Genomic DNA, 288,358 nt, shown 5'->3' with positions numbered 1-288,358 from the left:
CATTGCCTCCTGCCTAATTTCACCCTGCCAGTGTGGTTAGGTTAAATTAGGTGGTTGCCCTAATAATGAGGTGCTAGGACCCCCACCTTAGGAAACATGTATCTCTGCCATGGTATATCCACAATATATAAACCCACAAACATGCTGTTTATGGTACTTCCAAAATCAGCTCAGGTCTGTCAGCTCAGATATTTCTGCTTTCCATGTTTTATTGTAGCCATACACTCTGAGTGCTGACAAACTTGCACTGCACAGACATGGTAACAGAACATAGCCTGGGATTAGCACATGAAGACCTACTTTTGTTGTCATGCACTCACATTGAATGCACAAACGTATTTTAATTAAAAGCAAATCCAATAGTATTTTTCTCTTCAGATGTTGTGTTTGGGCCTCTTTTATTTTTGTCATTCACCATGGAAACAAAATACTTGAAAGAGGAATGATAATTTTGCAAGAAAAACTGATATTTCAAGTTTGTGACATTGCAACCCTTTGCTTACAACACATGAAAAACATGCAAGGAAGCAAAAAAGACATACGATGACAAAAAAAAAAAGCAAACTTACAGAAACAATTTTCAGTTAATAATTGTATATTGCAATTTTCCTTGAAAAGTAGATTTGAAGTCAAGGACTGTTACTGTGCTTTTCAATAGAGTCATCTTATCATGGAAGAATTCTAATGTTATGATTAGATATCTGTAATAGGACTGAGCTGATAATTGCTTTTTCGGTTCACAGCAGCCAAAATAAAAATAATTTTGTCCTAGTCTGAACTAAGTTTGGATATTTTGATCTCTCGTCACACTGAAATGTGCAAAGAATGAACTCTACATTGTGAAATAAATCTTTCTTTTCAACCCAAACAAAACACCACAGTTTGAAGAACAGATAGGTAATGCATATGGATTTGAAATCTAGGGTCACAAAATCTGAATACAGGGGATGCTAAGATGCAGATTTTTCTCAACTTTTTTAGAACAACTCTGTAGGGAAGATACACACAGTGTGAAACGTGAGAAGAAGGTCACAAGGTACACAAAGTATAGTACTCCTAAGGCGCTGTAGTCATATTTCTAAATGGGAATACTTCAGTATTTTTGCCAAAATGATGACTTTTCTTTAATAATATTTTGTTGTTAAAACAACTGTTACAGCTGCAGAGTGCAAGTACTCTTCCCAAATCTATGCTTGTTCCAAGGTGCTCTCTTCTCCTTTCTGTAGAGGCAACAAAGCCAGAGCCTGTCTCAGACTTGCCTGAAGTTTGAGGACACGGATAATGTCATGCCCAGCTACATCCTGCTTTTAGCTCTAATGACATAGCAACCTTCAAGTATTCCTTCATCTTCCTATGATGTAGGGCTATTGTCTGCCATGTATTTCTGTAATACCTGGTCAATAGTTTTTCTACTCAGGGGCTGCTACATCTTACATAGACTGGTTTGCATTCCTGTTTGTCCACAACTCCTAGATATTTCACGCATATTTAAGCAGGATTTACCATAGAAAATAAGTGTTAAGGTAGGGTCTCTTATCATTTTGCAGTTTTTGCATAATGCAACTTTAAGAGCTTGGTTTCCTATTCATGATTTTTGTGGAAAAAAAATAGTGTTGCTTTATTCCTCAGCCTACAGCTCACTGCTTTATGCCAGTGTTGCAGTATTAGTGCAGTGCTTGTTATTGAATACATGCTCATGGAAACAAGAACATCAGGAGGAACAATGCTTTTAGAGATTCTGTTTCATTTTGGCAATTATTGCTGGCTGTTAATGCTTGAAATTAAAATGCGTATGCATAAGAACTCTTTCTTTTTTATCACAATTAATGATGCACCTACTGAGGAGTCATTTATAAACTGTGAGCAACTGGATTGTCTTTTACCCTCTGCTTCCTCTCCACAAATGTCCAAAGTAGTGGCAACCAAGATGGAACAACTTAGCTTTAGAAAAACAGTTGGATTTTTCCACTGACTGATGGTTTTTGACTTCTGTTTTCACATCATCCAACTTCAAGAGTTTGGTTTCCTATTCACGACATCAGTGGAAAAAAAAAAGCTATCACTTTCTTTGTGGTTTGTGGACAGTAAGGATGGCAAAAGGAGTAAAGAAATCTCAAGTTTGGTAAACCTATAAGAAAGCTTGACAAAGACCCTTGTTCCTTGAGAAGTGTGTACAAGGCAGAGCAGAAGAGACATGCACACCATGACTTGTATTTATTTGAGGTTAAGGTTTAGTTTTGTGACATTCTCACCTTGCATTCCCTCATGAGCACCATGACTTCATAGTGTGCTCAGCCTCTGTCTCTTCTTTGTACCTTAACATTATTTCTCTCCCCTTTTACTTCCAGGATTTTAGCAATAGCTTCCAGCAAGGTCCAATGATTTGGTAATTTAGAATTTGGGATGGGCGGCGGCATGCTGCCACTAGGGAAGTACCTTTGCAATCCCAGAGGTATTTGGTATGGAGACCTGTGTAGCATACTTACAGTGATGTCCCCACACCTGGAATGGTCTCATTTTGCAAGCAGCTCTTGGGCTGGTCTGTAGGAGCAATAGCCATGATTGGCTTAGCTCAAATTTTCTTGCAGTTAATGTAGCCTCAAAGAGGTTTCAATAAGGTCACAGCAATCATTAAACAGGTGAATCAGGTACCCTACCCAAAACACGTATTTTAAATAAAACTAACAAATTTCAAGGTAAAAAATATGCAAGTACTAGATGATACTTTAAAAATAATTACTTACTTCTGTTTTACACAGTTTTTGTAAAGTTTATATCTGACCTGTTGGGTTAAGGAGGAAAGTTACTTAGAGCTGTGATTTTTTGAGGTTGGAAGCGCTCCAATAACATAGCAAAAAAGTTAGAAAACCAGTGAGTGAGACAGACAAGGTAATGGTGGAAAGTCTGATAAGAATAAGACAACAGTAAAAGATCACCATTCTGAAATAGTTGCAGGTTGTAAATGGAAGCTTTGCCTCTCAAACGGGCATCTATAGCAGAGAGAACTGAGAATGAACATCCTGTCACAGACCCACCAAAAAACAATCAGGTCCATATCTTAGGGGATAATTAGGTCAGGAACTCCTGTTGATTTCCCATTGATACACCTTAAAAACCCCTATGCCTAATTTGCTACAAGGAAAACTCAGTATGCTGAGGAGTCTGCAGGAAATGACTCTAATTAGAGTTTTGTAGGAATACTGAGATGCTACTTTTGTGCAAGAAGAACAACGGTGCATTCAAAATAACCATATTTGTCTTGGCAAATATTTCTAAGCAATTAAAAAAAACCAATGCTAACACCTTCTTTAAATATATCAGCCAATCCAAATGTAAACATTGTAGTAACAGGCAAATACTGAATATGAGCAATCGTATATCAAATATAAAGGATAAAACATTTTCTGAAGTTTCTTTGTAGATTTTGTACCTATTTTTTTATGTAGGAGTACTTTGTGATTTCTAGTATAAATTATCTTTCTCATAGAGTTTCACAAAGGTAGATTTGGAAATGCGTTTCTGTATTCGGATTATGAAACAAGAAATGGATCCCCTGAAATGGTTGTATGGCATAAAAATGGTTACAGACTTCATAGTAGAAACTGCTTCTATTATGAAGAATTCAGTACTGGTGCCTAATAAAATACTATTCAAGTCTAAGATTTTGAATTTTAAAAATCCAATGCCTTATACTTTTTGTTTAAACAAATAATGAAATTGCCCTTTCATAATTTTCTGATTTAAAAAATCAAGCTATTTGAACAATGTAATAAGATTATTCAGGATCGCTAATTTTGCCATAAGAAAATAGGGAACATTTTATGAAAATTACACTATTTACACAACTATTTATCAATATTTAAATGCTCTGTCTATATTCTGTACATTTTAGCTACTCTGTAATATTTTTCTGGCAGTTGCTTTCATGTCTTAATGACAAAAATGGGGAAAAGACCCCTCAACATGTCAAACAGCTTTACCAGAATGAATACGTTTAGAATACTTATACCTTAGAACAGTAAAGGCTTGCAAAGCTGCTAAATTAGTATGTCCATGTACATCTACACATCTCTGTCTGCCTCTGGATTTTCTTTAAGTGAAAACTTCTGAACTTGGATGCTGAGTTTTACTGACTGAAACCATGCTGAACCATCAGGAAATAGACCTGAATATTGTTCCTTCCACAATATCCTGTATATAAGAACTTTCAGTCATCTGTTTGGCCACACAAACAATTCAAACCATCTGGTAGGTACTAGTTTGCAGGTCTTGAGATGGCTTCTAGATCATGTTAACTTGATGTGATTCATGAATGTGTCTCATATCTTGGCATACAATTATCTCTGAAGGTGAGACTGAGCTCATGGGTAGCAAAGTGCATTCACAGTCCTGTGAGCAGCAAAGATTAGGGAAGGGGGCTGTAGTGTAAGACAAAAAAACCATACAGGTGCAATAAATACCCAAATGCCCATAGTCAGGCCACTGGGATATGGATCCCTCCGCTTCTGGCCTGCAAATTCTTCTGCTCACTGCGGAAAGTAGCTACAGACAGCAGATGGTATATCAACTCTTGGACGTTTCACTGAACTCTGAGTTTGTTCTTAAGTTTTCTGTCTAAACAATCCACTCAGATCTTCTGTTCCACATCTAAACCCATTATCTGAGGCAATTTTCCCTCTTGGCATTTTTCATGCAGTGAAGGAAAGCATCTTTGCCAGCTATAGCTCTCCTTCATCATTACACAGATCTCTGTGGCCATGCAGGCATCCATGCAGTAGGTGCTTCCAGCTGCTTCTTCCCTGGACGCTCTGAATCAGCCTTCACCAGCTGGCCTCCTCTCTAACAGTTTTGAATCCAGCATCTCACCATATCTCAAGGGAAAATTGTTCCCAGGAGTTTGCTCTCTGGCTTCAGTCAAGGTGAAGGCTTTGGAAGATAAATTCTCTGACGCGATTCCAAAGTAGAACGTTTATAGTACTTGTCTCATTTCTCAGAAGGCTAGATGCCTGGAGATGCTGAAACAGAGGATAAATCTTTAGTTTTAACAGTAAAAATTGCCAAGTGTCTGATGTTGTTCTTTCCCGCTCCTGTCTAATAGCTACAGTGGTTTAATTATGAAACTTCTACAAGTGGAGGTACAATGCCAATTTAAAATTTTCAGATGTTTCTCATTTGTTCAGATTGGTTGTATGTAATATCTGGGACTGATATACCACAGCCTCTGCAGTAACTAAACCACTGCAAAATCTGAAACTTTATTAAGCTTATGCATTTATAAGCTTTAAAAATATATAAACTTTATTAAGTATATTTATTTTTATGGAGATTCCCCCCAAACTGATACATGCACCCTTAACTATGAACAGATCATGGTAAATGCCTTTGAGAAAGACTTTCATTTCACTCAAGATTATGTAAAAATAGCTGCACAGTCAAACTGCCTGCAAACCCTATATAAATCTAAGGTATACGGAAGACTCTTATAACGCATCTAGAATTTGTCAAGCTAACTCTCATCAAAGGAGAAAGAAATAGAAACAATGGAGAGATTGGTGTAGTTGTGACACAATCACCATTGCACTTAACAGAAACCTATTCGACTTTTTTATTTTCAGAGTATGCTAGGCAATGTGATTCTGTAAAGACAGCTATAAAATTCCTCTAAGAAATGTGCCTGCGGGTAATGCTTTTCAGTTTTAAATGTACCTCAAATCTGTTCTGAAACAATAAAGAATTAAATCCATAGAGGGAAGAGCAAAATTGAAAGATTCCAACACAGAAGATGTGGGAGGAATGATCGGAAGTCAGGCTGTGCACATTCTTGCAAAGGTAGTTTCAGCAGCTGAAATTCTGTCTTTTATAGTTAGGTTACCTCAAAATATTTGTGATCACCTTGTGTTACTTCTAACCCAGAAAGAGGTTTTGTTCTGTATTTTGTATTAGAATATTGGCAATCCTCAGATTTTCACTTGCAGGTCCTAGCTCATAAATGTTGAGAAGCAGAAATTTGAAAAAAACATTTATTCCTGTCCATGGCTTAATTGCTTTGCTGAGCGCCAAAGTAGGGTTATTTCATGGACCACAAAAGACATTTGTCTACAGGCAGGATTACAGTGGCACTTGTCAGAGACGCTCAAGGCAGAAGCAACTAGTTGGCCTCACATGGTATCCTTGCCCAGAGAATCTCTTTGGAAGGGAATGTGTCTCTGCCTCAGCCTCTCACCATGCACACAGCTCCAGCCAGACATGTAAAGAGAAGTTTTTGTAGGAAGTAATTTTAAAAGTCTTCCTTTTGATAAAGTTGAAATCTATAATTAAATAGGTGGTGATAATTTTAGAACATATCAGCTGGTTGTTCTAATGATTAGTGAATGATTCAACTACAGATGATATATAAATTACAGAATCAAAACTAATTGGTTGATCTGATGGTCTCAAATGGAGATTATATCAGTCATCCAAAATCTTCAGGAACTCCTTCTAGTATTGTTACCTGGATCTGCAGACCTTTTTACATATTACTTTTAAAAAGTAAGACAAATTCTCTGTGGAATAGCCAAACATCCTCAATCCATAAAATGAGTAATGGTATACCGAGAGTTTTTTTATAACGCACTGAACCAAAAATTCTGGCCATGAGTATTTTCTGTTGTTTCTACAGCCATTAGTACTCATTAGTACCATTATCACTTCTCTGTCAGAAAGCCTAGAAAGGCTAATTTAAACTAGTAGTCACAGCTGTAATTAACCTACTGTTTATATTGAGCAGTGACCAGACTAAACCAGGAGCAACTACATGCTAAGCTCTTCCCTTTGCTGATCTTCTCTCTGCTCTCCTACAGCCAAAACCCTCCAGCAGTATTTCCATGGCTGTCTTGCTAGTGGATTCTTTCTGCCTTATAAATACCTGTCGAAACAATGTTTTTGCCCTTTTTCGTTTTGTTTTAAATTACTGCACCATATGGCCTGCTTGGCTTTGCTTGAAGTCTTATTCTTTTCTTTCGTTATGTTCTGCCTTTGGTCTTCAATTGGGAGACTGGTTTCCATGCCTCATTTTTTCTCTAATCTTTACCCAATATACACACAACAGCTTTCGTTCGTGACCACAGTAACATTCTTACCAAAATCACTAAAGTCTTCACTGATGTATCCATAGATCTTCATAATGAAAAACCCTCCCCATACTTCTGAAATTTTAAAAGTCTTTTCTATAGAAGAAGTGTTTTGTCTTTCAAAGTCTTTTGCTTGTATTTCTTTGTTATCTTACATTATTTGATAGCTACCCAGCTATCCCACCACAAAAAAAAAAAAAAGAAAAAAAAATCATTTTCAGTGCAATGGTTTAAAGATACATTTGGCAGAATAACATTATCAAGTTAAAATGACTGAAAGCAAGTTTAACATCACATAAACATTTCAAAATAGATTCATTTTTGCTAAATCATACTCATATGAGGAGATAAGCATATTCCCAGTGTTATGGACAGAAAATTGAAAATTATCCAAGACTACACATTGTATCTGTGATAAAGACTCAAAATCTTTCCCTCTTATATTCATATGCCCATAAGACATCATCAACTCCTACTGCTGATTAATTATATTTTAAAACCAGTGGTTTATACTTAAATAACCTGCAGAAACGAGGATGGAAATATTTAACTGAGCTCAGTCCCAAAATATTTCTGAAAGCACGAAGTGGCTACTTTACATGTATGGCAATAAATGAGTGTCTATAAAGCTGTTTTGCTTGAAAAAGGAGTAGATTTTTTCAAATGCTGCAACACAAGCACATGCATTTGACTACTTCCTTTCACTTTTTGATGCAGTTTACTCAAGGGACTGGAGTCTTTGTAATAATTAATAAATGATTACAATATTCCCTGGGTGTTATCAGTGGCCTGCTTTTAAAAGGCAAAAAGGCCCTTGTGAACTACCAGTTGCACATATTTGTAAAACTTACAAAATGATTGATTTTAGCTTTAGGAACACTTGGACAAAATTCTAAATTATCCTGAAAGCATAGATAAAAATCAAAGCCTCTCTGTTCTTGGCTTTGTGCTCTAACTAGAATTAAGGTCCTTATTCTTCTGCTGGCCTCATGAACCTGTCCTTTACCAATCATAAAGCAAATCTCCAGTAAAGGTCTGAACTTGAGGTTCTGTTAACTTCCAAACCCCCTGCTCTGCAGAAGCTAGCTGAGGAAGGGCACCAGAAATCACATAACTGAAGAAAACTCTCACAGCCTATCTCTATTGGAGACATGCTCTCAGGAAACAGAAGGAGATGGCAGGGTACCTCAGAGCCAAAACAAGGAACCAGTCTTTCTTCTACTAGTTTTTTATTTACCATGCTCCTTAGGTGCCTTGGCAGGATTGTAGGATAGGAAGAAAACAGTCTGTTCCTTCCTACTGTGTGTACATGGACATAAATCCTGTCCCTCACAATGATAACACCAACAGAAGTTTTGTAGGATCCTGGAAAAAAAATCAGGATGAAACTTGTACAGGAAATGTGAATAATTGCCTGGCCTTTGTGTGAGCTTTCTCCTTTCAGGCACTGACTGGGCTTTGGCTATTAATCTGTACTGATGCAGGAACACATTTCATTGGATATCTACATGCTTCTAACCCCTGAGCATAATGTTTTAAAGCTGCTGAAAGTATAAATATCAGTCTTCCACCAAGCACAGAGATCCCCACATCATTTGTGTACAACTGTCTACACTCTCCCCAAGGCACAGGAGGAATCTCTAAGACAAGTAATTTAGTTATTTTTTAACTGTGTTCAGTGAAAATTCACACAATTCTATGCTGTATTTTATACTGCTCCCTACTGCAAGGGCCATGAAATACTGCAAATACTTAACCAAATATTTCTGTGAGGAAACTCTTCTCTGCATTAACCATATATGTTTGGCACCCCCACTGGAAGGATGGGATGTCATCCAGAGGGACCTGAACAAGCTGGAAAAGGGGGCCTGTGAGAACCTCATCATGGTGTATTAACATGCATGGACTCAGCTTTTCTTTCAGGCTAAGACTTAGTTTATTGTTACAAGCTCATATTTATATCTTACTAAAAATGTCGACACCGTTCCCACAAGACCCTCATAAAAATTTCCATGGCATGTTTTTTCTCATTCCAACCTCCTTGTGGAGGAATAAGCTCCTCTGTTATTGTTTTCATGCCTTCTTGTTTTTGCCAGCAATGTTTATTCTTCTCAGGCCCATGGCTTGCTGGATATTAAATGTTCTGTACTCCTGCTAGAGAAGCCTAACAACACTCGTGACCATCTCTTGCTCAACATCTCTTCTGACACCACATAAAGTTCAACAGGCCAAGTGTAAGGTCCTACACCTGGGTCCAGGCAACCTGAGGTTTCAATACAGAATTGAGAGCAGCCCTGCTGAGAAGGACTTGGGGTGCTCATTGATGAGAAGCTTGATACAACCTGGCAATGTGTGCTCACAGTATCCTGTGCGGCATCAAAAAAAGTGTGGCCAGCAGTTTGAGAGAGGTGATTCTGCCGCTTGATTCCTCTCTTGGGAGACCTCATCTGGAGTATTGTGTCCAGTTCTGGAATCCTCAACATAAGGATATGGAGCTGTTGGAATGGGTCCAGAGGAGGGCTCCAAGGATGACAAGAGGGCTGGATCACCTCTGCTATGCGGACAGGCTGAGAGAGGTGGAGTTGTTCAGCCTGGAGAAGAGAAAGCTGTGAGGAGACCTTATAATGACCTTCCAGTACCTGAAGGGACTACAAGAAACCTAGGGAGGGACTGTTTACAAAGGCGTGTAGTTATAGGACTAGATGGAATGGTTATAAACTGGAGAAGGGCAGATTTAGACTAGACATTCTTCACTGTGAGAATGATGAGGCACTGCAACAGGTTGCCCAGGGAAGCTGTGGATTCTGCAACCCTGGAGGTGTTCCCCCATCCATGTTGGATGTGGCCTTGGGCAGCCTGATCTAGTGAGATGTGTTCCTTCCCCTGGCAGCAGGGTTGGAGCTGGATGACCTTTAAGGTCCCTTCCAACCCAAACTAGTCTATGATTCTATGATCTCTGATCCTACATGCAGGCTTTGCTGTCACTACTCTTTTGCTGTTTTGTTATGACCTAATGTGGGATAACTATAGAAGTAGTGCCTGAGCTGTATTTTTACCAGTCTTAATTCATAGTTTTGTAACATATTTACAAGGTAGGTGGAGTTTCTATCTACGGGCAACAGCTGCAGGGTTGATTGGCTGTGCCATCCCCAGGGTGCAGGGGGTGCCCTGCCCTGCCCACCTATTGGTCCCACACGGATGTGCCCGATGCCCAGGGCTGTGGCAGCCCTGGCTGCTTTCCTGCCTCTCTACTCCTCAGCTGGGACTGGTGTGATGCCCTGTGCTCCCATTCCAGGGAAGCCCCAGGGATCCATCAGCCCATGCAGAACCCTGATGTGTACACTTAAAGGGACAAGCATAGATGCATGTGGAGAGCCTTCATAGCCTTAGATAAATAAGCTGTAGCTGTAAGCACACCCCCAAGGATCATCATAGGCTTTTCCTCTCTGATAGGTTCATAAATTCTGCTCATCTACAGTAAATATGGGCAATTTTAGCAGCTTCTCTTTGCTTTATCTGTGTTTTCTAAGCCCTCAATCACAAGCTGAGATCAAAATGCTAGGAGTCAGGAAACCTTCATGCTGTTCCAGCGCCTGCTAACTCAGCATCTCACTTCTGCTGTATAAAAATGGGATACTTCTACAAACCTCATTTGTCAAACATATTAGGATGTGTGAAAGCAAATTGTTATATAAGGGTTTAATATTGGCATTATAACCCCATGTTGCTCTGTTCTTCTAAATCTCAGTGGCAGAGGATGCTCAGGCCCTTGTGTTTAGTTCTCTTTCAATCCTAGTAAGTGCTGCATTCAGTTTATGGGCTACGGAAAGCCACACGCATCTCAGATGCACAGTTCCAGAACACACTTCCACCTGGCTAAATCTTACAGAGTTATTTTCTCTCCTTCTCAGGTATTCCCAGACTTCTGGAGTCCTTAAAGCTATTGAGAAATTTCATTGGTGCTTTGTAAAATGCAGAGGAATGAGAAAAGTACCCTTCTGCATTTTATATAAAAAAAAGGAAGGAAATAAAGTTGTTGTTAACCAATTTTATTTATAAACTAAATGATGATATGCCAACATTGCCTACAGCCCCTCTTGGTAATCTCTTTCTTCTCTCCTAAAACCCACAGGACCACAGCTAAAAAGTAAGATAAATGTGCTCAGAAAGAGAAAGTGGGTTCTCTTTCATCACGTTGGAAGAGGGGAAGAATGACTTTGGATGAATTAAGATAAATACTCAGTTGTGTTTCTCCAAGTCAGTCAAGGAGAAAATAAGGAAGAAGAAAATGCCCCAAGAAGTAGAAGGGACTATGTAGCCAAATGTTCTAAAATACGATGGCTCTTGTATCCAAGGATGAAACCTTATAACAGACTATCTGCTATGATCAATATATGTTCAGGAACAAACTAACTCATAGGCTATTTTGTCAGAAATCCTGCCTTCAGAGCTTGCGTGTGGGAAGAAGCAAAATGAAATTTTTGTACTTATTTTCCTTCTTTTTTTTCAGTTTAAGGCTCAGCTCATGAGCAGGGGCAAGCCAAGAACAGCTAACTCAAGAAAGGCTCTTGTATCCTTTTTCCCTTTTCACCCCATTTACCAATGATTAATAAGCCTCAAAGTTTACAAAGCTCCCTAGAGAAAATGTTTACATGCAAGTAGGTTTTACATTTTCCTGATGAGAATTTAGGGAAAGTTCATATAACGACACTTAGCACCCCTGTAACTGTAGAGGGATAACTTGCATTCCACATATTCAGTAGTTCTTTGGCAATTATTAGCTCAAATGTATTTAAAAACTAAAGCTTTCCAAATTTAATCAAAGATAAACTGATTCAGCCTTCTCTTTGCCAGTGTGCAAACAGAGTACTTGAAAGAACTCCGAGTTCCTCCTTTTCTTAGGGATCTGTTAACTCTGGAAAGTAGTGACATGCCTTAGGAACTAGTGGTATGCATCAGGATCATTTTTTGTTTTTAAAGACAGTAATGGAAAGTGATCTCATAATGATGAAAACAGTCACATAACATCCCTAAAAGTATACCAAAAGGAGTGAAGAGAGGACTTGTGCTATGTCCCAGTGACAAAAAATCTCTGCTGTGCCAAACCCTGAAATGTATCCTTTTTCTGTCAGGGTGCTAAAATCATGAGTGTGAGCACAGTTAGTTTCCAACATGTTTAAATCTCCCTTACTGACATTTCTAATCAGAAACCTATTTGTTTTTAATAGGAGCAAAATTTGTGATGCGTGGAAAATTTAGGAGTATAACTTTCAGTGACAAGTGAAATTTAGCTCTCTTTGTTTAATTGGTTTTTATACTACACACTTCTCAAAAAAAATAGACAGTTACCTGTTCAGAAAATATTTAATGGTGCTGGATATTAATTTTAGTATCACTAGAAAAAGGTAAGAAAAATCAGGAGATTTTCCTTAGAGTGAAGTTTAGTTTGTTGTGTTGAATACATGTTACATCAGCTTGGTTGCTTTCTGCTGTGCTCTAACATTGACTGAGTCAAATACCAAACCAAATTAAAATATCGGAGACAATACTGGTCTTTGTGTAGAATACAGGAACATTATCTGTCATGGAAGGAAATAAAAATCTTCTACAAATACCAGGGCTGCAGAATGGAATTAGAGAGAAGACGCAGGAGGAATGTTTGAATCATCTTATTATTATAGACACCTAGTTATTCTTTCTTTCCTCACCTCCCCATGGATGTCCAAAAGGCTATTGTTTGGAAGATAGCATCTGTATTTCAATGAGATACTGACCTCTAAGCATCTGGCTTATTACAAGCTCAAGATACAAGTCTGCTGTCTTCTAAACCAGTTCAAGAGATTTGACATGAATTAACAAATAACAGTACTTTTGCTGTGCACTGTAACTACGTAAAATTCTCCATTGACTATAATACATGTGGTTTCAATTTCTCTGTGGAAAAGCAGTATAAAGAGACCAGTTTCAAGTATTGTGACGGGAGATATTTAAATCATAGGAAGCAGAAACAGATACAGAAGAGTGATCAAATTGCCAACACCCTTCTCTGTGTAAAAAAAAAAGAGCAAATATTTCGACTTTTCCTGTCCCCATTGCTACCGCTTATAGAAATGACCAGGCTGCACCTGTGTCACATGTAGAAATAATGTCAATGCTATTTTTAACAAAAAAGCTAACCAGAATGTCACCTGAATTAATATCACTTAATTACAGTTACACAGTTCTTCATTCAGTAGTATTTGAGTACTCAGGTGACCCCATGAAAATTCAGCTCATTCAGTGACAGCTTAATATTCCCTCCCATTTGGAGCCTGAGTAGAGTTTCTGAGAAGATGTAGAGAAAGGGAAAATTATTATGGTTACATTACAGGAATGTGATATTTCACTCCTACCTGAGTGCAAGTGACTACCTTTTACTTTGAGACATGCCTGGGAATCTGAGACATGAGCACAGGCATGGCAGGTATGACAGAGGACTTAAAGGGTGTCTTTGGGGACAGCCGCTGCTCATCAGGTGGGAGCATTTTAAACATGTATAGGTGCCTCCTTTTGTATAAACAGGTGACTCCTACCCTGTCTCTCTCTTTGCCATTATCCCAGATTCTGCCTGGTAGTGCCAAAGGAACATAGGAGACCATGCTTGAACCTGGAACTGGACTAAACCCAGAGTTGTCTCTCCATGAGTCCTTTTACATTTTGAGGGGAAAAAAAGAACGTAAATATCAGGGGGAAAAAAAATGAAAGTTATAAAACCTCAACATTTATTTTCAAATTTGTTCTTGTGTGTACTCTCCATTCTTTGAGTTTTTTTCTGACTTCTATTATTTTTAATCTGGTTTCCTAAGGAACTGAAGCTTGTACAATCATATGAACTTCCCATCTGTCTGAGTCCACAGTTGTCAGATAAGTGAAATTTCAATGACATCTGAAAAGTTTCACTGGAATTAGTAGGTTTGTAAAGATGAATTTATTTGTGCCCTCTCTGAAGGACCAGAAAGAGGAACTCACTCTTATCTCTTCTGCTGGGCGCTAACCCATAGTCAGTTGCTACATACAAAGAGTACAAAGGTGCTTCCAGACTCTCTGAAGACTGTACTGGCTCTTGGACTGCCAGCAGGCTAGAAAAGGCAGCCAGAGAACAGAAAAGGAGCCAGGACATCAGAAGATGCTGTAGACTAAAGAATCAAGGGAACTGGGGAAGAAGCAGAGGAACAGAAGAGACAGTTAAGGGAAACGCTGGGATGGCACAAAGGAACATTGTGTGTGAAGAACTGCAGTTATTCCAACAAAGTGGAGGGGATATAAGGGCTTTATCAGCTTTGTTGCCAATACTATAACTATTCTTACAATCTGTCAATAGTAACAGTACACCCTCATGCGAAATCTGTATACTATAGTTATGGTGTACCATTATTCAAAATCTAAAAGACTAAAATATTGTGAACCAATGTTACACGCATCAGGACAAATTACAGTAGCCACCAGATACCCACTTGAGTTGATCAAGGGTAATTATGCATTTTGGCACAAATACACTTACAGACACTCAGCTCGCGAATTAGTGCTGTAAGAGATCTGTGCATATTCACACATGCAGAGGCTTTCACAAGAAGAGCTCCATGGGTTGACTCCACCTGATTAGGAAGAATATTCTTCTGAACTTAAAGCTGGCAAAACTGACTTAATGAGCTTTAAACTAGGACAAGAAGAATATGAAAAGCAGATGATATCTGATCCCATTTTTACAATAAACAGCAGTGAAAGTGTTCATACATAAATTTGAAGAACATAAATAAGAGCTGGAGGATTGAAGAACAAGAAAATGGATATTGTAAAAGGTAAAAGATACATGGAAGAAGAATAATTAAAGCAATAGCCATTACAGAGAGAAAACTTAAAAAAATAAAGGAAAAGGTAGATTAACATTGTATATTACTTCTATGATAGACCATATTTAGAATTATATAGATAAAACAATTTTCTTTCTATCTTCAAAAATAAGTTTAGGAAACAGAAAGGATCTCCTGGGAACTTAAGAGGTGTCTGGTTCTTAGCACAGATAGATCCAGCTATAGTGCTATATAGAAAGATAGCTGCTACTGCAAACTATTTCGTGATGGGAAGCTCTAAACTTCCGACACAATTTTGAGAAAAACGTAGTACTAACAATGGTAAGTTCCAGATACATCCTGAACATTATAGCCTACAGATATAATTTTCAGTTACTAAGTCAATGTTTGGTGGTACGAATTTAAGCTATTAAGTGAGAAAGATGACAGTCATATAAGTACGTGGATAAAGGGAAAGCTGCCAAACATCAGGCTATACTAGATTTGTGAATGGAATTAGAACAAGTAGCAAGAGATTCTTTAGTAATGTGGATTAAAAAGAAGTCATAGAAAGGGGGAATTCTCTGCACACAGGATGGTATAGTAAACAGTAGCCTAAATATGGACCCAGAGTAAGTGAATGCTTTGGCTCAGTTTCAGTAGTCAGGAGAGCAAAGGATGGGATGCAGGCTGGGAGTAAGAAAGGGAACAAGGCCTTACAGAATGGAAAAGCAAGTCCTGGAATCCTCTGTGCCAGGGTGACAGGATGAACTCCAGTCCAGAATTTGGAAGACTACATTAAAAACATAGCTTTGACAGCAAAGACTTCAAAGAAATCTACCAGGTCAGAGCAATAGCACATACCTTGTAAAGAACAAATGTAGTAGCTGTTTTTAAGAAGAGGACAAAGAGATGGAGGCACCTTAATCTAGTTTGAAACCATATATTGCTTTAAAACACAGTTTGGAAGCAAGGTTAATTGAAGACATGGAGTTACAGTGAAAAAGCATTAATATCCAAGTTAATGATGACACTCATATGGTAGCATATATTATAGATACATATTAGAATCTTATCTGTCTGAGGGAAGTTTTTGCTAAGCTGTTCTGACAGAAAACCTTCTTGGGTAAACTGCAGAAGGCAAGTGTTAGTACAAGAAACAGGAGATTGGAAGTAACTGACTTACTAAGGGCTTTTTAATGGCAAACCGATTTCATCTGAATGACATTTTTCCTATAGAAAATTCTCTCCATTAAGGATTTTTATCCAGCTCTGTACTTAATGGCATATTTGCTGCCAGCTTAATGGGAGTAGAAATGAATGTTTCAGGCTTAATTTTATCCAGGACAATGAAATGAAAAAGTCAGAACACAGAGAGCAGCGGCAGCAATATACAGCAACAAGCCGTTTCCTCACTTTAATTTATCATATATTTCTTATATGCACATTTGGTACTTCTTTGTCCAGTTCAACCTCACCATTTCCAGTAGAATACTATAATCTCAGTAATAAATTAACCTCAGCTGTAAAAACAATTGTATTACAGACACAGGAGGTTGAGACTATCTGCTTTAGATGGTCATGTTCATGCTCTGCTTGCCTGCCCAGGTACTTAAGGACCAGATCTCAAAGCTAGCAGGGCATGCTTACACATGATTGTAATTATCTACTGTGTTGCATCTTTCAGATGCTCTTGAAGACACAGACACAGTCTGAAATGTATATGGCCATGTGGTTTCCAGCCCAAGACTTGTTCATGCCCCATAGCCGTGCATGCCTGACCATGTGAACAGGCCCTAGACTGCTAACTGGTTGCAGGGGTATTCTTTTAGCTCCTGGGGCAACCATGCTGAAAGTTACAGGTGAGGAAGGCAAGCTTCAAACCTGCTGTGAGTATTCAGCACTTCTCCTTCCTGTTAATAACAAAATTGTCATAAGTGGGAGTTTATTGCCTAAACTGAGCTGTTATCTTTGATTATAATTACAAATAAGCTTTACTTGTGTGAAGCTAACAAAAAATGTGAACGAGAAGTTTCAGCTTTTCAAACAAGCTCTTACCACCATTTTGGGTGTTTGTAGCCAGTAAGTTTTTGAGTCATTACCAGAGCCTTTTGAGTCATTACCAGAGCATTATTTTGTCTCAGGCTGAATAATTTTCTGCCTCCCCCAACCTCTCAAGAACTTCCAAGACAGCAGCATATACATACATGAATATTCATGACCCCTTTGGGAAACATTTATGCAAATAGATATCCATGCGTATGAATGCTTTCAAAAATGAGAACAAAGAGTTCTAAGTACAAGAGCAAATTTGCATATGGGTTTGAATAAATAGGTGTGGATTTTTTCTTCTGAGTATTCAATCAATTTGACAAACTGGGATTGAGTAGAACCTAAATACTGCGTAGGAAGAGATTTGCATATTCTTGTTCATGGTTTGCTGGTAGACTGTAGTGAAGGTAAACGATGGATTGTGAAATCATCAGTACATTGCAGTGACTTCTGTCAAAAGGGCTGAAAAGGGTTCATAGATGTTAGTGAGAAAATTTGGAGGGTTAATAGCCATCCACTGATTCTAAATGGTTAGAATTCCCTGGCATGACAGAAACTAGGAAAAGAGGAAATCCAGAGTGCTAAAAAAGAAAAAAAAAATCTTCTACTACCCACTTTGCAATTCCTGAGACCTAAAGACTAAGTAAGGTCAGACAATGCAGATTTCCTACCTGGCCCTCACAGGTCAACTCTGCATTGTTGTGTATCAGCCTTTATGAAAAGTCCTTAGACTTTCACTTTCGAGGCTTTTCATATCTGAGCTTGAGCACAAAGCCCAGTGACAGTGGCGCACAAAACACTGGTGTCTGTTGCCCCTTATCTTCCTGCTGGGTGCTTGCCAGAGAAGTCTGGCTTCAGCTTCTCTGTCATATCCCAGTAGGTAGTTGAGGACATCAGAAGATCTTCTAGCAGGCTTCTCCTTCTAAGACTGAATGAAACTAGTTCTCTCAGCCTCTTCTCCCATGTCATATGCTCCAGCTAATAATCTTGGTGGCTTTCCCATGGACTTACTAAAAAATATCCATGTCTCTCTTGTATTGGGGAACACAAAATTGGACACAACACTCTAGACGTGATCTCATCTGTCCTATACAGATGGGAAAATTGTCTCCTTCAAGTTGCTTGTTACAGCCTTGACTATGCAGTCACACAGTATGTTGTTATTGTTCAGTGTTTTCTCTAACCTGCACTTCAAATCATTGTTGGTATCACTAGGTATAAAGGGTAATCTTTCAGAATTACAAGGTATCCCACAAAGCAGAGATATGTCTGCTAAATATTTCTGAGATAATTAATTAACACAAACCCCATGAAGTATTTGCACAGCAATGGACCTATAAAGTCTTTTATTTACAGAGAAAAATCCAAGGACTTGAAAGAAACTTTATTTCATCTAATAAAATCTTTTAATAACTGTTTCCTGACTGAAACTGTTCCCCTTTGCAAAGGGAAAAAAACAACCAAAAAAACCAAAACCAAAATCCCTTTTATTTTTTTGGACATTCTGCTTTTTCACACATTGAAAAAAAAGAATAATGATATTTTAAAAGTTCAGATGGACCATAGTACATTAATTCAGTTTCTAACTGTAGAAGAATTGAGAAAGCATTTAAGTTTAAAGAATTTTTAACAACTGCTTTACAGTTCACACAAAAAATATTGTTTGTTACCATGCCATGAGAACACTGATTAAAATTTTACTTTTCTTATTTTTAATGTTTTAGTCAAAGCTCATCCACTATTTGCATACTTCTTCATTAGTTCTTCCAGCATAAGCATATTCAGGCAATGTCAGTCTTCAGAACCATAAACTCAGAGGTACCTCTGGAAATAGCATTGCTAAATAGTTGGTGGTTTTGATTTACAGCTGTAAAAAACCTCAAGTCAAATCTTTGGTAAGCAGTGGGCACATGTACTAATCTGATCTTCCTCCTTCTGACCCAAGGCAGCTACAGAATACAGGATAGATTTGTGCCAGTTGACCATCTGGATCTCAAAAAAAAGGCAATAGTTAAATTGTGACCTTCAATCAGTAAAATGTCTTCCATCCACACACCTTAATGAATTCAATTATTAAAAATTTATATTAAATATTCATGACTAATAATTAATGTTTGACTTTTGACTCTTCGATTGTAAATACCACTCTATAGCCTAGACTCTCTTGGAAATATTATTAATTTGACAGAGGGAGATAAAATTACTATGAAGATGTCAGATCCTCTAAAATGTTATAGAACTGAAGCAATACTTGGCACTTAGTGTCTAATAGAAGTCAGCAGAAAAACAAACTATTCTTGGAAGGGGTTAATACTGTACTATTGTGAGAATCACCTCTTTTCTTTATGATGACGAAGGAGATCATATTAGTTTCATCTGATTTACTTACGTAAAAATGTTTCCTTCAATTATATAAAATTGATTTAATACACCCTGCAAAGCCAACAGTTCTCTTTATATTAGAGCCAGGAAGATTTTATCTCACGGTTGTGCCATCCTTCATTTTACTTTTTTGCATTTTAGCTATTTAATCTATTTTGTTGGTAAACAAAATGACTATAATGACTAGGGTAATGACTATACATCTCTGCATTCGAAATAAATAAAAAACAAACAAACAAACAAAACCCAACCAGCCTTAGTGATTTGTTCAAGTATTTTGGTTTTTGGAGTACACAAGCGTGAGTTCACTGAGGTTAGGGAAGCTGCTGTTCCCTTTTAACATCATCTTATATAGTAAAAGTAGGATTCAGTATGATTTGGTTGGTACATTGTGACTTCGCATAGAATCACTAGGTTGGAAAAGACCCACAGAATCACAGAGTCCAACCATTCCTATCAATCACTAAACCACGCCCCTCAGTGCCTCATCCACCTGTGCCTTAAACACCTCCAGGGAAGGTGACTCAACCACCTCCCTGGGCAGCCTCTGCCGGTGTCCAATGACCCTTTCTGTGAAAAATTTTTTTCTGATGTCCAGCCTGAACCTCCCCTGGCAGAGCTTGAGACCATTCCCTCTTGCCCTGTCCCCTGTCGCTTGGGAGAAGAGGCCAGCTCCCTCCTCTCCACAACCTCCTTTTGGGTAGTTGTAGAGAGCAATAAGGTCTCCCCTCAGACTTCTCTAGCTAAACAACTCCAGTTCCTTCAGCCATTACTCGTAAGACTTGTTCTCCAGTCCCTTCACCAACTTTGTCACTCGAAACAGCAAAACATCCTCCATTTTAATTAATGGTGACTCAGTCTTCATTTTAAATACAGACTAAGCCGCAGGGATACAGCAGGAATGCTAAGATACGCTGTTTGGGAAAAAAATATGACTTTACATGTGAATTTTCAAACACAAGTGGATGAGGCAAGAGCTCTTACCTTGACATAAGACGCCAGGATGTGAAGACACATGTCCATGCTGAAGAACAGGCCACAGGTGTATGATCTAACTTTGAATGTGTTCATGGCAGAACCAGAAAGCCCTTTCAGGAAAAAATAGCTCAGGCATGATTACATAAAAACAAGGAAAAACAACTGCTTTGAATACTGTGGCCAGTGTTTTCAGCTTCACTTAGCCATAAGGATATAAGCAACTGGTCATTTAGCAAATGCTGGTACTCTCCATTTCAGACCTGAAAAGTTTGGTCAGAAGATCTTGGAGTATGTGGTAAAAAAATAATACTATCAGATATACTCTGCATAAGTCTACATTTAATGATATTGATTTTATAATGTGTTTAATCTTGACCTACATCACTGAAAGACAGACAATAATTAATGATGATGCATTACAAATCAAAACACTATATTTGTATCTTTTACACTGGAATATCAATAAATCTGCATCTTTGGTATAAGCTGTACATGTGTTTGAGGCACTTGACAGACTGGACACATCTATTCCCATGCAGTTCCTGTCTGTTGTATCTTGCAGAACTTTAGCTGATCTGTTCTTTGCTATAACAACATTTTCTGCTAGGCTACTGTAAAAAAAATTAAGGGGACAGAACAAACCTTACTAATAGCAAAAAGTATAGAAAGCCGCAAATGACTTAATACAGTTTTCAACACTCTCACTTCAAGTGGGAGGTTGGATTATAGACCTCAAGAGGTCATTTTTATGATTCATACTGCTTTTTTACTTTGAATAAAAGATGCAACCATTCTTCTTGGATTTTTTCATTATTAAAGCATTTACTATCTAAGCATTAATTACTGACTAATAAAATGGACTTAAACGTATAGAAAGCATTGGTGCATAGGAAGTTCGTGAAATGTTATTTTGAGAACTTTGTGTTTTCAAGAATACAACAATGACAGCCAGTTTCTTTTCTGATATTATTTCTTCAGATTCAGGACATTCTGAGAAGAATCTTGTCAGCCTTTGTCAGCCCCTTCTCCATTTCAATACTGCTTGGAAAGAAGTGGGCTGTTCTAATGTTGTTAATCCTTCCTGAGATATCTCCTGCTAACAGCAACAGTTTCAAAACCCTATGTTTTTATAATCAAGAGTGACAGATAAAGTCACAAAGCCTGTATTATGAAATTGATTAAAGCAAGATATCGTCTACTAAAATATTACAAACTAACAGAATGAAAGAATGGTAGGGGTTGGAAGGGACCTCTGGAGATCATCTAGTCCACCCCCACTTCGAAAACAGGTTCACTTGGTGCAGGCTGCACAGGAATGTGTCCAGAAGAGTTTTGAATATCTCTAGAGAAGGAGATTCCACAACTTCTCTGCGCAGCCTATTCCAGTGCTCTGTCGCTCTCACAAGAGAAAAGCTTTTCCTCATGTTAAGGTGGAACTTCCTGTGTTCCAGTTTGTCCTGTTGCTGAGCATTTGTTGAGAAGAGTCTGGCCGCATCCTCTTGACATCTGCCTTTTAGATATTTATAAGCATAAACATATTGCAATTTAAGATGAGTAAATGCTAACTATGTAGTTTGAGTGAATGGAATAAATTTAGTAATATTCTAGTTTGCCACTAGGATGTAGAAAGAAAGAGGGGGTCAAGGTGCATCATGTTATTTTCTTTACGTGAGCAGTTATAAACAGGCAAATAGAATGTAGCATAGAGTTTTGTCCTCTGATGTCTATTTGCGACAATACATTCAGCCTCATTTACCATGCTATTACTTTAGTTTCAGGAAAATCAAGTGACTCCAAAACGAGGCTTAAACAATCATCATGAATAGTTGTACACATGCTAAAGCAGTATATTTAAATAGGTGTTGATATGCATAGGTAAAGAAATAGAGTTATTTCCTGTTGGTGTTATTGATCTGCTTGGTAGTTTTTGCAGCATTCCTCAAAACAAGAGTGGTGTGGTGATTTATCGTGCTTTTAACGTAGCGTCTATTATTTTGTACACAACCTGCCATATGGCCAGTAAGTTCAGAAAGGCAATATTGCTTTTTGGTAATTAAACAGTCAACAGTAGCCCTTTATTTCTCATTAATACGGCTCCTGAACTTGCTGTTATTTACAGTTCTTCCATGGCAGCTGGCAGTTTTTCCAGCTTTTTCTTTTGAAATGCTGCTGTAATGAATGTGGATGATACCCACCATTAAAACCTGCCTTTGTTTTAAATGAATTTGTCTAGAGATCAATTGCTTCACCTTGCAGAGAGATTATGCACATATTTCCTTTGGATTTATTTTAGAAGGGTTAGGCCCTTCCACTGACACCTGCCGTCAACAGTTTTGGAGGTCCATAAGGCCTAAATCAAAATGCAGTCTGAGAGGAACTTAGAAAAAAATAATTCTGAGGCACCACCACCAGTTTTCTTTTTGGCTTCAGCATAAACCAATTCTTTCTCATGTGAAAACTTGCAAACTCTTGCAGCAAAAATCAAAGCGATTGTTTGAATTATTTCCTGCAGCCGTTTCCTGTTTTCTATTCCTCTCTTGGAGACTCAGTCTCATCTAGCCTCTCAGACCTTAGAAACTGAGTAAATAACCTGCTTTCCAAACCACTTCCACTCTCATTTTGCTAAAGATTCTGAACTTAATTGCCTGTATTCAGGTTTTACCAGAAAAAACTTTGAGCTTCTTTCTGTGTTGTCTTTTATGTTCAGAAAGTTTTGTGAGCGCTCTTCATTTTTTAGCTTAAATCTCCTAACAAAATCCTAACAAATACCTGGGGTGGAGGGGAAGGAGACATTTTTGCCACAACTAATCCTACCTGCTTCTGGAAAATTATTATTTAGATTAGGGGACTAATCACACTGGGTTGTCTTTATCTGTCAGTGAAAAGTAATAGTCATCACCATAGAAGGATATTTGCTTTAATATTGACATAGGTAATAACAACTTGAGCCTAGGGCAAAAGAAATGGGTATCTCACTTCAGTTGCTTGATAATTCCAGACCTTGGTAGGCAGCTGGCAAGAGGGGACTGCTCCATATAATTATCATCACCATTTCACTCCAGCTTGTCCTAACTCCATCTGTCTGAATCACATTTGGTGGTTGCCCTTATTAAAACTGGGGTATGTTTGGGCTTGTCTTTAGGACTCTTCTGCAGAAGGGGCTGGGAGCTGCTTTTGAAGTAGTTTTAGCTCAGGATATGCATATGAAATGGCTTTTATTTTCTTGTCTCAAAACATAATGCCTTTAAACATGTTGAAACACTCATGAAGTTTAAATCCTTCCCATACTATATGAAAACATTGCAGAAAGCTAATAGAGTCTTGCCTAACTCAGAAATGACTGACCTGTGATGTTGAAAGATGACCTGTGATGTTGAAGGAATTGTTTTTCATCTTATGTGGAGATACCAAAGTATTGCTCACTTGTGGAAAGAAAAGAGATATGAAGATGCATCCAAGTCCTCACTATGCTTTCAAGTTTCTATTAGTTCCAGAACTTTTGTGCTCTGAACATTTGTATAAGATTTTTGCCTGGAATTTATACTGACTAGACAGAACAAAAGGACTAAATTATTATTTCTTTTTGCTTGATGCAGTAACTGGAAATGTAGTTAAACCTTTCTTATTCTTCCACTGAGATATGGAGAAAAGAATCTGGTTGGTGCCTCGGACAGAGACATTAAATATGCACTTCTGTAAGAATTTTATAATTCCTGGAATTTGGGAAGCAGCAGACAGGAATGGGAGAAATGCCATGGAAACACCCGAGGTTACAACTATGTAAAATGTAACTACAATTTCACTCTAATGGAAGAAGCCTTTCTGACTGGTTTATTAAAAATGCATGTCTACATCTATCCACTGTCTTTATTTTTTAGTTTGTTACTAACAGATTAATTCAAGGCACAATTATAATTTATACAAAAGTTAGGGTGGGGTTTTTACTATCGGCCTCTCTAGCTAGGTTTCTTATTATTACTTCTCTGTGTTAACTTTTCTCACCGTTTCAGTCTTTTTGGATGAAATTTATTGATGGCTAAATATCATAAAAACTTGAAGATCAAACATTGAAATTCAGAAATATCACACACTGTGAGTTTTAACACAGATGGATAGTGTTCTGGAGAAGACAAGACTTGAATTTTCTACTAAATCAAGGATTTATTTTTATTACAACTATGTGAATCAGGATTTCTCATCAAGCTCATAGTAAAATATTGAACCAGAAAAGGGTTTTGCCCAAAAGGCAGACACTAAAGTATTTTGAAGCTGCAGAGGCATGAGAATAATACCTGCTCTAAGAAAGTTTTTGAGATGTGGTGCTCACAATACATTGGAAATAACTCCGCTTGTGCATAGTTCTACATTCCTGACAATCCTGTGGGTCTTTTCCAATTTAGTGATTCTGTGGTTCTGTGAATTTACTTTGCAACCCAACAAATGGAAACCCTGTGGTGTTGGTCAGTTCTTTCACTAGACGGCAATAAGTACCAGGGAACATTGTCAATATTTGTTGTGCTTTGCACAGTACAGAAGCCACTTGATTTCTAACATATCCACTTGCTGCAGTTTTACACTCAATTGCACTTTTTCAGACTTCATTCAGGTCTTTGGTCTAATGGTTCCTACCTCTCTAAAACTGCCTGAGCTCAGTTAGCCAAAAGGCAAGTCATAAACTGGGAAAACAATCTATTAGGCTTAAATCTACTTGTTTTTTTCTAGACAGGGAGCAAGTTTCATTCAGACAGGGATAATAGAGGCATCAATTTCTTTTATACTTAAGACTGGTAGCATTTTAATTTTAGGCAATGGGTTTTAAAGCTAGATGAGTTACATGGACAGATTCAAACTCTACCAGTGTCTTTTTCCTATAGTCTTTGTTTTGCAGTGTGGTGTCTGAGTGAGGTTTATTTCAGTGAAGCTTTCACCTCTTTCTTCTGCATGCTGTTTACACGGTTGTTAGTGGTGAGATGCATTACTTCTGGGGGTTTGCTCCATTTAGATGACCACAACCTCCTGTTCTGAGGGTGAGAACAAGACAGTGTCTGAACATGCAGAAAAATCATGACATCCCTGTGAACATAGCAGCTACTATACATCACAAGATGGATGCTGGCTTCTGGTCAGTGATAGGAAAGCTAGGAAACTGGCTTGTCTGCTGTAATTTAAACTATGTAACGCAAGTGGCTCTTATGATAATGCTAAAGTTCTGCAAGGATAGCCATGACCATGTGTTGCTGTGGTAAGGCACCATTTTATGTATGCGCACACTAAGCACTATGCTGTGTGTAGAATAAACTTTAAACATGCAAATCAACAACCTGTTCGCCAATCTGAAATTAGAAAGAAATTAGGGAATGAAATAGATTTATAAAGTTGGACTAAAAAAGACTGAAAATTCACAGTTCAAAAATAATTGATTCATCAGACTGCATTCTTTCCTCTATGTTGAGAGAAAATTTCCAGGAAATATGCTTCTTGAGAGATCTTCCATGTTTCTGTTTGTGTTAGAAAAGCAATAGAAACAGTCTTTCTGGTGACTTCCCCCAGTCTCAGACTGTGCAAACAAAATGATTTAATGGTGGCTACACTCATTGTCCCCTTTGTAGTCAGAGAAACTCTATTGTTGTTTTTTACTCTTTTTGAACTTCACAAAGACCGCAGTGTCCAGATCCATTTAGTATGTGTGAAGATGTGTACATTTTATTTTTTTTTTTAGCTAATGACTTTCCTACATTTCTGAACACGTAATGAATTTTTTATACCTTCCTGGTCAAGATGAAAATATTGCAGAAACATTTGAGCCTTGATGTTGCATCCTGTCTTTACACAAAGAAAACACAAATGGCAGGACTGCAAGGAAAACTGTTTTAATTATTTTTGCTTCTTGGAGGCTGATTCATAAGTATGTTTCACTGGTGATGTTATTGTCATTATTTTAAAACTCTTGCTTTCCCATTAAAAATATCTCTTTGCAACTTGTTTCAGTTCATTTATTTCATGGTGATGGTACTGATGTTGATCAGACTGCAGAAGGGAGTGGGAAAATAGCTGGTCCTGCATCAAATATTTACAGGCAAGAATTCAGCTGAGAAGCCAGTCCCATTTCCAGAACAAAGGTAGCTTCATCTTATCCTTTTATTCTTCTCTTCTGAGCCCACTGCAATTACAGTGAACATTTCCATTGCTTCCAGAACATAGAAAAGGAAATTACAAATAACTAAAGTTTGGACTCAATGAGCTCTGAATAATCAAAGTTCATGAAGTAAATCAGCATATATCTCAAAGGATTCAGTACTCACTTTGAGTGAATGTTTCCAAAATGAAATCCATTAATTAAAGTGATTTAACTTGAATTAGGAAGTTGTGCTGCAGCAACGCAATTTTCAAAATGACAACAATTTAGTGGAATTATTTGGCTTAATTAGATGGCACTCTATGGCATTGTATTTGTAGTAATGATGTTTGACGGTTTGATAGAAAAAAACAGTTTGCCTATATGAAGGGTGAGAGTTTTATTTCTTTCAGAATGATCTTGCAGAAAAGTTCCTAAAAGAAATTGCTCTTGCCCCTTTTAATGTATGAAATGACACAGCTCCTCTAGACTTCTCTGTCCTTACATTTAGGTCCTCTAATGCACCAAGAAGTGTTCCAATAATCTTTTATTGCATCTTATATAGCAGCTATTTTTTAAAATGGTAATTACAGAGGAATGAAAAAGCTTGAACAATTTAAAATGGCAATTAGCAATATTTATATGCCAGTAAAATAAACCCACAATATGTCAAAGAAAATGAAGCTTATCTGGCCTTTCCACTTGTCTTATAAATACGCTACAAATTAATAACCACTGACAACTTTATGAAATAGTGTCAATCTTCATGATGACTGGTTGCTGTTCAAAGAAAAAGGAGGAATGAGAGGATAAAAAGGTCTTATAGGAATTATCTACTGAAAAGCAAGCACATAATGAGGGGAAGGTGAGCCAAAACATCAGAGAACACCTACACCAGCTTTTAGTTAATCAACAAAGCTATTATGCAGCTTACAGCACCAGAGGAATTTGGCTACTTGAAAATGAAAACAAACATAATAGGTAACAATTTAACACAAAAATGGGAACTGGTTAATATAAAATATGATGGGTTTCCTTAAGAGGATCACTGAATCCTAGACGTCATAAAAACCTACTGTGGTTTAAAAGTTTCTGTGAAATCAAATTAAATATTTATTTCCTATCACTCTCTGTCCAGTGAACATTGAAACTTTGGGAGCAATCATATTTTCCATGTAATACTAAGGGGTTTTTAAACTTTGAGTGTTAATAAATCAAGGTGATGACTCAAAACATATCGGCTAGGATAAACATTAAAAAGACTCATTTTTTTGTCAATGCATTGGCGAGTCATCAATTACAATGTGGAGGCAACTTAGAATCATAGAATCATAGAATAACCAGGTTGGAAGAGACCCACCGGATTTAGGAGAGGGCTAGTTATACGAACAACATAATTATCTCAGTGCAGAACTCTTGTCCATTCCACCATATTGAGTTCTATGTATTTATCTTATTAAGTTCTATCTATTTATCTTATTATTCCCAGCTACTTATTCCTTCCATTCACTTTCATCCAAACAGGTCATCAGTACATTTGACCAAATGCCTGAGACTATTGGGAACCATTTTCAGAACAGTCACCATTATCTCAATGGTGACCTAGGAAAGATCACTCGCTGTAGAGGAGGGAAATGCTTGGCAAAAACCAGATCTTTCACCTATAATGATCTCTTATGCTAAACTTAATCATTCCATGCAGTGTTAGTACTTCAAATACCTCTGTGATTGAACTGTATCAAGTGTTAAGATTTGGAAATTGCACTAGAGTTATATTTTACATGTTACTCCAATAAAGACTCGTGTTTCCTAGCAAGTCTAGAAAGCACAGCATGCATGAAATTGTCAATTTATATAGTGGTTACCAAAATTATGCAGTGCCCTTCTTCATAGTGTCTTTAAAGAGACCTCTTTGTGTTGGCTTATAACTTTATGTGTAGAAACCGTATTTAATGTTTCTAAATAATTTTCATTAAAAAACTTGTTCTGTTTATATCAAAATATTCTGCAAGTTAATCCTGAATATTCCATTTGAGTTCTGATTCTTTCACAGATAATCCAGGTCTGCCTGGGTAAGATTAATCTCCACTTAGCCTTAATCTCTACCTTGGAATCTCTTTAAAGCCAAAACCGACCAAACCGGTCTCATTGGAGTCAAGTGAACAGTACTCTTTATTCTAGAGAGCATATCCAAATCAGGTCAGATGAATGAAAGCCTCATATCATTGAGTTCAGCCAGAAATACCCACATAGTGGGCTCCTAAAGAAGGTGAAATTAATTCAGGCCCTGAAAACTCTGATTCTACTTAAACAGCTTGTGTAATCCTAATGCTCCCAGTAGGTACTGTGTCTATGGAAATGCTTGGCACTTGGGAAACGCTCCTGTTTACATACAAGGAGTAACAAGTTCTGCTTCTTCACCATCATAAGAAGTGACTAAAAAGAAAGTAACTTTGAATTTACTAATGATCAAATCTCTTGAGTAACAAATATTGGCATTAAACATCTTTCATGAGAGCTTGAAATGAAGAGATGGCAATAGAATCACTGTAAAAAGGATTGTAAATAATTCTTTAAAAAATTCCTTGGCTTATTTTTTTTTTCTTTGAAGCTATTATCAGGTTGATAAAGTGAATAATAATTGTCATTCCAACTACAGAAAAAAAAAGAAAAATATCCAATGAGATGTTTTACTTAGATTCTCGCACATATTCTGTCAAAACTCAACCAACAAATTATTGGAAAGATATCTAAATGCAGGCTATGAAATCATTCTTTGCAGAGAATGTGCATTTTACTGTCCCTTCCTTCATCTGGAGGGATATCAAAGACTGTACACACGTGTGTCCAATAATTCAAGCCTCTTTTAACACTGGTCAGCACTTAGCCAGTCTGTGTAGCCAGCTGAGAATGTCACAATTGTCACAGACATCACAATGTGAGAGATGTAACAGATGTCACAGATATAACAGACATCAGTGACATCTGTGACATCTGTGACATTTGTGACATCTAACATCTGTTATGCCTGTGACGATTGTGACACCAGTGACATTTGTGACGTCTGTGACATTTGTGAAGACCGTGACGTCTGTGACAATTGTTACATCAGTGACATTTGTGACTTCTGCAATGTCTGTGACATCTGTGACATTTCTGACATCTGTGATGTCTGTGACAATTTTGACATCACTAACATCTTTGTTGTCTGTGATGTCTGTGACATATGTGATGTCTGTGATATCTGACATCTGTGACGTCTGTGACAATTGTGACATCAGTGACATTTGTGACATCTGTGAAGTCTGTGACATCTGTGATGTCTGTGATGATTGTGACATCAGTGAAATCTGTGATGTCTGTGACATATGTGGCATCTGAGCCATCGGTGATGTCTGTGACATCTGAGATGATTGTGACATCAGTGGCATTTGTGACGTCTGTGATGTCTGTGACGTCTGTGATATCTGTGACATCTGTGACATCTGTGATGTCTGAGACGACTGTGACGATTGTGATGATTGTGACATCGGTGACATTTGTGGCATATGTGACATCTGTGAAATCTGTGATATGTCTGATATCTGTGATTTCTGTGATGACTGTGACATCAGTGACATCAGTGAAATCTGTGATGTCTGTGACATATCACGTCTGTGACATCTGTGATGTCTGTGACTATTGTGACATCAGTGACATCTGTCACATCTCTGACATCTGTGACAATTGTGACAGCGGTGACATTTGTGATGTCTGTGACATTTCTGAAATCTGTGACCTCTCCAACATCTGTGATGTCTTTGACGATTGTGACATCAGTGACATTTTTTATGTCTGTGATGGTTGTGACATCAGTGACATTTGTGACATCTGTGATGTCTGTGATGATTTTGACATCACTGACATCTTTGTCGTCTGCGACGTCTGGGATATCTGTGGCATCTGTGATGTCTGTGACCTACATGACATCTGTGACATCTGTGATGATTGTGACATCAGTGACAACTGTAATGTCTGTGACAATTGTGACATCAGTGACATCTGTTACATCTCTGACGTCTGTGACATCTGTGACATCTGAGACAACTGTGACGATTGTGATGATTGTGACATCAGTGACATTTGTGACATCTGTGACATCTGTGAAATCTGTGACATGTCTGACATTTGTGATTTCTGTGACGACTGTCACATCTCAAACATCTGTGATGATTGTGACATCAGTGACATCTGTCACATCTCTGACATCTGTGACGATTGTGACATCAGTGGCATTTGTGATGTCTGTGACGTCTGTGACACCAGTAACATCTGTGAAGTCTGTGATGACTGTGACATCAGTGACATTTGTAATGTGTGTGACTGTGTGATATCTGTGACATATGTGACGTATGTGATGTGTGTGACGATTGTAACATAAGTGACATTTGTGACGTCTGTGACATCTTTGACATTTCTGAAATCTGTGATGTCTGTGATGATTGTGACATCAGTGATATCTCTGACGTCTGTGACGTCTGTGACATTTGTGACATCTGTGACGTCTGTGACATCATTTATGTCTGTGACCTCTGTGATGATTGTGACATCTCTGACATCTCTGACATCTCTGACATCTTTGATGTCTGACAAATGTCTGCTGAGTTTTATTAGCACTTTGTTTCTCTGTACAGTACTTCATATATTTATTGAATTTCATCTACCTGCTTTTGAGCCATGTCTCATTGTGGATTTTGAGCTACTTCCCCAAGCCCTTCCCAGGCTTAGTGTCAGCTAGAATCTTTATAAATCATACTCTGCATTCTATTATCCAAGTTGCTGATGAAAGTGTCAACCAGTTGTGACTCCAGTTTGGACCTTTGTGGAGTCAGATTGGAGAGTCTTCTAGCTTGACATCATATTTGGCTACAACTTGGTGTCTATGGATTTGGTTTATAACTGTTCAAGGTGGACCCCTTTACTGCATCTCCAGCACTTCTTCTCTGCTACAAATGTATATCTGTTATTGCCACCTTTTCTGCTAAGCCTTACCTTATCCTGGAAAGAAAAAAACTGGTTTGACAGCGTTTGGTTATGACAAACACGTTTAAGCTCTGATTTACCAACTTATTAACATCTGAATGATTGTAACTTGATTGTTTAACAATTCCATTTAATCAGATGACTAGCTGGCAGTGAATATTGCGGTCTCAGAGGTTTTGAAGGTGGTGTCTAATTGCACCAGCAAAACACTGGTGCAATTACATCATTGTCTGAATGAGTTGAAACCTCAAGGTCATGCTGGAACTAGACCAACTACTATTGAATAAGCTGCTCTGGAAGTGGCCCTGATAGAGAGCCACACAATAATATGGCAGTTCTGACCTCAAGGCAGCTGCTGATGGCTCTGATGGATGCTTTTCTGCATCACACAGATACACATTTCATGGAAGCTAGTACAGGGGTCTCCAACATGGTTGTCGCATACCAGAGAATCGGCCCGCCTTGAGTCCAGCAAGAGCACTGGCCCACAGCCCTGACCAGGCAAGGAAGTCATGTCAAGGTGCACACACAAATCAAAAAATGAAAAATACAATAGAATAGTGTCGCGACAGGAGCCAGCCAACGCAAGACCAGTCACAGCAGCTGCTCCTCAGACATGGTCTTTGTGAGCAGAAACAGTTTCAAGCAGCTGAACATCACAGAAAGCATGAATCTGCCTCTAGATATTTTTCTAAAGGCTTCAGTCACAGTTCAGCACAGATTCCAGCACATTGTACACTATGCAGGAAGACCACTTTGGTGATAGAAATATTCTCTTGTGGTCAAGAAATCTATAGAATTCAGAGGAACACAGGCAAACAACTGAGTCAACTCAGAAACATTTTCGTCATTGATTTTCCTTAGGTGATGACAGTACTGATAGCTGATGGTGTACCACACTAAACATAAACATCTTAAAATTACTCATGGCCTGAAAGTAATTGCTTAGGCATCATTACACTTTTCCCAGGAAGGTTAACATGGGAAATACCCAAGGCTGACAGGTTTTTAATGGAAAGCACCTGTCTCTGAATACAGCTCATTTCTGCATCTCACAGAAACGTTATAAAAGATCTATTCTGCCTCTTCCCTAACCCTTGCAGACAGAGTGTTCTTGCTAGTATTTTATTACTTGCTTTCCTTTCCATATGCTAAAATATGATCTATGTCTTAAAGAGGATTTTCATTTTTCCTTGCTGCCAGGGAACTTATATGGACTTTCATATATGCAACAGGAAGGTAAAATGCTAACAGCTTGTTTAGGATGCATGTAAGAGATACCTAACATTTCCTTTTGTACAATTTTTGCTTGTGTGTCTGACTACTATTTTACTTAAAAGGATATTTGTAGAATCCATAAAATATCGATTGCTGTGTATTGAAGACCAGCATGCTATGCATCTTGAAAATGGATCTCATGTGAATCTGTCTGTGTCATTAGGTGGCACTGTAGAGCAATTCTGACAATTTTAAGACTCCTACAGCTCAAAAGGGACCTTTTCTATTGTTATCTAATCTGACATCCTACATACTGTAGGCTATAGAAATCCAAAAAGGAGTTTATGCCTCACTTCAAAACTGTGCTTCAATGAAAGTATATTTTTAGATTTAGGTTTTGACCTCAAGGAAAATGAAAACAAACATATAATACTGCAAGTTCCAGATTTCCCTTTCTTATTACATAAAACGGATTGTATTCCAGATCTTAACCTCTCTGTTAAATAACATCAACCGCTTAAACATAACTAAGACAAAATATGTGTTTAAATTGAGAGTAAGCAAAATGATGCATGTTCCTAGCATGGTGGCAAACCAGACTAGCACTGAATGCATCATGACACTGAATTCTCATCAAGTGTCTCCCTATGACAGCACCAGTGCAGAAAGAAGTGTTTGCCTTTTATGAATGCTGATACTCTGGTGCCCCCACACTTCAATTCCATTTAAACCGCTTTTACTTTTGACTGACTTTATCATCTCCAACGTGTTCTTTCTGCTAACAGCCTATTTTCTGCTGGCTGCATAGAAGGCTGCAGCATGTCATTTTTTAAAATTTAATTCCTCCAGGTGTGACTGTACACAATTTCTACTGTTCATGGTGACATCAGGCGGTGACTTTCCGCTTTCCACCCAGAGCTCTGAAGCTTCATACTAAAGAGTAGATGAAGCTGTATATATGCTTTTCTCAATCATTATTCAGTAACAAGGCCTGGACTGCACTACAAGAGGGAAAGGTGCATGCTAAACCCTCTTCAGTTTCGTGATAATTTCTGACCTTTCTATCTATATTACCACCCTTCAAGAAAGACAGTGTCTGGAACCAGGTTAGGAGTGCTTATGGATACAGTTATGATTGGAGACCTGAAGGACTGGTTCCTTGGGTTGCAAATGACAAGCCAGTGGGAGACCACAGGCTCTAAAGCTCAGTACTAACCAGAACTACCTTCAGTCCCAGGCTCAAGTGACTGCCTGAGCCAGCCTTGCTGTCCAGGCCTCAGAAATAACTCAGGAAATTGCTTTTTCATGGAATGATGAGCAAAAGGGATTCACTGGGCTGAACAGAGAAAAAAAAAAGACTATTTTATCAGTTCCTCCTCTACACAAGAAAAAAGATTTGGTATCTACCTATAGATTAACAAAATCAGTTAGTGAAATCTGACTGTCATAGATCAGTTCTTCCTAAATAGTGTTAAGCTGTAAAACAAGCAAAGTGAGTAATCAATATTTTATAATGTATATGGTTTTTTTAAAAAATTAGAAGTTATTTCAAAGTGAAAAGATTAAGATATTACTTCCCATAATGGCAAAATCCAGAAGATTTCAAGAGTAGTTTTTCTTTTTTTCCAACAAGAAATTAATTTTGTCAAAACTGATGTGTTTCAAAATATAATTGCATTTTTCATTTTGAAGTACTTTGTTAAGTTTCCCGCCCAGTCTTACTTTTTTCCCTGAATATTTTAGAGTCTTCAAGCTGAGTTAATCAGCTTTTATGACCTTCTCATGTACAAACTCAAGAAGTGCCTTTGAAAAAGAAGAGACGAGAGGGATTCCTCCCCCTGGACATTGGCAAGTGAAATCAAAACACCTTGAATAAGACTTTTCATTTCTTTCAGTGCAATTTCCAGATCCACAGTCTATTTTTTATGAAGTCCCTGTAGGTATCTGTGAGCTAAGCAAATACACATTCAGAGCAGGCTTATTGTCAGTAATGAAGTAAAGGTCAGTCTTTATATGAAACTAGTGCTTGTGACTGCCAGAAAGTAAAAAGGCTTAGCATCAAGAGTAAGGGATGGCAAATAAGCAGGTATGCTAGGAACAAACACGCCTTCTTTCACTTGAATAAAAAATGCAGAACTTGGGAGAGCCAAGTCAGACTCTGTTTTGTCTCTGTGATATCTAGTTCTGTTAAAGCACACCGACCAAGACACTGACACCTTCTGGCCAGTTCTGCTCACAAAAAAAAAAAGTGCAGCTGATGGACTAGAGGAAGTAGCTGTCAGCATTTCTCAAGGAATTAAAGCTGACAGCAGGGCAGGAGAAAAATCAACACTGGTGAAAAATAAAGAGCTCATCTACAGCACCCTTGTGATACAGAATCCTATAGTGACCCAGCACTTTTACTGTTTTCATTAGTGACCCTGACCCCACTAGAAATGCAGGAAGAAAACTGCTGATGACACAAGGTGGAAGATGCAGGGAATACGGATGAATGTTAAAGTATCCTTCCGCAAAACCATCATGATCCAGAAGGTAAAAATTATAGAAATTAAATGAAATGTAACAATGTTAAATGCAATGCCATAAATTTAAGTATAAAACATTTTGTTGAAAGTGGAAGAAGCCTACTAGTTGGAAAGAGCAAGCAGAATAAGATCGAGATACATGAGTTTATCACAAGGTAATCAACAGTCATAAGTGTGATGTGGTATGAAAAAATCAAACATGTTATTAGGATCTATCAAGAGGGCTTCATAGTAGAGCCACAGAAATGATGGCATGTATGATTTCAAAAGCAGAAGGCTCTATGGGAAGAAAAGGCAGAGGAAATGTGAATATTGAAAAGTACAAACTCACAATAAAGGAATCATATCTGCAAGAAATATAGAGCCAAAACCCACTGATGTAGATGAAACTCATTCTATTGAACTAAGTGGAGAAATGGTGGATTTTCAGACTCATGAATGTGGCCTGGAAAGAAAAAACCTCTATGTCATGTATATTGACAAAAATCACCTCTTTGTGTTATCTTAATTCAAAGGCCACATTGTTCCAATAGGACGTATAGGCTGTTTGCTTAGTCTTTCTATTAGTCTGAGTCAAAAAGTTTATGAAAACGATGTCCTGGAATGCACTGTAATACTTATAACGGTTCCTGTTCTTTGTTTTAGCACTTGTAATTTGTTAAGCCACAGAAATGGGTAGAACAAAAGTTCACTTATACTTCCCTAGCATACTGACTGACCTTTATGGGTTTTTTTGCCCTTTATATTGGCAGTGAAGTATGCAGAACAAAAGTAGGCAGGGGAACTTCTGATTTTTAGGAAATCTCTTTTAAAAATTTATATTCTGTTGAAGTCACCTCTTACCTTAGCTCTTCAACTTAAAATTTACCTGGCAATTTTCCATTTGTAAATATAGAAGTTTGTTTGTGTGGGGGTTTTATATTCGTACATATTGCTGTATTGGCCAGGTAAACAGTTGCTAGGATGAACTAGAAAATAATTTGCAGTCTTAATTTCCTGGGTCAGAACAAAGCAAACTACATTCTTTTCACATGAAGAACAGTGTAGTTACCTATGAAAGTGCAGAGAAATTCATAATCATTTTTTCCATATTGCTATGCTCTGCATGCCCTCTACAAAGATACAATGCAGAAAGTAAAAAATCAGAAAAATCAGGAAGTCAGAAAGTTCATTATTCCACTTCTGCTAATTAATAGTTACTAGTACTACTAAAAGTTTTAATTAGTTTCTAGGTGAGTGAGGCTAGAATTAGTTTTATCTAAATAACTAGTGTTTCAGTGTAAATTTAGCCAATGATGCTAAGTAGCAACTGTGGCTTCATTAAAGAGAAATATCAGAGTGAACATCACTGTAAGTTTCATTTCTCCTTTTTGCTGTTTCAGTATCCAACCCCTCATTTTTAATCTGTTGGTACTTCCTTTTGAAAAATGAGTTAGGGAGAACATATCTTTTCTTATTTCCAACTTCTTCCACAGTAGATCAGGTTTTTCATTGCAGTGAGGAGTCTGAGCACTGCAGCTCTGAAAATGAGCACACTTAACTGCTTCTGCGCTTGATGACTTTTACTACATAGATATGTCTAGCCACATGGGAGAGGATGTTATACAAGGAACAGTCAGCTTTCAGCTGCAGCCTATGTGGTACACAGACCAAGAAACTCTGAAGTAAAACTTACTGCACACTCAGCAAGCCAGTCTGTTCTTATTCCTATACGGTGTTAACATTTAGCCTTGAAATGTGTCTGAGTAGCTTACAGTTTAATTGCTCAAATTTGCACATTTAATTCTGAAAGAATTATTTATTGCAATTATCTCTTTTTCTCTAGGGCTGTCAGTCCTGGCCTTCCATTTAATGAATACACAATATTAATGCACCTGCAATTTTCTCTGCTTTCACAAGATTTGAATAGATTATTTAAGTATTTTTATGTGAATTTCCTTTTATAAGCAGTTCTAAACACTGTTTTGATATGAGTGAATACACAGTAAGTAATTTATTGGAGAATTTAATCTCCTTCTGTACAAACAGGTGGGCTGCAATTGGTAGGCTGCAATTTTCTCAAATGTTCCCTTTCAAAAACATTAGTGCAGTAGTTGAGATGAATGTATATATTTGGGGCCTCTATGAGATAGTCACAATGCTGGTTTGCATCTAAGCTACAAGCCATTCAAGCTTCTACTCTTCTCTGGAAGTATGCCAGGTTTCCAGTAGGAATGTAGATAAGGTTTTAGCTCATTTTCCTTGTATGTGTTCCTGCCAGACCTTGTCAAGTCTAATCTCTAAGTAAAATTGCAGACAGGAGGTTGTATTAATAAACACTTTCAGAGAGAGTGCATGAAAGCACAACAGAAAGTGCAGTCACTAACCCACCCACCAGCATTCTTGCAGCTCCTCCTTTTACCCCTGTTGCTTTGATCAGTGACCAAACCATACACTGTGCAAAGATTTAGAGGCTTAAGGCTCTCATTTTTTTTTTTTAATTTTTGTTTTAATTTCCTGAGTTGTTCTCTAATTTAAAGCACTGGAAGTCCAAAGGAATTTCAAGAGTTCAGCTCATGATTGTCATATCCACATCTGTGCAATACACAAAAGCCAGAGATTCTTATCTCTATGTGATAAAAGTTATGAGCTCCTATATAATGAAGGGGACCCAAAAAACATTGTAGCCATTAATAAATGACCTTGCTTAAAAATAACTGGTTCTTGAAAATGTCAATGCGCTTTGTCGTTGAAGCCGAGTATTTAGAATGGATTTTTTTTAAAGGAAACAGTAGTCACTTTATAATGAATCAATTATTCAAGTTTTTTCAGTCTGTAGATGTGTCTGTCCTAATAAGACATTTTTTACTAGGATTCATATGCTAAGACCACCACCTCTTAGAAATTCACAGTTTACTGATTTTATGAGACAGCCTATGAAGGAGTGGAAGAACCTAATTTTAGATGTCATACAATCATAGAATCATAGAATCACCAGGTTGGAAGAGACCCTCCGGATCATCAAGTCCAACCATTCCCACCAATCTCTAAACCATGCCCCTCAGTACCTCATTCACCCGCACCTTAAACACTTCCAGGGAAGGCGAATCAACCACCTCCCTGGGCAGACCGTTCCATTGCCTAATGACCCTTTCAGTGAAGAATTTTTTCCTAATGTAGAGCCTGAACCTCCCCTGGCGGAGCTTGAGGTCATTCCTTCTTGTTCTGTCCCCTGTGACTTGGCAGAAGAGGCCAGCACCCTCCTCTCCACAACCTCCCTTCAGGAAGTTGTAGAGAGCAATAAGGTCTCCCCTCAGCCTCCTCTTCTCCAGGCTAAACAACTCCCAGCTCTCTCAGCCGCTTCTTGTAAGACTTGTTCTCTAGCCCCTTCACCAGCTTTGTTGCTCTTCTCTGGACTTGCTCCAGAGCCTCAACATCCTTCTTGTGGTGAGGGGCCCAGAACTGAACACAGGATTCGAAGTGCGGTCTCACCAGTGCTGAGTACAGAGGGAGAATAACCTCCCTGGACCTGCTGGTCACGCCATTTCTAATACAAACCAAGATGCCGTTGGTCTTCTTGGCCACCTGGGCACACTGCTGGCTCACGTTCAGTCGGCTGTCAACCAACACCCATTCAATCAGTTTTCCACCCAGGAGAGTGTGTGCTTGTCCAGTCCAGAGGTTGACAGTTTCCGAAGCAGAATGCTATGAGAAATTGTATCAAAGGCTTTACTGAAGTCCAAGAAGACCACATCCACAGCCTTTCCCTCATCCAAGAGTCTAGTCACTTGGTCATAGAAGGACATCTGGTTAGTTTGGCAAGACCTGCCTTTCATGAACCCATGTTGAGTGGGCCTGATCACCTGGCTCTCTTGCAAGTGCTTCGTGATAGCACTCAAGATCACCTGCTCCATGACTTTCCCTGGTACTGAGGTCAGACTGACAGGCCTGTAGTTCCCTAGATCTGCCTTGTGCCCCTTCTTATAGATGGGCAGGACATCAGCCAGCCTCCTGTCCAGTGGTACCTCCCCAGTAATTCAGGACTGCTGGAAGATGATGGAAAGGGGTTTGGCAAGCACATCCACCAGTTCCCTCAAAACTCTTGGGTGGACTCCATCCAGCCCCATAGACTTGTAGATGTCTTTCCATATTGTATCTATAGATATAGACAGCTAGTAAAAAACTTTGACGTATATGAAAAAGAAGCACTTAGAAGAAGCCAGATTTGAAACTGTATGCATTGTACTCTTGTGGTGCTCAGTGTGTACCCAGGTCTTTTTTCAACAGAAATATACTGCGCTCGAGTTGGGGAACTCCTTCACATGGTGGAGGAGCTAAGGGAGGAGGTGAAGAGGCTGAGGACCATCAGGGAGTGCGAGAGAGAGATAGACAAGTGGAGCAGGGCCCTCTCACTAACTCAGCAGCCTGCTGGGGCTGGTGTGCCCGAACATCATCCATCTGCAAACTTCATGGTTGGGGGAACAAGAAATGGGGAGTGGCAGCAAGTTCCTGCCAGACGAAGGAAACCTGCTCCCCTCACCCAGACAGCAAAGCCCCAGATCCCCCTGGCGAACAAGTATCAGGTTCTGCAGGTGGAATCTAACCCTGAGGATGAGGATGATGGTTCCCACAGCCTAGAATCCTTCCCTAGGCCGCACCATCCTCAGAAAAAGATAAAAACATCCTCCATCAAGAAGAAGAGGAGGGTGATTGTTGTAGGGGACTCCCTCCTAAAAGGAACAGAGGGACCCATTTGCAGACCAGAACCGCTCCACAGAGAGGTCTGCTGCTTACGGGGGGCATCCGTGAAGGAGGTAGCCAGAAAACTTCCTTCCCTGGTCCACGAGATGGTAACAAACTGGTAACGATGGTTTAGCAAACAAAAAGGCCAAAACCATCAAGAATGACTTCAGGGCCATTGGGAAAGTGATGGAGGGCTCTGGGGCACAAGTAGTATTCTGCTCCACCCCAATGTTAAATAGAGAGGAGCGGGAAGCCAGGAAGAAGAATTCGATTAATGCCTGGCTCCAAGCCTGGTGCGAGGAGAGGGGCTTTGGCTTCTTTGATCATGGGATGGCTCACGCATCCCCAGGCTTTCTTGATAAGGACGGGACATGTGGGTCTCCTAGGGTAATTAAAGCCCTTGCGAGAAACCTAGCTAAGCTCATAAATCGAGCTTTAAACTAGATATGAAGGGGGAGGGGGTTGAGCCCAGGCTAGACAGGAATGAGCCTGGACATGGGGCAATGGTGATTGGGAGAGGGTGTGCTGGTGAGGACCACCAGTACATCACCACACAGAAAGTGGGTGAGAACACACCTCGGGGTGCTAAGGGAGATACGGGCACTCTGGAGCTAGCTACTCCAACTACCAGGCAATTGGGAACGTACTCTGTTCCCTCTAAGAGGGCTGAAGGCTCGGCAGCTCAGCTGAAGTGCATTTACATCAATGCACGCAGCATGGGGAATAAGAAGGAAGAGCTGGAAGCTGTCGTAGGGCAAGGGGCCTATGATGTCGTTGCCATCACAGAAACGTGGTGGGACGACTCATATAACTGGCGTGCAGCTATGGTGGGGTACAAACTCTTCAGGCGGGACAGGAAGGGTAGGAGAGGAGGCGGGGTAGCCCTCTTTGTAAGGGAGGACTTGGACACCATTGAGATGGAGTGTGGCGATCAGGAGGTTGAGTGCCTGTGGGTTAAAATCAGAGGAGTTCTGGGAGCTCTTCAAAAAGGAAGTCCTAGCAGCTCAGGAGAAAGCCATCCCCGTGTTCCAGAAAAAAAGCCGGCAGGGGAGAAAGCCAGCTTGGTTGAATAGAGAGATCTTGAGGGATATCAAGAGGAAGAGAAATGTTTATGGGCTCTGGAAGAGGGGACAGGCCTCTTGGGAGGACTACAGGAGGGAAGTGAGATTGTGTAGGGGAAAAATCAGAAGGGCTAAGGCTCAGCTAGAAATCAGATTGGCAAAGTCTGTGAAAGAGAACAAAAAAATCTTTCTACAAATATATAAATAATAAAAGGCGGACTAGGGAGACCATACAGTCCCTATTTGACACAGAAGGAACAACAGTGACAGGGGATGAGGAAAAGGCTGAGGTACTTAATGCCTTCTTTGCCTCAGTCTTTAGTTGTAAGGAGGGTCGTTCCGTCTGTGTACAAACCCAGGAGCTAGAGGAGCATAATGAGGCTCCTGTGATCCAAGAGGAGGTGGTCAGAGCCTTGCTAGCCCAACTAGACACCCACAAGTCTATGGGGCCGGATGGGATTCACCCTAGGGTATTGAAGGAGCTGGCGGATGTGCTGGCCAAACCCCTTTCCATCATCTTCCACTGGTCCTGGAAGACTGGGGAAGTCCCACTGGACTGGAGGCTGGCTGATGTTGTGCCCCTCTACAAGAAGGGTCGCAGGGAGGATCCAGGAAACTACAGGCCTGTCAGTCTGACCTCAGTGCCAGGGAAAGTCATGGAGCAGGTGATCTTGAGTGCTATCATGAAGCACATGCAAGAGAACCGGGTGATCAGGCCCAGTCAACATGGGTTCACAAAAGGCAGGTCTTGCCAAACTAACCTGATCGCCTTCTATGACAAAGTGACTCGGCTACTGGATGAGGGAAAAGGCTGTGGATGTGGTCTTCCTGGACTTCAGTAAAGCCTTTGACAGAGTTTCTCACAGCATTCTGCTTGAGAAACTGTCAGCCTCTGGCCTGGACAGGCGCACACTCTCGTGGGTGGAAAACCAGTTGGATGGCCGGGCCCAAAGAGTGGTGGTAAATGGTGTGAAATCCAGCTGGAGGCCAGTGACAAGTGGGGTTCCCCAGGGCTCAGTGCTGGGTCCAGCCCTGGTCAATGTCTTTATCAATGACCTGGATGAAGGCATTGTGTGCACCCTTAGCAAGTTTGCAGACGACACTAAGCTGGGTGGAAGTGTCGTTCTGCTGGAGGGTAGGGAGGCTCTGCAAAGGGATCTGAACAGGCTGGACCGCTGGGCTGAATCCAATGGCATGAGGTTTAACAAGGCCAAATGCTGGGTCCTGCACTTGGGGCACAACAACCCTATGCAGTGCTACAGACTAGGAGAAGTCTGTCTAGAAAGCTGCCTGGAGGAGAGGGACCTGGGGGTGTTGGTTGACAGCCGACTGAATATGAGCCAGCAGTGTGCCCAGGTGGCCAAGAAGGCCAATGGCATCTTGGCTTGTATCAGAAACGGTGTGGCCAGCAGGTCCAGGGAGGTTATTCTCCCTCTGTACTCAGCACTGGTGAGACCGCTCCTTGAATACTGTGTTCAGTTATGGGCCCCTCACCACAAGAAGGATGTTGAGGCTCTGGAGCGAGTCCAGAGAAGAGCAACAAAGCTGGTGAGGGGGCTGGAGAACAGGCCTTATGAGGAGCGGCTGAGAGAGCTGGGGTTGTTTAGCCTGGAGAAGAGGAGGCTGAGGGGAGACCTCATTGCTCTCTACAACTACCTGAAAGGAGGTTGTAGAGAGGAGGGTGCTGGCCTCTTCTCCCAAGTGACAGGGGACAGGACAAGAGGGAATGGCCTCAAGCTCTGCCAGGGGAGGTTTAGGCTGGACATTAGGAAAAAAATTTTCACAGAAAGGGTCATTGAGCACTGGAACAGGCTGCCCAGGGAGGTGGTTGGGTCACCTTCCCTGGAGGTGTTTAAGGCACGGGTGGGCGAGGTGCTAAGGGGCATGGTTTAGTGTTTGATAGGAATGGTTGGACTCGATGATCCAGTGGGTCTCTTCCAACCTGGTTATTCTATGATTCTATGTTTTTTTAGTAGCTAGATGAATATATGCAATCTGACAACTATATTACCTAAGTGAAAAAGAGAGAGCTGGTCTCTTTTCAGTTTTTCTTGAGATGAAACACTTAAAATTTGATCAGCATTCGTGCCATTCTGTGGAATGTTTCCATTCTTGCTCAAAGATCCCAGGTAGGAATGTAGAAAACTCAGCCTGGTTGCCCTGTATCTGTCTAATTCCCTGTATATTTTGTCATGTCATTGTTTACGGGCCTGGACTTTTCCTGGCTGACTTAGTGTGGTGTTTACAAGGCAGCTGTGTATAACAACAGCCCTCTCTTGAGGCAACATCTAGGCTTCTACAGAGATCCCTTTTCATTATATCATTAAAATAAAGCTATTTCTACTTTCATGGCAAGAAATTTCACTAGCTATCTCCTTTGCAATGTATGTATTCAAATGTTTGTGGTGCTCTTCTGAAACTTAATGTAATTCATATCAGGCATCTTAAAGAATTAGTTTTATTCTTTCTCTTTGTTTAAAATGATCTTTTCCTGGGATTCTGATGTCAAAATATGTCAGTGTAGCTAGAATTCAGTACTTTAAATGTAAAGGAAAAGCAGAGGTGTTTTCAGGTTAAGTGACTGCTGCCATTTCTTATACTGAATCTTCAGTCATCTTGTATCGATACAGATAAACCACAGAAATGCTTTATAAATTGAGTCTTTTGTATCCTTCCAAAAATATTATTTTGCTACAGACCCAATAATATCTTCCAGAGGATAGGGTGTGATTCACGTTGGCTGAGCTGAATACTGAGGAGATGGATTTTTAGTGAAAAATGAGAATGAAATAGAGGCAGCACATAAACAGATCCGCAAGTGATATTGTAAGGATCAGATAAGATAGATTGCATTAGCAGAGATAGTAAAGGACAATAAGCTTCTGAAAATGTGAAAGGAGGCATGAATTATTGTTCTCTAATAAATCTGTTCTACTGCATCCAAATACAGTACTAGAGAAATGCTTCAGCAATAGTCTGGGCTGTCTCTCTGCGTTTGGTCGCAGCTCCCATGCTCCCTTCTAGATCATTTTGTAGAGTCCCTGGGCTCTGGGACTCTGCCAAGGGCACTTCTCACTTCTTTAGTCTCCTTAATGCTGCAAGCTAGAGACCGGCACATGGCCTTGCTCTGGGAATACCTTGGCTCATGTTTGCTGTCCTTGCTTGCTCTTCCCTTTCACTTCTAATATCGAGAAGCTGCCTGTGAGACTGTGCTTAGCCAGCACTGAAATTTTCCCAACTGACTCCATTTTCCACCCAGCAAACCCCCCTGAAATTAGGGGGATGATCCCCTGAAGCAGGGATTATCTCAGTGTGCTGTGGCGCGGCCATGCAGCACCAAAGCAATATGTGTGTTGGTATATGGTCTGAACTGAAGCCAATTAAGGAAGGTAATGAAAACAGGGATAAAGCCAGTAGAGCACATGGAATATCTTGGGACAAAAGTATCTCCACTAAGGCAGGCCTGCACAACAATGCTGAAGAAAGCAACCTCTACTATTTATGTAATGGGGCAAAGGGTGAGGATGGGGCAGATGAGCATAAAAGACAGAATTTCTTTTCATATTATTCAGCTGCAGGCCAACAGCTAATGCCACTTCATGTCCTCATCTCCTTGCAAGTTTCATCCAAACTTTGGACCATAAGTGGAAGAAGACGAGTGTGAACAAGGGTTAGTTGTATTTTCAATCTTGAAATTATGACTAAGGAAAACAAGAAATTCAGTCAGGTTTATAGCTTAGCAAACAGGCATGTAAGCATTGGAAAATGCTATGCTTTGCAGCTGTTGCACTGGAGGACACTGAGGGAAGGTACAAATATTTACATCTGGGCATTTTTCCTAGAAGTTTCTCAAAAAAATGCTGTAGCTGAATGAAAGGAAGGACTTCCAAGAGGATGGAGATATTCAACAACTTGACATCACAGTCTTGGCACTAAGGTGCAGGTAGCACTTTCAGCTGTGGGAAAGCTTGGTTTCCCTGAAACCTCATTTGCTGAGGATCTTGTAACTGCTCCTTTGCCACTAGTGGCTGGGGCTTCAACGATCAACACGCTGGTGAGTCCTGGAAAGGGCTACCTCCCTGTTCAGCTCACAGTCAAGCATTACAGCCAAGCTTCTATCTGCAGGTCTGTGTTTTGATTGTTTTAAGGTGCACTGAAGGCCAAAGCCTGCTTTATTTACTTATATATTTATTTATTTTAAACAAGCTAAAGAATAGATTTCTGCTGGGCTAGGTGGCTCTGAATAGTGGGTTAATACTAGCAATTTTGCCTTAGGCCATAGGTCAGAAATGAAACTGAACTATGCCAAATATCACCTGATGACCTGGTTATGACAGGAAGATACAGAATGGAAAGTTGAGTTTTTATTCACACAGACAATACTACGCTTTTTCCTTTCTCTGAACAGTTCTTTTGCTGGGCTTGTTTCCTAAAGGGCTGTGACCTAACAAGAGGCCTGTGAGAAAAGGAAAAGTTCAAGAAGAAATTAATGTTTGAATTTTATGCACTTTATTTCATGATTTCGAAGCTGCAAGTTCTAGAAAAGCTAGGAGCAATGGAATAGGGAGGATGCTGTGGAATAAAAAGGAATTGTAATTCCACAAATGAAAAACTAAATTTAAAGTCTCCATTTCTACTCCAAATTGAATTCATATGGTGACAAATCTTGTTCTTAAGAGTAAAAATAATCTGATATGACAAGAAGGAAAATTCTCCACTGCTGAATTAACCAGCTTGTTATCAGTTGTCATCACAACCTCCTGAACAAAACACTAAGAAAACATTTACGTTTGAGACCTACATTAGTGTGCTACCCATTCTAGTGAGACCTACACTGAGAGCTACACTAGTGTCTTGCTGGTATCAATGAAGAAAAAGTGTATATTTATTATTTTTATTGCTTTCTCCACCCCAGTGATTCCGTCCACAATTGCAATGTACACCTCCAGAATTCAGGTCCCTCTGAAGCAACTGAGGGTTGTCTCCCTCATTCTTGTTCAGCTGCTGTTGACAGCTATGAGGGCCATTTCCAAACTGCTGTAAAAGTGTATGTAAAGTAAGAATATGAAACTTTTGTCAGATGTTGCTTTTCCAGGTCATCTGAGTATTCTAATATTTCACTAAGACCAACTAGCCTGCACAGCATGACCCATAGAAAAGGAAGTCTGAACACATTCCCTGAGACTCTGCAACGTGCTGGGGGCTTGAAAAGTTAGGTTCTAAAAGGCAAAACCAGTAGGCAACGTGGTTCAAGGTCTAGACAGAGAAGTCAAGGACCAAGCAGTGCACTAAGATGCTGCCTCCTGCACATGTGCTGCAAGAAGGCAGCTGAGTAGTGACAGAGGCAGCAACAGCTTTGCCATTTCTGGGGTTCGCTGGGTGATGGGAGCCATGTGGGGAAGGATCTGGATATCCCTAGGACAACAGTTCCTGTGGGTTCAGGATGACATACTGCATGCATCACATGCCTTTGGCCCCAGGTCTGTATTTGGCAAAGTCTGTAGCAGGCAGAGCAGCACCACCATCCACAGACTTGACATCTGCCGTCCTGGGCTCTTTTTAACTGTTTTAAACTGTTTTAAAACCAATTCTCCTAAAGAATTTTCCAGTAGTGTATACTGTGGCTGCTAAAAAGAACTGTGGGTACAACATCTTTCCTATGTTGTTGATTTTTGTATAATGCTTATTTTCTGTTTGCAGTAAAGGTATGCCCGTCTGTTGTGCTGAATTGCATGGCATCCTTTAAATGAGCTGTCAGCTTGAGTATTACAAGCATTGAAGTCAACTTAGCTATTTACATTATCCAAACAATGAGTACAGCATCGTACTCTTTGTAGTACTTAAGATGTTTCACTTAAAAGCAGATTAGGCACCTCTATACTGTTATGCCAAGTGGACTGTATGTCAGTACTAAAGAAGATTTGGAAAGTCTCAAACAATTTTATTTATGAAATACAGACACTTCTTATAGTTGTTTCTCTTCAGGGGTGACAAGGGCCCTTTGCTAATGCTGTGTCATTAAACTCACAGATAGCAGGGTTAGCTATTTTGTCATTCAGAATAATAATGTTACTCAGTGCTGCTCCATAGAAGCCAGGCTGGCTGTGCACTCACTGTGCTGTTATGATAGCTGGTTGCATCTGGGAGGCTGGAACATTGAAAGTTGTAAGGCAGAAATACTACTTGATAATGAAAGCAGGAACTGCACTCAGCTCTTCTGAAAGTGAAATTAATTAAAGCTGTGAGAATTTTGGGAGAAGATTATTATTCTTTGTAACTAATTTTTTTTTGTTATAAAAATAGGTATAGCTCACTGACATTTTGAACAATCATAGAATAGTTTGGGTTGGAAGGGACATTTAAAGGCCATTTGCTCCATCCCCCTGCAGTGAACAGGCACATCTTCAACCTGATCAATTTGCTCAGAGCCCTGTCCAACCTGACCTTGAATGTTTCCAATGATGGGGTATCTACCACCTCTCTAGGCAACCTGGGCCAGTGTTTCACCACCTTCATCATAAAAATTTTTCTTCCTTATATCTAGTTTGAATCTCCTCTCTTTTAGTTTAAACCCGTTTCCCTTTGTCCTATTGCAACTGGCCCTGCTAGAAGGTTTTTCTCCATCTTTCTCACAGACCCTTTTTCAGTACTGAAAGGCAGCAAGAAGGTGTCCCCAGTGCCTTCTCTTCTCCAGACAGAACAGCCCCAACTCTTCCAGCCTTTCTTCGCAGGAGAGGTGTTCCATGCCTCTGATCTTTTTGTGGCCATCCTCCAACAGGTCCACGTCTTTCCTGTGGTGAGAGTTCCAGAGCTGAACACAGTACTCCAGGTGGGGGTCTCACTAGAGTAGAGTAATGAGAAAGAATCTCCTCCCTCAGCCTGCTGGCCACACTTCTTTTCATAAAATCATAGAATCACAGAATAACCAGGTTGGAAGAGACCCACTGGATCATCAAGTCCAATCATTCCTATCAAACACTAAACCATGCCCCTTAGCACCTTGTCCACCCGTGCCTTAAACACCTCCAGGGAAGGTGACCCAACCACCTCCCTGGGCAGCCTGTTCCAGTGCCCAATGACCCTTTCTGTGAAAAACTTTTTCCTAATGTCCAGCCTGAATCTCCCCTGGCGGAGCTTGAGGCCATTCCCTCTTGTCCTGTCCCCTGTCACGTGGGAGAACAGGCCCTCACCCTCCTCTCTACAACCTCCTTTCAGGTAGTTGTAGAGAGAAATGAGGTCTCCCCTCAGCTTCCTCTTCTCCAGGCTAAACAACCCCAGCTCTCTCAGCTGTTCCTCCTAAGGCCTGTTCTCCAGCCCCCTCAACAGCTTCGTTGCAGCCCAGGATACGGTTGGCCTTCAGGGCTGCGAGTGCACATTGTCAGCTCATGCCCAGCTTCAAGTTACATTTTAATGTAGCTTTTAGTAATGGCTTTCAATATGCTTTATAAATGTTTCACACTACTAGGATGAGGTTTGTGGTAGAAGCCAGGTACATACACCTGAAAATAGGCAGGATGTTGAGGCTCCTCTGCCCATGACACATATTGTAGTCCAAAAGACCCATCCAAAATGGGGCCAATTTGAAAAAAGGGCACCCACCACTGCTGTCTTGGAAAGGCTTGCTCCAGTTCTTGTAATTTCTGAAAGATCTGACTTGAAATCCAATGTGAAGAGAATTTGGGCTTGTGTGTTTTAAAATTTGGACAATTTTCATTAAAAGGAGTTTCTTATCCAGGCAATGTATAAGAAATCTGATATAATTTTTGTTTATAGAGATTCTCTGAAGTTTTCCTGCCATTAAAGTGTCAGAGGTGTGTATGATTGTGCAATATCATCAGAAAATCCCTTCAGGATCTCAGGTTCATTTGGGGAGATTAAATCAGTTCCCTACGCCTTATCTTTTGTATGAGACTATTTATTTTCAACAAAAGCATTCCCAAGAACTGTTTCTTCACAATAGCTTTTTTGTTTGTTTTGCACTTTTATTTCTTCTGGTATCTGACTTTGTGCAGTCTATCTCCAAAAAGAACTAAAACTAAACCCCTCAGATTTATTGTTAAGATCAGGTAATCAGAGATGGCAGATGACAAATTTAATTGTGTTGCAGTATTCCTAGCATGGTTTTCTGTGTGACAGATTGTACATAGTGTAGCACACAAAGGCAGAAGGATGCTAAGCAAAATGAGATGAAGTATTTTATTGTTCAGCACAGCTAAGGGCTAATTTTACCCCGCTGAAATTAATAGAAGTGTTGCTACAAACTAACAGATGTATAGAATCTGTCAGATGTAAATAAAAGGAACTAACATCATCGTTCCTAAGAGCGCTTGAGCCACTCATGGAACTTTGTCCATTCATGCTGGCGATCATCCAGACCCAGTCGTAATAAACCAAAATGCACTGATTTTTTTTTTTTTTCATTTTAGTCTAAAAGAGATTAAGAGATGCATTAACATTTTCCTTAAGGGGAAAATAAAGCATAATCGTGTGGAAGGAGGATAACAGGAGTCAGAAGACATCTAGCTTTACAGGCATATTGGTGTGTTGAAAGAGTCTGGCCATCATGATGACAGTGACTTCACTTGGCAAAAGCTTTATTTTACTTTCTGTTGCATCTTGGCTCTTGCCCTTCTTTGGCAATTATGCATCAAAAAAAATACAGCGTTTTTAATACTGTTTGTAGATGTTATTTATACCTGAAGTCCTTGCCATTCCTAGTCACTGTGAGCAAGGATATGTGTTCACTTTCTGTCCTTGCAGTAGAGCCACAGGCTCGATCAGCAGCAGAACTTGCAACCCAAATGTGTATCTCACTGCTGGAGAGCCAGCCAGTCCCACTGATGCCTGCCAGACTGTTCCCTTCTCTGTGCTGACAACAGGCCTACAAACATGTTGCCCACTGTCCTCAACAGACAGGGCAAGGAATATGTGCAAATGGTATTTATTTTCACTTCAGATCTGAACATATGTCATCTCCAAGAGCAACCTGTGATGCAGGAAGAAAAAGTGAAGGTTTTTGTTCAGGTTGCTGCTCATAATGAATTTTAGGAGAGCACTAAATCATGGCTCCTGGAAAGATACATGCCTATATTGATTAATGTATAGCTACCTATTTGTCCATTACCCAGCATTTATCTAGTCATTCAGCAAAGAACCCCTGCTGCCACAGGAGGCTGTTACTCTTGACAGCTCTCTGGACTGTATAAGCATTTCTATAATCACATTTGCACTCATTGTTTGGAAGAAATGAACTATTTATTCTTGAAAAGGAGAAATATGTTTAGGCATGCCTGGTGAAAATTGAAGTTACATAATCTGCTACAATGCTGAAGTGAGACTGCTTTCGGGCACCAGTGAAACATGGCAGGAAAATATGCAGCAAACATCCTGATAAGACTCTGATGATTAGGTATGCAGAAGATGAAGAGAGAGCACAGATCACATTTACTTCTGTTTTATTTTTACTGTAGCCAGGTAAAAGCCAGAATATTCTGTAGCCCTCACTGTCCCACAAAGATCCTTTGGACTACCTCAAAATGTATTTTATCTGACTTGATTACCCTATTTATCCCCAAAGTCCCCTTTCCTAGTGACTAGTTTCCATGCCCACAGAGATCATTTCCTGTGTTGGTAGTATGATCCTCTTATTAACCAGGTTTTAGTACTTTGCATGGACTTGAAATGTGGTAAACCAATCTTGCAAATGAAGGGCCATTGTACAGTTACTAAAGGTCTTCTATTAAAAATATTTAAATAACTAGGAAGAGTGAAAAAGGTATTTGGAAATATTCTCAATTTTCAATTGAAAATAAAATGTATTTATTATTATTGTATCTATGAAAAGAGAGCCCTTCTTAGAAGCAGGACAAACTCCTTGTCTAGTTTATAGTGAGAGAACAACGTGTCATTTTTTAACTTAAATATTTTGAATTATTATCCTTGCCTATTATTTTCTCTAGGCTTAATTCCACCCCTACTTACCCCCTTTATGTAATTCCTTAATTATTTAGATATTTCTATCATTGACTGAATAAGGAAGGGCAGTTTTCTAAGATAAACTGGTACTTGCCTGGAATCACAGATGCAAAACAAATTACATTTTTTGCAGTTAATAGAGCTTAAGTATTTCCAGAACATTGAGGTTTTAGCATCCTCCTCAAAGTTTACCAAACTAATGGAGATAGTTGTGATCTCTTCAGGCAATATCTGCAATGGATACAAAAGTTTAATGATGTTCATAAAACTACATGAAGAACAAGGACGAAAAATCTGATGACTACACAGCATATTTTAGGGTTTCAGCTGGTCCTAGAATTGCCATATCATACTTTTTCTTCATGTTTCTTAGAGAAAAAAACTAAGTTGATTTATTAAAGAATAAAGTTTTTCCACAGAAATATAGATGTTATTTTTGGCTATTTAAATATTCAGAGTATTCCTTTTTTCATAATTAGCAGAAGAGATTTTAAGAAACTGAGAGGTGAGATAATCTACCGCTCCCTGACACCCTCGTTTTAGGATGAGGGAGACAAGCTTTTCTAGGGACACTGATTTTCTTAAAGCGCAGTGAAATACTGTTCATTTAAAGGAAAAAATGAAAAGATCATCATAGCACAATCAAAAGCTTATGTATCGTATGGTTATCAATTATTATATCTGAGCAAAATAAAACTCAAAATAAGAGCTTGACAATACACTTAAAAAAAATGAATACTAACAAATTTGTCATAATTTATTTTTGTTAGAAATCTCTTGAATCTAAGTAAGCAATGAAGCATATTGGCCTCACACCATGGTTAATACCTTTCTCACTAGGATGAATGATTGATGGGCTCTTTTGACGTCTCTCTGTACAGTTCTGTCTCACCTATTGAAATATTTTTGGGTCTGTTTCTTTCTGCCAGTATTGGGAACTCAGAGGAAGTTGAGGAGAAATGGGTCACTGAGAAAGGAAGCAGAATTCTCAGTAACAGAAATTCCCTACGGGGAACACAGGGCAGAGTCTGTAGCTTTGCTGCTTGCCTCACAGACAGCTTGATAGACATAAAAATGATAAAACTCACTTGAAGGACGGCTGTAGTCAGCCACCCACAGATAAAAGAGTACAAAACTACCCAAAAATAAACCCAAAGCTGTGGATATAGGTGGGTCCTTGACACAGCATCTTAATATTTTACATGTGTTTGTATGAAAAATAGGCTTTCTTCTTGCATTTTCACCAAGAACCAAGGAAAGTATATTTTTTTCTCAAGATATTAAGAGTAAGGACTAATTAATTATTAACTATGGATTTTCATACATTCATTTTTTATCCTTTTCCCACTGATGGATAGATCCATTTTTTTCCCAACGTGTAACAGGTCTCTGAATGCTATATGCAGGAAATGTACATCACTGTGTGACTCTTGAACCTCACCAAACTATTCTTTCTGTGAGCATCGCATAGTTATTCCTCAGACATAAATATAAAATTTAATAAGCTGAAGGATAGCTATTGACTAAATGGGATTATAAAGGATTTCCTGCAGTCTGTTTATGACTTACCAAATGAAAATACAAAGTTCATCAAATTTCTAGGATAGGTTTCTTTTTTAAAATCTGAATGTTCGTGTACATCTATGCATAAATCACTTGTTCTTATGAATGCTATAAAAGCAGAGCAAGTTCACAGCAAGACTACCATCAAATTTCTCCCAGTTCTGTCTAATGTGCTCTAGAGAACAATAATTAAAAATATCACTTGGCTCAAGAAGAAACAGAAAGTAACATTTCTCCATGCTGAGAAACCCAAATAGGTGATGTATAGAGCTTTCCTAAGGATAAAAGAACTTTTTACAAGATAATCTGAGAATTCTGTAAGGAATTAATCACTGAAGTTTTCACCCATTGCCTAAAATTTATTTAGCTCCAAAAGACAAAAAAATGTTATACAAGGAATCGTCACACAGAGGCAAAGGTTAATGATGACAAACTGTGCAAATAGCTCTAGGAACCTTCTTTACAGAGAGGATGGAACATCATTGGAAAAAAAACCGTGATGGATTTATTCTTTATATTAAGGTAACACCTATGGGCTGTAAAATCATGGCTCCACTCTGTTCATCAAATAGTAAAGACTACCATCTCTACCTCAGAGTTCTTTATATCAGTGAGATCTTATAAGGGCTATGATGCTGCCGATAAATCTGGCTTGTGTAACCCCAGGTGTGTTACTGGAAAGGACACCTGCTAAGAAAATCTTTCCCTCCCTCTCCACTGTGAGCATACTCTCCCTGAGTCAGAACAGCATTGCATGTTGGACTCATCTGCAGAAAAGGAAATAGTATAACATGTATACAAGGAGAAGCTATCTGCCATACACTGTTTACCTTAGGCTGGACAGAGACTTGTCAGATGCTCTGGGAAAAGGATGCCTAGCCGTAGAATTGTAGAATCATAGACTCATAGAATTGTTCAGGTTGGAAGGGACCTTAAAGATTATCCAGTTCCAACCCCTGTGCCATGGGCAGGGACACCTCCCACTAGATCAGGCTGCCCAAGGCCCCATCCAACCTGCTCTTGAACACTTCCCAGGGAGTGGACATCCAGAACTTCTGTGGGCAACTTGTTCCAGTGTCTCACCACCCTCATCATGAAGAATTTCTTCCTAAAGTCTAATCTAAATCTCCCCACTTCCACTTTAAAGCTATCCCCCTCATCATATCACTACATGCCCTTGTAATAAGTCCCTTCCCAGCTTTCTTGTAGCCCCTTCAGGTACTGAAAGGTTGCTATAAGGTCTCCTCGGAGCCTTCTCTTCTCCAGGCTGAACAATCCCAACTCTCTCAGCCTGTCCTAATAGTGGAGGTGCTCCAGCCCTCTGATCATTTTCATGGCCCTCCTTTGTACCTGTTCCCTCAGTGCCATATCCTTCTTATGTTGGGGATTTCAGAACTGGAAGCAATATTCCAGGTGGAGTCTCACGAGAGCAGAGTAAAGGAGGAGAATCACCTCCCTTGACCTGTTGGCCATGCTTCTTTTGTTACAGCCTATGATATGGCTGCCCTTCTAGGCTGCGAGCACACCTTGCTGGGCCATTTTGATCTCATCAATCAGAACCCCCAAGTCCTTCTCTGCAGGGCTGCTCTCAATCACATCAACCCCGAGCCTGTATTGAAACCATGGATTGCCCTGACCCAGGTGTAAGACCTTCCATGTGGCTGTGTTGAACCTCATGAAGTTCACACAGGCCCACTTCTCCAGCTTGTCTAGGTCCCTCTGTGGGTCCCTTGTCCCATATCCCATTCTTCTGGTGTGACAGCTGAGCCACTGACCTGCAAGACTTAACTACTGTGCCTGAAGCTATCCATGCAGAAGTGAGGGAATAAGAAGCAGACAGCTAGAGAACTGCAGTCACAGCCAAAGCAAAAAGAGACATTCAGCTTAAAACCAGATGTCAGAACAAATAAAGCAAGGAGTACAACTTCAGAATGGAAAGACTTCCTAGAAAAGCTGAAAGAAAAAATCTTCTGGCATTAAAAGTGTTACTGCAAAATTGCTAAAGTTGAGGTGTCTGCAAGAGACAAGAGTCAGTGTGAAATGTAATGCTTCATGTCACCATTTCTGACTTCCTGGGCTCCATAGTAAAGGTAGCAGCCTGATGGAGAAATTGAATCACTTTCAGCATAAGGTTTAATTATTAAAGGAAGTGAAATATGTTACCTAGAGGGACACTGAATATTTTTATTTTTTCCCCATAATAAAAAATGAACAGGTGGAGCAATGGCCAGGAAAACACAGATCTGCTACAGCTGGGAAAATCCCCATCTAGAGATCTTATACAGTACCAGTTCTAGGAGATGAGGCTCTTTTCACATTACTCAAGACACAAATCCAAATCTCAGGCAATTAAGAGAATACTAGTGATGAACTACTTAAAAAACTCCCATCAGAAGACAAAAGCAACAAAAGGAAAATGCAAAGGAAAAGACTGCTTAACACATTGGCAAGGGGAGAATTGCAAAGACTAGCGATGAGTATGGGATTATTTGAGAAAAACTTATTATTTGTGGGTGGATATATGAGATATCTTTTTTCTCTAGAGGAACAGAAGAATAATATGCAGATCAATGTCAGTGCTAACAGATATGGAAAGAAATGTCAGGGAAACCCCCCAGTTCTTCCCAAGTTACCACAACTGTCTGCAAGGGGAAGAATTAGCTCTCCAAAATGGAGGAACTGCAATATGAGCAGTACAAGCACTGACAGGGAAAAAAAGAAGTGTTATGGGAGTTTGCAAAGACAAAAAAAAGCTACATTCATTTGTGAATATGACACAAAAGGAACCATTTGTAACTGCAGTCAAACCAACCTCCTTCCGGACTGCCAATGCCCTTCATGACTTCCCACTCTTTGATTAAACTGAAAAGTTGTTATCTATGACTTTTGCCTTCAAAATAAAGCTTACAGAAGTAAAGATGTGGTTCTCTCCAGCAATCAGAGAGTGAACGGTTGGTAACCTGAGGACACATAGCACTTGCTTCCCTATTTACTCTATCTTTTAATTCAACTCTTTGCAGTAAGTCTGCCCATAGCTTTCCTGAACAGAAGTTTTTCTACCTAGCTAGCACTGAAACATACAATAGAAATTCTGAAAATATGTCCTGCTTTTGAGTGAAACACACCTTAAATCATTATTATCAATAATCCAGAAACTGTACTCTGTAAATATGAGGAGTGAGTTAGGTCACTAATCTGATAAAGTATGGCAGGTATTTCTCTTATCCCTAGATAAATGCTTAAAAGGTCTCTTGAAATCATTTTTTAAGAGAGCTGTCATCTGCACATCCTTTGAGCATTTTGACATAAGGTAACCAGAGTGGCATTGCCTTCGTATCCTTCCTTAATCTTTAGAGGGGTTTTCTTTTTCAAGTAACAAAACTTAGCCCTTGATAAATAAAAATATTACTTCTTTTACATTCCATAATGGTTTTTATGCACTCATATCAATATGTCTTGACATCCTGCAGTACTTTTATCAGCTTGTATTGGGTGTTTGCCTTCCTAGTCTCTTTGCCAAGGAACAAGCATTAATTTTCCCTTTTTTTTCTCAACTAATTATTCATGTTTGTATTTTGATAGAGAGGAGAATGAAAAGTCTGTAATGGTGCCAAGTTTCCTGGGAACTTGGGAACATCATTCAATCTTACATAAAATCTATTCTATCAGACATTTTTCCAGCAGATTTTCTAATATAATGAATTAATGCTGATGGGTCCTATCTCTGACATGATACAGAAGGTTACAGTGTTCTGCTGTGATCTTATAATAAAACAATGCTTTAAAGTGACACATCAAGACTACCAGATAAAACCAAACCCATCATGCACTTCACATGTTCTATTCCAACTTTTCTTCATTGTCTCATTGAATGCCCAACGCTTGTATATTTAAAACAAGTTAAAACTGTCATCATAAAGAAAGCAGCTGAAGTAGAAGTTCTTTTCAGATATCGGTGATGACAAAGGAGATACAGAAATACACCAAGAACAGCTATGTAATAAACTAAGGCTTTAATAAGCAGCAAAATAAAACTGAATTAAATAATAATAAACACATGTCAAAGCTGCCTAAGATAACTCAGGGATGGTGGAAAAGAGCATTTCAGGGCTTAAACATTTCAGTCAAGGGCCCAGACACAGACTTACAGTATGAATTTGACTGTTGTCAGAGCCTTCATCCTTGGTCCAATGAACCTGCTGACATCCTGTTGATGTGCTCAGACTATGGCCTGTGCACATGTCTCAGAAAGCTGGCAGAGTCCTATTTGTGTGTAGTTCATCAATCTCATGGCGAACACCAGGGAGATTCAGACTATCCCTCTCCCTCATCAGCCCGCTTGCAGCAGAGTAGGCAGAGTGGAAGGCTCAGCTTTTCTTATCTCAGAGTAGGTGCCAAAAGAGTTCAGTTGAAACATGGCCGAGTTGTGCCAAATTTTCTTCCTTAACCACAAACTGAATTTAGCATGACTAGCTTAGATGGCTAATGATATATCTGAAGTTAAACAACATGAAAGCCACTGCTAGTTCCAGAGCTCCAGAAGCTTGGCTACTGATCCTTTGCTTAAGACAATACTGTTTGACTCAAGCCCATGTGCCTTTCTCTTCTCCATAGCTGTGCACAGTTACAATATCTACTGAGAGGAGATCTGCAGCTTTACCTGAGTTCTCATGAACCTGTAAACTAACTTCCTGGGAGGTATCCAAACTACTCTGTTCACCTTCCGTAATAAAAAACCCCCAAAGACAAGATAGGGTGGAAATTCTAATCTTAGTGGCTCAAGAAGTGGAAAAAAAACCTTGAATGATTCTAGCAATTATTAGAAATTCTAAAAGCAAGACAGACACATAGGTAATTTCAGTTGTAAGAACAAAACCATGACTTTGCAGTTTTGTACATTGCACTAATTAAAAAAAAGCATCGAAGACCATACAGCCTGATAAAGCAATGTCTTCCAAAGAGCTGAAGTGAATAAACTGTTATTAGAAAAAGAATTAAAAAAACCCTCCTGAACCTCTGTCAGTAAATAAATTGAAATTTAGCTGTTTAATTGTATAACTACCTTTTTGCATAAGCTGCCATTTAAGATGACTGAGAATGTCATTCTGGCAATTTATGACTCCTTCCTCTTACTCAATCTAGTTCTTTAACCTCCAATCATATTTATTTTAAATTTATTTCACCTTTCAATCATCAGTCCAATGTTAACATACTCCCATAGCAACGCTGCAGTCATTACTGCAGAATGTATTTTAATAAGAAAGCCTATTCACTAAATGCATGATAATATACTCCACCACCTTTTAAATTATTTATATGACTAGGCATGCTTTACCTTTATGGCTGTGCTTATTCATCATGTTTTTTTTCCATTGCAACTTCTTGAGCAGTTCCCATAACTCTGTGGAATCCTGAAATGTGTATTCCATACTTCTACTAGTGGAGGGCTTCTTTGTGCCATATAATGCTCAAAGTAGAAAGTTCTGCAAGTGTTTCTTTTTCTATGTCTGGTTTTTGGACAATTGGACTATAACTTTCTCTTACAGTAAAAACAGTATGAAGAAGTTAGGAATCCCTTTGTTCATTCCAAACTTACTTTTTGTGTCACTTTTAATCCCGATCCAATTAACTTAACTGCTTAAAATTCAGAATATATTTAAGCATCATCGCTACAATGCGATGAATTTGACTATTGCCTTTGTAGTTCTGTATCATACTTCCCCCAGTTGTAAAGTCTTTTCAATTTTTTTGCAAATCTTTTCTCAGATACAAGACAATAAAAGTTTCTTATGATGGTATAAAAATCTTTAAAGAAAAGATAGTGAAAAAGAGGATTAAGTCAGAAACATTTTGGTTCCTAATTTATAAAAGAAGTAAAGAAAATACTTTGCCTGTTCTAAAGACTGTTCAAGCATCTTTTCTTTCCAAAAGCAGAATTTTTTTAGAAACTAATGATTTCCAGGTACTGACTTCAGCTCAGTCACATACTATGCAATATATCCATGAGTCTACCTTATCACTTCAGCGGTAAGTTAAGCTTCCATAGCTACTTTAAAAAGCAGCAGTTCTCAAAGTTGTAAATCTTTCTTATTTGTATTTATTTTTAATTGATCTCTATAAGTAGGGTTTGCTGCTCTCATTCTTTATAATTATTAAAGCTGCTTCCAGATTCCTGAAAATAGTCAACTATAACTTCGACTTGCTGCAGGTCTTAAATAAAAGTATGATGGTGAGTATTTTTAAACTGACTTATTAGCGAGATGTTGATGTTGAAAAATCTGAATATAGAGCATGATTAATGTATGTCCAAGCATGGTGGTTTTCAAGTGCATAAATATCCCTTGCTTCTAGTAGAAATTAGTAGGTTTATTGATAATAATTAGTGCTAATGCAGATTTACAGAAGAGTAGCACAACATATTCTGAGAGTTTTTGTAAGGTCATGAGTGATCCTAGTGAAGCTGAAGAAAGCAAGGATTACATAGTGTGTCCTTGAAGGAGGAGCATAGTATGATTCCATACACTCAGACTCTGGAGCTCTAAACAAAAATGTGGTTTTACCCACCTATTAGCAAACTATTCCTACAACAAAGCCCAGGAGAAAAAAGTAAGTGGTTTGTTAGTCCAAAGACAATTTAATTAAAGAATCCTTACTGACTCATATTATCCATTTGATAAAAGCTTTCTAAGCACACCACTGAAGGAAGGTAGCCTGTCAAAAATGAGTGTCAGGGGTTATATTCTTATCATAACAGAAAGCAATGGTAACAGCTGCTGGTCTGCATTGCTAGCTATATCCTATGTTTCCTAGGAGATTTTGGAAAAGCTAAAGACTTTGGTAATGCCTCCACTCCTGTCTGCATGAGGAGAGTAGGCTGGAATAAACAAGTCTGAAATTCCAGAAGAAGGAAAAAAGACTTGTTCTTCATTATGTAGACAGCTGCAATCTGTCATCACAGAATGAAAAACACAAAAGATTTATTTAAGCCTTTCCAAATGACAGTGACGTCTCTTTCCTATGGACTCTGACTTCAGGTTTCTTTCCATGCAGACAAGAATATTTGCAGCCTTGGCAGCCTTGAACAAGTTCTCTTGGGCTGCCATTTAAGACTTTCTGCTTTGCAGAAGGACTATCTCTTGAATGCTCAAGGTTTGTTCTATGCCATGTGGCAGGCAGCCTTCTCCTTCAAGGCCCCCTGGGTTCCTGGGATGAAATAAGGGGAAACATTGTAATACATAATCCAAAAGATATTAATTTCATTGGAATATTTTTAATCAGCTTTAGTTACAATGAATCTCTAGTGCATACTGTAGCAAGAACACAGAGATATTTTTACAAAACTCTTTGGTATTCCTGGATAAAATGTGCTATTATAGGGTTAAAATAGTAACTGCAGCTTGTGCAAAAGGTTCTGATACCACTACAGAAACATCCAGAAGAACAGGTAATTCTACTGTACCAGAGAGATTTTTACCAGACTCTTACTTAATCCCTTTTGGCTTTTACTACTGAATTAAACCCACCTGCAAAAAACAGAAGACAGTGACATGTGAGACATGGGGGAGCTAGGTTTTTCCCCAAAGCAGAGGAGTTCAATCCTCCTCTGAGAACCTGTCCCAGTAAGAATAGAGGATCTATATTCTCCTTGCACCTTCAGTCACATCCCCAGTTAGTCTTCACACTTCTCTCACACTTGTAGACATTCTTGTTTTTGAGGAAATGCTAATTTGCCTGCTCTTGATAGTTGCTTTGCTTGTGAGAATCTTCATTTACAGTGATCCTCTTCTCCTGCAACATTCCCAGCAGTAAAACCTGAAAACATACTTTGCCATTTAGGACTCTGTGGTCTTAAAGGGATGTGGGGAGGCTACCTCCGTGCAGGCATTTAGTGGAAAAGCTGGGAGGGGAGGAGGGAATTTAGGTTCTTAACTCTTCTCAATGATTTTTTTTTTTTTTTATGTAGGCTAATGAGGAGCCTCATAAGGAGGCTTTATGTGATGACACTGTCTGTCAGTGTCATATTCCTTCACGTGTCAGCCAACTCACACACAATGCAAAAGAATAGGTATTACTACATCAACTTACATGCAGAATGATTATTCCACAGAAGGAAAGAAGTCTTATTAACATCTTTCTTGCTTTGTCCTCTACGGGCTGAATCATCCCGGACTTCCTCTCAGCCAGGAGACAGCAGAAAGTTGACAGGTTAGCATGCTCCAGCTCAACTACACGTCATATAAAAGTGTATCAAGGCACAGAATTAATCCATGTCTCCCATGTTTCTTAAGAGCCAGTAAAAAGAGGCAAATGGGAGATGGTGCTGCTCTAAAAAAACAGATGTGAAAGGAGAGATGGATGTAAATTTCCATGGCACCAGATTCTGTCAGCTTTACTCCTTGCTATTTTTTCCCCTGTCTTCAGCTCAAACTGATTGTTCTCTGCCCTTTTCACCCTATCTGTAGGCAATCAGCAATAATTCCTTTCACTGAAAGGGGCACCCCTGGGCTTCTGAGAAAATTATCCTTGGAAACAGCTTGATAGCATGGAGTTTACATTTTCTTGCATGTAAAATGGAGCCACAGTAATGGAGGTAAACACAGGAATTCATTGGCAATAGCAGAATTCCACTTCTGCTGGAGAATGGAAAGAAAACTGATGTATCAGACGCTTCTAGTAAGTATTGTTAGGAAATCATAATAACAGCACATAAATGTGGAAATGAGACTGAACTTTCTCTGTGGAGCTTCTCAGTGCGATGCATATCTCCCACAGATGTTTCAAATACAACTAAAGTATTCACTTAGAATAATTGTTTGAATGCTGTATAAAGACCAGGCAATTAGTAGTATATAGAGAAAGAAACAGTACTTCATATTAAATTGGGTTAGTTCCCTGCTGTCAGATTGGGGTGTCATGCAGTACCTATGGAGAGAGGAACTAAATAGTAGATGCAATGCATGTTTTAAGCCTGGTTCTTCCAGACATACCTGAAAAGACAGGGTCTGAGAATAGCCCTCTGTATTGATTTTGATTCTTTAGCTGCAGGCTTATTCAGCCTCTGGGAAAACAAAGAGATTGCATTAAATATAATTAAATGAAGCATAGCAAAGAGTACTGCAGCAAGGTCCTGATCTTTAGCTAATGATAAACTAATTAAACTAATTAGAGTTGAAAATAATTCTCATAATCTGATTATTGCATTTTAAACCTGAAAAGGAAGACTGTACTGTGGGGAAGGAAGCATAATAGCAGTACTGAATGCAATAAGATTCAAAACAAACTCACCAGCTAGCCATGCTACATCCAAACCTAACACCTGAGGGGCCATGGTACCTGCTAAATTGTTCTATCTTTGATAACTCCATATAAAACATCCATATATTCAATACAATACAAGACAATATTTGACAAGATAGGCCAAGATTCAAAGGACAGTGTTTGCAGGCATTCTGAACACATGGAGAAAGCGTATATAGCTTTTTTTTAATCAGAGAAAAGAAAAAGGAGAGAGTGATCCTCTCCTTGTATTGACACCATGAATTAGTATGGGATACCTCCTCTCTTGACTCAATGGCATCTCAGTCTACAGCCCTGAGAATGACATAGCTGGGATATTTCCCCACCCACAGTGCGTTGATGGTGGGATTCTCTTATTAGTCACTGTGCTGGAACAAGCATTTACTGCTGATCAGCTTTTCACTAAACTGAGTTGTCTACGTTTTTTACATTGACTTTACTTTGCAGCTGATTTACATGTGTTCTGTTTCAGTGTTGAGGGGGTGGTGGTGTTTGTGAGATGAATGGTTAGCTCCTTGTGAGTCCTGCCTGGTGGGGTTTGTTTTCTTTATATCATAGAATCATACAATCGCTGGGTTGGAAAAGAACTTTGGGATCATTGAGTCCAATCGTACCTGTCCCCTACTAAACCATATACCTGAGCATTTCATCTACCCTTATTTTAAATATTTCCATGGATGGTGACTCTATCACCTCCCTGAGCAGCTGTTCCAGTGCCTGATAAGCCTTTCATTGAAGAACATTTCCTGATGTCTAATCTGAATCTCCCTTGATACATTTTGAAGACATTTCCTTTCGCCTTATCGCCTGTCATTTGGGAGAGGAGACCAACACTCGCCTCTCTACAACCTCCTTTAAGGTAGTTGTAGGCAGTGATATGGTCTCCCCTCAGCCTCCTCTTGTCTAGGCTAAACAATGCCAGTTCCCTCAGCTGCTTCTCATAAGACTTGTTCTCCAGCCCCTTCACCAGCTTCGTTGCTCTTCTCTGGACATGCTCCAGGACCTCAATGTCTCAATGTTTGAGAGGCCCAAAACTGAACACATTATTTGAGGCGTAGTCTCACCAATGCTCAGTACAGGGGTACAACCACTTCCCTGGTCCTGTTGGCCACACTGTTTCTGATACATGACAAGATGCCGTTGGCCCTGTTGACCACTTTGGGCACACTGCTGACCCATATTCAGCCTGCTGTTGAGCAACACCAGTACAGCTTGTTATACTGGGGTAGGGGTTTTAATCACCACTGGTTGAGTTTCTGCAAGTATACCCCAGAAACAGTTCTTAACACATGAATTTATATGCTATGTAAAGGACAAGCTTATTGATGTTGTATAGCCAGATTCAAAGCTGATGGAATCAGGTATGGCTATTTGTTAGTTTTGAGGTATAATCTCCTTGGTCAATAGTTAAGAACTCAGACTGACAGTACCAAGCAACTCTTTCTACGTTCAAGGGACTGAGAGAAGATCTGAGAAAGCCAGCTTGATGGTGAAATGGTGACTCGCTTGCTTGGAAACCAATAGCAAAGCTTAAATTCCTACCAGAGCCACAGTCAGTGAAAAAAAACCCAACAAGTGAAGAACTGGTAATTTTTATTATGGAAAGGTTTTTGCAATGTTGTTTGCCTGGTTTAATAAAGCTCCAAGATTAAACAGATGATGAACATAAAAATGTCATCTGCCAGCTACTGGAAAAATCAAAGCTTTGCTATATAAAGACTAGGCTAACACAGCCTGTGGTGCTATTAACAGCAAGGTAAATTCAGACACCACCTTTTTTTTCATTTGGAAGTAGATTCTTCTCCTCAGTTAAACTTTAAATAAGAGCTGCTGTCTCTAGTCATACTTTGCGGAAGCCTAAGGGGGAGGTTCTGCTTGCGGTCAAGGTTATCAGTAGTAGAAACCTATTTCAAATGAAACCAAATACTCAAATGAAACTCAGTACTGGAGGAAAAAGAAGATAAAAGAAATCAGAAAACCAGCACAATTATTTACTGTTCATTTTATCACATAGTGCTAGATTGGATGCTGATGAAAAATAAGGGTAGACAAATTCAGAAATTCAATTCTGTTCAAATTACATTACTAGTGGATCTATCCCTGGCCAAAATAGTAAAAGATGGATTTCAGTCTGCCTCCTCCTATTTCCCCGTTAATTCTTTCTTTAATAAATGGAACAACAACTGCAGCAAGATAAAAGGAAGTTACATTGGGGTGAGGAAGTTGTTACTGGTTTGCTTGGGATAGTTCAAATAATAAACATCCACGGAAATTAAGAATCTAATATTCAAGATATATTTTACTATTGTTATAACAAACTTATTTTAAAACAGTATTTGGAAATACTTCCTAAACTACCAAATGGAATATTTTCAAATATGCTGATATGACTTGTCAAAATATTGTTTTCTTGTTTTCTGCTGAAACAGTGGCAACAGTGGCTAGTTTCAAGGCTTTCTCTACCCACATAAAACCTCCTTCTTTCCCTTATGTGGTAAGCACTATGATTTCTTTTTTATCCTGCTTAGAGGTAATAGTCAAGAGAATGAAATAGCTAAATCAAGCACCGCAACAATTAGTTTTACTAGGATGCAAAAAATGAAGTGCCAGTCTCCAGTATTTAAGTAGTATTAAAGTGGTGCATTAGTGGTAAGTGTTCAAGAGAGCAAGGGATTCCAGTTTCCCACTAATTACTTCGTCTCAAGTACTGATAAGTTTGCAAGCAGAAAATTTGTAGGGCAGCCCCTAGTTTTCTGGTATGCCTAGATCACACTGAGAAGCAAGCAACAGCCTCCCAGCTCATTCTTCCACCTCTGTACATTTCAGCACATGGAAGTGATGCTCACATTCCAGCTGTGTACTGCTTCTAGGCTGCTATAGTGATTTAGGATTTGATCTTGAAGTGTTATAAACAAATGTTTTTCATCGGATCATGTCTTTCATCTAGCAGTGATGAAGCATTAACATAAAGGTTAAAAATTATCCTTAGAATTTGTGTTGTGAAGTTCATTTGAGGATGAATAAATTTCACTGGCGAATACAAACATCACTTAAGAGACATGTTTAAAATAAGCAACAGTAACAAATCAAGCACAACATCTAAAATATGGACAAGTTCAACTCATATTTTTCTTCATTAAATCCATGTCTTCAGTCTTCCTAGTTTGTCAGTTTTACATCTTGGCATTGTAGAAAGGCCAACATTTTTTGTACTCCCTAGAGCTGCACTGAATCTGGATGGGTAGAGCAGAGGGTATACAGTTCAGAATGACAAACTCATGCTTTCTCAGATGAATAATATGAGATGTCTGTGGAAACATAAGCATTCATTTCTCTGAGATTTATTGCAAGATGTCAGAGATAGTATCTCAAAGGCAAAGAAAACTTTCAGTTACTTTAGCTCTTATGCAAGTAACTGCTACCAAGATCTAGTAGTAGCTTTCTTATAATTGTGAACAGAAAAAAAAATGCAGTTCACAGATCCCAGCATTTTAGAATTGCCAGGCAAATTAGGCAAAAGAAGAATATGTCCTGTGAAAGGCAGATGACTGGAAGTTATTCTGCTTCAGAACAAAAAGAAGTTCTTTTCAGAGTGTTCCTCCTCTCCCCGATGACAAGTAGACCACAAAACAATGTATCCATGTACCTCCTAAATAGCCCAGGAATTAGATTGCTTACCTAGGATTGATTCAACTCACCAAGGCTCTTCAGATGCAGAATTAAACCTGGATCTCCTACACACTTACAAGTGCCAAGCTGTTAGCTGTTTAGGAAGTAGTTTTTCAATATCAAGCCTGTTAAAGACTAAGTAGCATAAAGTAAAAGGGAAAAAACTATAATTTAATGATTACTATACTCATTTTGAAACATGAAGTTGAGATGCCTAGTCAAACTGTAGCTAGCAATTACATTTGTAGGCATTACATAATTAATCACTCAAGGCAGCAGTTCTTTCAGATAAATACTCCTAAAAATATTTTTGAGAACATAAGAATGTAACTGCTCCAGTTAACCACATAAAACACCCATACCACCATGAGGTGTATCTGGATAGCTAAAATGATAAACATTGTAAAACATTCTTTTTTCTGATCCCATTCATTCTGCTGGCCATACTATGAAGCACCTGGGAAGATAAAACATTGCAACAGAAGGAGGTGCAAGGGCCTTGGTTACCTTTCTTAGCAGATGTCTGCTAGAAGGAAATGGTTCCTGCAATGGGTTCAGCTGTCCCCCACTCAGAGAAGCACATCTTGCAATGGTCTAACTAAACAGAGAAGCCAGCCTCCAACATTTCATTGTGCTAATTAGTTTCCCTCCACATTTAGTTTTCTTGGAGCAATGCAGTGGGAGGAAAAGGCTAGAGCAATTTCATACAGCTAAGGTCCTATTTTATACTTCATTCTTCTTCAATATGAATGTTGACTGTGGCTAGGTGCCAGTGTATATTAAAGAGGATTTCTCTGCAAGATAGCCGAATCACTTTTATGCAGACTAATTTCATTCAGTTCAGCTTCTACAGAAATATTGCGACTCCAGATGGATGTGAAAATCTCAACAGTCCAGTATACATTTGGAATAAAAGACTTCGCATGCGTTCTTTATAATGCTGTCTTCCCAGAAGTTAAACTGAACTGTGTAAAGGGTTGTGATACACAGCAATACATGACTAGAGGGCACACTTGGTTCAGAGTTTTCTTAGAAAGCTTATAAGCCTAGGATTTAACAAAGGCTTCCAAAATTAGCACATTAAGGAAGTTGTTAATATCACTAAGCCAAAACGAGAGGAAGAAGGAACAGAAAGAGAGAATGAGAGATACTTTGTACAGGTAAAAACCAAAGTAGACCACTGAAGAGTCTCTGGACCTTCTTGTCTTGTTTGTCTAAAGTTAGACCCTTCACTAATTTTGTAATATTTCAAGATGAGATGCAATTTTCAGACTAAAGCAGAATTCCCCCTAAGGATGGAAAAGAGCGGTCCATTACTCATTACAGTAAACCCACACTTAATTCTACTCTTTCAATTAAAGTTATGGATTTCACCCATTATGAAAAAAAAGAGGTTTTAATGGGTTGGAAATTAGCATCTACTACTCAACATTGGATGCTCCTTTATTTAACAGCAGGGTCACTCACGTAGTCTCTTGCTCCTCACTTTTCACCTGCTCCATATGTATTTCTGGATCTTTGAAGTCTTTTCACCTGGCTTTATTGCATTCGAAACTGGACATATTGAGAAACATTACATGAACATTCTTAGTTTAAATCTTATCTTGAAGTGAGAAACCTGCAGCAAAGCCCTTTGGTCTATTTCATGACTAACAGCCTGTATTTTATTTTGTGCAAGAGCTACACTGCACAAATTAGTATTTTTCAGTGCAACTAGACAGTACCAGCAAGAGCTCTTAAAGCAAGATATGCATTGAAGATGCCCAGAAAAAGTAGGTAGGTTGGAGAAGGGTGTTTTATAAAGCACTAACACAACTGTAGATCCTGTACCTCTGTTTCTTCCGTTTTCCCTAGTTCCTAATAAAATTAGAAATAAACCTCTTTAAAAAAACACTACAGAAAATATTAAAACTGATAACTGCATTATCTAATTCATAAAATGCTGTTGAAAAACCTAGTCTTTCAAGAATAGGTAAATTGAATCAGATGGACAAAAGCTGCAGAGGGCACAGAGTACCCAAGGACTTGAGCCAAATTGACCTCCCATGAGCTGACAGAAGACAGAAAAAGGCCCCAGACAGAGGTTACACAAATGTGTTCCTACAGAGAAAGCACTTATGCATGAAAGATACATGATTTGGTAGATAAGAACAAGACACTACCATGTATAAGTATCAGTTGCATGTTCAAGTGCCTATTTGTTTAGGAAGTCATTACATGCGTGGAAATAATTTGCTTACATGCAGCTGGGAATCTTGTAATCACAGCTCTTATTTGTGGAACATTTCATTATTTATTTGCTTAAATTTTGGTGAGGAATCTTTAAATAAACATCCATTATTTTGTAATAAGTGGAAGACTAAAATACCACTTTTCTTATGAATAAATATTTTCTCTTAAGACACTGAATTTTCTTTTTTGGCTTATAATTTCTAAGATGCCTCAGTTGTTATATGTTTCAAAGCATCTCTGATACCTGTAGCATGTAACAGAGAGGCTGAATGAGCAAGACCTTATAATTAACTTATCAGTCAAGCACTGGCTCCTCCAATATGGACTACAGTTGTCTACTTAATGTGTTCCATTGAGTTAACAAATATGGTAGTGCTACAGTATAAACAAGCTACTCTGGTTATTCTTTAAAGTTAGCATCACACCTATTCTGTTGTTTCATACTGCAGCTAGGAAGAAAACAGCTGTTCAAATTCAAGAAAGATCTGAACCAGTAAAGCAAGGCCAGAGTTAGACGTTTCTTTAGCTGTTAGCTGAGTGACACTGGATATCCTTCTAGCTCCTGATGAGGACAAAGCTCTCAGCCCATGAGAGAATCCACTGCATTTGGACATGGTTCAGAGCTCATGCTACTCCTGGTTGCATGAAAATGGGAATTTGTGTATATATCTATAGCAGCTACAGAAAAAGATTGCTCTTTTAAAGTGGTCTCTGCTAGCCTTGCTTACCTTGCTAACATCCAAATAAAGCAGTTAAGAATTATACAGAAATGCTGTAATGTGTAGAGGCAGGGCCGCTATAATATGGCTTTTGTGGGTGGTGAACACATAAAGTTAAAAAATTTGGTAAGGAAACTGCTTCTGTAAACAGAGGTCTACAGTATAAATCCTCTTTGCAGGTTATTTCTCTTTGTGAATGACTGCACTCATCTTCCCTATTGCCCACCGCCTTTGCATCCTTAGATTAATTGACTAAACTTGCAATTTTTCGAACTTTTCTCAAGATCCATGTTTTGTGATTATCAAGACCTTCTCTTCAAGTCCTATACTTTGCAACCACAGTAGAATACATTTACATCTACTTAATGTTTACTAAAAAAAGTTCTTAACTATAAAATGGTGTTTGGTGACTCAAAATAAGCTATTAATCATTCTGTGCATTTTCGATGGGCCCGGTTTGCCAAGAAATAGAGCACTCAGATCTTTTAATTATGCTTTCACTGCTTTGTATTTAAAAAATAAAAATCAGCCCAGGTGCTTCTACTCTAAATAGACACTAACAGCTTTGTCAGCCAGTAAGTAATCTCAAGGGTGTTTTAACCTGATATTATTGGATTGTCCTCAAATGGCAGTGAAGTTGAAAATTTTCTGGCATCTGAATTAGAGACTTGAGCAATTGTTTTGAAAGCTCATTAAAACAGACAGCCACAAAAGACTGTTTCCCAAAGACATTCAGATTGCTTATCTAGTACAGTATGGAGGAAACCATTAACCTCTGTAGCTTTTTACTGCTGGCCACAGTGCAGTCATGAACTCTACAAATAATCAGTTTTAATTGCCTTTCAAAACAATTCTTTGACATTTGAACTGCTTCTTTGCTTGAACTTCTCTCTTTTTTACCTCATGGCTGCTAGAATCTATCTGAGAGTGATCACTGGGAAAGTTCAGTACAGATGAAACAGCTGCTGAGAACACAATTGACCCAATGCTTTTGTCTGAATTTACACGTCTTATGGAATAGAAAGCACAATGAAAAATCTTTCCTTTGCATAGCTTTTGAGCAAGGCACCTTTAGAAAGCTATAAAAGCCAAATGAAACAATCCATGCTTCAGAATAGAAGGGGGAAGGCTAGGGGAAAAAAATAAAGATTACATGACAACCTGTGCTGGTGACCAAGCAAGAAGGAATTATTTCCCCATGTAGAGAGTTATGTCCACTAGAGGTAATAAAGAATAGACAAATACAAACTGATAAAGCTCTGGATCTCACATGAGCCCATGTGAAGTCTTGAATTAGGACCTGCTGTTAGGTGTTTTGACCTGTCTGACTCATGTTCAGAAAAAATGTGAGTTTTTGGACATCTTTCATGTTTGAAAAGTATGCCATCTTGCAGCAAACTAGTGCCGTTATTTATTGCCTTAAGCTGGCATTGGAGCTGAAAGTAGCTTTCCTGCCTGTTCCTTAGCAATTGTTCCTGGTCCAGCACAAGTTTTCAGTGTGAGGTACTTTTAAGCAGGCTAGTTAAAAGACAATAACTATAAAAAAATCAAAAGGAAGATGGTTTTAGCTTAGATCTGTTTTCCTGCCAGATTCATTGCACAGCCAGCCCAAAGGTGTGCATTACCACTAAGAAAGCAGTAACAGGCTGAGAGTTGGCATGACTGCTTTGAAATAGTGGGGAGATGGAAGCAGTAATGGTGGCTTAACTGTCATGCTCTGAAGGTAATTTCATTTAAGTAAAGGTAAACTGAACAAATATAGAAAAGTAGGTGGGTCTTCACAAGAGAAACAGATGAGCTCTACAGACTACACACCAAATCCAAACAAGAGTAGACTGGAAATAATGCATGACTAGCAGTCTCAAAATTATACCGAAAGGACTTACAGGCATCATGTAGCAGACATTAAATACAAATAGATTTGCTTTCTAGAAGATAGGGTCTAGTTCAAAAAAAGAAGTCATAGATTTATCACGTGTACATTACACAGACTACGCCAGTCCAGGTCACCAAACCAGTGCCTGCAGGGCAGCTAAGTTAGAGCTTCACTTGTGAAGAGAGATCAGAGCTCACCCTTGAAATGGCCATGTGTACAAAGTACATGCTCCGATTACGTGCAGCTTACAGACCTTCACAGAAAAAACCCAAACTTCTTACCCTTGAAGATAAAGACATTCCTCTTTAGTTTGATTCTAGTGCAAGGAAAATATTTCTTCATGCTGAAAGGGTTGTATTTGCATTAATACAACATTGCAATTGATACTGAAATATGTTATTATTTATTTGACACTGGCTGTACTGAACTGTAAATTGCAGATAAAATTGTTTTAACTGTAAACGTCTTTTAAGACTTCTCCATTTTTGACAAAACACCAAATATTATGCAAATGAATACCCTTTACAGTAGGATGTCTTAAACTGTAATTTTCAGTTGACACCTTCTGAGAAGAAATTACAATGGAAGAAATGAAATCACAGCGGAAGAAACAGCAAAATCTTTTGCATTTATAATTGAGATAAATACTGCTAAAAGACTGAGTATGGAGAGGTAGGAAATTACTTCCTTTATATGAGCACAGTAGGCTAGCACATACTATTCTACAGTCAAATAAAAACATTCATTACCAGCTCTGCGAGGCCATTGACAGGCCATTTTGCCCAATAGTGGTAAACAAACCAGCTTTGTGCCTACAAGAAATGATAGCAGGTATGCCGAAACACAGTTAATTTTCAGCAGAGTACATAAGTCAGCTGATCTAAATTTATGCTGATTTCAAGTCACATGATTTGAACATCAGTATCTGTATCCCTTTACTTGAATTAAAAATTACAAATTGTGTTTTATCTTTAGCAAAAAAAAAGAAGCTTCATGGTCCTTCACACTTGGAACATGCTCTGACACACTTAGAGATCTTTAAAATAATCTCTATGCATTTCCAATTTTAAGTACTTTTTTAGTGGAAAACGTATCCATCAAAGATGATGCACTTTTCAGAAAGTATTTTATTCCAGTAAAATAATAAAAACACTGAATAAAGGGTTTCGAGGTCATCAAGCAGATCATTTTTGACATTTCCAAACACCAAATTCAGCTCTTTTCTTTTTCAAAGTCAGACTATAATTACAACTTAATGACTACTTAGAAAGAAGGTAGAAAGGTCAAGCACTAAGTAAGCAGCAGTTATTTCATCCCAGCTATTTTTTTCTTGACTTTCAAGTCTGGAAAGCCTTACACATTTCTGACCCCAAAATGAGAAAAGAGATAAAAAAAATAAAAACATCCCTCTTGATAATGAACTCTGTTCTTCTTTCTTGAATGTCACTGTGGAAATGTTTACCCTACGGTGTCCTGTATTCAAAGAGAGTTAAGAAACATTTTCTGCTCAGAGCCGTAGCTCCCCAGGGCTCAGTACTGGGTCCAGTTCTGTTCAATATCTTTATCAATGACCTGGAAGAAGGGATTGAATGTACCCTTAGAAAGCTCACGGATGATGCTAAGCTGTGGGGAAGCGTCAATCTCCTGGAAGGTAGGGAGGATCCCCAAAGGTGTCTGAATAGGATGGATCAGTGGGCTGAGACCAACAGAATGAGGTTTAATAAGGCCAAGTGCAGAGTCCTGCACTTGGGACACAACAAACTTGTGCAGCACTACAGGCTTGGGGAAGAGTACCTTGAAAGCTGCCTGGCAGAGAAGGACTTCAGGGGCGTTGGTTGGCCACCAACTGAACATAAGCCAACAGTGTGGCCAGGTGGCCAAGGAGGCCAACGGCATCATGGCTTGTATCACAAACAGTGTGGCCAGCAGGACCAGGGAAGTGATTCAGCCCCTCTACTCAGCATTGGTGAGGCCACAACTCAAATAGCCTGTTCAGTTTTGGGCCTCTCACTACAAGGAAGACATTGAGGTCCAGAGAAGAGCAACGAAGCTGGTGAAGGGGCTAGAGAACAAGTCTTACAAGGAGCAGCTGAGGTGACTGGGGTTGTTTAGCCTTGAGAAGAGGAGGCTGAGGGGAGACCACACCATTGTCTACAACTGCCTTAAAGGAGGTTGTAGAGAGGCGAGTGTTGGTCTCTTCACCCAAGCAACAGGGCAAGAGGGAACAGCCTCAAGCTGTGCCAGGGGAGGTTCAGATTGGACATTAGGAAAAACTTATTCACTTAAAGGGCTATCAGGTACTGGAACAGGCTGCCCAGGGATTGATTGAGTCACCATCCCTGGAGGTATTTAGAACGCAGGTTGATCAAGTGCTGAGGGATATGGTATAGTAGTGGACAGGCATGACCCCAAAGGTCTTTTCCAACCTAGGGATTCTATGATTCTTCTCCCTTAACCCATCCCCTACTCCACCCAGGTTCCCAGTGAAAACAAACTTCTATCACAGCTGCTGGACTTCCTCTACCCTTAATGACCTCTGTTTTAGTTCCTTCTGTCTTGCCAAGTTATCAAATGCATTATATTGCCTCTCTGTTTTAACAGGGCCTACGTGCTTTCTGTCTCATGGCTGGCTAGTGGGGTAAGCACAGAAGAGTTGTGGAAGGGGAAGATGAGAGGTCAATGACAAACCTGCACTCCATGAGGGACACCAGATCAAATTCAGACCATGTTATTGCTCTGTCTTGACTAATGACAGAGGAAATCATTTTCCCTTGAGTTCTCTCCAGAATAATTCATTAGCTTCTTGCTTTGCTAATGGGTTTAGAGGAATTATATAAAGCTGAGTCAGCCATAGCCCCACTGCTGATCTTTGAGGATTACTCATCAGTTTTGGGATTAGCAACAGTGGTCCCAAACCACAGTAGATTCACTGATATTGTTGAAAAGAGCAAATGAAATCAGATCTCTTCAAGGGTAACTCTTTGCTTGCTGAGGGCATGCCTGACTGCAGATAGACCTCTGCATGCTTGAAATTTTATGGGGTGTATATTTCTCAGTCATGTTTTTTTTTTTTTTATCAATATCTAGTTGAGAACATTAAAGAAAGATTCTCAGCTAAGCAGTAAAAAGAACAGATGACTTCAGGAAAAGCTAGGTAACAGAATACCCGAAGTTAAGCCTCATTAGCAAGCTTCCAGTTGAACTGCTCACCCAATATTCAGTACTTACCTTTACTTCTTTTACGTCTTAAAATACGAAGGCACACACAATTAACATCTTTCAGTTTAATTAAAGACAGTACATAGAATGCTCAAACAATCCAGAAAAAAAAATGTCTGTTTTGAGAGTTCTCTTTCATCCCTAATCACAGACAATTCAGTTTATTTGATAAAACATGGTATGTAGTATTTCCGGATTTTATTCTAGTTTTGCCTGTGACAATTTAAATGGGTCTGAACAAGTAGTTATGCATCTTAGATTTCTGCACCCATAGAACACAAATCAGATACTGTCAATGATATGCTACCAACACACAGCCTGGACCTACTGTTGACATTAATTGGGTTATGAAACCATAAACTAACCCTTCAGCTCAGGCTACAACAGAACTTAGTGAGCACTAAAAATGCAGGTCCAGTTTTTGTATGATTTTTTTGTTTACAATGAACCCTACAGCCAAAGCTGACAACAACTAGCATTCAGCTGAATCTAGTCATCTAGTCCAGATTGCAAGTTACAAAATTTGGCAATAACTCATTTGTCCTATACTGTTTTCTGTTAGTACAGAGGAAAAGGGGGACTGTGGGGGCAGGGAATTAAGGGAAAGAAAGACAGGGAGGGGGAGAAGCGGGAAAAAAAGGCTACGTACAGCTTTTCCCTCACCCCTGAAACCCCCCACCTACAACCAGCTGTATCAGTCCTAGATACAGTCCAGGAAACCGTCTGGAGACTAACCACACAACTTTGCACATATTCCTCTTGCAAAAGAAAACCAGTCACCAGATAATCACAACGTAGTTACCGCTGATACATCACTATTCAGAGCTGTTGAGGAAGCCAAACAGTAGTTTGGCAACATAACAAACTTAGTACTTCCAGCATTGCACAAAATTACTTCTTGTCAGTGTTTCTTCAAGTCTTGCACTTTCCCCTGCAGAGCTACTGTTCTAAACAAACTAGGAAGCATGTGGCTCTTCACATCTATTTAATTTACTTGCTGCTAGCTCATAATGACTTGCTAATAGCCCCCACCCTGAAAGTGATTAGTACATTGATTGGAAAGTAAATAAGCTCACTAATCATGAACATGGACCATAACATTCAAAGGAAAAAGCACAGGCTATTTTATAGGTTTGTAAAACACACACAAATCCCAAACTCACAACCGCTGAAATGTATTTTAATGGACTCTCATTTGCTAAACAAGAAAAAAACCCATTTTTTTCCTTTAAAGATAAAGATCAGAGCCTATTCTCACTTAGCATTTCTGCTACATTTTAGATCTACAGGATGTTTCTACAATAGTATCATCCATTTAGGGTCAGTCATCTGACAGAAAACAAAAGCACTGTCTCTAAAAGGTTTCCAAATGCCATTTCTTCTCAGTTTCTGAAACTTAAAAGACATCTGTTCTGAAAATGAAGGCTACCCCTAAAAGCACATATTTTTAATGTCCAGCTACTGTAAATAGCTATGAAGAATGATTTTTAGTTGCTATTTTTGCAATTTATTCTTCACATATGTAACACCTTCAGAACTTCTCTTACCCAGAGATAAAAGTATTTATCAGAGAAAAAACCTTCTGAGTCAGACCTGGCTTAAAATTTATTATCTGCCGACAAATGCTTGGAGGGTGTCCAAGATCATAATATAGAAAGCTGTCAATTTTTGAAAAACGTTTTTGATTAGAAGGAAGTGGAAAGAACAGGAAAATAGGCAGATTCAGCCAAATTAGTAAAACATTACTTTCCTCCGGTGTCTGAGAGAATATATATTAATTTTGCAGAGTATAATATTTCTTTTGAGAGAATTTTTGAGAATATTTCTTTATGAGAAGATATGTTGTCCTTGAACGGTTGGACTCGGTGATCCGGTGGGTCTCTTCCAACCTGGTTATTCTGTGATTCTGTGATTCTGTGATTCTACTCAGGATTTTTGTTTTCCCCATTAAAACTTTGGGGTATCACTATGCATACACTTCATAGAATCACAGAATCACCAGGTTGGAAGAGACCCACAGGATCATTGAGTCCAACCATTCCTATCAAACACTAAACCATGCCCCTCAGCGCCTCGTCCACCCGTGCCTTAAACACCTCCAGGGAAGGTGACTCAACCACCTCCCTGGGCAGCCTGTTCCGGTGCCCAATGGCCCTTTCTGTGAAAATTTTTTTCTGATGTTCAGCCTAAACCTCCCCTGGCAGAGCTTGAGGCCATTCCCTCTTGTCCTGTCCCCTGTCACGTGGGAGAACAGGCCCTCACCCTCCTCTCTACAACCTCCTTTCAGGTAGTTGTAGAGAGCAATGAGGTCTCCCCTCAGCCTCCTCTTCTCCAGGCTAAACATCCCCAGCTCTGTCAGCTGTTCCTCATAAGACCTGTTCTCCAGCCCCCTCACCAGCTTCCTTGCATCTGTTTTTAAAACAGGCTCTCAATTTTTTATCACAGTGAGTTACTGGTATAAACCCCATATTAGCATGGGATCTGTACATGGACGTACTTCTACAGCAGGGAACTGCTTCAGTGCAACTAACATTTCACCCTCTAGCAACTATAAAGCTCACAGGCATGTCCTATTTTGTTCCATTTTTTTTCATGGCCACAGAGCAATGTAGAATTGATGACGGTGGGGAACAAAAAGTTCACCCCCTGAAGCCTGAAAAAGTATCAGAGAACTTATTGATGCTGGCCACAGCGGTGCTGACTTCTCCAAAGTGGATTTGGAAAGTAGAGTCCAGAACTACGAAGCCAGGCCAGTGAAATATATACCAGATATATTATCAAAGCCACATTTTCCTCTGCTTTTATATTTGTAAGAAAGAAGCACCACTTCTGCTTTGGTCTACAGCCTTTGTGCACAGCCCAGGCAAGGCTGCGTATCTGCTTGCACCAAAAGCCTTACTAGGTGGAGCTTCTCAGGGTATCTGGTCTCTAAATCAAAAGATGAAGGACTGATCAGCCTTGTCCAAGCAGAAATGCTTCTCAGTATTTGTAGAAGGACATCAGGATCTGGAAGGCTGAGTGGCATATGAGCTGAGGTGTGTGCACCACGAGACAGCAGCTGTGGAGAGGTTCTTAGGACTGCAATTTGGGATTTGAAGGCTAAATATCGCCTTATACATTTTTTTTAAATGCCCCTAATTAAACTTTAAGTTGTTTGTTTTTTTATTTTCCACCCACAAAACAGAGATGCCAGTGTTTCTTGCATCATTTAGACACTGAATGAAAATGCGAGATGACCTGGACACAGCTGCAACCTGGCCTATACAGGTACTGGAGATCAATTGATTCATCCTATGGCAGCTCCAGCTTTCTAAGCATCTGAAGTCTTGGACATACACTTAACGTGTGATAATGTATAAGCAATCCCCTATGGAGTAAACCAGATCATGACTCTGAAAGGACTTTTAACACTGCACAAAATATTTGAAAAAGGCCTCAAAAGTGGTGAACCCTAGAGAAATAAGATATAATTTACATTTGCTGCTGAGAAGAGCAGTGACCTTTCTCACAAAATAATCCTAAGTTTATCTAAATATTCATGTATTTATGAAATACGTTTTATCTTCTAGATTTTCTCAGAACAGATTAATTGCCCTTGCATGTGGACGACTGACACTAAGAAGCGTAATGGTATGATTCTATAAACTACAGACGAGAGTTGTAGCATGGACCTTAAGCAGAAACAAATAATAAACCAGCTATGATTCCTGAACTTACTGTGCAAACACTGCACGGGCATTTAAAGGCCAGACAATGTACATGAACACAGAAAACCAATATTTATCTCACTCTAATAATGCATTTATTCATATCTCTGACATGTACAATAGTAAAATATTAACAGAGAATATATCTTTTCTTTTTGATCAAGTAGGTGTAAAAAAAAATTATTCAGCATAGATGGATAGAATAACATTTTCTTTCCTCTATCTAGGCTATTTCTTCCTTCTAGTTTTCTAATTACTTCTGTCTGTAGGTTTTTAGCAATCTGCAGTACTTTTGTAGTTTCGCATCCTTTCAGCTGTCCATAGGCAAATGTATCATCCTTGAGATGCTTATTTTCGTAAACACAGTTATTATTGCTTTGTTGTTATGGAATACTGCCCTCAAAGAGATGTTCCATAGTTATTGTTAATTCTCTCTTGGTAATTTATAAAACTACAGCAGAATATTAGTAGTAAAATATAATTACTACTTATCTAATTACCAGTTTGGTTTTTTTTCCCTCTCTTTAAATGTAATTGGAAAACTAAATTACATCCATTAATTTGTTGTGAATGACCTGCCGATAGCCTCAGAAATACTTTCAGATTGCTGGACATAAATCTGTGCCGATGCCAGCTTGCATACTGCTGAATGTATAGGGCATAGATATGGGAATATAAGCGGCTCTATTATTGTGTGCACAGAAATTGCTCCCAGAGCCTCCTTTGCAGTAACTGTGAAGTTGTTTTTGTACTCCCATTGCTGACCAGTATTGCTATCTTCTGCTTTCTGTAGGTCCGACTGCAGAACTTAGCTATCAATTTCTAGTTGTGTTTCATAGTGCAATGGAACACAGCATTAGGCTCGTGCAAACGTTGCCCTTAATGAATGTGATTAGATGGTTGGTGCCTACTCGACCACTGGATATTCCCTGATCCTTGGTCTGGGGTAGTGCATCAGTTCTGTCAGTTTATTTAATGAGGGACACATGAAAAAAATGTGACTGTCAATTTTCAGCATGTTTTTCACTCCTAACAGTTCCACTGACCACATGGATCTTCGTTGTTGGCAAATGGCAATTAAACAATTGTTTATGTGAGGTATAAAAAGACACATCCCTGGTAAGATGCTATACATATAGTATAAAGGGTCTAAATATGTCAACTGAAAGAAAACATGCTCTGATTTTGTCCTGTATAACAAATGAACATTCTAGTAGTCTGATTTTCCCTATTAATGTGCCATTAGTCAATGACAAACACAACTGACATAGTTTAATAAAAGCATAACACAGAATTGACTATATACCATAGAACTGTTTATTAAGTGTTATTTATTCAAAGAAATTCAAAGAATCTTCAAAGAATCCTCTGCCCTAAACTCAGTGTTATTTCCTGATGCTGTAAAACATTGCAGCTAAAAAAGTTCCTCATTTGCAGATTTGTCTAGGGTACTAGATGTGTGCAAGCTTATTATTTGTCACTACATTGACTAATACGTACTCAGTAGTAAGGAAACTGCTTGGTATCTCAGATTAAGCTTGTTTTGAAATACTGGGAAAGCATCCAGCAGAAACCAGGTGATAAGTGGAGGGTTGGAAATGAAGCAGTGAAATCTGTCAGCAAACTGTTGCCTGTTTGATAGGGGAGGCTGGACTGTAAATATAATTTGAAAACTCATAAAATCCCTATAACTGCACATGAAACTGCTCAGCAGATTTCTCCCAGTGACACAAACGAAACACAGTAGGAGGCAAATATTAAACTTAGACTCAACTGGGCCATTCCGGTCTATTCAGGAAAATGCCAATCTCAACCCTGACTCTGAGGTAACCCCTCCATGTATCAGTGTAGTCACTGTGTATTTCACAGCTCCAAAGTAGTCAAAATTGTCTTGGAAGCTTTCTCAAAAACATTTCAGGATATTTTTTACACAAGGTAATCGATTCATAATCTCCATCCTTGCAGATATTCAAAAGCCATCTCAATATTGTCCTGGGAAGCCTGCTTGTGGTGACTCAGCTTGAATAGAATATTAGATGAGATGACCTCCAGAGGTCCTGTCCAACCTCAACCCTTCTTTGATTCTGTGAATAATTTTTATAAGGAACTTAAAAGTTCAGGTTGAACTGAAGCACTTTTACCCGCTCTACAAAACAGTCTTTCTCTCAGATTCACAGAGCAAACCAAAAAGGGAATTAAGGGGTCACGGCACTGAAACTATAGCAGCAATTTCATCAGGGCCCTAACTTCTATTTAAATTGCCAAGAAAAGGCATCTAATTCTGATTTCCAAGTCTCATCTAACTTACTCCATGTTGCTAAGTAAGTTGTGGTATGGAACATCCTTTCCACTAACAGCTGTTCATTGTCTAGTCTACATGGGCATAGCTTCAGTTTCCAATCAGCTATTTGCCACGTCTGCTAAAGGTCTACCAATCTCAAAAGTCTTTTCCCAAAAATTGAATGCAGGCTTTGGTCTGAAACAGAGCTGGCATATCCCTCACCATAGGGAAACTATTTCACTGGAGTTCTGCATTGGTAAATCAGCTGTTTCTGGTCTCCAGCGATGCAGAATAGGATAGTGATTGCTATGAAGCATCAAACACAAATAAAAATGTTACATTTTCTGTTGTCTAAACTATGCTTAGGTTTGTGGCTTCTATACCAACTTAACTTTTAAACTTTATGTCATTATTTTTGAGTCTTAGACTGCTCAGAAATGCTCTCTGATTTTGTGGTGCCCGTAGAAAATAAAATATGATAGTCGAAAATAAAATATGATGATCTCATATTCAGAAATTTAAGAGATTGTTTCATACATTAAAACAAAAATCATAAATATTCCAGTATGATATGGAGACTGAAGTTATTCCAGACTCATACAACTAAAAGTCAATAGTTCAGAGATGGCCTGATTTCCCGGGGAATAAAAAATTATTCTGGGAACGAAGAGTAGATTTGAGCAGAAACTGAGATAACTGATAAAGCTAGATGCCAATGGATGAAAAAGTAAGAAAGGTCTGTTCCTTTCTCATCTGTTTCCTAAATGCCATCTTTCCTCACAGCTGTACACCATCCACTGTGTTAACACTTTGCCTCCACAAGTCACTCCCTCCAGTTACTATACTATGAACATCACACCCATCCTAAGCAGCAGTTTCTCATGTCAGCTATTTGTGTATGGTACATGGTGACTGAGAAGACACTGGACTTCATAGGTTCTCAGAAACAGTACCTTTAATTCTGACTAACCCTTGATATGGAAAACAGACATATCAAAGCTTCTAGTGATTATCATAGTTGTCTTATGCTCTGCCAGACCCAGATGTATAAATATTACCCACTGTCTTATTGTCAGTCTTCTAGTTTAGCTGCTTTGCTGGTCCCTCCTGCTGTTTTATCCTTGTTGGGTTTCTTTTTAACTGAGACACGAGGCAACAAGATGAAGATTAAAGAAAATAAAATCCCTGTCTTTATCACAGTACATGTATTCCTATTACAGACTATAAAAAGCAACTCTGCTTCACACAGCTGTTAGAAGTCATGTTTCACATCACAGACTGGAGCGTATCACACGGTATCACCCCCACAAGCGTCAATCTACAAGCCTTGTAGAATTATTTTTTTATTTTTACTTTATCAGAAAGCAGTCTGTATTATAGGCACATAGATTAGCTTTCAAGCTCCTTCACATGAAGAATTTTTAATCAATTCTTGATATAGATTTTTTTATAATTTCTAACATCACAAATAAATTGTGGTACTCAGTGCTGTATCTCAGTTTATCTGAGAGCTTTCACGACTGAAGATGAAGAATGCATCAACACAACATATATTTGTAACAGTGAGCTGACAATTTCATTAAAATGCAAATAATTAAGTCAGAAGATAAAACTAAATAATAATAATTTATTTAGTGACAGACTTTTTTTGAGGAAGCCACTGTAATTGCAAACCATGGTTCGCTATTTTCATTTATCTTGACAGAAACCATAATTCATTTACCAAAAGCTTATCGGCATTTTTGAATCAATAAATTTAAAAGAATCAGTAAAAACCTCAAGAAAACAGCGGGGTACTTGTTTTTTACAGAAGAAAAGTATGGCTGATAGAACTATGGAAGGAGTAACTTTTAATTTGTGCCGTTACTTATGTGCAACCCAAAACCTAACAGATGAACCTCTTTCACACCAGATAGCTTCCTGGTCCTCTTTCAGATCCTCTTTCAGCTATACATTCTTATTTCAAGACTGAAATACTGCTTTGTTAAGTCAGTACTGACACTTCCCTGATACCTGCTGGGTCAGAAATTCCACCTGAGTTGCATGAATACAGGCAAAATAATGACTCCAAGTAGCAGCAACTTGGTTTAACGACTTAAACCTACTAAAGGCATTGAATAATAAAGTCTCACATGACAGGATGTGAGACATTAATAATCAATGACTAAAGAAAATTCAGAGCTGGAGCTCATTATGAGTGTTTAATATAATGGATAAAATACCAAATATTAGCAGATATTCAGGACTTGTGAAGGAATGAAGAAGACATATTTCTTTTGTCAGTCTGTCAGCACAGAAATAATTCAAAGTGAATGGTTTCAAGGATTCTTTTATATCTTTCCAAGCCTTTTTAAAAGCCAGCTACCAGCAAGGAGTGTGAAACATTAATCACCTTATTTTAAATCTATTTCCATTTGTGGTAGGATTTTTCCAGGTGGTAAACATATATTTAAAATTATGCTTCTTTTTACATGAGGAAAAAAACTCTGAGAAAGAAAAAGTACTTCTACAGGTCAAAGAGGTAAGCAGGACAGATGTCCTCCACCTACCCTAGCACTTCTGAAAACCTTAGCTAGGTTTCCTTTCTCCACTCTGTTGGAACTCATCTGATTCTCCAAGTGATGATTTTCCATTTAGTTGGAGTGCAATGATGCTTCCCAACACCACTGAATTAATTCCATATTTTCTTACACTTCTCATCTTGAACACTGTGGTTCAGGTTAATTTGCATAAACAATTTCCATTTTTAGGACACAGTTATAAAGTCATTTACATAGCTGACAACTGCATTTCAGTGAAAGATTCATAGCATGGCTTCTGGTCTCTTGCTAATTGAGGTTAGAAAGCCATTACTGATGTAAAAACCAATGATAATATCCTGCAACTCAGTATAAACCAACTGATATTTCAGGTCTGGAAAGAAAATAATCTTATTGTATTCTCTTCTTCAATGTCATTTGAAATCCCAATCAAGATTCCAAGAAGAAAAATTTCACCCATTTCTGTGTTACAGTCTTCCAATGAGAGTGTCAGTTGTTTTGCTGATTGTTCACAGTATGTATAAACAATCTTATTTGACTTGATATGCTCCATGATTTTAGGAACAATAAGCTCTTAAAAGATTGAAGACTAACAGTTAGACTGTTTTTAAAAACTGACCTAGAACTTATTGCTATCAAAGTTCACATGGGATATTCCTGAAATCCTGTGCTGTTTTATACAATACAGTTCACTGAAGAACCTCAAAGTTAAGCTGTAGCAACTTGTCTAATTAACCTTTCAGCTAGTAGGTGGCAAAAGCGAACCACAAAGGACCACAATCTCATTTTCAGGTGGCTGTGATACTCACATCCCCTATGCCATATAAGCATCCATCACACATTCAATGTCTTTTGAGAATTCTGCCAGGCAGAGACAGTTGAATATCTCAGCTCTCTTAGCACAGCTCCTACACAGTGTAATCTCCTTGCTTTTGTAATTGTACTGACCATATACAAGGCTTTAAATTATTTCTGCCTCTCCTCGTGTTTTCTTCCAGCCTAAGCAGATCCCTCTCCTGTTTTTATCTCACTTCCACAGTAGAGGAGCCTTGCCCAGCTATTGAGAGCATATCTGTCTCCCTCTCAGACTGCCTGCAGTCCCCTGAACCCATTTGAACATAAGCACTAGCTAATTCCAATTGAATTTGAGAAGGGTTATGGTCTCAAGGATGTTAAATTCTCACAAGTATCCTTAAACTACCTGATGACTAAAAAACCAGCTAATAACGCAACAGTTGAGGAAAAGCTGTTATTCCAGTTAAGGGTTTGGGGTTTTTTTAGGCAACAGAGAAAAAACAGAGGAGGAGATTTCACTGCCTCCATTGCTCTGCCCCACACACCCATGAATCTCTTCTGCTTTCAGCTCCCCACCTGTAGAAATCTCTGCACCAGCTGTCACGTAGGGATGCAGGGATACTTCTGAATATTACTGGCTGCTTCATTTCCTGCTGGAAGTTCAGCCACTCAAGGCCATAAGGAGAAATTAATTTCCCCTGTCTGAGAGACAGGTAAGGTCAGGAGAATACTTTAACAATATTGATTGGTAGGATGCAATACAACACATCTATTTTTAACCCAAACTGTCTTTGCCTAAATTTTTAAAAGTTACTAGGAATATGTTAAAGACTGTTAGGTATCAAATATTTCTTGATAATTCTTAGTATGGACTTTTGCTCCACAAGATGATGTGATTTCTAGAAGAGATTTTCATTACCAGCAGTGTAAGTGCATACACAAAACTTGTGTTTAGTCCATAATAAATCATGACCTTGAACAGCCTCACATGGAAGCCATATATAATACATAGCTGTTTGGCAATATGGGTGAACATGATTTTGCAAATTTGGCTGCACATCTTATATTTGTTTCATAAAACTGGAAAATCTAGTGTAGCACCATCAAAAGTTATAGCTTCTTTTACCAAGATGTACATTCATTCTAACAAAAGGGGTTTCCACTTCATTCTAAAAACTTACACATATTGATATATTTTATATACCATATTATTGTATTTTGATTGTTTGTGCTTTTATTTTGCCTTCAGATGGCTTGTTCCCTGCTAAAATGTGGCAGAAAACATAATACTAGAAGGTACCTCATGAGTTGTAGGGTTATAAGGTATCTGGGAGAGGTGTTATAATTTCTGTATACCCTACAAGATTGACCATACCATCTGACTCTCTTGTAATGCAAAAAATTATCATTCCTCTCCCACTGACTCTGAGGGAGGAATGATGTCTTTGTGTATAATCTACATGATGGATCGGGTCATTTGATTCTACTGTAATACAAATAGTGGACATTCTTCTCCCTCTGACTTTGAATAATACTTTTCTTTCCTAAGGCACATTGCATTTCAAGGCATTACAGCATATTAATAAAAATGATTTAATAAACCTCTTACCATCCTTGGCAAGAAATCCACAGCTTGGTTACAGGGAAATGGAGGAACAGAGATATTAAAGATGTGGCTCCATCCCACAGTTTATTTTGGAAGTTTAGAATCCAATTATCCTCACTCTCCATCCTGCGTATCACTTTCTAGCCACACCTTGTAAGCCGGCATGTGCATTGTATGCTGCAGGAGATATGTGGAAGTATGGGCCTTTCTCCAGGGAGAAAGTCTGGGCTGAATCTCACCTCTCGTGTGACACCATATCAGGAGGCACAAATCTAGATTTAGAGCTAGACCTGCTCTCCTGGCAAGTCACCAAGATTTTTCTCTGGAACTTGGCCCAGGATCTCCTATGATTCATAAAAATCATGAGTCAGATTCGAGAGTGGTAGATCCAGTGTCACGTGCACAAGCATGTCGATCTTCTAATCACTCAGCACAGACCTACATCACATCAAGCTGCACACCAGCGATATTTCCAGCGCCTCTCTGGTCTGAGCTTTGGCACAGGACAAGCTGATCCGTATGGATCAAACAAATGCCAGGCTCTAGAGCTGTGTGCCTCTGACCTATCTTGTTTCTTTCTAGTTTTGCAGGCCTTTCCAGACTTCTTATTATTATTAACTTCTTAAGAAGTGTGATCTCTGGAAAAAGCCTGAAGCAACATGGAGTCAGTCGCACTGTAGTTGGTCAGGATATGTCCAGATACAGAAAAGTGCTTTTCTTAAGACAGAATCATGTGGCCAGAATCATCCCCATCTTTACTGTGATCAGTACTGATCCATAAATGAGGAATGTGGTCTAAAGTTTATATCACTGACTCTACTGTTAGTCTACACTGTTCAGCATGAAGCCATTTGAGGAACTCTTGAAATCAATTCCATGACCATGCATCCTGTCAGGAAATAGAGATGCTGACAGGGTGCCCTAGGAGAATACTTCATTTAGTAATTACTAAAGCATAGCGTTTAAATATATATGGAATACATAACTTAAAAGATAGTCTGTTTTTACAACTACATTTATTTTTAATAAATGAGATTGTCTTAGTAATGTCATTTAAAGAATGATCATTTAGCATATGGAATCAATTCAGAAGCATCACTCTGAGTAAAGTTTGCTTACGTGTAACATCCTCTCTATCCTTCTTTAACCCTTCTGGGGAAAGTTACTCTGTAGAAATCATCAACCTGACCCCTTTCTCCCATCTAGGATGTCAGGAAAGAGATTTGGGTAAGCGAGTTCCATTGAACCATTGCATTTCCTGAGTAAAAGGACTCAAAAATATCAACATGTCTTGACCCAGCTATGTAGAACTAAAGATGGCAATTATTCAAGATGATGGAGGTCATCTGAGCAGCAGCTTTTCTAAATGGTGATTTCTAGCATGCATAAGCTGAATAAGGCCTCCTCAGCAAAACATAAAATGGGAGGAAGATATGTTGGGTAGGATACCTGCTTAATTTGTTACAAGTCAAACAGTGGGGTGCAGAGTTCCAGAGGCCGAGGCCAAAGCCAGCACTCAGAGATAAAAGACCTAAGAGTGGTCTAGCAGACTTTGAGCTGAAAGCCAGGATCCAATCCACAACAGAGCACTAGCTAGTGGATATTGAACTGAGGAGCAATCCTCCACTGGACATGGGCAAATGGACCTCAAGACATCCACAAGAGGGTGCAGATTTGGTGGGTGTGAACTGTGCTGAAATAGAGTAGGAACCCTTCTATTCTGTAGGCAGTGCTCCAGACCTTTGGCCTACCTAACATGATCCCTAAAGGCATAGATGATTCTGGTTACTGATCTGTTACGGGTTTATGAGCATGACTTGTACTGGTACAGTGAACGTGTGTATGTGGTGGCATAAATGTGTAGAATGTAATTTAATTCTAACTCATAGATCATCTCCTTTTTGACTGCACAAGTGACAACAACCTTTCGTGTTATTTTAAAGCAAGGATTACTTCTATTTTTGAATGGGCTGTGGGAGATGAACTCTTTCTTCATGGTATGCCATAAAACAGAATATAAGTTTGCTTTTACCTACATTTACAGAAAACCATGAAAAGAACACATGACTTTTAAGTCTGAAATATAATGATCCTTTCTACACTATTGTTGATCTTTCCCACACTATAATTACTTCAGTCTTTGATCCCATGCCATAAAAATTGATGAAATTTTGTTACTGACTTCATTGAAAGCTAGTTAAGGCCCTCAGATTTTCAGGAAGTTAAAAAAAGTTTCTTTCTTAGAAGTGCATTGATGCATCTTTATGGAGAACAATATTACACTTTCTTCCCAGTTGCTCTTCTCCATCTGGAAAAGAATACAACTATAGAAATTAAATGTATATTCTTGTGGCATACTGTAGGGCTATACAGAATAAACTCTGAATGAGCCACCATAATACAAGAAGCCACACAGTCCCATTAGCATCATGCTCCAGTACAGGTAATTAGCCCTGCTACTGCAGTCAACACAACAGCCTAAGAAAATGATCTTTATAAGGATGCTTTGAATGGGGAATTTATTTATAGTAGTTTTTCTGGAAAACAAGGGACTTACAAGAGTTTTGCAGATGTATGTTCAGACATTAGCTTCTCTAATTAGTCATCAAACAAATTGTTTGGTGTATGATTTGCTGACTTAAAAATGAGAAAACTTAGGAGAATTAAAGAACTACATAATGATTTTATTTTTTTTTAAGTGACACTTCAGAAGCCAAGCAGAAAGCTAACACAAAGCTAGCTCCAGCAACCACATTCTCAGTTTTGCCTTGCTGGACAAGGAAACAAGGATGATGTCTGCCCCACTTGTCTTGAGAAATAAGCTTTAAGAAAATGCTCTGCCTAGACACAGGTCTGCAAAATAACTCTCCCCTCCCTAAAATTCATTGCATTTAAAGTCCTTATTTTTATTGAATTCTCTACTTTGACTGGTAGAACCCTTTCCCTCATACCTGATAAACAGGTCAAAATCAACCGAACACAAATCATCAAATTACTGGTTAATTGCATCTTATGAAGTATCGGAACTGTATGCTCCATTCATCCCATGCCTTTGTTTAACTGAAATGAAAAATTATTTTGACTTCCACTTTTTATTTTAAATGTATTAGTCCTCCTCTTTAGACATTACAGTTATTAGCCCTCAGGCTGCTTCAATGGCTCTGAATTCTTATCACTCATTCAGCTGATGTTATTACCCAGTCGAAGCTGACATCAGAGATGGTAACTTAATATTAGAGAAAGAAATCATGACTGGAATTATTCATAGAATACACAGCATACACTACTTGGAAGACAAAGAATCAGTAGAGCTGTTTTTGTAATAAAAATATCATAGCCTGATACAAACTCAATACAAAAAAAAATGTCCATGTTTTCAGTAAGTTTTTATTTTAGCCCTACATAATGACATCTAGGAGAGAGACTAGCGGTTGTGTCCCTAGTCTTCCTTCTCTATTTTGACACAATGTAACAGCACTGACAAGAAATCTATAAAAATACTGGAGAGATTTCTGCATGTGTTCCCTGCAGAATCAAACAAGAGATGGAGCAGCTTATGATACTAAAAAGTATCTAAGTGAAAGAATAAGCAGAATCACAGCAATTAGCAACAACTTTTAAATGAATAATAATTCTATTTAAATTATATTATTCATAAAGCTCAATACTTCCCAAGCTTAGCTTTATCAAAGTGAGGAGAAAGATGCCTTCACTGTTAATCAAAACATGCCAACATGTTGGAAATGTGAAACAGACTGCATTTTCTTACTTTAAATATTTTCACTTACTAGATAATCTGGGCTCATGCAGCTATACATAATGCTTTTCCTTCCCTCAGCTGGTCCTTTGCTGCTTGAGGTGTATTTGACCAAACAAGCTCCCCCAGGCCTCCCTCAGGATAACATTTACTATGACTGGGAAAACTGAGTTGATACTGAAATCAGAAACAAGAAAATAACATGATATTCATTACACCCACAACTGTATGCAAAAAGAGTGCGAATTTTATTCTAAGCGTATTTAGTAAGTTGTAAAATCTTACTATGAGTTTAGATTTTTTCATACATAATCATATACACATGCACAGGTATGAGATAGGAAGTCTTTATAGGTAAAAAGCATTAATGATCTTTTGAACCTTTGTATGGAATGGCTAGGATGACTAGGCATGGGTGAGTACATTTCCATGAGTTCAAGGAAGCCCTCCTGATTCCCAGACCAGCCGTACAGTTTCCAGAAGTTCCCAGAATCTTGTCCAGGTATCTTCTTGATATCTTCTAAAACCACTAAAAGGCTATTTTGCCAGATACTTGTGGAGAGTTTTATTTTAAGAGAAAATCATTTTTTAAATAAACATACTGTGGAAACATAATGAGATGAAGTGACTCCAGACCTTATCCCAGAAAGAAGTTGTCATGTCTGATGGAAGTGCGTTACGAATAGGAACAGGAATGGTTCTCTTTGACAGTATTTATTGATGTTTTGAATTGTTGTGATGCATGAAACTGAAAGGTTTGCTTATACTTGTAGTGATTTATGTATGTTCTCATCATTAGAGAACTTGAATAACAACTGCACATACTATTCTACTTGTGACCTACATGATTAATTCTTTGCTGGACAGAACAGGCAGCAATGACCTGCAGCTGTGGTCAACCCCCTACAACCATTTGAAGTCTTTCAGGAGGTGCTGCTTTACATGGCATCTTCCTCCTGGTGGCACTATTTGTAGAAGAGCACCAGGAAGAACAAAGCTGATGACATCCTAAGTCCAGTGGCAGTCTTGTCAGCTTTCACAGTATGGGAGGAAACATCTGAGTTTGTTTGAATAGAAGCATTTTGAGGGCCTTCATTTGCTAATAATCATAAGAATAAGTCAGGATATTAAGTGACAAGTATACTGATTAAAGATGCTGACATTATTCCTTTTTGATACCAAATCCTAACTAAAAACATTCTGTGATCTAGTTCTGCTTCTATGTGGTTAATATAGCAGTTTTATTTAGAAATGCCTCATCAGCTGTTACTTAATTGCATGATGGATCAAGCTTTAACTAGCAATTATTTTTAATAATTGAAGCTTACTGCTTAACAAAACAATGATTGAAATATTTGATTCTAGCGTAGTATCATGCAATATCAGCTTTTCAACTCTAATGATGCCTGTGACTTATTAGGTTTGTTTCACAGCCTGTAATTGTTGAAAGTAGCAAGTTAATCATGACAACAGTGAAAACCTGTTTATCAAACATGTAAGAACACTGACATTCTGGTTACTTATTTAATAATTCTATCATAATCATATCATTATTATTTTCATGTTATTAAGATTCCTGGGCTTTCAGTTGTGTATTAGAAGTTTGATTAAACAGGCAACTTCACTGGGCTTTTTTTCCTTTTTATTGATTTTGTGATGGACTCATGGAGCAATCTACTAATAAAATATATGGGCTGTTTGCTGTGTAAAGGTGTTCATCTAGTTGAATTGGAGAGATAAAGAGAACCAAAACATGGTAGCAGTGGTAGGGCAGTTGGTAAGACATGTACAACACCTCTTTTATATAAGATCTCCTTTTAAAACAAGGACTCATTGTTCATCAATATTTTGGGGAAAGGAGACTAACATACACATTGCCTAAGCAGAGTGTCTGTGTCTAACAATGACACATCCTACGTAGCCTATTATTAAAAATTACAAAACCACAATCAAGGCAGGTAAGCTTGCAGTCTGCATACATGTGGGGGTTTTCTTACATGTTTTTTGTTCCTATATGTTGTCACTGATAAACAAAACATTGACAACTCAGTCACCTTAATACCCTCTGCTGACTACTTCTTTAGCTTTCCTGGCAGGAAGAACTGCATATACTAAGGAGTGGCTGCAGCCACACCTATTAAAAACAAGCAAACAAACAAACAAACAAAAAACCACAACAACAAAAACCTGGTTTGCAAAGTCTAGGGCATAACCTCCATGTGGGAGACCTGCCAAGGAATGGGTCAGAAAGCCAACAGAAGTACAATCAATCAACAACAGAAAAATGGTATTTATTTCACAGACTCATCCTGTGAAATGATTAATATGATCAATGGAAATATAACATAAATACAGTGAAGATTAATGATACCCAGTCAACTTCTATGTCCAACCTCTGCTGTGAGATGGAATTGTGATTGCATTATTGTCATGTTGGAAGAACTCTAAAATTAACTTTTGTATGAGGCACTTTCAGTGTATGAAAAAAACATAAGCTGAACATGACAAAAATGCATTGGAAACATTAATCATGTCAGTATCATTTCCACACTTTGCTGTAAGAAACTGTGAAGAATTAAATGTGCTGTTTATAAATTGCATATAGACATTCATACATGTTATTTCAAAACATCCTCATCAGATTATAAACATGATGAGTTGTGAACATCTTACATGGATTTGGGATTTCATTTAACAGAAAATCTAAGTGACAGTGAAAAATTAGCCCCTTAACAATGAATTATAACTACAATCTAGTGGGGAGATGTACTTTTTAAACTAGTTATGTATAGAGAAACAATTCTCCCCCTGACCACCTCTCTGTCCCTGATAGGAGACGTTGCTGGGCTTCAGCTGGTGTTTCCTCCAGCAGGAGACAAGGCGGTGGTTTACTTCTTCCGCCGGTGTTTGCAATGAGTGTGGAAACCCGCAGATGGCTGGGCTGTGGGATGCAGTAGATTATGTTAGGAATGGTTGGACTCGATGATCTGGTGGGTCTTTTCCAACCTGGTGATTCTATGATTCTATGAAATCCATGTTTATTAGAAGTGGAAGAAGAGTTATGGAGGGAAATAAAGAAGGGTAGTAGAATATACAAACACTGTAAAGAAAAATCTTTTTATATAACAATGCTACCAAATGAAATCAATTTTCTTGGATGGTGTATAAAGAAAAAATATAAATAGAATTATACATAAGAATGACAGACTCAGCCCAGCTATTACTAAAAGATGTTTTCTTACTGCCTCCTGGAGCCTCAGTTTTACTTTCTGGTTATTCAGTTACTGCAAAGACTGTCATCATAACTCTTCTTCAAATACCGTGTTTGATGAGGATACTGCTCCTAACAGAGCCCTAGTCCAAATCTGAAGCGCTCATGAAGGTTTCCTCCGAATCTGTAAATCTTACAACAGGTAAATTTTGATGGTTTTAGCATGTAATGCTTTAAGAGACATCTTTGTCCAGGCAGGGTAAGAAACAGGCCCGTCTGTGAACTTCAGATGTCATCAGTGATGACACAAGGCAAACTTCTCTTAGAATTAGAATCATAGAATTGTAGAATCATAGAATCACCAGGCTGGAAAAGATCTTCTGGATCATGGAGTCCAACCATTCCTATCTGCCACTAAACCATGTCCCTGAGCACCTCGTCTACCTGTCTTTTAAATACTTCCAGAGATTGTGACTCAACCACTTTCAGCTTCTGCCAGTGCCTGATGACCCTGTGAAGAATTTCTTTATGACATCCAGTCTGAACCTCCCCTTGTGCAGCTTAAGGCCATTCCCTCTTGTCCTGTCCCCTGTCACTTGGGAGAAGAGGCCAGCTCCCTTCTCTCTATAACCTCCTTTCAGGTAGTTGTAGAGAGCAATAAGGTCACCCCTCAGCCTCCTCTTCTCAAGGCTGAACAACCCCAGAAACTGAATTGCTGAGTTTCAAACAAAATCCCATGGAGGCAAGCTTCACATTGCACAGCATGGGTGATAGTTCTGCTTTTCATTTCTTCTCCTTGGCCTTCGGATTTGCATATGCAACTAATGCCTCAGATGGAGTTTTGGATAAACTGCTTAAATTATCAAATATTAAAGAAATTAAAGGGCCAGCTTCGACATTATACTCATTTTACTCTTTATAATGCTGCTTGAGATGCAGACAACCATCTGTAAATACATTAATAGCTTCTCAATGTCTACTCTAAAGCTGGGCTGATACAAGACTCATATTTCATTTGATCTTTGACAAGTGGTCAGAAAAGAAATGCAGCAATTATTTGTGGTTTTATGCACTGCAGAAAGACATATGGGGGGTCTAAGAGCAATTACACAAGGTGTCAGCAGGAGGGCATAATCTGCCTTTTTGACAAGAGTTATTTTATTCTTCCTTCTTACAACTCTACCTGCCTAGACAAAGACTCTGTTATACTGCAAGCCCAGTGAAGATGGAGCTTTGCTCTGTTTACATAGCTTATACAAGTGGGTCCTGGTCCAGTACTAGGTATCTTATTTCCTACCAGAACACAAATACCGAAGCAATTAATGATATAGCGATATGTTGTTATAAAAAAAGCCAATGCATCTTCTTTAGTTCAGTGGATGCCAAACCTGAAATAGCAAACCCTGAATGGACTCTGTGATGTTGTTTTCTTAATGCAGCAGTACTGATAAATCATTCTGGTATCATCCTGGGAAATAAATTCAATCCATTGGTATACAGAGTGAGTCACATCTTTAATAAAAACAGGTAAAAAAACCTTTGTGATAAAGCATTACAAGGGGTTAAAGAATGAGGGAGAAATTGTCTTTGCAAATGGCATTTAAATCATTCGCAGAACTGAAGATTCAATAATAATGAAATCCGCAGGTTTCCAGTTCAAGGTGCCGTATGCTGCAGTAGCGTGCCTGTTACTTCTAAATAAATAGGAGGCATGGGGGGCGGGGGAAAGTGGTAAAGCTCCACTCAGCGTTGAATTTTAATGTTTTGACAGCCACTGAGACTATTCCCTTTCCAAACCATGAAATGATAATGTACTGATGGCCTCCTGGAACAAAGGCCAAGATTTTATTTTTTTCCTTTCCAGTTAAACTCTTCAAAGTTTAATGTAAGCTGAAACAGGTAATGTATTGAGTAAATTTGTGACTGGTTATATTTAATGGAATTTGCTCTTCCCCTGAAGCGTGGGGAGGTGCGGTGTGAGGAGCAAGCTGCTCTGTCAGTGCCCGCTTCAGGCAGCGGCCAGGCTCCCCTGCCATGCTGCCCCGTGGCTGCGTCCTTCTGCCCTGAGCCACTGCCCCGCAGTCCAGCACACTTGCAGTAAATCATGCCATTTCCAGGGCATGTTGCGCCAGTATGCAAATCATGGCCTGAATGCACTGATATACCGTGCTCTGAGAAATGTCATGCTGGTTCAAGGTTTTCGGGTGCTGCCGGGAGCTCCCCTGTGTCCGATGGGGCTGGAGGAGGCTGCAGGCTCTGGGCAGGACTGCTGCTCTCAGGGAACCATTGCCAGCCCATGAGCAGGAGAGTGAGAGCGAGAGCTTGAGCGAGAGTGTGAGAGCATGAGTGAGAATGAGAACAGAAATGAGAGCGAGAGCATGAGCGAACATGAGTGAGAGCACAAGCATGAGTGAAAGTGAGAGCGAAAGCACAAGTGCATGAGAGCACAAGCACTAGTGAGAGCGTGAGAGCACGAGAGCACAAACAAGAGCAAGAGCACAAGTGAAAGTATGAGCACGAGCAAGAGCACAGCGAGAGTGAGAGCAAGGGCACAAGCATGAGCAAGAGTGAGAGCACGAGTGACAGCATGAGTGAGAACATGAGCACAAGTTACAGCACAAGTGCATGAGAGCACAAGCAAGAGCGTGAGAGCACAAGCATGAGTGAGAATGAGTGAGAGCACGAGCACGAGCATGAACACAAGAGTATGAGAGCACGAGAGTGAGAGCATGAGTGAGAGCATGAGTGAGAGCATGAGTGAGAGCATGAGCATGAGCACAAGTGACAGCATAAATGCATGAGTGAGTGTGAGTGCTCGAGCATGAGTGAGAATGAGAACACAAATGAGAGTAAAAGCACGAGCAAAAGCATGACCATGACTGAGAGAAAGCACGAGCGAGCATGTGAGAGCACAAGTGTGAGAACAAGAGCACAAATGAGACTGAGCACAAGTAAGAGCATGAATACAAGCAAGAGAACAAGCATGAACGAGAGCGAGAGCACAAACAAAAGCATGAGCATAAGGGAGAGCACAAGCATGAGCAAGAGCATGACAGCGAGAGCATGAGTGAGAGCACGAGCACGAGCAACAGCATGAGTGCACGAGGGCACAAATGAGAGCGAGCGCGTAAGCAAAAGCATGAACACGAGCAAGAACACAAGCACAAGTGAGAGCACGAGCATGAGGGGAGAAGAGCGAGAGTGTGAGGGGACAAGAGTGAGAGTGACAGTGAGAGCACAAGCATGACAGTACAAGTGAGAGCACAAGAGCAAGAGCATGAGTGAGAGCATGAGCACAAGTGACAGCATGAGTACATGACTGTGAGCACATGAGCGTGAGAAAGAGAACACAAATGAGAGCAAGAGCACGAGTAAGAGCATGAAAACAACCGAGAGTGAGCATGAGCAAGAATGTGAGAGCACAAGCATGAGAACAAGAGCACAAATGAGACTGAGAGCATGAGCGAGAGCAAGAACACAAGCAAGAGAACAAGCATGAACGAGAGCGAGAGCACAAGCAAAAGCATGAGCATGAGGGAGAGCACAAGCATGAACAAGAGAGCATGAGAGCGAGAGCATGAGTGAGAGCACGAGCACGAGCGACAGCATGAGTGCACAAGAGCACCAGCAAGTGTGCGAGCGCACGAGTGAGGGAACAAAAGAGAGCGAGCGCCTGAGCCAAGGCACGAACACGAGCACGGGTGAGAACGAGACCAGAAACGAGAGCGCGAGCGCCCCGCCCCCCGTGGCCCGTGAGCCCGTGCGGCGCTGTCGTGGCGCTCGGCGCCGGGCGGAAGCGCGAGGGCCCTCGGCCGCTCCGGGCGCAGCGATGCGGCGCGCGGGTCTGGGTAATCGGCGGGGCTGGCGGGGCGTGGCTGCTGCGGGGGCTGCGGGGCGAAGGAGGAGAGGGAGTGAGGGAGCTGCGCCTGCGGGAGCCCGGGCTGCGGCCCGAGGAGGCGGCCCGGGCCTGGACTGCTCGCGCCCAAGCGGGTGTGTGTGCGTGTGCCTGTGTGCGTGTGCATGTGCGTGTGTGCCTGTGCGTGCGTGTGTGTGCCTCTGTGTGTGTGCCTGTGCGTGCGTGTGTGTGCCTGTGCGCGTGTGCGCCTGTGTGTGCGTGTGCACCTGTGTGTGCCTGTGTGTATGTGTGTGTGCCTGTGTGTGTTTCTGCACGTGTGTCTGTGTATGCGTGTCTGATTCTGTGTCTGTGTGGGTGATTCTCTGTGTGTGTCTCTTCCCGTCTCTGGTTCTGTGTGTGCCCGTCTCTGGTACTCTGTGTGTGTGATTCTATGTGTGCATCTGGTTGTGTGTCTCGTTCTGTGTCTGCGCATGTCTGGTTGTGTGGCTGCTTCTGTGTCTGTGTGTGGGTGGTTCTGTGTGTGTGTGTTGGTCTGTCTGGTTCTGTGTGTGTCTGTCTCTGGTACTCTGTGTGTGTGTGGTTCTGTGTGTGCATCTGGTTCTGTGTCTGGTTGTGTCTCCGGTTCTATGTCTGCACGTCTCTGGTACTCTGTGTGGTTCTGGTTGTGTGTCTGCGCATCTGGTTGTATCTGGTTCTGTGTCTCTGTTTCTGTGTGTCGTCTCTGGTACTCTCTGTGTGGTTCTTTGTGTGCATCTGGTTCGGTGTCTGCGCATGTCTGGTTGTGTGTCCGGTTCTGCATCTGCACGCGTGTTTGGTCCTGCTTGTCTCTGGTTCTGCGTGTGCGTCTGCATGTCTGCGCATCTGGTTCTGTGTGCGTGCACACATCTGCGTGTGTGATTGTGCGAGAGGGGCTGTGCCAATGGCTGTAGGCTTACAGCAGAGTTTGTGAGCTTTGGGTGGGAAAAAAACTTTATCCATGCTTTTGTGTTTTCTAGAAATTGTGTTTGTGCAAGGGTCTAATGTGCTATTAGCTTGAGCCCTGTTTCCTTGGATGGACAGATTTGTCACTCTTCAGCCAAATTCTTTCCAGATTCCAAGTTGCTTTTTAATTTTAGTACTTCTGTATGTTTTCGTGCTATGTTTTTTGGGAAAAAACACAACTACTGTCAATTTATTACAAATATAACCTGATGCTAATGCAGAAATCTCTGGGGAGTCTTTTGAGAAGCTTAGGCCTCATTTCGCAACCAGCAGTCACACTGATAACTATAAAGAAACTTTGAACTCCCACGTAATCTAGAACCATGTAGGTGCTGTGACTGTACTGTAAAGCTTAGGTAATGTTTACACCTCAGAAGTTTATGACTGAGTTCTGGTACCTCTTCCAAGAAAGTGAATATTTAGGAGGTGGTAAATGCCATATGGCTGAAGCAGGTGTGTCTGTAACAGCACCCCTGATTTACTTCTACACTTTTGATTGGTGTATGTAATAGCATTTTCACAAGATAAAATTAGTCTTGGATATGCTTCCTAGCTCAAGAGACGTCTTGGGATGTTTATCATAAAAAGGCAGGTGATCGATAACACTTAGATCTTCAGTCCTTTTCTTTATCTGACTAACGGCTCACTCATGGTTATGAACTGAGAGGGGTTAGACTGAAGGACATAAAGGACATAAAATCATAGAATGGTTTGGGTTGGAAGGGACCTTAAAGATTATCCAGTTCCAACCCTCCTGTCACGGGCAGTATGCTGTTTCTGAAATGTGAAGTGATTGATGTTTATGGAAGGAGCTCAGGGGAAAGAGCACGCCTTCTTTTGAATGTCTGGCAAGCAATGCCTTGAGGAACGTCCTTAAACTTCTTCTTAAAGAAATCTTCTAGAAGGTCAAGCTGAAGACTTAAAATGTCTGTTACCAGCTGCAGTAGAATTTGCTGCTTTGCTTTGACATTACAACTGTTAGTCCAGAATTACTTTTTATTTAGTAGGCTGGAAATAAATAGCTGGGCCCCAGTACATCTGCTGCTGTCACCAGCTACCTGGTACCTGTTAGCCTGTAATTATGTTATGATGTGTCAATTAGCAGTGTTGTAAGACAGCCCAAAGAACTGCAATACTGGAGTTTCTGTCCTTCCTATAAACAGTTGTAGCTGGGCTTCTTCGTTATGCTTTCTGTTACATATATAGAAGTAGCTGTACCTGTTTAAAAGCTTTGGGGCAGTTGTTCCTATCTGCTATGTCACAGTCTGTGTAAGAATCATAGTTATGGTATTTTGGCCTGAAGCTACATGGTGTATCAACTCAAACGTATTCAAAATTGCACTTGGTAGGAGGTACTGTAGCTAGATGAATTTGTAAAACAAGACACAGTGATAACAACCCTGACTCTTTAAATTGTCATTTTTAGTCAGCTCATTGTAGTTGCCATTGGTACTTTTGATTTAGGTGGAGGAAAAAAACCTTACTGTCTCTCACTGTGGTGAAACGGAAACAGATTTCATCTGGTCTTGTTGAGCATCTGTCACGAGCTTAACTTATACAATAACATTAAAACAGTTTACAAGTACAAACTGAAAGGTTGTCTTTACTTAGATATAAAGAATGGCTTTCTGGGTTAATATAAAATAATATTTATTGTCAAAGTAGCATTGTAATTCTCTCTTTTAAATCTTAATATTATGTATGCCAAGCACATGGCAGAAGTTTTTGATACGGAGGCACCCATACACAAAAAACTTTAATATATTAACCAAAGCAGTCAGACTGTTTTACTGTGGTATTCTGACTAGCCACATAAATACTGATTAATGTTATAACTGGGTTTTTAGTTAAATTAATCTAGTAGGATCTTTATCAGAAAGCTTTCAGTAGTTCTTTGCTGTTTGCCTTTGGTCTTGGTCACTTCTCTTTGGTTTCAAATATGAGATCAAAGACCCATTTTTGTCTATGCTGGATATGGCTTTAGTTCTGTGCCTGTAGGAGATCTTTATTAGAGGCTGGAGGAAGCAGATGTGTGGAGCTCATTCCCTTCTGCCCCGCATGCTCTGCTGAGCCAGTTTTCTGGATAACAGTCCTGAGGCTCCATCATACAAACAGCAAAAGTGGGAGTGGGAATAGAACTGCAGAATGATGGCTCAGAGGCTTGGCTTCTCATATGAGATCTTGCTTGTAAAGAAGCATGTGTAAGGATCACTGTGCTTTCTCTCTTCTTAAATGTGTGTGCTATCTCCTTTAAACGTGTAATCAAGTGGCAAATTACTCTTTGTTAAAGAATGATCTTAACTTTCCTATTACCAGTTCGGTTTGCTGCTTTATGAAGTGGCCTCAATGCTTCCTTCTTTCTCCATATAATGCCTAGGTTGATTTCCATAAAAGTAATCAAAAAACACCGAGGAAAAATTTGATAGTATTGCATTACAGCCATTCCTCAGTTTTTCTTTTTTTGATTTGCATATTGAAAGATAACTTACATCTGTGAAAAAGGTTGCATCTCTGCATCTCTGTCTAAGGAACATGTGGTGCATTTTCCTCATTGCCAATGGTGCCATTAAGGAAATGCATTTTTTAAATGGAGATAGTGCTTCTCTGCATGTGAAGAGCACTTTCTCCAATGGTGTTTTGTCCATAACTTCTGACTGTTGTGTTTATAGGTGATGGAGCGCCTGCTGGTAGCTACGGCTATACCAATAGTGGATATGGTGTTTATGAAGAAGAAAACGAAAGGTTAACAGAAAGTCTGCGTACAAAAGTCAGCGCAATTAAATCAGTAAGTATTTAATTATAATGTATTGTCACATTTATTGAATGAAATTTTATGGACCAGTGAAGAAAGAGACTTGATTTGAAAAATAAATTTAGTACTGTGGTGGGTTTACCCTGCCTGGATGCCAGATGCCCACCAAAGCCGCTCTATCACTCCCCTCCTCATCTAGACAGGGGGTTAAAAATATAACAAAATGCTCATGGGTTGAGATAAGGAGAGGGAGATCACTGCCCGGTTACCATCATGGGCAAAACAGACTCAGCTCAGGGAAATAATAATTGCAAATAAGTTGGGTAGGGTAATGGGAAATAAACCTAAATCTTAGAACACCTTCCCCTCACTCCTCCCTTCTGCCTGGGTTCAGCTTCATTCCCAAATTCTCTCCCATACAGCAGCACAGGGAGATGGAGAATAAGGGTTGTGGTCCATTCATCACATGTCTTTTCTGCTGCTCTTTCCTCCTCAGGGGGAAGACTCCTTACACTCTTCCCCTGTTCTAGCTTGCGGTCCCGCCCATGGGAGAGAGTTCACCATGAACTGCTTTAATGCGAGTCATTCCCACGGACTGCAGTTCTTTGCAAGCTGCTCCAGCATGGGTCCTTTCCATGAGATGCAATACTTCAGGAAGAGACTGTTTCAGCATAGGTCCATTGCAGGGTCACAGGTCCTGCCAGCAAACCTGCTCCAGTGTGGGCTACTCTCTCCATGGGTCCACAGGTCCTCCCAGGAGCTTCCTCCAGCACAGGCTTCCCATAGGGTCACAGCCTTGTTTGAGCATCCGCCTGCTCTGACATGGGCTCTCCAGGGGCTACAGTTGGATATCTGCTCCACTGTGGACCTCCATGGGCCGCAGGGGGAAAGCCTGCCTCACCATGGTCTTCACCTCAGGGGGCTGGAGAATCTCTGCTCTGGCACTTGAAGTACCTCCTGCCCTTCTTTCTTCCCTGACCTTGGTGTCTGAAGGGTTGTGGCTCTTGCATATTCTCACTCCTCTCTTTCTGGCTGTGATTACTGTTGTGCAGTAACATTTTCCCCTTCCTAAATACGTTGTCCCAGAGGGGCTGCCACCATTGTTGATGGGCTCAGCCTTGGACAGTGGTGGGTCTATCTTGGAGCCAGCTGGCACTGTCTCTGTTGGACTTGGGGAAGCTTCTAGAAGCTTGTCACAGCCATCCCTGTAGTCCCTCCACTACCAAAACCTTGCTGTGCAAACCCAATACAAAAAGGAATGGTCAGCCAAAATGCACAATCATTCATTTGTATAACTGATTCTTCCTTTAATTAGATTTCTAAGCTAGACGTGAAATTTTTTGTTAATCTTGAGGACAGCTGTGGAGTTACTTAGAGTTTACTGTCCTACAGAATCAATTGCCGTCTCCGCAGAAACTAGAAACTTTTGAATTTAGGTCAATAAACTGTCTCTGTTTCATTTAAGAACACGGACTAATTTTTGGTGTTACTGTTGTGGCTCATCTGTATCTGCTGATAAATCTGTGATGTGAAAACAGCACTTAGAAATAGTGAGCCAATATCATCTGAAAGATAAGTTTGTTGGTTTAATCATTCTGATTCCTCTCAGAGACTGAGGATTTCTTTCAAGCAAGTCTAACTGAAAGACAGCCCTTTGATTAAAATTATGGTTTGTTTTTTTTCTTAACTTAAAATTTTGTAAAATACATTCTTAGCTATAGGTGCTGTTTCTATATATGTAGTATGGAGCAAATTAATTCTTAGGCCTAAACTTATTCGAAGTCTTATTGCTAACACTGCTGCTTTAAAGTAATTTGTTTAGTCGCACGTAGAAACTAAACCCTTAGGTTTAGAATAATAATGTACAATGAGTTAAGGGGGTAAAAAGAAGAGCTTTGACCTTTTTTACAGAATTTCATTTCTCATCTCCTTCTCTGGTATGTTACATTTCAAAATCAGTGCATGTTGACACTGCAGTTGCTGGTGCCCATGGAGCAGCATGTGCACTTTCTGCAGTTGCATCTTTTAGTACAAGGTAATAGTCTTGGAATATGGAATAGTCTTCAGATAATCTTCCTAGAAGCCTTGAGTAAAATCAGTTTCACTCTTGACTTGATTATACCTTGCAGTGAAATGCAGCAGTAGGAAATCATGGGTTTGAGTTTATGCCACAAAAACCATATGAGTTTGGGCTAATCCAAATCATGGGGGCTTGGAGCACGTTTCCTTCCTTTCTACGAGCTGAGCTCCTTGTTCGAGGCCAGCATGCTGATAAGAACTATTATGGAGGAAGAGCTGCTAACAAGCCTCAGTGTGAGTTTTCCCCTGTTACGTTTGGGGGCTGCTTTTAATCCGAGGTTCTCCTGGTCCTGGCCCCAGTTTTGCAGCTTTGTTGCAGCTCTGTGCCTGATCTTACACCTCCCTGATTTGGATCCTAACTTAACTTGACTTTCTGGCTTCACCTTGGAACTGTCTCATCACTGGGGATGTGCTGGGTCATCACTAGGTTGTTCCTGACCCTGGTTATTGTCCCTGGACTGGCTCTCAAATGCATATGCAGCTTGCCGCCTTGTCCTGTAGCGCCCTTCCTGTTTCATGGCACAAAGTAGAGAAGTAATAGACAAATTCACAAAAAAAAATCCCATTTATAGCATAGCAGCAACTTGTAAAGAAAGGTGCGTTAGCAGGTTACTGATGTCAGCTCCAGCAAAACTGAGTCAAAAAGAATGCTTATGGTCCTCTGTGCTCTGTGCCAGTAGTTTTAACAGTTGTTCTATGAAATGGATAACCGCTATATAAGGCGGGGTTAGATCTTGAATTTTTAAAGCCCCTGCAATAATTCTAATCGGGAATTCCCTATTGAAGGAGAAAAGGGGAAGAGAAGCAGCATTGAGTACGTTCTGTGACTCTTTAGACTCATCTGGTTAAATGAAAAATGTTCATTTTTTAAAGGTTATTGACAGAATACTGTGCATGTTATTTGTTTAGGTTTTATTTGAAAATACCAGGTACCGTTTTAATATTGTACCTGGGGAAATGCTAGTCACATCATCTTTTTCAGAGTGGTTTCTCTTAATTGATGTAAAACTGATTACTTGCTAATATTTAATACTTCTGCATTTTTTCTAATAGCTTTCTATTGAAATTGGAACAGAAGTTAAAAACCAAAACAAAATGTTATCAGAAATGGTAAGTACTTAGTCACTAACTTTCTTTAAATATGGGGCAGGACTAAGAAGTTAGTAATGTATAGCATTCCTTTTTTTAATATGATCATTGGTATTAAAATGCTGACCACTTATTTTTGACTGTAAAATGTGACTAATTCAGCAGCAGTATTTCTTTTCAAAAAGATAGATGTGCAAACGCATTACTTACAAGGCACAACCCAGGTCTTTATACTTCAGGTAGGACTATTTGTTTTCAATTAGCAAATGCATAGTATTATTAAAATTGGTTCTATATTTAATTGTATTTAAGAACAGAAGAGGGAAATGAAAATTAAGGAAGTCAGAAAAGCCTTTTTTGCTTATATTTTTCCCAAAGCCAAAGTAAAATGTATCTGGATAATTGGGCAAAAGTCTTCCTGATTGATTTTTGTAAATGGCCTCAAATAATTTTAGTTTTGGAAAATGTTAACAAACGGGAAAAACTACTTGGCAAACGTTAGGTGTAATCTTTATTTTTTCTCAGAGTAACTTTTGTTGTTGTTTTGTTTGTTTGTTTGTGTTAAATTTAGGATAATGATTTTGACTCTACGAGTGGACTTTTAGGTGCAACTGTGGGCAGACTGAAAGCACTCTCCAGAGGAAGCCAGACAAAGCTGTTATGCCACATGATGCTCTTTTCATTGTTTGTTTTTTTTGTCATATACTGGATTATTAAACTGAGGTGATGCATGTTACCTTTGGTTTAGTGTAATTTGAACTATAAAGCAGTCTTAATGAAGACATGATCTAGAGTGGCATATTCTGTTGATAACACACAGTGAAATTGTTGTAAATTGCATTAGCTGTTAATGCAATGTTATATATAGATTTCTTAATGTATCAGGATCTTTCCCATCATCCCTGGTTTTGGGGATATTATTTGTAAATATACAGAAACTGCTAGCATAGTAGGTTACTTTTCTAGGGGAAAATAGTTTTTGGATTAGATTTTAAAAAATGCAGAAAACAACAGTGGTTTGGATATGAAGTAACTGCAGAATTAAAAGGCCTTCTCTTTCATTCTGGGCCATGCTCTAAATTAGAGCTCCAGTTTAAGGCATATATTTCTAGGTTGCAGAATCACAAAGAATACTTCAGTCTTACTAAACTGGTTTTATCTGTGGATTTTTTAAAAGGCTGTCCTGAAGCTAACAAATGTAATAGTGGTACCCTCCAAAATTGTATTTGTGGATAGGTCTAATAGTGTGCATATTTAAATAGCTTAAACTGTGTGTTTTGGGGAGAATTTGCTGAAAACTGGATTTTTTTTTTTGTTTTATTTAAATGTGACAAATTGTGCTTACACATCTACTCTTTTATGCAAATGCCTTTGGTCATTGGGACCAACCAATATGGACAGAGTACAAATGTTCTGTTTATATTTAAAGTGGTAAAACTTAATGATTCCATTGAATCACTAGAACTTCTACCATTAGTATGTTTATTTTTCAGTCTGTGATTATCCCATAATCTGTATTGTGTGATGTCTGAAATATGAGGTTAGAGATTTTGAATTTTATATTGATGTAGATTATGATGCACCTGTTGGAAGTGCTGTTATATTAAGGTTTTTTACTTTGAAGACTTAGCTTTGGCTCACTAGATAGTTTCCCAGTCACTGAAGCTATTACATTGCTGAGTTTAACATTCAAAAAATTAAGTTTCCTAGATATTGAAATTATATTACAATTTTTTAAAAACTTTTCTAGAAATACTGTATAACGTTTGCCATTAATTACAAATTACAAACTCACAAATAAAGCATCCTGTAGTATTTTTATATTTTTATATACATTATTTTCTACTGTGGAATGCCAGTGTATTTTTTTGAAATGGTGCAGCGTTTAAAGGGCTATACTTACAGCACTATTAAAATTAGAAATGGAGGTGTATGCTACATTTCTTTCATATTAGATTTCATATATAATGGAAGTATGACATATCAATCACTTACCTAGTACAAAACACAAAATATGGAAAAGTAATTGAAGTTTAAATATTTCTAGCCGGTTTATTCTGTGATTATTAAAAGCTCTGCAGTGCTTCTATGAACAACAGAACATCTAAGCAGTAACACCAGTATAATGCATCATCTTCGTATGAGAACTGCTAGGCTTGTTTAACAAGGATGGCGTTCCCAAAGCAAGTAAATAGGGTATAGTTTGCCATCCAGTATTGATGCACTTGTACAATTTTAATGAGACAGTGGAGTGCAAGGCACCTAACAAGTGAGATGATAATTACTGACGTATCTGTTTGACAGCCACGCTCCCCAGACAGTTGATCATCTTCTAGAAATCTATTTCTGGCTGGTGTCTGAACAATCTCTAGACATGTATTTATTTTCTTTTTTAAGAAATCAATCTTACCATACCAATAAGTGGAAAAAGTTTTTCAACTGTCTAATATAAAGTAGAAAAATGGGTGGATGCAGCTAGTTTTATGGCAAATACAGTTCCTGTTTTTGTTCTGAAGAATATGCTGGGGTGTCCCCTAAGTCCTGACAGAGCACATACTGGTAAAAATGTTTTACCAGTCCTTCGTGTCATTTATAAAACCAATGGATTTTTTTAAATGTCAAACCAGAATAAAAGGTAATTCATGCAGAATAGGAACTAGGTCTTCTGCGTTTTCCCTCCCTTCCTTCATTTTTCAGTGGTGTGGAGAATTGAGAGGGAAAAGAAATCTTAAGCCTGTGTTTTCCTTTGTTTCCTTCGTTTAAGGAAGCTTATCAGTAGTGGTTTGATTTGGTTTTATTTTTTTTTTTGTCTGGATAGGGTGAGAAATGGAGAGAAAGCTTAAACACAAGGAATATATGAAGCTTCCAAACAACTACCTATATGTGTTTTAGAAAACACAGAAGTTTTTTTTTAATTGCATGCTAAAACAGAGCTCCATTATGCTCTTAATGTGAAAATTCTTAACTGAAAGGTAACTGAAAGTTACTGTGACATATTTATTCATGTTTTTACATTCTTTTACAGGACATGTAATTTTAATAGCATTTTTACCTTTCTACAATTCAATTAAAAAGGTCAATTTTCAGTTTAAACTATGAACTGGAATCCTGCAGGTTTGCTTAGAATGCTTAAGGGAACTTTAAATAAAGATGAAACTGCTTTGAGAATATTCCACTCAGGGAAGGGGAAGTGGCAGTTTGGGAGAACCATGTGTTGGCAGCTTTAGAATTTCCCTTGGGATCGGCACTTGCTCTACCGGTCATTTTCTGGTACGGAAGTATTACTCTGACAGGATTTAAAATTCCCAAATAGTTAGCAATATTTCAGCATGCTATAATATGATCTTGTTGAGTAAAATGCACTATGCAGTGCATATGATAGAAAGATACTGGTAGAATTAATCGTACTTTACAAATTTGCAGTTAATATCAACTACATAAGAATACTGGAGTTTTGATTATTCTCTTTTTTTTGTACATTTTTTTTAACAATATTTACATTAAACAGAGAAATGCAATATATAACAGACTCTTATCTAGCAACCATACAGATTATTTCCAGGTGGAAGGAAGTATCGTCTTTTCAGTATCAAACTATTAGCCTTACAGTATTATGGAGATTCCTTAGTAAACATATCCATTTGATAAGAAGGACAATTCCACTGAAGCTTTTTTCCCTGCAATAATACAGACTGTCTTGCCTGGCTGTTTTAGAAAGAGTTAAAGTAATTACAATTTTCATCTTAACATGTTTAATGTTTTTCTTTAATAATAACGCACAAAACATGATACCTTAATGATCAAGTTCAGGGCTCCAACAGCTTCAGATACAATTAAAAAGTCATTTATAGAATTCTATAAATAAAAATCAACTCCCACTCCCACCACCAAACATCCATAACAGAGTAGTACAAGTCAACGTGAACTTGGCAAAGATGACAGAACTCATTTTGATTAAAAGTGAAAGATGGGGAAGGTGCTTGTAATGGAGGGCAAAATCACTGTTCCAGTATTTGGACAAGGCAGGGAATAAGTTTTGCCTTAATTATTGCTCTTAAAAGCAAAATTGCACTAAAATTAGATTAAGCTACTCATGAAATCATAGTTGTATCCATATGGAAGTTATACTTGTGGTGGCTTAGGTGCTCTAATATGTAGATACACCTGGATTAAAGATGATAGGTGGTCTGGGGGCTTACTTGGGATCACTAGACCCACCAAAGTAGTAAACCACTGAAAAGAAATAGGAAAAAATGCTGCAGAGTCTGCATGCTTTCAGACTGCTTATCAATAGAAATGTGATATTGGGGAATGTGTAGAGTGATAATGGCCAAGGACCCTCACAAGCATTTTGTTGGCAGTTAGTTATATTTTCTAGTTATTTTACCCTCGAGGCACATATTGGCTGTTACCTTCAGTGTGCAGTACAAACTGTGTTCTTATTTGCTTAATTTTCAAGGAAGAGTTGAGATGCATCACTTGCTGGGAAGTATTTCCATGTATTTGCATATGATGGAAAGCATGGTTTCATCTGAGCCACCTCCTATTGATGTTAATCTCATGTCTCTGTAGAGGTATAGAGTAGTTACAGACATTTGCATGCTATACTGATGGAACAAGTACAGGACTATACATACCCATTTCTTCTATGCATTTTTTATGGAGCTGCTTTTATTATATTGAAACCCCATGTTCACAGAAGTACTTGTGATGTGGACAAAAGTGTGAGCATCATAAATACCCAGTTGTGTACAGGGATGTTGCTAATTCTAAATCAAAAGGCTTAAGGTGTAATTTGGCACATCTGATTTTCAGATTACTTCATAAAGAACCTTAACTTGGCATAACACTGTATTTTCATCTTGACGTAAGTTAAAACCTCACCTAGCATACAATTGCCCCTGCTTAAGCCCAGCCAGACCTCCTGTAGCTGAACTCCATACAGACCTCTGTTTAGGTCTTAGCACTTTGGACTGGCATATAAAGTCACAAGTTCTTAACCAGGTTTTCTGCTGGACTGCCTACTCAAATGACCCACACGTTAAATACTAATACCAGTTGTCTGCAGCACACCTCATCCACTGGCTTCTTCCTAGTGAGACTGCACTGCTTCCCGCAACAGCTCTGTTGTTCCTCTGCTAAAGATGTAGGTGCCAAAGCCTACAATTGAATTTTAGGAGAGGAGGGAGCTTTCAGAGGGCCAGCAGCAGAAAAGTGTTGCAGCACTTAACTTTGCTTAACTGTGTGATAAAAAGATTATAGTCAATCAGTATATGAGGTATTGGAGAATTGTATGGAGAAGGTACAAGTTTAATTCAAGATTTTTAACTGAGCATCCTGACCTCCCTAATGGCATAATCCGTATTAGTGTTATATAGTAGGTAAAGCTTCTCTGCTTTAAAGATGAATGGATGCTCCAAGATTTACCTTTTATTTGATATTTCTAATTGCAGTTATTTAAAAACTAACAGTATTGCATGAGTTCTCTTTGCCAGCCAGGTTGCAGCTTAATGCAACCTTCAGCAATTTTCTTAAAAAATTTCTCCTCTGGGAAGAAGAAAAAAACCCAAACACTGACGCAGTCCTGCTAAACTACCTCTACTTAATTCAGTAACATAAAGATACCCCACCTTCCTGTGGGCCTTGTTGAAGGCAGCAGAACTGCAACAGTAATAGGTTACTTATTCTTTCTGCTGCAATGCTGTCTGCTGAAGATCCCTGCCAGTGCTTAGCACCTTGCATCTTTCTAGCACTGTAGCAACAATAAGTAAGTAATACTCAGAACTCCTCTGTGATGCTGATAAAAATCTTCCATTTGGAGCAGGAATCACATATGTGGCTTCTTTATATGAATTTATAAGTAAGATAGTGGTAAGATCTGGCTTTGGTGGTGTGACACGTTAGGTTATCACATATAAATATGTGTTTTAAAAATATAAAACACCTTTCATATGTCTTTTTGTGCATGTATGTCTACAAAATTGCTGGTGATTATATTTTTATCTCTATGGATGAGATAAAGAATATTTCCCACAGAATCTACAGGCACGTCACTAATGCTGATCTCTCCCCCGGGGAGACAGGACAGATTCTAAGAAGATCAAGACAAAGGACTCAAATGAAATTAATCTAGCAGCTCTCTTCTGGGAAAGAGACTTGTTTTCAGCATAAGAAAACAGAACTATGGGTCTGCCTATCTTGCTGCGAATTCTCTGAGGAAGCTGGGGAAGATGATATAGTTAAGTAAGCGTGCATATCAACTATTTATTGTAAGTTTATGATTCAATAGTTTATATTGTATCAATAATACATTACTACTACAGCATAAATATTTTAGTATAGAAATATTGGCATCTTATTATGTTAGGCAGGCTACCCCTAGAATGCGTTTGATCTATCACAGCAATCCTTTGCTTTCTCTATCACATTGTTGCTGCCCACACAACAGAACGGCATGTCCTGTACTAGGCAAGCACTGACCTGTAATGGCTTCACCCTGACCCAAGACAGCTAGGAACCAGCCTGCAACGCAACATACAGTTACATAAATGTGTAATTTTGAGGCACCAAGCCTCTAGCTGCTTTTTGAGTGCAGTTTTCCTTATTGGGTGGGAGTTTGCAGTGAGTGTTTTAAGGGGGCAGAACACAACAGTCAGGATTTATCTCTTTCCTCAGGCAAAGAGTTAACTCTCATTCAGGACGTCCCATGCACCTGAACCATCCACTGTAGACGAGAAGACTTACTCTACTCAACGAAATCAAAATATGTCAATGTTAAATAGCAATCTACTTTTTGAGGGACAAAAAATATAAATATCTTCAATGCTGAGTTAGAAACTTGCACTTATGAGGGAGGGTGAGAAGCCCTTCCCACTCACTAAACTCAACCCATGTTATCAATAATTTCTAGTTAGGCAGCAAAAGGAACAAAAACTACCATCAAGTTTCCCATCTACACAGGTACTACGTCATATAACCTCCTTCAGAGATGTATCAAGAACTGCTTTGAGGAGAAAAGCCAAGCTCCCTTTAATCTTGGACTATTCTAATTTAAAGAGTCCACAAAGTTGTTCTAATTTACAGAGAGAATGTGTTCCTGAGTAGTATAAGCCAGTATAGTACGCCAGTTTAACATTCCTCTTTTGGCTGGCGTTCACCTTGCTGCACCCAGAGTGCCATTTAGCCCTTGTTTTGCACAAGCCAAGCTGTTTCCATCACCCTGCCTGTAAAACTTTTAGTCCCAGTTATCCTGAAAATCAGGGCTAGTCCTCGCTCTGGTCTGAGCTATCCCTGCATGTGGTTTCACTAGCCATGAAATAGGGACAGGTACCTATCTCATAGCACAAAGAAAGCTTCTGACCCCATAACATGCTCTATAGGCACTAAAACTATTGGCATAGTAAATCCGTCTCTAGTATCAAGCTGATAAAACATGATGGTGTTTGCAATCGTGCATCCCACTACCACTTACTACCTACAGAAGAGAAGCCGTGCCTGGTCAGGGAGCCACTCTAGGCTACATTTTCCTTTTGAAAGGCATATGGCATTGGGATCTAAAAAGCCCATTCTGTTCACAAGCACCCTGTGAGGAGTCTGCGGTATCTTCAATACAGATGTCTTCATATAACTAAAGTCCTGAGAAAATAAACTGAAGTCAAGTTCTTTCCCATTTCTGGCAGTGAACAATGCTGGTCAGACACGGGGGAGAAGGCAAGTTTATATGACTCCAGCTGTGTTTTTCCCTAGCAGCCTGGATTCATGGCATCAATCCCTCGTAGATGCTGCTCCCTGATTCCCTGGTTAGAAGGCCATTGGTAAATACTTCCCAAGGTTTTACGTGGGTCTAACGTTCACTGCTTGCCAGAAGGCCATTTACACACTGCTTCCTTCCAGCACAAATTGCACTTCATTAGAAAATGTTTACCCTTTTTTCTCATAATTATTTAAATTGTATTACTGGTAAGATTTTTCTCCACAAAATATATTGATGCACCCTTAATATTTTGTGACTTCTTCACACTCAGCGAGACTGCTTACAGGGTGTCCAAATTAAACAGCACCTAAGGGAGACTTTGATCCAGAGGGATAAGTTTGAGCTCACCCAGGGCAACAGGTCTCTGGCCAGGCTGGCACAGCCCAGCCACCAGCAGCCGTGCCTGCCAGTTTGCATGGCATGGCCCTGCCTAATTCCTCTAAGGGACAACTAAGCAGGAGCAGGAATCACCTTGGCATGCTCTGGAGTGTAGATGAGCTCATGTGCTTCATCTCCTAAATTCCCTCTCAAGGAACTTATAAAAGTCAATCAAAGTGGTAGACAGGCATCTGTCTACAAACCTCTGCAGAAAAAGGCTGAAACTACAGATTTGTTTACAGAGATGACAGAGGAATCATTATTAAGTCTTGTCTCAACAGTTAGCTACTGATTTCAAAGCAAATTGCTTTTGCCAGCAGAAACTGATAGGTTTCATTTTGTTTGGTACAACCATCGGTTGTGATAATGATAAAGACTGATTAAAAGAAAATCCCAGTTGTCTAGACTCATTCTAGTTTAGACACGCTTTGTAAACAATGAAAGAATATAAAAATGAAATAAAGAAAGAAACTGAATAAAATATTTCCACTGACTTTTTAAATGTGAGGAGTAAAAAAAAAATTAGAAGGAAATACATTACTTATTAAAAAAAATCCAATTAAAACTGCATAGAAGCTTGATTCTTAACTGTCTTAAATCACAAATAAAACTTCATAGCACAATACCTAGGTGACAGCTGAAGGAAAAAAAAATCTGGTTTTCTTCTGCAGCTACATGCATTGGCAATGCTATTAAAATTTATCTAGTTCACATGAGCAGTCAATATTTTTCACTACTGCTTTCTTGTGTCTTTCACAATGCAGCAAGTAAAGAAATAGCATTCTCCCCACCACACATCGCCAGAGTTAAACAACTAAAAACTGACAGCAGTTAAACACAGTGTTTAGTACTTAGAAACAATCTTAATTTAAAAAAAAACCCACAATCTTTAAAACACAAGTTCTTTCTAGAAGAATTGAAGTTTACATAATTACTATTAAAATATATAGATCACTACCTGATTTTTTAAAAAAAATTCATGTTACGAAGTCTGAAAAATTGCAATATACTTGCTACAAAAAGTTTTCCTCCTTCTGATCTCTCACAGCCTGGGGTTCTCATATGGATTGTGGGTTTGTTTAAATAACTTATTTTTTTCCTAAGTCATGGTACTCTTGAGGGATTTTGTACAGAGGAGAGAAAAATAAACACAGCTCCAGCTTTCCTTCTCCAGAATCCTGCTAGTAGGGTAAAATTCCTTGGAAACTTCATAAGGATTATGCTACAAACCTTTTCGTACTTTATGACTAGATGACACACTGTGCAGTACACTGCTTACTGCTTGAGAATCATCACAGTGACGCGAGTGGTTACTCACACTGCTATACAAAAAAGGACAGCTTTAGGAAAGTTACTGCTTTGCTTATCATTACAGATTAATAGTGTTCTGACCTGTAATTGTTTATTTAGCTAACACTCTACTTATCCCTTCCTGGAGCTTATGGTTACTCAATGATGGAATTTTACTGAATCACAGAGAACTAATTTAGAGTATAGGTATCACAGCACACCACCTTCAGCCTCATTTATAACAGTGTTTGTTTCAGAGGCAGACAAGTATCCTTCTTGAGCCAGCTGACAGTTTATACAAATAGAAAATACTCTGGATTTCTTCTCAAGAAAAAATGTGACTGCGCAAGTGTACTTATAAGCCACTCTGGCATTCACACAGGAAAGCTCTCTCACAGTCATTACTATTGAATGTACTGGGGAAGGTAATCTAAAAACAAATTAAAGTTATCTAAAAGTACATACACATCAATCTGTACACATTATTACATTAACAGTGCTTCAATACAAGGGTTCCTTTTATTCAGAATGCCTACTGCAGTAGCTTTCAACATCTATAGCACCAGAGACACATAGCTGCTAATGAACAGGCTGTGAAAAAAGTAACTAAGAAAACGCATCATATTGACAGTTGGCTTAAGCCCACCACCATACACACTGTACCCTCACTAGAAAATCTCAGGAATCCACTGATTAAAAAAGGTTGAAGATCTCTTTGACCTACCACAATGGCATTCTTGTTCATAAAATGCTTTAAAAAACCCCAAAACTCAATCTACTAGAAGAAACAAGCGTAAGTGCAACCCTAAGTATCACAGAATCACAGAATCACTAGGTTGGAAAAGACCCACAGGATCATCGAGTCCAACCATTCCTATCAACCAGTAAGCCATACCCCTCAGTACCTCGTCCACCCGTGCCTTAAACACCTCCAGGGAAGGTGACTCAACCACCTCCCTGGGTAGCCTCTGCCAGTGCCCAATGACCCTTTCTGTGAAAATTTTTTTCCTAATATCCAGCCTGAACCTCCCCTGGCAGAGCTTGAGGCCATTCCCTCTTGTCCTGTCCCCTGTCACTTGGGAGAAGAGGCCAGCACCCTCCTCTCTACAACCTCCTTTCAGGTAGTTGTAGAGAGCAATGAGGTCTCCCCTCAGCCTCCTCTTCTCCAGGCTAAACAACCCCAGCTCTCTCAGCCGCTCCTCGTAAGACTTGTTCTCCAGCCCCTTCACCAGCTTCGTTGCTCTTCTCTGGACTCGCTCCAGAGACTCAACATCCTTCTTGTGGTGAGGGGCCCAGAACTGAACACAGGATTCGAGGAGCAGTCTCACCAGTGCCGAGTACAGAGGGAGAATAACCTCCCTGGACCTGCTGGTCACGCCATTTCTGATACAAGCCAAAAGGCCATTGGCCTTCTTGGCTACCTGGGCACACTGCTAGCTCATGTTCTGTCAGCTGTCAACCAACACCCCCAGGTCCTACACCTCCAGGTCCTACACCCCCAGGCTCCTCTCTGCCAGGCAGCTTTTCAGCCACTCTTCCTGTAGCGCTGCATAGGGTTGTTGTGTCCCAAGTGCAGGACTCTGCTCTTGGCCTTATTAAACCTCATCCTGTTGGCTTCAGCCCATTGATCCAGCCTGTTCAGACCCCTTTGGAGATCCTTCCTACCCTGAAGCAGATTGATACTTCCCTCCAGCTTAGTGTCATCCCCGAGCATAAGGGCTGAACTGACATCTCTTACTGCAAGAAAACAGAAGTTCCATTTTGGGCCTTCTACAGAATATAAGACACTAGGGCCAGAATTTTCCTAACAGCTGCCAGGAAGGCTGTTTGCTTAGAGATAATTTTGCTTTAGGTAGATATATGGGAAAATTTCAAGGGCCTGCCACGGGAATTATTTAAGTTCCAAAAAGGCCTCTGTCCCATTTTAATGATCTAACAACTTGCTAGAAGCTGCTACTTCTCTCACACATCTCACATGGTATCTCACATGACTAATCAGGTGGAGACTGCTATCAAAAAAGACTCCTGCAGAAGCCTAATGGTGAACTCCAGTTTCACACATATATTTGGGGAAAAGGATACAGGTGATTTTCACTGGTTTTGGAAGAAAGCTTCTCTTTTATGTTAGTTCTGTTTTGCAATCAACATTACCAGGAAAAAAAAGAGCACAGAGAAAAAAAAAAAACAAACCACTTGCGGGTAGGTTTCACCTTTTTTCCTTGTCAGGTTGCTGGGAGATGCTGTATGGCCATTAGGGAAAATATGGAGCTTACTTCTTTCACCTGACCCTCAAGCTAACTCACGACTGTTTCAAACTACACAGTTGTAATGCAAAGCCAAGTTTTGGCAATGGAATAGTCAGTCTGCTTGCAAACACTCACACATACCACTCAAAAGTCAATGGAACTACGGATGTTCTTGCATCCACACTGCAAATCAGTGCAGCAATGCCATTTACATCAGCTAGGAGCTGGTGCCCTTTACAGTGGATGATCTTGTAGCAAGACAAGCAATTTCAGTAAAGCCATTTACTATTTTCACCATTCACTTGCTTACCTGTAACACCTGCTCACCAGAACCTCATTGGTGAAGCCCATTCCTCCCCAAAACTGGAGACAGCTATCAGACACTTCACGGGTCAGACGACCTGCCTTTAGCTTAGCCATGGAAGCAAATTTTGTCACATCGTTGCCTTCCACATAGAGAGCTAAGTAAATAAAGTCATTAAAAAGCACAGTTATACACACATAGTCACTGATCACAGCCTGCCTCTCTACAGTCACCTCCCCATGTTCCTTTACCTTGACAACATTTTTTTTTGACAAAGAGAAGCACATCTGGGAAGGCAGATGTGGGATCTTACCAACAGCACGGTGCAACAGTGAACGAAGTAGCTCCACTTCAGTTGCCAGCTCAGCCAGGCGGAAGTGCACGGTTTGGTTGTGAAGGACAGATCGGTCAAACACTTTTCGCTGGCGAGTGTAGTCAATAGTTTCTTGTATTATATTTTCCATTGCTGTCAGGACTTGAAGAAGCAAAGCACAGAACAAGACATCACTTTAGTGAGATCTGTGGTTTTGTTTCTTGTTGAAAAAGATCTGTTTTTCACATTCTACAAACAATACATTAGGTTGTTGAAGTCAATTACTTCATACACTCAGTTTGGGGTGCAGAGTTTCAATTCTGGGAAAAGTCTCATATTTCTGTGTACCTTCAAGACCTCTTTATCCCTATTTCACCTGAGCGCCAAGTTGCCATAACTCAGAGGAGAGTGAACGAGGGTGAGGAGGAATGAAGTAAAGTCACAGAGAGCAGTATGTAATGATGAGTATGTCATTACAAGTGGCCTCCTCATTTGGGGCCCTGTTGAAATCTTGTGGCAACTCCTGCTTTCCATGCTACCTGTGTCACAAACGTCTGTTACAATCCTGAAAAGAACATCTAAAGGCAGACAGTGTGCTCACTAAGGAATGCTGTAGAAATGTAAATTCAAGGAAGCTTTCAGGGAGAAGGCAGAAACCTATTTGGAGATCAAAGAACACGAACACATTGCGTATTATGTCTGCATTCTGTAATCAGATCCCAGTACAGAAAGGAAGGGAAAAACATTAAGATTCACAGCCTCTTTTAGTAACTGCTAAGCATGCTTCTAATGGAAGCAGAATCAAATAGTGTACTGCTGGCAGACAAGTGAGAGAGATGGGAGACACTGCTTTAAAGGAAAAGAAGGAGTTCACTGCTACTTTTTGAGTAAACTTATAGAGATACTGTTTTAAACAAGAAGAAAAGGGAAAAGTTTGTTACCCAAGACAAACCAGCCTTGAACTGAAAGGCAAGGCTATCAGTTTCCTGCAGCTTCACTAGGACAACAGCAGGTGCTGAATTTGTGGAGAATTTCGTTTGGCAAATGTGGACTCACATCACTATGGCAAGAAGTAGCGAGAGAGTTCACAAATCCAGCTGCATAAAAAGGACTGTGTTTCCTCTTCTTGAAGTACACATACCCACATCCATCCACATGTAGAATCTAAATCACAGAAATCTGATTCTGAAATGCAAAATACAATCAAACCTTGGGCTGCTATAGATCCCTCCTCCCACCTGCCATGGCTTCTCTAGTTACTCACATAAGAGTTCCTTATAGGAGACTGGTGTGCTTTCATGTTCCTTTTTCATCACTTTCAAGACTGCTCTATTTAAATTTCATCCCTATACTGCTTTCATGTGCAGACTTTGTTTTAGTCTTGTGCTGGTCTGTCAGGGCAGGGTGCTCCAGAATGGCTCATGGGATTCCCAGCACCCCGCACCAGGTGAAGAAGAAATGGGAAACACGAAGACCTGTTTAGGTCCTGTATGCAAAAGGGCTGATGATCGTGAAGGACTTTTGGCCCATCTCCGCTCAGGCTGTCACCACACATCAGGGCTGGGAACAGGGAACCTAAGAACTGCTCTCACAGTGTCCACCTCTCTGCTTCACTGCCTCCTTCCTGCCCCATGACTCAGCTGATCCATCCTCCTGTCTCCTCAGTTGCCATCACTGCCTTTCTGGTTATCCCTGGAACTTCCATTTGCATACAGAAAAAAACCAGAGGAAATCTTCTAAGAACAGTCCTGGGCTGCATAGAAAGAAGCATGGCCAGCAGGTCAAGGGAGACTATTTTCCCTCTCTACTCTGCTCTCATGAGATCCCACCTGGAGTACTGTGACCAGCTCTGTGGCCACCAACATTAAGAAGTACATGAACCTGTTGAGGTGAGTCCAGAGGACAGACACAAAGATGATCAGAGTGCTAGGAACAACTCTCCTATGAAGACAGCCTTAGAGGGGTTAGCCTCTCTAACAGCCTTAGGTTGTTCAGTCTGGAGAAGAGAAGGCTCCTGGGAGACCTTACAGCAGCCTTCCAGTTCTTAAAGGGGGGCTAAAGGAAAGATGAAAGGGCACTTTTTACAAGGGCATCTATCGATGGGACAAGGAAAAATAGTTTTTAAACTGAAAGAAGGGATTTAGATTGGACATAAGGAAGAAATTTTTTATAAGGAAGGTGGTGAAACACTGGCCAATGTCACTGTAGGGCAGCCTGAGGAATTCATGGTGTACCACGCAGCTGAGAATTGAGAAAGCACTCGATATTGCCAGATGCAGAATAATATTTTCCTTGTACCTCCATCCAACTTATATTTTTCCATTTTAAACTTCTTCTTACTGTAAACACACTTTGTCTTGCTATGTCTCCTCTTAAAACAAAAGGAAATTAATGTATTTTTCTTAGGCTGTGGCTGATCACTCTCTATTGAGATGTGCAGTGAGCTCCAAGCTGAGCAATCTGTCTCCTAAGAAAGTGCATTGGCCATGCAAAAGGTTCTGTCATCCTGCTTACAGTCCATGACTCAAAGGTGCTCATAAAACTGAGACTACAAGAGCAGATAGAAGTCATTAGAAAAGTGTCATTCTGCTCTCTCTCACACACTGAACTATTTCTCTGCCTCCAAGTCAAGCAATTCACAGGAAAACTCTGCTTTCCTGCCATAGCAACATGCTTTTCCAATGATCAGTGTAACAGGTTTGCAAATGGACAGTGTTTACCAAGTGTCACATCATAGGAGAAAGATGTAGCAGCTCTTCTCTTTCAATGAAGCAAGAAACACAGCGCCTTTTACTGATGTCTTTGGCAGTGTGTCACTTGGAAGAAATAAACACACCTGTAACCAAATTTTGCAATTCAAGGAAGTTAGTTTTCCATTTATATTTTAAATCTATTTGTTTCAAAATTATTTTTAAAAGGTGAGGGGGAGGAATGTGAAGGAGGAAGGAAATTCCTCACATGTTCTGAAAACAGGCCACAAAGAACATAATTACTAAAGAGAAGGCTGGAGGATATGGCATTTGATATGAAAAATACATAAAAACAACAAAAAGCCCCAAACCTAAAAAACCCAAACACAGCAAAACAAAAAAAAAAACCCAAAAAGGAAAGGAAGAGAAGAATGGCTGTCAACTGCTTCTTCCAAGGTTTATGAAGCAGTGAGAGCAAGGATTGCAGGACTGCTCCCTGAAATTTTTAAAAGCAGACTGATGATTTTCAATGTTACATCAATAGCCATGAACTGGGAAGGAACAGAAACATCCTTTTAAGGGCCAGAAGCGAGGACTAGGATCACACAGGCAGACCTAATTACAGAAGCACTGAAGGCACCCACACAGTTTTTCACATCTGCACCTGCAGCAAAACACTTGCGGCTGGACAAATGGAAAGCCATTTGCAGGACTGGAAGCTGACAACTAGATGTCACGGTGAAACAAATTGCGTCCAGCAAGCACCTGGCTCGCTTCTGAATATTTCTTCGTTACCACAATTGGTTACTCCTGAAGTTTACAACTTGGCCCAAACCGTGGGTCTTGTCCCTGCTCCCAGTACGTTCATGCATTTTATATCAGATGGGAGATAGCAGATAAAAGGAAAACGAGTGGGGCAGAAAGGTATAATAAGGCATAATATACCATCCACAGTGCTGCAGGAGGTCGCTCCCTCTCTCTTGGCAAGCTCCAAGGCTCTTTCCTTCCTAATGGCCCCTGCTCAGCCATGGTAGGGGGGGTGAAGATGCCCTTCCCAGACAGCTCATCCAGGGTGAGGGCTCAATTCCTCCTGTCATGTTTTTCTGGGCAAAAACAAGAATTGAAACCTGGTGTCTTGCTTCCTGGCTGAACACGGTGACTGCCGTGTGGTTGTGCAAGGCTGGACAGTACCAAGCTGCCAGTGGTTTCAACAGGAGTGATCTAACCTGCCAGGCTCTGTGTTTTGATGTTGTCAGTGTGCGTCACTACTGCCTGGGGCATGACTAACAGCACAGGCTTCTCTGCTGCCTGGGGAGAATCACTGCAACCCAAAGTTTCTGATTTTTGTGTTTAACTTAGAGTTCAAATTGAGCATAAAAATGCACAATGCATATCCTTGCAGTCTGTGCAAACCTTGATTAAAGCAGGACCAGTAGTAGGACCATGTTTCCTCCATGCCCAGGTCTGCAGTGGCATCCCTTATTCACCCAGTTCTCCTCCTGTTCTTTATTAAAACTACTCTTACATTTCTCTCAGGCTGAACCAAGAATTTTGGCCAAACTCAAGATTTTTTTTAAAGCATTTGAACTTTAAAATATTTGGTCTGGGATCAACCCAGAATGGGGAGTGATTTTTCATTTGGTCATTGAATGAGAAAATAACTTCTTAAAGTTGCCAAAGCCCCAGCCACACACAGGCAGTAACTGGCAGGTTATGCCCAGGAGCATAAACATCCCAGGTTTATTCAGACAGCCCTGAAATTAAAAGAGGTCTAACCTTCTTAATGTGAACCTCATTATATTCAACTTGATGGAGCAAACACTGTGAAGTGTGAGGGAAGTTTGGGAAGCTGAAAATGTACAATCCAGACCTGAATCTGGTTACCTGGAATATCCAGAATCCATTGAACTCAAATACGCAGATTCACCTGTGGTCTGAGTTCAGAGTAACAGGAACTTTATGACAACGTAACCTCAAGGAAAAGAACTTGCTGTACCACATATGCCCAAAGCATACAGGGGCAAAACAGATCTGCAAAACAAAGCTCTTGCATCCACTTCTTTACATAGCCACTAAGTTAATTTTCTAAAACCCAGGAAAAACATCATAGCTCACTGTACTATGGGAAAAGTCACCATCCCTCTACTTCATGCCAGTATTTTGATAACTTTTGTTACATATTCATAGCAGATCTAACATGATGCCATATTTTCTAATCAGCAGAACAGCATCAAGAAAAAGAAACAAGGCAAAATCAGCTTCTGTGATGCCTCACAAAATATTTTCCATTTCAAGTTTTTCTACAGAAAGGGAAGGTTGTCTGTATCCAGGCTATGACAGATTCCAAAAACAGATAGTAAGAGGTCACTGCAATTTACAATAAAAGGAAAGTGCTGTTAGTCATGCAGAGGGTGACCCTCACTTCCCTGCCTGGCCCCAGAAGCACAACTGATGACTTACCACTGGCTACGCCCCACAGCCGCTCTTCTTGGAATTGCAACATCTGGTATGTAAAACCCATTCCTTCCTCACCGATGATGTTTTTACTGGGGACCCTTACGTCTTCAAAAAAGATCTGAGCTGTGTCTGATGACCTCATGCCCAGTTTGTCTATCTTTTTAGCGACATGAATGCCTGAAGAAAAAGGGTATTAGAAAGGTCACAAAAATAGAAGTAGTATGTAAAAGTACAGCATTTTCAGAAAGCAAAGTTTGCAGATGAGAAGGTATGTGCCAAGTCCACAGTGAAAACTGCTTTCAGGAAAAACACAACAGTGCTCTGGAATTTAAAAGCAAAATGCCCCATACCATATTTTAAGAGTTTTCTCCATTTTATTTAACAAGCTCATCAGAAACTGCTTTTGTAAAAGTCCCACTTTACATTATATCCCCAAATAATAATTGTTTATTAGTAGTAAATGCACGTCTTGAAGCAATGCAATATTTATTTACTTCTGTTTGATTTTTAGTGCAATATAATAAAATGCTGGAATTCAATTAAGCAGTATTTCCTGAGTGCCTGGACTGCTGTGAAGCATTAGAGAAATATTTAATGACAAAAACAGAGCTGTGTTTTAAGCTGCAGCTAGAGAATTTCTCCTCCTGGAAATACTCTTTCTTCCTTCTTTTCCACACTTATCTTCCCTTTTCTAACCTATCCTGATTTTTCCTGGTACCTGTAGAAGAGACTGTTTATAATCACACCACATCACTTTTTCCTAATAATGGAAGTTGGACCGAAATTCATAACTGCTACAAACATTCATCAATTCTATAGCAACTCCAAATTTTGATAGAACAGTGTATTTTATGATGGCCTACAAAGCACTGTTTAGTTTAGTTCATCTAAGTAGTCATGGAAAGGTTCATTATGATTACACATTATTCCTCTGAGATTTCAGGTGGATGTGATGTGAAGAGGGTTTGCTTCCCCACAGAGCTCCCTACTCCCTGCGCCCATGTGCAATGGTCTCTTGGAGATGAACCCAGTTCCTTCAAGGTAAGACTTCAGCTACCTGGTCACACTAGGTGGGACTCCTTCCTGTTCTTCATTTTTTCCTAGCTATAACTTCTTTCTTGCAACTGTTTAGAGGCAATCATGGCTTGAGAGTTTAACAGACATCCAGTGATTTTTTTTTTTTTTTGGTGGCAATTCCCTTGTCTTCAGTGTTTTATCTCCTTGTTGCTCTAGGGCTGATGTGAATATTCAGGAAGGAAATCAAGAATGTTTCAGAAGTAAATTGAAGCCGACAAACAGGTATGAAGATTTGTGCAAAACATACTGCTTAAATCTGCAAAGTCACTATATGTAGAAAAACAGTTGTCCAAAACAGCACATATGCCTCTGCAAAAAAACCCCAAAACTTTACTACCCTTATACATCTTATTCTAACCAGTTTTGTGATGATGAGGTATTCTGGTAATACTTTGTTCTTTATTCTTTTTTTTTTCTTTCCAATCTTCTGCTACTCTCTAATGCAGCTTAGTAGGAGTCGGTCACCACACAGATGGTCCTTCTCTATACGTGTTTGTACCTTCATAGATTTCAGCTAATCTCTTTCTGAACTAGTATAGATATCTCATCTTCTACTGACAGGAGGCCTTCAGCCATATGAAAATTACTTCGTTTTTGCAGGCAGAAGTTGGCAGTTGTTCACTTCAAATTCACTCTCTCTGGTTGCACTGAATAAGGGTTATATAAAGTTTCATCTCTCCACAGAGATGAAATGTGGATACTATTACCAAATGCCAAGACTGCTGTCACAGTATGGTCCACATAGACTTCCACACCTTATACTGAAGATTTTTGTCCATCAGGCAACCTACAAACAGTTCATGTGTCAGGAATATTTGCTTTAATACGTGTTCAATGCAAGAACAAAATCAGGACAGATGTATAAAAATTTTTAACTCTTGGATTGAAAATTATCCAAGAATTTGCAACCAGTCATGCCAAGAAAGCATTTGTGGTTTGTTTCTGTATTAAAAGCAGAGCTCAACAAACACACTCTGAACCACTTACAGGCCCAAGTGATTTCTGGAACGTCTTTTCCCATTGGAATATTACTGCTTGGCTTCTTTGAGTGTCTCAGAGATCATGTCTTCAGTCTGCTTCCAGCTGGTTTTCTGCAATCACTGCTTCTCAACCATATGAAGATGCACTTACTGCTCTTGTTAGTGGGTGGTTTACTAAGGACTTTGCTGGAAAAAGTACAACTGCTGCCAGTTCTCTATATTGCTAAATCAGTCCTGCTGTGTACTTCCCCAGATCCACATTCAGCAACAACTACTGAAGAAAGCTCTTACAGGTTTAGTTAGAGGAGCTAAATGTTTTAATGATTTCCATCTATACTTCTTCCAGACTGGGTTGTGGGTTCAAGTTTCCTGAATTCAGCAGCATCTTCCTTTTGTTGTGCCTTACCAGATTCAGTTGCTCTTAGATTAATCCATGTTTCTTATTCAGAAGGATATGAAACTTAATCAGCCTCATGTAGTGTCCCTTCTGTTGCTAGTACATGCTTTACATTTTCTCTTTTCTGAAGACATTAATACATAACCATTTCTTTGGCTACAATACAGGCATCAAAATATTCCTTTACATAGTTTAATTATCTTCATTCTCTTCTTAAGGGGTAACACATACTAAAAATTACCAGCAGCAGTAGAAATCACATGCTCAGATAATTCCTGGAGTTTGTCTGTGTTAAAGAAATCACAAGCCATCCAACAACACACAAATCTCACTTTAGCAAGGCCAAGTGCCTGACTTACTAAAATCACTCTAACAGAGCCATTTGTGTTACTTGTACCAGTATCGCTGGGGTTGATTGCTGTATCTCTTCCTGGGCAGTTCCTCCCAGGCATCTTTGATTTTTCATTTTCTGCCACTTTCAGACTTCTGACAGTCTCTTTTATTTCTACTACTTTATTTTGAGGGAAAGGCAGTTGCTCTCTCCTGACACCATTCAGTGCCCTTACAAATGGAAAGAGGCACATTTTAAATTGCAACCTGAGAAGCATGCTCTTGCTCCTTTCCTGGATGCTCTTCTCTTTATTATCTCCTCCTTGCAAGCTGCTCCAGTGCTATCTGAGGACTCAGAGGACCACTCAGTGCACAAATAGTTAACAGATTAGGGCTGCAAGCCATTTGTCTATATATCTTACACACAGACATTTTACAACTTGTTAGATTATCCTTCTTCATATGAGAAGTTCAGTTTTTTTAAAGACATCATTAGTAAGAGGAGTATTCATCTAATTTGGATATCTGCCGCTACTCCACACTGCTGTTATTCCCTTTATGAGAAATTTATTCAGCAGTGTCTATCAAATCTAGACCATGTTTTTCTTCACCCTAGAATACACTGTACACTCCTAAAATTAGAAGAAACCAATTCTACTTCATATCTCCAATAAACTATCAGTTGTTGAAGTTAATCATTCACTTTCAGACTTGGAACTTCTTTTTCTTTTTCATTTTTATCGCCTCATTATGCAAGTATTAAAAAAATAAGATTTTTTTCAAAAAAATGCTGCTGTAGTCCCCCATTTTCTTGCAGCTGCTAGCAAGGAATGAACTACCACTGCATGATGGATTCCTTCCTTACCCTGCCATATAGGCTGGCGACTGCAGCAGTTAGTCAGAGATAACACATTTGTTCTCCATTGCACTCATTCTTGAGCTTTGACACACATACAGCTACAGATGCTTGATAATGTATCATTTGGTGACGTCCTCCTGACACTTCCTGTACAGTCTTGGTCTGCTGCCTTCCAAAGAGCACAATCTTCAGCAGACAGACATCCTTATGATGTATAAAAACAGCTGGAGCTTCCTCCTCACATCTGTGTCAAATGGCAGCCTCTTTCATACTTTTCCTCTTTGTCTTCCTGAAAAATCTCACTTCTGGTCTGATCCAACCCACTCAATACTTCATTTCAAAATGTCACCAATCTTGGTATGGTGACCCTTTTGGTGGTCAGTATCTATTACACAGGAGATAGAAAACATATAGACTTGAGGAGTGCAATTTGTGTTTCTAGGATGACTTCTACACTTCTGCAGATCACCTTCAGTTGTCTCAGGCAATTTTTCTACCCAAAATCTATTTACTGCCAGTAAAGAAGGTCCATGTATAGGCTATGTGACCTACCAACACCTGCCGCTAAAGTTATGATGACTCACATGTCTTTTTGGAGTAAGTGAAGTAGCTGAAAAATTCCAAGTCAATTTCTGTATATTTGATCTGCCTCTAACAGAGGGTTGGCAGCTTTGCTGGTTTTGGAAAACTGATCTCAGAGCAGTAGCGTTGTATTTGCACTCTGACCCTCTCATGAAAAATCACAAGAAGGACTTCATGCAGATGGCTGATAAATGAGCTTACCTAGAAATTCAGAGAGATTCTGCCTCCGAGTTACACATTCGCTCACCATTTATCAATAAAGTCAACAACTAGTAAAGCAGGTCAGGTCCATTTTCTGTGAGCTCCCATTCAAAGACTGTCTTGCATGAGCAAGTCCTTTATGCATACAGCACTTTATTGCTGCAAGGTCTGCAGACTGCTTGGGAACAGATACCACGTGCACTGTGCCACTGAAACTTGTACCTTTAAATTTGGATGTATTTGTTCAGTATCTTTATCCAAATATCAGTCATCAAAACCAAATATCTGCTGCCAAGGCCTTTGAAGCTTTCACTCCAGCCCACATTTAACTCACAAACTGTTTTTGTGATTTAGACCAATAATGATAGTAGCACCCTGACCAAAAGATCCCCTTACATAGCACAGCCACAAAGAACCCTGGATATGCCTGCACTTCTCTTCAGCAAGCCCACAAGGCTGAGTGGTGGAGGAAGATCAGGACCCTCCAGGGAATACAATCATAGCACAGCATTGCATCCTTCTAGTACTCAATACAGCTCATCAGTAAACTCAGCCTAACGGAGTCAGATACTACTCATGGGCTCCTTGGAGGCAGGTGTAGGCATGTGGGATAAGACTATTTTGCAAGGTATTTCCCATACATTTCCAAAATTTGAAATCTCTAAACTATTTATCCTTTTATTTTCACATCTTTGAGAATAATTTTGAATATATTCTGAAGAAATAAGATAGCAAGCTTAAAAATAATTCTTCATTCATTGAAAAAAGTATATATTCTGTTTACCAGTCCTCATGCAAAAACGGAAAGAGATTCATGTTGTTGTGGAAAGAACATTAGCATATAGCTCATATGTAGCAAAGAGTTTTGTTAATAGAGTAATATGCCATTTATTTTGTAGACTGTTTGCACCTTCATGCATTTTGGGGACAGAAAACCAAGACAAAATGTTTTGTGGAACTTTGCTAGAACTGAAAGAAACTGGATGTTACAACTTTCAAAAAAATGTTTGATCTATTTTTAATTATTTCTTTGAGGCATTAATTTTGTCCTTGGCATTGACTTGTCTATTCATTCTCACAGAATATAAAATATTCCCATGCAAATGTATCTGAAAAACTTTTATAAACTTATTTTTGGCAAAAAGGACTCTGCATATAAAATTATTTGGGAGTCACAAGCTGAAGTCTGCAAAATATTTAACTTTCTTCTCATTTCCTTTTGTCTCCTACTATTTGTTGAAGAGTGCAAATGCTTTTCAGAATTAACTTTTTATGTCAGGGAAACACCTAACTTGGAAAAACATTTATGGGTGCAGTCCTTTCTGTCAAACACCTTTCCTTCCTGTATTGGGGATATACAAAATCACCAATAAAATCAAATTAGAAGATAGAGTTCTGTGTTATTACCAGGCAGATTCATTGGCAGACATATGAGAGACTTATTTCGATGAGGAGGTCCTTCACTGGTGTTTGCCAGCAGGCACATCCAGTCCGCTTGGCACCCAGATGTAGTCCACATCTTACCACCATTTATGACATACTCATCACCTTTTCTTACAGCTGTCGTCTTGATACCTATTTCAAAACACGGGAAATGAAGGGTTATTCTCATGAAGGAGGTTTAAGCTGGTCCCCCTGCAACTGGCAGAGTGACTCCTTTGCTTTCAGACAGACAACTAATATTTGGTCCTCAGTGCCCTCCAAGTCCTCCAACCCTTCCTTCCAGGCTGAACAAGGCAGATGAGTGTGGAAAACTCCTTGGAGGCAAGCCAGGGAAAGCAGACCACTTCTCTCACCCTCCTTTAGGTGGAGTCTTCATCCCAGTGGATGAAAGCAAAAAACTCCCTAGGCAAATTTGGTCATCAAGAACTCAGGCCAGAAACATTTCAGTCTGAGGTTATCTATTACGTGCTTCTGTTACTGTGCATATTAGTCACTGAGGAGGCCATTAATTTCAGGGTCCTGACTTAAACAAATATAAGCCTCAGTATCTGTGTATGCATGAAGATATACGTACAGACGCTTCCTGCATGCTCATGGTCAGAATGGCATAATAAATTCAAAACTAGTAAACTTCCAAAAGGCAAAGTCTAAATGCTAAGAATGTCTGTATGTGAAGAAGTTCTAAACACCTGCTATTCATACCCCCTGGTAAAAAGCAATCTTATTTTCATCCATGAGTGTTCACATCACACTGCAAGCAGCCCTTGCTACAACAGACAGTGGGAGTTATTAGTTATCATTAGTTACTAGTTATCATTAGTTATTAAATACACTCCAGCAGAATTTCTTAAGGACTGGTTTCTTTCCCCAAAAACTGCATTTCTTCAACCAAAACTCTTTCTGAGGAAGATGCTCCAACAATCATCTAGGTATAAGTAGGTGATGATACAAGAGAACCTTAGCACATCCCTAATTGTGTCTGTATATCTAATGAGACTATGAAGTCCGTAAGAGCCCACCTACTGAGGGTGGCAGTAGACTTGGGAGAGTAGGAGACAGACACCAAGTGGAGTAGACAGGCATATTTGTGGCTGCTCATCATATGCACCCACCTCTGCACATGAACCTTCTTCTGAAAGGCTCTAAACATAAAAATGGAGCAAAACATAAAAACGGAGCAAACCCAAGTATCCAAGCTTAATTAGAAGATCAACTGGGACTGAGGTCAACATAGCTGAGAATATGCGCTTTTAATAAAGAAACTGGGGGAAAATGGTTGGAGAAAATTTTATTATGTGTAGTACAAGGGAATAGCAGATACAGCTGTGGGTAACCACAGCAAACAAACACACTTCACCCATAGAAACTAAAAGAGAATGAGAAAAAAAAAATCAGGCACAAAGAGGACATCTCAAAACTAAAGAAATACTTCACATGACATTACAAAAATATTCACGATATAGCTGACAAAGTAAGACATCTACAGGAAGGACTGCACAGAAATGAAAATTAGTGAAAACAGAGAAGTTCATTTTGGCAATCCGCACAGCCTCAGAATACGTTGTGAAAGAAAAGAGAATTCAGTTTACCAGGGGTACCTTATTTAAAACAACATTGATTTATTATGAAAATGGATTTTCTAGAGGAAATCAGAACAGGAAAAAAATGTTGGACCCAAGCAAACTAAAATCTATGCTTCCAGGTAACTGTGTGTTAAAATTTGGAAAAGATAAGAATTGGGACAAGAATTGAAATGTGCACAAGAAACTTGATAAAGGGGAAATTACATCAGGTTGCATTAAAAGAAGAAGTGCTGATGTGCAGGGACTGTACTACTGGAGATCTCCTTGTACTTCAGCCTTTGGACAAAACCTACTGAATGTTTCAATCACAGAACCATAGAATGGTTTGGGTCGGAAGGGACCTTAAAGATCATCCAGTTCCAACCCCCCTGCTGTAGGCAGGGACACCTCCCACTGGATCAGGCTGCCCAAGGCCCCATCCAACCTGGCCTTGAACACCTCCAGGGACAGGGCAGCCACAGCTTCCCTGGGCAACTTGTTTGACTTCTTATAGTGAAGAATTTCCGTCTAGTCTCAATCTTCCCCCCTCCAATTTAAAGCCGTTGCCCCTAGTCCTGTCACTACACGCCCTTGTACTGGAAGGTCACTATGAGATCTCCTTAGAGCCTTCTGTTTTCCAGGCTGAACAACCCCAACTCTCTCAGCCTGTCCTCACAGCAGAAGTGCTCCAGCCTTCTGATCATCTTTGTAGCCCTACTCTGGACCTGTTTCAACAGCTCCATATCCTTTGGCGGCACCCGGCAGCATGACGGTGAGTTATGTGGTGGGGTGGACATTTTGAGGCAGTGGGAGCTTCCCTGAGCCGGAAAAATCCCAGAAAAAACCAGGCAGGGGCGGGGTGAGTGGCGCTGAGCTCCTGACAGCCCCCACACGCCGGTCCCGCGCGGGGCCCCACGGGAGGGGGAGGTCCCGGCGGCTGCCGCGGGTGATTTAAACGGTCCCCCGGGAGCACCGCGAAGAGGAGTGTGGCAGTTTGAGCAGGCAGGGCGCAGAGAGGGCCTAGAGACTAGACAAGACACTGAAGACCATGGTGGCCACCTGGCAGAAGATTAAAGCTGCTCTGTGTGCTGCAGCAGGCAGGAAGGATGTTGCCACCCAGACAGAGCCACAGTGGGTGCATGCAGCTACCCAGACCCTGGGCTGCAGGCAGTGCCCCCCTCCCACACCAGCTCCTGCCTCTGGTACTGGCTCCGCTTGTGAAAGCTGCACTCAAGTGGGGGAACTCCTTCACATGGTGGAGGAGTTAAGGGAGGAAGTAGAGGCTGAGGACCATCAGGGAGTGTGAGAGGGACATAGACCAGTTGAGCAGTGCCCTCTCACTAACTCAGCAGCCTGCTGGAGCTGGTGTGTCCAAACACCATCCACCTGCAAACTGCAAGGTTGGGGTTACAAGAGATGGGGAATGGCAGCAAGTTCCTGCCAGATGAAGGAAACCTGCTCCGCTCACCCAGACACCAAAACCCCAGATCCCCCTGGTGAACAAGTACCAGGTGCTGCAGGTGGAATCCAATCCTGAGGATGATGGCTCCCACAGCCTAGAATCTTTCCCTAGGTCGCACCATCCTCAGAAAAAGATAAAAACATCCTCCATTAAGAAGAAGAGGAGGGTGATTGTTGTAGGGGACTCCCTCCTAAAAGGAACGGAGGGACCCATTTGCAGACTGGACCTGCTCCACAGAGAGGTCTGCTGCTTACGGGGGGCATCCATGAAGGAGGTAGCTAGAAAACTTCCTTCCCTGGTCCACGAGACAGACTATTATCCTCTGATAGTAGTCCAAACTGGTAATGGTGATTTAGTAAACAGAAAGACCAAAGCCATCAAGAAAGACTTCAGGGCCATTGGGAAAATGATGGAGGGCTCTGGGGCTCAAATAGTATTCTGCTCCATCCCAAGGCTAAATAGAGAGGAGCTGGAAGTCAGGAAGAAGAATTCGATTAATGCCTGCCTCTGAGCCTGGTGTGAGGAGAGGGGCTTTGACTTCTTTGATCATGGAGTGGCTCACGCTCCCCCAGGCTTTGTTACTAAGGATGGGACACGTGTCTCCTAGGGGGGCTAAAGCCCTTGCTAAAAACCTAGCTAAACTCATAAATTGAGCTTTAAACTAGATGTGAAGGGGGAAGGGGTTGAGCCCAGGCTAGACAGAAATGAGCCTGGACATGGGGCAATGGTGATTGGGAGAAGGTGTGCTGGTGAGGACCACCAGTACATCACCACACAGAAAGTGGGGGAGAACACACCTGGGGGTGCTAAGGGAGATACAGGCACTCTGGAGCTAGCTACTCCAATTACCAGGCAATTGGGAAGGAACTCTGTTCCCTCTAAGAGGGCTGAAGGCTCGGCAGCTCAGCTGAAGTGCATTTACACCAATGCATGCAGCATGGGGAATAAGAAGGAAGAGCTGCAAGCTGTTGTAGGGCAAGGAGCCTATGATGTTGTTGCTATCATGGAAACGTGGTGGGACGACTCATATAACTGGAGTGCAGCTATGGTGGGGTACAAACTCTTCAGGCGGGATAGGAAGGGTAGGAGAGGAGGCGGGGTAGCCCTCTTTGTAAGGGAGGACTTGGACACCATTGAGATGGATTGTGGCAATGAGGAGAATGAGTGCCTGTGGGTTAAAATCAGAGGAGCCCATAAAAAGGTAGATTTTGTGATGGGAGTCTGTTACAGACCACCCAGCCAAGGAGAAGCAGCTGATGAGCTCTTCTATAAACAGCTGGGGTTAATCTCTAGATCAATGCCTCTTGTTCTTGTGGGAGACTTCAATCTTCCTGGGAGTACAATAGAGCAGAAAGGAAGCAGTCTAGGAGATTCCTGGAGTGCGTGGAAGACAATGTCCTTGCACAGCTGGTGAATGAACCAACAAGGGAGGGTGCCCTCCTGGACCTGCTGTTTGTGAACAGAGAAGGCCTTGTGGGGGATGTGGCAGTAGGTGGATGCCTAGGACAAAGTGATCATGAGATGATAGGGTTTTCTGTTCTAAGTGAAGTGAAGAGGGTGGTTAGCAGGGCAGTAGCATTAAATTTCCAGAGGGCAGACTTTGAACTCTTCAGAAGGCTGGTTGGCAAAGTCCCATGGGAGACAGTACTTAAGGGCAAGGGAGCCCATGAGGGCTGGGAGCTCTTCAAAAAGGAAATCCTAGCAGCTCAGAAGAAAACCATCTCCATGTTCCGGAAAAAAAGCCGGCAGGGGAGAAAACCAGCTTGGTTGAACAGAGAGATCTTCAGTGATATCAAGAAGAAGAGAAATGTTTATGGGCTCTGGAAGAGGGGTCAGGCCTCTTGGGTGGACTACAGGAGGGAAGTGAGATTGTGTAGAGAAAAAATCAGAAGGGCTAAGGCTCAACTAGAAATCAGATTGGCAAAGTCTGTGAAAGATAACAAAAAATCCTTCTATAAATATATAAATAATAAAAGGAGGACTAGGGAGACCATACAGTCCCTATTGGACGCAGAAGGAACAACAATGACAGGGGATGAGGAAAAGGCTGAGGTACTTAATGCCTTCTTTGCCTCAGTCTTTAATTGTAAAGAAAGTTGTTCCCTCTGTGTACAAACCTAGGGGCTAGAGGAGCAAAATGAGGCTCCCATGATCCAAGAGGAGGTGGTCAGAGCCTTGCTAGCCTGACTAGACACCCACAAGTCTATGGGGCCAGATGGGATTCACCCTAGGGTATTGAAGGAGCTGGCGGATGTGCTGGCTAAACCCCTTTCCATAATCTTCCAACAGTCCTGGAAGACTGGGGAAGTCCCACTGGACTGGAGGCTGGTTGATGTTGTGCCCCTCTACAAGAAGGGTCACAGAGAGGACCCAGGAAACTACAGGCCTGTCAGTCTGACCTCAGTGCTATCATGAAGCACATGCAAGAGAACCGGGTGATCAGGCCCAGTCAACATGGGTTCACAAAAGGCAGGTCTTGCCAAACTAACCTGATCGCCTTCTATGACAAAGTGACTCGGCTGCTGGATGAGGGAAAGGCTGTGGATGTGGTCTTCCTGGACTTCAGTAAAGCCTTTGACAGAGTTTCTCACAGCATTCTGCTTGAGAAACTGTCAGCCTCTGGCCTGGACAGGCGCACACTCTCCTGGGTGGAAAACCAGTTGGATGGCCGGGCCCAGAGAGTGGTGGTAAATGGTGTGAAATCCAGCTGGAGGCCAGTGACAAGTGGGGTTCCCCAGGGCTCAGTGCTGGGTCCAGCCCTGTTCAATGTCTTTATCAAGGACCTGGATGAAGGCATTGTGTGCACCCTTAGCAAGTTTGCGGACGACACTAAGCTGGCTGGAAGTATTGATCTGCTGGAGGGTAGGGAGGCTCTGCAAAGGGATCTGAACAGGCTGGACCACTGGGCAGAGTCCAATGGCATGAGGTTTAACAAGGCCAAGTGCCGGGTCCTGCACTTGGGGCACAACAACCCTATGCAGTGCTACAGACTAGGAGAAGTCTGTCTAGAAAGCTGCCTGGAGGAGAGGGACCTGGGGGTGTTGGTTGACAGCTGACTGAACATGAGCCAGCAGTGTGCCCAGGTGGCCAAGAAGGCCAATGGCATCTTGGTTTGTATCAGAAACGGCATGACCAGCAGGTCCAGGGAGGTTATTCTCCCTCTGTACTCGGCACTGGTGAGACCGCTCCTCGAATACTGTGTTCAGTTCTGGGCCCCTCACCACAAGAAGGATGTTGAGGCTCTGGAGAGAGTCCAGAGAAGAGCAACAAAGCTGGTGAGGGGGCTGGAGAACAGGCCGTATGAGGAACGGCTGAGAGAGCTGGGGTTGTTTAGCCTGGAGAAGAGGAGGCTGAGGGGAGACCTCATTGCTCTCTACAACTCCCTGAAAGGAGGTTGTAGAGAGGAGGGAGCTGGCCTCTTCTCCCAAGTGACAGGGGACAGGACAAGAGGGAATGGCCTCAAGCTCCGCCAGGGGAGGTTCAGGCTGGATATTAGGAAAAAAAATTTCACAGAAAGGGTCATTGGGCACTGGTAGAGGCTGCCCAGGGAGGTGGTTGATTCACCTTCCCTGGAGGTGTTTAAGGCACGGGTGGGCGAGGTGCAGAGGGGCATGGTTTAGTGTTTGATAGGAATGGCTGGACTCGATGACCCGGTGGGTCTCTTCCAACCTGGTTATTCTATGATTCTATGATTCTTATGTTGGGAATTCCAGAACTGAACACAATACTCCAAGTGGAATCTCACAAGAGTGGAGTAGAGAAGCAGAATCACCTCCCTTGACCTGCTGGCCATGCTTCTCTGGATGCAGCCCAGGATACAGTTGGCCTCCTGGGCTGCAAGTGCGCATTGCCAACTCATGTCAAGCTTCTCATCAATCAGCATCCCCAAGTCCTCCTCCACAGGGCTGCTCGCTATCACATCATCCCCCAGCCTGTATTGATATCGAGGACTGCCAGTGTCCCAGGTGCATAACCTTGCACTTGGCCTTGTTGAACCTCACGAGGTTCACACAGACCCACTTCCCCAGCCTCTCCAGGTCCCTCTGGATGACATCCCATGCTTCCAGTGTGACAACTGCATCACTCAGCTTGGTGTCATCTGCATACTTGCTGAGGGTGAACTCGATCCCACTGTCTATGTCTTTGAAGAAGATATTAAACAGCACTGCTCCCAGTACAGATCCCTGAGGGGCACCACTTGTCACAGATCTCCATCTGCACATCGAGCTGTTGACCACTACACTCTGAATGCGACCATCCAACCAATTCATTATCTATTGAACATTTCACCCATCAAATGCTCCTTCAAATTCACTTGGAATTTTTCTTAAGATAAATATACATGATCCTTTCTTCTCTGTTGAATTTTGAATAAATTAATTCCAGGCATCTTTCACTTTTCAGATAGAGAAATGGGGTTTTTTTTAATTTTATGTTCCCATCACCTTCAGTAATCTTGGAACTGTCAGAAGAAAATGCTAGAGATAACTTAGTTTGTGTCATTCTTCAGTTTAAAATATACCAGCTCACATGGCAGAAGCATGTCCTCAAGCTTCTCAAGCAAGCAGTTGCTATGATTTTTCTATCCCTTCACTTATATAAGCGAGAAACATCCCAACGGCATGAGAAGCCAAAGTAAGTTTTAAGTGCAGTTTCACGCAGTACAGTCTACTTTAAATCTGTGCCACCTGAAGATGATGTGCTCTACTTCCCTCATGCAAACAAGTGCTACTCAGAACATAAGCCAGTGTTACTCGTGCCTAGATTGTCCATTTAATTACCCTTTAGAAGCACTGTAAGCTGGTTTCTGGATTTATACCATAGATCACATCTTTTATGATAGGTGAAAAAGTATAGCTGTTTCATCCTGCAGTCTGCCTCTCAGGTGCAGTCTGTGAGATAATCCTAGTTGATTCCAAATTTCTTTTTAACTGTATTAAACTAAGTGTAAGATAACAATTAAACTAGATTATAAACAACACACAGTTAAAAGAATATTTGTTACTCATTATCTGGAACACTGCATCAAAAATTTTAAATCATATTTAGAAAGCTCTGATAATCATCTAATTAAACTAGAGGGGCATTAATCAAAATAAATGATGTTGTATTTCCTATATTAGTAAAATTCAAATTTCACATTATTTTAATGAAAATCTATTATGGAATTTTTTGTACAGAAAAAAAAAGAATTAACTAAAAAGAAAAACAGCAATGGATCATGCAGGAAGATTTAGTCCCACTATTTCATTATTCCCATTAACTCTTTTCAGAACTACCTGCTGCACCCTTGCTTTATCACTGAATAATTATCTAATTGTCTTGGGAAAACAACATGAGTTTGGTCAAGGAGATGGACATAGAAGTCTGTTTCGCTGATCAAAACCTCCTGTTGCACTGGGTGATTTAGTGTGCAGGAAGGCGTTGTTTCAGTAACTTGTAAGGGCATAATGTGCCCAACTTAGCCACGCAGTGTGCAACAACTAAACCTCTAAAAATGTTTTCTTATCATTCCCTTTTCCTTGAAGTCCACCATTGACAGTCAGATGAGATCTCATACTTTTTCTACATTTATTTTAATTTAGTTGTTCAAATTGCCTACCGCCACCAGCACCTCAGAATAGCAGTTTAATTTGTCCATGTTTTTAAACATATTCCTGAACTACAGTGAGAAAAATACTTCATGGAAAGTAACTAAATAACAAAGGTAATAGATTTGACATGGAAAATGCTTCATTAGCTCTAAATAAAACGATCACTTATTCAGAGATGGTTTCGCTGCACAGGAATGACAGAATGGGATGAGGGGAGGTAAAAATGAGCCAAAGGATCCAGTTGTGAAAGTATGATGTCATCATCTGCAGAATGGACTAGCTCTGCAATTTGCCCACGTTCAGTGGAGAGGTCTGTCATAGGGACATGCAAGTTTTAGTGCCGTTGAACAGGCTAAGCGTCCTATAACCTACATCTGCAGGTCTGCACGGCTGACAGTGGCTGTGCAACTACAGGAGGTGCTAGAGTGCTCACTGCTAGCAGTGAGCTTGGACAGAACAGGGTAGGCAGTAAAAGCAGAAGGATAAAACCTAGAAAAAACTCAGGGCCAGCAAGACAGCTGCATATTAAGCTGTTGTGCTCAGCCTCAACAGGGTTATAGCTATTGATTCACCGACAAATACATTAAATATGATTGCTTTTGGATATATCAGAGGGATACATTACTGCTCCTGGAATATTACTTGTTATATTTTTACCTTCACCACACAGGACTTTGCATTTCGTACAAAAGATAGTGGAAAAGGGAAGGGTCAAGGAAACCAGATTCTTTCTATTAAAATACCAAGCTGTCTGAAATTGGCAGCTTGCCAGGTTAACTTACTTGCGACATCTGACCCAGCTCCAGTTTCACTTACTCCCAAGCAAGCCACAACATCTCCAGCTATAGTTGGTACAAGGAACTGTTTTTTCAACTCATCAGAACCAAATCTGCAACAATATAATGAAAAAGACAGAATGTTAAAAGCTTTTGAAGTTAAACTTCAGTTACAAGTTAGTTACAGATTTTGTTCTACTCACAGAGTGATCAACTTTCCTATGACTAATTAAAACCTATCCCAGAGCCAAAATAAATATGTCTAAAGCTACAATTCAGAGCTTTCACCAGAAGTGTGGACACAATCATTCTAAGCAAGATTTTTACAAGTATTCAAGCATCTTACTTGCACAGAAAAGTGTGGTCTCTAAGCCCAAACTCTGATCTTCGTGACTGTTGTTTTGAGAGCTACCAATCAGATCTAAATAAAAACAGTCCCCGAGGTTTCCCCTCAGTGCTCCTGCACCAGACTGCAGTCAGCCAGGATGGAGAACCTACTGTCTGCATGTCTTCTAACTTTCACGCTAGCTTTTTCCTGACACTAAACATTCAAAGTACACAGGATGGACAGAAAACAGACTGGGAGCTGGCAGACACTTCCACTTTGTGCACACAGGGAGCTCAATTCCTAGTCCTGTCCTCGCTGACAACAATCATGGCAGCAATCCCAAATAAATATCAGAAGCAAGCTTCAAGTGTTTACTCCTTCCTGCAGCACACTGGGACAAAGTCCCCTGCTCTGTTATGCAGTGTACTTTTTTCTTCTTTTCCTTGGGACATTTTCAAGTGTAGCCAGTTGAACATTCATTAGAGAAAAACACCCCAACCAACAACATGAAAATTAGATTATGAAAGGAGCTAGCAGGGATTTTGGCAATGTATTCTGCTGCTTTAAACTTTGCCAAACTTTAGTTATTTCAACAGAGGATTTCCATGACAAGAACGTTTCTAAGAATAATATTTTTAGTTTGATATCTTTGTTTGGTGTAAGTTCCAGAAAACAGTTCAGCTCTTCCCAAAAATGAGCCTACAGAAGAAATTATTCCACAATTACAGAAAGAGTCTGGCAACAGGATCTTCAGAAGACCATAGGGCTCTATGCCTTGCAGGGACGACGTGCAGCACAGCAAGCAGCTAGCTATTGTGTTAGAAATATGTTGTTTTTGTAAAATTCTTAAAAGCCACCCACCTTAAAAGCAACCCAGAAAAATCTTGGGTTTGCATAAATGCAAATCCCACTTGTTCCAATTTAACAGCTCCAGAATTAGAAATAAGATCATGTTCTGGCTCAAGAAAGACCAGACTATGTCTGCTTTCAGGCCAGGGTGATACCCCAAAGCATAGTTTCTCATGTGATTAACTGTAAAGCTTTAGCACCACTCTAAAATATGTTTTCATGCATGTATGTATGTACACTCAGACATGTGCCTACAGTCAATAAATATAGCTCCTTGTTGATGCTCAGTAACCTAGATGTCCCAAGCATGAGATTCTGACATGTTAAGAGTTGCATGAAAGTGGTCCATCTTTTCTTGCTCCAGACTTTATCAGTTACACTGGTGGAATATCATGAATAAAGCAGAAGAATGACAATGGTATATAATCTTGTAAATTGTTGGTAAAATGAAAATAAAACCATGGCAAAATTCAGATATAAGAACACTTCTTTGATTCACATATTTCTGTTTATGTGCTCTGTCAATTAGAAGTTGGAAGTCACCTTTATTCATTTCATGTATATATAAAAATTTGGCTACTAACAGGTTAGATTGCTATACTGAATGAAATTATGTCTATCACACGTCCCTATTTTGACTTAATTGGGCTGATAATCGTCTTCGTAGAACCACAGATCTTATTCACATTTGTTTCTTCTGCTTCTGGGTAAAAAAAGCTCAGCTGAACTGAATTAATTAAATTTCTAAAGCAAGTTTGAGTAGAACTGACAGATATACTAGTATGATACACTATTAAGTGCGAATTGAAATTGTGAATATGAACAGTGGCAGGCAGTTCTAACATGGCTCTCAGTGTGTCATCAACTCAAGATTTCTTGCACTGGAGCTCACACATTTGAACACTATACACCTCCAAAACAAAACAAACAGGCAAAAAAAAAGAGAAAAAGAGAAGTTTTCAGATGATCTGTGTATTATTCTAGAGTATCACAAAGATAATGCAATAGTTTTTCAAGATTTCTTTTAGGCAAAGAAGGACGTAACTCTCACTCTCACTTCCCTTACTACATACTAGCAAGAGGCGAATTTCTCCCAATTCTTTTTCTGTTCTGCTCCTAGGCTCAGACTATTAATAAAGCAGCAGCCACATGCCACACTTTTGCTTCAGTGTAGTCCTGCACAAGCATCCTAACATCTGATGTCCAGTTACAACTTAGCATACTCCTTGGATCTCCAAGATACAGGATAAGAAGCAAGAAAATAAAAAGGGAAGAGATGCACTTTACAGGCATGGAAAGGGTAAGAAACGATGGTGAACAGCAGCAAGCACCCTTGAGCAGCACAAAAGCCTCATTAAGTTAAGTAATTTACATAACCCAGATTTAAAAAATCCACATTGCAATCAGCTCTCTCTTCTTGAGTCAAGATAAGAAGACATGAGTTTTAAATTCCTGCATTTAGAAAGCTTATTTACTTTTTTTGAAAGATGGCACATGAAAAAAACAAATAAAGAAAAATGTTCTGGCTCCCAGCTTTTATCAAGCTTCAGTTATTTGAAGATCTTATGAAATAAATTGCTCAGTTCAAACTACTGCTACGTTCTGAAAGAATACAGATGAGGAGCATGTATGGGACTACCTGGTAGGTATGACGAGCTTATGTAGAAGAGACCATTTGAAGGGTTTTGATTAAGAATGATGACATCATTCTTCTATTTATATGGGAGTCAATCTTCTATTTATTTAGGAATGCATCTGGCAATAAAACTGAGGTAATATAAAATGGGAGTCATATTAAAGATTACCCTCTTCAGATCATACAGTTTTTAAGAGTTACTCATGTGGCTCATGACCTTTCCCACTAGCTCTGGAGACCTCAAGGCTGCCCATGAGACAACCTGCCACTGTAGCATGGCCAGGCTGTCACCAGGAGCTGAAGAATCCTCAAAAGTAGAAAAAGAGTGTGAAGTTGTTTTGAGGAAAGCTACTTCACAAGCATCTGTCTGACTTCACATGGCCCCACCATATTGTTCTTTCCAGGTTAGACCCTCACATATATTCAAAACCACAGAGCAACACAACTGGCTGTTCATGCAACATAACTAGGCATCATCACAGCAATGCTTAATTATACTTTTCTTTAATGATATGTTGAAAGCTGCATCTTTATCAGCCTCTGCTCTAGCTCAGGGCAAGACCTGGCCTGCCTTATGTGCACTAACAAATTAAGTACCAAATGTGAGAGAGTGAGACTACTCAGTATGTTTGTTCTTGAAGAAGCACAAAACCAAGCTTCCCTTACACTATGCTGGGGGCAAAGCCACTCAGATCTTGAATGATGTCTTGCCATTTTCACTCTTTTCCCAGCTGATCAAGTGCATGACACTGCTTTTCAAAACTGCTGTTCTGATTGTCAGCTGCAGTTTCTCTCCTGTACAGCAAGGTACTATTCTCTGAAGTCTTTTACAATTCCAATTTTGTATTCAGTTAGACTACAACTAAGCTACTGTTGCAAGACACACAATGAATTCCATGCCTTTAGCAAGCTTTTGGTGTGCTTCACCAAGACAAAGAAAACTGTTAGAAGGACTTTCCATGCCTGAGATCTCCAAAGTTGCACACACCTAGCAAAAGGTTAAACAGATGTCAATAGAACAGAGCCTAACATCTAGGCTCTACAGTGGATTAGCAGGCATTTTCATTATGAATAGGCAAGGGGGAACCCACCAACAAACAACCCAACAATAAAATGGTTTTCTGTGCAAAAATTACCCTGTTCAAAAATTTGAATATCTGTTTTGTACAGGAAAGTTTCTTATTTCATCATTATTATTTGAGTTTAATCCTCACCAATACCTTCTAGAATTTTAGGCATATCTGTATTCCAGGGGCAAACTGCTTGACCAGCCTGTTGCCTCACCATTGTTTTGAAAACCGCTGTTTTGATGCAGAATGTCTGTGAAACCACTACATGAAAAAAGAAGTTGGTAAATCTCCAGAAGAGATTCAGAAGGAACCTGAACGATAGCAAGTGATAAAATGGAAACACTGACACAATGAGAAAAAGCAAGATGAGTAATTGCCTTGAATAAGTGTATTTAGGAAGAATGATACATGTGCTACAATTTTAGGACTTACACCAATATTGATCATTATATCTGAAAAGTCACAGTCAACAAGGAGCACCTTGTAAAGTTGGACAAAAGCAAGTAAATTATAAAATAGAATTTGATTAATCCTTAGTATGACTGCATTGGGATATCTAGATAATTAAAAACACAAACATGAATAGGGGGATTCTGGAATTAAAATTGTTTTCTTGGTTGTGGTACTAAGGTTCTGTGTCTGAAAGCATATCACCACTATTAAACGAGGCCTATGTTTTAACAGATAATTTTCTAACATTAAAAAAATAAGTATTTTCTCCTCTACACTAAACTGTCTGCAAGAGGCAGAGAGTAAGTTCCTTCCTCAAGTAAGTGTTACTGAGGAGCAACTAGAAAGAAAGCCTACACTGCAATGTTCTTTTCTACTCTTCAACAGATTGGGTTGTATGCCTAAACGCATAATGGTTTCAGTTTTAGGCTAAATCAAACTTCCTTGAAATTACCTTGCAAGAGCAGGAGTAGCCATGGCAGCTTGTACTCCAATCGCCATAGGAACACCTCCACAGCGGATATTTCCAAGCTCTTCTGCCACTGCAATGCTGTAGGAGAAGTCCAAGCCCATGCCACCATATTCTGAAAAAAAAGCAAAATCATAAGACTGCTGTTCTAGACTGGCATAAGCAACAGGAAATAAAAAAAAAAAAAGATACTGCAAGGACAAGCCAGCTGCAATTTCATTGCTAATTTTTCAAAATTTGACAGCTATCAGCTTCCCTTTCAGAAAAGTGACGCCATGCTTTACAAAAACTGAACTTAAAGATGCATCTGCTCTAATTACCCATGTGCACAGCAGGTCATCCTAAGTAGCATCATTGCTTTTACTGGAAACAGCAGGAAAAAGTGAAGTGCTGGTGAAAATGACACAAGAAGGCAGTTATTCTTTCTAACACAAAGGCAATGTGAACAAATCACCATGAGGTAAGAAGTCCTCCTATCACTCTTTATACCCCCAACACATATGCTCTCAGCCACCAATGCACTCAAGCAGAGCTCGTCTTCTTCACACACAGCAGACAAGCCGGCACAGAGCAAGACCATGTGTAGGTTCTGTCCTTACATTAAATTACCACTGTAGCTTAAAATCCATGCTAGGCCATAGTACGATACTGAATATGTGTATTTTGTAATCTGGCACCTGGTTGCTGCAGACATTAAAGCATTTTTCATTAGCAGGAGGCTGTCAGGGCCAGGTGCTGGCTGGATGCCAGCACAGGCTGCTCCTCCTCCCCACATTCCAATCTGCTAATTCAATTAAAGAAGGTATTATTCTTCACCTCCTTCCCATACCCAGCACTAATAAACACACCATGTAGCAAAACATAGAAAAGTGCTATGCTGCTGTGATGGATGAGGTAACTTCTAGCTGTAATAAATAGTTCATAGTCCGCAGGAAATATGGTGAGAAAGTGAAGGTTACTGCTTGACGTCAGTTGTTGACTGAACAGCTTTGATTAAATAACATTTTCCTCCTTTTTAGTTGGGTTTTTTTTTTCACTCATCTTAAGACCAGCTACAAAAATTTCAAGTAAAAAGATACAATCCCCCACCCCTCACACACACAATAAGGGGCACATGACCCTCTTCCTTTTTCACTTGCTGACATCAAACACTGTCTGAGCAGTCCCCTTTACTGACCTGCTCTGAAGCTTTTAAAAAAACACTTTTGTGGTTTTTTGTGCTATCATCTGTTTCCTAAACCAACAGTGCACTTTGTGCATCTTTTTGCTGCAGAAAGAAAGGAAGACACAAATGGAAAAGGCTAACTGTGAAGTTCAATTTTCAAATAACATTTCTCCTTAGGTCATCCTAAATAGTCTGGATTGTCAGAATAATAAAAAAAAAAGCTACTTTTACCTGAAAATAAAGAATGTTTCTTTAAAATATGCACAAAACTAAAATCCTTATTGGGATCTTAAGCAGTAAAGTGAAAAAAACAGCAATATGGGAATGTGTTTAACATAATATATAATCCAATCATCTTGCCTTTACAAGGCCCCCATCAATAAATAAATGATCTGATGATCTGAGAAACAACAAGGAAAGTATGCGCAGGCAAAGGGAAGGCTATTTAAAGATATGTAGTATGAGAGAGTTTTTATTACTTTTATATTAATTTATAGCTGAGTTATAATAAATACGATTCTATGATAACCTCTGTTTTGGCACAGCGCAAATGCTTTGTTTTTAAATCAGCCAATCATTTTATCACCAAACTACAGTTATTACTAATTTTGACATTGGTTTTGTCTACCAAGCAGTTATATTCCTATCTTTCATTTAATTTCACAAATCAGAACTTTAGTTTCTTGATTTACCCAAAGCAACTTCACAAGAGGAATGCACAAAAATGACCTAAAGAAGGACCATTTGATGGCAACATACAGCTCACATGCATTCTTTGTTCATACCACAATTCATAATATATTACTATATAGCACACTTGCCTTGCTTTCATTTGATATTAGTTACTGAGTGGTACATTTTAAAACAAAATGCTGCAAAAGGCCAGCACTCAAAATGATGACACTGAAGGATTTTCCTACCAAAAGGAGGAAACAAATCAGAATGAAGCCTCAATAGAAGGTGGAGGGGAGAAGCCCTACAGGGCAAAGAGATGATGCATTCTCCGAAGATTTTATAATCTGTGAATAGATAACGCATGATACAACCAAGATGCAGACAGACTGAAAGGCAGAAGCAAATTGTAAGAACATTAATCAGACAACAGTCAACTTTTCATCAGTTCCATTCCAGAAGTGAAGGAAAAAGGTTTTCATGGAGAAACAAGAGTAGTTTGATGGGTGATTACAGGGAACTCCTCTTTTGAACCCAAAGCACTTTGATCAACACAGACGTCCAGTTGTCAGTGCAGCCTGCGCTGCACTGTTGTGTCCCATCTCATGGTAGAACAGATGATATGTGCTGTCAGCAGTCACACAAAGCAAGAGCAGGCAGTGCTGGCTCCCACCATCAATGCTTCTTGCTTTTTTCCCCAGCACGTGATAGCAGCCTGGCTCTCACAGCCTTGCTGCCTGTGCTCCAGTCAGAGATTCTGGGACTGGTCTGAGCACGTCACCCTATATGACATGGTATTCAACTCTTAAACTGAGACAAACCAGGTCATTCTTATTTCCACTTGCTTCAGTGATGATGGTGAACATTTTACCAAATAAATGCTTAATTTTTACTTGGAATAAGATTTACTCTTATTGGAATAATGGAACAAAATTCCAGGATGGATGGGGCCTTGGGCAGCCTGGTCTAGTGGGATGTCCCTGCCCATGGCAAGGGGATTGGAACTAGATGATCTTTAAGGTCCCTTCCAACCCAAACTATTCTATGATTCTATGAAACTGGTGGTAGGAGGGCTGTGTTTACGAGTTCTATCAAAAAGACCACATCACATAAGTAACTGTACATTGATTTAATACTAACAGGTCCATCTAATTTTCATTCAGAAAAGCAAACACTATGCCCAATATAAATTTTTGGTGAAAAATCAATAATGAAAGGAATCAAATAATTTTCAGATCTGTTGTTGTTGTTATTGTTGTTGTTGTTATTGTTGTTGTTGTTATTGTTGTTGTTGTTTAGAATAATAATAAGCATATGTAAATACTCATATGTAAAACATTTCTAGGGTAAATATCTGATTTTAAATTTAAATGAAATGAGTGAGCTTTAGAGACTTGATTAGCTGCATTTCTATTTTTAATTTGCAAAAAATATTAAAAGAACAAACCAAAACAAACTAGGCAGAACATCTAATGCACTAATGCTTTTATAATTCAAAACAGGCAGAAAAAGACAACTCTTCTATATTCCAGTTGTTACTGTTTTGCTGACAACAGCACAACTTCCACCTGTTAAACTGATTAATTTGATATCTTATTCATTGTTTGATTTCAGGTTCTTTTACAAAGAAATTAAATTACAATTTAATTACCCAAAGCAAGAACACATGAACATGCAAATAAATACAAATTCTGCACTGCATATCACGGGCAGGACTCACACTGGAGAAAGAGAAAATTGTGAGGAGGAAGGAATGTCAGAGAGAAACGTCTATGGACTGACTGCGAGCCCTCAACCCCATTCCTCTGCCCTGTTCAGGGTGGAGAGGGAGGTCGATCAGTCAGGAAGGAAGGACTGAAGCTGAGCCTGGGAAGAAAGGGGAGAGCATGGGAGGAACACGTTGGTTTAATTTGCTTTTGTTTCTCACTACATACATCTGTCTTAATTGGCCGCATATTAAATTACATCTCTCCAATTCAACTCTGCTTTGTCCATAACAGCAACTGGTGAGCAGCTTCCCTGACTGCATCTCAACAGGTGAGTCTTGTCAACGTATTTTCTCTCCTGTCCTGCTGAGGAAGGGGAGTGAGCGAGCAGCTGGGCCAGTGTCTGTCTGCTGGCCAGGGTGAATCCACCACACCATGATCAGTACATTAACCTGTTTTTCTTTTAAATTTGCTCTGGACTTTCTACTAACCACCAACACATTATTTTAAGCTGAAAAAACCCTACAAAAAAACCAAAGCCCTCCTTATCCCTCCTTATTTTATAGAGACCAGCTTATTTCTACATGTTAAGTTCATGAAACTGTCAGTGGAGTCACTGTCAGTCCAAGAGAAAATCCTAGTTTTTAAAAGATGAAGAGGTACTTTCTACTAAATCTGATAATTTAGGCTGTTGGGACTTTTATATATCAATATAAACAGACAGTAGAGATGATGCGTAAAAATACACATAAAAGAGCAAAACTATCTAGTCATCAGCTGCAACATGTCAAAAAAACCCCCCACACTGCTGAGGGGGAAAAAAAAAAAGAAAAAGAAAAGAAAGAAAGTACTTGTAAAGGCAAAGGATAAACTGAGATCTTCCATGCAAATGTTTCATTTCTGTGAAGATCAATATGCTTCTTGTCAATTTTCCGCTGCAGGCTCCCTTTTCAATGATGAGACGGGCTAGAAGTCTCTTGTACATATTTTCAATGAGTTTATTTTATTTGGAATTTGCTTCTGAACCACATATAGTAGCTCTCAGTGGGGAAAACAACACCTATGGTGAATAGGGTCTAAATGAGTTGAAGCAAGGAGAAACAGGAGGTCTTGAGAGTGTTTTCAGGACGGGAGTAAGCCTAGAAAAAGGAATGGTGAAAACAATACAGGCATATTGGTAACTTGGTCTTAATGCTTGTATCATTTATCTTGTTTGTTTACAGAGCTTTCGAAGTTCACAGGAAGTCTATCTACACCAAAGTAAATCACGCAGTATTATTTCTACTATTGGCACCTAAGTCAGTGCAAGAAAAAAACAAACATGCGCTTTTATTTCTTGTGACCAAAAAGACAAAATATGAATCAACTCCCATTTTTAAGAAGGCCTGGGATACTCCTACGTCTGACATCAAGTTGACAGAGCTAATTATTAGTTTTCACCATGGCCTAATATTTTAAATCAACAGAAGCAAAATGTAAATGTTCAAACCTTACTCACCTGCCATAAATACAGTTCAAGAATTTAAAAAACAGAGGACTACAAAGAGTCTCAATGTTACATAATTGCAAACATCACCAGGTAGGACAGTACAGAAATCCTACCATAATTCCTTTCCTGTTCCTTATATAAAAGGAATTTAAAGAAGTACCAAACAGTTACTGTCTGTGTTGTGACTTTTCCCACAAACCCATTTTGAAAAGTCTAGACTGATCAGGTTCAGAAAACACCAATTACTTTCTTGGTTTTTTGCTTCTTGCTGGATGCAGTGGAAAAAAATATCATGTAACAGAAACACCGTGTCTCCACTTCAGCCTTGTTGAGATGAACACATCTTTTTTGGCTATTTCACCTGGATAGATTCACCAAAAACACCCCAAAAAACCCCTTGTACCATATGCAATGTTCTCCTTAACAGATTATCCTAACCAGATGGATCAAACTCCCCCAGTTTCTCCAAAAGCAGGATGAATCACACTACTTTATATTTGTGTTTGTTTGATTCTAGAAAGATTATCACCACATCCAGTACTTGATCTCTTACAGACTCATTACCTCATCAAAAAAAACCCAAGGCGGATAAGGACCTCATCTGCTAACCAAAGTTTTACTCAGTAATATTACTCTAATGGTCGAGTATTCTTTGGAAATGGAAAAATAATGGATTGGCTGCTCATTTCTTTTCAAACATATAAAGTTAGTGGCGTAAGTACAATCCCTGAGGAATTAACAGTGCAAACTGTGTTTTCCTGCATCACAGTTGCTGCTTCAGCAACAGAATTTACTGAGATGAGTAAAGCGATCTGACCTGCCTAGCACCATTTTAGATTTAGATAGAGGTAACCTGGAAAATACAGGAGAAACATCCTCCACAGTGTAAGGATAAAAAAAACTCCTATGAACTCCTATAAAACCAACACAAAATGCCAAGTAGGAACTCAGCAGTGCCTGCTGCTGAGCAGACAAATGCACCACACAGACCTGGCCCTAGCTGGGGGCAGCATGGACACATTTAAAGAGCTGTGTAGGACACTGTTCTGGAAAGCCAGAGCAGTCACTGTTTGACAAGAGCTGTATTTGTTACCCTCTGATTTCTAAACTCTTGCAAATTTGTAAGTTCTCTTTATTTTTTAAATGGTTACATAGTGTCATCAAATATATTCTCAGTCAGCAATCACATCTGTATAAATCTTCAAATTCCGGATATATCAAGTCTTTTTTAAAAAAAAATAAATTACACAAACCCCCCAAACTGTATACAAACAATGTTACAGGGAAGGAAAAGCCAAGCTGCACAATACAATAGAATAGTATGTCCATATGGCAACACAAGAAACATTAACAGTGCAAAAGGACACAGTAGCCAAAAAAACAGAAAGAAAAAAGAATATCCAAGATTGCACACAGTCTCAAGCACCATCCATTGCATCAGTTCCAACTCAGAGAAAAACTTTAAGCAACCATGGGTCACAGATTCCTCAGCTGTTGTTTGCCTGCTTTTAAACTGAGATCAATTTGCACCCTCACAAATCAATTCCATGGAAGCCCAGTTAAATCAACCTAGAATTTTTTTTCTTTAATGTTAAAATTTATAGACCTCAATTATTGTTCATTTGAAAATATAAGTCAAGAAATATATAGGCTGAATATCACAACTCCTGAGCTTCAGTGGCAAAGCCATGCTGTTTCTCAGGGAGTTTCTCTTTGGGCAAGCTAATAAAGAAACTATAGCCTAGGTTTCGAGAATATCAGCTTTGCAACCTCCCTGCTGCTTGAGGTCAGTCAGCAACAACTGTCAACCTTCTTACGTACACTGAAGATACACGTTCCTACAACATGTTGCATGCTCCCTGGCTTAAGCTTTGCTTGTGGATGATAAATTTATTTTCGTGAGTCAGGCTTATTCAGCAGCGAATACTGCTTCTCTCCAGCTTGAAGGTTGACACCCTTCTGATGAACAGGAAAGCACTAAATCAACATCCTTCCACATGATGAGGCACCCACCAGCAACATGTAAAATGTGCTCTTCCTCCCAAGAAAACAACTGCACAGCTGCTCAGATATCCTTTAAATATATTCCTTTATTTTCAACAGGTAATAAAGCAACTAATCTCACACCTGTACAAGAATTAAGCAGGTATGTCATCTTTACGTGCTGCTAGTGCTCCTAGTCAGGACTCTTCCTCTCACATGAACTAGCACAAACTGCTACAAAAAGTTCATGTCACTTTGCATCATAGTAAATTTTTCTCCAATGGCACCTGAAGTGTGAATAAACAAATAGATATTATAAGGAATCTACAGTAATGTACAGATATTCAACATTCTGTAGGTGATCAGGGAAAGAAAATAGGAATAGAGTTATCAGTAGCTAACAGACAGAGAGAGACCAAAGAACATTCTCCAGTTTAAGAACACCAGGAAGAAAAGATGACCAACAGGACTAAATGCAAGTATGTAGATTTGTAAGAATTTTTTAAAAGCTGGGTGAAAAGGGGTCAAGATCTGAAATCAGAAGACATTGTACTTTATTTTGTAGCAAACCCTATGAGCAAAAACCAGACCACATACTTTCATTTATTGAAGGCATCAGGGTATGGAGTCAATGTTTGAAAGATCAAGAGCTCATTCTGGCTCTTCTGAATTCCACATAAATAAAAAATAAAATTGAAAAGCAACACTATGTGATTCAGGGATTAAACAGACGTATAAGATTTCCTAATTATTAAAATTTTTATGCTAAGATACAATTCAAAGGCTGACCTTTCATTGGCTGAAAGCTGCATGTGACTTTCTTTCCTACAAGATCTTTTATTCCAATCTGAGTTGATAAATAGCTTGTTGGTAATACAAATCTCTCTGAAATGGAGAACTTTTGCCAGTTAGACTCAAGATGTCACATTCAAAGGCATAAATATTACTAGATCACAAGTTCCAAAGCTCCAAATGGAGCTATAGAATGAGAATTAAAATTGCAGGCACAGGGGAAGAAATTTGACAAATGGTGATTTTGAATAAATTCCAGAAAATGGTTTTGTCAGAATTTGTGCTGTGAATAATGAAATGAACTTTGGACCTGGTTTGAAGCTAGCCTGGTGAGCACAGAGGTTCTAGTTCAGTAGCAATGAACTCTGAACAGAAACACACCACAGGAGTCTTCTGCAAGAATTTCTGATTAGCACAGGCTTGCAGGACCAAATTATTTTCCAGTGGCTGATCCCTTAAGTCTTTGAGAAGCTGAGCTAGATATTTAAGAAGACACGCCATGCCATCCCAGAATACATGTCACATTGTAGATCAACACACCTTAGCACAGTCACAGTGAATAAGTTATTAGAGAGATACATATCAACTAATGCTGCAGCCAGAATGACACTTAGAATCACAGAATCATAGAATCATAGACTAGTTTAGGTTGGAAGGGACCATAAAGATCATCCAGTTCCAACTCCCCTGCCATAGGCAGGGACACCTCCCACTAGACCAGGCTGCCCAAGGCTCCATCCAACCTGGCCTTGAACACCTCCAGGGATGGGGCAGCCACAATTTCCCTGGGCAACCTGTGTCAGTGCCTCACCACTCTCATAGTGAAGAAATTATTCCTGGTGTCTAGTCTAAATCTGCCCCTCTCCAGTTTATAGCCTTTGCCCCCAGTCCTATCGCTACAAGCCTTTGTAAACAGTCCCTCCCCAGATTTCTTGCAGTAGCCCCTTGAGGTACTGGGAAGTCGCTATAAGGTCTCCTTGGAGCCTTCTCTTCTCCAGGCTGAACAATCCCTACTCACTCAGCCTGTCCTTGTACGGGAGGAGCTCCAGCCCATTGATCATCTTTGTAGCCCCCCTCTGGACCTGTTCCAATGGTTCTGTATCCTTCCTATTTTCAGGTTCCAGAATACTCCAGATGAGGTCTCACAACAGAGGAAAAGAATCCCCTCCCTCAGTCTCCTGGCCATGCTTCTCTTGATGCAGCCCAGGACATGGTTGGCCTTCTGGGCTGCAAGTGCACATTACCAGCTCATGTCGAACTTCTTATCAACCAGCACCCCCATGTCCTTCTCTGCAGCGCTGCTCTCAATCATGTCATCCCCCAGCCTGTACTGAAATTGGGGATTGCCCCGACCCAGGTACATGACCTTGCACTTAGCCTTGTTGAACCTCATGAGAATCACACAGGCCCGCTTCTCCAGCTTGTCTGGGTCCCTCTGGAAGATATCCCAGCTGTAGCAACTGTACCACTCAACTTGGTGACACCTGCAAACTTGCTAAGGGTGCACTCAATCTTGCCATCTATGTCACTGAAGATACTAAACAGCGCTGCTCCCAATACAGACACCTGAGGGACACCACTTGTCACAGATCTCCATCTGGACATCGAGCCATTGAGCACTGCTCTCTGAATACGACTATCCAACCAGTTTCTTATGCATTGAGCACTCCACCAATCAAATCCATATCTCTCCAATTCAGTGAGAAGGATATTGTGGGGGATTGCATCAAAGGCTTTACAGGAGTCCAGATAGATGACATCAGTTCGTTATCCAGTGTCCATTGCTGTGCTTACCCCATCATAGAAAGCTACCATGTTGGTCATGTAGGATTTGCCCCTGGTGAAGCCATACTGGCTGCCATTAATCACCTCTCCGTCCTCCATGTGCTTTAGCTTCTAGGAGGATCTGTTCCGTGATCTTACCAGGTACAGAGATGAGGCTGACAGGTCGGTATTTCCCAAGGTCATTCCACTTTCCTTGACTTCCAGTCCTACCTGAATTATAACTTTGATCGTAAGCATTTATGCATCCAATTGTATAACTCCCCTTTTACTACACATTTTAAATGTATTTTTTTACACTAGAAAATAGATTTAGCCAGAGCATATTAAAGTCTACAGTATAAGTGCATTTGTACTACTTGACTGTATAAACACTGTCAGCTAAAGTCAGACCTCTCTCCATCACAGATAGTATCTCTGCTATTTACAGAGCATTCAGGAATGTGAGCAGGGACGTTCATGCATTCAGGTACCAGACAGAAGCTCCAAGAATGTCAGAGGCTGGCTATTCATCTCGGTAAGTTGCTTTTTTATGAGTAGCTATAAACCACATTATATCCTAAATTCTTGTTCTTCAAATATCATACTAGAGCTACACAGCAATAAATGTATTCTTCAGGAAAGATTACCTTTATTATGTAGTCACATAGTAAATTTTGAAAGGCATTAGATTTTATTGCATTCACTGAGTAATTCTGAAAATGAGAATACATTAAATCAACATACATATAGTTTATTTTCATACATATGGGATAGATCTGAAACTAAGATTTAAATATTCATATTTGAAAACAAAAGCAGCAAAACAAGGTCATATATTTGAGGGGATGAGGCAAATCCTGCTTCCCAGAAATTAGGTAATTATTCCAGGAGATGTCTGAAAAATAATCTTATAAGTACTGCCAAATACCTGAGTTTTTATCTTCATGGCTCAATACTCTAGCCAATAACACACCTTCTTTTCAAATCAGAAATAAATTACCAGTGAAGCTGAAGTCCTCTCCACCTCCTGTGGAGAGAAATGTTCCAGAGCCACCCTGCTTCCCCCATCTCTCCCATAAACCTACAAATAGGTAGAAACTGGAGAGGGTGGGTGAGGGAAAGGTAGATTTTTCATGAAGGAAAGAGCACTTGTCAAAACTACTTATCATTACTATTTTTTGAAAGTTAGTCTTGTACTTTCTATAAGATCCATCTAATTGCAAACAGTTTCAAAACTATGATGGCAACCATCCATCAGATACCAGGGGTTTATTACAGTGTTGTATGTACTGCTTCTAAATGAGTAACTGAAACATTTGAAAAAAATAAAAAAAGAAAATCCCTGTTGATTTATTGATATGTAGGGGTAAGAATCTCCAGAAACAGACACAAAATTATAAAATTATGTTAACATATTCAGGGTTTTTGGCATGTGTTTGAGAGTTACATTCCTTTCCATTTCACAAGTAGTGCTATTTTAGAAAAACATGCAAGAGTCACAGAAACAATTGCTTGATTTTCATGTGTCTCCTTCAGCTGTAACACAAGAGGCTTCTGTGGCCCTGAGACCCTACTGAGTAGCAAAGGGCTGTAAGAAAGGGAACTGGAGAGGGTTTTATTGCCACAGGCACCTTTTCTCTTGGTTAAGACAGCTCACTGTGTAGCCACTATGCTAAGGTTGCTGATGCACCCTTTGTTTTCCCATGGTCTCCTGGACACGCCTGTTCAGAGACGGAAATATTTTTTATCACCTTCTTGATACTGTTAAGCCACATCTCCACAGAGCAAGCTGATAAGCTCTCCAGTACTTCAGAGGCACCCTGAATAGGTGCTGGCTGAACTTCCTCATTTACAGCCAGTTCATGACACAGGAGGTGGCTAGGCATGGGGAGCCACCACATGAGAAACCCACCACTGCTGGACCTTTGAGGTACTCTGGGCTTTTCACATTGCTTAGCAGAGGCAGCAGACATGCAGATGTTTGTCCTGGAATAGCTCTGGCTTAAATATGCATTTCCAGTACAAATCTTGTATCTCACACCCATGAAAGATGCACCACGTTCAACATCTCTGTGTACACTTATTCTGGTGGAGACACCAATCCCTCACTTAACTTCAGGCTGTCCTCATAAACTGCCCAATCATAGAATCATAGAATCATTAAGGTTGGAAAAGACCTCTAAGATCATCCAGTCCAACCATCAGCCCAACCCCATCATGCTGACTAAACCACACCCAAAAGTGCCACATCTACACATTTTTCAAGCCCCTCCAGGGATGGAGACTCCCCCACTGCCCTGGGCAGCCTCTGCCAGGGCTTCACCACACTTTCCACAAAGAAATGTTTCCTAATATCCAGTCTAAACCTCCCCTGGCACAATATGAGGCCATTTCCTCTTGTCCTCTCCTTTTCCAGGTGTGATCAGGGAAGAGGGTGCAGCCAGACACCCAAGACTCTTTCCTGACAGCCCCCAGCAAACAGACGCTCCACACTGCCAGTCCCCCTCCAGCCATTTCTCTCCCACCTGCCCCTGGAAACTGGATGCATGCACAGAGGGGACTGGCCAGGCTGCGGGTGAAGGCGATGCTGGGATCCCTCACCACCCCAGGGGCTGCGTCTGCCATCACCAGGCGCAAGGACTTGAGGGGAGCAGGGAGTGTCGCATCCCCCCCCCCTCCTCCCTGCTGTCCTTTCTGCCCCTCTGCAGCCCCCACAGCCCCTGTCACCCCACTGCCCCACAGCCCCCCAAGAGGCAGATTAGTCATGCAAACTTGTGAAGTAGCTTTTTCAGCAATGTCAGCATGACCAAAGTCTAGAACTAGATCCAGAAGAAGCAAAGTGATATATAAGCAGCCACAGATTTCAGTCAGTAAGCTATTCTGAAGCCTCACTGCACTATACATCCTTTCTCCCAACGGCATCATTATACTGAATCATGAAGAATGAGAAAGTCCTCATCAAAGACACCAATTTATGCTCAACTTTCATTCTATGTTTAAAATATTGAGGAAAGAACAAAAGCATTTTTCACTGAATAATAAATGGCCTCAAAATTAACAGTGAGTTTTAAGACAGTGCTATGCTTCACTGAAACAATGAAAAGTTACATGAACAGTTCTTTAAATGTAAATTAGAAATTCTCTTTCTATTAAAAAGAAAAGGTGAAAAAAGTAAGGTAAGCGTTTCCTACCTGGAAAAGATCACAGTATCTCTTAGGCCTCACCACTTCAAGTCAAGGGACATAAAACAAGTCAAACATAAACTACACCATATCTTCTTATTCCACAAAAAACCCCACTGCAGAAACACAGAAGATACGCGGCTCATTAATCTTGCTCACATTTATGCAAACATGATAACTGTAATGGGTGAGCTTCAATTTTCTGGGTTTTTTTTTTACACCAAATGTTACTTAAAAGTCTTCTTGTTTTAAATCCTCCTCACATTGTGACTGTGGCTAATGCTGTCTTCTACATTTTGGAGTAGCACTGATAAAATATGGACTAAATTGAGAGTGATTAATTAAAGACATGAAAAATGCACTTAAAAGAAACACACCTAAATAGCATGCTACCACACAGCTTAGCAAGACCAAACTAAGTCACTATTCTCTGCATTTTAAGGACGTTTACACAACAGAATGAGGTACATTTCCTTATTGCAGAGATTCTTCTTATGTGTTGCCATGAAGGGGAAAAAAAAAGAAAAAAAACAAACCAACAACAGAAAAGAAACCCCAGCCTATTATCATTTTAGGGAAATTCCTGTGTTTGGAAGCTCTGCTGCTGCAGAGACTGAGGTTACCCTGGCTAATGTTTTAGGACTAGAAAATGTCTCCAACTTGCAATTTAATTGCAATTCACTCTGCATCATTTCGCTTGTTCCCAATTTTGTGCTGGAGTGGTTGCCGGAGTCCTGTTGAACCCAGTTCTGCAAGTTGAAAAGATACGTGCAGACTGCCAGCTTCCAGAGAAATTAGTCGTAAGGATAAATAATTAAAATAGAAACAAAACCTAACAACTTTATTATATTGGAATGAAGACCTTTAAGAAACTGATTACTCATACTCAAAGACAAGTACGGATAAATCAAACAATACATCCTGATACGATTCTTATTTTTCTTCCAGACTTTTTCCGTCTCTCAGTGTGTCCTTCTATGCTGACTTCCCAAAGCTAGGATGAGTCTTCAGACAAATCCTGTCCTCTGCTTCCTAATTTCTCCCTTGCTGAAAGGTCTTCATCAGTGTAAACAAGACTTCTGGAGATTTTTTGCCAGATTCAGGATGCTTTTGGAACATCCTAATGAGATGAATGGACATTGGTGATCCAGTTGTTTTGTTGATTATAGATACAGAAAAGATGGAAAAAGCAAAACAAATTCATACAGATTTTACAGCTGGAGACCTCTCTGCTTACCCTGCCAGCAATGGAGAATGTGCAACAACAAGATTATATAAAAACTAATCATATTGGAATTTCATTATCCCTAATGTTTCCCTGTTGACTCACTTTTTCTTTTTCTTTTTTTTTTTTTTTAATCTGACCTCTAGTTAAGTTTCGTAACTGCAGCCAACATCAGCTACAGTACTGAGCTCTGGGGATCACTGCGTGAAAAAGCACTTCCCTCCCCACGCTACCTCGCTGCTCTTCCCATTTCTTGATGGTCAGGTTTCACTTTGGAGATAAAAGGTACTACCTGCTAACAGATCTTTCCTGCTGAGAATATGTCATATGAAAGAGAAGGGCCAAACACCTCTATCTCTTACCCCTCATTTACCCATTCACCAACTTCATTTTCTCATCTCATTGCATAAGCACAGAAGCACTTTGCATGCCTTTAAAATAAATGATCAATGAGCCAATAAAACTGTGGTGTTAGACTATGGACTGGCTTTTAAAATATCTCACTACTTAGCAAAAAGATAAAAAATTCTTTCTCTTCAATGATGACAGCAGGATCCACAAAACCAGTAAAAGGCATGGAAGAGGATGACAGGGAAGGACAAAGTAATTTAGAAAAAAGATGCACTGTTTGCAATTTATTATTGTGTTGTTTATGGTTTCTATGACAAAGTAGATGTTGCAAGATACCAAACAGAGGTATAATGAGCAAATCTCTTGAAACGACAAATCATGGGATTTCGCCACAGGCTTGAAGAAGTCAGAGTAGAAAAAAGCCTGAAGCTGGGAAGAGTGTAATCAATTAAGGAACACAATAGAGGAGTAATTTCAGGGAGGTGCACGAGGAAGGAAGGCAGACAGATGGAGAGAGTGACAGTCTCCACTACACAAAACAAAGGAGAAGGAAGCTTAGGAATAAAAGTGTGTTATTTTTAAACCTCATTCAAGGAAGCCTGGAGTGGAAGGAAATATGAATCCTCACAACCAACTTGGTATGTGCTCCTACTAGAGATTCCTCTTGGTAAAACCAAACAGAAAGAGAAGGTGCCTTGAGAGGCAGTTGGAGACCCCAAAGAAACACAACCCAGCTCCACAACTCTGAGTGATTTAGAGGCATTTGTCAAACCTCAGCAGGGCAAGATGCAAGCTGGAGGCCTCCAGACAATACTAGCCCTCAGGTGGAGAGAAGAAATCCCCTTGCGAAGGAGATCCAGAATTTAAAAACAGAAAAACTTGCACATCATAGTGGGTCTCTAGTTTTAATTCTTTGAAGGATACTTTCTTTTTTTTTTAAAAGAACATGTCATATTTACATCAGCTTTCAAGCAACCTTTGTGGCAAAAAGTTATGCTTCCACTTAAAAACTTGCTTTTCTTAATGCTAATATCCATGTTACACACTCTGAAGTAGCACTCTTCAATGACTGTTACTAACCACAGCAGAAGGACTGCCTGAATTAATGCAAAAATCAAACCTAGATGTATATGTTCTGAACTTTATATAGGAAGTTTCAGATTAGTCAGTTTAACACCCTACTTAGGGTTTCAGATGACAGAATAGAGAAAGAAATGAACAAAATCACACCTATGTTGGTGGTTTGTTCCACAAAATTTACTTTACAAGTCCTTCTATCACACATACCCATTAACTTCAATATGATTAAGCTGTCTAGAGGGAGTAAAAAGAAATCTGAAGACTGATGCTTCTCTTGTTTATATCTTTCTGTTTGTAGCTGTGATTATTTTCTCATTATTTTTGTGATAAATGACTTCACATTTTTCACTACTTTCAATGACATCATGAGCCAGGTTTTTTTTTCACAGAAACAGAGAAAAATTTTCAAAAAAATTAAAAATATAAAAACATTCATAAAATAATTCACTACAGATAATTTATTCCTAAAGTTATATACATGATTAAAGTAATCATAGCAAATGTTCTGCAGTCAGAAACGAGTGGTCCTTCTGCCTGTTTGCTAATAAACTTATTAACATGTATTTGAAATTGCTTAATAAGCACCTCCTCTGAACAAATTTACAAAGTCTCTGAAGACAAACTGCCTGTTCTCAATACCAACCCGTTTCCCTTTTCATTCCTACAGTGACACTGATAATAAAAGAGATTTATTTATCTTATTTATATCAATATTTTATCTATAAAGAAAGATATTTTTACTGAAGATTAAACAATAAAGACTTGAGGACATGAAAAATAAAGACAAGCAACTCTACAGATATATTAAACATTAAACTAGTTTGCATATAAATTAAAGAATGTTCATTTCTTGAATTTCTACTTACATACTTTATATGTATTAATATTGACCATAGGATCTCCTGTTTTTATCTTGACTTACTGCTGTTCCTACACTAAGTTATGAAAGCTAGATTTGAAATGACTCATTGCACTATTATTTCATTGTCATTTCACAGGCAAAACCTTTACAGCATTTCCTGAGTTTAAAGGAAAAAAAAATACATGGACAGAAATAATTTAAGTCAGTGTTTCTCAAAAAAATCTGGAAAAAATCATAAAACTTCAGATAGCATTGTAACACAGAATGCATCATAGATAGCTGCACCACTGAAGACCAGTAGAAGCCATCACTCCCCAGTCACTGAGATTAGGCCAGTGTTTTAGCACCTCCATCACAGTAAAAATTCAGCCTAGGTCAGACACAAGCACATTTCTGTCACATTAGCCAAAGTATGAGTTTACCTGCTCTACACTAACTCCAAAAATGAAAGATGCTACCTGATCTGCCCTGCAATCTCCCGGTAATGTTAGCCCTTCAAATATTTGTTAACAAACTTAGATTAGGGTGTTAATTTCTCATACACTGATGGTAGTTTTTGGTCTCCCTGCTGCCACTTTAACTCCATGATCGAAGTAATGATTTAGGAGGAGAGAGATAGTACATAATCCAACAGCCGGTGATGATCTCAGTTTTTTATTTGCTGGCAGTTTTTCACAGTGTATTTCTCCTTTCCTCCCACTGCCCCGAAGAGCTCCTCCTTTCCTCATTTATGCCTGACACAAAAATTGTATTTACTCCCTACCTCAACTACTGAGCTCTTTCATTGCTCCTACTAATCAATCCTTTGAGATTTCTTTGTTTCTTCCCTGAATTCATTAGTTTGCCAGAAACTTTCAGGCCAAGACATGCCCAGCTAAGAGCTCCCATTCCAAATCCATCTCAGTGTTTGTAAAATATGCATTTGATTTTGGGTTTGGACAAAGAGTTGTAGATTAAAATTCCCTGAAACACAGGAAAGGTCAATTCCCTCTTTGAGCTTTCACTAGTAATTACAGTGACGACCCTGCAACACTTGTGGCAAACAGCTGCAGAAAGTAGCCTTGTAGCAAGAGCGAAAAGAAATCAACCGCTTAAAATAAAAAAAGGGATCAAATTTTGCTTGCACTTATATAAGGATAACTGCAAATTTCAGAGCATGGTCTGATGCTACTCACTTAACTTCGGTGTTTTCATGGCAGAAGCAGTCCAGCATCACAGCAAAGTTATTCCAACAATCAAACATTGAACAGCTTTCAAAAATGTCTCTTGCTGATGGAAAAATGGTTTATAAAAATAGTTTCAAGTCAAGATCATAGGCCAAGTTAAGACTATAATATGTAATATTATATACACATATATATGTGTACACACATACACATATAATATATGTGTACAAACACACACACATATAATATATGTGTACACACACACACGCACACACACATAGAGGGGAGGGTGCTGGCCTCTTCTTCCACGTGACAGGGACAAGAGGAAATGGCCTCAAGCTCCGCCAGGGGAAGTTTAGGCTGAACATTAGGAAAAAAATTTTCGCAGAAAGGGTCATTGGGCACTGGAACAGGCTACCCAGGGAGGTGGTTTAGTCACCTTCCCTGGAGGTGTTTAAGGCACGGTTGGACGAGGTGCTAAGGGGCATGGTTTAGTGTTTGATAGGAATGGTTGGACTTCATGATCCGGTGGGTCTCTTCCAACCTGGTTATTCTATGATCCTATGATTCTATGATATATACAAGCTTGTCTGTGACAACATCTTGTCAGATATATATTTCTTGTCCATATATATCTCTATATAGATAGATATTTATAAAGGTCATTTTCCAATATTTTTATTTTGGAAAACTGAAAGCAGCATAAGAAATTAGGCCGTCAAAGACTGAAAACAGACCTTTTTGTTGCCACTAGACAGGGCAAAAAGGGTGCTGTTGTTTCTAAGCTCTTAATCAAATAAGCCACAGCCTTCCTAGTCAATAATGCACAACACAGTAATTATAGATAATTGACTAAAAGACATCTCGCTTAAAAGTATCCTCAACCAGTACTTTGCATATGCAACAGCTGGTGGATGGAGATCCAGTAACCAATTCTACTTCAAGTACACAGTCTTACTGTTCCTTCTCCTAAATATGAGGGGTGATAGAAACCACAGTCACCCTTCCCACTACAGACAGAAGTCATTAAGCCCCCAGCTCCTCCGAGAAACACAAAAGTCTCTAGACTCTATCTCCTACATATTTCAGGAGACAACTCCATTTCCTTCATTCCATCTTGACATGAGGAAAACACGCTGGGAGGCTGGGAGACCAACATGAAAGCAGCCACTGTTTTGACGTCTGTGAAAGAACAAATCCTCACACTGTGTTATTGAGATTTACAACAGCTCATGTTCTCCAAAATGTGAGGCACCTCCCAAAAAGTAGTTAATTTGGAAATAAGTGCTGTCACCACAACAGGAACAGCTGTAAACATGTAGAATAAAATTCTTGCTAATATTCTCCCATCACAGTTACTACACTTCTGGTTTTAATCAGGCAGATGGTTGTTTTATGCTGCCATTCAAACAAAATGATGGACAGAAAAGCCTAATCCCCGTTTCATAATGTGACCCACAGCATTGGATCAGCTTCTCAGACAGCAGGTTTCTGCTCTGTCATCCATACCTTTTGTTGCCCAAAATTACTTACAGTAATGACCATAAGCCCAACAGCGAGAATGTAAATCTTAAAAGAGTTTGTAATGTTTCACTGAAATTCCACTTGCTGATTAACCAAAGAACATCTCCAGCCAGCAGCATGTCTATTAGCCAAATAAAAACCACAACGAACCCCTAAGAAATAAAGCCTCCCCATAGATCACCCATACCTGTAAACACAATCAGGAAAGGGCCTCAGAAAACAGATGATGTTTCACAAGCAATACGATTGTTTCACCCTTTAAAATTCATGGCAAAGCAAAATTGTTCATTAATACTTCTTTAAAGCCTGGCAAATATATGTAAATTTGAATGATGCTCTTAGTCATTTGGTTTAGTATTGGGTAGTCCTTTGGGGAAGAGAGTTGGACTCGGTCATTATTAGGTCCCTTCCAACTTGAGATGTTCTGTGATCCTATGATGTGTCTTAACATGCATATACACACACATATGTATAATAAGACATGTGTGTGTACATGGAGTGTATGTACATGTGTCTCGCCTTTATTACACATTATGGACAACATGACAAAAGATCATCTTTAGGGCTTTCTTGGTTCTTGGCAAATGCCAAGCACAGCAACAAGGCTGTGATGCCACTGATTTCTTTCCTCTCTGCAGATGACAAAAATGGGTGCAGAGAAAGCTGGAAAGATTTCCCTAAGTCTATATTCAGCCACACCTGAGTTTCGGTGTTGACCTAGAACAGCACCCAGCATCTTCACAGAGACCAGTTTCCTGCTGTTCCTACGCCTGCAGGTCTGGGTAATTAATAGTCAGTGCACTAGTCCAATTAGTTTCAAATTAAATCTTTTAAAAACTCATTGAGAATTACAGCTTCTAAGTCAGGCTAATTAAATATTGAAATAGTAAGTGGAATGCACAAAGGATTTAAGGGTATTTACTGGAACTCATTAATTGGAACTGTGAGTTACTGCTTGACCCTTAATTTTTCTTTTACATACTTAGGCTGTGTAAAATATGTATAAATGCATGACTGTATAAAGCACAGCTACTAAAAATGGCTTTATAATGATTTCCTTACAAAAAAACACACCAGTGAAACTTTTTCTAACACGTCAAAAAAGCTTTTTCGCTGTGTAACTAATGTAGAAAAAATATATTAGACAATATAGAAACACTCTTATGTGTGCAGAATACATAGTAGAAAAACACCCCTCCAAATATAGAACAATAATTCTTCTCACAATAATCAGAATATATGCAATATAACAGTAGCCCACAAGTGGAGAGTGAGGAGTATAGACAATGAAAAATGAACCAGATGGGTAATTTGACAATAAGCAGAGAAACAGTGAGGATAAAAACACCAATGAAAGCAGAAGATGGGATGCATTTTTTTTCATAAATACTTATGGCATCAGTGATGATCATTACACTGGCTGGTGGCCCAGCAAAGGAAAAAGGATTAGATTTTGTTATTTTTTGTTATCATGTCAAGGGAAATCCTGTCCAAACAGCAGAGTTCCAGGTGCTCTGCTCCCACTGTCCTGCGCTCCTCAGGGCTTTACACCACCAGCTTCTCCCTCCATGTCCCCATGAACCCAGACAGCATCTGGGAAAGAGGAGTAAGCAGATTCTACTAGAGCTGTCCGACTGCCCATTTTATTTTAGGAAACTAAGCTAAAACACCTTACAGCTTCATAACATCAGGTCTCAGTGCCCCTCTCCCTCCCAACAACCTCCACTGCAGCACAGGCAACTCCAGTGTTATTTCATTGCAGGTAAAACTCTGCCCCAACTGTGAAAGCTCCTCTGGACAAGAAAGGGGGTATGGCAACATCTGCCTGTCCCCTGAGTTGGTACATCCATGGGTGGCTCAGGGAGCTTCCCTCAGTTACAGAGAAGTTGCGTAAGATGTTTCATACTCTTTTATCCAGGGCTCATTAAAGTCAGTGAGGATGCTGACTTCAAAATTGCTGCAAGAGGACTTGCCACCTGTCTTGTCTTCCCCTTACTCTGCATTACACCAGTGTAATCATGGGAGAGAGAAGAGATCTACAGCAGTTAAACACTTAGGGCAGGTTGACTGATCTGGTTATGCAGTTCAAGGCAGCCTGAAGACTTTGTTCAAAACCAACAAGAAAGATGTGCTAAGGAAGTAAACAGAAGGGAAGCGTATTGAGCACGTTGCTTCCTCTTTCTCAATACAAGCTCAATTTTCAAAAATCTAAAATTGCAAATATACACTCTCACTGATGTTCAATAGGAAAAACACAACAACCAATACTCAGGCCTTTGAAAGTTTATCTTACACAGAGGTTATTTAAACAAAGATGATATTCGTCCCTAAGCAAATAAAGAGGTCCAGGTAAGCAACAGGGACACTACATTTTGTTATCCGGGAGTCTCAGCCAGCAGCCTAAATGTTTAAAGCACAGCTGAAAGAACAAGATACAACCTGACATATGGTCTTTGCAGAGTATCATCATGATTAACTATAATCCCTCGAGTTTGTGTCCTTTGCAGAGCAGGTTGTGACACACATCTGACAAAAAATAATAATGCAATGCTTTCATTCTGCTTTTTATTGCCCATCTTCACACACATGATAAGTTCAAAGCCTTTTTTGAACATAGATATTTTCATCTGGCCCTGCACTTTAGAATGACTTCATACTGTTGGGCTATTTTTTGCTGTAAATGATGCTCTGGTTGATTCCAATTTATTACTTATGAATAAAATTGCAGCTGACCATTAAAACTGCATTTATGGTATCCTTCAGATCCTCCAGGGTCAGCTGAAATAAACACACCCCTGCCAAGTGATTTCACACCCTACTGTCTGAGCATCGAGAATGTTCTTTAATGTTTTAAAAGCATTCCCCATATTTCTGAAATTAACCACACTAACAAAAATAACTTGACCGAAAAATATCACAGACAAAAATGGTGAGGGAGAGGGGAAGCCAGGTGGGTACGTAAGGAGGTGCTGGATGTAGGCACTGCATTGTTCATCTGCTAGGTCTTTCAAGTTTTGAACTACAGTAATTCCCCCAAGATTTTCTGAAAGCAAACACAAACCATCCTGATCAGGAATTTACCATCTCCCATGCTCATCACAGCTACCCAGCTTCCTAAAATTAAGGGTTAAGTTTCTGGCGTTGCTGCAGACTGTCTTTGCCACCTCAGCATTTCGGCCTCTGGCTGTGAAGCCTTTTCCTGTCAGCTGGCTCAGGCTAGTGATTAGCTCCCAGTGGGCCAAACCAACCACCCAGTATCATGGGCCCTGCTTCAGTAGTGACCTCCAGACACAAGCAAAACCAATTATAACCTGATGAGAGTTTCCACCCCACTTTCATAGTCTGTCAAGTGTAGTTCTTGGGTTGGTTTTTTTCCTTTTAAAATAAGTCAGTGCTTCCCTGGCATAAACAGAGATAAAAAGGAAACAAGTGAGGGCTTGTGCAGCTCCAAAGCCAGGGGTAATTGCAGAACAGGAATCTTATCTCACCAGTGTTGTCTTTACTGCACAATTTGCAACTGTGGCCATAGACAAATTGGTGCTTGCTATCTACATTATGTTTTGATTTCTCCTCTTGTTTTCTGTATCAATTTTCCCTTTTGTTTTTAAACAATACACCAACTAAATGTCAACACTTTTTAAAAATTATTTTTCAAGCTTTTATGTTTACTTTTGCATGCCTGTGATGTTAACTACTTCACAGCTAGTAGGTACTTGGGACTCCGAGAAGAATTTGGGTATTGTTCCTTTTCACTTTTTCTCATCAAGCTATGTTATGACTAAAATTTATTGATTTAAATTAAGCCCTTCTTCATTTTTATTCAGCAGAACCTATGTTTAAATTCCTTTTCCCTCTAAATCTGTTAGCAGGCTTCAATAACTAACTTTATGAATATTCCCTTGTCAGAAATTAAAATACAGAGCTTTGTGATTACTTCTAAGTGTTGTCAGATTAAACTTAATAATAAATTAAAAGCTGTTTCACAATGTCAAAAAGAATGTTCTGTATAGTAATCTGCCTTCTGACGGTAATTTTCTATAATTCATGTCACCTTTTCAGGCAATCTTTTGTGTTCTGAAGTTTATTCTGTGCTCCCACATGGAAAATGAGATCATTCAGTGTGTGGAGGCATGTACAAAATACAGCTCACTACTACCCACCGAATCAATAAAACAGTGAAAGGAAGGGAAAATTATTTTAACACATCAACTAATTTTTCCCCTTTAAGCACTATAAGCATTTTCATTCAAAACCAGCAAAGCGGATGATGGGAACATGTTAGAGATCACCACATGGGCTGCTCCATCTCCACATCAGGACACAATGTTAATAATCTTGCATTTTCAATTCTGGAATCTTAGATTGTTTTAAAGTCACTTGCCTTAAACCTGGGAGCAGTAAAACCCATTCAGGCTTTAGAAAGATCGTAGTTGGAAGATTCTGGAATTCTCTATATTTACATGTTTCATGCTTCGGACTCACCGCTAATCTGCCTTAAAAATATCCTCAGACAAAGTCCAAAGACAGACTCTGATCTGTCACAGATGGGTACAACTGTGAAATCCCTGTAGTTGCTTAGGCACTACACAGACAGTGAGTCTATGAGTCAGGTCAGTTCTTGTGCATATTGGTTTGCACAAGCATGTTAAGTGGGCATCCCTACAAGCCAGGGTTCCTTCATTTTTAAAAGTACGACTCATAATGACTCTTTTCTATGTTAAAAGACCTGCTGGTGACTCAAAGGTTATGACCAGTAAAAGCAGAAGAAGTTTACAAAGACTGAAATATATGTCTCTCTTCTAGGAGAGATGAAATTGGATTCTCAGTAGCAAGAAATTAATGCAAAACTGGAATAAAGTTAAATAAACATCTTGAAAATTGTTACAAAGCAAGTTTGCCAAAAGGAGCAAGTAAGTTCCCGCTGAAATGATTCCTACCTAAAGAATTTTCCTCCTCGTATTTGCTTCCTCTTGTATTCTCCTCTCTCCATATCTTCCACTGGGACTATGGGACTTGACATCAAGCTATGACTTGGGCAGATACAGAGGATGGGATTCCCAATGCTGTGTTTGCAAGGAGATAAGGAGACAAACTGCTTTTACTCTTGAGAGAATCTAGTTTATCCAGATGTCTCACTAGTGTGGTAACTGGGAATCCAGGAGAGATCTGTCCAAAGCTAGCAAATGCATCATACTTTCTTTTACAGATCTACAAGTCCACAGGTTTTACAGGTACAAACCAAGATGTACATTTTACATTTAAATGGCATGTAAAGAGAACAATACAAACTACAAAGGGGATAGAGGATGTACCATGGTCACCTCAAATTCCCCACAATCATCTCCTCCCATATGAAATGCAGCACTGCTACGACCATCAGCTGCAATAACAACTTTTAGCACTGTAGACTCTGACACATGCAGAATATCAATTAGACTATTAGTTCAAGGACAGCATACTGGTAGCACGAAGAAAAATATCCAAGGAAGACTTTCAATAGCTAAAACCAAAATTACTACATTTTACACATTTCCTTTTCATTCTCCAAACAACCCCAAGCACAATGTCACTGTCCAACCAGCACAGCTATCCTCCTTGAATCATACAAAAGAGCCTGGCTAAATGCAAAATAAAAAGCAGTCTGGATGTGATTTTTTTTTTTTTTTTAAGTCACGTGCCAAGTATGACACCAGCCTTGTGCACAGGAAGCATCTGGACACACTGGAAAGAATTTCCTGGCTGGCTGCAAGTGACAAGCTCAGCTAACAGCTTCTTTCGATCAGCTACAGAAGAGCAAATTGTTTCCATGCTGCTTCCCTTAGAAGAAAAGGGGGGGAAAAACCCTAAGTGTTCTACCCAAAACAAACAAACAAAACCCAACAAGCTAATGAAATGGATTCAGACATTTTTTTGTTTCGGTTTGTAAACATGCACTTCCCTAACATCAGGATTTAGCTTGAACTACTCGGCTATGAGAAGAGCGAATTGGAAAGCGAAACTCTATTAGAATGCTGAAGGAGCAAGGTGTTCTATTTATCTTCAAAATAAAACTCCTGAAAAGCTTATTGAGCAAGAACAAACTAAATACCAGGTAAAGGAAACACAGTATGTTACAGTCTTGAGGAAAAAATATGCAATTTAATCTTTAGTAAGCTTTCCCCACAAAGCAAAGTACATCCATCTAAATTCCTCTCAAATGGCACTGGCTTTGAAGAATAAATCCACAGCAAGTAGATGAAAAAAAAACCCCAGGCCTCAAATTCCTCATCCTTCAGGACCTTAAGATCTTCAATAATGCCAAGAATATCTGACCATTCAAGATTATTTCTTTCCTCCTTACACCCGGAACTTCATTAGCTTTTTGCAAAATATTTTTATTGCCCTCAGTCCTTCAAAAGAAAAGTTAAAAAAGAAACAGCAAATAGCAGTTGTTAGAGATGTAACACAAGGTCCCATCTGAATCCTCTTAAGAGGGGAAAAAAATGCAAGAAGAAAGAGAAAAGAGTCTCAGTGGGAAAATGTGAGTAGACAGACCTGTCTGAAAAAATATGGACAGTAATGACCTTTAAAAAATGTGATCACAACAATTCCAATACGTGAAGAAGGAGGGAAATGCAAAAACTTCCTCTTTTTGGCCGAGGTAGAAACATGAAAAGCTGAAATAGCCATTGTGTTTTGTTATTGGTTTTTTGGGTTTTTTTTAATTACTTGAGCTTTTCATTCCTGGAAAAAATTAATCTGGAGTGAATCTTTTCCTGCTAGAAGTTGTTCCCCAGGAGATTATTTTATTTCCACATTAGTCCTGCTTCTGCCACATTCTGGTCCAAACCCTTGGCAGCTCTGGACCAGCTGGCTGCAGCGTGATGCCATTTTCCCTCTGGTACTTCACCAGCACGTGGAGAAGGTGCTGACAGAATGCCCACAGGAGCCCGGTCTCAGGTGGGGCTCACCACATAGCTATCAAGTGGGTGGGAGCAGCCACCCCTTTCTATCATATCTCTGCATCTGCAAAGCTCACCATGGGTCAACAGGTAAAGAAGAATACTTCAATCAAGAAAACTGGACCTTCTTTCAGAGCTCTTCAGGGGCATATGTCTTCCTCCCCAACCACACAGTAGTATCCACACTGTCCAACCAAAATACCAGGACTGCACTCATCACATCTCAATGAAGCACCAAACTCTATCCTGAAGAGCATAAACTACCCTTGAACAGTGTCTGCCATAAACAATGGCTGAACTCTGCTGTCACGCATGTTGACATGACCAAGATCCTATATCACATTTCAGACCAAAGGAGTACTAGCATAATGAGATAAAGGCCAGATTTCTGTGATTAAACTACAATTTTGCTGCTATGACTAAATCTGGGAACCACCTACATGCTGCTTTACCCATGCCTGACTTAGACCCCAACACACCGAGCTTGCACTATTCATGGCGGAATTAGTGAGCCACTGGAGACCAAAGAGTATAAGAAGCTGTGAAATGGTGTATCTCCAGCTAAGTGAGTGAGTAGCTGATTATCAGAAATACAATGACTCTTCATGAAGTAACTGTGGATGGTCCCACCATCTAAAAAAAGTATATAATAGCTTCTGGATTCCTATTAAAATTTGCCCCCTGTGAATTCTGTGGTATGAATTTCACAGGTTATGCATAATGTAAAAAGAACAAAAAAAAACTTAATTCCTTTCAGCAGGCTTATTACTCACTGATCTTCCACTCTACTGAGATCCCTGTTCTTAAATAATAAAGCAAGGGTAAGCATAAGTGTCTCATTCATTTCCTATGACGTACAGAATAGGAAGCAGAAGAAATGGTGACTGAAGTCACCTTGAGAGATCTTTAAACCCTTTAATAATGTCATAAGGAACCCTCACGTACCTGCCCCTGTGATAGTAATTCATGGAAACTGTCCATTAATTCCATCCTTTGTTTCCACGTTCAGTCGTAGAAGTGAAGCTAATTTGTAAATACTTGAGGTTCTGCATAAGCACGCATTTTCTGCCAGCTTCGCAGGCTCAATCAAATTGCACATACACAGGCATTTCAAAGGTCCTATGCAAAAAAAGTCCTTTCCCTCCTCCAGAGCCCTGCTGTGTTCCTGGCTCCTGCTTCTCAGCACTGATGAAATTTCCCAGAGCATACAAGACCACAGGGCGCGTTTGTGCTCTTGTGGGAAATAATAGCTATTGCACTAGAAGACAGCTGAGAAACTCAGCTCTTCCAGGTTATCCCAGGAAAGGCAGAAGTGTAACAAACAGGCATGTTCTCCAGGAAATACTACTATCCTGCAAGAAATACATTGTTTTCCTCAAATAGTCTCCCAGGCATCAACATGAGAAAAAAAAACCAAACCAAAATAAAATAATAATTAAAAAAAAGACCTTGGCAACAAAATCTGAAAAAAGTGCAAGATAATAACCTCATCACAATGGCTAACCCCAGGAAAGAGCAGAGTTAACCAAACTGTTTGGCCAGGGTAGGAACCCCTGACTGCATTATTTCATCAGGATCCATTAGTAGAAAAGATGAGGTGTATTTTCTTTTTTTGAGGAGGATCAGGGAGGAAGTAGTAGTGCACTTCAGTGTACATGCAATTATAGTGTTCAGAAGAACACTTCGCTTATCACTAGGTCCTTCACAGTTAGTCAACACTTCAAATACTTAGATATATACTTTTAAATAAATGTGCATTACAAAAGAGCTCCTAGCTCTTTATGTTACTGGAAAAAAAACCCCCAGATTAACATTTCTTGAGTGGAGAGAAAAAAAAAATTAAAAAAAAAAAAAAGTTTTAATTCAATCAATCTTGGTTTCCATTTATTTTTTAAACTGACACACTCTCCTTTCTTCAAACAGGGTGAAGTAGTATTTCCTGCAGATGATCATGACTTAGAAATGACCACAAAAAAGCCAAACACACTTTGAATAAAAATTTTACACAAATTTTCACACTGTCTTGCAGCTTCTTCCCCCCGTTTCCTCCTGAAACCCATTATCTCGTGCCTACTCCCCAACCTCTGCCCCAGTAAACTTCTGACGCATCTCCTCCTAATGTCTCCACCAACAAGGTCAGATGCAAAATAACTGAGACAGCTGCTCAAATTTCACTGGCACACAGAGGCAAAACTGCAATAAACCCTGCCCAGCAAACCTAATCCTGAGTTCTGCTCAGTGCACTTTTCACCACTAAAGACTCATTTTGTTTCACAGAGCCTTGGAATTGTGATATCTTCCTATCTATGTTTTTCACATTGCATTGTGCACCCATACTCCACAGAGATTGCAGTGACACCTGATCCAGTTTGCCCTGAAAGTTAACTATGTTTGTTTCCGTGATCTCTGCATCATTCTTTTAAAACATGTAGGAGGTCAGACAAACAAAACCCATAAAGACTATTACAATGAACTTCTGGCTTGATGATGCTAGTCTGCAGAGAGAGTGTTTCCCTAAGCATGACTTAAAAACACAACAAAACCCCAAAGTGCAAACCTAAAACACAACACCCCCTCTAAAAATCCCACAAACCAACAAAAAATAATAAACAAAAAAACCATAAACAAACAACCCCCTCAGCAACATCAGAAAGGCACATTTACTTATATTCTGTTTCACTCCTATGACATGCACAAAGAAAGAAAACCTGAAAAGCTCAAGCACAAATCAAATAATTTCCTTTTCTATCATTCAAAATTCTAAGAGAAAAATCTACCAATTCATTATGTCTTATCAATGTCCTCTTACAACTGGAAACAATATTTGGGTTGTCCTCCTTCGACATTAGCGTTTATATTACAAAATACAGCTGAAGTGTGCATACCTGACATCAAGCAGCAACCAGTTCACAACTATGTCCCTTAGGAACCAAAGCAGTAAAACCTGACATGTAATGAATTTAAGCATACATTTAAATAAAAAGGCTAAATAATTTTGTGCTGCATGTTCAAAGGTTTGAGGAGTAGCTGACAAGCCAAGGAGCATCATCTTTTCTGGTCAATGTTGTCGACTGCCATGAGAAAACCCCAAATATTTATTTTATGATAGATTCTAAAAGAGTGGATAAACTTGCATTTGAGATTTATTACTTCTTTTAGCTAAGGGCATTCTCAAATCTAATTTTCTTAAAGCACAACATTTAAGCAGATATCCAAGTGCTTTGCTGAGAGGCTGCCTGCTTGGCAGACCAATTGTGGTTTCTAGGAACAGGGCAATGAACGAAATTGTAAAAACTCTCTGGCCCATGAATAATCCTTATTCATCTGAAAATAAGCCAAAAAAATGATTACTCATGTAATGATGTACAGAAGACTTCAGATTAAATAATGGTATGCGTCAGGCAAGGACCCTGAATACTGCCTGGGACAGAAAACTTGCAGGTCAGAGACAAGACACAGTCTTACTGGTATGTCCATGCTCCAGGCACAGCTCAGCCTGGCCACCCCCTGGGAGACTGCCAGCCCTGAGGCACCACCAAACCCTGCAGTTCCTGAGAAATGTGACAGAACTGAGTAATTATTAACAAATTTCAAAGCGATGCTGGGGAACAGGAAGCTGCTTCTTATAACAGCGCAGGAGAAGCAGAGCCCACACTTATCCTGTGCTGTACCTAAGTACAGCAGTCAGGGACTATAGGGAGCTGATATGAGTAACAAGCTCCTTTTTAGTCCAACTGAGGCACAATATGACACAATTCCTCTGGAGAGAATAAAAAATGACAAAAAAAAGGTGAATCCAGGAAAGAATAAAAAAAATGTTGTCAGAACCAGTGAATATGTCAGAATAATCAGCCTATATATTCTTAAGTGCTTAAAACGTTACATTCATCATTTTGTTTATTCTTCTGAGTGAAACAGCAATAGTCCCAAAAGAAGTCTATTCAGTGCCCTAAAAGATGACCAGGACAAGCAGCCTGTCACTGCCAAAGCTTTGGGTCAGGAAGGTGCACTGGGGGCCATGCTGCTCCCCAGAACGAGCTTCACACCTGGGTTGAAATCTGACTGCTGTCCTCTGTCCAAAGGAGCTATTCATGCAGGGGACTGACCCGAACATGGATACAGGTTTCCATGTATTTGTAAGTTTAAGGCATGTATAAATGAGCCCCTCGAACCAGCCTTCCCATGAGCAATCCCTGCAGCAGTGGTGATTATTTGACAGAAAGAGAAGTCTTCACAGTAGAAAGACTCTGTATAGCAGCAAGTCTCCTGGGTAGTGCTTGCATCTCAGCACTGGGCTACAGCAGTGTTATTTTAAATAGTAAGATTTAAAATATGAACTTTGCACAGAAAGCAGCAACAGCCCTTTGAAATATGCTAAAACTGAACAATGGACAATATTGGGCTGCACCAACTAGGCTGACATTTCTTTCTTTAAAGTTGTATAGAGATTTAAACTAACAAAAACAAGCAAAAGTTTCTTCTCTATATTTAAAAATATATATAGAAAATGAAACATACTTTACCACAATATATATACACATATAAAAATTGATAATGCATATACAATCCTGATTATCACTACAAAGTACTATGCAGGACACAATATTACTCTTCCATATGGGGTACGTATTACATGTGGGCAAAGAGGTTGCACACATCTGAGACTCCAAGCTGCGCTTGCACACCCCGCTTGTGAATTTACACATTCCTCAGTTACGAGGCACACAGTAAATAATGCAATTCAAGTTATGATGGCACCAAATACCTGCTTGCCTTCCCTACAGCATCCCTACAGCAGTCTTGTACAGGTAAGATCATGAAGTCAAAAGAAGGAGTGTAGAAATTTTAAAGCATCACTTATTCCTTTGTCCAACGTATCTTCACTTCAAAAACATTTCAAGTGTTTTTAACATTTACTAATTGACTTAGGGTACATGAATTGATTATTTGGACTGACCCCAAACCAGTGCATTATGTAGACTAAGGCTATAAAAGACTCAATGTGATTGTGCCAATACACCAGACTGTAGGCTCCAAACATTTCTCAGACCAGTCTAAAAGATTTTAGGAATATTTAGGAATAAAACCAATTTTTAAATTTCCTACTTGACTTACTAGAGGATCTTACGCAGTCTCTGACGTATGTATCAGTATTACACATGGGTAAACAACAAAATAAAAGTAGACTAAAAGCAGTATAAACTTGAGCCCCACGTCACCATGCCACTTAACTAGATATTATTGACTTCCAGCTGTGTTGTGAAATGATATCTATTCCACACAATACATCATGATTAAAAACACTACACTTTCAGTTCTCCACATCTTTACCTCAACCCCCACTTTTCCAGTCCATAAAATTTGAAAGTTGCAAATGCCCAACTTTAACCTCATCTAAGTATTAAACCCCAAGGAGCTAAATCCTTCATGTTGCTATCCTTCCCTGGCATCATTTTATTCCTGTATAGCACATTAGGTTGAGTGTTGTGTGCAACACTTACCCTGTAAGCAAGCTGCTTGTCACACAGATTCAGTAATACTGGGTCCATACCTTTTTCTGTCAAACAGGATTAGCACTGTTCTCAGAAGCCCAGTTTGCAGCAGGGGAAGCCCTACAGTTCTATAGCAAGGGTGACAACAAGATCCACAAAGGTGGCTGCAATGTTAGCCATCTGTCAGAAAGGGAGAAATATACTGCTAAGATCTGTTTTTCGCTTGTATGAAAAGGTATTTCACTAGTACGGGGACCTCTGAACTTCCTTACAGATGCTGGAGTGACTAAGGATTTATGCAAGATCTCCAGGGGTTAGGTTATTAATGATGCTTATGATTTTGCATGACTTGTATCACTAGGGACTAGAAATGTTACATCAGAACAGAAGAACCAAAACTAAACACATTTCTACTCTTTTTCTTTCTTTCTTTTTTTTTTTTCTCCCTTCCTTTTCATGTCTTCTTATTCATCTACACATGTTCAGGTTTGCACAGCCTGGACACCAGCTTACCTTGCTCTCTTAGGGATAGAAACACTTACCTAGGAACAACAATGTTTTACTGCAATCTTGTTAATCCTCTCTTTGAGCCAGATGTCATTCAATGTTTGTGGTTTGGTTATTCACCTATGGGATCTGCAAGTGTTGACAGGTCAACAAGTCTTAATAGATTTTCCATGTCAACCTCAGAATGAGTGTTTTGCAACATTTTCCTCATTTCAGCCCTAAGGAAGAAATCAGCCTTCACTCCTGGCAGTTAATGATGCAAAAGTGAGTGGGTAAGAGTGAATCAAGCCTACGTTTCACAATTTTCCCACGTTCTTCGCACTCAGTGTACCAATATGTCTCAAAGCATAAAAGGTGCATTTATACTTTTCAGAAAGCTTTCCAATTATGCCATCTGGGTATATGACAGATGCCAAGAGAATAGCATCAAACCTTTGAGACTGGGAAGACAGTTATGTGTAAATTAAAGAGAATTGCAATACCAAGGTTATTTTAGTATAAGATCATTCATTGGTCCATGCTTTCCCAAGAGACAGTCTTGCCATTCAATTCACAGAAGTACAATGATAAAATCAATTTCTTTCATGGAAACTCCCAAACAGCATGCCTTAAAGTCTTTTCAGGTGTTATAATATTTTGTATCTCTTCAATCTATTCAGCTGCTCTCTTCAGTGTGTACTCCTTTCCTGTTCAAAATTACAAGATTAAGAACATTAGATTTTTAACCAGATTTGCCTCTTCAAACCTCCCAAACCCAACAATTATGCAGAAGTGAATTTTGGCACAACAGGTATGTGTCAAGAGCTGAAGCATTTAATTGCACATACATAGCCGAGCACTTGTTCCCAGTTAGATAATTCTGACTTCTTACAGGAAAGAGGCATCTTTAATTTCTTTCTCAATAACATTGTGACATAACTTGCAACTACCAATGGTACACATACTGGATTTCAGAAATTCCTAATCTGCCTCTAAGGTGCTAGGCTATGCTTGCCTGAACTGGATGAGTTACTGCTCTGTCCTGCAGTACAAGTCACAGGTATGAGGATTTGCCTTACCTCAAGCACACAAGCAGAAGCTTGGGAACTAATCCGATCTCTCTTTCAACAACACATTTAAAGGAAGATTATCTCTGCCACAAATACTTGCTGTCCTTCAGGTAGTCTGTTCTATAAAACTGCCTCTGATACCTGAACAAGCTATTCCCAGAGGTACTACTGCACTTCCTAACCAGCCACAAAGAATGAAGCACCCACATTTCCAAGTCATGGGAATCGTCAAGAAAAAATTAAGGTTAAGTGCTCGTTTCCTTGTCTGATTAAAAGAATCCACTGCGAGTGCAGCAAACAAGTCTCCCCCTTACGATTTTCAATTGCATTTTGTCCTGCACATGCAAGATGCCAGACAGGACTTGAATTTTCAGCATTCCACAAGAGGAGGAAAAATAGTCTTATCCACACAGTACTTGTATCTAGACACAAAAACCTGTTTTACCGAGTTTTCAATCAAATCAACCAAATTAATAAGGTCAGATAAGCACCTGAAATTTCTTACACTTATCTGATCAAGGTTGCCAAACCACTGCCATCCATTTCTAACATCTGTCATCAATTTGATTCAAATAAAGCAGTAACTAATTTGGTCTATTGCTTTTTAGCAGCTTATCAAGGTTATTTCTCGATTGCAAACCAGATATACCTCCTAACTGGGAAACATTTCAGAGTGTTGATTTACCAGCTCACTGGTACCTGAAAACATCACACAATATCTTGCTTGACACTTTCAGAGCACAGCTATTATTAAATAGCTATATACTCCTTTGTAAGCAAGTGAAATCCTCCTGGTCAGTGACACCTGACTGTATGAAACTGCCAGTTGCCTTAATTGCAGTCATGAGTGTTATTTTTATTATCATCATTAGGCTTAAGAGTACTTTTATCTCTGAATGTTTGAATAAAGCTAGAAATATTAGGTCTCACATAGCATATTCTAGTGAGTATTTAGATGCTTAATAAAACACATATACAGTTAATCCTGGTGTTTGATTGAATTCTTTCCAAACATCATTCTGTGGACATTGGTCTGGTATTGCGCATATACCTGCTTTAAACAGTTTAAACAGTGAGGCAGAAGTAGGGTGGCTGGGGAGGAATCTGGGTATTCTTTGGCAGCCTGAACCTTTACCAACTCATAACCTCTCAGGGCAGTTGGGTTACAACAGCAAGGAAGTGACCAAGCAGTTTATTCAGCTGGCTAATATACTAGGCACAAGCATTGCAGCCAGTTCACTCCCAACATACAGAAGTGGGTTTGGGCCAATGAATTCTCTCCTAAGAAATCTCTCTTTTAGCTTCTATCCATAGCACACCTGAAAAGGTTTGTTTCAGTTAGTTTCTTAGAGGCCATAAACCCTGTTTCACCTGAACCACTACATCCATTTCTAGTGACAAAATTTAGTTTTCTTCCTACTTTTGTTCATTCTATATAATAAGGCTTAGTATTACAGAAAAAAAAAAAAGAAAAAAGAAAAAAGGAAATAGAAATAATTCCATGCTCTCTTTCAAAGTGTCTGTTCATTACCAAACTCTCATAAGGCCTCATCTTACCAGGGAAATGTATATTTGTGAAGGAAACAAAACTAACCTGAGAGGATAATCCAGATCTATATAGTCATATTCAATACACAGACACTTGGAATAAACAGGCTTTCTTAAGGAAAGCTACTGCATCATTTTCCAATTGCACTGTAATCAATCATTCAAAATGTTTGTTTTGTTTCATCAGATGCTGATATCCCTCAAGTGACAACAACGTAGTGCTTATTACTTTCTCCATTCTCATACCCACTATGTATCCCCGCAGTAGAGGAAGATGATTAAAGTTTAAAACTGTACCTTCCCATCCATATACAAGCCTTACCACATATTTAAGAATGTATCTCTGCACTGCTAAGTTTTTGTCAGGAATAAATGAAGGCTACTATTTAGACATATCTGCTGATTATTCCTATATGTTAACGCAATCTGCTAAATATTCCTACAGGATTGCCAGTGAAAACACTAATGAAATAACCAGAGCTGGCATGACTATCGCTCATGTCTCACAGTTATGCTATGTGAATTTGCAGGACAGCAGACGGTGCACTCTCGTAAACTCCTCTCTCCCCTTCTCTTTGCTTTCTCTGAGCCTTTACAGGAGGCTTCCTGTACTTTCACATCAGCTGATATAAACAACTTTTGATCATCTGTGCCAGTGTGTACAGGCACATAACAGTATGTTTTGAGCCTGTGTTCTTGGCAACATATCCTAAAATTTAGTAACGGCCAAGGCTTTTATTCATAAACCATAAGATCACTAATGACCGCATAGAACTTTTCAGCTTTTACTCCAATATCTCATCTAATCTCCACATAAAACACTCTCAAAAATGTCTTGCCCACTTCCCTTAGCAAAATAGACAATGCCCAACTACCAAGAGTGCTTAAAATATAATTTTTGTTGCCTACCCTAATATTTTCTGTCCTTAATTTTGGGACTGTCAGTACCTAAATAGCCCAGAAACTTCATAATTTGAGGAGAGAAACACAGCAAAAATAAATTAAGAATAATAAGTACATAGAGATGTTGGGATATTTTTCCCCTCTGACTAAATACTTCAAGCTGAACCAAGTGATTCTGTAAAACAAATTTCGCAGAGAGCAAAACTACACTTTTTATGCATAAATAATGATCACTTTTTCAGAATGTAGTTCACTAGTAGGAAGATTTTCCTAGTATAACCAAACAATACATACTTTTTTCCAAGGAAAATCAGCGTATGCACTATTTTAGTCATGCAAAGCATACCAGAACAGAAGAATGGTTCAAAGAGAGAAGTCCTTCTTTGGCAGAGGACTGGCCAGACACTGTAGAAAGTTAAATCTACTGATCATCTTAGGGATTCTCCAGTTATGGTTGTATGGCTGGGTCTTGCCAACAGTGTTTATATGAGCCCTCCAAACATCCTGAACTACAGTACTACAGCCAATATTCACTTCAGTTGTAAATAACTATGAAAAAATATTCACAAAAAACCTTGACAAGTCTATAGCCCACAGCTGCTTATGGTGGGAACTGATGGAGCTTTTGCAATACAAATAGTGCCTCAAAACAGTTCTCCACACAGAGAAAGTTTCCAATGATAAGGGTACATGTAAGGCATGTTCTTTTAAAAATCTGACTCCCATTAAGCAGCTCATTGTTCATAAAGGGAATGGTGTTTACACAGGAAAAAGTCCAGTTTCAACAGATCTGAGTTTCAACAGATGTTTCCTTCTATCTAAGCAAAACAAGTTTGTGACCCATTTCTGCCCCATCAGAAAGCTTCCAAATTATTTTAAAGGAAAAAAACTGAACTCTACAGAATGACTTTGGAAAACAAATTCAGAAAAACTTAAATTTCAAAACTGCAGCTGCAACTAAAGTGAATTAATTTGAATTAGTCTTCATTAAATGGAATGCTTAATGACTTGGCTTTGAAGGGATACAGCATGATAATATATTTTTGGTCTGTGCTGGAAAAAGAAAGTTGGGCAGGTTCTTACTCTCATGGTGCTGTGTTGCAATTCCTCTCCTCAAATCACTTTAACCTCTCTTCTCTGGACCTCCCCCAATATCCTTCCAAGACTCCTGGCTGCTCTTGGCTTCCTTAAATCTCTTAAGACCTCTCTTCCTCTGCACATAGCAGTTAAATAATAGAACTAGCTGAGAAGAGTATAATAGGCATCTTTTATTTTCAATTACTGCTACTAGTACACATTAATCATACAGCAGCACAGCATACTCGATTTGTATAAGTGTAGAAGATAAAGACTCTCAGGCTTGGCTGAAGTCCTGCTGTTGAAATTGTGCTGTTATACACTTGACTCACTTACCACCATGAGAAAGTTTGAGGACTTTCAGGATGCACCTAATGGTGTTATACCATTGCAAAGCAAAGCCTGATCTGATGACATTCTGTTGCACAACTGAATGCTGCAAAGGTAGCACCTTCCAGTGAGCTGGTCCATTTTCTGTAGCCAACAATACCTTGCTCCAGAAAATTAACTGAGAAGGACCATATACGTATTGCTGATCATTTTGTCCAGGTTTTGTATTGCTTTCGTAAAATGCAGCTGTAAAGGCCCAATAAATTAGATTAACAGCTAGATGCAAGTGTCAAAGCTAAGGCTAAAATATTCTTAATCATGAGTATGACAAATGAAGTCAGTGCATGCGGCCTTCTGTGCCCATCTTGGCCTCCACAAGTCCCTTCGCTAGATTTCCCTCCAGTTACTTCTTGTCCTAGCTCTTTTTTAAGCATTATACAAAGCTCCCACCTCCACAATGTTTTACACACAGCATGCTCGGCACTGAGGTTCCTTACGCTAGCTGAGGCCCCTGCATGTCCCAAGATGAACATAACAACAAAACGGGGCTACAATCTGGCAGCAATACAATATATCCTTACTACAACCACAATGAATATTACCAGTGTGAAGGAGACCCCACTGAGACACATTTCAAATCTGCCTATCAAACAATTATTGCAGAAGACAGAGATGTTCTTTTCCCCTCCACCAGTAATCCTATTTGTCCTTTAAGTAGATCTTAAATATAATCTCAATCTGTCAGCATTTTTGCAAAGAAATACTCAGATCTAATTGGATTTGCCAGACAATCACAGTTGAACAGTCCTGAGAGCTCTAAATGCTGAACAGCTAGAGAAAAAACCTTCCACACTGGAAGGTATAAGAATATGAACGTTCCTTTCAAGCGGAAAAATTTCTTCGGAAAATAAGTGGTAAAAGGACATAATTTGTTCCACAGTTCAAACCCTGTCCCTTAGCAACAGAATGATGTGGTGTGGCACAGCTAAGGTTGTGTGAGCTGCTCCATATAGATGATTATCTGCAGTTAACTGCTCAAATATTGTCACTTTGGGTTGTTCTGGAATGGAATTCACCATCATTGCTAAACATTTGCCTATACAAACTTGCTTTTGTTTTGAACTTTTTAACCTCAAGTAAGAAAATTGGTGGGGGGAGGGAACCCAGCAAATTCTGGCAGAAACACATAACACTAGCATATGAAAAGAAACCAAGTACACATTATACTACATACAAACAAAAAAAACCCCGAGGGGAATATGTATTTCAGCTGAAGAGCAGAAATACTTCCTATTCCTCTGGACTTCTTGACTTTTTTCCTCACCAGTGAAAATACCTACACATGAAACTTGTTCTGTTCTTGCTGTGCATATCATCAGTTTCTTGTTCTGTGCATGCTTCTGTGGGCTGGAATTGTGCATTTAAAGTCAGTCTAGGATATAATGGCTAAAACCCACACAAACCTCATCCCCTGAATGGTGAAACAGAATACATTACAATGATGTAGAGATTACAGGTTAAGGAAGTATAATAGGTCAAATCTTAAACACTTCAATGCCTTCAAATTGTGGTTTATTCAATGAACACTGAGATTATTCCATATGTGCCCAAATCCAGAAGAAAAGTCATTACATATGTATGTCACAAATGAAGTGATGTTCACTTCATTGCCTTTAAAATCAGTCCTGCATGTTTTTGACATTCGTATTTAGGAGAATATCAATGTGAGCTCTCAGCAACATTATGCTCTGTATTTGCACAGTCAGTACCCAGCACACCTGTGACTGAGGAATATAAGTAAACTTTGCATTGAATTCCAAACCAGATGTAAATCTGAGGGAAAAGTAATTTGAGGTAATCTAATGAGCCTATCATTGTTAACATCAATACTCACCAGTTTCACACTCTCCTACCTGTTGGTTTATCCACACCAAGAAATCCAGCCTGTCCCAGGGTTTTAAATACTTTATGTGCTGGGAACTGTCCTTCTTCTTCCCACGTGTCCACAAAGGGATTAATCTCCTTGTCAATGATCTAGATTTGAAAAACAAATTTTAAAAGTTATGAACACTGACATTCCTACAGAAACACCTTTGACTACTTTTGTCTAAAAACTTTAATTTAAAAGACAAAAAAAACATACAGGGAAAATTTTGAAGGCACATAATTTTTCTTAAGTTTTGTTTGATGTCCTTATTCTCCACCCACAACTATTACACAGATGCAATGAGGCAAATATAAATAATTATTTTAGCATTTACAACTACTACAACACGAAGTCATCAGCCTCTCCAAGACTTAGGAAAATGTCAGGCCTGCCTCACCATTTGTTACCTTTTTGGGGACAGTTTTTAGAAAGTGACAGGAAGGCAAGTCTGGAATATCCTCAGAAGGACCTTGCCAAAGAAGGCTCATGACGTGTTCACAATTACTACACACAGTACAAAAGACAGGCAAGTAGGTGAGACCTCATTTCCCTCCTCTTTGCCTGGAATGCTCTCAAGGGCATCAGTGCTATTTAGAGCACTTGAGTTGAGGCTGCGTTTAGACTTCTCTCAGACCTGACAAAGCGTGTACTGGAAAAATCTAGCCTCCTCCCAAATTTTATAACATTTCCAGTTCTAGTCCCTGGGCTTCTCTCAACTGAGCTATTGCTGCACACCTTCCAAAAGTCAATGCCCTAAGCTGCCTAGCTACTGCTCTTGCTCTATTCAGGCTGCTGTCTTCCTTTCCACATGTTGCAAGCAAAAAGCACATCTGGAGTATAGTCACTATGTTCAGTAACATTTCCAGGTTCCAGAGCACAAAGGTTGGACATCTCATCCAACTAAGTCCTAGATTTCCACAGCCATGGGAAGGGAGCAAAATGGGCAGTTTTGCACCCAACACCTAGGCTTGTCAGTAACTCCTGAACAGAGACGGCTCTAAGCCAAACAGCCCCGTGCCTTGGGGTACACCAGGTGTTCACGCATCTGCTGTCTTTTTCTTGCTCCCTGTGCCTACCAACCTGCCACAAGGCAGACAGGGTCCCATTTGCTCCCTAAAGGAGTCAGTTGTGTAGTGCCCACCTCTGCCTACCTCCATAAACCAAACCTGTGCTGCCAAATGCTCTGTGCACCTGGGTCAGGACGCACAAGGGGATCCAAGCACAAAACACAAAAGCCACCCTCATTCCCCCAAAACAATTTTACCAAAACAAACATTACTTTCCAATAGAAAGTTACTGTCTTTACTCCATAACCACAAGTTTGCTGCTATGCAGTTATACAAAAAGAGAATTTATTATCTGGTGTTTTCTCCACATTGAATAAACAAGTCCTGTGGTGCTAACTATTTCTTGAGCTGGAAATATACTCCTCTCTGTCCCAAACTGCTGTGGTCATGAGACCCTGCAGAGCCTTCTTCTGAGCTATCTATTTATTGCACATTCTTGGGAGAATTTCAGCCCATATATGGCTGCTTTCTGCTACCCAGTCGGCCACAGAAATAAGGACACTTCCTTATTAAATAAGGACACACTGCTGGTAACAGAAAAAAATCGCTTTGTCACTTCTTTCACCAAATTCTGAGAAACTTACATACTGAATGTTCAACTCATTCAGTAAGTCTCATCTTTCTTTCCCTCTTCCACTGAATAATTCTGGCTTCATGATGAATAGTAACAAAATACTCACCAGGACACTATCTAGGATAGCATGTATTTAACTTGTATATTGCCATATACTAGACGCTCAGATTCTAGGACACTGACCCTTAATGTTGAGTTACAGGTGGTGAAAAACCTTTTTGAGTGATTGTAGTACCATCTGGTTAATGCTTAGCAGAAAACACCAAGGGAAACACCTGAAAAAGATTACAAAGTACATACAGAAAGTTATCCCAGTCTTTTGATGGATCTTGGCAAAAGTACGAAGTGAGCGTACTAACAGAGTTTTGTGCTTGTTATGGCTGGTGCTGGGCCAAGTGTTTCACAGCCTGCATGCAAACCTACCTTTGAAGTTAAATGGAGTCAGAAGAATGACTAAGGTATGAGAGAAATTATTGTACACGATTTCTACAGGTTATAACCTGCTTGCTCCTATGCCTTTGAGTAAGACTCAAATTGTTTAACCAAGCCAAAATTTAGGTATTACCAAGTAAAGTTTGCCATGTTAAGCAAAACAAGATCTTCTTTGCATGATACAACAGAAAATTGCAAGAAAACACAAACAGCATGTGCCTCTAAATTCAAGAAAAAAAAATAATATCACAGTCCAGATATGGATATCTACAGCTGTTCCTTAGCCACTGGACCAGGCACTTTAAATTGCATTTTTGCAAAGAAATTAAATAGGTCCTGTCAAAAGCTTTCATGCTTTAGATACAAATTGTTTGCAAAAATTACATATGCTATTTACAATCATAAGTAAGACTCTAGACAAACTAACCTCCTTTCAGGCATGCAACCTCATTCTTTTAAACGTATCAATCCTCAAAATAAACCTTCAGAAAACTCACTTCCTCAGATAATTGCACACAGTCCATGGGGAGGAGGAGGCTGTGGGGCAATCAGAGGGCAGATGGCTTGAATGGGAGAGGGGATTTGGTACTGTCACAAACATAAGACATGTTGCTGGAGAACTGCAGTGCTGGTCAACTGGCTAATGCTTCAGTACTGATTACCGGATATTATCATCCCTTCATATACAAGTAAATTAAACCAGTGAGATTTTCAAGGGCCAAGTCAAAAAAACAAAAGCAATTGCAGAAGTTGTCCTTAAAACGCTGCTAAAGACAGGTTCATGTGGATGCAGGTCAAATAATGATGCATACCTAACCGTTTAATTTGCCCCTTCCCTTTGTTTTGGCCAATTCCCCACAACTGTGCCACCAAACATATCTTACTTGAATTAATTTAAATCTTGACTAATTAACTTTCAATTACTTTGAATTTTTTTGAATGCACACAGCTTTAAGAAGCAAACACTAAGAGATGAGGGCACAAATTATGCAGCACCTTAGGCTAAATCATAAGGTATACATGCACCATTTGATAAATACACAAAAGTGAGCTTTCAGAAGTAGGTGAGCAGATGGATTGATTAATTTTATACGTTTTATCGTAAGAAATGTGAAAATCATGGGTGAGAGTATTTAGACTTGCATCACTAGGATACTGACTGGAACAAGACCTAAAACTCCTCTCAGGACAACTATTTTAACATGGCATAGCAGAGATGCTATCTTTTTACCTGATCTAGCTAGCTAAATCTCAATGGCATTTGAGATGTAAAGACAATTTAGGAGCCATATCTCTTTCCCACCTGATGATCAAGCATCAGTAAACTACAACAGAATCTGTTATTTTCCTGACGCTGAGGGCGCAGTAAATCTCATGTATGGGACCAGTGTTTTTCTGAGGCTGCTTCTTCTAAACCATGAAGACGCAAACCTCTGGATGCAGCCTAGGTTTAGTCTACATCCCAGCACAGCTTGGTTTGGTCTCCAGGGAGCCTCTGAAAGAATGGCTTCAGGGATGGCATCAGCCATGAATTATTTAAAGAAAACACTGTGGAAATTTGCCCAGTCGGAAACTGACTGAGCCAACAAACTTACTTTGTGTTGAATGATGGTAAGAAAAATAAAAGTGTTATTCTTCTTGACAAAGTTTTGTGAAAATAGCACCTGCAACTTCCAATCCAGGAACGTTGAAATGTGGTGGCAGGATTGGGGGAGAGATAGAGAGAGAAATTCAGATTATTTTTGTTATAGATTACTCTAATTTTGCTTTTAAACAGAGAAATGAAAATATGTCCCCAAAACATTGCCAGATAGTTGCACATTTTGATTATTTTCCACAGGAATTAGTACACTATTTAAATGAGAAAAATCAAAAAACCCACACACATTTAGGGATTTTCCTTCACATGATGCTCAGCATTTTCTGCTGATATTGTACCAGCATCTACTCAGAAACACTAAAAATTGCCATCTAATTCTCATTGTATTCTAAATTAAATATCATATTTCTACAAAAGCAGAAACTGTCATCTAATTAATTCGGGTACTTAGAGTGTGTATATATCTCCTTTATATCAGTTAAAGGCCATACTGCTTCTACACACAAGACCTCTTATATGTATCCCATATTCTGCAGGGGCAGTATATTTCAGCACACAATTTGCAAAATGATGAACCTTGAAAAGAAAACAATAAACTAAATTCTTACAAAATGACATAAAATTTTACTAAAGCTTCCTGTTAGTTATACATAGATGAGATTAGACTTACTTTACTAGAAAAGCAAGAGAAAATGTCTGATGGAAAGGTATATTGTAGTAACAAGATTAAATAGTTTTAGTTGTGCCACCTAACTGTATCATACTATGTTATGAGAAGCATTTTTTCACCTTTAAATCAAGTTACATCAATTGCACTTAGCTCTATTAATATAACAACCAAAGATGATGCAATTAATGGAATCTTTAACATAACAAAAAATGGCAGATAAAAAAGCAACAAACTACTAATGACATTTCTTCAGCAGCTATATCCAGACATTAGCATAACACTGACTTGAAAGGAAAGAGGTAAGAGACCAGTTTACTTTGCCTTCCATAGCAGCAACAACTACAGAAAATGATGAACAGCTCATAAAACAACATTTCTCCTTGCAATTTTATTCCCAACCCCTGCCAGGAACTACTACATATCAACACAACTCAGCACTGTACGTAAGGCAGAGTTGAGGTAGCCAAACCCATGGGCAACCCATAGGCGCTACCAAACCTGGCCACCAAAACCCACTCTGTGGGTGCAAGGTAGCCAGGATCCCAGCGACCACTGCAACACAGCCTGCACAGGTCCTCTCAGACCACAAAATGAAGGTTTTCAGAAGGTTTTGCAGGACCTTTTTCTGTGGATTGTCTTTTTTGTGAGGTTTGGGGTTTCTTTGGTCAATGCTAATTGAAACAAGGTGGGTAGCCCCCACTCCTTTTATAAAAACACACACACTCTTCTTGGTTAGGACTCACCTAGGAGGTGAATGTAAAAATTGACTCACTACTATACAACGGGTCCTAAATACTGACAAAACACGTGTCCCCTTTTCATGATGAAGGCAAATATCCCTCTTGCCCACAAAGGGGGTGGCATTTGAGTACAATCTGTGCCTTTTATTCTGCATTCACACTTGGCTATCCAGCCAAACAGACCCAGGCAAATAACTGTCTATGAGAGTTGTCACTGAAGAAATTGCCCTATTGAGCATGGGATCTGGTACTGGGCCTCGATGATATGGATATTTCTGTTCTCTGAGTTGTCATTGGATAGTTGCTGGGAACAAGCCAAGAAAACATTTTCCACAATGATACATCATTGAACTGAAAAAGTTCAGTTTAAGCATAAATATCCATTTCATGACCCCATGAAAAACAGTTGGCAGAAAAAAAAACCCCGAAAAACTCTAAAAGCAGAAAAAGCAGAATATCCAAATAAATTAAAGAACAAAAATGAAGCAGTTTTGACCTAAGTTTTTTAAAACAACATGATTCATTTTACAAACCTCAAACCAACAAGTTCTAAAATTATAATATAAGCAGCAGATCCTTCTAAAGCCTCAATATTTTCAAGCCATCACCAAGATACTAAATAACGTGAGTGCAACACGTAGAATACGGAGGAAAGAGAAGGAAAAAAAACTCACAGTATTTAAGCATCCTCCCAGATTGAATCTTTACAGCTAGTAGCAATGAATTTAGAGAGTGTGTTTTAAACTTTCACATACAGGTTTGAAATAAAACAGCTTTGGTTTCTTTCTATACTTTTTATGACGACTAGAAACTTTTTTTTTTCAAAACACTTTGTTACTCTGCTTAGAATTTTCGATTTTGCTCCGCCCCATGAAAACATAAAATTAATAAGGAATTACCAAACACATCCATGTATTTTTAAAAAGCATTTACAGCATTTGAAGGAAAAAATGCCCATCAAATGTATTGTTGGTTTACACTCCATCTCTTTTTATTACATTTTCCCCATTATAATTGAGGACTAACAGGTCTAATCTAAAATGTGACTAACTTAGCCCTTATAAACAGGTTCATCAATATCACTACAAGCATATCCCATAAAGGAGAGATGCACAGACTGAAATTTATGGATCAAAGAGTAATAATCACATAGAAACCCTGGATAAAGAAATAATATTAAACAGTGGGAAGGGCTGCTCTTAGCAGCATCCTTCTGAACACTAAACAAACATTTCTAAGCAACAAATGAATGATTGTGGGATGACTTAAAAAGGGAAGGTAGGAAAGTTGCTCTCAAAACTTTGTCTCCATTCATGAACTTTGAAGAACATGCTGGGCACACATACGCCAGGCAGGATGGCTGTGAATGCCAGCCCCTTGAAAAGGTCCAGACTTGGGGAGATTCAAAAGATCATGCTCTGCTGTCTTTGCCCTTCAATTAATTTTAGTCTCCATAACTTTTATTGCATTTCATGTGCAGAACCCAACTACTCTGCATGACACCTGTGGGACAAGGTGTGACCAGCCCAGTGAGAAAAAACGCTGGATCAAAAGGATGCTTCAAACTAGCCAGAAGATAGCACTGAAGGGAAAAAAGAAAGCCAAGTCAAATACAAACACATTGGATTTTTTTTTAAGTTCCATACATGAAAACCTTAAATAGATGTTGAAAAGCAAAATAATGGTTCCACTTACCCTATTTAAATGCATCGCCAGACCCCTTGCCTTAGTGTCAGCACAAAGAGACAAGGTTAGGACCACACCGAAGTACCTGGCTAAGCATGGGCTCCATGGCAGGCACTTAAGCTCATCACCCTCTTTTTCTATGGATTGCATTGCTGAACTTTCATTTTACTTGTAAATGTAAAATACACATGACAGAAGAAAGAAAGATACACATCAACCACATCAGATGTATTACATATAGAATCATAGAAACATAAAATAACCAGGTTGGAAGAGACCCACTGGATCATCGAGTCGAACCATTCCTATCAAACACTAAACCATGCCCCTCAGCACCTTGTCCACCCGTGCCTTAAACACCTCCAGGGAAGGTGAATCAACCACCTCCCTGGGTAGCCTCTGCCAGTGCCCAATGACCGTTTCTGTGAAAATTTTTTTCCTAATGTCCAGACTAAATATCCCCTGGCAGAGCTTGAGGCCATTCCCTCTTGTGCTGTCCCCTGTCACTTGGGAGAAGGGGCCAGCACCCTCCTCTCTACAGCCTCCTTTCAGAGAGTTATAGAGAGCAATGAGGTCTCCCCTCAGCCTCCTCTTCTCCAGGCTAAACAACCCAAGCTCTCTCAGCCGCTCCTCGTAAGGCTTGTTCTCCAGCCCCTTCACCAGCTTTGTTGCTCTTCTCTGGACTCGCTCCAGAGCCTCAACATCCTTCTTGTGGTGAGGGGCCCAGAACTGAACACAGGATTCGAGGAGCAGTCTCACCAGTGCCAAGTACGGAGGGAGAATAACCTCCCTGGACCTGCTGGTCAAACCGTTTCTGATACAAGCCAAGATGCCATTGGCCTTCATGGCCACCTGGGCGCACCACTGGCTCATGTTCAGTCGACTGTCAACCAACACCCCCAGGTCTTTCTCCTCCAGGCAGCTTTCTAGACAGACTTCTCCTAGTCTGTAGCACTGCATAGGGTTGCTTGAGTGGGGGAACTCCTTCACATGGTGGAGGAGTTAAGGGAGGAGGTAAAGAGGCTGAGGACCATCAGGGAGTGTGAGAGGGACATAGACCAGTGGAGTAGTGCCCTCTCACTAACTCAGCAGCCTGCTGGAGCTGGTGTGTCCAAACACCATCCACCCGCAAACTGCAAGGTTGGGGTTACAAGAGATGGGGAATGGCAGCAAGTTCCTGCCAGACGAAAGAAACCTGCTCCCCTCACCCAGACACCAAAACCCCAGATCCCCCTGGTGAACAAGTACCAGATGCTGCAGGTGGAATCCAACCCTGAAGATGAGGATGATGGCTCCCACAGCCTAGAATCCTTCCCTAGGCCGCACCATCCTCAGAAAAGATAAAAACATCCTCCATTAAGAAGAAGAGGAGGGTGATTGTTGTAGGGGACTCCTTCCTAAAAGGAACGGAGGGACCCATTTGCAGACTGGACCTGCTCCACAGAGAGGTCTGCTGCTTACGGGGGGCATCCGTGAAGGAGGTAGCTAGAAAACTTCCTTCCCTGGTCCACGAGACAGACTACTATCCTCTGATAGTAGTCCAAACTGGTAATGGTGATTTAGTAAACAAAAAGACCAAAACCATCAAGAATGACTTCAGGGCCGTTGGGAAAATGATGGAGGGCTCTGGGGCTCAAATAGTATTCTGCTCCATCCCAAGGCTAAATAAAGAGGAGCTGGAAGTCAGGAAGAAGAATTCGATTAATGCCTGTCTCCGAGCCTGGTGTGAGCAGAAGGGCTTTGGCTTTTTTGATCATGGGTTGACTTACACACCCCCAGGCTTTGTTACTAAGGATGGGACACGTGTCTCCTAGGGGGGCTAAAGCCCTTGCTAAAAACCTAGCTAAACTCATAAATTGAGCTTTAAACTAGATGTGAAGGGGGAGGGGGTTAAGCCCAGGCTAGACAGGAACGAGCCTGGACATGGGGCAATGGTGATTCGGAGAGGGTGTGCTAGTGTGGACCACCAGTACATCACCACACAGAAAGTGGGGGAGAACACACCTGGGGGTGCTAAGGGAGATACGGGCACTCTGGAGCTAGCTACTCCAGTTACCAGGCAATTAGGAATGAATTCTGTTCCCTCTAAGAGGGCTGAAGGCTCAGCAGCTCAGCTGAAGTACATTTACACCAATGCACACAGCATGGGGAATAAGAAGGAAGAGCTGGAAGCTGTTGTAGGGCAAGGAGCCTATGATGAAAAGGAAATCCTAGCAGCTCAGGAGAAAGCCATCCCCATGTTCCGGAAAAAAAGCTGGCAGGGGAGAAAACCAGCTTGGTTGAATAGAGAGATCTTCAGTGATATCAAGAAGAAGAGAAACGTTTATGGGCTCTGGAAGAGGGGTCAGGCCTCTTGGGTGGACTACAGGAGGGAAGTGAGATCGTGTAGAGAAAAAATCAGAAGGGCTAAGGCTCAGCTAGAAATCAGATTGGCAAAGTCTGTGAAAGATAACAAAAAAATCCTTCTATAAATAGTTAAATAATAAAAGGAGGACTAGGGAGACCATAAAGTCCCTATTGGATGCAAAAGGAACAACAGTGACAGGGGATGAGGAAAAGGCTGAGGTACTTAATGCCTTCTTTGCCTCAGTCTTTAATTGTAAAGAAAGTTGTTCCCTCTGTGTACAAACCCAGGAGCTAGAGGAGCATAACGAGGCTCCCATGATCCAAGAGGAGGTGGTCAGAGCCTTGCTAGCCCAACTAGACACCCACAAGTCTATGGGGCCGGATGGGATTCACCCTAGGGTATTGAAGGAGCTGGCGGATGTGCTGGCCAAACCCCTTTCCATCATCTCCAACAGTCCTGGAAGACTGGGGAAGTCCCACTGGACTGGAGGCTGGCTGATGTTGTGCCCCTCTACAAGAAGGGTCACAGGGAGGACCCAGGAAACTACAGGCCTGTCAGTCTGACCTCAGTGCCAGGGAAAGTCATGGAACAGGTGATCTTGAGTGCTATCATGAAGCACATGCAAGAGAACTGGGTGATCAGGCCCAGTCAACATGGGTTCACAAAAGGCAGGTCTTGCCAAACTAACCTGATCGCCTTCTATGACAAAGTGACTCGGCTGCTGGATGAGGGAAAGGCCGTGGATGTGGTCTTCCTGGACTTCAGAAGCCTTTGACAGAGTTTCTCACAGCATTCTGCTTGAGAAACTGTCAGCCTCTGGCCTGGACAGGCGCACACTCTCCTGGGTGGAAAACCAGTTGGATGGCCGGGCCCAGAGAGTGGTGGTAAATGGTGTGAAATCCAGCTGGAGGCCAGTGACAAGTGGGGTTCCCCAGGGCTCAGTGCTGGGTCCAGCCCTGGTCAATGTCTTTATCAATGACCTGGATGAAGGCATTGAGTGCACCCTTAGCAAGTTTGCGGACGACACTAAGCTGGGTGGAAGTATTGATCTTCTGGAGGGTAGGGAGGCTCTGCAAAGGGGTCTGAACAGGCTGGACCGCTGGGCAGAGTCCAATGGCATGAGGTTTAACAAGGCCAAATGCCGGGTCCTGCACTTGGGGCACAACAACATATAACCCTTCCTGAATCTGTTCTGTGCATGTGTGCACGTTTAGATGCAAATATACACAGGTTTCAGGTTGTTTAGCTTTCCTGTTTTCCTTTTCTCAGTGAGTGGTATATAAACTTAAGACATTAAGAAATAAGGGAAAAAAAACATTCTAGCACTATAAAGCTGGTCCAAAGGGTCAGACAACATGTCATCACTAGTGCCTTGGGTATCTTTAAGATACAACTACTTCTTTGTTCATTAATGCAAAGCGAGGGTGAACAAGCTTGGCTAATGTTTGGGTTTCTCCACTGCCCATAGCTGTGGCCAGAGTCTAGCTTCCAGAGAAGCCTCCACTGGATTTAAAACCAATATTCAGTAGGCTCATAGAAGAGAAAACCCAGAAAAAATCCCGAGTTCTGGAAAATATATGTCTGAAATGGGAAGCCATATATTAAAAAATATTAATTATAGCACCACAATTCCATTTTGTGCCTTCAATTAAGCCGTGCCACAGGCAACAAAGGAACCATGCAGTCTGCTGCAGCACTGGGTACCAAAGACTGCAGTGATCAGTAACTACAGGAACAAACTGTTACTTGATTAAATTTTCCCTTTCTCAAAGGAAACAAAAAAATAGCAGAAGGAAAAACCCTATAATGTTAGAGTTGGCAGCGTATCGTAATATAATGAAACTTAACGTGTCCTCATTTATTTTAACAAAACCTGATTTTCAGAAAAAAGGCATGCACTTTATAAGCATCCTGCGATTTTGCCTGGTCTGTTCACTTGGCAGTAACTAGACATACTTCTGTTTAAATCATTGTGTTTCTGTCCTTTCACTACAACACAATTCCTCACAACATACATAATACATAAAGCAAGGCTGGTTATTGGTTCAGAAATTTCAATACTGCAAATCTTTTGGTCCCATAGATCTCACTACCTTTTTTACTTCAGGAGACAAAAACCCCAATCCCTGAATCAATCATAATCACAACTTCTCTGAGCAACCTATTCCTCACCACCCTCACAGTAAAAAATTTCTTCCTAATATCTAATCTAAATCTCCCCTATTTCAGCTTAAAACCATTACCCCTAGTGCTATCACTGCACTCCCTGAAAAAGAGCCTCTCTCCAGCTTTCCTGTAGACACCCTTTAAGTCCTGGAAAGCTGCTATAAAGTCTCACCAGAGACTTCTCTTCTCCAGGCTGAACAGCCTCAACTTTCTCAGCTTGTCTTCACAAGAGAGGTGCTCCAGCCCTCTGATCACCTTCGTGGTCCTCCCCTGGACTTGGTCCAATAGGTCTATGTCCTTCTTAAGTAGGAGGCTCCAGAACTGAATGCAGTATTCCAGGTGAGGTGTCACGAGGGCAGAGTAGAGAGAGAGAATCACTTCTCTCAACCTGCTAGTCATGCTTCTTTTGATGCAGCTCAGGTTACAGTTGGCCTTCTGGGCTGCAAGCACACATTGCTGGGTCATGCTAAAAAGGAAATATGTCCCTGCACACTCCCAATCGCAACCCCTTCAACTGCCCTATGGCAGAAAAAGGAGGATCCCAAAATTGCTTCCCAGCCTGGACTCCAAGAAGTGCAGCTACCATACTGAGACCTGTTCTCCAGAAGAGAAGGATACAAACCCATCTGCAAAGCCTCCTGATATCAGGCAATCAGTTCTGTGTTTAGCTCCACAGAATGTCTCACCTTCTCTCCTCTGAGCACAGGCAGAAGGTATTTTACTTAAGCTAGCTCCCTGATGGTAGTACCTACTGCATCACAGTGGGCAAACAATGTGCCATCATTTGTCAGCATTTCTCATTCAATACTCAACACCATGGGTTTTAAGCCATGTGAGACCCTAAGTTCTTTTTGAAGAAGAACCACATGTGCACATGGTGTCATTGTGGGGGAAAAAATAGCTCAAAGAAATCCCCTTTTCCACCTCCAATCAGCCATCTATTGACTGACACGATTCAGAATCATCCACAGCAACTAAAACTTCTGTTCATAAGAAGTATGATTCTTTGTATTTGGTAATGAAGGAACTTCTCCAAGTGCCCTGTGAGGCTGTCAACAGCACTAATTCCCAGAACATATGATTTCACAATTTTAATTTTACCACTAATCTTCCCTCCCACAACATGGGAATATCCCAGTCAGCTTGACCTTCAACTAAGGTGCGCAAGAACGAGCACAAACTACAGACTTTTACAATATAATCGGCAGAAAATGTGTGCCATGTCAGTTTAGGTGCTAATCTCAGAAAAGCATTTAGGAAGGCTGGGAGATCTGTCTACTTGTAACCCATAGTGAAAGCCATGCAGAACTGGGCAAGTGAAGGATTTCCCCACTCCTTCCTCGCCACCACAAAGCTTATACTTTCCAACACAGAGATGCTAAACTGCAGTACAGTGTAATGCTCACCAGAGCCTGAGATGTTCCAGTCTGAGTCCTGCTTTTGACTCTGGGTTACATCCCTGGAGGAATAAAATGACTTATCTCACTGTGGCATGCACCATTCCAGGTCATCTCTCCACTGTAAGGTACTGGGACATCATGGAATTACACAAGGGGATCCATCTTCAAAGTCATCTGCCTCTGGACTTTATCCGTCTTTGCTACTCACACGTTACTCCCCATCACAGGGCTCAGAGCTTAATGCAGTACCTAGGCAGAAGTACAACCTGAAAACTGGGTAACAGTTGGAGAGATTAGTTTTGTTAAGCAGTGTTGCATGCCCTTCATCTGGATTGATGGACTTCCTCCCTTAAAACATCTATCTCCATCAGCAGAGCTTCCAATGTTCATTAGCGCTTTTTCACAAATCAGGACCACAAGGTGTCCTGTCATACTTCTAGGATGTCACACCTGTATGTTCCCAGAGAAGTAATCCTGGACATGACATGGTTTACTGATGGCATCCAAGAGGCTCCTTTAGATAAACCAGAAAATACTCAGTCCTAGGAACTGGATCCTAGGATCCTAACTTTATTACTGTTCTCACCTTTTCTTTGTCTCACATCACTGAAAGAGGAAAAAGTATTCTCTAGGACTATTTTCACAGAATGGCTCTGTGCATTCTGAACTGTAGATGGGGACCCATGACAGACCCACAACTTATGCCAGTTTAAACATGTGTTGGCACTTAACCTACGCTCATCACTGTATCAGCCTACTACCTAGTATGTTTGGGATAACTTCATAGATAAAACCAGCTGACCACATTGAACATCTGCTACTCCATAATACTGAATTACTAGGTAAAGATTTAGCAGGTCATCTGAACCACAAGAAACTTACACAGGATCTGCTTATTGTATTACTCCAGCATCACATGGAACATTTTTATTCGGCATGCTCTAGCTCCTTCCACTTTCCTCTTCTTTTTTTTTTTTTTTCTTGTACATGCGGCTGGGAAAAAGCTGTGATTTTTCTCCTGGACTTTACCAGCTTTCCCAGCAAAGTTTGGTTTCTTCTCAAGAAGAAGAGAGGAATTTCTAATTTCCTTCTCTTCCTTTGAAAATGCAATCACAACACACACCATTGGTCTTATCCCCCTGTACAGTTGTAACAACAATACTTGCGACAGTTGGTCTGAGAGGACCTGCTCCTGGGAAACCCTCACAAAAGTGCTTGAAGAGCAATTCTGCTCCCAAACACTGCAGCACTTCTCCAACCCACCCTTCTCTGCACAGCAGGTTTGGGTGATGCTAACAGGGGGAAAAAAGGCTCCTGATGGCAGACGATATCCTGCCAGTTCTGCAGCTGTGCCAGAGGACACCAGCAGGCACAGTCAAGAGTGCAGCCGAGCACAGTCCATACTCCAACCTTTCTGTCCTTCAGCCTTCACTGAGTACAGTCTCCTCACGTGGCCTGGCATGCAGTGCAGGCAGGGAGCAGAACATCTATGACCAAAGAGCAACTTCAGTTCCAATCCTTCTCTTTAGGATCGCCATATCTCACAATTTCAGACACTTATAGAACTTTCAGGAACGCAGTATGCTGCCCGCACCGGTTTGCACAACATCAAGTTTATACAGCATATTTTGAAGGCTGCCAAATACAAAACGTCAGATTGCAGATATAATAGCATTTCTGGAAATACTTGAAATTACTAAGTTTGTCCTGACTTGTTCCTACAGAGAAACTAATGCTCCTATTTTTTAATGAGAAGTTAAAAACTAGTCATTGAAATCTAGTTGAGGGAATGCACAGCTCAGGTGGTACTACCAGTGCAATTGACCAGGGATCTTTGGTTCTTAAAGGACACTGAAAATACAACAATTGCTGTCTAGACGCACAAGCCTGACTGCATGGCAGCAAATAATTTCAAGAAGCACACCAAGTGCAGAAGTCTGAAAGTCTCTTTGTGAAATCTATCAGCATTCACCTATTAAATTTCATCTTCTAGGACTGGAGCTGGATGTAGGTTTTCATGCTCCTTCAGAGTCCAAACAGAGAGGGGACAAAAATCAAATCTCCCAGAAAGTCGAAGCCTAGAGCAAGATGAGCTGAAATGCAGACCAGCATTCAGTGCACCCTGACACCTCGCTGGGAAGTGTTGCGTTCATGTTGAGGTGCTCAGGGGCATGGTTTAGTGGTTGATAGGAATGGTTGCACTCGATCCTGTGGGTCTTTTCTGACCTAGTGATTCTGTGATTAGTAAGGGTACAGGAGCAGGAGGAGAGATTTAATTGCACATTTCCAAGCAAACGTGACCTAGAAAGATTTAAGGAAAGTTACATTTTCTAAACAGTCATGACAAAATCTATATAAGCCCCAGACATTTGCTCAGTCATAAACTGTTTATTAAGATATGATTTTAGCTGTCAGAAGTGTGTAACTCTATTGCTTAACCCAGTCATATTAGGCAATAGTTAGACCTGAACCACAGAAATATCCCTTAGGCCCAGTTCTCCTAATAGGAGGCTCTCATTGAGAAATCTGACTAGATACAGTGGCAATTCGTTCTAACATGAATATGGGACAGGAAAAAAACGCAGTGTTTGGGACTAGCAACTGCGATCTCAGATACATGCATTAGTTTGACACTAAGTGACAAACAAGAGCATTGCTCCTAGAATGATCTTTACTTCATTTTTAATGTACAAATGCTTCATTGTGTAGTAAGTGACATTTTTCTGATTATCAGAAAAAGCTTTTTACTGAGCTTTCTCTACTCTGCTGAAGCTTATTTTTTTCTCTCCACACTCCTAAACTAACTTAAAAGCAACCCTTGGCAGGGTACTAGTTAATGTATTTAATAGGTCCTCTTATAACACTGGTATATCCCAGCTGCCCCTTCCAATAACAACAAAAATCAATTATGAAAATTTCCTCTCTGTTTAATCACCACCAAAAAATCTTAGCTGTAGTAAAGGATATTGTTGTGTCTACCTAAACCAGCAAAAGAACCAGCCTCTAAATGTTAATATAATGTTTCTGTCAGGCACAAGATAGCAAAGGCTATTGCAAATACCCCAGAATTGGGGAATATGTTTTGCTTCCCATAGACAGAAGGGCACTCAGTGTAAAATCTGCAAGCCTTACTAATGTCATAAGTTTTAATGGCCTCCTTCCTGAAACTTTTACCTCATGTGCATGATAAATACGCTTTTTAAATTGCAGGTGCAGGTCATGTATTTTGCAGATTGAGCTGTGTCTTTCTTCCCTCCCAGTGTAGTGAGAAACTAACTTTTAAGTGATATGTTTGTAATACCAGCAACCATCTACTTCGCTGTTCTGTTACTAGTTTTTACAATTTGCTACAAAGACAAATAAACCAGCTCCTTCCAAGATGCTCCAGTGGCAACAGTGGCCACCCTTCAGTATTTTGCAGAAGGTCATAAAGAGCTATAATTTTTTTTAACAGAGAATTTACAATAATTTGACCAGAAATTTAAAGTGAATGTTAATATTTAACTCAGGTCCTGCATGCTCTGATATGGAGGGGCTTCAATTCTTATAAAAAATACATATTAATAAACATAAACTTATGGCATGCAAGCCAAGAGTGGCAAATAAGGTGGCAGTGTTCTTTGGTGGAGTCTCACTGTCATAGGGAAAATCCCCTTTAACCTACAGAGATGTAACACAGCTTAATAGGACCAAGGGACCATTGGATATAAAATGAAAACTCATTTATGTTACATGCAAATCCACCAAAATATATGCCAATACTTTTCAACTCTACTTCCCAAAACTTTTTGCCTCAAATGCCAGAGGAAAAGAAAAGTGAACAGCATGTATATATCCTATATATATGTATACTGTTAAGCATACGCACACACACGGAGTAGGTTAAATGTTTTTTCCTTCAAGCCAGTTATATTATAATTTCATTGCTGTAGCAAGCTGTAGGATACCACTGCACCGCACACATTGTTAAAAAGCTAAGGAAAAGTTACGTTTTCCACTTGCAAGAGGAAGGGTGGTGACCTATAAAGTTGTAAAGGAAACCACTCACAAGCTTATTTCAATACCCTTGCTAAAAACAGCCCCCTGGAATTATGAGTCTTTTCCTCATCCTGCTCAGAACAATTGGAAAATTACAGACTATTTAAAAGATATTAATTTAATAGATTAAAAAATAAAATTAATGAAGACAATAAAATAACAGTTCTCACTCATGGAACTGCACTGCTTATTTCTGTGATTTCTCTAGTAGTTGCATTTGGATCTAGTTGGAGGAAAGAATGCCCCAAACTACACTGCAGGTAAACCTAGAACATGTTACAGATCCTGAGCGGTCATTCTCTCCCAAGGACTTCACTTTTCAGTTTATCTGAAGTCATTGGGGACAGGTCTTACTTAAGTCAAAATTAACGTTGATTGCTAGAAGCTTTGAGGTGAACAACATCGCACTGGATTTGACCTAAAGTGGTCACTTCTTCCTTTTCTATATGAGCAGATAAAAACTAAAATAAATGCTATATAACCATTTGTAAAATAGAGGGCAATGCTAAAACTATGTTTATGTTCCTTAGTTTAATTTCTTTATGGGTGGAATTTGGAAAAGGTTAATTTTATCCATGAAAACATAGGGATTTCTTGAGTGATTTTTAAAAGTATCTATACAAGATGCAGTGGCCCACCTCCAGAGTCATAGAAATGTGAATATCTGGCACTCCAGCACGTGTGTTTTTTCCAGCAAACCACTGCAGGGCCACTGAGGATTTGTGAACTCACCTACAGCTAAACAAGGGACGAATCCTTACCCTGCGTGATGCCTACCTCTGAGCATACACTCTGCTTGTTGGTACTCAGCTGCCGTGATAATGCTGTTTAAAAAAAAATACTCCTTGCAGCAGGTACCAAACCTGAGCGCTGTTCTCCTCAGGCCGCGGTTTAAAGGTGTCTCACGCAGTGCTAGCCTCAAGCCCACTAGGGTTTCCTACCTCCAAACCGTGAATTCCCCGACTTTGGCAGATGTGCTTGGTTAAACCACAGCCCTTACAGGTGGCATCGACCTCACCCTTGGACGAGTTCCCCAGTTCCCCCGCCGCAGGCTGCCACTTTGGCGTTCAACTCGCACCTGACCCTACCAGAAGCGCCTCCTTCCCTCTGGGTTTGCGACGCGCTTTTACAGGAACGTCCCGTGACTGCCCTTCTAAAATTAGCGCAGCGGCAAAAACGCCTCCGTCCTGCCTTTTCTTGCGCTCTGCGCACACGAGCTGACCCTAACCTTGGCCTTGGCAGCCGCGGGCAGGGCGGCGGGACCGCATCCCGCACGGGGAGAGCTCCGCATCCCTCACAGGGTGTGTGTGTCGGGGGGTAAACCCGCATCCCGCAGAGGGGGGAAGTCCCGCATTCCACAGGGGAGGAGCCCCACATCCCGCACGGGGAGAGCCCGGCATCCCGCAGGGGGGGGGGAGTCCCGCATCCCGCAGGGGGGAGCCCCGAATCCCGCACGCGGCTTCGCTTCGGGGAAGCTCTCGTCATCCGCCCCTTCCCGAGCCGTTCCTGGGGCCCGGTGCCCGCGCCCCGCGCCCGCGGTACCTTGCGCAGGGCCGCCCGCAGGTCGAGGAGCTGCGCGGAGCAGCCCAGTCCCCGCCGCCCCTCGGCCGCCCGGCCCCAGCACCGCCCGCCGCGCAGAACCGCGCTCGCCATCGCCTCCCCCGCTCCGCTCCGCTCCGCTCCGGCTTTATCGGCCGACGCGCCGCCCGGCCCGGCCCTCGTCTGCCCCGCAGCAAGCAGGCTCTCGGGTTACAGGGAAGGTTATTCTTTAATGACAACGAACAGCCATGAAGCGACCGGCAAGCGGGCGCGGCGGGAGCCGTCCCGGCCGCGGGGGAGGCAGCGGGGACAGCCGGCCCTGCCCGGGGCTCGGCTGCGCTCGGGTTGCTTTTTTTATTTCTGGAAGGAAAACAAAATAAAACCCCAAACCAAACAAACAAACAGACGAGAGAAATCCGCTCCTGTGCTCGTTCGACAAGGGCCGGCGGCGGTGGGGACACGCTAGTGACTCCCTACGGGTGCGAGAAGAGCGTCTGCTCCTGTGTTCGTTTTCCTAAGCGATGACGCAGCCTCCCTTCTCCTTGAAGGGGTTCTTGTCCTCGGGAACCCCCTTCACCAGCGGGTCCTCGCCCGACCGCTCCTCGATGTAGTTCTTGATCTCTTCGGAGCACTTGGACACCTGGGGTGAAGGAACAGAGAAGCGGCTGTGTTATGACCAGAGCAAACTGTGCCAGTCGGGACAGCAAAGCAGTGGAATCGCATCCTTCTCTCTCTTAGTTGCCTTCACATTAAATCAAAGAATCATAGAATAGTTTGGGTTGGAAGGGACCGTAAAGATCATCCAGTTCCACCCACCCTGCCATGGGCAGGGACACCTCCCACCAGACCAGGCTGCTGAAGGCTCCATCCAACCTGACCTTGAATACCTCCAGGGACGGGGCAGCCACAGCTTCCATGGTCAACCTGTGCCAGGGCCTCACCACTCTCATGGTGAAGAAATTCCTCCTTACGTCTAATCTTAAAGCTACCCCTCTCCAGTTTAAACCCATTGCCCCTAGTCCTATCACTACAAGCTTTTGTAAACAGTCCCTGCCCACCTTTCTTGTGAGCCTCCTTCAAGTATTGGAAGGTCGCAAAAGATCTCACCACAGAGCCAGCACTACGCATCTGCAGACTCAGCTTCCTTCCACTTTTTCACGGCCTGATATTCACAGAAACACGCAACTGTTACTAGGAATGTATACACCACTGAGAATGGTTATTGCTGCACAGTTAAACTTGCTTTTATTTTTAAATTAGCCAATATAGTTTTATTAAGCTGCAGATCACACTCTCCCTCAGCATCAGTGCAACTAAATGGTCAATGGGTTCAAGATCAGTAACTTTCAATTCATTTTGAAGTGTTTATGACTTTCCTTTTTTTCCCCAAACAAAACATTAAGTTATGATTTTTCAGCACTAATACAAATTCTCACCTTGCAGTTCTACAATAGCAACCATGTGTCTTGAATGGGAATAAAGATCTGACTGGGAAAGGCAATTTACTTACAGGTTACATGGGGCTATTTTGAACAATTGATAAATAAAACAACCTGTTGTGTTTTGAGAGAATACAATACACATGATGCTTTGCATGACATTCATAGCAAACTAGCACTGATGTAGGTAAGCCTGCACAGAACCCCCTTTTGAAGAAGAAATGGATTTAGTTTGTGTTCGCTGAGACAGGAGCACATGCAGCAGTTGTAGTAACAGGGTCTGTGAAGCCTGAGAATGTGCAAGTAAATCTCTCCAGCTCAAGAGGATCTTTGTCCACGCAGATCTGTTTCCTTTGCCTGTGTCAGCAGAAACTGTCTTTAGGTGCTCAAATACCTGACATGTCTGAGGACACGCTCCTGGCTCTGTCCCCACCTCCTCCCTTCCTGCCTGCAATCCCTGTGGAGGCACAATGGTGCAGAGTCAGCAGCAGGAACCAGCTGTTGGCTAGGCCACTAGATGACTAGTATTTCTGATTTAAGGCCCCTTGCCTTCTTTGTTAATCATTTTTTACTCCATAGGTAAAATTATGATGAGAACCAATGAATTCACCTGCTGTATCACAGACCAACAGAGCACGATCTGTGCAAAACTAAGATTTAAGACATCAGAAAGAACTCAAAGTTAATTCCCTGTTAAAGAAGGTCTAACTACCTCTAGCTGCCTTACAGCAGATAAGAATTTGGATCTGCAAATCCCATTACATACGCCTTGCTCTTCTGTGCCTTGCAAACTTGTTCATTCAAATTGGGGCACCCTATGCCATAGTATAGATGTGCTCCAAAGTATATGCAGGACTGTCAATTATTTTACTTCAGTCAGCACTATCAGGATCTCTTTCATATATAAGAAAAAATTGTCTACTTAAATACACATTCAGACATTTTTATTCATTAAAAAATCATTCAAAAGGATATCTCTTCTTTGTGCTATAAAGGTATAGGAAGGAATCAAGAAAACTTTGGCTTTAAGTTTTTAGTTTTACTGACAACAGAAGTGTGGCTTCTGCATTTCCCTGTCCCTGTAACACCTATACAAATACCAGGAGATTGTGACAACTACAGCACAGATTTCATTCACGCAGTGAAACTTCTGTTACTATGCACTGATAAAACTGAAAATGTTGTCTGTGCTTTACTACTGGTGACTTGAAAATATTCATTTACCGAAAGTGGTCAGACTTTTGTCTTATTGCAAATATTTATACACTAATTTACAGTAGTAATTATTATGAAAATAAAAATTTGTACATTCAGAGTATATTTCAGTTGCTTGGGAACTCTCTGAGGGGTGACATAAATACCTGTACTACCTGGATGTGGAGCCTTCAGTACCGCTGGAACTTTATACTATACCATAACATCTACAATCGCTGATACTTGACAGTTAAAACATAACTGTGGCTTTCTTATTTCTAGCCCAAACACCTAGACCTGCAGTGTCATTAGCATGAGTAATGCCAATGAATCCCCAATATAAATGTACATTCAGTCTCAATTAGAAATGTTTGCTTAGATGTAGTTTGCTTCTGCCAGCATGCAAAATGAAAAAAATAAAAATACTATTAGTTGTATCGTGGAGCTAGGTCAGTTCTGCATCCCTTTCATCTATAGAAAAAGTGCAAAAATACAAGTATTTCACTGGAAACCGCTTCCTCTGTGGAAAGGCACAACCAGCGTCCCCGACGGGCAGCGCGGAGCGAGCAGCGGGGCTGCCCCCGCACAGCCCCGGGCACTGGCGGCTCCCAGCGCTCTCAGAGGAGGGGAGCTGAGCGGGACGCGCTCCTCCCTCGCCAGGCGACGCGGCCTGGCGCTGGCACTGCGCTCCGGGAACCCGCACGGTGCAGAGCGCAGCGGAGCCCCCGCAGCCGGCGGCCCCGACCCCCTCGCTCCACGGCCACCGGCGCTCCGGTCGCCAGCGCCGTCCCCGGTCCCTGCCCCCGACGACGCAAACCGCGGTGTCCCCGAAGAGCCGGGGCTGTCGCGGCTCCCGCCCCGCTCCCCGTCCCGTCCAGGACGGCTCCGGGGCAGCCCCGGGCCCCCGCTCCGGCTCACCGGCTGCCTCTCCAGCTTCACTTCTTTCCGGAGCTGCTCCACTTGCATTTTCAGTTTGTCCTTCTCGCTCAGGTCCTCGATGTTGATGGCCGGCATGGTGTCCGCCGCCGAGGCGCGGAGGGAGGGCTGCGGGCTGCGGGCGGTCGGCGCGGGGCCGGAGCCCCCGGGCGGTGGCTCGGCCGCCCCCTGCCCGCCCCCGGGCGCACTCGCACCGCGCTGCTCGCCGCTTCCTCTCCCGGGCGCCCGGCGCCCCTTCCCCGTGCCGCCCCGGCCTTTAAACCGCAGCGCTAATCCCCCCTAACCGGATTAGAGCGGGCGGCGGGGCAGCGGGAGCAGCCGCCCCGGGCAGCCCCGGTTCTTTTGGGGACGCCGCGGTCCGTGCCGTCGGGGTCCGGACACCCCGCTCGGGGCCAAAGCCACCCGCCCGTGCCGGCCTCCCCCTCCAATCCCTCTTCGCCGGCGCTGGGCGAACGCGGAGAGCCCAGCCGGGTGTTTTGGCCCAGCGGTGAGGTCTTTCTTCCCCGGTCACCTCGTTCCGCTTCTCCTGTCCCTCGTAAGGATTATCGCTTGCCTGTGCCCCCAGCGTCCCTGCGCTCTGCCTGGCAGCAACAGTGGGTTGTACAGGACCGTTCCTCAACCCTAATGCATTGTAACTATGAATGCACTGGACTAAAGCACAGAAAGGGGATGGAATGGCTCTCGGGGCAAGTGTCCCAGCAGGCAGCCGGGTTGTCGATGGCAGATAGAGCAACTCCTGCTGGTAGGTATTTCTGCAAAGCAGAACAGCACCTCTTAGGAAAGGGATATTGTGCCTGGCCTGGACGAAGCTTCTCTGGAGTCACAGAATTATGATGGGTGTTGGGGATGAGGCGCCCTCTGTAAGCAAAACAATGGATTCAGAAAACACAAGAATGAACTAGGCCATTGTCCTGTGGTTGCAAATACTTTTGAGGTCTAAATTCCAACAGGGTTCCATCCCCTTTGGAACATGGCGGACCCTCCATGCCTGTTTGCACAGCACCTAGCATCTCTGATCCCTTTCCTATAATACCACCAGTGGAGTCAGAATCCTCCAGCTATTACACTGAAGAGAGCTGCAAGCCTGGATGCAGAGATTAGAATGGGACTGTATGAGACCTTCAGTCATCTAGCACTTGATAGGCCTCTATCAAGTGCCGCTCCTCCTTGTTCTCCAGCCGCTCCTCCTTGTTCTCCAGCCCCTTCATCAGTTGCTGCTCCCTCTTTCCACCTCTGTTTTTTTCCCTTAAAGACACTCATTTCTCCTGCTCTCTCCACTCACCAGATGTAAGTGGCTGCTTATGCTATGCAAGATCTATGTCTTTCTTCTCCAGTGCCACTCCTATAGTGCTCTTGGGCTTTGTATTTGTTTTATTTTAGCGAGTTCACTAAGATCTCTTCCCCTCCTTCTGGCTGTTATCCACCCTCCCTTCCCAGCTGTTGGTATGCAATTTCTGTTCTCCTGTAATGTGCACTGGCAGCTGCAACCCCAAGTCTCGGCAGCTGCTGGTCCCTGGTCCAGTCAAAACAGGTGCAAGGAGCTGCCAGCCAGGGTCCCAGGAGAGCCAGGGCTGTTGGTGGGAGCAGCAACATTGAGGCAGAGAGCAGGTGGTGTGGTGGTGGCTGGTATGGAGGCAGGAGTGAGCTGAGGGTGGTTTCTGGCATGCAATTCGCACAGTTAAGGTGGGAAGGACAGTTGCAGCTGGGTGCTGATAACTCTGTGCTGGAAAGCCTGCATTAAGCCGTTTGACATGAGTAACTCTGCCGATTGCAGTGGGTAAAGGGCTTTCTACCACTTGCTATGTTAACTTTTACACTAGTTTATATATTTTGACGGATCCTTACCTAATCCAAGTTAACTTCTTTGCTGTTACAGCAAAGGAGCTGCTGAATAAATACTGCACTGTGCTGCAGAATTGATGGATAGGTGAGTCTCATTCAAACTTTGATTTGTATGTGTGTGTACAGAGGAAACGGAAAATATGGAAAAAAGTATTTGCATGTCAGCATGTCATTGTGTTTAAAGAGTTATTTCAATGAGTTTCTTTGCAATTCCAACAAATCCAGTGAAAACTTAAGTCTAGTCATATTAAAATCACTTGAGAGTTTCCTAATATTAGAAAGATGGCTTATTGATTTTCTCTGGAAATTGAAAATGTATGTTGGTTTTTTGGTAGGAGTTTTTCCCTTCCAGAGAGACCTGAACTTTATTATAGTTACTGTGTTAAATAAGCTTAACAAACTCCTTAAAAATGAGGACACTTGATACTAGCAATTGCAGCTATAAAGATTCTAAACCATGGCAGATGTGTTCCATGGTGATGCATTAAACTGTATCAGTGTTTTGGAGGGGGATGTCACTAAAATACCCATTTATTCTTTGGCCACTGGACAGTCTGATAAAAGGAAGACTGCTGAAAAAGGAGGGAGAGGTGCCATTCATATCCTCCCAGAAGCTACCTAAGTGGGCTGGGGGTTGAATTTTGGAAAAAATGCCTTTCTTTCTTGCCTTTATGAAATATAAAATTATGTCAGAAAACTAGGTTGTAATACTCCATGAGATAAGAGAAGCAGAGAAGCCATGGAAAGAAAGCCAGTTTCTGAAATAATCAGGGTGCTCTAATGTTCCTCCTTCTTACAGCCTGCCCAGACTGTGGCTTCTTCCCTACAGGCCACAGAATTCCAGGGCCTTGTACTGAAAGGCAGTGCTTTCCCGAAGGACCGAGACCCAGCACGGTTGCCTTAAAGGAAGCAGAGAAGAAAAACAGGAGATCAGATTATCTTATTGTTGTCTATAGAGAGCACGCCTAATTTGCAGCCACTCATATCTTTTACTGTATTAAATCTAATTAATGTAACGGCTCTAGTAGATTAGAGAGGGAAAGTAGGCTGCTTGCTGCTCACTCAGAACACACTGGCAGGGTTAAAATCTACTGAAAAAGAGAAGTGAAAGAATCATAGAATCACCAGGTTGGAAAAGACCTCTTGGATCATCAAGTCCAACCATCCCTATCTGCCACTAAACCATGTTCCTGAGCACCTCATCTACCCGTCTTTTAAACATCTCCAGGGAAAGTGACTCAACCACCTCCCTGGGCAGCCTCTGCCAGTGCCCTTTCTGCGAAAAATTTTTTCCTGATGTCCAGTCTGAACCTCCGCTGGCAGAGCTTGAGGCCATTCCCTCTTGTCCTGTCCCCCGTCACCTGGGAGAGGAGGCCAGCTCCCTGCTCTCCACAACCTCCTTTCAGGTAGTTGTAGAAAGCAATAAGGTCTCCCCTCAGCCTCTTCTTCTCCAGGCTAAACAACTCCAGCTCCCTCAGCCACTCCTCCTTGTTCTCCAGCCCCTTCACCAGCTTCGTTGCTCTTCTCTGGACTCGCTCCAGAGCCTCAACATCGTTCTCGCGGCGAGGGGCCCGTGGTATTTTCTGAAGTCCAGCTCTCTAAACTAGCCAGAGCTTTCTTCCATTCACCCGCTGGGTTTCCCAGGGGCCCAAGCCCGCTGACAGAGCCTCTTTTCTCGAGTTCGCCGGCGTTACGGTCTCCAGCTGTCCGCGCGGGCGTTCGGCGATCTCCCCGGGGTTCCGAGCCCGCTGGCCGAGCTCGTCCCGGCCGGATCGGGATCCCCCGGGGGCTCCTGCGGGGCGAGGACCCGGGCTAAGCCACCCCTCCCGGTCCTTCCCGGGAAGCGCTGCGGGAGCATCGCCCCGCCAGGCCTCGAGGGGCACGGCGACACCCGCCGCCCCGCTGATTCAGCCCTTCCCCTCCCACCGCGAGGGAGGGAGGCGGCCCGGCCAAGCCGCCTCGAGCATATAAAGCGCCGCCGCGGTGCTGGGTGCCGCCGCTCGCCGCCGGGACCTCGCCATGGGCACCGGGCGCCGCCTCCCGCTGCTGCTGCTGCCGCTCGCCTGCGCCGCGCTGGCCCCGCGCCCCCTGACAGGTAGGAGCGGCCGCTCGGAGCAGACGGGGCCTGCTGGGGTGCTGGTTGACAGTGACTGAACAAGAGCCAGCAGTGTGCCCAGGTGGCCAAGAAGGCCAATGGCATCTTGGCTTGTATCAGAAACTGCGTGACCAGCAGGTCCAGGGAGGTTATTCTCCCTCTGTATTCAGCACTGGTGAGATCGCTCCTCGAATCCTGTGTTCAGTTCTGGGCCCCTCACCACAAGAAGGATGTTGAGGCTCTGGAGCGAGTCCAGAGAAGAGCAACAAAGCTGGTGAAGGGGCTGGAGAACAAGCCTTACGAGGAGCGGCTGAGAGAGCTGGGGTTGTTTAGCCTGGAGAAGAGGAGGCTGAGGGGAGACCTTATTGCTCTCTACAACTACCTCAAAGGAGGTTGTGGAGAGGAGGGTGCTGGCCTCTTCTCCCAAGTGACAGGGGACAGGACAAGAGGGAATGGCCTCAAGCTGCACCAGGGGAGGTTTAGGCTTGATATCAGGAAAAAATTTTTCATGGAAAGGGTCATTGGGCACTGGCAGAGGCTGCCCAGGGAGGTGGTTGATTCACCTTCCCTGGAGGTGTTTAAGGCACGGGTGGACGAGGTGCTGAGGGGCATGGTTTAGTGTTTAATAGGAATGGTTGGACTCTTTTCCAACCTAGTTATTCTATGATTCCACCCCCCGCCGCCGGTGTCTCCCACAGAGAAGGAGCACGCCTGCTTGTTGCCCCCCGACGACGGCCCCTGCCGCGCCCTGGTGCCGCGCTGGTACTACGACCGCTACACACAGAGCTGCCAGGAGTTCACCTACGGCGGCTGCCACGGCAACGCCAACAACTTCCTCACCCTCGACGACTGCGAGAAGAGCTGCTGGACCATCAAGAGTGAGTCCGGGCGCTGGCTCCCGCAGCTCCCCGGGAGCTCCCCGCATCCCGCGGGATGCTGGAGGGACGCGGGGGCGTGCGGCGGCTGCGTTGCTCGGGGACGCGACCCTCCCGCCCCGTCTTGTGTCCCCCTGCGCGGTGCCACTTCTTCTTGATGGCAATTTTACACAGGGAAACCGGAGCAAGTTATCCATGGAATTTAACTATTAGTACTTTAAATGCAAATTAACATTATACCTCGTTTCTAATTAACGCATCAGATTCCTGGTGTAAGTCTTATCTATCTTTACTAAAGAATGTAAGTAGTAGTGGGACAAGCTGGGACTTGACTGCGACTGGAGCGGCAGTGTTTTGTCTACTGTTTCAATACAGAATCATAGAATAGTTTGGGGTTGGAAGGGACCATAAAGATCATCCAGTTCCAGCCCCACTGCCATGGGCAGGGACACCTCCCACTAGATCAGGCTGCCCAAGGCCCATCCAGCCTGGCCTTGAACACCCCCAGGGATGGGGCAGCCACAGCTTCCCTGGGCAACCTGTGCCAGGGCCTCACCACTCTCATGGTGAAGAAATTCCTCCTTACGTCTAATCTTAAATCTACCCCTCTCCAGTTTAAACCCATTGCCCCTAGTCCTATCACTACAAGCCTTTGTAAACAGTCCCTCCCCAGCTTTCCTGTCGCCCCTTCAGGTACTGGAAGGTTGCTGTAAGGTCTCCTCGGAGCCTTCTCTTCTCCAGGCTGAACAATATGTGAGCATGTAGAATTAATTTTACAGAAGGCAAAATTATTCTTGTTGCAGAAGTGCCCAAATTATGCCGGATGGAGGCCGATGGAGGACCTTGCAGGAGTCATCTAAAAAGATATGCCTTTAACTTGAGCTCGATGAGGTGTGAGGAGTTCATCTATGGTGGCTGTTATGGAAATGGCAACAACTTCAGGGATTTGCAGTCTTGCGTGGACCACTGTTTGCCAGAGAAAAGTAATGGTTGTTCCAAATTTTTAATAAAGTAGATGGTTCAAAAGTGATATGAAGATTATATTTTGTTTTATATTTTCCTCTGGATACCCATACAGTGGTATTTTTGACGTCTTCTGTGAAGCAGACATTTATAATGTCTACAGACTTACATGTGTCACTTGTCTCAACTGTCTGTTACTGAAAGAATGAAACGTTGTTTTATTATGTTTTAATATTATGACCTTAAATATTCCTACAGCTATATCCAATCCATCTCTTGACTTCTAGAGAGCTGGATGCGTGTAGTCTGAAGGGAAATAAGGTTTAAGATCTGTCTTGAGGCGGATGTATGAGACTAGTGGCAGTCACGTTCAAGGCAGTGATATCCTACTGGAAAGCAGAATTGCCTTTCTAAAATTCAGGCCTGAGAGATGGTATTTATTAAATGGCTTGGGTTTTCTGCACTTGCCAGCTCAACTGATTAAAGTTTTTTGCCTGACCTGACTGTTCACACTCTCTCCACACTAATTTTAAAGAAGAGATGTAGTAATTATAAATGAGTGACTATAGAAAAGTGTTGTCATAAACACCAGGTTAATGTCCAGTGCAAGATAGGATATCTGAAGAAGAGAGATCTACCAGAATTATAAAAGCTGTCACTGCCTAAGCTTTATTAGTGAGACAGTTACTTTAGGTTGATGTCAGATTGTCAGCATTTTCTTAGGTGAATGCTGAACTGTTTTTAATTTCTCTGTTGCACATCCAATGAATTGATAAAGGGTCTCCCGCAAGAAAAGTAAAACTTTGTTAAGCCAAAATGAAACATGATTCTTGTGAGGAAAGTGGTTGCTTTGTACTTTATGCTGCAAGCAGGCAGGATTTGCTTGCAAAATTGTGGCAAGGATAAACAAAACAGTGCCCCTTTTCCTTTACAGCGGTAGTTCACTGCTGTTTCTGTATATACAGAATAAGACTTATGTCCAGAATATGTAAATATCTCTGCTGTTGTATGCAGAACACCACAAATGGGGAAAACTGATGGATTTAATTTGTGAGATAGTAATCCAGTTTTCTGGGGTTGTCTGTTTTTTCTAAAATTCATAGCTTACAGGAATAAGTAAGTCTCTAAATTAGTAGTCTCTAAAGTCATCAGTAATGGTCATGTTGGTTCACTGGGAACAAGAGGTGTTTAAATACAAAATTTATTCCAGGGTAAATTTTAAGAAGCCAGGCATAGAGATTGCATTTCTGTAACTTGTCTTTCTCTTTTTATTTGCCTTTCTTTTCTTTTTTTTTTCTTTTTTTTTTTCAAGCTGGTCCCTTGTTATGCTATAGCCCAAAGGATGAAGGATTGTGTTCTTCTTCTGTCAGTCGCTATTACTACGATGTCAAGACTAAATCATGTAAGGAGTTCAAATATACTGGCTGTGGTGGAAATGCCAATAACTTTGTAACTGAAACGGATTGCTACAACGTCTGCAGGAAAGGTAAGTTTATTGTATTTCGTCAGTCAGAAGCAGATAAAGCCATCTGAATACCAGTGACAGGTGTTCACAGTGTTCTTTTTCTCATCTTGCTTTGCTACAAGCATTTGCTTTTTGCATTTTGGACAGAAATTTTTCAAAGGCAAGGAACACTGAGATGCAACACTAAATCCTTCTAACAAGAACACATTGGTATGTGAGGTGGTTATACCATGTTTGAATGAAGTTTAGAGGTCACAAAAAAAGGCTGATGAACTTACCACAGCCCTCAAGGAATCAGTCTTTAAACTGTTCAGTACCAGCATGAATACTAATTAAGGTATCATTATCTTTTAGATATTTTTAGGTAGGATGAAAGTGAGTTGTGGGATGAATTCACTTTTTTCTTTCATGTTTCTAGCAGTTACGTCCTCCCTTGACTCCCTAATGCCTGTTCCTGTTTCCTATTCCCATTACTAATGATTCCTGCCTCATCAGTTGTGTGAAGTCAACTGTTTCTGTGGCTATAGAGGAAGGGTTGGGAACGATAATTGATTTTACTTAGTAGTTTTATTCAAATCAACTACTGTCTGTGCTTGTAGGTCAAAACAGTTGCAGTATTACCTGCAGTCTTACGTTCTTACCAGCTACTGCAAGTTTTAAAAAATAGTTTAATTCATTTGATATGTAAGTCAATGGGAGAGAGAAAAGTGTAATTAGATATTGATTCCCACAGCACTCAGGAAGCAAACGTAGCACAATATTTCAAAAATTGATATTAATGGGGAAAAAATTAAGACAGTATCTAGCATGTACATTGACATTGGGGAAAAAAAAAATCTAAAAAGTAGCTCTAACTTAAACATGAGATATGCACAAGGTCCAAATACTTCAGCATTTAAGATGAGTGGTCAGGAGACTTAAAAGTCAGGAGTTGGTTCTACAGTTCTACACTGGAAATCCAGGGCTGGGGTAGGGATTGCACCCCAAAACCAGTCCTTAGAAGTAAAAATGTTGTTTGCCAGTTAGTCATGGCAGTGATACTTCTGTTGGTGACAAGTCTGAGTGCGTCTCTGCCATTCTGCTATTATGAGAGAGTCCAATAGCATGCTAAGTCTATCTGAGATGCTTGTGATTATCTAATTTGCATCTATAACTCACTGGAAAATGGTAGGGCCAGGCTCCAGCCCAAGTGTGCAGAGAGAGAGGAGGAAGGAAACTGCATATTCAGCATCTCGCCTCCACACTCTGTCCCTGCCCATGCCCACCCTGAGGTTTCTCCCCTCCTCACTCATCTTATCGAAGAAAGAAGGAAACACTGTCTCCTAACTAGAGCACCCGATAGCCAAACATAAAGGTTTGGTTATTAGCTTTTTCACTAGCTTGTGGATTTCACAATTCGGTAATGCTTGGTACAGCCAAAGCCACCCATAGTTAAGGACATAATCAGTGCTAATTAGTGTTGTGCTATACATAGTCATTTCTGTAGCTTGGGAGCGTACAGCAACATTAAGGAAATCTTTAAGTTAAGCCACTCCTTTCTTCCCATTCCCATAATTCCTTCTCCAGCATCTTTCCTGTTACCTTTCGGCTAAATTCAGTTGACCTTGCCTGTGCATATGAAACTGCTGTTTGAACTGATCTATAGCTTTTGGAGGTTAAAGGTTTCTGATTAATTTCATTTAAAAGGTTTATATTAGAAAAAGAAATAAATACATTGGTATGACAGCAAAAGGATTAGGAACTGGCCACAGGGTCTTTGCCTGCAAATAAATGCGAAGCATAAAGGCAAAAGGTTTTCATTTGGGTTTACAAAGTACTTGTTTTCTGAACTGCAGTCACATATTTCATACAGCCTTCATAAGTATTTCTGGAGATAATCACAACTGTCTTTGGCCCTTCTGTGGCTTCTCTGTGAGATCCAGTTATGTGCAGAAACCCAAATAATCCTAGCTTTATCTTCCACAAGCACTGGTTGTATTTTAGACTTCGGCCCAGATTTGTTCAGGGAAATGTAGTAGAGATTTTTGGCAGATAGAGCAGTGTGTTTACTTCTATTCTGCTGTCACTGCAGGAAAGCTAGAAAGACTTTGATGCTTGCTCAGAAAAAGAGCAGCCAAGTATGATTCCAATGCCAAAGTTAGATACATTGGAGACCTAGCAGTGTGAGAACAGGAAGTCCAGAACATATTTTATAGTTTTTGATGTTTTTTGTTATTGGATCAACTGCTTAAACAGCATAATGTTAAAAAAAAGAAAAAACAACAAAAAACCAACAAACAATTAAGAGTGGTAATGGTTTCATCATACTGTTTTCCTAACTGCTTCCTTTGTTTTCTTAGCAGGAACTCAGAGAGCAAGAATCAACAAACCAACAAATGTATTCCACAGAAAAATGATGAGAAAGCTGATTAAAAAGCCTCAGACATATAACCTGAAGTCTTTAAGCTGATATGCACTTGGGTATTTTAAACACTTTCATTTGGTTCCACTTTTTTCTTTTGTAAGATAATTTCCACACAGTTTTATACGTTGACACAGTTCTGTCTTTCAGAACTGATTGTTATTTCCAGCTTACTTTACAAAAACAACTGCATTTAATAGAAGAGCAATGAACCCAAGTTTGGTTCTTCTGTTCTGTTGTCTTTGCAGTAATACTTTGACAAAGCCAAAGTATTTAGTTTTCCATGTTTTTTATGGGGGAATGTTACTGCTGCCTTGGGAGAATATTTCAGCTGTTATGAGTCAATTTAGATTTGGAAAATCAATCATCTCTTAGTTTAACTAAGGACACTACAAAGCTAAATCTCTGCTATGTTTTTATGGGGCATCCTTTGCTTGCTAAAGAAACGGAAACTTTCAAAAGTGTGTTCAGAGGTTTATTGCCCTGCCATTTTACATACTTTGGCACTATCATTTAAGTAGACTGTCCTTAACACTTATTTTCATAGTCAAGGTTTTCAGAAGCCTTTGTAACAGTAAAAACGTATAAACTTAATTCTGGCCCATCCCACAAGAGAAAAATGGGAGTAGGGATACTTTCTGACAAAGGCAATGAATAAGCTACTTTAGTATTAAAATGAAGTTGTAGACATTACTTTTTCATGACATTTGGAATTTCTGCTAAGTTATGCTCCAGATCCTCATATGACATAAATCAGCATATTTTTATTGATTTTAATGGAGCTACACTGATTCCACCTGCTGAGGATCTTGATATTTGTGTTTGTGTGGTGGCTGTTAAACCAGAAAAGGAGAAGCTTCTGCATATCTCATTTAATCCCTCTTTTGAGGCATTATTTTATTTCTTTTGGTAGATTATGATATTATTGCACCTTCTTTTATGTTTTTATGATTTTATTTGAGCCACGTCTGAATTTTAATTAAATTCACCTATGATATTTTCTAAATACGAATTTGTAAGTAATTTTAATAAAATGGTTTTGGGAAAAAAAGGAGAGCTTGTTCTGTCATTTGTTTCTGTTAATTATCCTGAATTAGTTGTATACACCAATATGTGCAATGTAACCTATTATTTAGTTATTGTCACTCTAGAAGAGTTTAGTTGTCTCTTAAATAATATCCTTATGCAGCCGAGGTCTTTATTTCAGGGAAGACAGTAAATTGCATTGATGTCATTCATCCCCAGCAGGTTTTATGGCTCAGCTGGCCCTCCCTGAAGAGCTGCTCTCAAAGGGGTGCTTAGCAAAGCTGATTGCTGCTGGGTGGGTCTCCTGTTTGATGTCCAACTACCTGAAAAGCTTTTGCATGGGTAGTGGGCCATTTGTTAGAAAGTTTTAGATGTGCTTTATCTCCATTTCAGGGAGGAAACATGGTGGTAAAACTAGTCAACTTCTGGTTTTCTGTTTTTTTCTCTCAATGCTGGACTTTTAATTAAGGCAATCAGCTCTGCTTGCTTGTCTCTCTGCCGCTCCATTTCTGGTTCTTGATCTCAAAAACCTTATTTCAGTTAATCTGTCACTTGGTGTGCACAAAAGCATGCTTTGTGAAAATTGCCGGTAACTGGTTTTGCAGTTTTGAGTGTTTCTCCCATACCAAACCTCTTCTCTGGTAACTGGCCTCCAGACAGAAATGGGAACAGCCTAATATCCCTGGGGGAGGCAGTGGATGCTGCCCATGGATGCTGCCCATGGATGCTGCCCATGGATGCTGCCCATGGATGCTGCCCATGTCTCTTCCCTTGGGCTGTGAATTTTGGCCGTGCTGCTTAGAGCAGCAGCCCAGAATGTGCTGCTGAATATTTTTTCACTTCTGGTGCTACGATATAGGGGACGCCAGCTGCATTTGTTGCAGCTTAGTGACTGTGGCTTAAAACAAACAAATCAAAACAAAAAAACAAGCCAGGCTCATTTCAGAAGTCAACGTTTAAACATTGTTTTTCACTGTAGAGGATAGCCATCTTTTAACAGCATCACTGTGGGGTATAATCTCTGAAAATATATTTGAGAAATGAACTGTTACTCCTTACCTCTGGGTCTTTAGCTTCTACAGGAGTATATTGGGTGCAATACAGAAGTGGACCTGGGATTTAAAGTGAGCCCAAAATCTGAGGGCAGCTCCATCTCACTTTACTTTTGTACCTGGTCACATTTCATGACATATTCTGGGCCATATGATACCCAGATAGTGTCCTGGAAGGGATCCAAGATTTTGATCATCATCTGCTTATGCCTTCTCAGGGGCTCAGCGAGAGCTGTCTTGATGGCTCCATCCAGGACACCGCAGTGGCCACTGCCAGCTGCTTACTATGCAGCTGCTCCGCATGCTGTTTCTTTTCTTGCATAAAACCAATTCAAAGTCTAAGGGATTACTGCTAGGGTAAATCTCAGAGGTGTGGCTGTTAATCCTTTATCTACCTGAATCTACCTTATCTACCCCAGAAATTTAACCTAAACCATCCATAGTACTTGCAGGGTTTCCTAGAGGACTAGGAAGAGGAGGGCAGGGCGTGGAAGTTTCTTTCAGTCCCTTAGTGATGCTATTCCACTTTGTATAAATTTTACCTTCTTTCCAGGTAAATGCCTTCATCATTTTTTTCTACAAAGAATTTCAGCTGCCACTGTGCTGCTTTGCTTCATGTTCTTGCACTACTATAATATTCCTCCAAACTCATGTGGCTTTGACTAATTGTAATACTTCTCTATCATCTGCAGAATTTTATATGACTCACAACTTACTTCCTTTTTCATTTGCTGATGAAACAACACTGGCCCAGGGTTGGGTCAATTGTTAGTATTTTGCCACGTTGAAAATTAACACAGCCCATACCATCCTGCAAATTAAGTTACATTATAGTAGCCAGTGTCCAGCAACTGGTATTGTGTGTCAAAGCACCAATTTCTACTGCTGAGAAGGGAAGCATTGATTACAACTGGTTGGGCTCATCTTGTCTTGCATAGGCAAGCTGCCACTAAGATTCATGACTTGTGATTTGCATGGGACAGTCATACCTGCTGCTCAACAGTCGTTGCTGCAAGAAGCAAATTGACTAAACTCCATTGCAGATAGCATCACTACTCTTTAACCTTCCATTGCAACCCATAATTCTAGTTTTTTCTTAGGGGCATCTTGTTAAGAGCTGTAGCAAAGACTATAAAAATAAAAATCTGCACTGATTCTTCATCCTTAGTCTGTGGCAACACTAAAGGAATTGCTTTATAAAGTATTTCAAGAGTTTCTTCACCATTATATTTCAGTGAAATTTTGACTATCAAAAAGGGAAAAGAAAAAATCCATGTGTAAACTTGTAAATTTTTATTTATAATCTAAATGATGTCCCCGTTTTAACAGTATTGGCCCCAATAAAAGACTTTCTCACACTTCCATACTTTAATAGCAAAAAGACAATGAGTTTGGCTTGCATTCCCAGAGTCAGATTTGACTTCCAGAACTGTCCTCTATTGGTTCTTGTCATCTGAGGAGATGGAAAATGTGGAATACTGATTTTAAAAAAAAATCAGATACAACAGGCCACATTAAAATAATTGGGAAAGTCACTGAAGTTGTGTTTTCAGCTCACAGGTTAAAGATTGTGTCCTCAAGTTTAAAGTCAGCTATACTGCTGGGGGCAACATTTCTGGATCCAGGAAGTGACAAGAAATATGTTGTGGATAAACAGGATGAACACAGTCCAGCTGTGATTATGTAAATCCAGAAGAACCACATTGTGGATGTGCCAAAATTAACATGCATTTACATTAGTGTTACTGAAAGATAATTCTGCCTCATTATCTTTCTAGAAAGCTTTTCATTACTATGCATGACTATCCCTGGTGATAATCAGTACAGAGATGCTTGCTTCTGTTGAAGTGAGCCTAATTTCTCAGTGTATGGTGGTCCTGTACTGTGATGTCTATCATTGGATAAATTACTTAATTGTTGAGGAGAAGAGGTGTTAATCATAGTATATAAAGCCTAATGGAACAGCAATGATACTGAAAATCAATGTAAATGAGATGCATAAAAGCATGCTGTTTGAGGTATTAGCAACTGATATGAACATGAGTTGTAATTTCCAAAGAACTACCAGAGAAATGAGCATTCCCAGCTCCTGTCTGAACTATTCATAAAAGACAGATAATTCAGGCAAGTTAAAGACTAATTTATGAAATATAAAATATTGCATCTATTGTGTGGGAATAAAATAAATCCCTTTTAATGGAGCTTCCCTTTGTACTGGCAGCAGTGACCACAATTTCACATGAATATGGACAAAATGGACACTCTGTTCCAGACAGCTGGTTAGGTGGCTCACTGCTTTTGTGTCACAGGTTTTAAGTGCAGTTTGAACTCAAAGTGCATCACATCATCTCCCTAGGTAGAGCTGAACATCAAGCTGGGGATAATACAGTAATATTAGGCCTTAGTTTTTCTCATGATAGATCCTCATTAAAGACCTTAATATATCAACTAGATGATTTGGTTTGGTTTGGTTTGGTTTGTTTTTTTTCGTATAACAGTGCCAGCTGAATTACAACTTTTTTTCTCAGTGATGTTTCTTGGAGACTTAGTACTCACTAACCACACGTGCAGCATCTTTTCTAAGAGGAAAATGAGTGATTTAAAGTTTTTAAAGCTTAGTATGAAATGCAGTAATAAAACTCTTAGTATCTAAGAAATGCACATGAAGACTATTCTCTATAAGGTATTTTCCTCTGTGTGTCAGGAGCAAGATGAAGAGGATAGATTATACTAATATAAGCTATTCAGGGCCTCAGAAGAGTAGAGGGTGAAAAATATGCCTCATTACCAAACAAGGAAACAGCTTTTCATCATTAGAGTAGTTCTCAACATGAGAAATCTTGAGTTTTGCTCATGTTAAAAAAAGTATATTTTATAAAAATGCCTCTAGTAGGAAGTAGCAAGATTATCAAGACTTTTTTTCCCTATTTTTTCTTCCTAAAATCAGAAGGGAAGTTTGCTGAGAAAAACGCTAATAACAGATTGTATTTGCTGCTCTGTCATGGATCCAGGCTCCTGCACTGGAACACAAGAAGGGTGCATAGTTTCTGCTGTGCCAGACAAAAGGACTCTAGCATGAGTCCAACAAGACCCGAAGTGAGCCCAAACACATTGATAACCTCCTTTAAGTGCAGAAATATAATCTTGCATAGAGCAGTGTTCTCCAACAGCAGTACATATGTCTGTTTTATCTGAGTTCTTTGTGAATTTTCATCAGTGTGTCTAAGCAAATAAACAGAGGGTAAGCAAAAAATTCCTGACCTTTATTTCAGGACCTGCACAGTTGCTGGATGTATGATGTGAATGATTGCGTGCTTTCGTGGAGTAGTATGTTCCTTTCCAATGGGAAAGGAAACTAACTAATTTCTTTACTCCAATATGTCTTCAAGTAGAAATAGGAACAAAACTGCTACTAATCCTATTAAATAAAAATGCTGAAAAATATCTGTTTTAATATTAAAGGCATTTCCTTGATTAGGTTTTATCGGGGTTTTTTACTTCCAACTTTTCAAGACTTTACTTTTAAAATATAAAGCAATGTTCAGATGAATAGAGATTGGTTTGTATTCAAAGAGGAATTTTTATATCTCCTTAAGTTTGGTTTACAGCCATCAGATAGCTGGGATATTCTTTCTTCTGATATGTATGCTAGTAGACAACTGGTCTAAATATCACTTCTGTATTGGCAATTAAACTGATTTCTTTATCTGATCTTATAGGAGCAATTTTGCATCCTTGTAGGGTGAATTAATCTAAACAGTACTAAAATAAAACCATTTCTTATGAATCACAATAATTTCTAATTCTCATAGGACTATTTAAAGCTACAAACACCTGAAAAAAAGTAACTGTGTCACTGAAGTAGAGCTCACCTCATTTTGGTTTTCAATTTTATACTTACTTTTTAAAACTGAGACCAAAAAAATGTTACAGTCTGCAGTTATGCTTATGGAGAGGTGTTCTTCATCACCAAATATACCATGAAGAAGCTCTTTCTGAGCTGATGACAATGGAGCTGACAGACAATCATCCAACACTTTATTGCCTCATTTTTGAATAGACACCTGTAGCTAGTATTTCTATCTCCAACAGATAGAATTTTACCTTCAAATGTGGTAGAGAGTACACAGTAGCAGTTAGGATTGAGATTTTCTTCTTAAAAAAGCTTATTCTATTTTTTCTCAGTTTATCACTGGGAAAATCCCCCTTCCAAGTTCAAGTCAGAGCTTGTGCAGGGAGCTTTGCTTTGATTTGGGGAAGATGTCTGTTCCACTGCTGTGCAGAACTACAGGCAGCTCAGTGCTGGGGACACAAGCTGAGCATTAAAAGCAAGGGGAGAAAGGCATGGGGAAGGACACAGTTCCAGGTGTACCACTCTGGGTGGGAATGGGGAGGTGTCCGTGGGGAAAGGAAGAGCAGGAGTGAGCAGGGTGTCTCCCACCATGCAACCTGTCCAGCTAGGGTCCTGAGGCTGGTAATGGAACACTCTTTGTTGCCCTTTCCAGAAAATCCACTACTTTTACTGTACCTTACACTCTGTGATCAAAGCGGCATATTTCATTCTAAGGAACAATATTGGTGCACACTATTGTGCACTGTGTGATCAACTTGTTGGCCACATGTCATATTACAACACTGTTGTGCAACAGCTAACATACAAAAAGCAAAAGAAATAAATTACTTAGCTACCTGGCCTCTCAAGTGGGAATGTACAGTATTAATAGAGCTTTGAAATGTATCACTGTACTCAGTGAAAGCCTAAAAGTAATACGTTTCTCCTCCAGGCATCCAAAACCATAAAATAATGACTATATTGTTTTCCAGCTCATGGAATATATCTCAGCAGCACAGGAGTGGATGCTCCATAAAGTACACCAAAATATGACTTCGAGATCTTTGCAACTGCTAAACGACTGCGACAGCTCTTCCTCTATTCTATTGCATTCACACTAAGCAGATGTGAGGAGAAACTGTGATACATAAGTAAATATCTATCTTGCAATAGTATGCATTGTTGGTAACGTTCATTCACTGTTGTCAAACAGACACTTGCACAGTTATGCTCTGAAACATGATTCAGACTATTCTATTGCATTCACACTAAGCAGATGTGAGGAGAAACTGTGATACATAAGTAAATATCTATCTTGCAATAGTATGCATTGTTGGTAACGTTCATTCATTGTTGTCAAACAGACACTTGCACAGTTATGCTCTGAAACATGATTCAGACTCCATCTTTCTTTGTGTTTTCTCTGGTGATTTCCATATAACAGTCAATGTTCAAGTGTCAGGATCACATCATGCAGTGTGCAGTGGGCTAGATGACCAAGAAAGGGAGGTGAAGGGTTTGGCCCATTAGGCAGGCAGTTGTCTAGAGCAGGAAAACTGAAAAACAGGAAAATAAGTGAAAAGGCACATGCACATACAAACGCCCAAGTTGGTGCAGCTGAGTCTCCTATGCAGAATCCAGGGACAGATCCCAGCCCATGCTGCCTTCTGCTTTTGAGTCAGTAAATATGGGCCAGCGCATTTTGTAATATTATGGGTTTCCCAAAATTTAATTAATTTTAATGAAGAGAACAAATAGAATTTCTGCAAATGCTGTAGTATGAGACGATATCAAGACTTGAGCCACCTCTGGTTCTAGTTTTGCAAACCAGAAACCTGTCTGGCATTTTGCACAACTCAAACCACACCCTTTTCCATTCAGCTCTGATTTATTAACTAGAAAGCTATCATAGCATTCCCCCTCTCCGTGGTTGCTGGTACTATCTACAGTTTCAGCAAACTTAAAAGAAATCCTACTGTGCCAAATATGGCAATGATTATAATTTTCATCTTTTAGCACAGTTATAATTTTCACATTTCTACTTTCTGTGTTTTCCAGTTCTGAAATGAATCATGCATATAAAAAATCCCAAACCTTCATATTAAATTGATCTCAGAACATGAAGAAAAAACATCCACCACACCCTGTGATTAATTCACTAATCCATCTTTAAAAACAAGTAATCTAATTAGCTTGCAAACAAGAACATGACGCACACGTGGCTCTTCAAATAGTGTCGACATACTGAATAGTTCAGATTCCTGCGATACCCAACCTTTTGCTGGCTGCTTCCAGTTTCAGTAAGAAGAACAGAACATTTTTGCTCTCAAAGGCCGTTTGGTATACAATATGGAATGAGCTCGTGGTCCAAGGCTGGGATGCAAAGAACAGAAGAAAGCTGAAATTCCAAGTGCCTCTAACTGACAGCCCTGAACACATTCACTAAAAAAATATTCAGATTTTAAAACTAATTTGGTCTTTTCATGAGCACTAAAACTCAATCAAAAGCTCAAGAGCTCATGCCACTTATATGTATCTGTACACATGAAAGAGAAGGTGAACTGGGGGAAGCAGGCTGCCTGGTGAAGGATACAAGGAGAGAAAGGTCTGTCAATTTAGTTAAGAGAGTTACACCTTGTCAAGAGGGCACAAAGCAGTGTAAAGTAGCAGTCAGTTTTTTCAGGGGGGGGGGCTGAAGCTGAATTTTGTATATTTCTATCATCCAGTTAAAAGGAAATCCCCGCAAAATACCCAATCAAAACATTGCCATTCTATTCATAATAATATGATCGGTTTTAAATATTTCAGAAAGATCAACCAGGATAAACTGGCTGGCTTTACTCTGTTATAGAAATATATTTTTGTCCTTAGGTGGAGTTTTTCCTTTTTTATGTTTGACTGCTGTCATGTTACAAAATCTCAGAAATGGGACTGAGTCAAGCGTTTGGTAACTGTCAAGGTCTCTGTCATTGCACTCACATTCTCAGACCTTTAAGATAAGGGAGGTGCTGCTGCACTAAATTAACCATTTTCATTATCCATCAGGAAGGACATTATTTTCTGATGTTTACGTTTTGGCTTTTGGTAACACTTTTTGACACAGACTATGATATTACTGGAAACTATCTTTTTGGTTTTGTTTTGTTTTGTTTTTTTTTTCTTTTAAAGTTCAACCCAAATGAGAATTTAAGTACTAGTTTGTTGTTCATTACCTTTTTTACTTTGCAAAGTTGTAGGGAACGCAATCAGTTTATGAGAATTAAATTATCCCATTGACTGCTGAAAAAAGAGGAAAGAAGTAAATACTACAACAGCAAAGACAAGGAAGTTGAAATATCTGTCAGTCAGATTTACCCATGTCTGACAAATGTCTTCCGGCACACCTAATACATGGTTAGTGGCTAGGAATGGTGGACACTTCTGTCTTACATATTGTGTAATGATTCTTTCACTGGTTCCCCATACATGAGCTGAATCAGAAAGTTTTTATGGGCTGGCCTTTTAGCAGATTATGGGAAAGGCCAGAGATTTGGGTTCAGGTGGATTCAGTCATGCTAACAGAGCAGCAGGGAGATTCTCAAGTGCATTGGTGGCTGAAAATGACCAACACAAGTAAATAACAAGCCGATGGAATTTGTCCTGCAGAAGCTGCCCAGCAAAGAACAACCTGAACTTCCAAGACCATAGTCTGGAAGCAATCAAAGTACTCAGTATGTGTGAAATGCAGGCCTGGTAAACAGTGCTACTTGTCAAAAACCAAAATCCTATCCTTTGGGCAATCCTGAAGTTCCAAATATTTCCTTCTACTGCTGGGCTGGAGCGACGACAATAACAACAAAAGTAGAAATATCAGGTTTTTAGTGAAAGGTTGATTTTCTGAGATTGAGTCACATTGCAGATGTATCAGTTTTAGTAATATAAGTGCAAGAGTAATCAAGCCCAACCAAAATGTATTGAATGTAAGGAAGCAAAATGCTTCGTTCTTTTCTCCGCTGTGAAGTGCAGGGAGAAATATGTTCTCATTAAACAGTCAGTCTCACTCAGACTGATATTTCTCAACAGAAAGGTTGTTCCTTTTGTAATGGTGTGACAAAGGCTTGTCAGAGATTTCACATATACTCTGTATATACTTCTCATATCAAGGAGAAATATCTGAAGCCTAGCCTGTTGAAAATTCAGTATGATCATTTGCCTAAGAAAATGAGGAATTACAGGCAAAAAACCCCAGTTTTATGTTATTTCAAGATCTACAATGATCAAGAGTCCTTTCAGTAAGAAATCCTATCCATGGCTTGAGTTGGAAAGGACATTAAAGATCACGTAATTCCAATCCCCTGCCATGCGCAGGGATACCTCCAACTAGATCAGAATTACCAAGACCCCATTTCAACCTGGCCTTGAACAACTCCAGGTACAGGGCAGCCACAGCTTCCCTGGGCAGCCACAGCTTCCCTGGGCAACCTGTGCCAGTGCCTCACCACCCTTGTTGTGAAGAATTTCCTCCTTATATCTGGTTTAAATCTTTCTCTCTCCAATTTAGCCATTCACCCTAGTCCTACCACTACATGCCTTTGTAAAAAGTCCTTCTTCAGCTTTCTTGTACCTCTCTTTCAGGTACTGGAATGTCACTATAAGGTCTCCTTGGAGCCTTCTCTCCTCCAGGCTGAACAACGTACTCCAACTCTTTCAGCCTGTCCTCATACGGGAGGTGCTCCAGCCCTTTGATCATCTTCGTAGCCTCCTCTGGACCCATTCCAACAGTTCCATATCTTCTTATGTTGAGGATTCCAGAACTGGACACAATACTATCACAAGAGTAGAGGGGCAGAATCACCTCCCACAACCTGCTGGCCACACTTCTTTTGATGCAGCCCAGGATACAGGTGGCCTTCTGGGCTGCGAGTAAGCACTGATTGCTCATGTCAAGCTTCTCATCAAAGAGCACCCCTAAATCCTTCACTGCAGGGATGGTCTCAATCACGTCATCCCCTAGCCTGTATAGAAACTGTGGATTGCCCAGACCCAGGTGTAGGACTTTTCACTTGTAGCCATTGATAACCAAACTCCAGTCATGGGATTTGTCCCACTAAGTTTCAGTGATGGCAAACAGATCACAACTTTCTAGCAGCACAGTAACTTCCAGCTCCTCCTGTTTGTTGCCCAAGCTTTGTTCATTTGTATTGAGGCACTTCAGCCAGGCTGTTGGTCCTATTGCCTTCTTATTCCTTTAAGGTGTTCCGTGGAACTTTCCTTCCTGGTAGCTACTACTTCAGGAGCCTCCTTCTCATCTCCACAGGGCTTCAAATGTGCCAGGACAACCCCAGCATGCTCTGGGGCAGCAGATGAAAGGCAAGTGAAAAGCACCCCATTCCTCCAACCATCGTGTGCCCTCCCACAGCTTGTCCTAGGAAAGTTTGTTATTATCCCCTTCTTCATTCACATCTAGTTTCAAGGCCTGTCAATGAGCCCTGCGAGCTCCTGGGCAAAGACCTTCCTCCACCTTTGAGAAAGGTAGCTCTATCTGATCTCTGTAAACCTGGTGCCATGTAGGCCATCCCATTGTCAAAAAAAACCAGAAAACCCAAGGCCCTAAAATATCTTTCAGTCATCCTCAGGCTACATACTGCCTCTTTGTCATCTCTCACATGGAACAGAAGTAATGGGTAGTAGTCTGATGGACTTAGCAGACTGGGGAGTTTCCTAGCAATATCCCTTATCTGGGCTCCTGGGAGGCAGCAGACTTCCCAGTGAGTAGAGTCTGCTTGACATATTGAACCCTCTCTTCCCCTCAGCAGAGGGTTTTCTACAGCTATGACTCACCTTTTCTTCCTCATGGCAGTTGTAGTAATAGTTGGAGGGTGTCATTCTGGTCTTGGCCCTCCCTGTGATGTAGATGAGTCATTGCCCACATTTTCCTCTGGTCGATCTTCCACGACTAGAGCCTCATATCTGTTGTGCAGAGTCACCTGGGGTGGTGTGGGCAAGGAGAGGGTTCATTTTCTGCATTGCTTGTAGACTTGCTTCCACTCACTTTTTCACTTAAAGTCCCTGCCTACATCCTAGAGTGGGGAGGATACCAGATCTGTTTGATCAGGGGCTTTTTCTGGTGTCTATCTCTGTCCCTGTATCAGGGAGCTCAGGGTGAGGTTCCACCAGTCTATCTCTAGCTCACTCTCCCTGATGCTCCTTAGCCTCTATACTTCCTCTCACAGCTCTGCCACCAGGCTGAGGAGATTTTCCACCTGTTTGCACCTCAAACAGCTGTTGCCACTGCTGCCCTCTGCTTCCAGTGCAAGCTTGTGAGGGGCAAGAACTTTTTTTTGGGTTAAGGGTATTAACACACTGTGGAGTGAAATAAGCTCTTGTCTCCCACTTAGTTTACTACATAAATTACTGATGAATTAGAGATATATGGAAGAAACACAGATGGTTCTTTCACTTCCTAAGTCACATTTCCCCCAAAGTTGAAATAGAAAAATTGGTTTATAGAGTGTTTGCAATTTGCTTTTATTATGTACCTCTGGTTTTATAACCCACTATTTTATGATGTTCCATAAAACAAATCCTGCCATGTTCTTCCTATTTTCCAAAAGTCTAACCCCCCAGCATTTTTCCAGTACTCCTGAAAGTACTCCTACTGAATTTCTTCGGAATTTCGGTTGAGTAAAGGCTAACTTCAAACCATAGGATTTGGCTTTAAAACGTTCTGAGCTAATTTGACTTTTCCATTTGCTTCAGCAGTTTTAATTTCAGGCACAACCTAACATATCCAAATACGATGACAGCTTTCAGAAAATCATACTAGCTTTGCTCCATTAGTTTGCTTCCCTTAAAGCCTTGCTTTGCACCATTGTACCCTGTGTAATTTAACTCATACTTTACTGCCTTTTACTGCTGATAGGCACTACTTAACAATTCTTTCCACACGTGTGGTAAAAAATGAAAACCAGCTGGCAATGCCAATTAAACCAGGAAATAGTCTTAGAAAAAAATCATCCATGAAAAATTATAGAATAGTTGTTTTGGTATTGTAACAAGATTTTCTTTACAAGTTCAAAAAATCCTTTGAATTGTTCTAAGGACAATATTCTTTTCTTCTTTTGATTTTTATGACTCAAAAAGATGTAATATGTAGTCTCTGAAATACAACTTTTCCTTCAGTAAAATAATTCTTTTTCATTAATGTTTTTGAGGTTTAACAAGGCCAAATGCCGGGTCCTGCACTTGGGGCACAACAACCCTATGCAGTGCTACAGACTAGGAGAAGTCTGTCTAGAAAGCTGCCTGGAGGAGAGGGACCTGGGGATGTTGGTTGACAGCCGACTGAAGATGAGCCAGCAGTGTGCCCAGGTGGCCAAGAAGGCCAATGGCATCTTGGCTTGCATCAGAAACGGTGTGACCAGCAGGTCCAGGGAGGTTATCCTCCCTCTGTACTCGGCACTGGTGAGACCGCTCCTCGAATCCTGTGTTCAGTTCTGGGCCCCTCACCACAAGAAGGATGTTGAGGCTCTGGAGCGAGTCCAGAGAAGAGCAACAAAGCTGGTGAAGGGGCTGGAGAACAAGCCTTACGAGGAGCGGCTGAGAGAGCTGGGGTTGTTTAGCCTGGAGAAGAGGAGGCTGAGGGGAGACCTCATTGCTCTCTACAACTACCTGAAAGGAGGTTGTGGAGAGGAGGGAGCTGGCCTCTTCTCCCAAGTGACAGGGGACAGGACAAGAGGGAATGGCCTCAAGCTCCGCCAGGGGAGGTTTAGGTTGGACATTAGGAAAAAATTCTTCACAGAAAGGGTCATTGGGCACTGGCAGAGGCTGCCCAGGGAGGTGGCTGATTCACCTTCCCTGGATGTATTTAAGGCACGGGTGGACGAGGCGCTGAGGGGCATGGTTTAGTGTTTAATAGGAATGGTTGGACTCAATGATCCGGTGGGTCTCTTCCAACCTGGTGGTTCTATGATTCTATAATCTGTCCAGTTCCCCCTGATATACAAACAGCTTCTTGTGTTGTGCCTCCCTGCCAGTATGCAGGGACTTGGAAACCCTCCAGAAGTTCTGTGCTATTTTCTTCTTCAGAGCTGAAGCTCTGTGAGACATGCTGCTTCCCAAACAACTGTTGTGGGCACTGGCCCCAGGTGCTGCAGTGTCCCCCACCTCATCCAGATCATGCTTTGCACTCTCGAAAACCTGATGAGAAGACACCTTCTCTAAATGCACCCCCAGGCTCCATCCTTTCACACAGGCATGCATGCCATGCAACTGAAGCCCCCATTTGGTAGGTCCTGTGACACAGCTTCTTGAAAAGGGTCTTCAAAAAACCAAAATTTGAATCCTACTAAGGCAGATTTTTTTTTTCTCCTTTCCTTCCAGCTGTTAGAAATATCAGGGAGCTTATCTTTAGAGCTCCAGGAATATTTGAAGCTATTTTTGTACAGACAAATTATATCCTTCTTTTCATGTGGGGGATATTTAGCTCATATGCAAGTAATAGACATAAATTAGTTTTTTATATCAATGAAAATTTATGATAAGCCTTGATCGTGTCCTGTTAATGTCATATTATGGGTGAGTAATTTTGCCTATAATTTAGAAAGGAAGAGCACTGTTAGGCTGTGAAGAATGCACCCAACAAAGCCTAGTTGCTTAACAATCAGAGTAAAGTGTTCATGACATTTCACGATGACTGCTATCATAGAATCATAGAATCATAGAATCATAGAATAACCAGGTTGGAAGAGACCCACCGGATCATCGAGTCCAACCGTTAAACCCCATGTTAAACCCCAGTGCCTAATGAATTACTTGGAGTAAAACTTGGAGTATCATGTTATCTCTGTGGAAAGATCCTTACCTGGTACAGATTGGCCCTGGTCAGATGAATGGGCCAGCTGAAGACGTGCACCTTATCCTCAGTGAAACAGCAGTACTGACGTATCTTTCAGGAAATTTTCTGAATTCATTGCTGTTTTACATAAGAACTGCTTTCCTGATGATGAGAAAATTAGTGACTCATCAGCTTAATAACACAAGGAACAGTTTAATAAGGCAAGGAACTGTTCTAAACCATTTCTATCTCTTCTGAATAGGTAGGTTTAAATATTTGGAATAGCACTTCTGTCTGAGTCCTTTCCCAGGTGTAGGCTACATTTTCTTTGTTTCATGAACTGTTGCTTTTCTGAGTAACTGCATGTAGTATCTCAAGAAATACCCTGAGGGTGGATAGGTTACAGGACATTTTCTTGCTCTCCCTTCACTTCAATCTCTTGCATGCTTGTTTCAGATTAATTACAAGGAAAGGGAGGGAAATGCTTCAATAAGGTATGCTAAAATTATTCTTTCATCTAATTTTGTCTGTAAATATCCTACCTGAAGAAATTCTGCTCAGGGTACACCTGTATGTCAAAAAAGCCTCTGCCTAGCTCCAGAGTCACTAAAAGCAAGAACAAGAACATAGGGAGAATATCAGGTTATAAAGGAACAGTGAATGAGAAGACATGAGAGAGATTATACTCTTCCAGTTAATGCCATTTCCCCCAGAGTCCTATGAACATGGCATTTACTGAGAGGTATTAGCTGCACCTCTATCTCCAATCTGTAGCATTTAATGCCAGATCTTTTTGTTGTACTGGACAGATAAATACACATTCAAAAGGATGTTCTACCTGAACTGGTAGAAAACATTATTTTAAGCTGCAAAAAGCCCACATAAAGCCTTAAGACAAACAAGTAAGAAATATTTCTGGCTGAAGGCTTCATGGCAGGCTGACACACAGCATCTAGTTGGAGGTTTGCGCTTCAGAACCACTGTCAGATTTCTGTTTCTTAAGCAAAAGAATTTGGAAACATTTAGGAGCTGATTTAGATAGCTTCTAGAGAGATGACATAGACACATTACAACCACTAGCCAAGCCAATTTTGTAGCAGTCTGAATATTGCCATTGGGAGAGCCTGTCTGTCCCAGCCTTCTGACTTAGGGGACAGATTCCACAACAGCAGAAGCTTTGAAGTGTACATGAATGATTCAGCTATGTTCAAAATTCTCATTAGTTAAAAAATGATTCATCAAAGAAAAGAAAAAATAAATTGAAGCATAATTATTCAGCCTCATTACAGTCCAAATGTAGACACCCACAACTTCCAATGATATTATTAAGGTCACTAAATTGTATTATACATAGGGAAGGTTAACCACCAGCAAATAGGATCCAACAGAACTAATATTTAAGGTAGCCAGTACGAAGTGGGCTGCAAGATGGTCCGTGGGTCTCAGTTTAGTCTCATCATAGTACTGATCAATCATTCCAGTTACAAGTCCCCACCCTGAACCATTCCTTGGAGGGAAGTCTGCACTAAATAATATTACTCCTACTATTTCATCCATCAGCTCAATGGTTAGCCCTTAGCTAAATGTGAATGCCCATGGTCAGTTCCTTCCTCTGTTAAGTGCAGAAACAAATTGTTGGATTTCACAATTCAGGCTGGACTAGAAGGAGCCAGATACTTTGCCTAATGAGCTCATGCCCAGTACTATGATAGACTATGCCTCTCTGGCATGGGACTTCTGTATCATCTTGCCTTTTATTTTCACAAAATCAGACAAAACAATGAGCGTTGTTACTCAAGCAGTTATATCTAAGCAGATTGCAAATGTTTTTATATATGTCTTGGCCCTTGGGGTGTTGTTTTTTTCCTTGCCCTTTGCTTGTACGGAGCCTCCCACAGTGGTGTCCTGCTCTGGTGAGAACTCCCAGACACTCCAGAGTCTTGGCAAACAAAGCCAGTCACAGTAATGTTGAATATTGAATTAATGCCCATTTGATAGCAAATGGCAATGCATCCTTCAGCAGTTTTTTTCTTCCATTTAAGATCATTTTTCTACTTCAGTTTTATAGGTCTCCTGAAAAACTGCTTCCAGAAAACTGAGTTATATGTGAAGGATGTTAAATGCATTGTTTCATGATGTCCAAACAGTTTAAGGAATGAATGAGTGGAATAGTGATATGAAATTGAAGCTCTTTGCAAAAGAAAAAGAAAGAAATTGTTAATATCAACAGAACAGCAGCAACTCCCCATTTTTTTCCATTTTATAAAACTGAATAAATTTCATGGTCACTATTGAACTAGCAGGGAATGATGGCACATTACAAACTGGTTGGATATGATAGCAATACAGAGCATAGGAAAGAGCTTTGGTACAAGCTAAGCTGTTTTGCAGAATCATATTTATCAGTCAGATCACCTGGACAGCACACAGAGAAGCCAGAAGAGCAACATGGTTTGCTAAGGTCAGCAAAAATTGTCATTTGTAGAGCACACACTCTACCAGGAGCCAGTGATCAGGCGAGTTACAAGGCAGATTTATGTATTTAGATATGGAGAACAGCCAGAAGAGATAAGAGAAATACCTGTTCTGTTGGAAAATGTGGGAAGGGGATGGAAACACTTGGGAAAAGAAGAAAAGGAGTGGGAGCTGCTACTGCAAATCTTGCCCAGATAGTACTGACATTATTCACAGCAAGGTTAAGAGTGAAGGTATTTTAATATATTTTCTCAGGGAAAATTTCAGAAGTTTGTTTTTATCTTTTCCCTTTCATGCTGCAAATATCAAGATGTTTTCTGATATGTCAAATTTTATTGCATAGTTTCATTTTAAATTTTATTCTATGTTTATTTCGGTATCACTTTAACATTATATGTCTAAATATTTAATACTGAGCTATGCAGGATGCTTGAAAGTTGAAAAAAAAGGGAAGTTTGTCTTTCAAAAATGACATTTTATCTTCCATAAAGGCATTTCAGTGGGAATTCCCTTCAGGTTCCTTAAAAAGATTTGAACTGATAAAAGTAAAATAAACCTAAACTGGGAATGTTATACAAAGATTAGCCAGTTGAGTCTTTGTTACCACCGTTGGGTTACAGAGCCCGTGAATTATGCTAAATATCGCTAAATAATTTTCAGCATTAAATGAGATTAAACGAGACAGAAGTAAACCTTTAGGCAACCTCTGAAATCAAGTGTGAGGAGAAGAAGAGATGCAGAGTTCATCAGCAAAGCCCTGGCAGTGATTTCTCCTCTAGGTAGTGCTTACCTTCCAGATATGTACTCTATTTGCATAACCCAAGAACAGGGAAAGATATCTCCCTGCTTCAACTCTGTGAAATGAAGGAGAATTTCATGAAGTTATCCAGGATAGAGGTGATGGAAGTCCATACTCAGCTTCCTCTTTAAAATGAAAAAAAAAAAAAAGAGAAACAAAAAGCTTTAAAACTTGGAACTTGCAGGATATTGTCACTAGTCTTGAATCACTGCTTCATCTTTTTAAGGCACTGGTGCACTGCCTATGCTATATGTATAGAGGAAGCGATGTTGACCTACTCAATACGTGACCACGAACTCCTGTAAGGATTAGTCTCTTACCTTCTGGAGCAGAGGATACTGTGTTTACAGATGTTGGAAGAGAGAAAGGTCCTACTTATGTGAGCAGGAAATGCAATACAGCTCCTGAACTCATTTACAAATGTTGCTGGAGAGCAGGATCTGGATATTGTATTTCAATTTGCAAGTGGCATATTGTGAGCAAGCACTAGTGGTGCAGAAAAACAGGCCCTGCAGGGCAAGAACTGCCAATGGAGCAATTTAAGATATTAAGCCAGTTATAGTAAAGGGACCGTATCCTAGAATGCAGATGTTTGGGAAACCTGAGAAAAATACCACAAAAGAAATTACAACCACTGCAAGGAAAATCTGGGAAGAAACACTTTGAGACATTTCAGTAAAAGAAAGTAGGACATTTTAAAAAACCCTGATTTCTATAAAGTTCTGACTTCCAGCCCTATTGGAAACTAAGACTTTTTACGGTGCTGCAGATTTTGAAAATTTTCAGAAATGATTCTTTAATCAATTAGCTTATTTGAATGCCTTAGCAAGCTACTCAAACCAAGAATTTATTAAGCAACTTCACATTTTCTGCATAGTTTTTGGGAACATACATATCTGCCTAGCATACTAAATGTTTCATCAAACTAAGATGAGGCTTATCAGAAATAATTTCAATTTGTTCCCAAAATGACTGGCTAGTTCTAAAAGACTGCCTCCCATTGCTTAAATGCCACTCTTAGCAGCCTCCTGCTGGGAAATGGTAGGTCAATGATAGGTAGTAGTTTCAAAATAATCCAAAAATAAGTTCATAAAATGAGTGATATGACTCAGTTGGCTTGAACAGCTGGGATCCAGAACATGTGCTGTATCCTGAACTTGAGTTTTGACTGTTGGATGTAATGGTGCTATCACTGCTCCTCTCATGGGAACATTTTAGGTTTTCCAAGAAGACATCAGAGTTAGAAGAGAGGCATTATTTAAATGAGTCATGTGGCAATAACTGAGATGTCACCTTTGAAGATGAAAAAACAAACATCAAGGGAAAGTTCTGCTGTTAGAAAACACAACTGTCCTGGGAGCTGTGAGTGTTGAACTCACTCCTGCATTACAAAGTCAGCAAGGAGAGAGAGAAATTGTTGCATTGCTATGATGAGAGGTTATTTCTCCAGCTCTGACCCCCCTTGGGGCATTTCCTGGTGATTCTTCCCATGAAAGGCCTTCTGAAATGTCACTTCTAAAAGTTTATAGTGCTGATACCAATGTAGGTTTTATGTTTGGCAGCTGCTGATAGTCTTCTTTAACTGGAACCTATAAGGAACCACAGGATTATACTAAGTTAGGAAAGAGAGAGCTGGACTGCAAGAGCATTTTATACCATCAGCTTGAACTACATCGTCAGTTCACCAGTTATTATGGAAAGGTTCTTCTAATGAGTTGTCTGCGTTTGTTTTGGCTCTTGAAATCCTCTCATAGGTACACAACAAAAGATTTGCAAGCAGAGAGTGATAGGCTTCCTGAAAAAACACTCTGTAAAGAAAACCAAGTTTTTGACCTCCAAGAAAAAGTAAAGCTGGAGCAATTTTGTCATCTAACAAAAAAGCCATGACAAGAGTAGTGCTCAAGGGGTAATTAAGCAGATTCATTCACCTCCTTAGATACAGCCAAACCTACTAATGGTATAGCAGATCTGCTGAAGTCTGTATTGGTACATAGGGGACACAGAATAACATAGTGCAATTCTTTTACGTGATGGTGTAAGAGCCATTTAAAAAAAAGGTCTTTCATGGAGAAAAATAAAATGGCCCAAACCAGTGGCATATCCTGGTGTTTGATAGCTCTACCACTGCTCTTTGGCAGATCTGCTGCATACAAAAGTTAGTCAGCTCCCATTGAGGTGCTGCAGCTGCCTGGAGAGATTTGGAAGAGTATATTGACTTATATAGCAAGGGGATAATCATGAGTTTGATGTCTGGGGGGAAATGAAGAGCCAGCAATCTCACAGGGATGTTTTAGACTATCTTCTTTGTGCCTATGATATATATGTATTGAAATTTAGCAGTTAACAGCTAGAACCTGAAAATGCATGAATAAAATATAACCTGTTCTCCATCCCCACCTCAAAACTTTTTTTTTCATTCTATGCACAGTATTATCCATGTCCACAGGTGTGTAGGACTTTCTCTGCTTGGCAGATAACTGTCAAGGTTTTTTCCCTACACATAAATTTTTCATGCCACTTCAGCTGTAGAAAAGTCACTGTTGGCTACGGATATAGAGGTTTACACTGCAAATTTGAAAGGTTATCCTAGATATTTTCACAACTGTACAACAGTGAGATAAAATGTTTTCAAGAATCTAATCAAACCATGACAGAAAACCAGGTCCAAATGCTGTCTGAAAGGACATCAAACATTTTATTTTAGTTATAGCAGAAGCAGAAAGAAAATGAGAAATTCAGAGTGGTTCCACTGGGCACCTGACATTCATATAAGCAAGTTTTCATTATGTTAGTGATTTCAGCCAAAGACAGGGAAGATGTAGAAATGACTTTTCAGTTTGCTGTGAAGGCAAAGTAATTTTACTGGGCCAGGCTGATCCTATGCTATTTGAAAAGCAGGGACAAGGACTATGAGAAAGATCTGCTTCACTCTACCACAGCAACATATTTAAACTGCACCCACACAGTCAGTGAAGCAGCTACATGGCCCAGCATCCTGACTGTCCTGTCTGGAGCCTGCCAGGGGTGCACCAGGGCTACCACCTATGCAGTAAAGTTTGTATTTCATGAAAACAGGGCATGGAGAAGGAGAGAAGGTGAATGTCAAGATGCAGTGAGCTTGCGCACCCAGACCGAGGAGATGAGATATTTTTTGAGGACCCATGGTTTGCATGTAGTATAAACCCGGAGTGTTTGTCATGTCCTGACCAATGCTGCAGTCCATATAAAGACAAAAAGGGTACTGGTTCCTGATGCTGAATATAGCGCTACAAGTCTCAAAAGAGATTAATTTTGTAGTTCTGCTCCAAGGGCAGTGAGAAGTCTGGCCTCAGTTTCTCCATCCTTTAGGAAAGTCACAGGGCCAACAAATTTATTCCTGGAAGACAGTTTCCTTCCTCGTTAGTGCTTGCTGTGTAGGATGTGCTCTTATGTTATTAGATGCACAAAAATACAGGAAAAACATCTACTCACAACACGCCAAATAAATTCTGGAGAAATCTCCTCTGATTCCTGCTGAACACTGAACTTTTTTATGTTTTGTGTTAAAAGCTATTGCTGAGAATATTTTGTGGATAAGGAGGATCACACTGAGAAGCTGTTTATGATTAACTTGGTCTAACCTTCAGATAAGAAAAGATCTGACTTCTATGCCCTCCTTTCTTGGCCCAGTTTGAGTTGGAAAGGACCTTTGAAGGTCATCTAGTCTACCTCCCCTGCAATAAGCAGGGAGATCTTCAACTGTACCAGGTTGCTCAGAGGGCTGTCCAACCTGACCCTGAATGTTTCCAGGGGTGGGACATGTACCATCTCTCTGAACAATCTGTGCCAGTGTTTCACCACCTTCATTGTAAAAAATTTCTTCCTTATGTCCAATCTAAATCTACCCTTTTTCAGTTTAAAACCATTGTCCCTTGTCCTGTCAACACATGCCCTCTCCGTCTTTCCTATAGGCCCTCTTTAAGAACTGGAAGGTTGCTATAAATTCTTCCCAGAGCATTCTTTTCTCCAAGCTGAACAACATCAACTTTCTCAGCCTTTCTGCATAGGAGAGGTGTTCTATGTCTCTGATAATTGTTATGGCCCTCCTCTGGACTCATTCCAAAAGGTCCATGTCTTTCCTGTGCTGAGTGTTCCAGTAGTCCAGGTAGGGTTTCTCGAGTGGAGTAGAGGGGCAGAATGACCTCCCTTGACCAATGGCAGCACTTCTTTAAAAACAAATCATTCCATTTCATTTTTCTGAGACACTTGTGTGGGTCTCACTGTTCACTGCTAACACTAATTGGACATTAGAAATGCAGTGTCACCACCTACTTGGTGATCCTGAACAGCTCTGGGACAAAACCTAGGAATACTACAGTTCCTAGACCACAGACCTTGACCACCATGTCAGGTATGGAAATAGGGATGAAATGGTTAACCCAGTGTGCATTTGCATTTCTCACCAGATTCTTGTGGTTGGCCAACATCCAACTCTGTGGGCTGGAGTCCAGCTCAGACTGTACTTGCAACCAAGCAAGGCAGGCCTATGACTGAAGGAGAGGCAGGTACTTGCATTTACTTATCAAGTAGTTATCTGAATATCTAAGTACTTCTTTGGAATATTATGGCACTTAATTGTGGCAAATCATTCTTCAGCCATCAATCTACAAACTGCATTTCACAGGAATTGTTTTGATGATATTATATCTTGGAGGCATTATTAGATGTTAAGATTGGGGTACATCAACCCAATTATCTCGTCTGCCTTTTCAGTTTTCCAAATGTTTGTGTTATAAACAAATTGCTCCAGTCCTCCACTTGAAGATGTATTTCCTGGTGAAATAAGTTCTGTAGCAATAGACATTTATTATTTCATGAGAAATAGTAAATAAAATAGAAAATGCTTTATTTTATGCTTTCTCATAACAGGTAAGACTTTGCAATTTTAACTGTATAATATACAAATTACTTAAGATTACCTATTGTATTCATTCATGAGGAACTGGAAACACACAGAAAGGGTAAGAACAAGTAAGGAAAAGGAATTTGAGCTTCCTGACTTGCCATCCTGGACCCAAGTGACATGTGGTCCTTGCCGTCACCCTCTGGAGATTATCTGAATGCACCCTGCCTATCACCAGTCATGCAGGTTCCGTGTGTGACAGTTCTTGAATAATGATTTGAGAAATGAGCCAAAGCTGTTTGCACAAGCTGTGCCATATCTCATGCAGTCTGTGCACCATTTGCTGCTCTTTGTTATTTGTATCTTCTGTTACCTAGATAAGATATCACCAAAAATATAAAACCGAATTCATAGAACTGAAAAAATGTGATGGTTCTGCAAAGCTTACTGTTTTTCTTCTCTCCATGAATATATATTGTGTTACTCTTTCCCTCAGCTCTAAAGGAAAAGAAAAAAGACACAGATGTACTCTCCTTTTAAATAACCCATAAGACTCTTAGTACAAATACACAGTCACTCTTTCAGGTTAAAGGTTAAGCTTTAGTTTGGAGAGAGGTTTTAAAAATCCATGATCTTTAACATTCAACTTGTGTCTTTTGAATAATATCTTCATTACATTAGCAATGACTTTATGTCTATAGGACAATGAGTTCAGAGAAATCAGGCTGCTCTACATGGGGTTCACTACTAAGTAAAAGTGGCTTGGTTTTCTCAGACATCAGCTGATTGCAGCCCCCTCTGAAGAAGTGAGAGATCTATGTCTGAGCCTGTATGTAGATTTAGGAATGCATTTTTAGCAGCCAAATGTGAACATTTTGAAAATGCAAGAAATTGCTTCTGGCAAGAGGTAGAGATGAGGAGAAAAAATTAGTTTTATTGTAGTAATCAGTTAGATGTAATTGACAGACTGACCTTATTATTTCACAGAAAATCATGTAGTAAGTAACTGATTCTGCCTGGATCTTGTAGCAATCCAGATAACATGGGACAGAAAAGCCCTGCCCACAGGATAGGGCCAAAGGTCACCAGAGAATGCAGCATTTGTTCCCTGCTGACTTCTCCCCAGGTGTTACCTGTCCAAGACAGAATACACGACAGGGTTAGAGGCAGAGCAGAATTGTATTTTTCATTGTAATTTGTCTTTGTCAATTATGATGACCAGTCACTGTAAGCAAGTCATGCCACATATTTCTCAGGAATTACAGAGCTGCTGCTCTGGATGTGCATAATAGATTTCAGCCACAGAATAGTGATCGCTGCTGGCTCCCCTCGTCCCAGTGTCTCAGGGAGCCCAAAGTCAGTTTTATTTTATTTTTCTCATAACAACACCCAGGAAGACCTGAATGACCCCGGAAGTACTATCATCACTCTACTGCTTAGGAGGGTCCTTCAATTCAGTGACACAATTGCATTAGTACTATGCTGTCAAGCTAGTTTCTTCAAGTACCACCGTGGGGATTGTTATGGTGTGCATAGCTCTGAAAGCATGATGGATCCTTTGCCTTCCTCAGACAAAGAGCAAACCAGCCTGAGACGGGATGTGACTTCTTCCTGGCCATGATAATTGAATGATTGAATGACAATGATGACACAAGAACAAATGTAATAAATATTGGCCGGTTTGGGATAGAAATTCAAAAGTGGTGTGGATCATGAGAGCAGTGAGAGTTTGGAACAGGTGCTCAAAAAAGAAAGGGAGCAAAAAAGCCTTTATTTGTTTTAAGAGGGGCTTTAGCTCTTTTTTTATAGAAGAGATTTTAAGATGTGGTTTTCTGAGCAGGCTGTGATGACAGAAGAAATGGGACAACACATAACGATCAATGTGATCCAAGTGAAGCCGTTTATTCAGGGTTTGTTTTCTGCTTTTATACATTGCTTAACCTTAGCTAACTATCGTGCCAAACATTGATTGGACGATTCTGTCCTAGTAACAAGCATTCATTGGTCACAGCCCAACCACACAACCATGTTGCCAGGGCACATTTCCCGCCTTCCTCATTTGCCTAACACAACAGAGTCCTTATAACCTTTTATAACCTTGAGGCCTCACGCTAAGGCTTTTTAACTTTACTTAGCATGAGTTCCTCAGTGCTTGGGCTGCTCATTAAATGCTGTAGCCACCCATCAGCAGGCAACGACTTAGACCCTTCCAATCATATGAGCCGTGTTAGGAGGTCTCCCTTTCCTCCCAGTCTACACATTTATGCATCCATCTCCTAGATGCAAGTTTGCCTGATGCTCCAACAAAGCTCATGTTTATGAGTATGTTCTTCAGACAGCCAAGGCTGGCGTGGGCCTGATCACTATATATGTGTCATGCTGCTGCTCACCCCTTGCACAGCTTCAGCATTCCTTAGAGGAGCTCTTCTGCATAATAACTGCAACAAAAGCTTAGCTATTATTTCATACTTGCATCTTTGTTACCTCTTTTATCTGGGTCAAAGTAAATCCATTATCCTGTATATGCTGTACATGGTAGGAATATTTACCTAACAGAAACTGTAACTCTTTAATATTTTTTAAATGATTTATTGATTTGCCTAACCTTGGGGGTCAGTCTTATTCCTAGTTATATACATGAACACTGCAACACTCATTGTAGATTTTGATAGCAATGTTTCAGAATCAAAAAAAGAGATGCTCTGTTGTGCAAAAACTATCCCTGGGACTTTCCCTAAGTTCAAGACTTGCACTGCAGTACTTTATGGGTGTTTAAACAGCTATGTTCTAGCAGTTTAAACAATGATTGTAATTAATATTTTTGTGAAAGCTATACCAAATAGGTTCTAAACAGTTTAATCCTCTTCCTGGTGATTATTTTCTCCCTCTTCCTATATATCCTATATATCTATTATGAGATATGGGTGAAATTGCATCTTATTATTTAGCGTCTTATACATATAGCCAACATTGAGTTTAGCTGAATTTTTTTGTCCTTTCTCTTTGAAATTAATTTTACCTCTCTGCTTGTGGAAATGAGCTATAGATGTCCATACTTACTAGAACTGTTTTCACTTTTTATTTAGCTTTCATTTTCTGGTTCTTCAGGTATGCTTCATCTTGTCTGATTAGCCACTATGGGATTTTCCTATTTTTATTCCATTGAAGGACAGAATGGTGTTGTGTCCTTCACATTGCTTTGTATAGGAATTGCCATCTCTCCTGAACTATTTTTTCCCCTTGGGATTATTCTCTCTGGCCACCTCTCCTCCAGGTTTCTGGAGGCTGTTAGGCTGGCCCTTTTGAAGCACATTGCTAAAAGGCATTCATCTGCTCAGATTCATCCTTCATCTTAGAGCCATGAACTTTATCAGGGCAAGATCATTTTTACTCAGATTGCTTTTCGTAGATTTAAGAAAGTCTCAATCAATAAAAGTGAAAACCAAGTCAACTATGGACACTTTTAGAGTGTCCAAGCTCTAGGACAAAGATAATTGTGCTACTGTCAATCTGAAATACCGTTGTGCTGTCTGACTTGTGCCACGTTACTTTTTCTGCGTATATCAGGGAGAGAAAATGTGCGAAGAAAGCAGTAAGAGATGCTTGGGTTTTTGCAACTGCAAGTGCAACAAAGGGAACTCAGCAAATACGCTAACCATACAGAGGGTATACACGCAGCATGAGTTCTACTCTCAGAAGGGCAAAGAAATGCACAGTGTTGGTGCCCGAAGGGGTGGCACAACATTTATGCTTACAGGTTTGTAAGATAAGCAGGCTGTCCCAGTGAAACCTGCTGTCGCCATGGTGTTTCTCAACCTGAATACAACCCAGGTATTTTCGTTTGGTTGAATATATATTTTGTATAAGCACATATGTGTGTATGTTTATGATGTATTTACTGAAGTGGTTGATGCTGGTGTTTGTTCAGCTAAATACTATTTATACTTTGGCATAAGAAATCATTTTATGCCTATTACAATCTGCAGCTCAAAGCCTCTTAAAATAAGCATCCTGACATTTAGAAGAAGAATGAACATGTCTGTGAATACAATATTGTTATAGACCTTAGAGAAAGCTGAAAGAATTAAAAGCTGAACAACTGCTTTAAACTGGAAAGGTGGGAATTAGTTATTTTTTACATGATTTTTTTTTTTTGTACAGAATAGTTTCTGACTCTGTCTCTGCATTGTCTCTGCTCTCGGTTATAGATCTTAATATTCAGTGATAGATCCCAACTCAGTCTTGACCATTGCTTATAATTCCCATGTATAGAATAGTTTCTCAGCTCGAATCAAATATTTTGCATCTGTAAACTTCTTTCTTTAGATGTGCCTCTCCCTCCTACTGTCTATTTCTTCCGAATAATTGAAAGCAGCAGCATAAATGCAAACACACTACCCTGAGAGTTCTAGTGAAAAATGCTTCAACTATTTCATCACACATCCTGAAATAAAGTCTACAATAGCCCAGCACTTCTAAGTACTTTAGCCTTGTGAGCACTGGATATATCTTGGGAAAATCTGCACTACTCCAAGTGCAACAAAACACATTAAGAACTGAATGCCAATTCCTTTTTGTTCCCAAGATCTTTTTAAAGAAAAGGCACAACAAATGCTGGAAAACAGCAGGATATTGCAACAGATATGCCCAAGAGGAGTCACTTTGCAGGAATGAGGGAAGCTTAGCAAAATTTTCATACTACAAGCAAGGAAAGTAAGTTTCAACTATGGTAATGTGAACCACTTAAAAAGGAAGGGGAGGAGAGGAGAAGAGTGTTGCAAATGCTCATACTGGATATCTTTATCTTTATCTCTAAACAATAAAAACTATCAGAAAGTTTACTGCCATTCAGAGCAGAAAAAGCCATATCACTACATTAAATTCTCTTTCCTGGCTATCAAAGTTGCATAAACTCTAGTTTATATCCAGAAGGCAAGACGAAGAGCTAACTCTTTTCCAGACAGATACAAATTGGGCTCAATAGCCAGATGTCATAAGCTTTATAAAGTTTCAGAAACAAACCAGTGAATTTTAAAATCAGATGTCTGCCTGCATCTCCCTGAACTTTAAAGAGATCTGGCCTCCGTTATCTTCTCAATGGTGCTTACTGCAGGCTCCTGTCTCTCAAAGAACATCTATATGGTGGCATTCTCAGAAATACTTCACAGGCAGAAGTACACACAGATTGCTGAATTCTCCCACCAACTTGCAGGCCATACTGTTATGGGTAAGTCTATTGTCTTCCAGTGTTTGGAAAAAAGCATTGAGGTTTGCAGTGTTGCTATATGCACAGGTTCTCTTGCATTCTACCAACTCTCCTACTTTTCCCTTTTAGCAGTGCCTTTCACGTACATATTTTTCTTTTGTTTCACATCCTCCACTGAGTGCTTTTACTCTATTTTGTTTTACAAATGCAAATTTCTGTCAATGATAACAGTTTACACCTGGATGTGTCTTTTCCTTTAACTACATAACTTACATTGAGTCCTGTGGAAAAATAAGCAAACAGTTTTATATCTTTAACTGTCTACATCAATTTGTTCAAAATACAGATAACAAGGTTATTCATACATGCATCTGGCAGGACAAACAATTCCTATTTTTGAAGCATGGGAGAGGTGGGGAAACATGCTACTTCCTTCACTTTCTAAATTATATACTGGTAACAGGTTGTTTGCCGCTTCCTGCCCACAACTGTGCACAGAGCCCAGACCTGCAAAGCCTGAAGAGTTGGCTCAGGATGCTTCATTTCTGCAGGCTACGACTAAGCTTTTGGTCCCAGGAGACTGGCTCAGTCATATCAGGGGAGTGAAAAGTCAACCTGGAAATCAACTATTATTACTGTGTGTCAAAAAATGAAAGCCTATACAGAAAGCAGTCTGTGAGATGAAATACCCAGTCTTCCGCAGAGTCCATCACTCACTTATGTGATTGGAGAAAGTTCACGTCAGAGGTATAAATTCAGCCCACAAAAACAGCACACTTGAGACCAAGTGTCAAAAAAGCTGCTTTACATGATATGCAGCACAGTCTAGATTCCACATTTGGGGTTTATTTTGATCTTCTCACATCTAGCTGATGATTGAAGTAACTGGCATGCTTTACCAGATAAATGAGTCCTGAAAGCTATATTTACTGATAAGACATTACCTTAAAAAGACATTATTCTTTTTATTGATTATTCATTTTTGAAGCTTCTTCAGCAGACTATGGAATAAATGCCTTTTTTTTCCCTCCCAGCACCACACACATAAGAAAATAATTTTTCTTCCTTCTTTTAAATAGCAGAATAAATACTGAGAAACTCATCCACCTAAGGTTTTGTATACAAATCCGGCATTTTTCCCAATCATGCTGTAAATTTTCCCCAGTCTACAGAGTTCTTAAATATACTTGCACCAAAGTTGAGAAGTTCAGCTAATCATCTATCCAATAACCTGCACCTTGGACACAAATGCTTTTTGTGAGGTCCTTTTACTTCATGAGGAGATAGTATAGGCAGTCCTGGTTTGTCTGTTTCACAGTGTATTGTTTCGACCAGGCTATTGGAGATACCTGTGGCTGTGTGGTCACTCCCTTAGTCTTCTGCACAATACTGCAGCTGCCAAAATAGTCCTTATACCATTGAGCTAGCCTCTTCTTCCTCCATACCTATTTTTTCCTGACACCCATAGCCTGACCCATCCTCTGTTTCTCACAGGGCTTTTGATTACCAGCCTGGGGCAAGCTGGAATAAGCAGAGGAAGGAAGGGAGTAGACCAGGAAGACACTAAGTCAATTTCCCATTGACCAAATGAGTCCTGTGAACTTTCCACCTTCTCTGAAGGCTATCCAAGGAGAGGAAGACTGAGACGTGAAAGTGTCTTCTGTAGGTCACTTAGCAATTAATGCTTTATTGTGGCTTCCAGGTAGTGTCTGGAATACTGATTTTTGCTAGCAAGTCCATATCTCAAGCTGATAGTTTTCAGTCCTGGACTATGTGCAGAGCTGAAGAGAGAGGCATGGTGTGGTCCCAGCCTGAGGTCCACTGGGCTCTGCTTCTTTCCTTTCACTCATTCAGGGGACCCATACCTGGCTGAATGTTGGGGTCCCTGTAACAACTCCTGTTGACCCATTAGAGGCCTGGTGTGTACCACAGCACATATCCATCTGCTCAAGGCACTGTGAAGTTGAATTGTGACCTATGACTTGACTTAAATGTCCATTCTTGCTTCCACATGGCCCTGTACAACTGAGAGAAGAAGAGTGCCTCCACCAGAAAGATCAGACTTCTTCCTCCATGTAATTCAAAATTTTCTTCCTACCTGTATTAGCTTGTATTTAATGTAGCTGTCTTCTCTATGAACTCATCCTTTTTCTGCTTTATTTAGACCCTGTTCTCGTGTAGGCCACATACATACTAGACTAGCATCTGATAAATGAACAAATTGTCTCTTTAAAAGGAAGGTAATCCCCAGGAGAAACAAAACAGTGAGCTAATGAAGGCAAGCTGCAAATGTGATAAAGGCAGGCTGATATCTACTGCCCTGTTACAGTTATACCGTGATAGACAGGCTTATAAAAAATAATACTCCTATGTAAAGTCAGCTGTCAATCTCCAGCAACTTTGCTCTAAACAATATGGTAGTATTGTTTTTCTAGGACAAGGAAGCTAAAAGGAACATCCCATGGCTTTAAAATAAAATGCATACATTTCAGCTTGGAATACATACAAAATTTGGGAGTTGAACCTATTTCATAAACAGAATAAATTTATTTTAGAAAAGAGGTTTTCTTTTTTCCTGGACTTAAGCATAAATTTTCACTTTTGTTGCAGACACCAATAAAATAACAGAACAGAGTTATCATTCCTAAAATTAAATTTTGCAGTGCTTTGAATTTTGCACTTCATAGGCGAAACCAACCACAATTTTGTGGGAAATTGCTGCCTGTTGTCAAAATCTAAAGAGGATTTGTAGTTCGAGTTGGACACAAAGGAGCTCTGTAGAACTCCTATGCAGACAAAGAGTTGCTCGGCAGTTTCACATATGTGTATATATAAATGCGTACACACATACACACACACACATACGTGTGTATGATTCATCCCCATTTCCTAGAAAGATGAAATGATGTAGTAAATCCACATTGCTGAATGAAAGGTTATACTTTACATTAGCATGGAGCACAACCTCACAGACAATTATCACCATTAAAAAAGAAGTATTTCTAAGAAAACCTATATAAAATACTGTTTCTCTTGAACAAAAAGAAATTATTCCTCATTAGAAGCACTGGTAATCTTCCCTTGAAAACAGGGTCATTTTATTCCCTCACCCAGAGCAAGATTTGCCGAAGACTAATACAAAATGTTTTACTAATCTGTCCTCCATGTTAGACATTCCATTGGAACGTAGCGGTTCATTCATTACATAGGCGGCTCCAGGTTCTAGCGGTCTTGAAAGTGAAAACTAATTGCTCTCCATCAATCCTTGCACACACCCTAGATTTTCCTCTTCAAATTTTGCACCTGGTGGAAAACTCAGTTTAAGAACTTCTTGGCCTTTCTTTTCCTTGAGTGCTTCCATTGCTTCCCTGACGCTTTATTCCTGCTACCACACCACACTGCACCTTCACCTGCACTGGTAATGCCGCTAGAGGGATTTATGCTGGTAACCAAGTTCAGCACTCAAGATAGTTTTTGAAAAATAAAAATATTTAACCCATATCAATCCCCAATCTGCTTCCCAGCAGGGTCACTTACAAAACCAGTAGCATTAGAAAGGTCACATCCTACAATGGAAGGGCAGGAAGGAAGGACTAATGCGGAAAGAAATCTTGAAAGTGGCTAAGAAGCTAGAAGTCTGAGTGCTGACTTGTCCCTGGCAGAAGGTGGAAGTACACATCAAGGAATGAAGAAAAAAATGACAATTGTGTTTTTTAAAAGCAGGGTCCCAAAGTGATACTCAATGAAGGGGATTTGTTAAGTGCTATCAGTTCTTTACTGTGCTTCATCTTCAGTGGACTGTGGGAACTATTTTTGACACCTGTCGTATTAAAAGGATACACTCATTAAACAGGAGGTGGCAAAGTACAGCATTCCTAAAATAGTAGCATGATGCCATTTGTATCACAGGGGCTACAAATCATGGTTGAATTTCTGTGGCAATCTTTGCAGTCAAACTTACAATGTTTGGATTTTGGGTAAAAGAGAAAACTCTCCCCTCCCTTACCCTGGGCATAAGGATGATCATTCACTGTGTAATACGCTTCAGAGCTGTATAATAGTTTCACTGCGTAAATTGACTTTTCTCGCTAGTCTGCTCAGCTGTAACTGATAGGGAGATGCGTCAGGAGATGTCTTGAATTTGATTCAGGAGGCATAGCAAAAAGCATTATCTGAACAGACTGATTCCCTTTAGGGAGGTGAAAGAGACTACGAAGGGAGGGAGATAAATCAAACCTCATATGTATTGCAGTAAACACTCAGCACATGCAATAGACTAGATGGGAGAACTATTCCAAGTACAGCTTTTTGTGAGTCATTATATTTTACCAGGTGATTGATCAGCATGTCCCCAAGGCTCCTCTGTGCCTTCAATATGTCCTACTTGTGATTAGACATAGCATTATTCAAATAGAGAATAATTGGGTTCTTATTCTCTTCCCTTTTACATCAATGCACACTGGGAGCCAATGGAGTAGACGGGTGTAAGTGTATCAGTTCTAATTCCCAAGATTTTGTATGAGTAGCCTGTAATTGAATCTTTGCAGCAAACCAGATTATTTTCAAGTTTTATCCCCAGGACTATGTCCTCAGCTGCCCTTCTGTCTCTTGAAGGAACAGCAGCATGCAACATATATTCAAGCAGGAAAGAGTAGACTTAAGCAGCCACCTGATGCTCTCTGAAGAGATCACTGTCTGGATAGATACAGAAAATTCATTGGTTTTTTCAAACTGCAATCAATAAATTTTCACATTAAAGATAAATCCCTGGACGTAATGATGATGCGGAAGTCGTTAGTCTGCTTATGAGCAGGAGTCAAAGGCTGATAACTTTCTTCATGCTGGGAAGGACTTTCTGCTGCAGGAAAAGACTATGCTCTGCCTGAAGACCAGGTTTTGTTTCAAAGCCTACGAGTGCACATGTTCCTCCTGTTCCACTTCATGTCTGTTAGGTGCCATCTGTCATGATGATTAAATTTGTAAACAATCTCCTCCTGAAGGCTCAAAAAACCAAACCAAATAACATCCTCATAAAGAGGGAGAGAGTGAGCAAGAGCTCTGAGAGGAAAAGCAGAGAAGTACTTGTAGTGATCTCCGAGGAGGAAACGGTTGCAAGACACACTGGGATGCACAGGAGGATGTGTGTGGCCTAGGTGTAGAGGGGCTGGTCTTGAGGTAGGGGAGGGATGTTCATGCCCCTCCAAACAGGCTGCAGAAGTCTGCACTGAGCACCTGGGTGATGCCATGCTCAGCAGGTGAAGGAAGTGCCCACATTTCTTAGAGACCCCAGCCTCAGAGTGACAGCATTTGCTGCTGTGGGAAGTGGTTCTGGCCTGACACCTTACTCTGCCCAAGAAGGATGAATTCACTCTATAACATCTGCCTTTCATGGGCAGTGACACACTGGGTTTCAGTCAACCTGCTGCTCATTTGGATGAGCAAATCACACCTATGTGACAGGGCCAAACACAGCTTCCTTACACAGGAGATGCTTGCTGAGCTGCTAGAGAGCTTCTTGATAGAGATGGAACCCACATCCCATCCCTGGTTCTGCCCAAGGGGAGCCTAAACTCTCTTCTTCTGAGGAAATCTGAGAAAGCACTTAAAAACCCAGAGAAGAGTGGCATGGCAGAATTACATCTTCTGCCGGAGCTTTCTTCATGGACAACTTCAGGTCCTATCGTCAGGAGCACCAGTCTCATGGAGCGTTCCAATGCTTTGCATGGCAATCTGGAGGCTGCTGGCCATACATTACTTTCAGTTCAGCAGCATGTTTGTTGCTATTCAAGATGTTGCCCATGATAGATGTTTGTGTTATGTCTCATTGCCCTGGCCTTTCACTAAACCATCTGCAGTTTGGTTCAGGCTCCAGAGGAAGTAAAAGCCTGCCTGCAGCTGGACCACCCAGCTAACACCCATGAAGAGCTTCATATGCAATTTGACTACGAGTCAACCACTTTTATCCCATGACAGGCTAAGTGAGCCTTCTTTGAGCTTGTCCTGCTGGACAGTGTGGCTGCGCAGCAATGATCTCCCCTTGCACCAGGATGCCTCTGAAGGGTGCCTCTCAAAGCAATGAGATCTTTACCAGTGACAGATCACTGGTGAGCCCTACTTGAATCTTTCCCAGACATCAGCTGGACCGCATGCCAGGCAATTCTCCTCTTTAATGGGGATTAGTCTAAATGAGTAATATTTTAAAGAGAATAAATAATTAAGAATTATAATATTGTATGACTCAGTATGCCGTTAGCTTCAATTACATTCTAGAGTTATAATTTTGTGTGATTTATTATGCTGTTCACTTAGCTTTCTCAGCATGAGTAGGGTGACTTGATTTGAAGCACTAGGCCAAAAGCTGGAAATTTCAAGCTAAAACCTTTACCAGCACATACAACCTGCTCAGTCAAAACATGGGCTCCAGAATCAATGAAAACAGGGAAATACAGAGGTTTCAAGGAAACAGACAACCAACACCAGCTGCACCAAGATAATGACCTGTCTGAAAGCCAGTGAAGGGATCCAGTGAGGAAGAAGAAGACCTCAAACTCAAATATTACTACTGGACCAAACCATCATGTGGCGTGGTGGGTGAATTGTCTGCAAGGGTATAATTACACTGGGCATTCTTGGTTCATGTTGGCCCCTCTCTATGGAGTCAACCATGCTGCTCTATCCTACCATTAAAATTATTTTATGAAACCTGGTGCCTGAGAATCTGCTTTGTGAAACTTTGAATCCAGGCTTTGGACTGAACCAACCTAGCAGCATTCGGCCAGATGTCCAGACAGGAGGTGATTACACACGAATATAATCATATAATCCTTTGGCTATAAGCGCATATAATTCTTTAGCTATAAACGCATATAATTCTTTAGCTATAAACGCATATAATCCAGTTTCTCCTCTTATATTTACTCCATGCAGTGGCATGACCTTATCATGGGACTCTACTAAAATCACACTTTTATTTAAATATGAGTTTTGCCTAAAAAGTCTTGTCCACAACAGTGATAGGTCAAATAGTCTTCTTGTTCTTAGATTTCATTCAACAAAAAGGGAATTTTTATTACTATAAAGGGAATTAGCAAGCCTTCTCTTTTTCACCTAGGATTACCTGGCTCATTCACAGCTGACATATGTCAAAACACAGATTCTTTGAGGAAAGAGAGATCTTTGCGACTGACTCAACGGGAATTTTCCATCAGCAGCATTTCCCTGTCAGAGTTAGCCCCAAGGGCACATCTCAGTTGCATTCTTGACTCTGAGAATCTCCTAAGCTTCTGGGGATACCAGCTTCATTCTCCAGGACAGAGGGACAACTCTCAGCTGGGTTCATCATTTTGCTTCTGGTGACAAAGAAATTGGCAGAGGCTCAGAAGTGGATTTTTTTCTCTCAGCTAATGCAATGCAGAAAAAGGAATGTGAAGTACAAGCCCACAAAAAAGGGTAACCAGAACTGCTTTAGTGTCACAGATCTGATAAAAAAGTTCTCACGCCAAATGAAGTCTCCCTGAAGCACTCTTTGTTCTCATTTTTAATAACTGCTAAATATTGTAATGTTAGCCTTGCTTTATTATAAAAAAACATCGAAACACAAACCCAGAGTGTAGAAGATCAAGAGACCCTGTTTATACGAAAAACATCTATGTTAGTTCTCTGAATAATGTCTAGGGCATATTTTTTTTTAAATAACCATTTTGATTTTTCTCTCAGCTTCTGTTACATCATGTTAATATGCTCAGAATTATTTCATTATTTCTTGCATTCAAAAAGGCAGGAAAAAATCCTCTTTTACTTAGAAATGAAGACATTTTCTCAAACATTGTCAGTAACTAGGTGCTAGTAGAAATATCAGCCCCCCCCTTATAACAAACTGAATTTTGTGTACTTACAGACTGATGACGAGCACGTGTATAATATACTTACACACATGCACAGATTATGTGTTTTAAAACAGAAAACACTTTGATATCTACAGCCACAAGCATTTCTGATGCCAGCAATAAATAGAAATTTAAAGAGATGACAAGATTGACACTCCTAAGCCAGCAGTTTTATGAATGGTACAGTGGTAGAGCCTCTGGAGGAGTCTTGCAGGTATATGATGTTGAAAGATGAAGAGCACTGGAAAGAAAGATTTAAATGCATTGAGTCTATGTTCAAAGCCTTCTGCCATAATAATCACAAAAGAAGTGGATAATCACCAAACTATTATTTTAATATTCTTTGCTGAATGAGTAAGTAACCCCATAGAAAAGGAACAGTGCAAAACATACAGAAATGTTTGCCATGTGGAGTGAAAAAACAAATAGATAGTTAAAAGTCTCTAGTCTTTAATTAAACTTTTAAATTTGATGCTGGACGTAGCACTCTCAATGGGTTAAATGCCTGGGCCATTTAGAAGTCTTACACCCATGAGATTTGTCTAGACAAACCAACCACTTCCTTTCCTAAAGGATGTTCATAACACAACAGGAAAATCCACAAGGCCTTGGTCATCTCCTTTTGTGTAAAATCCCACAGTAGGAGGGGGTTTGGAGGGTGGGGAAGAGCCCCAGCAGTTTTCCCCACAATCAGTTAAAAACTAATGCTGGAGCTTGCCTCTGTAGACCCAGCTACAAAGACCTACTCCATGTACGGCAATCAGTCAGCCAAGCCCATCATTACCATTCTCCATCAGCCATGGTCCTTTTAAAATACCATGTCAACAAAATCCATGAGCTACATTAAACCAACATTTTCCATAACATAGGCCCCAAGGAAATTTTAATAAAGCTCCAGCTTTTGTAATGCTTTCTCTATAAAAGTCAAGAGTGGGATTTATGGCTCCTGCCACCCTTTTCACTTTCCAGCTCCTCTTTCCCTTATATGCTACACACCTTTAGGTGAAGAGATTGGACTTGAACTTTAATAGTCTTCTGCATTCATTTACTGTCTTTTTTCCCATGCCTTGTTAAGACTAAGGCTTTTTTTTTTTAGGATATAAGAAATTAATATCCATAGTTTCAAGTGTTGTCACTACTCTCTATTACGTATATCACTTTAGATACAATGGGGAGCAATACATGAGCTGCAGAAGAGGGTAAATTATTGAAGATACAAAGTACTTAATGTAGAAAGGGTTGAGCACTATAGCAAATGAGCAAGTAGTTTGTGTCATGAATGCAAATACTGCAGTGCCTGTTACTACTGCTGCTGCTTGTTTGCTTCCCCTCAGCTATAGCATCCCTCACACCTGCAAAAATCAGTGATGGAGGAGAGGCACTGATGTTTATAAATAGAATTGAAAGAATTAGCTGGAAACCACAGGAAAGCACAGATACAACTAAGATTATACCTGGGCCTGGTGATTCCTAATGACCAGTAAGTATGTTGCTGAATGGAGAAAAGGCAGAACATTGAAGTTCCAGGTAACCTACTAAAATAACCCAAAAAGGAAATAAAAGATAGAACCTACATCAACATAGGCTAAATAGGACAGGTCTGTCTTAAGATTTCTATTTACATATTCTTCTCCTCTAAGAAGCACGTGGTGTCCATCTTCAACTACTTTGAAGTAACTGTGGCCTAAGATCTAAGTTACTTACTCGGCTTGGTTCTTTCAGGGCAAAACTCTGCTTCCCTGTTCCCTTCCTCTGCCTCATTGACTCTCAGTAGACTGCTAAACAATTCACATTTATTTAAAATTAAATCAACAAGGAAAGCCAAAGATTAAAAGTCCATGAATGATCAATTCGTTTTTAGGTGCACAACACTATAAAATTCTATTATCACTTAACTTAACTGATAAATAATTTAATACACCAGGAAAATCATTAGCTAACAAATCCAAATAAATGGGCTCTCCTACTATGAACAACAAAGTTGCTGAAGTTATCTGGCTTACCAGACAGATGGCTTTGTTGTTCATTCTGATTAACTTTTGTGCCTCTGCCAACGCTGAGTTGCTAGTTACACTGTACACTTGTTTTGTGAGTGGATTTAAGAGCCAGAGAGAGTTCAAAGACACTCCAATTTTTCCATGAATACACACAGCTCTGAGCACTTCACAGACTTCTCAAGAGGACATCACCTTTTCAGAGTCTCTCCTTCCTAAGTATCAGGTGATCATAGAGCTGAACGATGCAGATTTCAGAAATGTAGACGTGAATAGAAACCCACTTTTTTGAGCCTGGCAGGTCATGGTGGTCACCAAGCAAGAGAAGGAAACTTTTTACAGCAGCCCCGAGTTCTCTTAATGGTTACGAAGGGTGTATTACTGATGCTGTACTGGTTGACTTCAGTGCATAGCTCTTTCAAGCTTATTCCTTATCTGAACACTACAGTTAACAGCCAGCTTTGGGCCTGACTGAAGCCTTTGGTGTAAGTGAAGAAAGGGACTTATATCAGCTTTTGGGCGGCTATTCCAGTGTCATTGTTTGTAGTAAATAAATACCAGCACTTGATGTCTGAAAGAACTCTTACGGAGTCTAGAAGACTGTGATTTTCATACTGATGGATGGGGATGAACAGGTCTGATTTTTTTTTTTTTTTTTTTTTTTTTTAGGGTTACAGGGAGGATCCAGGGAACGACAGGCCTGTCAGTCTGACCTCAGTGCCAGGGAAAGTCATGGAACAGGTGATCTTGAATACTATCATGAAGCACATGCAAGAGAACCGGGTGATCAGGCCCAGTCAACATGGGTTCACAAAAGGCAGGTCTTGCCAAACTAACCTGATCGCCTTCTATGACAAAGTGACTCGGCTGCTGGATGAGGGAAAGGCTGTGGATGTGGTCTTCCTGGACTTCAGTAAAGCCTTTGACAGAGTTTCTCACAGCATTCTGCTTGAGAAACTGTCAGCCTCTGGCCTGGACAGGCACATGCTCTCCTGGGTGGAAAACTGGTTGGCTGGCTGGGCCCAGAGAGTGGTGGTAAATGGTGTGAAATCCAGCTGGAGGCCAGTGACAAGTGGGGTTCCCCAGGGCTCAGTGCTGGGTCCAGCCCTGTTCAATGTCTTTATCAATGACCTGGATGAAGGCATTGAGAGCACCCTTAGCAAGTTTGCAGACGACACTAAGCTGGCTGGAAGTGTTGATCTTCTGGAGGGTCGGGAGGCTCTGCAAAGGGATCTGAACAGGCTGGACCGCTGGGCAGAGTCCAATGGCATGAGGTTTAACAAGGCCAAATGCCGGGTCCTGCACTTGGGGCACAACAACCCTATGCAGTGCTACAGACTAGGAGAAGTCTGTCTAGAAAGCTGCCTGGAGGAGAGGGACCTGGGGGTGTTGGTTGACAGCCGACTGAACATGAGCCAGCAGTGTGTCCAGGTGGCCAAGAAGGCCAATGGCATCTTGGCTTGTATCAGAAACGGCGTGACCAGCAGGTCCAGGGAGGGTATCCTCCCTCTGTACTCAGCACTGGTGAGACCGCTCTTTGAATTCTGTGTTCAGTTCTGGGCCCCTCACCACAAGAAGGATGTTGAGGCTCTGGAGCGAGTCCAGAGAAGAGCAACAAAGCTGGTGAAGGGGCTGGAGAACAAGTCTTACGAGGAGCGGCTGAGAGAGCTGGGGTTGTTTAGCCTGGAGAAGAGGAAGCTGAGGGGAGACCTCATTGCTCTCTACAACTACCTGAAAGGAGGTTGTAGAGAGGTGGGTGCTGGCCTCTTCTCCCAAGTGACAGGGGACAGCACAAGAGGGAATGGCCTCAAGCTCTGCCAGGGGAGATTTAGTCTGGACATTAGGAAAAAATTTTTCACAGAAAGGGTCATTGGGCACTGGAAGAGGCTACCCAGGGAGGTGGTTGATTCACCTTCCCTGGAGGTGTTTAAGGCGCGGGTGGACGAGGTGCTAAGGGGCATGGTTTAGTATTTGATAGGAATGGTTGGACTTGATGATCCTGTGGGTCTCTTCCAACCTGGTTATTCTATGATTCTATGATTCTATGATTTTCTTCCTGTGGCTGCTTATAATCAGAACCCTTCATGGAGAGAATAAATATTATGATTATATTTTTTCTATTAATTAAAAATGAGAAACAGCACTGAGTCATCTGAAGTCACAGAGATTCAATTGTTATTAAAACCAAAAGCACTATGTGTCACAGTAACACCATTTGCATTTCTCTCTTGCCTTCTTTCCAAAGCCCTTTGCTTCTTTCCTTGAAGGCTTCCTTGCAACTAATGAGGATTTCACGTTTGCAGGATTATAACCTCATCTACAGTAAAGGAAACAGCAAGAACTGATGAACCTCAAAGCAGAAAAGATGATGTTTTTGTGAAAGAGGTCAGAGAAACAAAGCATCTTCTGAGTCAGGAGATGTAAATATTGGTCAGCCTCCAAGTATGCAGACCATTGAGCACACAGGTACTGCCAACTCTAGTCTGCAGTCACTCTCCATGGATGAGAGCCAGACAGAAATTTGCTGAATCCAAAGTTGTGTTGGGAAAGGAAGCATGGGCCCACCCTGTCCTTCGCCTGAGCACCAGCTCGTCACTCTGTTCTACATTGGTGCTTCTTGTGATATTACATGGCCATCATCAAACAGATAACATCACCTACCTATGGGTAACTGAGGCTTCAAAGGAGCCAGACCTTGGGGTCACACAAACAGAGGTACAAATATCCCATTACCTCCGCCTTCATGTCCGGCAGCAGCTCAGAGAAGGCAAAGGACTGGTTGTCCCCTGACCTGCTCAACACTAGGGCAAGGGGCAATTCAAGCAAGGCAGAATATGTAAGATTCAGGCTTATGGAAATGGGCCTAATGTTTTCTAAACCGCTAATACTCATTGTTTCAGAATATTAACAAAGACAAGAACTAAATATAATTCAAACTGGAACTTAAAATCTAGAAGCCATTGGATTTTTTGTTTTCATTAAACTATAGAAAATTTGGAAATACTGCAAATTTCATGCTGTATCTCTGAGCAGGTGAATGTAGGAGAAGGTGGAGGAGAAAAACATCTTGTGGGTAGATGATTTAATAATTATTGACATAAGGGTTCTTGTGCCTTCCCTCAGAAAGCAGCTAATTCTCTGCAGAAACAAGATATGAACATGCACTGAATACTAAATTGTTCCAGTAGGTCAATTTTCTTGCTCCTATGAATCCCCAACAATACAAAGAAAAGCATAATATCAAAATTACAATCTTTCAACAAAATTTGTGTCAAATATTGTTGTCTGGATGGGCTAGACAGCCAGTCATCAAAGCAGAGTGGGCTCAGAAGGCTGCATTTAAAAAACAGCTTAATAAGTCTACCATGGGACATAATCAGCACATGGTGAGATATGAAAACAAAATGTTGGGCTTTTACTGTAATTAATAGTAGTAATAATAACAATAACTATACTACTAATACTACATGACTAGTTTTCTCCATTGGTCTCAAAATGCTTCTACAAAGGCAGGTGAGATATTTCTAATCCATAAAATTAGAGAGAAAGAAATGCATCCTTGGAAAACAAATATCTGCTTTTCCCTGTCTAGTTAGGGTCACACTGCATCTCTCTCTCATTTTATTTAAATATCTGTTGTTTTTCTTCAGCCCCACAACATGTTTAGCCTTAAAAAATAAAAAGGTGGTAGAGGGGCACTAGAAAATTTGGAGCTGCTTAAACCACAAAGTCCTGGAAGGAAATACCTTGCAGCAGAGCTGAGCTGTATTAACCATTTTCCAATTATAATGCTGAGAGTGCATGAGTGCTAAGAGATTCTAGGTGTGCATATTATAAGCAAAGGCAGCATCTGTACTGGAGACATTTGGCCTACCTCATCTCATTAGGATTTAATGGCTGGTTTGTGTAACATATTCTAGTCTAAGAGGTCACCACTCAGTGTTCTTGCTGACACTGTTGAGGAGACAAATTCATTTTTTTTCCCTCAGATAGTAAGTTCAAGGGAACCTGGCATTTTCAGAAAAACGGGAATAGGTGTGGGGAAAGGCCATATTTCAGGCAAAATTCCTGATATACTAATCTAAAAGGGGCATATACATGCCATGCTTCTGCTTGGTCTAAGCATTAATGACCTGAAACATGGGCTGTTACGTCCTGGGGTGGGTAGACCCTCCTCTTGCCCCACTACAGGTGAAGGGAGCTGAGCACGCTGGTGGGATATGGCATGAGTTAGACACCAGCTCCCACTGTCAGAACCACAATCAACCAATAACTATGACATTTCTGTCCATCAGTTTCAGAGGAGCCACAGACATCAGGGAGTTCTGGTACTGATTTATTATCTGGGAAAATAGTCATAGTGGCATATATTATTATTGGTGTTACAGCAGCACCTAGAGACCCATCCTGGGACTGGGAATCCTTTGCCCTGGCAATAAGCAGAGAAGGGATGAAGGAGGGTCCCTGCAGTGAAGAGTTTATAGTCTAAATGGAAAAGAGACACAAAAGTTGGAGGGGAAAGGAGATGAGGAGCAAAACAGAGAGTTTGCACCTGCCAGCAGACAGCTTGGGCTACACTTGAATTTAATGTCATGTAAACACAATGAGACTGACAAACTCCTGGTAATCTGGCTGTATTGACATCCAGTGTTTTAGCCTGAAGTTTCATATACAGAGTTTCATTTGAGCTTAACTTGTCAGAACAAACGTTGTTAGAATTTGCCCCTACTCAGAAGAAATGTTAGTAGAGGGGAAAAAAACTGATGTTACTATGAATTGTTTAATTTATATACATAATTGCTTGTTCATTGAGGTAATTCCATCACTGAAAGAACTACAGATGAGTCTTAAAGGAACATAAAAATTAAGATATCAGTGTTTATCAAAATCAGCTGGACTTCCCGAGTGTTGTTAGAGGGATGGAAAGCTGCAATTATGGATTTTATCCAAGTTACTGTAAGAATAATTAACTTTTTTCTGCCTGTTGCACAAATTGAGCAAGCATTTCAAAATATTTATCTGAATATTTCATTCTTCCTTAATTCTGGAAGTGGGCAGAAAACAGATACAATGCTCTTTTTCTAATGCTTAGGTATTTTGAATCATGATAAAGACACAGAACATGTTCAGTTTAATGTATTATCAATGTTATGATCCTAAAGTCGAATATTTGGAACACTAAACACAAAATTAGAAGATTAATCACAGACATCCATGAAAATAGTGTGCTTATTTCCCTTCTGATTTTACAATACATTCTTGAAAATTAAGTTCTATATCCTACCACTAACAAAAAAGCTCCCTATGCCTTTATAGAAAACAGAGAAAGAGCATTTGGCATACTGTTTATCAATTTTCATAAGAAAGAATATTTTTCCAGTTTTCATGAGTGTGGCTTTATATGAACAAGGAACGTAACAGAAATTAATGGAAAGTAAAGATACAGGAAGCTTCCCATACCTTGCAGGCAATGCTGTCAGGAATCAGCATTTGTAGACAAAATATTTTTTAAAATGTCTTTTTTGGACATTTTTTTTAATTTGTAATTAATGCCTTAAGGAACGTGTTTCCTCTTTAGTACCTGCTCATGGATAGGGATGATACACAGAAAAATATAAGCCTTACTAGAAATAAATAAATACAGGGATGTTTCTGTGGTTATATTCCAGTGGCTTCCCCAAACTGTTGTAAAATTAGAGAAATAGGCAGTCTTCTCTGTTGATGTGGAGTGAAGGATGTCTTCTGCTCTGTGTAAGGGAGTCTCAAGCACTCAGACTCTGTGGTATAGTCCTTAAAACAGCTATATTAGCACAAATTATAAAATTTGACTCCCAATTTTAGATTATTTCACTAGGAAAGAAAAAAAGTATTCTGTAATTTTTCATCTCCTAAATATGAACTTTCCAATCCTTGACTTGAAGTATCACTTTCAAAGCATGCTAGAATAAGATGAGTATCATTTAACAATACTAACAATTCCTCAACCAAACAGCATTGCCAGGAAGTCACGTTTGCTAAACCTAATGCTCAAATCACTAAGAAAAGGCCTCTGCGAAAAAATGGGCTCAACTTGTCCATAAACTCTTTTTTGGTGACTGTATCCCTCCTTTAACCACTCTTTCTTCTGAGTCATGTGAGCTGGTTCTAGAAGGTCCTTCTAGGATTATATAAATGCTGGTTTGAAGTTTTGCTGGACCTTTTTTTTCCGTGCAATTATTATTCGCGTTGGACACTTGCTGGCCGAGGCAGTTCTGTCTCCTGGAAGAGCCTGCGGCCACCACCAGGTGTCAGCCCAGAAGAAACTTCTGAAAGCAAGTGGCCTCCAGAGCCTGCCCGGCTTCTGCCTGATCTTCTCAGTCTGGCTTCACTGCTGGTTTCTGAGCTGAAGGCTCAGGTGAAGATGATGTGTGTATTTCACAGATCTTGCAGCCAAGCCACATCAATGATTCCCAAATGAAGCTCGAAAAACTTGTGTGTCCTCTGAGATTTGGTGTACAATGCTTTAGCGCAAGAGATGTGTTTGGTACGCTGGTCTCTTTGCAAGTGAGTACCTCATCCTGTGCTGTTCTCTGGACAGAAATCTATCTGGCTTTTGGTCTTTCTTTGCTGATTTCAAATATAAACCTTTATTTTCTTTATTGGCTATTTCCTGCTATACCTTGTACATTTAGAGAGGTGCTCTAAAGAGCTCTTGAAGACACAAGGAAGCCTCTCTTCCCATGACCATCAGGGCACAAAATGAGGCAGATGCCTGAGTTTCCGTAGTGCTATTGGGAGCTGTGGAGGAATCTGCAGGACCACTCAACAGTGTTCATATACCACATTCTCAGAGGTACGGAGTTCATTAAGTGCCCTCTACCATGGTCCACTGAACTCCCCTTGCTTGGGAGGCTTTCAGTGAAGCCACATGCTTCACAAGTGCCCAGAAGACTTGCTTAGATCACCACTCTGTTAGTGCTAAACATACTTTTTAATAAACTCAGTATGGAAACTTCCATTAATTTCAATACGTCTAAGCTCTAGGTTCTGCCTCCTAGATGAACATAGTACTTGCAGCCAATATGAATTACTCACGGAGGTACCTTTATTCTTTACATTGTCTGACTTCAAACATAGTATGAAATGATGAAGTTTCAATTAAATTTTGTTTTCACAAATCTAGTAAATGTGATGTTATTTTATTATTTACTTTAAATTTGTTTACATTTTCACTTTCAGCTGTCTTAGGTGTTTTCCTGTTCGCATTTTGCTGTTTAGAATTCTAATATTTGTGACATTACAGAAAGAATTAGTTCTCCAGTTAGTAAATAAAAAAAAAGTATTGTGCAAAAGCATGCGCTAGCCTATGTTTGCAGTAGTCCTTAGATAGAACTTTGGTTACCAATACTTATTCCCTGTTCTTCGTATTGCAGAAGGTATGCCTGGCCATATGCCAGGTCAGACATATAAAAAAACAATGATTAGTCTAAGGAAATCATTCCTGCAAACTGGCTGTTGTGCACATTGTTGGTCCCTTTACCAGTAAAAGTTGAAATTGGAAAAAAAATAAAACTTCAGATACCCACATTATCTTTTGTACTGAATAACCTGAGCTGTGAAAACAATACTGGGGATTGGGAACATCTAGCATTTTGGCTTTACATAAACCAGGAACTTTTTAACTGTTAGATAATCATAGTCATGAAATAACCATGAGGACTAGGAAACAAATCTCTTGAAGTTGAGAGTTTGGCACTATTTTGATATGGAGGAGTAACAGTGGGGCATGAACAGGACCTGGCTCACTGATGATATTAAGCTGTCAGCAGCGACTGGGTTTGCAGTCCTTTCTGCACCCATCTGTGGTTTAAAGGAAGGTACCAGGAAAAGATTTTTCTCATTCTGATGAAGCTCACTTATCATAAAATAGAAGATGGGTTATCTGAAGAACTAAAGAGAAGATGATTTCAGTTGCCAATATTTTCCTGGATGATTGATATCCTAAGGGAGGGAAGGAAGATGCATAGTATCCCAATGAAAGCATTAAAGGCAGAATAGCACTCAAACGCCACTTGCCCAGTGCAAGGATGTGGTTGTGAAATTCATCTTTACTCACGTGGATATTCAAAAGCATATGTGAATACCTCAGAAGAGTTTTGTATCAATCATATTGCACAATATGCTAGAGTATTCAAGACATAGAAGTCATACCCAGGAGGGGAAAGCAAAGGGCAGCTGGCTGCAGGTGAGCTCTCTGTACTGTAGGAAAATGATTTGCTGCAAGCAAGAACTGAGCAAGATGAAATAAAGCAGAGACCATATAGAATCTTTGGGGAATCCAGAATATGGACAGGAATACTGGTCAGTAGTCAAAAGTGCTTGGAATCTTCTAAGAATTTTGTGGTGTTTATGAGAAAATTGATACTAAGTGGAATACCTGCAGAGAGATGATAGAGAAAGCGTTAGAATAGATCGTAGGAATAGATCCCAAAATAATGGAAAAAGAATAGTTTCATAAAGATTGAAGGAAAGCAACTGACACTGACACGTAGCAAGTCTGTAGCCTTCAGAATCAGAACCAAACTATGGGTGAGAAACACTCTAAAGCCAGAGGGAAAGTCATGAGACCAGCAGTATAAAGAGAAAGGCAGAAAAGAGCAATGAAGCTGCTGAAGGGGCTGGAGAACAAGTCTTATGAGGAGCAGCTGATGGAACTGGGGTTCTTTTGCCTTGAGAATAGAAGGCTGAGGGGAGACTTTATTGCTCTCTAAAACTACCTGAAAGGAGGTTGTGGAGAGGAGGGAGCTGGCCTCTTCTCCCAGGTGACAGGATAAGAAGGAATGGCCTCAAGCTCTGCCAAGGGAGGTTGAGTCTGGACATCAGAAAAAAATTTTCCACAGAAAGGGTCATTGGGCACTGGCAGAGGCTGCCCAGGGAGGTGGTTGAGTCACCTTCTCTGGAGGTGTTTAAAAGATGGGTGGATGAGGTGCAGAGGGACATGGTTTAGTGGTTGATAGGAATGGTTGGACTTGATTCTTTTCCAACCTAGTTGTTCTGTGACTCTGTGATTCTGTAATATCTCAAAATACCCACTTTTTCATATGTAGGTGGTGCTTGGTACCTGGAAGCCAATGACCAGCCAGTTCCCAAGCAGTAGTTTCCCATCCCACTCCCAGTTTACACACTGAGCATAATGTCATTGTGTACCAAATACCGCTATGGCCAGTTTGGGTCAATTGTCCTGGCTTTTGAAAAGACACAGCGCAATGCAGTTGTCTATAGGTAAAGGGAAATTGTGAAGTGAATTACCAAGAAAAGCGAATCCAACCCTTAGTGGTAATATTGTAGCTGGCAATATCATCGTATTTAATAGAATCTAAGGAAGAGATTTTACTTGCAAAATTACTGTCTTATTTGTAAGATAAACCCTTTCTCTTGTTTTGTGTTGATTTTAATTTTGTTCATACATGCCTTGACAATTACATTTCCTTGTATAAAAGAGAATGCAATTGGACAGCAGAAAAAAAATAGCAAATGTGTCTTCTTTTTTCCCCTAGTGGAAAATTCATTTTCAGTAAAAAAACACCAGAAAGTTAGATTCTAGGCATATTTTCATCTGAATATGGAAACATGTAAGTTTTTCTTTCGAGGAATAAAGAAATGAAAGCTGCCTACAGAAAATGAACAGTACTTAGAAAAAAATCTGAATTTCACATCAAAATCAATTTTGAGAGAAAGCTTTTGATCAACCAAAGTATGCGCAAGGCTGTGTGATACCCTAGTCACCTCCTGTAGTGTCCCTGCTGCTGCTTCTGCTTGAAACTAATTTCCCAGTGCTCTGGCTGCCCCATCCCCTTCCAAATCTTGTCGACTGCCCCACAGAACTGCAGATCAATGTCCAAGCATAGCAAACGGCTCTTCAGTGCCTTCGGACCATTTACTAACAATGGATGGCATTTGGGGAAGGATATTCCCATCATCCCCTGATGACAGCTGTGTATCCAGAGGATAAATTATACCCTCAGTCAGATTGCAGCTGAATGAGCATCAATAGCTCTCTATCATTTTTTTTCTCCTGAACATTATTACTCCAGTACTAACGGAAACAGCACTAAGTGTCAGCTGTTCAGCACTCTTCTCATAACTCAACATTAGGAGAAATCAGTCCTGGAGCTGCTCTTCTCCATCTTTCAGTCATTACACTCTATTTTGGTCTTCCAGCGTCCACATCCTGTAGACAAAGCTCAGTATGATTGTTTAAGAGCTGCTTTAAAAATGCATAAAATGATTAAGCAATATATTTCAGACTGGAGAAGTGATGGAGTTTGACATGGGAATGACATGCCATGCAAGCCTAATGGTGATGGGAAGGTTTTCTGGCAAGTAAGGTGGCTCACATTGCTGTGTCACTAATAAACACAGTAGAGGAGATAGTTGGCCAAAGACAGGTCTATTCCTCTGTCCACATCTGACTTCAACTTTCTCATCTCCCTGTTGGCACAGAGTTTGTACTACAAGGACAGCAAGAGGCATTAGTCATCCTGACATGAGAAAAATAGGGGAGAAACCAAACGTAAAACCTCCAAAACACAGAAAAAGGCCAGTTCCATTTTTTCCTCTTAGAAAGAATGGACTCCCTGTAGTCATGTACAGTAGAGAACAAACGTCTCCAAGATTTATATTTGTACATCCTTCACGGTTTTCTGGCAGTCTCCTTAGAAAATATTATGTCAGAGGTTTTCAGACATTGCCTTTGAATGATGGGTCTGTTTGCATCCCTCAACACCTAGTCAGTATGTTCAGGGTTTCAGAGGAGGCTTGTTTATCTGAAACCCTGTACTTTCTTTCCAGATCTTAGTGCTGGACAGCAGTCACTTCTGGGTAGTTTCATAGCTGGGGGTATTGCTTCAGTCACGATGCCATGACTTTTGAATAAAGACCTACCAAAAAAAAACCCAGACCACTGCAGCTGGTTCCTCAAGTTCAGCTTCATGGAAGATAGAATTCTGCTCTTCAGCTATGGTTTGTGGCTTGACAAGCATGTTGTCAAATTGCTTCATAAATGTGGTGTACCTTGGCAGAGCAATAAATATTTTGGTAAAGATCCAATGATTTTCAAAAACTGACCTCTGATACTATCTTTAGCAAGAACAAGCATAAAAATAATAATTCCAAATTATTATTGAAGTTAGAAATGACAGTGTACATGGAATATACAGACTACAGACTGAAGTATGTTGAAAGTAAGGCAAACCTTAATAAAAATATTAGATGGTTAATAGAGTATAGTCGAGCTTCTCTAATTTCCTTTTCCCTTGACATTTCTCACACTAATGCACCAACCAATTATGCTTTTATCACATGGAGTTATTGCAGAGGATCAGTTCTGAAAGCCTCCTTATTGCTGCTTGGATAGCAGGAAGTTCCTGTTTCTTTTGCAACAATAAAATAACCCATTTGAGGCTCAGCTCTTATAAAGGAATGAAACATAGCATGGAAAATGCCCCAGCAAAACCACAGTTAAATGCACCTGCATTTTCGCCAATAGTTCGGGATTGTATTCTTGGGAGTACGTTGGAAAATCACCTGTCAGCTTACTTCAGAAAAAAAGCAGAAACAAATTAGTCATTCATGTTGGAAGGCAATGCTGACTATTTAGAAAAAAACAGAGACTTGTCGAAGTCCTCTGGTTTGTTGGATTACTGCTATACCATCTACCTTAACTAAAAAAAAAATGGCTGAGCCGATCTGGGAGAGGGAACTAGGGGTTCCTCCCAGACTCAGTTATTTCTTAGAATAGTTGATGCTTTATTAAATCATAGGTTATTTGTGCCTTTCATAGGATTCTCTACCCAATGTAAAGTTTGAAATGAAAGAAAAAAAAGGTGTCAACAAAACTGGCAGTTCTCTTGGCAGTGTGGATGAGCAATGCAGAGGAACAAACACACTGACTTTTGAGATTCAGATCTGAGCTACTCGGGGTGGTCATAAATACTAGAATGGTACTGACAGAAAAGCAGAGCCCAAGGCTATACTGAAGAGCTCATGATCTCACCTGAGTGACTCTGTACTCCTGCGATTCCCTCTTGACCAACCCCCATCACGCATTGATGTCCCTCTAAAAACACCCATGCCTTAGGCAGGCTAAGATACTATGTACCGCCCACTGCAGGACCAGAACCTGAAGGGCTTACTTTGTGCACTGTAACTGTACTACTGAGCCAAATAAATACTTTTTTTTTCATAAAAATCACTAAATAAGCTTCTCCTGCAATAGTTATTCATAACCATTAGCCAAGCTTTGCATAACATTACAATAATTTTAGAATAGGCTCATCTGCCTGCTGGCAACAGTGAGTGAATTTCCATGCTGAGTGCCCAAGAAAGGGACATAAATTAGCAGGACTGCTTTTGGAGGACTGACAAGTCCTGCTTGGTCATCCTTGTTAACCCATTTATGGTAATGAATGAAAAAAAGTAGTTCCCGAAATAAAAAAAAATACAAAAAACCACCCATAAAGCCGTGTCATGTTAAAAGGCTGATTAACTAGCTTTGATACATGTTTCTGAATAAGAGCTGGATTTGATGATAAGACTCTTGGTTTCCATGTATTTATCCAAGCTTTTGAACCCTTCTAAATAGTGATATTGCTAGTGTTGTGTATATAGAAACAAGGAACAAGCTTCTGCTATTAGACATTCTGAATTTTCAACCATTTCCAAATGAGGAACAAATAAAATACACAACTAGTGATGTGACTGTGATTTTTTTTTTATTCATAAATCTGTATATACTATCTAAAGCAACTTTCCATAGCTGGTTTTTGTAAATTACTTATCATGAGGTCTGGAAGACTTAAAATGAATCCTAAAACCAGACACAGACACGCTGAGTGCTGTTCAGTGACTAAAGCCGTATTTGAGCGTGGTGTGGCCTGGTTGTACACGTTGTAGCTGCAGTATGGTAGGAGGCATGACATGCACACACGTACCACTACAGGATAACACTTAAAAACTCATTCTGTCTTCTACCTTGTTCCTCCACTGTCTTTGCTTCCACTACAGCTTTGATATATTTCTTTTGAGAGACAAGGAGGATTTTCCCTGTAGGAAACTAGCTGTAATATGAAATGCAGGCAGGCCATGTAGGGTACATCATGTTGTGTGAGTGGTTAGAGGGCAGTGAGGGGCCACATAGTAACTATCCCTGGCTTGAAAGTGGTGTTCTAAGAGTTTAGAAGCTCCAAGGAAAGTTTTTTTGCACATTCCCCAAACAGATAGGAGAAGTTAGAGGAATGGAATCTGAAAAATCCTCATGATCATGTTCTGCAAATGCACAGGTAGCAGTAAGTTGAGCAAAGGTGTTAAGGTCACTAGATAATGTAAGGCATTGCTGTAATGGCTTTTTCCAATTAATTTTGTCATAACCTTTGCTTAGAATTCATCTACATTTTTAGAGGGGAGTACAGAGAAGGTAAAGAGAAACATTTCTCACAGTGCTCACCATGAACAAATCAAATATTTGCCCTCATTCTGGATGAGTAGGTGTCTTTTAGCAATTGATGGCATTATTGATCTTCACTGCATGCACATAGCTAAACAGGAAGCACAGGATCTATGTGTAACAAACAGAACAAGCAAACAGGCATGAAAAATAACAGAGTTTACCTTTTTTTTGGATGGAAAGAAGAGGTGAGACTATATTTAAAAGCGCCAAGATGTAATTCCATACATTTAAAGTAATTCTGACTTTAAGAGGAAATAACATGCTATGACTACAAATGATGTCTGCAAACTTATCCCTGACTTTGATTTTTACCTCTTCTGCTTGTACAGCAGTGTTGTGTGCTGATTCACTTATTTCTCGGGCAGATCAGTCAAGATGAATAAGAAAATCCGTGGGATAAAACAGTATTCAGCCTTAATAAGGATAACCAAATGCAGTCAATAGTCTTTTCCTCATATTGGTAATTTTTGACATAAGGTGAGATTAGGCTGAATGTGTAAATCAAAACTGCTTCCAGTCCATCCAAGAAGTTAATATTTTTATTTAAAAAATACAAGACCTCTATTGAATATGTCTGGACTCACCAAGCCTGCTGGGCAGCTCTTTCACACCAAATATGTTGCTGCATAGTTTTTAGCACCATCTTCAAATTATTTCTAGTGCTTGTGCAATTCCTGCGAGACTACTGCCCCCATAGGATGTGCTGGTACTGCATCTTGGTATGATAGTGAAAGTAGGACAGAGGATGAAGATGCAAAAATCAAGCAATTACTAGGAGCAGTTGTATTCTTCTCACAGCCCCATGTGCCAGAATTCTGTTCAAAATTTGGTTTTGTGGAATCCTAACACAAATGAGATTGATGGAGATGTAACTGCATTCTTCTTGGGTACATGCATATTATTTTGAGTATACCTAAGCCTAATTTGCAATGACTGAGTTTTAGCCTGGAACATATACAACACATACTTATGTTTTTTGGTTTATATTTATAAATGTTCTTATCCTGTTAATATTTTTTCTAAATAAGCTCATATTTCATTTGAGTGAAGCCTATGCCTGTGCAGCAAAAATTTGGCAGTCTGAAACACTGTATGAAGAAGTTATATGGCACAAATCCTCATCCCTATTTGGAGACGTTAACCTTTCATTATAAGCTGTAATTCCTGTGGAGAATTCAGTGCCTATATAAAAGAATTTTCTTATATGAAACTATCACTTTAGTTGGCCTCATAGATGAAGACCTTTGTGCAAAACCAACAGAAGTTATGACTGATCATGAGCTTAAGTACTCTCATTTATTAAAGAATAGTGGAAAAAGTCCCAGAAATGCTCCAGTTGAATTATCAAACTTCCTTGCTAACAACAGTGTTTCACTGAAATCGCATCTGTTACACTGCCTTGCTCTGTGTCACAGAAAAATAGACCATGGTTTTACTTTCAGGAGCCTCAGACTGAATACAAAAAAGAACTGTGGCATGCCAGAAGAGGATGGGAAAAAGAGTGATATGAATTGGAGACTCTACCTGCATCCCAGGTTCCTACTATTTGAAGGTCCTGAGGCATAAGGACATTCTCTTTCCCTTAAGAAAGCATGTCCTGGGGATGCTGGGGACCCCTTGGTGACTACCTGACTGTAGCTCTGGGACTGTGGGTCATGACTAAATAGAGTAAAACATGTAAGCTTGATAGTGACTTTTAAACCTTTCAAGAAATTGTAATTATGGACTAATTTGGAACTACAAGTATACCTGTTCACTTCCTCTCTTTTGAAGGTTTACTGCTCAAGAAATGACAGCTACAGTATTATAGTCACTATTCTGGGAGTGGGAATGGTGCATCAGAAAACACTTAGAAATGCTGGGCTCCTTCCTCAAATGCCAGCATAATGTATAAACTGAGCTGTCTCCAGTGGGATACTTATTCAGAGTCTCCAGGGAAGCCCAAGATATCCTTAATCCACAAGAGAGGGCTGAAGAAATTAGGAGTGCATTTGGGCTGCCAAGATTACTGTATATACCTCTTTACTGTAGCCTGCAAAGCCATCATGATCGGCAAGCAGTCTTGAGAAAAAGCATGCAAATGAAGATAACAGGAAAAATTAAAATTGATGGCATTTCACTAGTCTATTAGTAATAGTTATGCACTTAAGGTGAATAGTGTGTCGTATGGTTCATTTGCAGCTTCCCAGTAGAGACATAGTTTTTAGTATTGGATCTTTGAATCTAGGTTTTCCAAATGAGTCAAATGAATTTGATTAGAGGCAGAAAGTGTGAAGCAAGCTGAAAATTTTATTCAGTGATTTCACTTAACATTATACTATGTCTGTCATCATTAGTGACAAATTCTGTACCCAAAACATGAGGAAAATGAGAAAAATTGTAACATTAATCATAACATGAGGGTGTCAGTTTTCCAGAGAGTTGATATGCAATCCATTTTTAATTTTACAGTACAATTCAATTTTTGTTTTTTGCTAAATGTGTATTAAATTAATCTTTATTAATCTTGTGTGAAAAGACCTATTAGAATAGATCGGAGGGTAAAAAAAGCATTATTTCATCTCCTGACAGACAAGAAAAAGAAAAATGTGGTATAAACCATGAGGTAAACAGCTATACACACAAGAATATTAAATCTCCCCCATCAGCATTACACCAAAAGCCATTTTCCTCAACTTTTAGGGTTTCTGCCAGTGAGTAGCACTGACAGCTTATGGACAACATGTATAGATGTATGTCCCACCTGTGAATTAGGAGTTTGCAAACCAGCAGTCAAATGTGAGCTACTGTGTTTAGTATGTGCTAAATGACCTATATATTGTTCATTTTGACTACTGAAATATCCTGCAAAAATAAGTCCCATAATTTAATTATACATTTTACAGGAAACTAATTCCCTCTTTTTATTTTAAATCTGCTGTTAACATCACTGAATATTGAACTAACTTTTGTATTGTAAGAAATAGTGGATAGACATTGCTTAATGATCTTCATTATTTATGACCTTACAGCTCAGTATTATGACTTTCACTGCCTTCCCTGTTCCAGGCTGAAGAATTGTAAACTATTTCATCTTTATCGTAAAACTAAAGGGAAAAGGGAGACAAAATAAGTACTTCAGGAAGTCTCTGAATTTATCTGTAAATAAAACACTTCAGAAGATGATGTCAGCTGGAGCAAGAATCTTAACAACCTAACCCAACAAAAAAATTTAGAATTTTAATTGTAGCACTTTTAAATGCAATATTTTAAACTGCAAACAGAGCTTATGAATACCGGCAGGACAGGAAAAGCATTTTAAGCCTCTGTATAAGCTTTCAAGAACTGCCTTTCCTTCTGACTTTGAGGAACTTGTCAGAATTTATTCACAATCTCATTGCTGTCAAGGTAACGAGATGTCAAATGACATTAGGGATTACAGATGGATTAGAGGCCAAAAAGGACCCTTGCCCACTCAGCATCCAGGTGACAACCAAGATCAGTTGTATAACACTTCCTTAAGAACATCAATAGATACTAAAACTGAAAGTGATTGCCTGAACCAACAAACTAACCCATTGCTAAACTTTGTCAATACTCCTGACGTGACTTTAAAATACCATGCTGGATGAGAAAGAGAAATGAGGAAAAAAGAATACTCTGGGATGTTTGTCTCCATTTTATGTCAGATACATTTCTCTGGAGGAAGAAGAGACTTTCAGACTCAGCGGCTGTAACACTCTCAACAGTAAGAATCCAAGAGAAAGAGTCTTTACAAGGCAGTGAGTTGTCAGGGAGAGATAATGTTGCTTAGATAGATACTGGAGGGCACCATAGGTTTGCACTCGCATGGCCTCTTTAGGCTGTGAATTGGATTAGAAGGCAATTAAAGTTGTTTGTTTGTTTTTTAAACAGAAAGATGAAATATTTTTTCATGTTTCAGGAAAAGAAACATTCTTCACTGTTCTTCAATGTTGAAATTAATCCTATAGGGTTAAATGGCTTTGCTGTTCCTAATTGGAATCTTTTATTTTAAATAGATGTATTTAATTTTCAGTTGAATTGAAAATCTATATTGAAGACAAATCACCTCCTTTTGCAAAAAAAAAAATGCATTTTCATGTTATTTTCCCTCCTTTTGAAAGTCCTATTCAAATATAAAGACAAAGATGAAGCTACAGGCTTTGCTCCTAAAAGTGCTGCTCTGTCATTATCTTTTTTATACACAAACATGATAAAATTCTTTGATGTAGCCTTGATGAGCTCCAAATGTTCTTGGACTCATGTCCAAGCTATGGATATAGCTTCAAAGCAGAAATTCTCCCAGGTCTCATTGTCTATGACAGATGAGCACCACTTAGAACGAAAGAAAACAGCAGAATCTACTTGACAAAAAAACCTTAAGATTTGAAGATATATTTCATTATGTTTATTTGTGTGTGAAGCAGGTTCTACCGTGATGTAATAAATAAAATTCTTTTATTCCAGTGGTATTTGTTTGCAAGGATATTTTTGTATCTTACATACCTTTTAAAAATCTAGTGTAGATTTTTACTGCTCCAAGGAAACCCCCATTTGGGGAGCATGCTCCTGTCTTTGCAAGAAGGGAAACATCCAGTAGTTTGAACATGGAAGTGTAAATCAGGACCTGCAGTTATGTCATCTGCTACTTATTTACTCTTGACCTGTTGTGTATATGATTTCATATCTGTAAATAAGAAAGAAAGAAAATGTGTGGCTGGACTTCTAATCTGTATTAACACCCAACAAGTCTATTGTCATCTAGAGGCAGTGGACAACCTCAGATAATATATTGTAATTCAAACACATCACTCAAAATGTATTAGTTCTGATTTTAGCTTGTTTCTACGGCTGTAGCAAACCAATCAGCTGTATATTATAACTTCTAAAACCCTGAAAGATCAAGGATTCTGGCATTACAAATTCTATGGGGGGAAAAAAAGGAACAAAAAGGAGATTATGTTTTGCTTGATAAGTTGCTTGAATACATTTGAAGGAAACTTGTTTGACAAATGTCAAGAGAGAAAGAATTTAAAATCAATGGCTACGATGAAACAATCTGTTATATGCAATGAGATGCTTGATAATGGACATCCTTCAGTTAAGACAATCTGCTCAGTGGAAGGATACTGGAGGGGCAGTATAGGAGAAGGTCTTCTCAACCTTCTCTTACTTGTCTCTCCTATAACTTTTCACTGTAATGAAATCACCTATTCTTCACCATAATGAAATCAACAGCAGGTTATTCCATAGATAAAATTTATCGTTCTGTTACCTCTACCCAGTGGCTGAAAGAATACACTTAAAAGAAATTGTACCTGCCTTAAACTGACATATCTCTGGACAGTTATGATTGGTAAGTAAATAGCAGGGTGGGTGTTTTAGAGGCAGTCCCTCTTAAGTGGGAAGGAGATCAAAAGGAGGTAGAAATTTTCCAATGGAACTTTTTTCCTTCAGCTAACATTAATTTGATGAAAATTAAAAAAAAATAAAATATGTTTAATAGAAGTTTATACAGAAAGAAATACTGAAGTATCATAGAACATTCTGAAATAGTGTTTAAATGTTTCTTGATTGGAGTATTATTTAATTTTCCATTGCCATGCCAGAATTTTGCATTTCCTTTTCATTAATCAACAAATCTGTAGTATTATGAATAAGCAGCAAATTTCTGCTGAGGAGTGCTGGAAGAGCTTCACTGCATAAAGATGATCACATCTTGGATAACCTGTCAGGCAACAACAGCCAGGTTACTGTCGGCAGTGGTTGAAGACAGAGGGCAGAGAATGGATGAGGGGCTGTTGTTTGTATGAGAGGTGTTGGTGGCTTTCTTCAGCTCCCAAGGAGCCACATACTGTTCCGTGAGAGCCTCAGGGGAGTAAAAAGTATGTGAAGGTTTATCTGGAGCAGCTTTGTCTCATTCTTTCAGAAATCTGTGATGTACTATGCTGTTATTGTTAATAACAATGTGTGCTGCATCAAGCACTCTTGTTATGCCTATTATTTATAACGGATGCTGCAGGATGATAATACTAGTGCAAAAGGAGGAATAAAGCAACAAGTTAAGCAATTGTGAAAATGTTCATTGCTTCTTCAATACTCCATTAATCCCAAAGCAGTTATAGAACTCACTGCTGGATATTGGCTATGAACCAATGAAACAGATGGTGAATAAAAATAAGCGTCTTTTAAACACCACCCACAGCAATATATTTCACTTTTACATGTTAAGCCTGAATCTCTGCTCCTAGCTGTGAGATAACACAGTGAAAATATATATCTCTGTGAATAAATGTAATGAAAGAAGGTCCAAATCATATTTCAACTGAAATATATGGACATTTCTTAGAAATATGTAAACTCATTTTAGAATGTATTTTCCAAAGCATTATAGAATTTTTGTTTTCTGATAAAACTAATATGGAATTTATTAATTGTGTACTGTACTGAAAGAACACCATCTCCAGTACACTGGAAATAGAGAATTGTTACTGAGAGACTGATCTTGATGTCATACCCTTCTTAGAGAAAATGTGGTGTAAGGGAATGATGTTATAAGGCTTGCATAAAGGAAGAAAAGGGCAACAAGAATAGTTCTTCCCTGCACCCACTCTTCACTACTGTAATCATTCTTCAGTCCTTGTGTTAACGATGCTTCTACTGGTAAAACCACCGTTGAAGTAAAAGTGAACTGAATTACTCTTCTCCTCTTTCAGGAACCTTCAACGTTTTCTAGTTTTCTGCCATCACAATATATTCTGCAGTTAAAGTGTAGATTCCTTTTGAATTTTCACCTACTTATGTCTACAGATGATGTGCTTTTTTAAAAAATAATAAAATAATACCACATTGTTCTACCTTCAACCAAAACTAATCAGGAACCCCAGACGAATACTGTTAAATATTTAAATTTTTTTTTTTATAAAAAGCAAGCAAATTTCAAAACTTCAACTGTTCTGTTTAGGGATTTAAAAAAAAGGCTCTGATTTCAATTTCCAAATGAAACGTGTTTTTCACATTTCTAGGCTACCCAAAGAAGTTGCCCCATGTCATGCTGTCAGGCATAGACAACGAAAATGTATGTACAGAAAAACTCCCACTCTCCTGAAACAGCAGCTAATTGGTTTACACCTAGTTTGCTCCTTTCCATTTTGTTATTTAACTCTGTGATATCTGAGATTTTTTTTTTAATTACTGATATATTTTGTTTATGTCCCTTACCTACTACTCAAAGCATCTGTCTCTTCAAGGATATACTACTCTGATATGCCACTTATGATACCTATATATATTTCTTTAGGTTAAACAGGGAACGAGTGTGCAATGATTTTTGACAAAGAAAAACCTGTTGCTGGAAAAACAATGAGCCTGGATTCCACCAGGGTGAAAAATGATAGATGAAGGATTCCACCCACATCTCTTAGTTTATAACCATCTAGGTAGGAAGTGAACAACCAGTAACAACTCTTCAGATGTCTAATTTTTTTATCATCTCTTCAGATGATATACATGCAGGCTGAAGCAGAAAGGTATGTAGATACCTAGAAAACATGGCAGTACAACCTGAAAAACAAAGCAACAGATGAAGGACAAAAGCCAGGAGGGAATTTGCTCAGCTGGCTGTCCCACCTGTAGGGCTCCGATTGGCCTTAGAGATGACCCTACAAGCACAGCACAGGGCTGGGGCAGGCAGGTCTGTGCTGCTTTTGCATGTGCTACATGTGCTGGATGGATGAAGGAGAGCACAGCAGAACAATGGTTACTGGTCAGGGTCCCAGCCCTGAACAGTTTGAAAGTCCCAACAACATGTGGAGAACTACAAAAGGTCAAGTCAAGATCTTTGGTATTTTCTTTTTTTTTTTTTTTCTTTAATGTCTATATATATTAACAAGACAAAATCCTGATGTCAGGCTTGACGGGCTGAGCGCAGTTAAGGACATGTAGCCCACCTTGTTCTGCCAATTTAAATTTTAGACCCAGCTTTGTCTGTTGCTCCTGGTACTGCTGCAGGATTTTTTTCCTGCTGGTTATTTTACTACTAATGGGCTATTTTATATTTCTTTGTTGCTGTTTTTCTCCTGCACAACTTTCTCAGCAGTACTCCTAAAAGAATAAGCCAGTAACTGAATAACTGCACAGCAGTACTGATGATTCTTCCAGCATCCAAAGCATCCGGAAGAAGGCTCATTATTCCAGCTTGCTTTACAAGATAATACATTTTTTTAAACATCCTATTACAAGTTAAGCACCAAAATGCTAATGAAAAACAAATTAAACATCTTTACACATTTAAAAGCTGTAAGAACTTTATGTTGTGATGGAACTATCAACAATATCCTTTTATTAGCAGTTCTGTGCACTGTAAAACTGCCACTCACATAGGAAAGGGAGCAGAAGCAGTACATCTCGAGCATATGGAAAACAGTGTGTCACAAATTAGAAAAGCAGAAAATCTGAATGTGTTTTCATTAAATGCTTTGATAATCATGAATTGGTAGTAAACAAAACATCGAACTTCAGGATAAATCTATAGCCTATTAAATACCCCAAGCACAGTTTATTACAAGTAGATGTATGAAATAAGGACTCACATTACACTGTTGAAGACTATACTTTTAATATAAATGCAGCATGAAACTGGTATTTTACTAACAGAAACCACAGATGTTCCCAGTCCAGAACAGTGAATCCAAGCATGGTATCTGGTCCAAAAGTTAACATCAACACTCTGATTATCTACAGTGTGCAACATAAACAAAGCTGAGTGAAATTTCTGCACCTTGTGAATCCTTTGCAGATTTTGCAAATCTGCTCATTCTTTAGTTGTGTGGCCTTTCAAGTGCATCCACCTGACTACTCAAATCTGAGGATGAATGGCTCTAACCTTGCATCACTGCAATTATTTCCTGGAAAGACAAGATGCCATAGGAGAATGACCAGCTGCAGCTGAAGTCTTCTACTTCTCTGCATCTCTTTACACTAGAAAAGAACTTGTTATAAATCACTGCCTGGTAGACACAACGTAGCAGCCCACTCACCCTCTCTGCTCCATGTTCTCACCGCAGCACGTGCAATGTCTGAAGAAGCCACTCCAGCACTGCCACCAGGACTCTGTGCAAGAAAGGCCACAATGAAGTGGCAGGAACAGGGCACCTGGACCCCTCTGGAGACTTGAAGAAGGAGCAAGCAACGGAGGAACAACGCCATCCATATTGCAAAAAAAAGCAAGGCTTTAGCGTATATTTTTTTCTGCACTCAAGGGTCCTTAGCAATGTAAGCTCCTACTTCATGTCAAAACAGACATAAAATGAACACAACCACATAAACAACATGGGTAGGTGGGGATTAAGATCCAAATACAAAATGTAAGGCATGTGCATATGGGCATACAGATACACCTGCGCATCTCTAATTTGTCAAACACCACTTGTTCATTGTACCAGAGCATTGTGATCCCCTTATCCCAAAAAGGTATGTATCACAGGGATTGCAAACCTAAGGCAAGTTTGAATCCTTTCTTGATTATGTAGTTCAGGTAAAAATAGAACTCATTTAGCAAGTACATATGATCTTACAAAACTGAGCTTTTGTTTTTTACATAGTTAAAGCAAAAATGTAATCTTTTGGCCAGACAAAATTACCCAGGCTTTAACAACACAGTGAAAATTATCCCTCTGCACCATTATTTGGGATATGCAAAAAGCCTACAAGGCTTTGCAAAGCCTTTGTGGAGTTAAGCCTAATACGCAGAGTCAACTATTCTGCTTCAGAAGAAGAAAAATGTATCTTTTACGTTCCTGATACTGGAGCCTATAATGAAACAGAGCATGTGTTTTTCTCCCTTTTGCTTTTAGCTGTATCTGTAATTCTTTCTTCTCTTCTTTTGGTGATTGACAACAAAAGAATTTCTTTTCCTCCTTTGTGCTGGTCCCTCCCTTCCTTGCCCTCAACACTGCCTGAACTCTACTGTGCGCTATCAGAGAGTAGGACAAGCCATTAGGTACTAACTGAACTTCACAGAGTGAATCAGTGGCTATTTTACAAAGCAGAAGTATAGGATGAATGAAGATGAATCATACGCTCCTTGACCTGAGAGTAGGCAAAAGGAGAGAGGCATCATGAAATGAAGCAGGCAACTTCTGCAAACTTTAATCCTCTTCACTAGCTTCATCTTTCTGAAGTCACATGCACATCACCTACCCATTACTCAAATGCCTGTTCTGTTGATTAACCAGTGATTTGGATCTCCAGTGCAGCTGATAAAGTATTCCAAAGCCATCTTTACAAAATATGCTCATGAAAAAAAATTACACAATCAGTCTCTTCTCAAATAGGGAAAGTATTTCTGTAGAACCTTATCTAGTCAACTTTTTAATTCTGAAAATAATTATATCCTCAGAGCGAAATGTCACACAAATTTGTTAAGGACAGTAGAATGACTCTCCTTCTGCTTTGCTAGGTGACTGTTGTGGCAGCATGTGGGTTCATAACAGAAGGTAATGAAACAAGACATTACACTAGCAGCAGTTTAAAAAGCCTTCTCCTTGCAACATTGCAGACAACTCCAGGTAGATCATTCAGAGTCAAGTGTTTGATTAAAGGTGACGGGAAAAAAAACCAGTCGATGAAGAAAGACGATGAATCCATCAACCCATGTCAGTAAACAAGGTCTACTGAAGTTAGTAGATTTGCATTAATTTCAAGAGGTTCAGCTGGTCACATCCAGAATCTGCCAGGAGAATCACCCCTATGGCCTGAAGAACTGAACTTCTCTTCAACTTCTCAAAGTTGCTTTCCTGGATAACAACTGCAATTTTACCTATTTAGACAGGGGGGGCTCCTTTGCATGTAAAACATAGGTTTTATGTTTCACAGATGCAATTTGAGTCCTTTTCTTGCAACAGGATGATTCCTTTCCTTCTGTGTGTGTGTTGGCAGGGAAGACAGGGACAGATGCTATTATTCCCATTATAAAAAGGGAGAACTTAGGTACAGAGAGACTAAAGCTAAATATTTATAAATGTGAATGTCCTGTTTGAAGCAGTGTGATCTGAATTTCCAGGCAACTTTGTGTGATTTAGAAATATATGTGTTCAAAATAATACAAATTGCAGAGACTCCAGCTGCAGCTGTGATTTCTCTGTGCTTTTATAAACCAGAGCTCCCAAATCAGACAGCTGGGAACTGCGTAACATAGAGACTGCCTGTGAAAACTTTGTTTTCTCTGATCTGTCCAGGGTCACACAAGACCTCAGTGGGCAAATTAGATATAGGCTCCCCTTTTAGGGAAACGTTCACTGCTGTATGGTGACACCTCTTCCTTTAGTATCCTGCCTGATCTTTCCCTCAATGCCCATGTTCTAGAACAAATTAAGCAGGATTCATTCAAACAGACCTTGATTCATTCCCAAAACAACTGCACATCAGGCAGCACATGAGGCAGGAGCCCAGAGGTTAAAAACCACAATGACCATGAACAATGTAATTTCTAAAACTAATTTTTTCCACATTTCTCTAATGTGGAAAATGCTTTCTCACTGAATATATATTAAAAAAAATTAACGAGCACAGGAAAAGCTTTACAAAGAAATTCAGGAGCACTTTTTAATACTTTTCATGATTTATTTTTTTTTCTCTTAAGGTGACATTTTATCAAGAAATTTGCCTAACTCCGAAAATTGAAAAAAAAAAAAGGAAGTAAAAATATGTAGGAGAAAGTTTACCTTTCTGTTTCAAGAATGAAAGTGTAGAAGTTTCTTTTCAGTTCAGACCTTCAGGAATTATTCTTTTGCCTCGTTAATAAATCAGAAAAAAATTACCCATATATTTCTAAACAATTGTCGTCCCTCTGTTCACTGCTTTCTTTAAAAATGTAGATGTTGGCCCTGATCCAATAAATGCTTAAAGATATGTATAATTGCACCTTTATAACAAAGCACCTCGTGGCTTTATCACATGACTAGGTCCTTTTGGCATTTGAATCTGAATGTTGATAAGGCAGATAAGCCCCACCCCACCCCCGGCACAGTTGTCTCAAAGCAGCAGCCTCCCATTGCTATCCTAAAAATCAAAACACAGAAAATGAACAATTAGGCAAAGGCAAGATTTACTTCCAGGATAGCAAATGAACCTGTGACAATTTAATGTGGCACTGACTTCATTCCTATTAAGTACCAAAGAAAAAGGCTGAGTCCATGGTGTTATTTGGCAGATGTTCCTCCATTAAAGGAACAGCTGTTGTTGGAATTGTTTCTGTCCCTCTGGAGTCTGACTTACAGGAATAGCTTCATGTCAATTTATTCTACTTGAGAGAGTACCAACAATAAAAAAAATCCAAAACCATTTTTATTTATAAGTCAATTTTGTACCTTTGAATAGTCTTTTGCCAGAGGGTAGAGATCAGTCATTGGAATATTGGATTGGCTGCCACTGGACCCATTTGGTCCATGGGACCTAATAATCAAAACAGTATCATCAAAAAAATCACATCAAAATCTTATCTTTCACCAAAGTTCTGACTTCCTCAGCAGCAAACTACTCAAGCAGATAAGGCTGGTGATGTCAGAGGTTAATCATATGCGGGGATGTATCATACTAGTAAGTTAGTCTAGGTTTTAGAAGAAGAAGGTACAAAACCCCAGATGACAAGAGGCAATTGACCTATTGTGTCAATGTATTCATCAGACCAACAGTCCCTGGAAAAGCTTCTTCCCCAAAGCACTGGCTTTAGCTTCTCCTTGCTGCTTCAATGAATTCTGGCAGCCTGTTTAATTTTTATCAATTAGCAATTAATTAGCAGTTTCTCACAGAAAACCTCTGATAAAGAAACATAAAATAAGCTCATAGAGAACTTCCTAAAGATGACCTCCTCTTCAAAATGCACTTGAAAAGAAAAGCTAATATAAGATCTTTTTTTTGAAAAGGAAACCAACAAAAATACTCTAGTTTCAAGTGTTTTGTACAGAGTAGAAGACAGACAGTCTTTGCACTTTTGTTGATCGTTGGTTTCTACTTAACAAATACAAGGACCTTTGAAAAGACAAAGGCAGCATTAGGATGGGCCATGTTTCCTCCTTGCACAATTTTGTGAAAATCGTTTGAATAACAGAGACAGCACCAGGGGCAGGAATAGACCAGGGGAAAATTGGCTGTTTTAAGGGAAGCCTAAAAGACACTTTTGTGTGAACTGGTTTAATGGCTACTTGAAAGGTAAATGTGAAAAACTTATTTAATGTGAAACACTTACTAAGGTTACTTATTAATCATGTCTCATTCATTTTCACCCCTAGGTCTTGCCTGAGACTTAGTGGAAATTAAGTGCTTTGAGGTATTAGGAAAGCATAATACTACAGATTTCATCTCTCTCTCACTCTCATAAATGTGACTTGTAACCCACAAAATCTTGTCACATTGCCAAACAACACATCCACAAGAAGAAACCTAAAGCTTGCACAAGAAATCTAAGGATGTAAAGTTTACCTCTTCAAAGCAAAGGACTCTGTCAACAATCTCAGCTGCACTACCCTTCATTTCTGATGCAGTTATAAAGTTTCAGGATACCAAATTCATTTGAAAGGCAAAGAAGAAACGTTGGGACCAAGATGGGTATTTTAACACGTTTCATGATAAGCGGAACATTAAGTACTCACCTTTCTGTTTTCTGAGCAGATGTGGAAGTCTGGACAACACATCCTCCCTGTTGAAAACTCCCTTTTCCTTGAGAGGGGATGAAAGGAATCTAATTCACTCACACGTTCATCGTTACCACCCAGCTGGAGCAAGAACTAGGAGACCAGGTCAGCTTCATCTGCATAACTGGCAGTGGAAGGATGGCTCGTCATGCCAGTAGCTTAAAAGTCAGATTTTGGGAAGCTTCTTAGAGGGTCTTTTGTTCTGTGAGGTATGTACGTCATCGCAGAGACTTTGTGTGCATACTGCAGCTGTCGTCCCCATGGATGTAACCTGAGTTATACAAGTCACCGTTGACACTAATGTGTGCCAGTGGCCTCATGCAGATTCGACAGTTTCTTGGTGGAGTGCGTTGAGGGGTTCCTGCAGAGTCACTAGCTTCTGAAACATAGCACTTAGAGATTTTCACACACTCCCTTCTCACAGTTTTCCCCTTCGGCTTGCTGTATTCTACACGCTCTTCCTTCACTTGGGCTTACAGTTACATGCAGAAAAGGGGACTTTTAGGACATCCATTTTTAGCTTGCTGAAGATGCCTTTAGCCATCCCCAGAATCTGCTTTTCTATCAACACAACGGTACAATATCTGCAAGACTCAATGGCACTGTTAAAGGACAGTCTCCTGAGCTGTGGGTGTCCTCACACGCAGCCCAGGGAAGCACTGGGCTGTTGCTGGAGGCAGAGGGAGCTCCAAACAAAGACTATGGTGATCACTGGAAAAGATAGGAGGTCAGGATTCTGCCAGCCCTAGAAGAACATGTTGTATATGTCCCTGTTGCACATGTCCATGTTGCTGAAGTGCTGCTTTTAGTAGTAATGCTAGCCTGTAGTTGGAAGAGCAGGGCAAACCCACAACAGTTAGAAATGTCATGCAGCCAAGCCACTGGGCTTTGTAACATGAATCCTAAGTCAGCTGCTTCTTTGAAGAATCATTTTGGACTGCCATTTATGGCTGTGTGTTTTATCAGCTTGACCTAATGTTGCTGAATTAATCATTTCTCCCTTTTCTGTGAGTGCTTTGGAGGATCTAGCCATTCCAATAGCAAGAGAGGATTTTCAGCATAGTATCTTTAAAATCCTTCTGCCACAGCAGAGTGAAGAATGATCCAATTTACCCAGGTGTATGATCAGACTTGTACACATAGAAGTCATTGCCTGCATTCCAGGTGTCTTGGGAGATTAGCAACCCACTCAAGTGTGTCTCTGGTGACAGAAGAGCACATCTGAATCCCTTGCTAAGTCTCATGACTGCACAGTTGGGAACGCAATCAGAAATATTAAGCAAAAGCTTCTGGATGATAGTGACAGGCACTTGTCAGTCTTGACTTGCATGATGTGAGGCTGAAACCTTAAGACACGCAAGTCTCAGATTTAGATTTCACACCAGTTTCCAGAAGAGGGTAGAAAGGGAATGTATGGCATGTAAAAATGAAATTGTCTTTCCAAATAGACACCATGCAGTTAAGAAAGAAAGTCCCTGGACATCTCCCTGACTAAGGGTCTCTAGGTGCTGCCTAGATCTATCCTTCATGTGTCCAAAATGTCCACAGTCAGACCAAGTTGCAGCTTACCTCTAAGTGCAGCTAATGTCACACTAAGTCCTCTGAGGGATCATATCCAGAAGACAATGCCAGATTGCATCTCACACACAGCCCCCAGATCAGAGTCCTCTAAACCTGCAGTAATATATTTTCTGCAAGATCGTGTGGCTGAGTCACTAGAGATCTCACTTGTCTGGAGAGGAGAATTGGAGATTCCTTTTCTCAGAACAGTTATAGTACACGAGAACGTGTCTTACACATTTTCTTTTTAATGTAGGGCTCTTGCTTCACTTCCTAATCATTAATATCCAGTGCTAAGATCCATCTTGTGTTTTCTCACACTGGCCCAATGGAACTTAAATTTTCTGCATGGCAGGTGAAATCCAGTGTAAAGGGGAAAAATGCTTCATAGGGGTCAGTCTGCTGACCTATATATTGTCCTACAGGTTGAAAAACCTGAGTCTGAACTGCCTCAGGCTGAAGTAAAATTGAGCTCACATCATCCATACAGTGGTGGGCTATTGTGAAGCAGAGGCAGCTGTGGGATAAGACTCTTAATATTCATGATTGGTGTATTCATTGGGGGGAATGAATGCTCTGCTCCCATCCTAAGGCATCAGGCTTCTCCTCTGTATTTTACAGGGAACCTAAGTGTTTCTTCCAATAATCTCTATTTCATCTAACTTCTTCACTGAATCTTATCTATGCTTGTTTATGCTTGTCTGCAAAGAACAACCACGACCCTGAAATACGCTGAGTGAAATACCATCATTTGAAAAGGTCATCCTAGTAATGAGTAGCATAAGTTATCTGGGCTTCTCAAAGCAGCAGCTGAGCTTTGCAAAATCTGTATGATGAATCTGAACATGGTGATCCTCTGTTAACAGAGGAACAGCATTTCTCCTCAGCACCAACATTGGTGTCAATACACACAAATCTTATCAGGATTCAAGTTTTAATTTCACAAGCACTTCATCAAAAAGAAAACACAGTCAATACATACCTCATACAGGAATCCCTGGCAGCAGTTATATTGATTGATCTCTGAGATCTGGAAAAACTGTTCTGTGCAATGAGATAATGTTGTAACACAATAAAAAACAAGTTCTTCTATAAGCCGCTTTCACTTCCTTGTCTGAGTGCATGCTCCTAGCACACTCGGAGTATTTGAGTTAACTTGATAATTATACAATGTTCTTAAAACACTGGTAGTTGACTGTTCCGACCACTGTAAGTTTGCTTTTAGGGAAGAAGTTCACTGGTTAAGTAGGCCTTGAATCAGATGGTTTCCTTCCAAGCTCCAGTCTTAGCATCTCAAGCAGTGATCATGTTGCTATCATCACTTTGGTTGTAGAGTTTAACTATGTGCACTTGTATCAAGTGCCACAAGTTCAGTGTGAAATGATGCTCCCACCCCTACTGAGTCTTCCTGAAATCATGATGGTGGTTGAGGACAACAGATGACTAACCTTCCTCACTTGAATTTTTTATTCATAAAGTTGTTATTAAGTGAATGTCAATGTTTTTAATAACCATCAATGAATATTAATGGAATGGGAAGGATTAATTTCTTTGAATTTAGTACAACCAGGGCTAATAAAATAGTTTTGAGCAAGAAGGAAGAAAAGACAATCTATAGAGACCTTTTGTCCATTTCAAAATTTGTCGAAAGGTACCTAGAAAGATTAACATTAAAAAGAGCAACATCCTTTTTTTTTCTGTTTATTTCTTTTACAATAAATCCTCAAATCTATACTCACAAAACTGTGGCTATTTTCACAAATCTCTGCAGAATAGGCTACTGTGAAAAAATTATGCTATACTACTAAATATCTAAACATATATACATCGCACAAAATTACTTATCTTTTCCTAATTTGAATAGGAGAAATCTAAAGCATCCCAAAGGTTCCAGGCTTCATTGTATTTTAGGCTGAATTTATAAATAAACAAAATTTTGTAAAGGATTCTGACTGGTGCCTGTTTTTTATTAACTTTTCCAGTTTATAACTGTGTGGATCTCAGTTTCAGTTTTCTTTCAATATTGGAAAATCCACTTCTTCTTCCTCTTCTTGCTATTACTTTACAGAAATTATTATTTTAAAATGCAATCTTCTTTAGCAGTTTCCATCATGAAAGAAACTAAAGAAATACATATCTCTGTAAACTGTTCCGCGGGATGTCCAAATTTGACTTTCTTTTTTGTTGAGGACATAATTTAGATTTGTTATGGGTTTCAGGAAAGCTAGTTCATCACCTTGTGCAATGGACTGTTCCCACAGAACTCTGCTTTATTCTCATCCCGTGATTTCTAGCTGATGTGACTATACGCATCATCTACCACTGAGAGCTCCAGAGAAGCTCTTTGTGTTACTTTATTTTACTAGCCTGTTATATTTTATTAGCCTCCAGGCATTTGAAGTAGTTAAAGGAAAGAGCTGTTTCTGGAACAGCTCTTTCGGGGTATAGTGACTACGGGCAGCTTAGCAAAGATGCTGCTGCACCTTTGTCATGGTCTAAACAGTCACAGACACAGAAGTAACACTTTTACTACTGTGACAAAGGAAGACACCATTGAAAGAAAACCTTATAAAGGGGACTGTGAAGGTTAAAACAGAAAGAAAAGAGTTTGCATTCATCAAAAAAAATAGGTGAGGGTGAAAGAAACTCTGAGCATGATGATCTGTGAAACAAGCTCCTAACTTCACAGAATTATAGAATGCTAGGTTGGAAGGGACATCATGGATCATCTTGTCCAACCTTTTTAGGTGATACATAGTTTAAATGAGATGGCTCAGAAACCTATCAAGCTGAGCCTTAAAAGTGCCCAGTGTAGAGGTATCTACCACTTCCCTGGGGAGATTATTCCAATGTTTAACTGTTCTTGTGGTGAAAAATTTTCTTCTGGAATCCAAAAAAAATCTCCCTAGGAACAACTTATAGCCATTACCCCTTGTCTTTTCCATGTGACTTTTCATAAAAACAGAGTCTCCATCCTCTTGGTAGACACCCTTTATATACTGGTTCATGGTAATAAGGTCTCCCTTACGCTTTCTGCTCTCAGGGCTGAACAAACCCAGTTCTCTCAGCCTTACTTTGTGTAGTATCTTGGTATTTGTATTGGTATCACAAAAAGAAACAAGCATATGAGAGGACCCATAAGTGAACATGTAGTCTTTCCCTCCCATGAGGTACTTATACTTGCACATCTTGCTGACCTTTGGAGTCTTCTTTCTGGAAGATTTCTTACAGTGAAACCATTGTTTGGGAGATTGACAAGTTTTGAAGGTGAATAACAGTTGCGTACACAGGAAAGCTATCTACAATCATGTATTTATTAATTATCTATTAATTATTATTAATAGATTAATCTATTATTAATCTATTAATTATTATTAACTATTAATTATAGTTATCTATTAATTATTTTCATATTTTTGTTGGATTTTTTGTTTGTTTGCTTTGGGGTATTTTTTAGACATTTTGACTAATAAAACTATGCCCTTATTGCTCTCATGGGCCAGCTCAGCTCTAAGCCCACAAGATACATTGGTGCTAATTTTAATAGGGTGTTGCCAAAACACTTACCAGCTCTGTATTTGCAATATGCACTTTTCACTTGGAATTACCTATGCTAAGTGCACAAAAGCACAGCTAGTTTACACACGAGCCTATTTGTGCATAATTCAGACATGACAATTTGAAAGCTGATCCTGTATCCTGTCCATGCCAGGAAATGAGTTCATCTACATTTCCATCTACATTTATGCTGCTGAAAAGGCTCCACTTGTTACAGCTAAGGAAAGAATCTTTGTTATTAACAGTAGAATAGACCAGCTACAATAAACTTCTTTTCCAGCAGGCTTCAGTGTCCCAAAGCCTGGGACTTTAAAGTCTCAAAGAGAGTGTCCGAAGCTTGTAGTGATTTGAGTATATATTTGACTCATATAACTGGAGTACGGCTATGGTGGGGTATAAGCTTTTCAGGCGGGACAGGAAGGGTAGGAGAGGAGGTGGGGTAGCCCTCTTTGTAAGGGAGGACTTGGACATCACTGAGATGGATTGTGGAGATGAGGAGGTTGAGTGCCTGTGGGTCAAAATCAGAGGAGCCCACCAGAATGTAGATTTTGTGATGGGAGTCTGTTACAGACCACCCAGCCAAGGAGAAGCAGCTGATGAGCTCTTCTATAAACAGCTGCGGTCAATCTCTAGCTCAATGCCTCTCGTTCTGGTGGGAGACTTCAATCTGCCTGATATCTGCTGGGTGTACAACACAGCAGAAAGGAAGCAGTCTAGGAGGTTCCTGGAGTGCGTGGGAGATAACTTCCTCGCACAGCTGGTGAATGAACCAACCAGGGAAGGTGCCCTCCTGGACCTCCTGTTGGTGAACAGAGAAGGCCTTGTAGGGGATGTGGCGGTAGGTGGATGCCTAGGACTAAGCGACCATGAGATTATAAAATTTTCTGTTCTAGGTGAAGTGAAGAGGGTGGTTAGCAAGACGGTAACATTAAATTTCCAGAGGGCAGACTTTGATCTCTTCAGCAGGCTGGTTGGTGAAGTCTCATGGGAGACAGTACTCAAGGGCAAGGGAGCCCAGGAGGGCTGGGAGCTCTTCAAAGGGGTGGTCCTAGCAGCTCAGGAGAAAGCCATCCCCGTGGTCCGGAAAAAAAGCCGGCAGGGGAGAAAGCCAGCTTGGTTGAATAGAGAGATCTTGAGGGATATCAAGAAAAGAAATGTTTATGGCCTCTGGAAGAAGGGACAGGCCTCTTGGGTGGACTACAGGAGGGAAGTGAGATTGTGTAGGGAAAAAATCAGAAGGGCTAAGGCTCAGCTAGAAATTGGATTGGCCAAGTCAGTGAAAGATAACAAAAAATCTTTCTACAAATATATAAATAATAAAAGGCGGACTAGGGAGACCATACAGTCCCTATTGGACACAGAAGGAACAACAGTAACAGGGGATGAGGAAAAGGCTGAGGTACTTAATGCCTTCTTTGCCTCAGTCTTTAGTCGTAAGGAGGGTCGTTCCGTCTGTGTACAAACCCAGGAGCTAGAGGAGCATAATGAGGCTCCCATGATCCAAGAGGAGGTGGTCAGAGGCTTGCTAGCCCGACTGGACACCCACAAGTCTATGGGGCCGGATGGGATTCACCCTAGGGTACTGAAGGAGCTGGCGGATGTGCTGGCCAAACCCCTTTCCATCATCTTCCAACAGTCCTGGAAGACTGGGGAAGTCCCACTGGACTGGAGGCTGGCTGATGTTGTGCCCATCTACAAAAAGGGCCGCAGGGAGGATCCAGGAAACTACAGGCCTGTCAGTCTGACCTCAGTGCCAGGGAAAGTCATGGAACAGGTGATCTTGAGTGCTATCATGAAGCACATGCAAGAGAACCGGGTGATCAGGCCCAGTCAACATGGGTTCACAAAAGGCAGGTCTTGCCAGACTAACCTGATCGCCTTCTATGACAAAGTGACCCGGCTACTGGATGAGGGAAAGGCTGTGGATGTGGTCTTCCTGGACTTCAGCAAAGCCTTTGACACAGTTTCTCACAGCGTTCTGCTTGAGAAACTGTCAGCCTCTGGCCTGGACAGGCGCACACTCTCCTGGGTGGAAAACTGGTTGGATGGCCGGGCCCAGAGAGTGGTGGTAAATGGTGTGAAATCCAGCTGGAGGCCAGTGACAAGTGGGGTTCCCCAGGGCTCAGTGCTGGGTCCAGCCCTGTTCAATGTCTTCATCAATGATCTGGATGAAGGCATCGAGTGCACCCTTAGCAAGTTTGCGGACGACACTAAGCTGGGTGGAAGTGTCGATCTGCTGGAGGGTCGGGAGGCTCTGCAAAGGGATCTGAACAGGCTGGACCGCTGGGCAGAGTCCAATGGCATGAGGTTTAACAAGGCCAAGTGCCGGGTCCTGCACTTGGGGCACAACAACCCTATGCAGTGCTATAGACTGGGAGAAGTCTGTCTAGAAAGCTGCCTGGAGGAGAGGGACCTGGGGGTGTTGGTTGACAGCCGACTGAACATGAGCCAGCAGTGTGCCCAGGTGGCCAAGAAGGCCAATGGCATCTTGGCTTGTATCAGAAACAGCGTGACCAGCAGGTCCAGGGAGGTTATCCTCCCTCTGTACTCGGCACTGGTGAGACCGCTCCTCGAATACTGTGTTCAGTTCTGGGCCCCTCACCACAAGAAGGATGTTGAGGCTCTGGAGAGAGTCCAGAGAAGAGCAACAAAGCTGGTGAAGGGGCTGGAGAACAGGCCTTATGAGGAGCGGCTGAGAGAGCTGGGGTTGTTTAGCCTGGAGAAGAGGAGGCTGAGGGGAGACCTCATTGCTCTCTACAACTACCTGAAAGGACGTTGTAGAGAGGAGGGTGCTGGCCTCTTCTCCCAAGTGACAGGGGACAGGACAAGAGGGAATGGCCTCAAGCTCCACCAGGGGAGGTTTAGGCTAGACGTTAGGAAAAAATTCTTTACAGAAAGGGTCATTGGGCACTGGAACAGGCTGCCCAGGGAGGTGGTTGAGTCACCTTCCCTGGAGGTGTTTAAGGCACGGGTGGACGAGGTGCTGAGGGATATGGTTTAGTGTTTGGTAGGAACGGTTGGACTCGGTGATCCGGTGGGTCTCTTCCAACCTGGTTATTCTGTGATTCTGTGATTCTGTGAGTAATTTCCCATGGTGTAGGACACAATAAATTGCCTGGAGTCTTTCAACTCCAGCCCTTGTTAAAGTATTCTATTTAATTTTCTGCTGATATTAGCAACCCATTAAGTGACTTGATAAAAAAAAAAAAGCCATTGATTCTCTTTGCATTTATTTAAAAGGAGCAGGGACTTACCATGGTCCAGGCTTTGGTCCATGTCTTCCTGCATAGAGGAAAAAAGATGTCATACTTTTATCTTTCCTTGTAGTTTCCTAGAACCTCACTCTCTCTTGGTTAATGACTCTTAATACCCTAATGAGAAACAATAGGAGATTATTGTGGGATTCTTTGATAAATGGGAGCAATTTTTAGGGTAAACCTGTAAAGTGACTTTGTTTGCCAAACCTAATAAAAGCTCAAAAGGAAAAATATTTCTTCTAGCTGTAGGCAACCAGCCATAAATATCTGAGATGAAAACGAAACATGCCCAGATAAAAAATGTTTTACGCATTTTCAGGGAGCCCACTCTCAATTTGATCATTGCTAATCAAATCTTTACTCAGAAATATAACTTCTTGCCTTATAAATGGGTACAGCAAAAGGTCAACCAATTAATACAAGCCTGCGTTTCACTTCTTAGTCAAAAGTCATAAAGACTATAGGTTTTCTTTTTCAGATTTATCATACATATTTTCAATAACGTTCTTGACACTGAGTATGAAGCACTTGACTCTAAATGAAGCAAGAAATGAGCAGCAAGAATATGTTCCATGAAAAATGCAGTATTTGAAGGTTAAGAATCTCTAAAAGACAATGAAGCAGATTGTCTGTAAGTCCTGCTAATAACAACATGAAGTGGGTTGTTAAAATATCTGGTGTCAAAACACATTTAGGTGGTCCTGTATGTCTATTAATGCCTTTATACATTAAAATAATCTCTAGATATGGTTATATAATATCATGTGACAGAATACAAGGACTGGAAAACCTAAACTGAGTTCCCTGCCAACAGATCCTGCAGTGAGAAGAATGCAAGTGACGCTTTAAAGAGAGCTTGCAGCTGAAAAGAAGGCATGCAGTTTTCAGCTACTGAAGCTGGCATCATAAAAGTTTGTCCTTGCTGGTAACCCTGTGAACCAGTGATGGTCTTGCTCAGATTCAGATAGAGGTGAAATGGATTACAGGGCACAAAGTGGGACTTGTTAAACTGCTCAAGCTGAATGAAGTCCTTGCAATAAAGTTTTCTATAGTGTGTCTGCAAATGGTAGGCAGAGGTATAAGGCCTTATCAAAATGGAACAATTCTCTTACTCCATTTGGGGATTGAAGGTTAATCTTACAAAAAATATTGCATAAGCTCGTTAGCTGTAAGAAAAGCATCTGACTCACTAGATGCTCACTCAGAGAAATAAGTCTCTGATCAGCTATTTACAGCTTGCAAGAAGAAGTTGGCAGACATGCTTATCTGTAATCTCTTTTTTATTGAATTTCAGTATTGACAGTAATGTGTATATACATCCCCATAACTCACTAAAATGAAGGCTCAGACCTCTTGGCTTACTTTAACGGCAGTGTAATCAGCAGGTGACACAGAGGATCACACAAGAACATGACAAACTAGAAAACAAAAAATGACAATAAGCATTCAACTACTTCTTCTCACAAACAAAATTCTTTATGATTGCCTTAGGGACACATTCCAATTACAACAGGAATCTGCAGTTAATTTCCATTTTTTTCCTCTGCTGCAGAAGTATGAGATTCAAACACCTACTGAGATATAAAAATCATCAACTTGTAACAAAAGTTCATGTGTGATACACTCACTCATTGAATAAAAGAGTTACTGTTAAAAAGCTCCTTCCAGTCCAGTCTATCACAACACAGAAACCAGAACTAAGGCTGTATCGTGTTAAAATAAGAACTACATCAGAGAACATCAATATAGACCACATCATCCTATTCTGTATTGCACATATATCCTACTTGATTCAAAGGACACCTAATTGTCCCTCCCTTTTAATTAGGATACAAAGCTATTGCAGAGTAGAGACTTGAGATGTGTAGGAAATAAAGAGAACATTGAGAAATGTATGGTTCAAAGACTATAAAGACCAGAACTTCTTAATATTTTCATTGCTTTTCTGTTCCAATCCACCACGAATCTCTAGGTCATTTCTTTGAATACAGGCATGTACCATAACAAATTCAATTAGCACAGGAAAGCATAACCTTTCTTTCCTCTCTTTTTTCTTACTTTCTGTGCCTTTCCTTCACACTCAGGTAGTTACCATCATGATATTATCGTGGCAGCTATGAGTATAAAAAATACCATCTTGGTTTCATGTAAGCTAAGAAGTTCATACCTTTCACATTTTAACAATTTCTTTCTCTGTGGAAATATTAATTCATTTATTCTGTCATTAGTTAGAACTAGAGGCTACATTGGTGCCATATCCATTTCCTCCTACAGGTGCTATTTGCAAGGCTGCATTGACAACAGTGGCATTTCTGCTTCTGACTGAGACATTGCCTTGCAGTTTGGAGGAGTTACACAGCAAATCTTTCTGTAAAGTGCCTCTCCCCAAATGACACTGGGAAGCCTGTCATCAGCCTTTTTTGAAGCTGAGATTTTCTTAAATTTATAATTGTTTGTGGAAGATGCTGTATTTATAACTCCAGGGGTTATCTTTGATTTCTCCACTTAACACGAGCTATAATAAATAGATGAATAATACAGTAGTAATACAAGACTTTTTTTATATAGCCTGATATATCTTCACATCAGTTATGTACTCAGAGTATCTAGACACTCCAGCTTACACTTGCATTTACAAGATACACATGCACATAATAAATCTCTATAATTATGCATGTGCATCTGCATGCTTGTTCCTTTTAAAAGATGGTCTGTAGTTTGAGAATAAAATGCTCAAGAAGTTAAGTATATAGGCAACCTGGTTTTTGCTATGGAATCCAGGAAATTATTTAGAATGTTTTTGAAAGTCTAGAGGAAACTGTGAACAAAATCCATCCCACCTGGTCTCTGAGTAAAAAGCTTCTCCAACAGATACTGAAGAATTACACTGGAATCCATTAAAAGCAGGTACAAATACATCCAGAATCAATGGTGTTGAATGTAATTCGACAGAAAGACTTAGTCAGTATCCTGCTACACCTAATTTTTGTTTCTTGCTTTATTTCCTCAATGGTAACAATCTCTTTTAGAACTGCAATATGAATGGTGCAGCTGCTATGTTATATCAGACCTTTCTGTGCAGCATTTTTAATAGTGCATACAACGTTTCTCACAGAAATTGCCACTGCAGCTCTAAGATCTACTTGATGTTTTGCAGAGTATCTTGACTATAAAAGTACAGTCTAAGCACACTTAGATTTCTGTGAGTCTGATCACCATGTGTCTAATCATAGCCTATACTCTTTGCATTCTTGATTGGTAATCAACATTGTTAAAGCAAAATTTGAGAAATTACAGGAAGCCTAGTTCAAGAAGAAGAGATACAAACCCACTGTGAATACCTGATGAATGGAAAAGCCTGTGGGACAAGACAGACACACAAAGAAATAATTTACTCTCAGCAGGAAAACATGAGGAACAAAGTAATTGTGCTGAGGCCAGAAATGACATCAATAAACCAGAAAGGAGAATACTTTATAAGACATCAAACATAAGTTCAAATTTTTGTGGTTCATTAATAAATTTGGAACATAAAGTTCTTTGAAAGGTAAAACAAGAAACTTAGGTGAAAATGTCTAATTTCTGCAGAATCTTTGGGGGCAGAGATCTTACTTTAGTCTGTGATATACGGTCTTCAGTACAGCTGGTCTATAATCTGGCCAGTCCTGTGACTGAGCAGCAATAATCATATCAGCATCTGAAGAACATGGATTTGTTTCAGTGAGTCCAGAGTAGGGCCACAAAGATGACCAAAGGGCTGGAGCACCTCTGCTATGAGGAGAGGCTGAAAACTGGGGTTGTTCAGCCTAGGGAAGAGAAAGCTCCTGAGAAACCCTATAGTAGCCTTCCAGTACTTAAAAGAGGGCTTACAGGGAAACCTGGGAGGGGGGCTCTTTATTACAGAGCACAGTAATAGGACAAGGGGAATGGTTTTAAGCTGAAAGATGGGAGATTTAGATTGGATATTAGGAAGAATTTTTTTACTGTGAGGGTGGCAAAGTGCTTGCATGGGTTGCCCAGAGAACTATTGGATGTCCCATTGCTGGGGGTGTTCAAGACCAGGCTAGATGAAACATTGAGCAACTTGGTCTAGTGCATGGTGCCCTTGACCATGGCATGGCAGATGGAACTAGATGATCTTTAAGGTCCCATTCTATGATTCTGTGACATTACATAATAGTAACAATGCTATTATGCTTAAGGGCAGGTGGTGCTATGCTAGAGAGAGGCCAAGAGAAATGAATCTGTCTTTCTGAAGACAACAAAACACTGTGGCAACTAAAATCTTAATGTTTTATTAGGAGCAATGTGCACCTAGATGAGCTGTGATGAAAAATATCAATTTTGAAAGTACCCCACAGCATTACCATAAAATATGCATTTCATTTAAACAACTTAGAGGAAAAGAAAAAGCAAATTAAATTACTCACCACCCCATGGAAAGACAAAAGCAAATTCATCCGTATTAAACTCGCCTCAAGTATGTCTGGGGCTTCTAAAATTAGCAAGCATTGCGCCTGCAGCATTACCTTCTCAGCAGGCAGACACCAGACATTACCAATCCTAACCCTGCAGCCCACCCTGGTCCAACCTGACTCCCCTTAGCAGCAGGAGAGAGGAATGCCAGAGGGGAATCTGAACTTCCGGAGTTTAGAGAGGCTTCTACTTCTCAGGTACTAGTGTTAGGTTGCAGCATCAAGAAGACTCCTTCCATGCAAGTGCAGTCAAAAGCTGAGAAGAAGATACTGTGGCATTCTGCTCCAGCACTATTATGGTCCACTGGTTTGCATGGAATTTCTGTGCAATGGTGTCAGTCATCACCAAGCAGGATTTTAGAACTGTGGAGAGAGCAAATCTGAACCAAGCCACACTGAATTTTTAAGTAGGCATTTTAAAATGAATGCATTTTGGAGTAACTT

The 288,358-nt window shown here is 40.3% G+C and overlaps 4 protein-coding genes across 6 annotated transcripts; 2 read left to right on the top strand and 2 right to left on the bottom strand.

Annotated features, from left to right (window-relative positions):
* The first annotated feature begins 95,228 nt into the window (after nucleotides 1-95,228).
* Nucleotides 95,229-102,956, top strand: BET1 (Bet1 golgi vesicular membrane trafficking protein). Of its 2 annotated transcripts, none has more exons than XM_069859643.1 (4): nucleotides 95,229-95,311; nucleotides 98,970-99,085; nucleotides 102,185-102,241; nucleotides 102,792-102,956. In XM_069859643.1, exons 1-4 carry the CDS (start codon nucleotides 95,293-95,295, stop codon nucleotides 102,945-102,947), a joined length of 348 nt encoding a protein of 115 aa, XP_069715744.1. In that variant the 5' UTR covers nucleotides 95,229-95,292; the 3' UTR covers nucleotides 102,948-102,956. The 2 variants fall into 2 exon arrangements, with proteins under 2 accessions (XP_069715744.1, XP_069715745.1); XM_069859644.1 differs by having other exon boundaries at nucleotides 95,278-95,305.
* Nucleotides 102,957-105,509: 2,553 nt separating this feature from the next.
* Nucleotides 105,510-196,824, bottom strand: LOC138721987 (probable acyl-CoA dehydrogenase 6). Its single transcript, XM_069859642.1, has 9 exons — nucleotides 196,714-196,824; nucleotides 178,438-178,558; nucleotides 139,702-139,831; nucleotides 134,921-135,027; nucleotides 125,485-125,652; nucleotides 119,655-119,828; nucleotides 114,505-114,666; nucleotides 114,198-114,348; nucleotides 105,510-106,786 (listed from the first exon to the last, which is right to left on the bottom strand). Exons 1-9 carry the CDS (start codon nucleotides 196,822-196,824, stop codon nucleotides 106,696-106,698), a joined length of 1,215 nt encoding a protein of 404 aa, XP_069715743.1. The 3' UTR covers nucleotides 105,510-106,695.
* Nucleotides 196,825-196,920: 96 nt separating this feature from the next.
* LOC138721989 (guanine nucleotide-binding protein G(I)/G(S)/G(O) subunit gamma-11) lies at nucleotides 196,921-200,645 on the bottom strand. The gene is made up of 2 exons (XM_069859646.1): nucleotides 200,262-200,645; nucleotides 196,921-197,350 (listed from the first exon to the last, which is right to left on the bottom strand). The coding sequence occupies exons 1-2, from the start codon at nucleotides 200,355-200,357 to the stop codon at nucleotides 197,225-197,227; spliced, it is 222 nt and encodes a 73-aa protein (XP_069715747.1). The 5' UTR covers nucleotides 200,358-200,645; the 3' UTR covers nucleotides 196,921-197,224.
* A 3,462-nt stretch (nucleotides 200,646-204,107) lies between these two features.
* TFPI2 (tissue factor pathway inhibitor 2) lies at nucleotides 204,108-210,974 on the top strand. 2 transcript variants are annotated; one of them, XM_069859641.1, is made up of 5 exons: nucleotides 204,108-204,216; nucleotides 204,915-205,094; nucleotides 205,895-206,074; nucleotides 207,367-207,540; nucleotides 209,862-210,974. In XM_069859641.1, exons 1-5 carry the CDS (start codon nucleotides 204,141-204,143, stop codon nucleotides 209,966-209,968), a joined length of 717 nt encoding a protein of 238 aa, XP_069715742.1. In that variant the 5' UTR covers nucleotides 204,108-204,140; the 3' UTR covers nucleotides 209,969-210,974. The 2 variants fall into 2 exon arrangements, with proteins under 2 accessions (XP_069715742.1, XP_069715741.1); XM_069859640.1 differs by having other exon boundaries at nucleotides 209,859-210,974.
* Nucleotides 210,975-288,358: the final 77,384 nt, after the last annotated feature.

Source organism: Phaenicophaeus curvirostris, chromosome 6 (assembly GCF_032191515.1).
Source record: "Phaenicophaeus curvirostris isolate KB17595 chromosome 6, BPBGC_Pcur_1.0, whole genome shotgun sequence".
Classification (NCBI taxonomy): Eukaryota; Metazoa; Chordata; class Aves; order Cuculiformes; family Cuculidae; genus Phaenicophaeus; species Phaenicophaeus curvirostris.
The sequence above is the reverse complement of the archived record's forward strand: the minus strand, read 5'-3'. Positions and strand labels throughout refer to the sequence as shown.

What these genes read in the sequence shown, in the direction of transcription:
- BET1 (XM_069859643.1), top strand. An exon ending in AAGTCAGCGCAATTAAATCA is followed by an intron (nt 99,086 to 102,184) that starts GTAAGTATTTAA and finishes TTTTTCTAATAG; the next exon opens with CTTTCTATTGAAATTGGAAC. An exon ending in ACAAAATGTTATCAGAAATG is followed by an intron (nt 102,242 to 102,791) that starts GTAAGTACTTAG and finishes TGTTAAATTTAG; the next exon opens with GATAATGATTTTGACTCTAC.
- LOC138721987 (XM_069859642.1), bottom strand. Translation starts at nt 196,824, where the DNA reads ATGGCGAGCGCGGTTCTGCGCGGCGGGCGGTGCTGGGGCCGGGCGGCC. An exon ending in TGCGGGCGGCCCTGCGCAAG is followed by an intron (nt 178,559 to 196,713) that starts GTACCGCGGGCG and finishes TTTCAAATCTAG; the next exon opens with ATCATTGACAAGGAGATTAA. An exon ending in AGCTGGGTCAGATGTCGCAA is followed by an intron (nt 125,653 to 134,920) that starts GTAAGTTAACCT and finishes GTTTTGAAATAG; the next exon opens with GTATCAAGACGACAGCTGTA.
- LOC138721989 (XM_069859646.1), bottom strand. Translation starts at nt 200,357, where the DNA reads ATGCCGGCCATCAACATCGAGGACCTGAGCGAGAAGGACAAACTGAAA. An exon ending in TGAAGCTGGAGAGGCAGCCG is followed by an intron (nt 197,351 to 200,261) that starts GTGAGCCGGAGC and finishes CCTTCACCCCAG; the next exon opens with GTGTCCAAGTGCTCCGAAGA.
- TFPI2 (XM_069859640.1), top strand. Translation starts at nt 204,141, where the DNA reads ATGGGCACCGGGCGCCGCCTCCCGCTGCTGCTGCTGCCGCTCGCCTGC. An exon ending in CCACTGTTTGCCAGAGAAAA is followed by an intron (nt 206,075 to 207,366) that starts GTAATGGTTGTT and finishes TTTTTTTTCAAG; the next exon opens with CTGGTCCCTTGTTATGCTAT. An exon ending in CTACAACGTCTGCAGGAAAG is followed by an intron (nt 207,541 to 209,858) that starts GTAAGTTTATTG and finishes TTGTTTTCTTAG; the next exon opens with CAGGAACTCAGAGAGCAAGA.